Source organism: Muscardinus avellanarius (assembly GCF_963383645.1).
Source record: "Muscardinus avellanarius genome assembly, chromosome: 9".
NCBI classification, from domain to species: domain Eukaryota; kingdom Metazoa; phylum Chordata; class Mammalia; order Rodentia; family Gliridae; genus Muscardinus; species Muscardinus avellanarius.
In genome coordinates, this window is record NC_137795.1 from 100558652 (window position 1) to 100847009 (window position 288358).

General features: G+C 41.0%; 9 protein-coding genes across 9 annotated transcripts in view; 6 read left to right on the plus strand and 3 right to left on the minus strand.

Moving 5' to 3' along the window:
• Positions 1 to 32910: 32910 nt before the first annotated feature.
• On the plus strand, positions 32911 to 100164 carry AGK (acylglycerol kinase; the record flags this gene model as incomplete). Its single annotated transcript, XM_080702023.1, has 13 exons — positions 32911 to 33011; positions 52696 to 52735; positions 55761 to 55840; positions 60568 to 60643; positions 65609 to 65701; positions 68472 to 68504; positions 69810 to 69904; positions 73944 to 74013; positions 82727 to 82806; positions 85690 to 85747; positions 90165 to 90312; positions 90721 to 90818; positions 100090 to 100164. The coding sequence occupies 13 exons, from the start codon at positions 32911 to 32913 to the stop codon at positions 100162 to 100164; spliced, it is 1047 nt and encodes a 348-aa protein (XP_080558149.1).
• Positions 100165 to 111998: 11834 nt separating this feature from the next.
• Positions 111999 to 152583, minus strand: DENND11 (DENN domain containing 11; the record flags this gene model as incomplete). Its single annotated transcript, XM_080701656.1, has 9 exons — positions 111999 to 112194; positions 113686 to 113754; positions 114708 to 114858; positions 114964 to 115095; positions 116841 to 116979; positions 123973 to 124126; positions 133042 to 133200; positions 134848 to 134947; positions 152316 to 152583. The coding sequence occupies 9 exons, from the start codon at positions 152581 to 152583 to the stop codon at positions 111999 to 112001; spliced, it is 1368 nt and encodes a 455-aa protein (XP_080557782.1).
• Positions 152584 to 162573: 9990 nt separating this feature from the next.
• Positions 162574 to 186478, plus strand: WEE2 (WEE2 oocyte meiosis inhibiting kinase; the record flags this gene model as incomplete). Its single annotated transcript, XM_080701247.1, has 12 exons — positions 162574 to 162915; positions 163767 to 163916; positions 167886 to 168079; positions 169273 to 169324; positions 172733 to 172905; positions 174372 to 174493; positions 177710 to 177856; positions 178363 to 178470; positions 178613 to 178698; positions 179761 to 179931; positions 181500 to 181642; positions 186316 to 186478. 12 exons carry the CDS (start codon positions 162574 to 162576, stop codon positions 186476 to 186478), a joined length of 1851 nt encoding a protein of 616 aa, XP_080557373.1.
• A 4632-nt stretch (positions 186479 to 191110) lies between these two features.
• SSBP1 (single stranded DNA binding protein 1) lies at positions 191111 to 201799 on the plus strand (the record flags this gene model as incomplete). The annotated part of the gene is made up of 6 exons (XM_080700840.1): positions 191111 to 191420; positions 193414 to 193474; positions 195282 to 195422; positions 195818 to 195905; positions 197635 to 197723; positions 201756 to 201799. Exons 1-6 carry the CDS (start codon positions 191397 to 191399, stop codon positions 201797 to 201799), a joined length of 447 nt encoding a protein of 148 aa, XP_080556966.1. The 5' UTR covers positions 191111 to 191396.
• Positions 201800 to 209006: 7207 nt separating this feature from the next.
• TAS2R3 (taste 2 receptor member 3) lies at positions 209007 to 209957 on the plus strand (the record flags this gene model as incomplete). Its single annotated transcript, XM_080701248.1, has 1 exon — positions 209007 to 209957. One exon carries the CDS (start codon positions 209007 to 209009, stop codon positions 209955 to 209957), a length of 951 nt encoding a protein of 316 aa, XP_080557374.1.
• A 4092-nt stretch (positions 209958 to 214049) lies between these two features.
• On the plus strand, positions 214050 to 215000 carry TAS2R4 (taste 2 receptor member 4; the record flags this gene model as incomplete). Its single annotated transcript, XM_080701249.1, has 1 exon — positions 214050 to 215000. One exon carries the CDS (start codon positions 214050 to 214052, stop codon positions 214998 to 215000), a length of 951 nt encoding a protein of 316 aa, XP_080557375.1.
• A 28746-nt stretch (positions 215001 to 243746) lies between these two features.
• PRSS37 (serine protease 37) lies at positions 243747 to 267179 on the minus strand (the record flags this gene model as incomplete). Its single annotated transcript, XM_080701250.1, has 5 exons — positions 243747 to 243893; positions 244474 to 244610; positions 245709 to 245962; positions 247352 to 247493; positions 267134 to 267179. 5 exons carry the CDS (start codon positions 267177 to 267179, stop codon positions 243747 to 243749), a joined length of 726 nt encoding a protein of 241 aa, XP_080557376.1.
• Positions 267180 to 275058: 7879 nt separating this feature from the next.
• Positions 275059 to 276003, plus strand: OR9A4 (olfactory receptor family 9 subfamily A member 4; the record flags this gene model as incomplete). Its single annotated transcript, XM_080701355.1, has 1 exon — positions 275059 to 276003. The coding sequence occupies one exon, from the start codon at positions 275059 to 275061 to the stop codon at positions 276001 to 276003; it is 945 nt and encodes a 314-aa protein (XP_080557481.1).
• Positions 276004 to 284339: 8336 nt separating this feature from the next.
• The window catches only part of CLEC5A (C-type lectin domain containing 5A), a gene marked incomplete at both ends in the record, with an annotated part of 6726 nt that continues 2707 nt past the window's right edge, over positions 284340 to 288358 (minus strand). Inside the window, 3 exons of the mRNA XM_080701252.1 lie at positions 284340 to 284454; positions 285822 to 285928; positions 287990 to 288126. Of these exons, the coding sequence (XP_080557378.1) occupies positions 284340 to 284454; positions 285822 to 285928; positions 287990 to 288126 (359 nt within the window). The remainder of the gene's footprint in view (positions 284455 to 285821; positions 285929 to 287989; positions 288127 to 288358) is intronic.

The window sequence follows — 288358 nt, forward strand, 5'->3', positions numbered from 1 at the left end:
CAGCTATGAACATAGATACACATGCATTAGTTTGGTAGTTTGCTTTCCATTCTTTTGTGTAGATACCCAGAAGTGGTATTGCTGGATTATATGGTAAATTCATTCTCATTCTCCTAAGAATCTTCAATACAGTTTTCCAAAGTGGTTTCATTTATTTGCAGTGCCACCGACAATGTTTTAGAGTTCCCACTTCTCCACATCCTCGCCAGCATTTGTTGTTGTTTTGTGTTTTGAAAGATTTCCATTCTAGTTGTAGTTTGGTGAAATCTCTGGGTAGAAATCAGAGAAATTTGCATCTCTGATTACTAATGATGTTGAGCATTTTTTCATGCATTTATTGGCCATTTTAATTTCTTCTTTCATAAAGTGTCTATTTAGTTTACTTGCCCATTAGGTTATTTGTTTCTTAGTGCTGAGTTTCTTGAGTTCTCTGTATAGTCTAGATATTAGCCCTCTATTGAAGGAGTAGGTGACAAAAATCTCCTATTAAGTTGACTCTCAGTTGAGGTTCTTGATAGTTTCTTTTGCTGTACAGAAGCTCTTCAGTTTAATACAATCCCATGTATTGATCTGCCTTTTAGTTTGTTGTGCCTTTGGGGTCTTGTTGAGAAAGTTTTACCTGTGCGTATGTGTTGCAGTGTTGAACCTATGCCCTCTTCAAGGAGCCTCAAAGTATCTGGTATGATTTCTAAGTCCTTGATCCATCTTGAATTGACTCTTGTGCAAGGTGAGAAAGTGGGGCTTATTTTCATTTTTCTGCATCTAGTCAACCAGTTTTGCCAACACCATTTGTTGAAGAGGCTATCATTTTTCCAGTTTTTTTTAACCCCTTCATCAAAAATCACTTGGCTGTAAGTGTGCGGATTTGTTTCTGAGTCTTCTATTCTGCTCCATTGGTCTATGTATCTGTTTTTGTGCCAGTACCATGTTGTCTTTATTATTATGGCTTTGTAGTATAAAGTTAGGTATTGTGATTCCTCCTGTATGGTTTTTGTTGCTGAGAACTACTTTGCCTATTCTGGTTTTTTGTTGTTCCAAATGAATTTAAGGACTAAGTTTTCTATGTATGTGAGGAATGACCTTAGTAATTTAATGTGTATTGTCTTGAATCTGTAGATCACTTTGGGAGGTATGGCCATTGTGATGATATTTAATTCTGCCTATCGATGAACATGAAAGATCTTTCCATCTTCTAAGGTTTTCTTTGATTTCTTTTCTCAGTGTTTTATAATTTTCTTTATAGAGGTATTTTACCTTCTTGGTTAGGTTTATTCTTAAGTTATTTTTTTGTGGGATATCATGACAGGAAGTGTTTTCTGGATTTCTTTCTCCGTGGATTTACTGTTGGTATACAGAAAAGCTTCCAATTTTTTAAGATTGATTTTGTATCCAGACACTTTGATGAATTTGTTGTTCAGTACTATAAGCCTTTGGTTGAGTTTGTTTGAACTACTAAGTATAGTATCATGTCATCTACAAATAGTGAAAACCTGAGTTCTTCTTTACCAATTAGTACTTCTTTGATTTCCTTTTCTTGTCTTATTGCTCTGGCTAGAGTCTCAAGTACTATATTGAAGAGAAGTGGTGATAATGGACATCCTTATCTTGTTGCTGTTTTTAGGAGGAATTCTCACAGGTTTTCCCCATTTGATATGATGTTGGCTGTGGGCCTATTGCAGATTGCCTTTATGATGTATGTTCCTTCTATTCCAATTCTCTGCAGTGCTTTTAGCATAAATGGATGCTGGATTTTGTCAAATGCTTTTTCAGCATTTATTAAAATGATCATGTGATTTTTGTCTTTGGTTCTGTTTATGTGATGAATTACATGGATTGATTTTCATATGTTGAACCAGCCTGGCATCCCTGGGATGAACCCTACTTGTTCATGGTGTATGATTTTCTTGATGTGGTTTTGAATGTGTGTTGCTAATATTTTGTTTAGTAGTTTTGCATCCAAGTTCATCAAAAATATAAACCTGTAGTTATCCTTCCTTATGCTGTCTTTATTTGGTTTGGGTATTAATGTGATGTTGGTTTCATAAAATGTATTTGAGAGAGTTCCATTTCTATTTCATGAAGTAGATTGAGGTGTATTGGGATTAGCTCTTCTATAAAGGTTTTATAAGATTCACTTGGGAAACCATCTGGTCTTGGGTTTTTCTTTGATGGTAGACTCTTTATTGCTCTTTCAATCTCTTTGATTGCTATTTGTTGGTTTAAATTTTCTATATCTTCTTGACTCAGTTTAGAAAGGTTGTATTTATCTGGAAAGTTGTCAATTTCTTCCAGATTTCCATTTTGTTGGAGTATAGTTTTTCAAAGTAGTTTCTGATAATTGTCTATATTTCTACACAGTTGGTGATAATATCCCCTTTTTCATCCCTTATCTTTGTAAATTGGCTTGATTCTCTTTTTTTGGTTAAGTGTTGGCTAGTAGTTTATCTATCTTGTTAATTTTTTTGAGAAATCAGCTTTTGGTTTTGTTGATTTTCCGTACTTTTTTATTCACTACTTCATTTATTTTTACTCTAATTTTAGTAATTTTTTGCCTTCTACTGGCTTTGGGGTTAAACTGTTCCTGTTTTTCAAGGGCTTTGAGGTGTGTCATTAGGTTATTTATTTGAAGATTTTCTGTTTTTCTTTTGTGAGCAGTCAGTGCTATAAATTTTCCTCTTAATACTGCCTTCAAAGTGTCTCAGAGGTTTTGATATGTTGTATCTCTATTTTTGTTTCCAGAAATTTCTTAATTTTCACCCTTTACTTCTTATATGACCCATCCTTCACTCAGCAGTGTGGTGTTCAGTCTCCAATGTTTATGTGGTTTCTCTGGGTCTTTTTATAGTTGATTTCTAGTTTCATTTCATTATGGTCTGAAAAGACACAGGGAAGTATGCCCATTTTTTAAATTTTCTAGCACTCACTTGTGGCCCAGGATGTGATGTATTTTGGAGAAGGTTCTGTGAGCAGCTGAGAAAATGTGAACTCTACTGTATTTGGGTAGAATATTCTATATGAGTCTAATAGGTCCATTTTGTTGATGGTGTTCTTTAGGTCTGAGGCATCTTTACTGACCTTTTGTCTAGAAGATTAGTCTGTATAAAAGGGTGTTGAAGTCTCCCAGTATTATTGTATTGGGACTTATGTGTGACTTCATGCTACAAAGAGCTTGTTTTATGAAAGTAGCTGCACCTATGTTTGGGGCATTAATGTTGACTATTGTTATTTATGTTATTTCTTCTAGCTGGATTATTCCTTTTTCAAGTAAAAATTGACCTGCTTTGTCTCTTCTAATAAGCTTGGGCATGAAGTCTATCTTGTCTGATATCATAGTTGCTACTCCTGCTTGTCTTCAAGTTCTTTTGGTATGGATTACCTTGCTCCAGCCCTTTACCTTTAGTTTGTGACTATTTTTACTTGCAAGGTGTGTTTCTTGCAGGCAGCAGATAGATGGCTTCTGGTATTTAATCCATTTTACCATCTTATGTCTTCTTCTTCTTCTTCTTCTTCTTCTTCTTCTTCTTCTTCTTCTTCTTCTTCTTCTTCTTTTGGTGGTACTGGGGTTCCTGGAAGCCCTTCTACCTCCGGGCCACACTCCCAGACCAATTTTTACATTTTTATTTGGAAACAGGGTCTCCTAAGCCAGCATGTGTGGCTGGCTTCGAACCTGCGCAATCCTCCTGCCTCCGCCTCCCAAGCACGGGGATTACAAGCGTGTACCACTGCGCCCAGCTGCATCTTATGTCTTTTTATTGGAGAATTGAGGCCATTTATGTTCAGTGTGATTATTGCAAGATGGATTTTAATTCCTAACATATTGAAATTTAACTTTTTTGAGGTAGTATTTGTTCTTCTTTGCTTAATTGTTTGCTGGGTAGAAATTTTTGTTTCTCTGGTTCTGGCATGCATTACTTATTTATTCTTTGTAGTTAATCTCTTTGAGTATTTTCTTTAGTGCTGGTTTGAAAAACAAATATTCCTCCAGCTTCTGATTGTTGTGGGAGATTTTTATTTCCCCATCTAATTTGAGAGATAGTTTTGTTGGGTAGGAAATTTTTGGCTATAAGCTGTTTTCTTTCAGTTTGGAATATGCGACTCCAGGTGCTTCTGCTTTTCATATCTTGGTTTTCAGAAGTCTGAAGTGATTATAATTGGTTTGCCTCTTAATGTCACTTGGTCTTCTGTAGCCTTTATGATACTCTCCTTGGCTTTTACATTTGCCAGTCATGTGGCCAATCTGATCTTGTCTAAAGAGTGTTCTATAAGCTTCCTATATCTATGTATTGACTTCTTGTTCTATGTTTGGAAAACTTTCTGATATTGCTTCTTTGAAAAGATTGTTGATCCCTTTGTTTTCACCTTCTATTCCCTCTTCTATGCCAATTATTCTTAATTTAGCTCTTTAAAAATGGGCCAATATTTCTTCAATGTCCAATTCATGCTGTCAAATTGTTTTTTCTAAGTTATGTACTATGTGTTTGTATTTGGAGTGATCATTTTCTAGGAGTGAGATTCTATTCTCCATGTGGTCTAATTGGTTGTTTATAGTTTGAATTGATGCCTTTACCTCAATGATTGCATCGTTTATTTCTTTCAGACCCTATAAATTCTTTTCAGAAGTTCTGTATTATTTCTACAGTTACATTTCTGATTTGACCTTCTGGAGATCTCTGCAATTCTGTGTTGTCAGGTTCTGATATTGTGGTGTTGTAGGAGCTCATTGCTTCCTTGTTATTTCTCTTTTTCATGATTTCAGAAGTTTGTATCTGTTTCTCTTGATAGATTTCTCTCAGTCTCTAGGTGCCAGCTAGTATATCCAAGGGCAAGTTGTGTTGTATTCAACAGTGGAGGTTGAGTGAGGAGGGAAGTTAGGTTGTAAACTCAGGAATAGGGTAAAGCCACAGGTAGGACCAAATAGAATGAGAGTATGAGTTTTTTGAGGTAGTATATAATAGAGAGCAGAGACAGTGAATATTTAGTAGTATTCTAGTAACTGATGTAGAGTTTTTAGTATAGTGGTATAAAGTGGATTTAATACAAGACAAGAATGAGAAAAGAAGGGAGAAAAAAGAATAAAAAAAGAAAAGGGATGGAGAGAAGAGAGTAGGTATGTACAAGGGAAGAAGTTTGGGAAAGGAGTTTTGGATAGAGCAATCAAACAAGCATATACAACACAAACAAACAAAACAAAAACAAAATATTGCAACCCTACAAATATATGAATATTCAGCAGTCTGGGCCTGTGCAGATACCAAGTGTCACCTGCTGCAAACCTGGTTCTCTGAGTCTTTCTCAGTTTATGCAAATGATCAGTATCAATAGGGCTGGATATGGTGTTAAGCATAGATAGCCCTCTGTGCTTTCCACAAATGTGTAGTTTCAGTCTCTCCCTGCCTCCATAGGTGGAGGATGCCTTTGAGACCAAACTCAATCTAAGAGTCTCTTTTCTGTAAAGCTAGTTATGGATTGGTCTAACTTCTCCCTGTTCACCACAATTGGGTGGTCTGTGGTGATTCAGGAGCTCCTACTTGTTGGATCTAGTATTAAACATAGTACTCCCCACACACTTTCTACTGATGCAGAGCCTGAGTCTGTCTGAGCCTCTGCTATGTCCAACAGCAGACTCCAACCCCACCTTCGCTGGGTTGAACTGCAGTCTCAGACCCAGAGAGTTTATCAGGGCTGTGTGAGTCCCTGAGGATGTGGTGCTGGGTGTCCTTCCAGGGAGATGGTGCCTTCACTTACAGTGTTGTTGAGCACCAGTCTGGATCTCTGGAGAGTGTGATGAATTTGGCCACCACCGCTTCAAGTTGTAGCCAGTGTTTGAGCAGGGGGAATGGATGGTTTACAATTCTGATGATCTTCAGCCACTTACTTTAGGTCCTTGGTTGTTTTCCTGTTTGTCTCTGGAGTTGTGGGGGCATTGAGCAAGATGGCGTTGCTATGACACCTGCAGCCACGAGGTGGGTGGACCTCTTCTCTGCTCTCAGATCAATCTTCTAGCCTTTTCCTGTTGCCTTTGTTCCTTTTAAAGTTGTGGTGTCTTCTGGCTTTTGTAAAACACTGTTTTTAAGCCAATGGAGATCAGGTGTCAGCAGGACTGGGATGTGCTGCTTCCTTGGGTCACCATCTTTCCGCAACTCTCCAATTTTTTTTTTTTTTTTTTTTTTTTTGGTGGTACTGGGGATTGAACCCATGGGCATTCTATCTCTGAATTATACCCCTAGCCCTATTTTTTTATTCTTTATTTTGAAACAGGGTCTCACTAAGTTGCAGAGGGCCTCACTAAGTAGATAAGGATGGCTGTGAACCTGTGATCCTGCTGTCTCAGCCTCCCAAGAACTGGGATTACAAAGTGTGCGCCTTCACACTCAACTTCTAAATATCTTTTTGATGAAAATATGCATGCATTTCTGTTGGTTACTGTGGTAGGCAGAATAGTAGTCCCTCAAAGAACATGTGGATATGTTAAATTTCATGGCAAAGGGGAATTAAATTAGCAGAAGAAAGCAAATCTATTAATTGACTTCAGAACAGAAGAAGTATCCTGAATAATCACAATGGGCCTAGTGGAAGAGGGGACAGAAGAGGAAGTCGGATGTAATATGGAAGCTCATTTCCCTTGATGGTCTTGGGACTGTCAGCCAAGGACTACGGGCAGGTTAGAGTAAAAGAGATGGTCAAGGAAATGGATTCTTGACCAATTTGAATAATCTAGGACCCTATGACTTATGACTGGCCTCTGTATTGGGTGCAATATTTTAGGATTGAGCCCTTAACCTGTGGGGTCTGCAGGGTATATGTTAAACCCAGGCAGACAGGGCAGAATTTCTGGGTATGAAACCTCCACATATTTGGTGTCAGTAGAGAGGGGAAAACAGTATTTTTTTTTTTGGTACTATGTTCTTTGTTTTTGCTGTTGTGGTAAAGAGGAATAGAATTTAGAATATAGCTCTCCCATTAACTATTCATAAAACCATTCTGCATTCTCAAGTCACAAAATTAGGTTTTTCTTTAATATTGTATGAGGTTTTTTCCCCCTTTCTTTTTTCTTCTTTAAAATGGTATAGCAAACAGATGCAGATTCTTGCCTGGATATCTTGCTCAGTATGGCTATTTTAGTGGGCTTATCACATACACACATGCACATGCATGCATGCATGCACACACACACTTATATACTCATGCACATACAGAGTTACAAACATGTATAGAACAGTGGAAAGAAATGTGAAACAACCATTAGAGGCCCTCGGAAATATTTTTAAAACAATAGTCATAAACACCAACAGACCATTAGGACGTTATTTATAGATTAATAATCTCTGCATGAGACTATTTCATTCAGAGGCTCTGTGATGAGTGTATTAGAGCTGGCTTGGGTATTGAATGCTGAGATTGAAATATGATTTTCTTCAGCTGATATAACTTCTAAAATAAATCATTCTTACAGTAGGTGACTCATACCATCCATTCCAGCACACTCTGCTACGTGTCCGGAGATTTTTTTTTATTTAATTTAAGCATTTTCATTATTGCGGACTTTTATTGTGCACTGTTCGGTTCTGAGTCTTGGGCAATTGTTATAATAAGGTTACTAGTCAGAGGCTGCAGAGAAAGAACAGCAATTCAATAATTAAAAGGCAACCAAGAATGCAATCTGTCGAGCGGCAAACAAAATCAGACCTGAAAGTGCATGAAGATGGGCCGAAAGCCAAAGCTAGTAATGTGAAATATGGTCATCTCTAGTGGTGAGCCAGTCTGCATCGGGCTCCTATGACATGGGGGTGGGGTGGAGGGAGAATCAGACCAGCTGCACAGGCTAGGCCGCCTTGATTTACACCTCCCCCCGTCCCTAGATAGCTCCTCCCCAAATTCTCTTTTGAATGTCTTCAGTGTTTTATTAGATCGGGTCCTAGTCCTTCCTCTTCCTGTCTGTTCCCTCCCCTTCGACTACCATTCCCACCCTCTATGTGTATTCCCCTGCTCAGAAAAAGCAAGTTTTCTGAGGGCAAGGACCTAGTCATTTTCTTCTCTGTCTTTTCTTTCCCTTCCCTCTCTCCTTCCGTTTTGACTTTTCTTTTCTCACTTTTCATTTCTTTTTTCTTTCTGTACTGGGGATTGAACCCCAGGGCATTCTACCTCAGGATGTTCCAGCTACATCCTGGCCCTATTTTTTATTTTTATTTATTTACTTATTTTTGCAGTACTGGGGATCAAATCAGGGGCATTTTACCTCTGAGCTACACCCTCGGCCCTATTTTTTATTCTTTATTTTGAAACAGGGTCTCACTAAGTTATGGAGGGCCTCACTAAGTAGCTGAGGCTGTCTGTGAACTGTGATCCTCCTGTCTCAGCAAGTACTGGAATTACAAGTGTGTGCCACCAGTTCAACTTAATTTTTTATTATTTATTTACTTTTTTTGTGGTACTGGGTATGAAACCCAGGGGCTTTCTACCTCTGGGTTATACTCCCAGAACTATGTTTATATTTTATTAGAAACAGGGTCTCACTAAGTTGCTGAGAGCCTCACTAAGTAGCTGAGGCTGGCTTTGTTTTTTGTTTTGGGTTTTTTTTTTTTTTTTTCTGGTGGTACTGGGGTTCCTGGAAGCCCTTCTACCTCCGGGCTACACTCCCAGACCTATTTTTACATTTTTTAAAATTTGGAAACAGGGTCTCCTAAGCCAGCGCGCACGGCTGGCTTCAAACCTGCGTGATCCTCCTGTCTCTGCCTCCCAAACGCAGGGATTACAAGCGTGTGCCACCACATCTGGTTTAAATTTTTTTTCTTTTAAATTTTTTTATTGGTGCAGTATATTCATACAACATATTGGGGTAAAACTGGCTTAATTTTTTATTTTGAAGTAGGGTTTCACTAAGTTGCTAAGGGCCTCACTAAGTTGCTGAGGCTGGCCTTGAACCTGCAATCGTTCTGTCTCAGCCTCCTAAGTACTGAGATGACAGGTATGCCCTGCCATACCCAGGCACATATCATTCCGAAGAGCTTTGGGAATTGCCTGTTTGTCTCTCTTCATCACCCTAGGTTAAGCCTCAGTTCCTCACACCACTTCCGTGGACTTTGAGTCCTTCCATATCCACGCACAGGTCACCCCCTTCTCCTGCCACCCACTGAACAATGTCTCCACAGCAGCCAGAGTGGTCTTGTTGTCACACAAACCCGCTGATGTCATTCCTGAGCTTAGAGTCCTTCTCATCAGTGCCCACTCCCCAGTGCAGCCTGCAGGCCTGGGCTGGCCTGACTCAGGCCTCCCCCACTAACTTCTGCAGGAATCGTTCTCCTTGCTCTCACAGCTCTACCGTTCAGATCCAGGAGCATGTCATGTGCCTTTCTGCCTCTGGACCTTCGCATACACTGTCCCTCTGAAAAGGAAAGGCTTCCTACCTAATCCTGCCTCTCCTACCTGGCTGTTGAATACCAATCTTGCAGGTCTCCATCTAAGCACTGCTTCCTCAGACCTTTCCTCCAGCAAACCCAGGTTGATGGAATTATTTCTCCTCAGAGGATGCTTGATATATTCTTCTCGGAATTTGTACAATTGTGAGATTTTAATTGCATGGCCTATTTTTTGACTTTTTAAAAATACTTCTAAGCCGGGCGTGGTGGCGCGCGCTTGTAATCCCCGCGCTTGGGAGGCGGAGACAGGAGGATCGCGCAGGTTCGAAGCCAGCCGCGCTGGCGTAAGAGACCCTGTTTCAAAAATATACCTCTGGGAGTGTAGCCCGGAGGTAGAAGGGCTTCCAGGAACCCAGTACCATCACCAAAAAAAAAAAAAACTTCTATATTCCCAATACCAAATACATGCAGACAAAACAGGCAGAGTTCCTGTCTCCAAAGAGTTTATAGTTTAGGCAGGAAAGGAGGGTGGGTGGAACTGATAATAATCAAGACATGAATATATGAGTATGCAGTCGTGCATTGTAGAAAGTGCTCTCAGGAAAGAACAGTGTGCTGTGAGAAAAGCACAGGAGCCCCTGCTATGGATGAGGGACTGAGGGGCCCCTCTGAGCCGGTGAGCTGTAGTGAGACATGGAAGGGGCCGCCCACAGAAATGCCTTCATGCATGCTGTTCCTTTGCCTGTGGGTGCAAACCAGGTACAAAAGAGTTTGGCATGTGTGGCATGGATGGAAGGAGCCAGGAGGCTTGGAGTGCAGTAGGCGAGGAGGATGGTAAGTTAAGGTACAGACAGAGAGAAAACGGGGGCGATGGTGCAGTGTGCCACCATGCTGAGCATTTCAGAGACTATTCTAAGAAGAACTTTGGGAAAAAATTGTATACATATATATATATATATATATCATATATATACACACACACATATACACACATGTATATAAATATACATGTGTGTATATGTATATATAATTTGTATATATGTATATAAATATACATATGGTCTGAATATATATAAATTTTAAAAATATGTAATCATATATATATATATATATATATAGTGTGTGTGTGTGTGTGTGTGTGTGTGTGTGTGTGTGTGTTACTGGGAATTGAACCCAGGGACATTCTATCCCAGAGCTACACCCCTCGCCTGATTTTATCTTTATTATTTTGAAACAGGGCCTTGCTAAGTTGCTGGGGCTGGTCTCAAACCAGCGATCCTCCTGCCTCAACCTCTCAAGTACTGAGATTACGGGAGTGCAGCACCATGCCCAACTGAGTTTTAAGATTATAAACAGAATTTCTGGGCTACGAGTGCTGTCCTGTGGAGGATGGACTAGGCAAAGGCAAAGGTGAGAGCAGAGATCACAATGGGGTATCTCCAGCGAATTCCAGGAGAGTCACAATGGCTTGGGTAAGCATGGTGGTCACCAAAATAGGAGAGAAGCTGGCTCGGGAGAAAAGTACAGAGTTTAGTTTTGCACAGGCGGGTCTGAGATGTTTGTGAGTGTGTGGAATAGTGGAGTAGTGAACTGCACAGGCTGGGAGTGAGGTGAGCGTAAGGCGCAGCCAGAGCGGCTCTCTGACCTCTGACCTCGGGGTTAACTTACAAAGCCAGCAGGGAAGGCCAGGACAGGACACGGGGCGATCATCCTGGAAAGGCCCTCGCAGCTCCGCGCCTGAGTCTTCAGAAGCATCAACACCTCGAGTTCTTTCTTCTCCTCACTGCCCTCCTCCCTGACACAGCAGCTTCTCCAGATTAAAGGAAGCCAAAGTCTGATTTGTAAAAATGGAAATATGAAAAAGTAAGGTTTCTTTTCTTTGATAAGTGTGTACGTTATAGGGTGGTCATCTCTGCTGGAAATTGTTACAGGGCAGTGATCTTTTCCTCGATTCTTGCTTTTTCTGAGAGAAAGACTTCAAGTGGAAAGCACAAACGGTGGGGTGGGAGGTAAGAGGCTTATAGCTGGGCTACGAGTGGGGTGGGAGGTAAGAGGAGATGGAGACTTAAAGAGAAGGCCATGATAAAGGGGTCGTGTTCCAGTGACAGGGTCAGATTATGGTTCTGAGAACGGGTCTGGAAAGGGCCACTTCCCACAATGGAAACCAGCATAGGCCAAGGGGTATGTTCCCGAGAGAGGGCCTAGCATGGACTGCTTCCTGGAGTGGGATGAGTAGTGAGCTTCATTCAGTCTGGAACATTCCCATTGGTGCCTAATGAAACCCCAGCAGGCGGGTCATGCAGTGACTTTAGCTCCTGACATCCCTGCGGTTCTCCAACCACGGTTCCTAACTGTGGCTTTGCTGGGAGTCCCCTATTCCCTGTCATGGGGCCTCTTTAACCTTCCCTCAGGTCAGTCCCAATCTTGCCCTGACCTGCTCATTTCTCTCAGGCTACCTGACAGGTAGAGTCAAATCACCCTTCATCTAACACCGCCTTTACTACATAAACTTGGGATGCATAGCAAACAGCAGGACATTTAAATCATGGGAAGGGAGCCGCTGGCACAGGCCGAGCGCAGCCACATGACAGCTGAGCTCATTTCCCAGGGTCGCCCTGACAGAGGGCCAGAACTGTGTGGCCTAAAACAACAGCCACGCCTTCTTTCACAGTTCTGGAGGCTGAACATCAGAAATCAGGATGTCAACAGAACTGGGCTCCCTCTGAGACCTATAGCAGAGAATCTTCCTTTGTCTCTTCTAGCTCCTGGCATTTGCTGGTGATCCTTGGCATTCCTGGCTTGTAGAGGCATCGCTCCAATCTCTGCCTCTCCCCTCACAAGTCTGTCTTTGTGTGCTCTCGTGTCTGTTTCTGTCTCTTCTTATAAGGACATCAGTTGTCTGGGATAAGGGCACACCCTATCCCATATAACCTCATCTTACTTAGTTACATCTGCAAAGATGCTATTTCTTTCTTCTTTAAAATAAATTTATTGGTGCATTGTAGTTATACATCTTAATGAAGTGCAAGCTGGTAGAGGCACACATGCACACATCACTCATTTAGTCCTTATTTCTAAGCAGCTCAGATTCTGAGATACTAGGCTTTAGGACACAGCTCTGCCCATAACAAGGGCCTGGGGCAAGCTCTGAGGAATAGCAGTAATTAAGAGATTGGGTGGGTCAGGTGGGCTAGATAGACAGGGTGAAAAATTAGTAGCTCAAAGCTGTCTCTTCCATACAGTGTGTGCTCTCAATGACCGTGTCTACATGATAGCAGGGATGGCCTCTCTCCTGTTCACCACCCATCCCCAACAACAGCGGGTAACAAATGCGGGGCTGTTGCCTTGACTATTAACTTCTTAAACCACAATCTCCCTTTCTTATAGAAAAAGTTCAACTTTCTTGAAGACACTTGACCAATCATTTCTTTACTTTCGTGTTAGCGTTCTGTGACTGGAAACCAAAGGAGGAGAGATTTCTTCTTGCTCCTGGTTTTCAGTCCATAGTTGGTTGGCACCATTGCTGTGGGCATGTGGTGAAGTAGATATCTTGGTGAGAAGCATGTGGTGGAGTAAAGCTGTTGACCTCATGAAGGCCAGGAAGCTGAGACAGAGAGAGAAAGGGGCCAGGGATTAAATAAACCTTGTAAGAGAGCACCCTCAAGTGACCTACCTTCTCTACTAGGCCCACCTTTTTTTTTTTTTTTTGGTGGTGGTACTGGGGTTCCTGGAAGCCCTTCTACCTCCGGGCTACACTCCCAGACCTATTTTATACTTTTTTATTTTTGGAAACAGGGTCTCTTAAACCAGCATGGCTGGCTTCGAACCTGTGCCATCATCCTGTCTCTGGCTCCCAAGCACAGGGATTACAAGTGTGCGCCACCAGGCCCAGCATAAGCCCACCTTTTAATGTCTCCACAATTTTTCAATAACGCCACCAGCTGGAGGCCAAACTTTCAACACGTAGGGAGACGTCCCGGATTCATACTACATCAGCTTTCCAAGTTGGCCCTTCCCTTTGTGATTAGCATGTGTTTTCTTGGGTTTCATTCCCATTGCTGAGGTTAGATAGTACTTAGTGCAGTAGAGGTGGTCACCATGTGAGAATCAAAAGTGGACCATCTCTTGGCTCCCCTGCCCCTTGGTCTGCTTGTTTGCCCCCACAGACTTGTGCATGGGCGTCCTTCACCTACGTCAAAAGTTCTTTCCAAATCATACCCTTCCAAGCCAGGCGTGGTGGCGCACGCCTGTAATCCCCGCGCTTGGGAGGCTGAGACAGGAGGATCACACAGGTTTGAAGCCAGCCTCAGCTACTTAGTGAGGCTCTCAGCAACTTAGTGAGACCCTGTTTCCTAATAAAATATAAAAAACAAACAAAAAACCAAACAAATCATACCCTTCCAGATTTTATTTCTTAGCAAAATAGCTCTGAATTGCTCCACAACCTCAGGGTATGGAAATGGTCACATCTGTTGCTTTTCTACTCAATTGTGCAAGTGTCCAAAGGACTCTTGAGGGAAAGCGGGTGTCTTAGAAAGTCTCACTCCCTCTCCAGCCTCGCCAAGGAATTCTGGAGGTGTATGCTTCTCAAGAGGAGTCAATATGATGTCCATATCCAAAAGGAGAGAATCAGGTTCTCATGAGTCTTCTGATGCCATTGATCCTCATCCCTGTAAGGTGTCGCTGTCAAAGGCTCATTCTGTGCAGGTGGATGGCAGATGCTGATTTTCTTTGGAATGATGCTTTCTAGAAGTGCTGATTCCATCACAAACCACTTAGCTTCCATTCTTTTTTATACTTTTCTTGGTATATTATAGTCTCACATCCTAACGTAGTTCATAGAGTGGCATGCATGCACACAGCACTCCATCCCACTCGTTAAGGACAACAATGCCATATCCTCAGGGCTAAGTTCTATAAAAGTGCCCCCAGCCTCTTCCAGCCCCCTCTCTGCTTTCATTCTTGCCCAGATGGATTTTCCTACAAGAGGAGAAGCAGCAAAAATTCCAAGAGACACTAAAGGAAAGTATTAGTGGTAGAGTTGAAAGAAAATAGATGCTATTTGGTATATTAAATCCTTGCATTAAATCATCTCAGCCTTAGTGTGAAGTCTTGAGTGTAATTTATGATGTTTATTTATTTATTTATTTATTTATATTTTATTTTTGCAGATCGAGGGATGGAACCCAGGGGCATTCAACCTCCAAGCTACACCCCCTGCCCTATTTTTTATTCTTTATTTTGAAACAAGGTCTCAGTGAGTTGCAGAGGGCCTCACTAAGTAGCTGAGGCTGTCCCCAAACTGCGATCCTCTGGTCTTAGACTCCCGAATGCTGGGATTACAAGGTGTGCCACCACGCCCAGCATTTATGATGTTTAGATGTAGAGGTAAGAGCTCTGGACCTTGATCTAAAAAGACCAGACCTGGGTGCAAGTCCTTGCCCTGCTGTTAACTAGCTATGTGACCTTGAGAAGTCACTTGATTTCTTTGATCTCAAGAAGCAAATCTGGACAGTTAGCACAACACCTTTTCTTTTTATCTCAGCAAACAAATCTGTGCTCTTGGGACAACACCAGTTCTTTTCATCTTATGATGCTCTTGTGAGAATCGAATAGGATAATTAGAAAACTGTAAAGTGCCATGTAAATGTGAGGTCTTTCCCAACAGCCTTCTCTGGAAATTAATAGATTTTTCTTTTTAGTAGTTGTATGTTTACAGAAAAAGTGGGCGGGTGGTACCACTACACTTCCCAGTGTTCCCTACTATTAACTTCAGTGCTGTAAATGGTGAGCCAATATTGATGCATTTTTACTAAAGTCCATAGTTTAGGGTTCATTCTATGTGTTTTATATCCCATGGGTTTGGACAAATATATGACATGTATCTAATCGTTCCACTGTCCTAGAAATCCTGTGTGTAATTTACCTCTTCTCTCTCCTGAGCCCCAGGCAACCACTGACCTCTTTACTATCTCCATATGATTTCCTTGTCCAGGATGTCATATAGTTGAAAACATAAACAGGCAGCATTTTCAGATTGGCTTCCTTCACAGAGCAATATGCTTTTAAGCTTCCTTCGTGGCTCTTCATTAATAGCTTGGTAGCTCACTTCTTTTTGTTGCTGAATAATATTCCAATCTGTAGATGTATTCCCAAGAGACAGTTTGCTTGGGGCAAAAAGACAAAAGACTACATAACCTTGGAGTCAAATTAAAATAAATACCCAGAGCTACATTGAAAAGGGGAAAAGACAAAAGGACACTTTGGTGTGGAGGATAGAGCAGAGAAGCTACAGGCCTTTGTACAGTTGGCTTGTGTTGGTAGAGGGATGGACTATGGGCTAGCTTTTAATACAAGAACCATGATATCTCCCTTCTGCTCCCTCCATGAAGCACAGCACAGCTGCCAGCAGTCTGGTCCCCTCAGTATAGGGACTGAGCAGTCTCTCTAATCTATGGTACCTGGGTTTGCTACTGATGACAAGTAGCAAAAAAAAAAAAAAAAAAAAAAAAGCTAAGGTTTTCAAACCATACCATTCCTAGCTGTATGCTTGATACATAATTGCATGCAATAGATACAAGAATGAATGACAAGAAACACAGGATCGGCCTCCAGGTTTGAGACTAAAAGAAGGAGAGAGAAGGAGGCAGAAAGACTGGTTTAGTAGTGGTCATGCCTTGGAGATGAGAGAAGGCCTTGGAGGTACTGTTGCCAAGCCCTAGGCCCCTTTTACAAACTGCTGAGCACCGCAGAGGAACTGTTTGCATCCGACTCAAGCCCAGAAATCCCCAAGATCCCTGACATTAAAAGAAATAGCAGCCTAGTGCTGGTCAATGGATCAACCCAAAGGAAAATACACTTGTGCAGGTAATCCCTAATTCAACCTCCAGAGCTGGATCTTCAGCGCCACCTAGTGGTGCGCCCCGCGCCCCTCAGACCCGCTGCACTACAAAAGCGGCCGACTAGGATTCCAATGTCCTGGTTTAAATTTGCAAGGATTAAAGCTTTCCTCTTAAGGTCCAAGATAAGAGACTATGTGTTAACAACGAACAAATTGAGAGCTCTAGGATTAATGTCAGAGAACTTTAAGTCACAGAACTTAATCTCAGCAATTACACATACAATTAGTAGCAGGATTTTGTGTTTGTGCAAATTGTTTTGTTAACTTTGGACAGTGAGAAACCATGGGCCACGAATCCAAGATCAAAAGTTAAAGCCATGTAAAGGAAACGAAGAACTGAGAATCAAAAATGAGAATCTCATGCAGTTTGGGTCTCCATTAAATGCCCAGGGTCAAATGGCCAATAAATGTGGCAAGAACCCCAACTGGGCGGAGTGTTCTTTGACTCTGCTGCTTCAAAGTGCCCCTTACTTTTGACATTTGCTTTGCTTTGCTACAATTGCACTGATAGCCTCCAGTCAGCCTCTTCCTATTCTATGCTCACAAATCATCCTCTCAGAGGCTCAGGCCACTCCGTCTCATGCAGGAACTAGAATTCCCTAGAACATCCATAATTGAAATGGGACTTATTGTATTTGCTATATAAACATTAAATACCATATATGATGCTAACTCATATACCCTTTGCTATAAACTTTTAGGTCACTGTATATTTTAATCTTATAATTAATTATTATATTAAAGTGTGATTTACGATGGGTTATTTTTAGAGTATTAGGGATCAAGCCTAGGGGCATTATACCTCTGAGCTGCAATCTCAGCCCTTTTCATTTTGCTGCTTTGAAATAGGGTCTTGCTAAGTTGCTGAAGCTGGTCTTGAACTGGTGACCCTCTTGTCTCAGCCTCCCAAGTACCAGTATTAGAGGCGCATGCCATCATGCCCAGACACAATGGATTTTTCAAATCGGCATTTTCTTTTATGAATGGATGGTTTGAAAATAAAAGAAGAACTTATATTTTTTGGGTACCAGATACTGACCAGGTGATTTTAAGTTTACTAATTCATCCAATCATCATGACTAACCCAGGTAGATAAACTTAGAACATTGTATTTAGATTGATGAAGAAAGAGAGGCTTGGGGATTTTAAATAACCACCCCCAGTGACATCAACTGAAGCGCTGAAAATTAAACCTGGGTTTTCTATCTTGAAGTCTAGTATCACTTTTACCATACTACTTCAATCCAGAAGTCAGCTTTTATTCCCAAGTTAAATACTGTGTATATACTGTACACACTATACTACATCCTTTGAAAATCCATTATGTTTGTTTGTATATTGAAGTTCTAATATAAAAAAGGCACATGTTTAGCCTAGTGGTTACAACTTCATGGAATTCTTGTTATTGGTGGTGGTGGTGGTAGTGTGTGTGTGTGTGTGTGTGTGTGTGTGTGTGTGTGTGTGTGTTAGCTTTCTTCTAAAATATTGCTGTATAAAATACATCATGAGGAGTCTGGCCTCTAAGATAATACCCTGGAGCATCTCATTGTTGAGATCTGGACTAGAGAAATGATTATAAACTGGACAAATGTCCAATCCTCCAAAATAGTTCTTGAGTATTTTTGTCAAAACCAGATCAGAGCATACTTTTTTGTGTGTGTGTATGATACTGGGGATGGAACCCTTCTACCTCTGGGCTACACTCCCAGATCTATTTTTTTATATTTTATGTGGAAACAGGGTCTCTTAAGCCAGAGATGCTGGCTTCGAACAGCCAGCAGAGATGCGCGATCCTCCTGTCTCTGCCTCCCAAGTGCAGGGATTACAAGCATGCGCCACCACGCCTGGCCATAATTTTATTTTATTTATTTATTTATTTATTTTGGTGGTACTGGGGTTCCTGGAAGCCCTTCTACCTCCAGTATACACTCCCACGGGCTACACTCCCAGACCTATTTTTTAACATTTTTATGTGGAAACAGAGTCTCTTAAGCCAGCGAGGCTGGCTCCAAACCAGCGCGATCCTCCTGTCTCCGCCTCCCAAGCGCGGGGATTATAAGCGTGCGCCACCACGCCCGGCGTTATTTTATTTTTTAAAGTAGGGATTGAACCCAGGGGCATTCTACCCTTGAGCTACTCCCCCAGCTCTCTTTTTTTTTATTCTTTATTTTAAAATAGGATCTCACTAAGTTGCTGAGGGCATCACTAAGTTGCTAAGGCTGGCTACAAATCTTCAGTACTCCTGTCTCAGCCTCCCAAGTCCTGGTATTACAAGTACTGGTATTACAAGCATGTACCACCATGGCTTGGCTATAATTTTATTTTTGAAATACTTGTTTGCACTTGGGCGTGGTGACAGACACTTTTAATCTCTACTAGGGAGGCTGAGGCAGGAGGATCACATGTTCGAGACCAGCCTCAACAACTTAGTGAAGCTCTCAGCAACTTAGTGAGACCTTATTTGAAAATAAAAATAATAAAATAGGGCTGGGGTATCACTCAGAGGTATAATAGCCCTCGGTTCAATCTCAGGTGCCACAAAACAAACAAACTTGTTTGTGATCTTCCTTGTTCAAGAAAGAACTAGCGTAGGAGAGCAAGATTTGGGTAGTATGATTGTCATCAGGGCTTTTAGCAACACCACCATTTCCTATCAGCGGAGTCCTCTCTCCTCCTCTCTCCCCTTCTTGTACTTCTCCTCACTCTTAGAGCCCATCTTTACCTGCCCATCCCACTGTTCCTGGGTTTCAGAATTACCTCTCATACCAATTCTGATTTTGTCAGTTTAATGTTAGAAGAAAGCAGTGTGCTCGAGCGATTATCCATTACATTATTATTCCTCTGTGCTTCAGAAGTATTTGTCATCAGAATAATGAAGCCTCTAACTGGAAAACTTCAAACAGCTTCCGGGAAGTTTCATGAAAAAAGAATCTAACGTTATGTGACTGTTTAACCCCAAACTTGTCCTTTGCATTTTCCTCTGTCATCCAGCCTCTGTCGGTGGACTCAGTGTTCCCCATACACTATGCTGTGTTCAGGATATGGTTTCAGCGGGTCCTGGAAAGATTCTTGCACTGGAAGCTTGATCTCCCACTGTGGTGGTGTTAAGGTGGTAGAACCTTTAAGAGGCGGGGCTTAGCTCAAGCTAATGAGGTCATGGGGCTCCACCCTCATGATGGATGAATGTTGTCTTGGAGGAGTGGGGCCAGGTCCCAGAGGAGTGGATTAGTTATGACAACAGTTATTACAAAAGACTGGTCTGGCCCCTCCCTGCTTTCTTGCTTCCTTCTTCCTACTACTGGCCCTTCTGCATGCAGCCATTTCCTTCTACTCTTCTGCCATGTTGTGACTCTGCTAGGAGGCCCCTCACCAGATGCTAGTGCATGCTGTTCGGCTTTTCGAGCCACCATATCATGAGCTGAATAAACCCCTTCTCTCCACCATAATCATGAGCCGAATAAACCCGTTCTCTTTATTAAGAGCCCAGCCTCATGGATTTTTAAATAGCAACACAAAATGGACTACAACACTGGGACTTGCATCCCAGTCCTTACTCTAGGATTGGAGGCACAGACAGAGGCAGAAAAAAGTGCAACCACCGTTTGTGATAAAAACTAGGAAATAGAGGAACTTACTGAGCACGATGCCGAGCATCTAAAAAGTGTATAGTTAGGGTTGCTCTAAAGGGTGGAATTCTGAGTGCTTTTCTTCTTAGATTAAGAAGTAGACAATATTCACTACTACCAATTCTATTTACTATTACCCTGGCAACACAAGGACATAAAACCAGATAAATGTATTCAAATTAGGAAGCAAGAAGTAAAACTCCCTTTGTTTACAGATGACATTATTATATACATAGAAAATCCCTAAAACTAAACTAATAGTTGAGTTTAGTAAGATCGCAGGATCCAAAGTGAGTATAAATACCGTATTTCTGTGTTCTTTAGAACAAACAGTTGGGACTGAAATTTAAATACCATTTCTAATAGTTTTAAAACATGAAAAACATAAGAATATATTTAACAAATATGGTATAAGACCTGTACACTTAAACATTGATGAGAGAAATTAAATAACACCTAAATAAGTAGAGATAAATTCCATGTTCATGGATTAGAAGCTATTATGAACAGATTGTTTCCTTAAAATGGTCTATAGATTCAACATGGTTAGGATCAAAGTCACATATGTTTGTTTCTGTAGAAATTGAAAAGCTGATTCTAAACTTTATGTAGATATTAAAAGAACCTAAAATAATCAAAATATTTTTTAAAACAGATTTGACAACTTATATTACCTAGTTTTAAGACTTACTAAAAAACCTATTGATCAAGATAGCATAGTTTTGGTTTAAGGGTAGATACATAGACCAATGGAACAAAATAAAGGTTCCAAAAAAGATACACACACACATATTTATATATTCATATATCATATATATGAATCAATTATTTTTCAAGGTAAGTCAGTGGGAGAAAGAATGGTATTATTTTGCCAAATAATGCTAGAATAGCTGAGTAGTCATATGGAAAAAATAAACCTTAACCCTTGCCTCACACCATTTATAAAAAGTAACTTGAAATAGATCATAGACCTAAAAATAAATAAAATTATAAAAATTTTAACAGTAAACATAGAGAAAATCAATCCTAATTATTCTTAAACAGTCAGCATAAAAATGATAAAAACAAATCACTAATCTGTACTTCACTAAAATTGAAAGTTGAACATGACATACATTAACAAGCATATCAAAGTCAATTGCTTAGCCAAACATGAAAAGAGGGAGGGGGAGGGACTATGGGGTGGGAATTGAGTAAGGGCTAATTGGGTGATGTGTGCCCAATGTATGCCTCCACCATCTTGTACCCTATTAAGATGTATGACTACAATGCACCAATTTAAAAAATTTAAAGGCACTTTTTTATAAAAAAAAAAGAAAAGGTAAAGCACAGAGAAAAATATTTAAAAATATCTAAAATTGTATCTAAGCTATGTAAAGAGCTCTTAAATTTGATAAGAAGATATTTTTATAAAATGGCCAAAATATTTAAAGAGATGCTTCATCAAAGAGAATAGATCATAGCCAATTAGATAAATTAGGATGTCTTCAGTTTAAAAATTGGCATAGAGTTGATAAAGACGTGGAGCCACTGGAATTTTTATACACAGTTTGTAGAAATATAAAATGTTAGGATCAACTTGGAAAATAGAGTGGCAGTGTCTTAAAAAGTAAAATATATACTTACTATACAACTTCCAAAAAATTTACCTCAAAGAAATGAAAGCACAAACATATATCCACATGAAGACTTGTAAACAAATGTTGGATGCACCTTTATTCATAACAGAAAAATATGAAACAATTACTCATCAACAAGTGAATTGATGAGAAAATTAAAGTAAATCTATACAAGGATAGACTAACCATCGTTTACAGGGACAAAGGAGGGAAGTATACATCATGGACGAATCTTTGAAACACTGTGTTAAGAGAAAGAAGCCAGGAACAAAAGGCCACATAGCATAAAATTCCATTTATATGAAACTCTACAAGAGACAAGTTTAATATGCAGTGACAGAAAGTAGTAATTGCCTAGTGGTGGGGTGAATTGGGGGGGACCTGAGGGTCAGCTGGGAGGGGCAAGAAAACACTTTGGTGATGATGGAAATGTTCTGTATCTTCATTGTGTTTGTTATAAGCAAGCACACATCCATCAAAAGTCATCAATTTATGCACTTAGATATTAATAAGATCTATTGTAAAAATTGTAGTGAGGAGCCAGGCATGGTGGCACACACTTGTAACCTCGGTATTTGGGAGACTGAGACAGGAGGATCACAGGTTCACAGCCAGCTCTCAGCAGAATCCAGGTACTATCATATCATTTTCCTAAAGTGATTTGATCCTTAGATTAGTTACATAAGTTCGTGAAATTTTAAAAATAGACATAAATATAAAAAGCAAGTTGGAAGAATATAATAAAAATACAAGAGACACTAGTAAATATCTTATGACTGAGGAAATAAAGGGCTTCCTCTATGGCCTGGTGTATTGGGACATCTGTCTCTTTCCTCAGAGTCCTTTTGCATTTACTTCTGCCAGACATCCAAAGTATTATCATCTCAGAAATGACAACAATTTCTATATTAATTTTCTCTATTTTGAGATTTTTCTATTGAGACAGTATATATTTAAATCATAGAAACCCTCTGAGGCACAGGGTTAGATGTTTTGTCAGGGGAGGAGTTTTTTTGCACCCTAACTGGGCAGGGATGCACAACTTCCTCGTTGTCTTCCTATGTTGATGGGTGGTATCCCCCAGTGAGAGTTTTTGCTTCCAACTATGGAAGATTGAGTCCTCATCTCTTATGTGTCTTTGGGTGATGAGCCCAAAGGCCTAGATTGTTAGAAGTCCGGGATGGCGCCTCAGCTCTTGGCCCAAGCAGGGGCCTCATCCCTGGCACCATCACTTACATACTCCATGCTAGCTAGGGATTAGCTCCTGGCCTATTAGTTTCCAGCCCTACTGGATTTACATTTCTTTTTGGCCAGCTTAGTTATGTACTTTGAATGACCTTGTTATATTTTACTCAGAATTTCCAGGCATTAGAGCACAAAGACTTTTCAAGTCTATTCTACCATTCCAGAACCAAATTCCAAATGCTGCATAGAATTATGGTAAATTCCTATTGCTCTCTAGCGCCCTCTACCTAAAAAGCAAATGGTAGTTAAATAAAAAGATGTTTATTTTATTGCATGAAAATCTATTAGAGTGACTCTACAGAATTAGTATTTTGATTGGAATCTCAATTTGCCTAAAAAGACAAAATTAAAGCCAACACATTTTAAGTTCATTACAGGTAGAATTTTCCCATTCTTTTAGGATTCTTAGAAATTGGGTTCCTCTTGGAGATTGGGTTTTGTAAAATAATATTGGAGACTTGGTTTGAGGTGGTCAACTTGGGCCCTGCCTTTGTTCCTTCTCAGTCTCATATTGAAGAGGCAGCTGGGAAGTGCCAGCCAGGGTCCAGCTGGAGACAGGAGGAGGAGGTGGCACAGCATGACAAAGAGACACATCGAGGAAATGTGTGATAAGTCACATGCAGGAGAAAGCAGGGCCCAGATAGATCATGGGTGACAATGGGCTCAGCAGAGGGTTGTTTTAAAATCCCATGCGATAATGTGAAAAGTATTCTCTCTACTAGGAAGCCATTGGTTTCTTGAAAGGCCTCATTTACATGTTTCCAATCTGGTGGTAGCAGATTCAGTGGATATTAAAGGTCATAATAAGGAAAGGATTTAAAACATAAATACCACAGGAACACCATTTCATATTTTTTCTTAGGGGAACCAAGTAGTCTAAAGAAGTATCTGTGTGCATAAAGTGAGTAAATATGCCAAAATGAATGTTAAAAGAATTTGCACATTTTTCCATGATAGAAACACTGAGTTGGGGGAGTGTCTGTTCCCAGGGCAGATTTCATCTGAGATGCTACATGGAAGGCCATTCATGGCGATAGGCGTACTCTATTATTTTTTTAATGAAATTTTGACTATTTTACTGATAACGAATGCATAGAAAAATGAACAAAGCATGCCCCAAGGATCAAGGGAATGAGTGAAGAATAATTTCAGGAGCAATGAAAGATTAAGCACACCACTGGTGTCAACTAGCTTTTTTTCCCCCTGCCATTGATTTTCACCTCTTTTACCCTTAAAACGTCAACATTATCATTTTAAAAACACTGTCTTCACTGTGTCTCCTCCCACTGATAGCCTGTGGCATGCAAACCGTCAAGGTCCATGGCTCCAAAAAACATAAGCCCTGACTTTTACCTAAACAATCAGGGAATTTTGTTATTTCATATAATAGGGTAGACAGAGTTAGGGCAGCTCTGAACACAGAACAACTGCTTGTCTCTATGATGTCATCAAGGACCCTTGCTCTTTCCCTCTCTTCCCTCCGTCACCCTCTATGAGATGTTTATACCTAGAACGGTTCCTTTCGTGTGCCAACAATGACGGCAGCAGTTTCAGGCTTTATGTAGGCATATATGACTCGATTTAGGGCAAAAAATGGGACCATCTAATTTGATTGAGATATAACCTGTTTGCCATACATTTCTCCCAGTTAAAACTTATGATTCACTGGTTTTAGTATATTCACAGTTGTTCAACCATCATCGCAAACAATATTTTTATCATTCCTCAAAGAAATCCCATCCCCATTAGTAGTTATTTCCCATTTCTCCTCAACCCCCTCCCAATCCCAGTCCTACATAATATCTAATCTACTCCCCATTTTTATGCATTTGCCAATTCTGAATGCTTTGTATAAGTGAAGTTATAAAATATGTAGCTTTTTGTAACTGGCTTATTTCCGCTAGCATGAGGTCTTCAAGGCTGATTACCATTTCTTTCTTGAATCCCCCTTTTGAGAATGGAATCTTTTGTAGAGATCTCTCATCAGACTTTCACTTAAGACTCTTTATACCAAATGAGCTTCTTGCTCAATTCCTAACCTAATTGCTGATGATGAAAGAGAAATTACTCTGATTGCCATAAATGACAATAGACCAGTGAGGATGGGGTTATCTCGTTTCCTGTAACAGAGTCACAGGTACGTGGGGGCTGGGAAGGTAAGGCCTGAATGCCTGGACAAAAATTGGTTCCTTTTAGTTAGGAAGATACAGAAAATAGATGTTGGAAAATTAAGTAAAATAGACACTACACTGACAGTACAACAGGCAGTTACAAGTGGAGCTAAGGATGAACAGTAGAAGAGGCTGCGCTCTCCTTTGATTTTCTGACATTTTTGCTTTGCACCTTAACCTTCAGACTCTATGGCATCAGCCACTGCAAATCCCACCTCTGCAATGGAGTCTAGCACCAGGTTCACCTAAGCCGACCAGCTGCAGTAGCTTCAGGGAAATAGCAAAGGCAGGAAGAAGTAACTAAGAGTGAGAGACACACAGTACTTGGTAGGCCGTCTCTGCTGATCTAGCTTTATGTAGTTGATGAAGGCAATGGGGAGAGGGGTTGCATGTAAGGTGTGTGTGTGTGTGTGTGTGTGTATGTGTGTGTGTGTGTGTTAATGTTGATTATTTAAATTCATTAACGGGAAGAATCTGAAATGTGGGGTCACCTTAAATCTCGATTCTTTCTCCTGTGGTTCAGTCTGCGATCTGGTAAGGCCTTTAGGCTTTAGTGTTGCATCATAACTTGGCAGAACGGTGAGTAAGAGAAGGAAAATCAGGCTGAACGCATCCTCTACATTAGGAGCCATGATGATGGCATTAATCCATCGGAGCGGGCAGAGTTCTCATGACCCAGTCATCTTCTAAAGGTTTCTGCTCTTACCACTGTTAAAATGGCTGTGAAAGCCAGGCATGGTGGCACATGCTAGCATTCCCAGTACTTGGAAGGCTGAAAGGAAGGATCACAGGTTCGCAGTCAGCCTCAGCTACTTAGTGAGGCCCTCTGCAACTTAGCCCTGTTTCAAAATAAAGAATAAAAACTAGGGCTTGGGGTGTCGCTTTTGGTAAAAGCTGCCAACCTCCCCGCCAAGTTTAACCCCCGTGACACACACACACACACACACATACACACACACAATGATAGTAAACTTCAACATGAGTTTTGGAGTGGGCATTCAAACCCTAGCAGATGGACAGCTCAGGAATGGAGACACTACACGTCTGTATTTGGGATAAGTGCAGGACTGCAGAGGTGGCCCTACACAAACAAAATGAAAGACATAACTAATTTAATTTTAATACGAATTCCCTGAGAGTACTGAAATACCAAAATTTCATATGCTGGATTCTCCAGAATGCACATTCTAAGACAGTGTGTACTGATTTTCTATGGCTGCTATAACAGATCACCACATACCTAGGATTTTTAAATGATAATTTTTTTTCTTACAGTTTTGGGAATCAAAGGTCTAAAATGGGTTTTTAGGCTTGTGTTCCTTCTAGTTCTAGGTGAGAATCGCAGACAAACTTATAAGCATTGGAACATTCCACGTTATCAAATTTATGCTCACATGTGATGCAGATGTTGTAGGAATAATAGATTGTAATCTTTAGAGTCCTAAAACCACAAATTATTAGTGTTTCCTATTCAAATATAATCCAAAACAAAATAAAATCAGCTCTAAAACAACAAAAAGTGTGTATCTATTTATCTATTTATATATCGATTTAAAGCTTCTTTCAATATTTTTCCAATTGGAAAGTTCATTAAAGCTGACCTTTTCAAGTTTTTTTTTTTTTTTCCAAACAATCTTTTTGGTTTTGTTTTGTTTTTCTGGAGCCCTAAAACTAAAGTTTCACCTGCCCATTGGACCACCTGGCATCAAGTCCTGGGATTTTCTTGCATGCAGGTAAGTAATTCAACAAACTCATTTCTAAACAAAAACATTTCAGAGAGTTGGAAGAGTTGAAAATAACTGTCTCCCATTATTGCAATAGCACACCATTTTAGAGCTAGCAGAGACTTTTAAAAACCACCTTCTCTGTTCCCTTTTACGTGGAGACTCAATAGGGAGCTCTAGAAAGTCCCCACTATTATGTAGTATGGATTAGGGAGGAACAGAGCTGAAGGCTGCCTTACTGTAGTGGATGGGATGTTCTCATTTTCTTTAAAGCATTCATCTGGGGACATGGTGGTGGCTGTGGCCTGCCTTGCCCGGGCCGCCCCTTTCTCTCCAGCGGGCTCTGCCTCCCCACACCTGCCTCTAGCCCGCAGGTTGCCTGGGCGTCCAGCCTTGGCGCTGGCCGGCCTCGCTGCCCCTGGGCCTGGCCTGCTCCCTGCCCTCGGGTCTCAGGCCAATCGCCCCTTCCTCGGGAGGCCTCTTTGGAAGGCCTAGTTTAACACAGTTCTCCTGCACCCTGCCCCCTTTAGTCCCCCAGAACCACCCCATTCATTTCGCTAATTGATTTCCTACTTAGTTCCAGGTTCCTAAGACAGCGCGTGCCTGGGTTGGGATGGAGGAAAGGCCCTAGGAACGACCGCACGGGAGGAAGCGCGAGCAGGAAGGCGGCCCGGCGGCGCCCGGCCGCGGCGGAACCCGAGGGCGGCGGCCGCGGTTTCCCTTCAGGAGCGGGGGAGTCTTGAGCGCGCGCACAGGAAAGGCCGGGCGGCGCGGGCCGGCGGCGGTGAGTGCGGCGCGGGCGCGGGGCGCGGGGTGCCGAGCGGGCCCGGCTGCGGCCCGGATGCCGGGGTGTAGGCGGAGCTGCGGCCCGGGCCGGGCGGCGGGGAGGCGGCTGCGGCGTCCGCGGCGCGGCGGCGGGCTCGGGCGGCGGCGCGCGGAGGGCGGGAGGCCGGCAGGCCGGCGCGGTGCGCGCATCCGAGCCCGCGGCGGGGGTCGGGGTCCCGCGTTCGAGTCCTAGAGCCGTCCCGAGCCGGCGGAGCCTCGCTCACTTCTCCTCCGAGGCCTCGGCGGACTGCTTTGCAAACGGGGCCCTGGGCCCCAGGATTCCTGATGGGGCATTGCTTCATTCATACTGGGCGCCTTGCTGGGTTCTGGTGCTGCGGATGGAGAAATCCCGTCTCAGGGTGTCCTGAGAAAACCCTCATGCCCACTCTGCAGGGTAGATTGCAGTTAGGATTGGGGAGTTTAGGGTGAAAAAAGCCTGCTCTTAAGACAAAGTATGTTAATTTGAAATAGGTAATTTAGACTTACTGAGATTAGGGTATGAGAGAATCTTGGTATTTGCAGGAGAGCTTAATTGTTTCGTGATGACAACTTAAATACTGGAAAATGAACAAATTACATTCACAGCTCTATCACTTGTGAGCCTCACAGCTGAATGACGTAACCAAAGAAGATAGTGTAGCCTCACTTTACTGGTAAAGAAATAGAGGCAGAAGGTCAATGACTTGCCCAGACGCTCACCACCAGTAAGTGATAAAGCCAGGCTTAGAATCTGGTCCAGACCCACGGACCAGCCCTCTTTTCACACTCTGCTGCGTGTGTATCTTCACATTATTTTTATAATCCACGAATCGGTCATTTGTGACAGAAGGGGATAGCTTTTAAACAGACATCAACTCATAGATTGTTTCTTAACTTATTGAAATTCTTTTCACTCTATTCTCCCCTTGAATGGTTTTACCTGCACTCAAACTTGACCTCCACACCCATAAGCCCTAAATCTGTGTCTTCTGCCCAATTTCCTTTCCCTTCAAACTGCTAAGTCCAGACCTTTATAGGATATTTCCACTTGACTGCGCCACAGACATATCAATCTCAATATCTCCTACACTACATATGGCCTTTCTCCACAAATCTACAATACGAATCTAATGGATTGAAATTCTCCAACCAGTTGCCCAAGCACAAAACTGGCTTGGTTCCTCCTCTCTCACCTCCTGCAATCAATTGATCACCAAGTGTTGCCACTTTCTATTTTCTAAAGGCCTCTGAGTCCATTCTCTCACTATTTCTTGTTCCGTTAAGTGCCTGGAGAGTATGGCAATAACTTTCTAATGGCTCTTTAGCTTTAATTTCAGCTTGTCACAGTCTACTTTCTGCTAAAAAGTAATCTTCCCACAGTTCAAATATGATCATATCACTCACCTGCTTAAATCCTATAAAACTTTTTTCATTGTCTTCAGCATAATATACTTAATATTGTCCTTAGTGGGTTCAAGGTCTTCTCTAACCTTTTCCACACCCTCCACCTCCAATCCTTTATCTGTTTCTCAGAGTCTGGCATGGAGCTGACTTCCATTACAGTTATGGGAGTACTTGCTCAAAATGAAGATGACAGCTCAATTCCAGAACAAATGAGGCTTTGGGAAGGAAGGCTGAGCCTAAGAATCAGCATTTGTAACAAGCTCTGTGTATTTTAACACATTAGTGCATCTATGCTAAGGGTTGAGAACCTCATTCTGTACACACTCTCCTCCATACTTACCCTGCTCTTTATTTATACTAGACTATTGATGGGGTTTAGGACATGCTGCCCCCAAAATGGTACCTTGACACTGGAAGAAACAGCAGAAGCAGGGAGGCCACTCTCTGATGTCTTGTTCTTCTTCCCTGAAGCAGATCATAAATGAGTTTTATGATCTTTCTACAAATAAGATTTTCATGCTAGAGGTATCCATCCCAAACATAGAGGAAAGAACTACTCCAAAGACACAGAAGAATCAGAACAAACAAGCTTTGCTAAATTCTATTATTGCCATTAAAGTATATACCTTTTGTCAAATTATACTTCTGAACAGTTTTCCACTTTTCATCAAGCTTTGCATAAAAATATACAGATTTCTCTGTTTAGATCTTCATTTCTGAGGGCTTCTGTGTCATGTAAAACTTACATTAAATAAACCTGTATGCTTTGCTCTTTTTTTTTCTCTTTTGTAGGGTCTCATCCATGAACCTAACTATGAGTGATAAGACATTTCTTCTCCCCTACACTATCTGCCTGTGTTTCTCCGAATGTAACTTGGTGTCTCTTCACCTTTGCATAGCATCTTAAATCGGGCTGCTATAATGAGAATACCACAGACTGGAGTGACTTAAAGAATGGAAATATATGGAAGCTGAAAGTCCACAGCTAAGATGGCAGCGTGGTTGGGTGGTTGAAACCACCCCTCTTCCTAGTTGCAGATGGCTTGCAGAGAGAGAGAGAGATGGAGGGAGAGACAGACACCACCTCTCAGGTGTCTCTTCTTACATTCACTAATCACATTCATACATAGGGTCACTACCCTCATGACCCAGTTGACTCCCAAAGGCCCTGTGTTCTAATTCCTGGGGGATTAGATTTCAACCTCTGTCTTTTCAAGGGACAGAAATATTCAGATCACTTCACATATATGGCTCCTCTTTGGTGATTTCTCTCCATTCTTCAAGACTTTCCTGACCCTGCATGCCCCTCACACCCAGACCATGTTAAGTCTATTCTTGTGAATGGCATGGAGCCTGTGCTTAAGTTCCACCATATTGCAGCCTGAACTGTGTTGTAATTAATTGTGAGTGTAATAGTTGCTAGCACTTTTGAATGGGGCTTATTCTTCTCTTCCCTAGCTCCTCCCACAAGCCTAGCGTCTAGTTGTTTACTAAAGGCCTTTTGAATGAAGGAGTGGTACAGGGCTAGATGGAGGAGTACAACAATTAGGGGGCTCTGCAGACCCTCTCTGTCTCTGGATAATATGCAAGATTTGTGGGAAAGTGGGCTTCATTTCTGCATGCAGTAAGTATGTTTCTTTCCATGAGAGGAATTCTATCCAGTGGTGGATAAAGAGTAATAAAAGAACTAGACTCTTCAGTGGAAGCAGCTTTTTTTCCTGGTCTACCTAACTCATACATAATCACAACTTTTTTTTGGTTTAAAACCTTATCTGCTTACAAAATGATTTATATTCATTTTAGAAAACTTAACATATACATTGCAGCTTTAAAAATAAGTTACCATCCAACAACTTAAAGTACTCTAAATTTTTGCCGGGCGTGGTGGCGCATGCTTGTAATCTTCGCGCTTGGGAGGCTGAGACAGGAGGATCGCACAAGTTCGAAGCCAGCCTCAGCTACTTAGGCTTTCAGCAACTTAGTGAGACCCTGTTTCCAAATAAAATATAAAAAAAAGGTCTGGGAGTATAGCCTTGAGGTAGAAAGCCTCTGGGTTCCACCCCTAGTACCACCAAAAAAAAAAAAAAAAGTACTCTAAATTTTTGTTTTTGTTTATTTGTATTGGTATTTTTATTTATATTCAAACTTGTACATAATTGGGATAATGACAATTATGTATGACTTTTCCATCCTGCTAATTTTAACATATTTTGAGTTTTTCGGCATCTGTAAAAATTGTCAGATTGGGCGTGATGGCGCACACTTGTAAGCCCAGTACTTTGGAGGCTGAGACAGGAGGATCGCAGGTTCAGGGCCAGCCTCAGCCACTTATTAGGCCTTCCATAACTTAGTAAGAGCCTATTTAAAAATAAAAGAATAAAATAGGGCTGGGGGTTTAGCTCAGAGGTAGAATGTCCCTGGATTCCATCCCCAGTATCCCTCTCCAATCCCAATATAAAAAGCTTAATTGCTACATGACTTATTTATTTATTTATTGTGGTACTGAAAATGGAACCCAGGGACATTCTATCTCTGAGCTACAGCCCCAGCCCTATTTTTTATTCTTTATTTTTAAACAGGGTCTCACTGATTTGCAAAGGACCTCATTAAGTAGTAGCTGAGGCTGTCTGTGAATCACGATCCTTGTCTCAGCCTCCCAGATGCTGGGATTACAAGCATGTGCTGCCATGCCTGGCTTGACTTATTTATTTAATATTTTTCTTAAATACTTATTGTGTGCCAGATCTTATTTGAGGTTTTAAGGATCTATCAATAGCCAGAACAAAAAGTCTTTATTCTCATGGAGTTTATTTTCCAATAGGATAAACTAATGAACAAGTTAGCAAATAAATATGTGTCATCAAATGTTAAGTGCCGTGGAGAAAACAAATAGAATGACGATATATTTTGTCACTTTGTATTTTAGTAAAGTTGTACTAATTTACTTTCCTTACAGATGTCTATAAGGTGTCTACCTCACTGTATTTTGTCTTGGTGAATATAATTTTAAAAACGTGTTAACTGTAGGGTGAATAACAGTAGTTCTTTATGATTTGTCTTTGATTACTCAGGAAGTCGAGCATTTGTATACAGCCATGTGCATTTTTGCTCCACTGAGCTTTCTGTGCATGTTCTCTGCTTGTTTCCTATTAAGGGCCTGGTGTTTCCTTCTGTTTTGACTAGGCCCTTTCTGAGTTGAGTCTCTTAGATCTAATGGATAGGCATATGCTTTTTTAATTTTTTATTTTTTATTGGTGGTACTGGGATTCCTGGAAACCCTTCTACCTCCGGTCTACACTCCCAGACACCTATTTTTTATATTTTTATTTGGAAACAGGGTCTCTTAAGCCAGCGCGGCTGGCTTTGAACCTGTGCAATCCTCCTGTCTCCGCCTCCAAAGCACGGGGATTACAAGCGTGTGCCACCATGCCCGGCTTTAGGCATATGCTTTTAAGCGGTAATACAATGAGACAGTTAAGAAGACAGAAAAATGAGCCAGGTGTGGTGGCACACGCTTGTAATCCCAGCATTTGGGAGGCAGAGACAGGAGGATCGCGGCTCATGGACAGCCTCAGCTACTTAGTGAGGCCTTTTGCAACTCCGTGAGACCCTGTTTCAAAATAAAGAATAAAAAATAGGGCTGGGGCTGTAGCTTGGAGGTTGAATGCCCCTGGGTTCCATCTACAGTACCGCAAAAAATATATATTAAAGAAAAAGAGAAAAATGAGAGGAAGCCTGGAAATCTGTTTTTTTTTTTTTTAATTTCTTTGCCACCGGCTTCCCCTTATACAATGAGAATAAAGGAATCAGAGAAGAAGTGTAGTCCAGGTGGAAAGAAGTGAAGGAAGGAGAAGAGGCAGGTGGTGAGAAGATGACAGTGATGAGGCCAGATGGGGAAAGTTGAGAAGACTGGAATGGAAGTGGTGAGGAGGACTGCGCACAGGAAGGAAAAGAGGAGAGGGCGAGGGAAGACGAGCAATGGCATGCTGCCTGAGTGCCTGCCGTAATTATATTTTCTTTTCTTTCTTCCTCTGCTAACCTAGAAAATCTCTAGGAGAAGATGACCGTGTTCTTTAAAACACTTCGAAATCATTGGAAGAAAACTACAGCTGGACTGTGCCTGCTGACGTGGGGAGGCCACTGGCTCTATGGAAAACACTGGTAAATATCAACGGGCCCACCCACCTGCTCTCCCAAGCCTCAGACCAGCCCAAGAGGGCCTGAGGCTGAAATGTTGCTCAGCAATTCTTGTCTCTATAAAACATGGCGATATTAAAAAAGAAAAAAGCCAAACAACTTCTTCAAATCAAAAAGCAAAGATGAAAGCTTCTTATCGTAACCAGTTGTATGTAATTGAAACTCTGTGGGGCTATTAGCACGTGTGCTTTCATGAGTATAGATTATCCTCATGAGATGGAGAGGAAGTTATTTTTATTCATTTTGTTTCTGGTTGAAGAAATTGGAGCCAATCCTGGAGAGAGTGAATTCCTCTCCCAAATTTGTAGTAGACAGGAACTGGAGCTCATGTACCTCTTGGGACTTTATTCCTTCCGTTTCTAGTGGGGTCTCTTGATCTGTCATCACTCCAGTTCTGGACACTTACTGACGCTGCCACTATCATCCCTTGGGACTGTCTTCATCCAATCCATTAGCATGGGTCAATTAAATGAGACAAAGACTTTTCAGCTCTTGTTTGAATAAGAAATTCAGTACCGTCTTGGATTTTGTTAGCCTTTAGGTATGGAGGGAGAAGGAAGTACCAGAGCTCCTCTTCTGGTTTAATATAGTAATATAATTTAAATAAATGGGGACATTTAAGTATAAAAGTCATAAAAACTGTTAAGACAGCCAATAAATTGCAGTCTTTTGGGGACCGAGTGTGATATCTAAAGTATGTAGCAACCCTGAAATCCCAGTGTCTTAAATAACTGCTGTGTTAAACAGAAAACGGAATGGCTATGCTTTGCTTTGCAAGTCTCCACAGTGCAAAGATTCATACTGTTATTTTTTTCTGAACATTCTGAATTTACCACTATAAGAAATAACTTTATGATGCAGCATGGTATCTGCTTTTTTTTGCAGCTGTGTAAGTGGGAACATACGTCCGTTTTCTAAGTATTCTCAAGGCTAAACACTAGAATTGCATTAGCTGGCATCTAAAGAAAAGAGCAGACCTAAGAAGCTTACCATTTATAATATTAGAAAAGGTAAGGGCAGCATAGATATTTAAACAAATAGAACATAAGGCATGTGATATTTGGCTTCTCCTTCCTTTTCTAAGTACCCGAGGGTCCTTAAGGAGAGGCTCCTGCCTCCTTTGCAGGAGCCCAGCACTAGGACAGGTTCAGCTTGATCAGGGACCTTCCCACACCATGGGGGCTATGCTGCTTCCATGAGTACATGAAGATTTGGGAGCTATGTCGCTTCTCCAGGACCTTCCCACACCCTGGGGACTATGCTGCTTCCACGAGTACATGAAGATTTGGGAGCTATGTCGCTTGTTCAGGCTGCCTTCAGAGGTACTAGAATAATTTCTTGCCCTTGTAGTCTTGAGACTTCAAAGAAGTTCCATTAGATCCTAGCATCAACACAGGCCTCATTCTAAATTGGTTCTGCAACACCGTGAAGTCCAAATATGGTAGGAATCTGGAGGCTCAGTTTGCTCCATTGTAGCCCTTGACATTCGAGGTTACCACCCCAAATGCAAACTCCATTGTCCTCATGCTTTTCTTTTTCTCAAACTTTGCTTCTACCTGCTTTGGTACTATTTAGCTCCTTTTATTTTTAAATTGTTGTGAAAAAATACATAACATAAAATTTACCACTGGTCAGTAGCTTTAAGTACATTCACGTTGCTGTGCAGCAGATCTCTAGAATTTTTTTCTTTTGCAAAACCAATGCTTTGTACACATTGAATGACAACTCTCCATTTCACGCTCCCCTGGCTCCTGGCAACCACCATTCTGCCGTGTGTTTATATGAGTTTGATTACTTTAGATCTCTTGTGTACAAGTAGTCACAGAGTATTTGGGTTTTGTCTGTGACTGGCCTTTTTCACTTAGCAAGATGCCTTTATGGTTCATTCATGTTATGTGTGGCAGGATTTCCTTATTTTTTGAAGCTGGAATAAGATTCCACTGTATGTGTGTACCATATTTTCTTTATCCATGCATCTGTCAGTGGACAGCTGGTCTCTTGGCTATTGTGAATCATGTTGCAATGAAAATGGGTGCACAGAGAGCTCTTTGAGACCCTGCTTTCAGTTCTTGTAGATACATACCCAGAAGTGGGTACAAGAACTACAAGTGGTAGTTCTATTTTTAGTTTTTTTTTTGGGAACCTTCATATTGTGTGCCATGGTAGCTGCATTTATTGAGAATCCCACTAGGTGAAAAAGGGTTCTAATTTCTCCCTATATCACTAACGTGTGTGTTTTTTTAAATTTTTTATGTGTGGTATTGGGATTGAACCTAGGCTCATTTGTTTTTATTTGTAATGGAGGAGCATTCCCAGAATTCTGCCCTCAGCCCTCTTCTCACATCATGTCCTCTTTCTGCAGGAACTCATCCACTCATACTCTCTTTGGTTACTAACTCTAAATAGCTGCATCCTGGATTTTTGTCTCCATAAAGATCTCTTCTGAGCCCCAGACCTGAACATACATTCAACTGCTTTCTTGTCGACTTGGGTGTTCCACAGGTGGCTCAACTTCAACAGACTGGAAATAAAATGAAAAGCTTCCCTTCTTTTTCTTTTCAGTAATTCCCTTTTTTTTCTTCCCTTCTGTTTCTTTTCAGTAATCGGTACCACTAGCCTTCCATCTAATTTTCCAAATTAGGAGTTTGAACATCATCCCCTATTCCTCTGTTCTCATTCCCCACATTCACTTTATACATTTGAAGTGGTTTCACATCTGCAAAGTCTCTTAATGTTTTCACCTTCTTTCATCTCTCCTCAGGTCAGCCACACTCCCATCCTTTGCCTGCATCCCCAATACCTCCTGTTTACCGTGTACCTACTCTTGCCTGCCTCTGATCTATCAATACCATTGCCAGCGTTCTTTTACAAGTGCAGATTGCTGTTGCATTTAGAATCAAGTCCAGAACTCGGTGCCAACTGTCCGTGGCCTCATCTGCATACTTCTCTGAGCCTCCTACACTTTAGCGTATGAAACTCGCAGGTCTTCCACAGTGACCATTCTTTCTGGTTCAGGGTTCCTTAGAGGACCTTTGCACACGTCATTCCCTCCTGGAACACTCACTCCTTCCTCAGCAATTGTCATTTCTCCTGGTCTCCAATGTTATTTCCTCAAGGAAGTCTTCCTGCCCTCTGCAGTTGGGTTAGGCAGCTCCCCATGTTTTCCCCCTGGTGCTATGAACTCCTATCTAACACTCATTGCTTTTGAGATGTTTTCTGCTGTTTTTTCTCTTGTATTATGAGACTCTAAAGACAGGGTCCCTGTGTGTCTTGCTCAGCATTGCCCCAAAGGTGTAGCCCATAGATGGTACTTCCCACGCGTGTTATTTATAAGAGCAAGCACACAGAGAATGAAGGGACGAGGATGCAAAAGTGTCAACCTATTGACTGGCTGCCTTTTTTTTTTTTTTTTTTTTTTTTTGATGGTGGTGCTAGGGATTGAACCCAGAGGCAGTCTACCTCTGAGCTACACTCCGAGCCCTATTTTATTTTTTATTTGGAAATAGAAACTCACTTGCTGAGACTGGCTTTGAACCTGTGATCTTCCTTCTCAGACTACCAGGTACTGAGCTTATAGACATGTACCATTGTGCCTGGCTTAGATTGGCCACTTCTGAAGTCACAAACCCAGGCTGCTGAATCCTCCTAAAGGAAATAATGGACTAAATCTGTAGTCGGGTTACTCTTTCAAAGTCCACAAAATTTCTTTTGAAATATTTATGAATCTTCTGTTTCCTAATCTACCTTTTCCATACTCATTTTTAGACATCCATAACTCCCACTTCAAAGAGAAAATGAAAACCCCAGGGCATTTTTGCCCCAGCATGCACGTTTATGTCCTTCCTTTCCATCTCAGTGGATGAAGCTGCCCTCTTGCCGATGCCCAGCCCCTCCGCCTCTCACCTGCACCCCCTGCCCTCACCTCTCATCTGCGCCCCCTGCCCTCTCAGCGGCTGTCACTGCTTCCACTGTCTCCTGAGTGTCAGACTTTCTGCACCTTTCTCCCCTGACAGACTCCTTCCTGGCCTAAACATGTCTTCATTCCACTCTGTATTCTCATTCATTTACCATCCTATTCTCTCTCCTTCCCCTTATGCCATTTTTAACATGCACCTCACACGTGCAGTCTCAACTTTCATTTTAGAATAAGCTTTGTAACGTTTACTTTATAGTCTATCATTTGATCGAACTTCCTCTTGACACCAATGGCCTCCTAGTTGATAATTAAATGGGTACATATCAATCTGCATTTGCCACATTTGATTTTCTTCAGCCAGATCCTTTTTAGTTATGTTTTGGGTGTCTTCTTTTTCTGCTTGTTCCTTAAGTGCTGGTGCCCTGCATTTTCCATTCTCATTCCATGCCTCCTAGGTGACCACAATCACATGTTGTTTTCAGGTATGATTTGGGCCATCATGCTTTTTTAGCCCAGATCTTGCTTCTCTGGACAATCTGTATAAATGCAGTGGTGGGGGGGTGGGTTAGCAGGTTTAGGGAAAATTGAGTATTTTAATCTGTCCGTTTTTATTGCGGCCCTTTATATTTACCTTTTGACATCTGATATTTAGTTGTAAGCTTTATTCCATTGTCAATATACCTATAAATTTTCTTCTCAATTGGGAATTCTTCCCTCTTCTTTTTTCTCCCTTTTCCCAAGTTGCAAAGAAAAAACATCTATGCTTTCCCCCCCATGCATAATTTCCCCACAGCAGGTTGCAGTAGTTGACAGGAGCAGCAGGGACTGCTCTCAGCTCTGTAAGAGCGATTGAAGAGGAGGAAATGGCCTTGTTTGCTCAAAGTAAAGAGAATTTAAGTACTGCTCATTCCTCTTCAGCTGCTCTTACGGAGCTCTGCGTTCCCGGGGGAAGATTATGTTCCAGGTTGCTCAGTTCATCATGTCAGCAGTTTACCTGCGATAGTCTCTTACTCATTTCTGGTCCTTTTAGTAGCAAAGAATTTCTAATAAAAAGTAGCAGAAGGAAGGCAGGAGAAAGTAGAAAGAAGACTTGCTTCTGGAGTAGGGCAGAAGTGGCATATCCCAGCAGTGTGGCCCTGTGTTCTCCAAGCCTTTGATTTCTCATCTGTAGAATGGGGATGATGACAGTATCGCACTGGGTCATTAGAGGATTACATGGCGTAACTGTAAAGCTCTTGGCTTAGAGTCTGCTAGATATAGAAGTTGGATAAGTGTAAGTGTGAGAAAATTTGATAAAACAAAATTTCAGTACTTTGGGAATTAAAGTGCTGCTGGTGACTGGGAACTGAGTCACATGAGGTACAACCAATAGGGCAGGAAGACCAGGACCTGCCAAATGGTCTAAGGAGATCTGAGTCTTTAGTCCTTTAATTTTACCTTCCTTCCATGTGTAACAAGACCAGCTTGGGAAAATCTAATGGTAAAATTGATACAAATAACCACAGAAGAGGCTGGGCAGAAGCAGGTACACCAAGAAGCCATGTCGGAACCCTTATCTGTATGACTTGAGCTCAGATAGTTCTGTCTTCCTTGTGAACCTTGTCCTTACTTATCTTGGCGGTGGGCTCGTCACATAGTTTTGTGGTGAGACTTGGCGCCCCTTCCCAACCAAACCCCTTGGCTTCGCAGTTAGCAGCTTCTCCTCCTGCTCAGCTCTGGCGTCCAGTTCTCTGCTTATTCCTTTGACTCTCTGCTTTGAGCACCAATTCTGCCAACCACCTTGGCTTGTGACTCCTTCCTATTTATTTTGATGGTGCCTCTAGCCTCTCACGTTAGCCAGAATTCCTGGTCTGTCCTCCTGTAGGTTTTTACAGCTTGCAAACACCATACATTCCTTTACGTAAAGCTTGCAAAGCAAATGTAGCCATAGGCCTGAGCCCCTGTGTTGGTATGTTTTTAATTGTAGAGTCTCTTTTTCTTCTCCGAACATAGAAACATGAATCATGATTATTGTACATTGGCTTTTCTAAGCCTTGGTAGGACTACCTTTCAAGTTCTATAGTATAAAACAATTTCTTAGACGAGGTAAAAAGAAAATGGTCATGAGTTTGCCAAAGGGTTCTGTTCGGTGTCATTCAGTTTAATTGAGAATTTAGTAAAGATAATGATAATAATAGGCAGCAACCAGTGGCTGCCATGTGCCAAGTTGGATTCTAAGCACTTGGCATTTATTAACTCATTTTATCTTTCTAATAACTCTGCGAGATGGTTACTAATCTCATACTAAGCATGAGATTAATAGGTGTATGTGAGGAAGAAAGAGGAACAGCCAAATTAAGTAATTTGCCCAAGGTCACACAATTGTCAGCCACGACTCAAAACCAGGTAGTTTTGATCCTTATGTCTCAAAATGACTCAAAGTGACCACTGTGTTTTAGGTGCCATGAGAGTTAGGAGGATGGTAATCTGCGGTTGCCGGATGCCATAAGGTCCACATGGCGTGAGACGTATCTGTGCTTCAGTCTGGGACTCAGAGGCAGGGTATGGTTTTGAGTCTTGCCTTCACTCTCTGGACATGTGCCTCTGGGCAAGTTACTTAAGCTCACTGAACATCACTTTTGTTCACCTGTATAATGTGTCAGAACATTATCGTGACACTTAGATAATCACAGGTCCTGGCACAGATTGAAAATAGAAGCTATTTTTAAGATGGATGCCTAAGGCACTGTTTGCAACATCCTTTCTGAGGGATATAAAGAAAGTGTTAGGATGGCTAAGGATAAAAGGCTTAATATTTTAAAAATTATGATGGAAAATTTAAAAACAAAACCTAGAGAGAACAATATGATGAGTCCCTAGGTAACATCATCCAGCTAAAACAAATATCAACATTTCACTTGTTAAATAATTCTGTAAAAGGCTATTGATTTGGACCTGGCACTGGGCACAACAGACAAACCAATAGAGTTTAATCACAGTAGCCAGGCTTTGGTTGATTGGTCCTGAAGCCATTTAACTAAGTTGTAAGCAATCAACTAAGTGGTAACCAATTAAGGTTTTTTCTGTGCCTCACTTGTTTCTTAAATGCTCTCTGATCACCGTGTTGGTTGAAATTCTCAGAACTTTCTCTGGTTCTGGGAGCTACATGATTCATACATCTCTTGTGTATTGCTTTGCTCAGATAAACTGTACTAGAATTAATTTTTCAAAGAAGTTTTTCTTTTAACACACAAATCTTATTTCATCTAGGACTTATAGGTACTGGAGTATTTTAAAGTAAAATCCACATATTGTATCTTTTGTTTTTTTGCAGTACTGGGGATGGAGCCCAGAGGCATTCTACCTCCAAAGTAAATCCCCAGTCCTGTTTTATTCTTTATTTTGAAACAGGGTCTCACTAAGTTGCAGAAAGCCTCACAAGTTGCTGAGGCTGGCTGTGAACCTGTGATTTTTCTGCTCAGCCTCCCAAGTACTGGGATTACAAGCATGCACCACCATGCCTGGTTTATCATTTTAACCATAAACACTGTAATACTTTTTCTCCAGTAAGTAAGGACTTAAAAAAAATCACAGTGCCAGCTGGGCGTGGTCGCACACGCTTGTAATCCCCACGCTTGGGAGGCTGAAACAGGAGGATCGTGCAGGTTTGAAGCCAGCCTCAGCTGGCTTAAGAGACCCTGTTTCCAAATAAAATATAAAATAGGTCTGGGAGTGTAGCCCGGAGGTAGAAGGCCCCTGGGTTCCATCCCCAGTACCACACACATACACACACACACACACACACAAAAAAAAAAAAAAAAAAAAAAAAAATCACAGTGCCTTATCATGAACCTAACAACATTAAAATACTTTTGTCAGTAGTCTGTTTTTCCTATTGTTTGTTGTACAGTGAATTTTGTTTAAATCAGTATCAAAACAGTTTCAGGCTTTGCATTTAGTGCTTACCTTTGAATTCTCTTAAACTCTATGTGTGTTAGAAACCAGGTCTAGCCGGGTGTGGTGGCGCACGCTTGTAATCCCCACGCTTGGGAGGCTGAGACAGGGGGATCGCACAGGCTCGAAGCCAGCCTCAGCTACTTAGTGAGGCTCTCAGCAACTTAGTGAGACCCCATTTCCAAATTAAATATAAAAAATAGGTCTGGTAGTATAGCCCGGAGGTAGAAAGCCTCTGGGTTCCACCCCCAGTACCACAAAACAAACAAACAAACAAACAAACAAACAAACAAACCAGGTCTGCAATTTTTCATCCTCTACATTTGGTAGATCGCTCTGTATAGTGTTCATTGCCATGCTAGAGGCATATTCTGGAGCCTGAGGCAACGCACACATGCGCGTGTGTGCGCACACACAGAATGAATGATACTTATCCTGAACTGAAAATTGTGACATTGTACATCACAATCTTTTCACATTCCCTTTTATTTTGTGACAAACTGTATTACAATATCGATCTCCATTACTTTGGTGTTTGGCACATCCTGAATCTTCTCATACTGAGACTGAGGTCTCACTTGCCACCTTCTGGCCCCAGCCTTGGGTTCCTCTGTTCATCTAGCCTTCTTGTGTCCTGTCAGCTGGGGATTCCTTCCAGATTCAAGAGCTTTGCTACTGTCAGTGCAGCTGGGGTTCCACAGCATCAGCACCTGCTGCATGAGAATCTGCATTATAACCAGGCCTGCATGTAACTACAGTCTGAGAAGCTCTTATTGGGAGGCATAATTAGATTCTGGTGTGATTTATTTGGCATGAGTGCCCCTCAGGCATTTGGTGGGTTTCTTAAGCTATCACTTCAGGAGGTACACAGTGTGTGGTGTCCTGCTGCTGGTGATATCAAGATTAATCAATGGATTCAGATGTGATCAGCCCATTCATCCATGAGGAATTAGGAAGGGTCACTTCTGAGAGTTGGCTGGAGCAGAATGGGCTATAGAGCCTGACTGTGTGGATTTGAATCTCCGCTTTATACCTTCCAGGGATGAAGCCCTGGGTAAATCATTAGCCTCCCTGTGCTTTGACTCGGCATTTTCTGTCAGACTGGAGATGGCTGTAGTACCCACCTCTTTGGGTTGTTATGCAGATTTATTTTTTAGAACTGTGGTTGGCACAAAGAATGCTCTAAGATATAGCACTTGTATTCTTATTATTTTGGGTTTTCCATCCGCATCAGGGAAAACATCATAGCAAAGGTATCATTTGAGTAGGTTCTTGCATACCGAGTGGCACAATGTTCAGGTTGGATTAATTACTCAAGCATATGCAGAAAATGGAAATTCACAATATATGGAATTTGACCTGATTGTAGAGATCTATGTTTTCAGTAGGATGAGTGAAAGCCAAGAGGTAGAAGGCTTTAAATACAGGAAGTCTATAGTATTAGGAAACTGAAAATTTTAAGAGGAGGAGAATGTTATAAACAAAGTGGCATTCAAGAAGTTTAATCCAGCACTCCTGTGCAGGCACATTTGAGGGAGAAATGTCCGGAGGCTGAGAGGGCGTGTCCATAGTATTCAAAGGCAATAAGGGCCTGCGCCAGAGTGGTGGCTTTGGGAATGGAAAAATAAACGGGTGGAGATTGTGGTAGTGTGGATAGTATGTGAGCACGGCTGTTGAAGGTAGGTGGGCATCTGTCTGATTTGGGTTTTGCTGCGTATTAGCTATGGCTTTGTCAAGTTACTTCACCAACTTTAGCTCTGAGCCTCAGGTCCTTTTTGGCCTAATGGGAATAATTATATCTGCTTTGCAGGGTGTGAATGAGGGGATGTGTGTTAAGTGCTTGGTACTGTGCCTGGCTTATAAATTGGCCCTTGGTGTAGTTCAGTAGCAGAATGCTTGCCTAACATGACTTAGTTCAATCCCCAGCAAAGAAAAAAACAGCTATCCTTTATCATTGCTAGGAGTTTGACTGTTTTGATGAAGGAGAGAGGAGAAGAACATGGGAAAAAAATTTTTTTTTTTGGCTTTAAGACTAGGATAATTGGTGATATACAGAAAGAGGAAAGTCACCAGGGAGAACCAGTTTGAGGAGGAGTTATTCTGTTTTGTTTTAGATATACTGAGTTTGAGACCCTGACAAGATATCCAGGGGGAATGTGCCTGATGCTGGGTGTAAATTATGCATGAGCCACACTTGACTAGACTCATTTTTCTTTTGGTGCAGATTATGGTTTCGGGGATGTCTTGTGCTTTGTTTTTCAGTATCTCTGGCGTTTCTGACCAGGCAAATGTTTTACCAGGACATTGTTTGGCTTGGCCCCTGACTGCGGCCAGGGGTCTGGGCCTGTCCGCCTCAGTGACAGCTGATGGCAGGAGGCCCATTCCCTCTTGTGGCTTTTACTCATTTTAGATTTTGTTGAAATTTTGAAAAAGCTATTTGTTTTGCTTTTTAGTCATTTCAGAGTTATTTTTTCTCTGTGCACAGGCTGATGCTGAAATTGGGGTATTAATGGTGCTATTTAAAGAAGCTCATTTATGGGCAATTAAGTAATATGCCTGTCAGCCCAGATTCGATAGGGAATAAAGGAACTTTTTAAAGTATGATGAAGTTTAATTATATTCTCTTTCCTTTCAATGCCATTGTTGGGTTATTTGGATATAAAAGCCAGATTTATTCTTTTTAAAAATCTGTTATTTATCTTTCTCCTATATGTGTACTGGGAGGGTGCTGAGATAGAAAGGCAGAGGTATATTTAAGTTACATTTTATTGATTTCACACAAGTTTGGGGAATTTTTATATCAGTGGTTTTAGCTGTTTTAGGCACTGGAGAGAATAATCGTAGCTGATGCTAAAACTAGCCTCTTTCGGTAGCACCAACATCTCAGATAGTTCATGTTATAGAACAACGGTATCCACTAACTTTGGTGTTTACAGGTCAGAAGCTGTCAGGATATATCATGAATCATGGAGCCCAAAGTGAATACTCTTTCACTCAGGGTATTTGTTGAGAACTTGTTAGGCTGGAGGGAGATAGGAAAACACTCTCTCATCTTTTGCTTTCTTGAATAGCTTCATAATCTTCATAATGTTTCCTTGAATAGATTTATGCTTTTTGTCTTCTTTTATTTCTATGTAAATAGACTCAAGTACCTATTATATAACTGAGACTCGATAATCATTTGCATATAATGGTATATGCAAATGTATAATAGCCAATGAACTGGAAGAACTAGTATTTCGGTTGCATAGTGAAGTTAATGTTACACGGCATATGGAAGAAAAGTATCTGGCTCGGAATGTTTAAATTGCACTGTTGGTGAAAATGAATGGATAGAATAAAAGAGAAAACAGGAAAAGTGAATGAGCCATGAAGGAACGTTAGCAGAGTGCTCATGAGAACTAAGTAGGAGTAGAAATCACTGAAAAAATGGCTGGTGTGGCAGCTCGAAGGAGGATGCCCTTTTAGCACAGCCAAACCCTCCCCTGATGGTGACACAGTCCAGACCTCAGTCTAAACTCAACTGCTCGTCAGACAGAACTCTTTTCTAGAGTCTACAACTTGTACTCCTGTGAATATGAGGACAGTGGGTAGGAAGAGAAGTTGATATTTTGTGGGAAGCTAAGGCTAGCCTAAGAAAATAAAGGTAAAATAATTCCATGTACTAAGAGGAGAAAATGAGTTTGGGAGGCAAAGGCTTCTTCCACCTCCATTGCTCATGGTCAACAGGACTAAACTGCAGAACCATCTCTCTGGCTTATGAGAAGTTCTACAGAGCAGGCCAAGATGACTGGATGGGTTAGGTGAGAGGAGCCCTCTGAGGATGATGCCATCTTTCATTAAGTAATTTCCTGTCCTCAATTGGAGGGGGAACAAATCGTTTGGAGAAAGCCTGGGAAATTAGAAAGTGCTTGAAGTATTCACAAGTAATAGCTTGTTCCACATAAGTATAGACCACAGTGGCTGGGATCTGATAATAAGAGTGGAAAAAGGTGGTTTTATGTTCTCTTATTTCAGAGTGAAAAAGAATAGACAGCAAACCAGAGTTTCACTGGCCTTTAGATGTTGTGATAGCTGAGGCCTTCCCATCAAGGGGAGAGGTCCAGTCTTTATCTAATAAATGTTTCTGAATTAATTGATAGGGTTAGATTTAGTTGGCCTTTTTCCTAAGTCTACTTGGCAGGAAAAAAGTATAACTCTGTAGTAATGAAGCATAAATGAAGCAACTGTCAGTGTGGCATCTGCCTATGCATATGATGAAATAGTGCACAGTCTCCTGCACTTTTGTCACTGGGGATGCCTGTAGAGGACAGAAAACAAGCAGAGTGCTGAGGGAAACAAGGCCAGGTTGAGAGTCAGGATAACTTAAGTTCTAGTGCTAAGCCTTCTAGTATCTTCTAGGAAAGCCTGAAATTTTCTGTAAATATTGAGGAATGAGGAATCCATGTTTAACAGTAGGAAAAATTCCCATGTCTGGGGTGAACCACAAATCTTAAGTATTAAATGGGGTTAAAACATATTTTGACCAAGACTTGCTGGGAGGATTGACTCTGCCGGGGCATGGGAAAGCGAATTCCATGTGTGTCGGTTCACCGTTCCCTGGTATAACTGTTTTATTAATTTCAATGCTAACTATGAACTTGACTTCCTTCTTTCCTAAGTGCCGCCTTCTTCTGTCCTTCATCTCACCCTTCTGTTAACAAATACATGCTTGGAAAATGCTCTTGTCTTGCTGTATGTTATTATTATTAAAAATGTTGCCCCTTGCATAGTTAAGTCCCTACCTAAAGAAATCCTTCAGAGGCACCATTTGACCTCAGAGTTCCTGAACCCAAGTGTGGATGAGTCTAGAAGGCAGCACCATACCCTTGCTTGTTACATTTGATGGTAGAATTTGTTTTTTTGTTTGCTAAGCTTTTCACTACCAGCCACATGAATGATGGATTTTAATGCCAGCCATCACCTGTATAGCTCCTTATTTTCTCTTTTTTGCACTCCAAAGGGGCATTGAAATGAAGATACCTCTTAATATATCTTTATCAATAGAATTTCTGATCCTTTATGCTTTCATGAATTCAGGGGAACTTTTTTATGGTCTTGTACATGGGAAAGTTAAGAAGACATAAATTTCTTTGGCAGCAGGTAGCCTATTATAGGGAGGCCCTGAAAATAAGAAGAGATAAAATTCTTTGGGTAAATGGAAAGACTAGGGCAGACTGCCCTGAAATTCTTTTAAAAAATAATTAACACTTTCATTATTCCCTTGATATTCTAACCTATCACACTGACTATTTTCTCCTATGGAAATGGATATTCTTTAGGACGGAAAGGTCAAGTGCTATCTCTTGACAGATTGATTTCCTCCTGCCGGGTCAAATGTTTTTCTTGGGGGCAGGGACGGTCACTGTTTTCCTGGGCATAGAAGGTGTTTTCCTTACTGCAGCAGTCACTACCTGTTTGGGTGGGGAGTCGGGGGAAGGAGGGAGGGGTTGCGATGGACATGGAGTGTGCAAAAGCTCTTCCCCTCTGCACTCACCTAAGATTGTTTTCCACTTTCTTCCATTTCTACTCCATCCTGGCTGCTCCTTGAAAAACCAGTGGGCACAGCCACAGGCAATGTGATGATTAATTATTTTAGGAAGCTTAGACAAGTTAAAGTGGCCATTATAAACATCTACACTTGAAATTTATTTTTTGTAAAGCAAAAACTATCTGCACCCAGGGAGAAGCTGATGGTAGGAATTGGTGTGCACTTTGCCTCTAGACTATGGTAGGAAATATCCTTTTTGGGAAATAGGATGGATCAATGTGATTTTCCTCTCCATGTAAAGTTGCTATTGAAATAACAACTTATCTTATTTTTCAGTCCTAAGGTAATAAATAAAACATTTATGGCTTGGAATAAATTGAGAGCACCCCATTACCTGTAGTTGCAGGCATGTTCATATTCTTTTAGAACCTTAGGCAGTGACATCAGCAGACTTCTTTCATTTTCTAATCCAGAGGCTTCTAATTTCTTTCTGTCAAAGAACTGGCATTTCAGTACTGAGCAGATCTTTAGGGACCCTTTTTGATATGACTACATTTTGTAGTGCCTCTTGTAAATTATGTTTAACTTCAGTTCCCAGGAGGCAGCTTGGTGTGTGAGAAGAGCAAGGGCTTAGAATTTACAGTTACTGTTTTTGTTTCGTAGCAGGGTCATTGGTTCACATCCATATTCTTGACCCATTAGCGATCTGGAGTTTTCTGATGACTAGATGCAGAGTTCATAAGCCACTGGAACAGTTCTTGTGCTTCCTAGAGTACCAAAAGGAACTTCCTACTTAGCCTTTGCCTAATACCACACAGATGAGGATTCAGCCCTCCTCACAGCAGGACATGCGTGGAGAGTGCATCCATTACCAGGGCTCTTTTTTTTTTCTTTCCCTTTTATATTGGGATGTCAGTTAAGGAGCCAATAAATCTCTACCCCTGGGAAACTAGCCTAGTACCTCCTCAGTGTAATTCCCTCAAGGGTTTGCCACCTGGCATTTCATTAGGTAAAGAATGCTATTTTTTCACAGGCCCATGAACTGAACCTAAGAGACCTCAGGAAGAGGGGGAATGCATCCAGGTGTGACAGGTGAAGCGGGATGGTCCATCCTGGGCCTGGTATCCGAGCCACAGGGGCTTCTAAAGGTTCCCTCCAAGGCCTCTTTCTCACCAGAAACTCCAGCAAAACATTGTTGTCATATGCATACATGTGCCCCGAGATCTTGATCTGATATGGTTTCCATGACAGTTTTGGGTTTTCATCCACTTCCTTTTGCCCTTCAGTGGGATCCACAGTCCACCTGACCTGTTAGTTCAACAATGCCAGACACTCCAACAAAGAATAACCTTCAGTTTTTCTTCCAGGACAAAGTAGGCCTGTCTGAGTGCAGTGAGTCAATCTTTCCTGTTCAAACATTTGCCACTTACTTATTAACAAGTATTTATTGAGTACCAACTATAAGAGCCTGTGTGGTGGGCTGTGGAAGAGAAAATGGTAAATTATCCATGACTTTAAGTTTATAATCCAGAAAGGAAGACAGCAGTTTTGTGTGTAGTGAGGTAATGATCATATTGAATTTGGCCTTTTCCGTCTTTTTAAAGGGAGGAACAAAATGATCAAATCACTGGAGATGTAAAGTCTATGGTGTCTTTTAGGTTTGGCATGGCACGCATATTGTCAGTAGTAGAAGCAAAATGAAGGGAGTTATGGGAGATAAAGAAAATTTCTATTTCTGGTTTTATTATTTTAATATTAAATATTATTTAAATGTAATAAATTTTATTATCTGATTTTTGTCTTTGACTTTCAATGAAATACAGTGTCAATCTGAGATTCCACCGAGGTTTATTTGAGAGTCTTTTGGTATTCTCTGTCAACTATCTCAGTGATAAGGGCAGCTCTTCTCACTCTCAGCCCTTCTGTTACCATTGACTTGACTGCTCCTTGGCACTCGAGGCCTGTATCTCCCATGGTCCCCTAGACACCCCCCTTAGCCTTTCGCCACTATCTCAAGTGGACAAAGCCAGCACTAAACTCAGTCTTCTTCCCTTCTACACCTGTAGCTCTTCATTCCTCCTGAGTGTCTCTGCTTGCTACAGATTGCCCCAGGCCGAGTGTGGACACCATCCCCGACTCCTCCTTTTCCTTTAATTCCCACAGCACCATATCCAGCCCACCCTGAATATCTGCTCAGCCTGCCCTCTTCCTTCAGTCCTCGCTACACTCCTAGTCATCATCACTGACCTGTGTTATTGAGGGAGCCTCTCTGGTCTCCCTGGATTAAGTCTTACATCTGACCAGTGCTGTCTTCATGCTCCAACCAGAATCCCTCTAAAAGGTCAATCTCATCACATCAGTCCTCTTATCAAAACCCTTTGATTCACCGGGTAATCCCTGCGCTTGGGAGGCTGAGACAGGAGGATCGCGCAGGTTCAAAGCCAGTTGCGCTGGCTTGGGAAACCCTGTTTCCAAATAAAAATATAAAATAGGTCTGGGAGTGTAGCCCGGAGGTAAAAGGGCTTCCAGGAACCCCAGTACAACCAAAACAAAACAAAACAACAACCAAAAAAAACTTTGATTCTCCATCTGGCCCTTAGGATAAACTTCATCTTCCTTAAATAGCTTAAAAGCTTTAAAACTGTTTTAAAAGTTCACCTTGGTGAACTGAGCTTTACTTGACTCTCAGACTTTCTTTTCTGCTTCTTCTTCTTCCATGGTCTCCTGCCTCCACCTGTCCCAAACTACCTCCACTTCCCTGGGCATGTTCTGGTACTTATAGCTTCTTTCTTTCTTTCTTTCTTTCTTTCTTTCTTTCTTTCTTTCTTTCTTTCTTTCTTTCTTCGTTCTTATGTTCTTTCATTCTCTCATTCTCTCATTCTCTTTTGTTCTCTCTTTCGTTCTGTCTATCTATCTATCTATCTATCTATCTTTCTATCATCTAATCTATTATGGTACTGGAAATTGAAGCTAGAGATGTTCCACCTCTGAGCTAGATCCCAGCCCTATTTTATTTTGAATGAGTTTTGCTCCTGAGGTTTCACTAAGTTGCCTCAAATCTGCCATCTTCCTGTCTCAGCCTCCCAAGTACTGGGATCCTAAGCATGCACTGCCATGCCCAGTCAGTTGCAGGTTTTAATATGATTCTATTTCCTGTTTCTGCCTAGCTACTTTTTACTTCACCTTTAGATCTCATCGCCATAGTCACTATATTCTAAGCTTTCTTTAACTCCCTCAAAAGGAGTTTAGGTGCCCTCTTAGGTGTCCCTCTTTTGTAGCACATAAAAGTCGAATTGAACTGTTTCCTCCTTTCCAAACTGTAAACTTTGTGAGGACAGGGAATGTTGGACTTGTTCAACAGCATATCCCAGACTCCTATCTGAGCATCCTATTTGCCAATACTATATTTTGTACTATGTGGACCATATTTATCAAGAGCTATTCTTTGTCACCTGTTCTTCACCTTCTTCAGGGCAGAACCAACTTCTTTTGATTGCACTGTACCCCGCACTCTGTGTTAAGGGACATTGTCTCACCAGATACTTTTTTTTTTTTTTTTTGGGTGGTACTGGGCTTCCTGGAAACCCTTCTACCTTCGGGCTACACTCCCAGACCTATTTTTCTCCTTTTTTTATTTGGAAACAGGGTCTCTTAAGCCAGCGCGGTTGGCTTCAAACCTGCATGATCCTCCTGTCTCCGCCTCCCCAAGCACAGGGATTACAAGCATGCGCCACCACGCCCAGCCTCACCAGATACTTTTCAGGAGCTGTATGAGACCTGAACTTTTTATAAACATATGAGTGTAAACTTTAAAGTTATATTAGCTTAGACTAGGGAGCATGTAATTGAGTGTGGTATAAAATCTACATCCACAAGAGTATTTGCCTATTCAGTACTGTCTGCAGTGAAGAAGAAAAAGCTGTAAAGCATTGGTTCAGATTCAGGTTAGTCCTAATTCTGGCTCTACTGCTTAGTCACACTGTTTGAGCAGTTGCTTTCCTTTTTAGCCTCAGCTTTCTTATCTGCAAAATGAAAATACTCTATCTTACATGTAATTCCAGCCTTGGTTAAAGTTGTAACAAAGATTAAATATTTGTGAAAACAATTGCCATAGTATTTGGCACATGGTAGTTGCCTTATGCATTTGAGTTATTTTCCATTCCAAAAGTCCATGGTAGAGAAAGCACCTGGAAGGAAGGAGGGAAATGCACATTGATGGAGAGATAGCTTAGCAACTTTTACAGAAGCTTGGAGGGCCTGTACAGAAGGATCTATAGGATGAATTCACAAGATAAGAGATTGGCTGCTCAGGAAATTGACTTATTGGAAAAAAACATTAAAAGCAAGTAGTTGGGGAGTGCAGGCATGTGCAGCAGGATTTCATATTCCCAGGATCATGTGGAAGCCAAATGGGGGTTAGCACAGACCAGGGGCGATCTCTTCAGCATGCCTAGGCTACTGTGAGGAGCCTGGTATTACTTTGTAATCCAGAGGTTGCCTTGGGTTCAGTATTTTAACTCTTCATTGTATATAGAGTCCTAAATGTGAAGCATCAAGTAAACTATAAAGGATTACAAACATGTTAGTTATTTTTAAATATTCTACTAATTTGTACCCTGAATTGCATCTTATACTATATCTCTATGCATATATGCACATGTAATATATGCACATGTATGTGTGTGTGTGTGTGTGTGTGTGTGTATGCGCACACACAAAATTTCTAGTGTTGAAATGATTCACTGAGAGCATTTGATGAGGAAGGATGTAGGCAAGAAAGCACAGTGTGTGAGTAGTCTTGAGTCTTGGGTGTGTGAGGGGAGCAGGGGACATAGCCCTCCTGTTCTCTGGGCAGTTGTGGCACAGAGTCATACAAACAGGTGAGGCCTGGACCTGGGCCTGGCTACCTGGGCCAGCTGTAGGCCATACTTCACAAGGGATTGGTCTCCCTCAGGCAACATGGGCTTTTGAGGTCATAGTGCCATTATAATATTAATGGAATGTTGTACTTTGGTTTCATATTGAGACCATCGATACTTCCCTTCAAATACTCTTGGCTCTTTGAAACTGAAGTCAACAAGCAGCATTCGACTATAACCAGGCCAAAAAGTCACAGGTTGTTTATTTTAATTTCTTGCCCTTCAACCTAAATATTAAAATCAGATTTGAAATTACTCTGAAAATGCAAGATTCAAAGTCTTCAATGTTATAAAACAGAGTCTACAAGGAGAATATAGGTAAAATAACTCTCTTTTGCTTTTAACTGCTACAGATTCGTTATTGGTAACCTTTTCTTGGTGTTAGTTTTCGTCACTTTCTCAATCAGGTTGAGTTTATTATCTTAGCAGTGCCAGCAATGTGAACACGTGAAGACTCAGACATGGAGAAGATGCTGGGGCTCTGTGGGCTAGCAGAACCATTCAAAGAGCTCTATGACACATTTCAGAGAACTTTATGTTAAATAGATGGTCATATTCTGACAAAATGCTTTCATTTTGGAAGCCAAAATTTTACCTCTTATCAAAATTTCTCCTTTAAATATATTTCTGACTGGTGAACTGAGTAATTTCCACTAGAAAAGAAAAAGTCAGGATATCTATATTAGTTTTTTATTTTTGCCTAATTAATTACTATCGACTTAGTTGTTTAATGCATGCAAATTTATCATTTTATTTTTTGTGGATTAGAAGTCCAACATGGGTCTTATGAAATCAAAATGTCAGCAAGGACAGCTCTCCTCCTGGAAACTCTGGGGGAGAATCTCTTTCCAGCTTCTAAGAGCTGCCACATTCCTGGGTTCATAGCCTTCTTCCTTCATTGAAACCAGCAATTGAGGGTCCTTGCAGAGTCACATGTGGACCACAGCTGGGAAAGCTGTTCTGCATTAAGGACTCTTGTGGAGAGACTGGGCCCATCCAGATAATCCAGGATAACGTCCCTATCTCTAAGCCCTAAATTTAATCACATCTGTAAAATCCCATTTGCCATGTAAAATAACATCCTCAAGTTCTAGGGATTAGGATGTGGACATTTGGAGGTTACAGGGCATTATTTTCCTTATCACAATATGGAAATACTTAATACATTTTCATTCAGAGATGTATTTTTAAAATTTGCCCTTGATTTGTTTTTAGGTCTTTAAGAGATTTTCATCTGGCTATATTTAGGGAAAAGGTACCCATATTTAAAAATAAACCCCACAAATTTTGTGTGGGTCTTAATTTTCTATGAAAATGCATACTAATATTAGTTCTCTTTTGTTTTGATAGTGATAACCTGCTAAGAAGAGCAGCCTGTCAAGAAGCTCAGGTAACTTGGTTTTCTTGTGATAAAGTTAAAACCCACCTTATCTCCAAAGTGCAGGAAGCCCACGCTGCTCCAGAGATGTGCGTGGGGTCTTGCATCAGTGCAGTCTGGCTATTCCTCCCCACCCCCACCATCAGGATAAAATGAGGCTGAGTGCCAACTCTGAGTAGAACTGGAGGAAGTTAAACCATCTGGTGAGGAGCAGCTTTAACGCCCACCCCTTTAGACTTGTTTACTTCTGGAACACTCCCAAAAACATGACTGGCTGAAGCTCGGGAATTTGCTCATGTCTGCGATTGTCCTTAGAGATCTGGCTAAACTCTGATCATCCCTGATCCAAATAAACCCAAGGCTGTCAGTTCAGAGCAGGTGTTACCTCTGAAAGCTAATCTTAAAATTGTTGATTCATACTTTGAAAACCCATCTCTTTAGCACAACTGATTCATGCCATGTGCACTCTTATCCCAATTCCATGAGACTTTATGTAAACATTCAATATATCTGTCTGTGGTAATTATAGTTGAATTATAACTTCTTTTAAACTTACGGCACATTGTGCCCCCATCCCCCATTTGTGCATAACACCTGGCGTATGAATTTTTGTAACTCGTGTACCTTTCATTATATGTTCTTTAAGCTCATGATGTCAGAAATACCAAAAAAAAAACCATGAAAGTAAAAAATGGCGAAGGGATGAGGCATTAGTGGGTGGCAAGCCTCATGTTTATTTCTTAAGTGTTTTAATTGATGACAGTAACAAACAAACACAATAGATACTACTAATAAATTCTCTTTTCAGTGATATCTAATTGTTCTAAATCTTTATTTTAAAGATTTAAAAATTATTTTTTGCTCAACTGTACTATATTATGGCTCCAAATTGTTTTAGAAACCAATTCAAGTAAACTTTAAGAATTAAAAAAAAAATTTTTTTTGGTACTGGGGGTTGAACCCAGGGGCAGTCTACATTCTACCTCCATACTATATACCCCAAGCCCTACTTTTTATTTTTTATTTTTGAAACAGATTCTCAGTAAGTTACAGAGGGCCTCACTAAGTAGCTGAGGCTGGCTGTGAACCTGCAATTCTCCTGTCTTAGCTCCCAAGTACTAGGATTACAAGCGTGCAACACTATACCTGCTAAAATATTTCTAATTGACACATATTTTTACATATTACATATTTATAGGACAGAATATGATACTTTGGTACATGTATATAACATATAACGATTAAATTAATTAGCAAATAAACTCTAATAGTAAAGTCAAGATGATTTCTGTTCCAAACATCCTCCCTTACTTATTTGAGTTAAATGTCTCCACCTCCAACCTGAATTCATCTCCTCTCACGTTTTCAGGGATTTCTTTCCCCTCATGCATTGGCCTCTTCCTACCATTGTAATTCTCTACTTCCCTAGCTCATGTTTAGCTCTTTCAACATGACAGAAGGAAGCATATTCATCTTTATAGTCATCTCTAGTTATTTTTACTATGTTTTTTATAGTATAAATTAAAAAAAATCTCATGTAAACTCAGTGTGGCTTCACATAAACCCCTAGTACACTGTGAACCTGGTACATGAGTTCCAAGTAGGCAGGAGTTCTAGAGGCGAAGAAACCAGGACAAGGAGGAATAGTCTAGTCCTATAGCTCTGAAATCTGATAGGCAGAGAGCTGGATTAACTAAATGATTTTGATCACGTTTCAGAATAATATGGGCTGAAGCCGGGCGTGGTGGTGCACGCTTGTAATCCCAGCATTTGGGAGCCTGAGACAGGAGGATCGCGGTTCGTGGCCAGCCTCAGCTACTTAGTGAGGCCCTCTGCAACTTAGTGAGACCCTGTTTCAAAATAAAGAATAAAAAATAGGGCAGCGGATGTGGCTTGGAGGTCAAATGCCCCTGGGTTCCATCCCTAGATCCGCCCCCCCCCCAAAAAAAAAATAATATGGGCTGAAAAAGAACAAATTACAGTATTTGGAAATTTGACAGCAAAATGCTAAGACCCAAAAAGAGGGAAAATAGAACAGAAATGAAATTATACCGGAAAATTTTTAGATAGAAAGTGTGCTTCTCCAAAGTATTCAGAAAAAGCAGCTTTATTTTAAAGCAAGAAATAATGTTGAGAAAGGATACCTAATGGATTGTTAGGGAGGTGGTAGATTTAGAATAAGTTATTTAATAAGATATATTTGTATACCTTTCTTTTTTCTGATCTTTACTTTCTACTTCTGTAGTAGGAGTCTGCTGCCTTGGCCCAGACCTACCTGCTCCCCACATCAAGACCTGGGTTCTTGCGGTGCTTCCCAGTTGTCATTCTTGTTTTCTCTGGTTCAGATGTCAGCAGTCGCGCCCATTCATATCCCATTTAAAATCCTCACATCTAGTCCTCTGCCTCTTAATCCTGTCTCCCCCTCAGAGCTGAGAGACTAAAAGTTTGGGTTTTAGAGCTAGATAAATATGAATTCTAGGCTTGTAATTGATTAACTCTGTGACTTTAAGTAAATTAATGTTTTGAAATCTTGATTTTCTGTGTTAAATGAGATTAATATCTCCTTGGTTTCTAAGAACTAAGAATAATGTGTGTAAGAGTGGCAAACACTAGGTGCTCAGTAAGTACTAGTCTTGATTTCTCGTCCTGCTGTAGTTGCTCTTATGTAGTTATACAGGGTGCAAAGAGAGGAGGCAAGTGGAGTACCGTGCTTATTTCATATATATGTGTATGGATGAAGATGAACTGATAACGTTAAGATACCTCATGAACACATTTTCCTAATAAGCTAGAAGACAAGATTATAATCTGGAAACGAAAGACACATAGATTAAGCTTCCCTCTAGACAGTAATAACCATACTGGTTATTAATAAACTTAGCCATATGGCATATGAGATCATGAATGAACATTTGTATTTTCTCCAGAGCAGAAAACTTATCTGCTGGAAGTATATTCTTTTGGAATGAAGGAATATATGTGATCACTAGCTGAAAATAAAAGGACATTTACTGAAACTTTTTTTCCCCCTTTTTAGGTGTTTGGCAATCAACTAATTCCTCCCAATGCACAAGTGAAGAAGGCAACTGTTTTTCTCAATCCTGCAGCTTGCAAAGGGTAGTTCAGTTTTTTATTTATTATAAATTTGTTATTTTCTAAGGAAGGAAAATTCACAGAATATCAGGCAGCTAGTTAAATGGTGCTGAAATAGAGAAGTAGGTTCAGTACTCTTATAGCAATAAGATACATTTGTAATGTAGAAATAACAGTTAATGTGAAATAACTATAAAGTTAATTGATGCTTAGCAGATTTGTCTAATTGAAGTTTAGTAATCATTCCAGAATTAGCACACACAAAGAAGTCTTATCTGCTTGAAGGTGGTCCTCCTGGGAACCACTGCTCTGACTGACGGCTTAAATCAGAGATGTTCAAGATGGCTAGGAGCACCAAGGGATTGGGAGCACAGGGTGCTCTTTTCCAAAGGAGTGAAACTTGAGCTAAATCTTGGAGAAGACTCGGTATTTCCAACTGTGGAAATGGCCCATGGAGCAGGGACTTAGAGAAGGGAGTGACCTGCTGTGTGCTTGTGATGTGGCAGGGTGGTCTGCAACTGTAAGTGAGGGCACTGAAGAATTAAGGTGGGAAGAAGATTGGGACTTTGGTGGCTGAGGATATGTGCCTGTTGGCCCTTGGGTTGTACCACACAAACAGGCTTTGGGGGAGTGAGAGTCTGTTAATGAAAAAAAAAATTAAAATAGATTAAAAAAAGTTCGCCATGGTAGATGATGCGCTCGTTTGTTGGAAATATGAATAGATCTTGGTGGTTTTAGAAGAAATAATTTAAAATTTATTTTAAAAAATTGAATTAAGGAGTTGAGAGGGGGGAAAGCGATACGTTTTATTATTGCTAAAATCCAGAACAATTCTTTATGTCTTTTCTAAGGATTGGGTAATTGATAAATACTTATTAAATTGTATCCTATAAGATCTAAGCCAAATGACCTTAGATAGGAACAACAACCAAAAGAATAGTAGGGCCAGGCTGTCGTGGTGGGATTACCACTGCCTGGAGGGGCCCTGGTGAGATTACCACTGCCTGGAGGGGCCCTGTGCGGGGCCCGCGGGCAGTTCTTTAGGCATTGCTCTGGAGCGGTGAGTGTGACTTCACAGGTAAGAGGGGAAACTATGCCTCATTTCCTTTTTAATTTAGCAGTTTAAGATTTTTGCTTATACTTTATCTAAATGGGCTTATTATCCTGCCTAGTTGGTCTCATCTGTCAGGCTTTGTTGGAGCCCTCTGTCTGCCCCCAATCGGCTCTTGTTTAATACCAGTACTAAACAATACCAACAAACAATACTAACAACACAGCCAGAAGAACTCGCCGTGGGTTGCAGAGTTCCAGGCACCTGTTCTGTGTACCATTTTGCTGTTCACTGCTTTAGGGTACTGCAGGTTTTACTTAATTTCTTAAGTCCTCAGTTTACTCATCTATAAAACCAAAAAAGCAATGGCATATAGGTTAAACATGACCACATGGAATAGGTGCTGTCATTTTTAAATGAGATAAAGCCTGTGAAGTATAAATAATTATTTCTGTTTCATAGTAAGCTCTCAGTAGAATAGAAGCTTCTGTTACTGTTATTTTGACTCCAGCTAGGTGTAGAACATTCTTCCTCTGCTATTCTATTCTTCCCAAGAGTTCCTGCACTTCTCTTTCTCCCTTCTTTAGTATAACTATTCTTCATTCTAGTCCTTTAGAGACCTAGTAAATTAATAACCCACCTATATCTATCTGTCTGTCTGTCTGTCTGTCTGTCTATCATCTTTCAGTACTAGGGGTTGAACCCAGGGGATTCTACCTCTGAGCTACATATTCAGCCCTATTATTTATTCTTTATTTTGAAACAGGGTCTCACTAAGTAGTTGAGGCTGGCTGTGAGCCTGCAATTCTCTTCTCCTGTCTCAGCCTTCCAAGTACTGGGGATTACAAGTGTGTGACACCATGCTCAGCTATAACTTGCCAAGTTCTGATGAAGAAAGTTCACTTAAGTTATATTCAGTTATTTTGAGTTCATACTTCTAAAAGCTTCTCCCTTCCCTCTTTTCCTCGTCCCCTTTCCTTCTCTCCTTTTTTCTTTCTTTTCTTGGGGCATCAAACCATGGCCTTGAGCACGTTAAGCAAGCATTACATTTTTTAAAACTTACATTTTTTAAAAGTGAATAAACTTTAATTTTACAGAGCAGTTTTAGGTTCTTATTACATTTTGACATATAAATGTATTTTCATCTTTAAAGGTGGGTTCTTGTCTGGAAGTGTAATACCTTTATCTTAAAGGCAGAGTATGGTACTGCCTCTGAAGTGAAGTCTATTTCGGGAAGGATTTCTCTCCTTTAACAGGGTGACTCCCTGCATGTTTCTAGGAGGCAGCCATTCTGAAACTCTCCAGCATCTTTTTTTTTTTTAATGCTTTCACTATTTAATTGCACCTATTTTGTCATCATGGCTCTGTCCTGACACACAATTTATAATTTATTGTGTAGCTATTTCATTATGTAGTACTGGTTTAAAGCTTCTGAAGAGCTTTAAGAAATAAGATAACTGCGTGTTTAGCATTAATAAATAATACATTAAAAAGTAATTATGTTTTGTGTGTGTGTGAGCCTGGAAATTGCTATAAGTACTTAAAGTTTTTATTTATCCCTAGTGCTCTCTTGCTTTGAATTATATAATAAGTAATGTTTCTTACTGATAACACTTGTTTTTTAATCTTTTATGTAGAACGTTAGAAGGAAGTGTCTTCACCTTTATTTTAGAGATTTTCTGAACCCGTAGTGTCATGTAAAGTAGATGAATAAACATCAAATATTCAGGGTTGTTTTTTCTTAAACTAAGAGGAGGATAGAGATTAGTTTTATCTATCTATCTATCTATCTATCTATCTATCTATCTATTTTTGGTGGTACTGGGGTTCCTGGAAACCCTTCTACCTCTGGGCCACACTCCCAGACCTATTTATATGTGTGTGTGTGTGTGTGTGTGTGTGTGTGTGTGTGTGTGTGTATTTTAAACATTTATTTATTTATTTTTTTTGTGGTACTGGGGTTGGAAACTCTTCTATCTCTGGGCTATACTCCCAGACCTATTTTATATTTTTATTTGGAAACAGGGTCTCTTAAGCTAGCGCGGGTGGCTTCGAACCTGCGCGATCCTCCTGTCTCCGCCTCCCAAGCGCAGGGGTTACAAGCGTCCGCCACCACGCCCGGCAGTAGGGTATATTTAATTTGCTTATTACACGCAGGCCCTTGAGGGTTCATGTGAAAATTTATCCAAGCTTCTAAACTTCTATTTTATAGAAGACATAGAAATAATTTGTGTTCTTTGTGCTATTTGGTGCCCTCCCCACACACACACATTTAGATTAAAGGACATGGAATTTGGTCTGTAAATAGCTATACATGCTCTTCATTTCTACATTTGTAACTCTCTTATAACTATCCTTAAGAAAATCAAAGTATGCATCACTGGAAAAATTAATCTTTTTTAGAAAGAATAAACAAGTATGGGTATAAAAGTTATATTTGACATTGATTATTTGCAAGTATTTGTTAATTTTTTATGTGACAGTTGAAAGCATATGGGTGAAAGGTCAGCTATTGGTATAATTTAATATTTGTCTTTGAGACTATGCCATTGTTGGGGAGGGACTTTTTGTAATTTCTGCATCCCTTTGGTTTAGGACTGAATCTTGACCTGAATTAAACAATAGTTCACTATCATAACAATGTGCATGGTACTTTTGAAATACACAAATGCTGCTAACATGCTCTTATCATGAGACATCACAATCATGCCATGTTGTCCTTTTCTTCAGAATTTACATGCCTACATTTGTAGGCAGATTTATTCATTCATTTGTACATTAATTCATCAGATACTTAGTAAGTGCCTTCGAAGTATGCCATACATGATCCTAGAATGTAGGTGATTCAAGGATTTATCAGGGTTGGTATCTGTTTTTGCAATGCTTCTAACCTAGTCTTGAGGACTGTCTTGGAAGTTTCTCTTGCTAACAGAGGGATGTATAAAATGTTAGGGAACATAGAGCAGGGTGTGACTCTGCCTGGGAATTTTGGGCCAGCCTCTGACTAATTATCTCATAGTTAAATTAATTTTAAATATTTCTTTTTCTTAGAAGAAAAAATGGAAAAAATTTAATCTATCTTTAGAGATTTCACCACAGGTTTAAAACAATATGTGGAGATATTTCTAGTATTTGGAGTTGTTACAAATGATATATCTCTTTCTAGAAGGTATTCACTGAGTTAAAATTAAGTAGCATTCTGTTTGTTGAGTCTGATCTCTTGGGCCACATGAGTAACATTATAGTAAGTACCCTCTCCTCCTTTCACTAGATATAAGGATAACCACAAGGTCATAAACTAGGCCCACAAGGACTAGAGGTCTTTGTCTACTCCATCATGCTGTGTCCCTAGTGCCTCTGTGTCTGTCACCCTGTAGGCATCCCATAAATGCATGCAGAGAGAGAATCAAGCATTGTTGTTCTGAGTAGCGCCATATCTACTGTCCATTCTTCCTGTAGAGGAACATAGGTATGAGCTATAAACATCCAAAATGGAGAAAAGTGGATTGTATTAGACAAGGGGCAAACTATTCCATCTGTGGCAATTCATTACTCATTGTTAAACTTCCTGTACTTGAGCAAATAAAGGAAACCTGTGTTCTGTATTCTTTCACATTATACCCTAGAGAAGATGGCTAAGTGTTTTATTTTTCTAGAGAACTTGTGTTAAAATATTTGTTTTTTTCCTTTTTGTCTACAGCAAAGCTAGGACTCTATTTGAAAAAAATGCTGCCCCAATTTTACATTTATCTGGCATGGACGTGACGGTTGTTAAGGTGAGAATGGCTCTGGACTATTTATTGTACCCAAGCTACCACCCCTTCTAACGCATCCTCTGCTCGTGGCTTCTTAGCAGAAATTGCTTGTCACTTAAGAACAAATAAATATGGTATCTTGTTCCATTAATTAATAAATACAATTTTGTTTTTTCATATTGTGAGCTTTTATCTTTCACAGTAGGATTAAATGGAGGCCCAGAGACCTTCTCTTGGAGTTTGAAAGTTGTTATTACTGTCAGAGTTCCTCCCTGGCATTTCTATACCAGATCTCTTTTGCTACGTGGCACCTTGGCTCCACCACTACTTTTCTAATTATCATCTCATTGGTGAGCAGCCTATGTTCAAACATGCTCTTGTGTGGTCTCGTCTGGCATCCTCAGCCGCATGGCTGGGAAAGTGTGCTCTCAGGTGGTCTCTCTTATGTCTAGGTGATGCTGCGTAGTGAATGTCCATGTGCTCTCACCAGGCATCTTCACTGGATAGTCTGAAATAAATAGCAGATATCATCTCATTTTTACCCCAAGATACCTCGACATGTATGTTTTAACAAATAAATATACTCTTCTATGTAGCTACAGTGACATTTTTATGCCCATGAACATGGGATGTAGCCCATGTTCAAACATCCTATGGCCTATCCATGTATTTTAATTTCTTCTAATTTTAGATGCTTATCAAGTACTACTATATTATGTGCATTACATACTCATAAAATAGAAACTTAAAATGGTGAGATTTAAAAATTAATATATTTCTATGTATAATATACTCAAATATATATTAGTCATATTACATATAATATGTATCTATATTTCTATATAATATATATTTCTATTATATCTCAATAGAAACTGCTGTTCTTTGCAGGGTTTATTTCTTGTCTTTTTTATTAACTTTTTGTGTGGGTGTGTGGTACTAGGGATAGAACCCAGGGGCATCATACCTCTGAGCTACACCCATAGCCCTATTTTATTCTTTTATTTGGAAACAGAGTCTCACTAAGTTGCAGAGGGCCTCATTAAGTAGCCGAGGCTGGCTGCAAACCTACGATCCTCTGTCTCAGCCTCCCAAGTATTGGGATGACAAATGTATGCCACCATGTCTGGCTTTAACTTTCATTTTGAAATAATATCAAACTTTCAAGAAAGTTCTAATAATAATATGTATTCCCATAAGTACTTCACCCAAATTTCCCAAATATTATTTTACTCTTTGTACACCCTCTCTTTTTACATATATATGTATGTGTATATAAAGTGGTTTTGAATCACTTAAAAGAGTAAGTTGCTGGTTGTCTAATAGAAAAATCTCCCTTTTATCTCTAAGTGTCTATATTCCTTAAAAAGTACTTTAATAAGGGTAGAACAGTTACCAAAATCATGAAATTAACATTGATACAATACTATTATCAGATTTGTAGAATTTATTTGAATTGAGTCCATTATTCCACTATTGTTGTTGATAATGAAAGGAAATTCTTACTCTTTATCCAGTCCAGGTTCACAAATTGCCTCTAGGCAATTTTATTTACTTTTATTGCCTTTGTGTGCATGTGGTACTGGGGATGGAACCCAGGGACTTGCACATGTGAGGCAAGTGCTCTCTCCCACTGTACGATGTCCCCAGCCCCTTTAGTGACCTTTACCCAGAAAAGAAAGGCCCTTAGTCTTTTTCTTTCATGGCCTGCTCTTTCTTTTCTTTTTTCTTCCTTCCTTCCTTTCTTTCTTTCTTTCTTTCTTTCTTTCTTTCTTTCTTTCTTTCTTTCCCTCTCTCTCTTTTTCTTTTCTGTATTGGGGATGGAACTCAGGGGCATTCTACCTCCAAGATATACCCCAGCCTTATTTTTTATTTATTTTGAAACAGGATTTCACTGAGTTGCAAAGGACCTCACTAAGTAGCTGAGGCTGGCAGTGAATCTAGATCTTCCTGTCTCAGCCTCCGGAATGCTGGGATTACAAAAAATAAATAAAAATAAATAAAAGCTGGGTGTGGTGGTGCACACTTGTAATCCCAGCAGTTGGGAGGCTGAGACAGGAGGATCACAGGTTCAAGGACAGCCTCAGCTACTTGGTGAGACTCTGCAACTCAGTGAGACCCTGTTTCAAAATATATAATTAAAAAAAAATAGGACTGGGGGTGTAGCTCAGATTTAGAATGCCCTTGGGTTCCATCCTCAGTACTGCAAAAAAAAAAAAAAAAAAAAAAAAAGCTTCCTTTCAAGGTTTGAAAGGAAGAAACCTAGATACGAACAAATATGCAAATATACACATGCCTCCTCAGATGATGCTAGGTGCTGAGAAGAAAGATAAGCAGGGTAAGGAGACTAAAAGTAAGTAATGGGGGAGGTCATTTCACTTCAGATGGTCAAGGAAGACTGGTCTCATGACCTCTAGTGAGTCATACAAGTGTTCGAGGAAAGAGAATCCAGGCCAGGGATACTGCATATGTAAAAGCCCTGAGGCTTGAGTTTGCCTGTTGTGCCTGAGGAATAGTAAGGAAGCCAGTAGGTGGAGTGGAATGAAAAGGGAGAGATTGTGAGATGCTGAGATTGGAGAGTGAGGGGCAAGATGGTCAACTTTTTTTCATTTAAATGTTCTACCAGTCAGCCCCATTGTTGGTAAAGTGAATAGAAAAATGCTGGAGGGAGACCCCTGATGAAATATCCCTGGCAGTCTTCCAACATCTCACTTTGGCTGTAGACAGTCAATTGATTGCTTACCCACCTAATTGTATATTCTGGCGTATATTCTTGTATTTCTTCACCTTGTTCACAGGAACACATCAGATAACTTGTCAGGGGACTTGCTGAAGAAAAGATAAAGTTTGTCAGTTTTCCAAATTTATTGATGTAGTAATTTATCAAAGAAGGAAATGAAGGTCTTAGCAACCCCATGCTAATTGTTAATAGTTACCTATTTCTGGGTGTTCATAAGCCATCTTCCTGATTATGATTAACTGACACATATTTTTTAAACAATCAAATGTTTGTAAATATGTAACTATAAAGTTATCTTTTTTTGTGGTACTGAGGATTGCATCCAGTGGCATTCTACCTCTGAGCTATACCCTCATTCTTATTTTTTATTCTTTATTTTTAAAAAGGTTCTCACTAAGTAGGCTGTGATCCTTTCTCAGCCTCACCAAGTACTGGGATTACAAGTGTGTGCCACCACGCCCTCTGGTTATCTCCTTTTTAAAAATACAAATAGAACTATTTATCATAAAACTAAATAGTGGTGTTTCAGGGACCTCCTTTTTCCTCTGAGTTAACTTATTTAATGCCATATCAGGACTTAGGGACTCATTGCTAGATGTTTTCTCATACCAACAGGGTATCCAGCAGTTCAGTTCAATTCTGACCCTAGCTCGTGGAGTGAGTGCAGGCTCTGCAGGTCTCAGTCTTACAGACTGACTGTGCTCAGGTGTCAAAAGCTTCAGAAGGAGGCAAGTCACATGTGCTTCACCAACCAGCTCTAAATGGAGGGTTCAGCAACCCTCCTCGGGCTTGGTAATTTGCTAGAATGACTCTTACTCTGGAAAACACTTTGCTTGTGTTTGCTGGTTTATTATAAAGGATACAACTCAGGAACATCCAAATGGAAAGAAGCATATGGCAAGAAAAGGCATCTGGAGTGTGCACGAGGCTTCGTGTCCTCTCCAGCCGTTCCACCCTCGTAGCACCCGGATGTGTTCACGAACCTGGAAGCCCCGCTCTGTTGTGTAGAGGTTTTGTGGCGGTCTTATGCAGGCATGATTAAATCATCAGCCATTGGTTAATGAGCTCAGTCGGAAGCCCCTCTCGCTTCCCAGAAGGTCGGGGTATGGGGCTCAAAGATCCCACCTTCTAATCACTTTGTTGACCTTTCTGGTGGCCAGCCCCCATCTTGAAGCTGTTCAGCCACACACACGAGTGCCTTCTGTAGCACACACTCAGGTATGGTTGAAAGGAGCTTACCTGAATAACAAGAGACACCCACAGCCAGAAAACTCCAGGGCTTTTAGGAGCTCTGTGCCAGACGGGCAGAGACCAGTTGGTTTATTATTATATCACAGGTGCATCAGCTCATCTGAAATCTACATGTAATCTAACATTTGCCTGTTAGGCTATCTAGTGTCAGTTGGAGGAAGAGTTAGCAGTGGTAGATCTTTTAAAATTTAGCATTTGGCTTTAGAGGTGTATATATAGTTAGTGGCTTAGGTGGTTCATTTAAGCCTGTGTGTGTGTGTGTGTGTGTGTGTGTGTGTGTGTGTGTGTCTGAGACAAAATGTTCTCAATAAATGGTAAGGTTTAAGTACTTTTTTGTGATTGCTTTGAAATATACCTGCATTTCTTTATGCATAATATACCAAAACAATTGTAACCTTGTATTGTTTAGTACAATAGCAATTATGAACATGTACCTCTCTGGTTGCTTACATTCTGGTTTATAACAGCATAAGGAAGCTATTATTACCCCTCCTCAACACACATAATTTCATTGATGAGGAAATTAAGACCCAAATAGTTTAAGGCCACAAGCTGAAAAGTAGGAGAGTTGGGATTTAATTTAGTCTCCTGGGCTCTAAAATCTGTGCTGTTTTTATTACATCTGCTACTCCCTATTTGCATATACACTTGACTTCTGTCTTCAGATGCAAGGCAATGGGTATAATGGGCTCTGGGCTGGAAATGAGTCCTTTGACTAGCTAGCTGTATAACTGAAGTGGATTACTGAGTTTAAATTTTACTTTTGAAATAAGGAGTTGACAAGATAGTTCCTGAACTCCTTTCTTGTTCTAAAAGTATACGAACACAAAATACTGTGTAATTGCTTGGATAGCTGGCTTTTTAATATCTATGTCAATTATGTAAAACTTAAAAGAGTCCATGTAGATTTTTAAAGAAACTATTGTACATTTTTAAGCCTTTGACCTTGTCGCTCTAGGATGATAACTTTATCAAGGACTTCCTTTATATTTCAGACAGATTATGAGGGACAAGCCAAGAAACTCCTGGAACTGATGGAAGGCACAGATGTGATCATTGTTGCTGGAGGAGATGGGACTCTGCAGGAGGTATGGCTTTTTCTCTTTGAGGTCATTTGAAGGTGAGAAAAATGGAAATTAGGCTTGAGAACGATGGTGTAAAGTAGTTGTAATTTAAGAAAATTCTTTCTCTGTAATTTATTATTTATTATTTATTTATTTTTGATGGTACTAGGGGTGAAACCCAGGGGCTTTCTACCTCCCGGCTATACTCCCAGACCTATTTTATATTTTATTTGGAAACAGGGTCTCACAAAGTTGCTGAGAGCCTCACTAAGGAGCTGAGGCTGGCTTCAAACCTGTGCGATCCTCCTGTCTCAGCCTCCCCAGTGCTAGGATTACAAGTGTGTGCCACCACGCCCAGCTGTAATTTATTTTTAAGATTGTTTTAAGTTAGTATAACTCTAAATTTTCTCACATGCTGCTATTTTGGTTTTGGTTTTTTTTTGGTAAACTTTCTGAGCAGCAAGTATAAGTGTTTATATATTGTAAAATGTAAGTTTGAGAAATTAATGAAACATGAGGCAAAATGGGTTGTAAGATAAACTTGTTATATTTGAAGATTCTTATGAAGGAGCCCTGATTTTAATGGAATCATAACTTCAATTAGAAGTATTTCTTATAAAATAAATAGACATTCCTTTTAAGAAAGTGCACCTACCCGTTCTCACTTCATTTCTGTCATGTATAATGCCATTTCCTAGTGCGGTGTTGATAGGAAGAGGGCCGTCCAGATGTGTGTGTCTGCCTTTGTTTTTTGTTTGTTGTAGTGCTGGGGATCAAACCCGTGCCTTGCAATGCTCTACCACTTAGCCACTCCCCCAGCCCTGCCTTTTTTACCATTGCATATCCTCAGTGAGATAGTGCCACACACCTATTAGGATGGTCAATATCCAGCACACTGATAACAGGAACTCTCATTCATGACTGGTGAGAGAGCAGAATTATGTGGCCACTTTATACCTATCTGAATGACAAAATTTCAGGATGAGTAAAATGCAAAATGGCACAGCCACTTTGGAACAGTTGGATGGATTCTTAGAAAATTTGACGTACTCTTACCATATGATCCAGCAGTTATGTTCCTCAGTATTTTTCTAAAGGAACTGAAAATTCATGTCCACACAAAAACCTGCATATGGGTGTTTATAGCAGCTTATTCATCGTGCCCAAAATATGGAAACAACAAAGATGTCCTTTAGTTGGGGAACTGATAGAGTGTTTTTTTCAGACAATAAACTACTATTCATCTCTAAGAAAAATGAGCTATTAAGCCATGAAAAGACACAACAAACTTAAGTGCTTATTACTGAGTAAAGAAGCCAATATGAAAAGGCTACGCACTGTATGATTACAACTACTTGACCTCTGGAAAAGAAAAACTATGGAGATCAGTGGTTGCCAGAGGCTGGGGAAGAGAGAGGAGTAGGCCGAGCACAGGCGACACCTCCGTCCACTGCAGTGGGGGTGCGTGTCTTTGCATCTGTCAAAACCTATGGAAGGTACGACACAGAGTGGATCCTAATGTGAACAGTGGCGTTTAGGTGATACAGACTTTTTGATGTGGGGTATGTTGATAACGGAGAGGGGTAGAGCATGGGGTATATGAGAAATCAATGTATCTTCCTCTCAGTTTTAATGTGAACCTAAAATGACTTTACAGAATAAAGCTTATTAATTTTAAAAAAGTGACATATCCTTAATGCTTGCTTTGGTCCAGTAAGGGTGGCAAGTATGCTGTCCTGCAAGTGCTCTTCTTTCCACACAGCTGACCAGTGTGTCCTTACTCGCTGGAGACCCTTAAAGAGCTCCTGTGGGGGCTGTGGCCAGAGCTCCAGCACTCCGTCCTGGACACTCCTCCACACCCAGGCCTCATTTCTGATTGCCTTTCATCTGTCTGGTAGTATCATCAGGGTGCAGAGATCAGAAGCCAATAGTAGAGAAGGTTTTGTCCTATGTCTGACTTGGCACTTATGTAAACCTTAGCACGTGTCTTTGAAAAAGACTGTGCTAATGATCTTGTAATTGTTTTTATGGCTTTTTAATGAAGTGTGAAGAATACTGATAGCATGCCTACAAAGAATGAAGTAGACCTCTTGACAGCCCCATTTAATTCTGAAATCCAGTGAGGTAGGAGATCAAGGGAGGAGATTTGTGTCAACCTTTACTTTACATATGTTTTTAAGGAAACACAACAAATTGTGTATTTGGTATAATCAGTCATATTAATGTAGGCATTGATTACAAAAAGGATTCATGAGAAGTATTCCAAAATTTAAACAAGTGATTAATATTGGTTATCCAGCATGTTCAAAATATAAGTTATTTTTTCTTATATTTTTCATAGTTTTACATGAATATAATCACCCTTATTTTTATATTCCTCAATATGAAACATTTTCTAGGGACAAGTTTCTTTGAAGGTACCAAAGTATTTTTTCCTGTATGTGTAGTAAATAAGGCTCTTTTGTATAATTGATGCATATATTACATTTATGTAAAATTTAAAACATATAAGCATTAGTAAAGTTATATTCTATAGAACTTAAACAATTTTTACTAATATAATGTTAAGTTTTATAATTATCTTTGTTATTTTGACCCTAGGTCAAGAAGAAACTCTAATTTAGCTTTTGTCATATTTTTAAGTACTGTATGTTTTAAGATCCTATACATCATTTAACATCGTTTTCAGGAATAAAACCAGGAATAAGTACGTGGTCCTTGAAAACAGAATCCAATTATTTTATGATAAAGAAAATGCATGCTATGATAATTTTTATTTTTTTAATATTTTTAGGTTGTTACTGGACTTCTTCGAAGAACAGATGAGGTGAGCTTTTAAGAAAGAGTCATTGTATTTTAGCTTTTACTTTACTGTTCTTTTTTCTTTTACTTTTCTCTACATGATATATTTTAAAGCGGCCATAAGTTGTGATTGGGTTTTAGAAAAATAGAACTGCTGGTTCTATTACGGGACATGTTCATAATCCATGGTGGACATTTCTGCATTGATAATCCAGGGTGTCCGATAGGTTTTGCAAATAGTTTGTTTAAAATATAAAAATTTTCTATGGAACATTTTCTTCAAAGAATTCCTTCATAAATTATGATATGTTCATTTAGTGGGAGCCAGATAGCAATTAAATCAATGAATTAGACCTATAGATATCTACATGTCTACATGTTTAAGTCTCAAAAATATTGTATAAAAAGGTTGCCAAAGTATGTTATGCATTTCTACAAAGTTTTTAAGTTCAGAAAACAATTCTATATATTGTTAATAGGTCTAAATATGTAGAAAGAGAATAATAATGTGACTGGAAAGCAATCACACCAAACTTAGAATAATGGTTCCTCCAGGAAGAGGGAGACAAAAATAGCTTTTGTATCTCTTCAATTGTATCTCTACCATCTTATTTACCAACACATCTGAACCAAAACAGAAAATGTTAGCATTTGTTAAATCTGGGTCATAGGCTCATGGGTGCTTCTAATATAAATGTACTTTTCTATAATAGTTTAAAATATTTCACAACTGAAATAAAAAAAGATCTCTTTCAGCCTCTTTGATAATAGTTGTTTATGTTCAAAATAATCTTCAGGAACCTCATAGTGTGTATTGTATTTGTGTGGCATTTAATTAAATCCCACTACACTGTTGCCTGCCGCTACTGGAACTTAATCTTTTTGCCTCATTTGTACTTGAGATAATTTGTAAAGCACTTTCACCTAGCATTGGTCACTGTACAAATGGTAGACATTTATACTTAAATTTCATCTGCAATGTTTTCATATAGTATGATAACATAATATAGCTGCTGGCACATTGTGTGTTGATTCTGTACCTACACCACCCTCATTATCTTAACCTACTTTCAAACAGTTGTTGTTATTGAGTACTCAGATATTTCTTTCAAATTCTAAATTGTTCTCCTTTTCATGCTTGCTTTGTTTTAGCAACTGCTCACTTAGTAATATTTCATTACTGGTCCATAGATATGGGAATGGTGATGGGGAGGCAGAGATAGGCCAGTTGCTTTGTCATAGCGGACAGACATATCTGTGTCTCCAGTTAAGACCCATCTTCTAACCATAACAATACAACTTTTTTCTTTCTTTTTTTTTTTTCCTCCAGGCTACCTTCAGTAAGATTCCCATTGGATTTATCCCACTGGGACAGACCAGTAGTTTGAGTCCTACCCTCTTTGCCGAAAGTGGAAACAAAGTCCAGTAGGTTGTCAATGTGGAATATTAGCAGTTGTGGGTGAGCGAGCCTGGGAATGAAAAAAAACACATATATGATATAACTTTTTTTTAAGTTTTGATAGCCTGAAACTTCAAATAATTGAGAGAAGACCTAGATCAAGGTTCAACCTTTCAGTTTATTGGGAAATTTCCCAGTGGGGCTGTGGGACTCTGCTAGGTCAGGTATGGAAAGGAATATTTTAATGCCCTGTCGGTTATGAAGATGGCATCACTGATTCAAATGGTGTTGTGCTTCTATACTGTAAGACCCTCTCAGTAAGGCATATTGCACTGATCATTTGTTTGTCATGTACAGTATGACAAACATCAGGTTCCTTGTGAAGACTCAACTGGTAGCTGTGGTTTCATTATCTTGTTGATGTAAATAGCAAAACAACCATGTACAGCCACATCCTTTTGGGACTGCCTGCAATGGAGGCAGTATGGATAAAGCAGAGGGGGAAGCAGGACCGCCCTGGAATATAAATTAAATTTCTGTGAGTCTGTGAGTGTCTTCAGGAGTCAAATTATCATTGTTGCACCCTTTTTCCATGAAAGTATCATGTGAACAAAAAACCCCTAGTCTTTTGAGAAGATAGGGACCTTGAATTCGAGGCCTGGCTTTCACAGTGATTAATAATATAATATTTAGCAAAATGATTGGCAGGAAGACCTAAGAGTTACAGAATCTTTAATGTAAACTTTATGACACTTTGGGAGGAAATCAGTAAGTAAATATTTGTTGAATGAGGTAAAATTTTCTTGTGACTTTTATATTTACAACCTAAAATGAGTAATAATACTCAGGTGATTTTCAGTTTTGGCTAAGGTTTTTTTTCTGCTTTGGGATTCTTTTATAAAGTTAGTTTTATAGGTTTTATTTTTGCTGTTGTAATGTTAGGAGTCACCTGTTATAAATTTTAATAATTCTATATATTTTAAAAGCCTTGGTCCTATATGAAGCAGAAGGTGTGCACATAGATGTATATCAGATCCTCATTTGAACTTTAATTATCATGGGGTCGTTCAGCTATTCACCAGCCATCCTGAGGCCTAGCAAACAATAGCCCATTTCAACTGGCCATGTATTGTGTTTTCCCAGCTTAGAACTTTTGAGGGGCAGTAGATGAGGACAGATGCTTTACTCAAGCATTGTCACCTGTCTGAGGTAAATCCTCTCTGGCTCTGGTCTTGGCTATATTAGAGCACTTGTCCTCCTCTTTTGCCAGCTGTGCTTATGTGGATGCTCTAGCACACATCTGCAAAGGCACGTGTGAGCGACCAGAGGCAGGTCACTTTCCTTGGAGACCCCTCACCCATCCCAAAGCCAACTTCCTGAAGTATGGCAACTCTTCATCCCATCCTGGGGGAACTGATTTCCCCCTACTGTTAAACTACTGCTATTGCTGCTTCTATTTATAATTTAAGGATTTAGAAAACTTAATTTATAAGCATGCCCCAGGGCTCTTAAGTAATCAAATAACTCTGCCTTGGGTTTAGAATTTTGTAGACCTCTTTACCTGGCAGTTGCCTAAGGCTATTTAAAAAGAACATAGTTTTGCATTTTGCCCTGCTGTCAACATATTTTTGTACCATAATTACTAGAAGGAAAAAAAACAAAAAACCCTTTTTCTCAGAATTTGGAATGTTTCAGGTAAATAATCCTAAAAATGTTGTTCTTTGCTACAGTGCTGCTTTAATTAGAACTTTCAGTTATTGCTGGAGAGTGAGATATTTTATCTATGTATCTCTCTCTATATATGTATTTTTGTGTGTGTGTGTTTGTGTGATGATACTGGGGATTGAACCCCAGGGCATTCTACCTCCAAGATACACCCCTAGCCCTTTTTATGTTTGGAAGCAGGGTCTCAATGAATTACTCAGAATCTCACTAAGTTGCTGATGTTGACTTCAAACCTTCAATTCTCCTGTCTCAGCCTCCAAGTAATAGGATTATAGGTGTGTGCCACCATGCCTGGAGAGAATGATAAATTTGAGGTTGCATTTTACTTGTTTTTTACCAAACAATTTGGGGAAAAAAATGAAAAGAATTTTGAGTTGCAATCATTAAAATTTTGTTTGATAAGACAGAGTACATGTTTATTAGTTTATGTTGAGAATGTAATTGACAATTAGACTTAAATACTTGTACCAATCCTGTAACATATACTCGTTCTAATTGTAAATATCTTCTTTGAACATTACAGTAAAAATTTTTCTTAGAAAATAAAACTGGAATATATTTAGTTTTTAAAAAATATTAACCTCTCATACCATCACCACCACCACCACAAAAAGAGAGACAACCAGATATTTTTTACCTCCTGGTGGAAATACATATCACAGCATAAGGAGCATTTTTGCCCAAAACTCAACTACTGAGTCTGATACATATTTTTTTATTTAAGATACAGATTTTCAGAAAATACGAGCAGTAAAGATGTATGTTAATACCAATCCCTTAGGAACTCAGTAAGACAAACAGCCCATATCTTTAAGACGTAGGAAAATGAAAAGGAGAAAAGAGACTTGAAACATACAAGACAATTGCAATTTATACATCTCATTTGGATCATGATTTGAACAAAAACATATGGATATGTTATGTTAATAGAGGAAATTTTAATATATATTGGCTAAATACAAGTTAAGGGAATTTCAAAATATTTTCGGGATGATATTTTCATGTTTTTAAAAATATCTTTGCCTTTTGGATATTTGTAATGAACTGTTTATGGATGAAGTATTAAGATCTCTAATATTTGCTTTAAGTGATAGCGGTAGGGATGGGTAGGGGACAGTAAGGAAATAAGATTGGTCATGACTTGATAATTATCTAGGTGGGATGAGGAATGTACAAGAGTTCACGGTACTATTCTCTGTACTTTTTTTATACGCTTAAAGTTCTACAGAGTAAGCTAATTCATCCAGAGAATATGGAGAGCCTGTTACGTGGCATGTGCTTTGCTAGCTGTAGGTTTTACATTGGTAAATAAATGGATGTAAATTATTACTAACCCTGTGGAACTTTCAGTCTCAAGGTGAAGGCAGATGGAAAAGAAATACACAATATATTATAAATTGTGATCTATGAAGGGACATCAACAGTCAGTGATAGAATTATGGAGAAGAACCTACCTCCAGGCTAGCTGAGGTGGCTCTCTAAGACAGTGATATTTCAGCCAATTCCAAAGGGTAAGAATACTCACTGTGCAGAGAAACTGCAGATAGATTACAGAAGGGGCCTACTGGCAGAGTAAGGGACAACTTGGTGTGGGTCTACTTTTTCTCTCCACTTGGAGAGCAAATACGTTATTGTTTAGACACTGTAAGTGTCTAACTTTGGATCTAGTTCAAGTACAAACTAGAAGTGATCTAAGCCTGGCGCAGTTTCACATGCTCTAAATGGATGTCAGGAGTACATACCTTCTGATGAGTACATTTTTACCTATGGACTTTTCAAAAGACTGTCAGAATATAGATAAGAATAGCTAATGTGTCTTTGAACAAAAGAGTCAGCAATTAAAATGAAGTGTATCCTAGAAAATAGGGAAAAATATATCTTGGGTCCTTGGTTATATTTTGCTAAGATAACTAGCAAATCTAGTCCTTGGTTACCCTTCTGGCTATGAGAGGAAGAGAAACAGTGTTTTTTTGATATGCCTAAATTTCTTAGAACGAATAAAAGATGTTATGTTATTATTTATTTAGGCAACATATTTTCCTAAGATACATATAAGGCTAAATGGAGAGACTCAATAAATGTTGCATAAGTGATAGATGGCTTGTATAAACTTACCAAAGCTTTCTGTTGAGTATGTATTGGACCCTTCTGCCATATTTAAATCAGTTACAACATGGAAATATAAATACATGAGTTATTTTTTATGCTTTTTTATTTTGCTTTCGTGGACTGTTCTAGAGGCTGTTCTCGGACCTACCTACTAGTGCTCTGGGCAGGAGTGTCTGTCAGGGCAGGTGTTGCTTGTTTGTCACAGCATGATTTCCTTTTCGTTCCCTTTAGACATATTACAGATGCCACCCTGGCCATTGTAAAAGGAGAGACAGTTCCACTTGATGTCTTGCAAATCAAGGTAAAATCTTTCCTGTAGGTTTTGAAAATTTATCAAAGCACTAGATGTATCCATGTTAAAGAAAATGTAGTGGTTCAACTGAGGTTATAATGTATACAATTGTTCCTCTTTCCTCCCAAGTATTAATCTTCAGAGAAAACTTTTGTATGCTAATTCTATTCTTTCTCACCAATTAACAGACATAGGATCCTACTTTTTAAAGAAATTGCAGCAGGTGCTGAGGGTGCAGTTCAGTGGTAAGAGTGTTTGCTTAACACACAGGAGTTCCTGGGTTCGATCTCCAGCACTGTGCATGAAAAAAAGTAATAAATTTTACTATCTCACCCATTTTTAAGTGGTTAATTCAGAGATATTAGGTGTAGGAGGCTGCTTTTTGATGTATCATTTTTAGACCTTATCTTGGACCTCTTCCTAATATATCTATTTTTAGTTCCTCTACTATTTACCTTTAGGCCACAAGTAATTCATCTGCATCATATGGTTGTTTTGAGGATTAAAAGAGCTCATAATACATGGGCCAGCAACTGATTTCAGCTTCCTTTGTCAGTGGTCACCCCTTTCCCACATGCTTTGGAACATGGGAAACCTTTCTCATGTCTGACTCTCCTTTGGAGCAGCTTCTTTTTCTTTGGAGTTCAGGTTATTTAGTTGTCTTGCAATCTCAGCTCTTAGACTAGCTTAAGAAAAGCTGAAATTTTATAGATTATCTCTGTCATTTTCAGAGTGTGAATGATGTTTTCTTGTAGCTTCCTACACTTAAAGTGGGAACAAAACTTCCCATTTTTTATTGAGTTGTCTAATGTTTTCTTACTGCTTTGTAGAAGAAGTCATGAGTTGTTTTAGAAATACATTTTCTATCTGTGCCCACTCTAAGGGCTTAGTAGCAATGACACCCCATGGCAAAGAGCATACCTGGCATCCAGATTTGGGTTTCCAAATACAGTTTCCTAATAAAAACAATGAGGACTCTATCATGGGATGATTTTTAAAACAAGGCAAGGGAAATACTAAAACAAACAAAAATACCTGCTAGAGACATCACAGAAAGACATAAGAACCAACCTAATGGTGTCTGACTCAGTGATGTGGGGAAAGTTTGATTATCAAAAAATAATAATGCCGACGGATTAGAATACCTTAAATAAAAATGAATCCCTGAGTCTCCAGGGATATTACAGAAGAATCACCATCTTGTAGAAGGAATGTTAGAATAAGAACATTACTATTTCTGTCACCATTTGGATAACCTATTTCAGGTTGAGATCACGAATCAATACTGAAACTATTGAATAAATTTTGTTGGGAAACAAATGGACCTTCTTTACTTAACTATTAAAAAAAAAATACTTTTAGAGTGGGGAAACCTAGCATATGGTACTTTATCCAAGCAGTCAAACTTAGTATCACCAATAATGAAGCAGACTCACGTATCTGCCTCATAATGGGATATATTGAAAAGAATACAACATCACCTATGTAGTTTCCTGCCCCAAATGATAGCTAATCTGAATCTAATCTGAGAAAACAATCAGACAAATCCAAATTGTAAGATATTCTAAGGAATATTTGGACTGACCTTTTTTTTTTTTAATTTGGAAATAGGGTCTCATTAAGTTGCTGAGAGACTCACTAAGTAGCCGAGGCTGGTTTCGAACCTGTGCAATCTTCCTGTCTCAGCCTCCCAAGCATGGGGATTATAAGCATGTGCCACCATGCCCAGCCATACTGGCCTTTTCAAAAAATGAGTTATAAAATCCATTCAAGATTAAGGGAAACTGAAAAAATCCTGCACATGATCTTGGATTAGGAAAATGAAAACCAATTGCAATCATGATGGTTGCCTATTTACTGTTGTTTCGATTATTGGGACAATTAGAGATATTTAACATCAACTATATGCTTGATACTAATTGTCATTGGAGACTTGAGAGTAATTTTAGTGTTTTGCCTATGCATATTCTTGTACTTAGGAAATGCTTGCTGAAATATTTGGTGAAGACTGCAACATACTTACAAATTTAACTACACTACAGAACACTGTAAACACAGAGATAAGGGTAGGAGAGATACAGGCAGTGGTGGATTTAAGTGAAATATTAATGGTGTTCATTTTACTATTTAACTTTTTTTATTGGTGCATTGTAGTCATACATCTTAATAGGGCACAAGATGGTAGAGACATACATACACACGTCACTCATTTGTCTCTTCCCCATTTCCCACCCCATTCCCTCCCCCTTCTTCTTTCTCATGTTTGGCTTAGTGATTGACTTTGATATGTTTGTTAATATATGTCATGAACATTAGGGGATATTTGGTTGACGTTTTCCAAAATAAAAATTGGGAGGATGGGGTTCAGTAGCCATTTCTAAGAGTGGTCAGGATTCCCTCTTTAAGAATAATTTAATTCCTAAGAAACTGATATCACTTGGATAATAGTTATGTAACTACTTCCTCTAAATACTTTTTTCTTTTCTTGGCAAAATGGGCAAATTCCCAAGAAGACAGATCTCTGAAGAAAAATTATCCTAAAAATAGTGAGCTTGTGTACTCTTTACTCAGATTTGGCCTTAATATGCACCAGCTGCATTCAGGGTAGATATTTTATATTTGTTTCTTCATATGTTTTTTAATTTTTTATTGGTGCATTGTAGTCATACATCTTAATGGCATACTGTGTCATGATGTCAAACTTCAAACCCCAAGGCACTATTATTGAACTTCCAACTGTATATTGATATTGACTGTATCCGTGTCTGGATGCCCCTTGCTATACTTTGAGCTCCTTAGCCCCTGGCAGAAGGCTTGACTCAAAGTGAGTGGTTCAATAAATATGAGGTGAATAAATGAAAATATACCTCTTTTCAGGATACTTGAGAGGTGACTGTTGTAGAATTAGAGTAAGAAAAGAGATGTTTTGATTCATGGATATGCTTTATAGGTTATTTTATCCCTTATTTTTATGATTAGCAATAGTAATTTTTACTGACTTGTTATGTAAATTTTACTTAGAAATTAATTTTATTTATTGGCTTCTGCAACTTAGTGTGCTAGGAGGTGAGGACACAGTTGGTGATAAACCTTTTCCATTCATAGGAGATCATGTGGAGAAGTTTGAGTGTCAAGCAAAAGACACCCTAATTTTCCTGGGTCAAAACCAGGGTTTAGGAGTTAAGTGGCTTGCCTCATATCATTAGGTATTGTGAGGATTCTCACTTCAAAACAATTGTTCTGAGTTACTTTTACTTGATAAATCTTTAGTTATCAGCATGTAATATTCCTAAGAAATAATGTAGAATTCCAGTGGTTGCTTATGCTGTGACAAAACCATCATTAGTATATCCAAAAATGTCCAGAGGCAGCTATGCAGGCCAGAAATCTTGCTGGCTCCATCTCCAATGCGTACCCAGAATCCAGCGTTTCTTCCTGCTGCGTTTATTGCCCCCCTGACCCTGGCATCTTCATCTTTTTTCTGCATTATTGCAGATACCTCTGGCCACTGTCTTTCCTTCTGTCCTTGCTTCCCCTATTCTATTTTCAGTAGCCAGAACGCAGTCACAAGTCAGGACACAGTATTTCACTGCTCAAAGCCCCTCAGCAGCTTCCCACCTGTGAAAGAAAGCCAAAGCCCAAATGTGGTCTGGTTCCTGTCACCTCTGGCCTTGTCTGGACTGCTCTTGTACTTCAGGTCTCTGTTCAAAGGTCATGAATCCATGGGATCTTCTCACCTCCTCACATGAATCGGCAATCATCCCCCCAATGTCTTTCTGTATGTCCATTCTATTCTTCCCCCTTTCTAATGTTTCTAGTTCCTCTACTATTGATATGTAGAAGGATTAGAGGCAAATCATTTTACTTAACAGGTAGGATTATAGGTCTCTCTTGGTTGCTGATACCCCAGTCCTAGCTCTCTTGAGGGTGGACGTGTGAATTCGGGGGGATGCACCCATGACATCATTTTCTGATGTTGGAGATCTGTTCCAGTTCTATCTCTTTCATCTCCCTCAGTTCCCAGGCTTGTTACCTCCGAATCTTTCACTGTTGGGGTGCTGTGGCCCTTGAGCCAGCCGCTTAGATGAAGTACTGTCTAGATGACTCAGCCCTGCCGTCTTTCACAGTATCCACTTAGCACCTTGGACACGAGCATGTCCTGGCTGTGCCAGTCAGTGAGAGGCCTGAGCATCACCACTGTGGTGTGCCACCTTTCCCTCTCCTTCCTTTTCTCTTTGGGTTAGTTGGTACAGAGAACAGAAAAGCTGGTCTGCCTACCACCTCAGCGGACACACCACAAAGGGTTACAATGCCAGGGTCTCTCTTTCAGGCTCTTTTGCTTCTGTGTGATTCTCTGAGGAATCCCGTGCTAGGTTTTGGTGGAGTGATAGTGGAGTGAAGTGGGGGAGCCCTCTCCCCTGAGGAGAAGATGCAGTGTGCTTTCTCCGGGCCAGAACTTGAGCTGCTGAGGATTCCTCCCCTATGTTATAATCTGTTTCTGGTGGTCATGGTGGGATGGTGGCTCCCAGTAAACTGAGCTAGTTCTGCTGCCTTTCAGCAACTCTAGAGCTATGTCCAGCATTTGGTGGCCTTCCTTAGAATATCTAAATGTGGGATATCTCTTAGTTTTAAGCTCTTAGGGATTAGCTGTAATTCTCAGCTATAGAAAAAGAAATCTGATCTTCCAGGAAGATGGCAACTGAGAAAAGCAGCATTTACGAGTCCTGCTAACAGTTGATCTCTATTGCCACAAAATCAGTGCTTTTCATAGTCAGAAAACACCATCAGCAGAGAAATAAAAACTGTAAATACAAGGGACAGAGAAAAAGAAGGCTAGAAGAACAACCAGAGACCAGAAAAGAAACCAGCCCTCATTGTGGTGGCGGAGCCACACCAGCGCCATCTTGCCTTGCAGCACCAGGCTCCAGAGAAGAAAGGGACTTATAACAGAGGTCAAAACCAGAAAAGAAATATGCCACCCTTATAGCCAAGGGTGCGGCAGCAGCGCCATATCGTCAGCAGTGGCAGCGAGTTCACTACGCCCGCAACAGCTCCAGATCAGCGCACTCAAAAACCCACTAGGCTCCAGAGAAGAAAGGTAAACAAGGAGCTTAAGTGAGCAGCTGTGGATCATTCGGGTGTAATTCAGCAGTTTTTTCAGCAACATGCATTCAAAACCACATAAAGAAAATCATATACCATGACCAGATAGGGTTCATCCAGGGATGCAAGGCTGGTTCAACATACAAAAATCAATCCATGTAATTCATCATATAATCAGAATCAAAGACAAAAATCACATGATCATTTTAATAGATGCTGAAAAAGCATTTGATGAAATCCAACATCCATTTATGATAAAAAACACTGCAGAGAATTGGAATAGAAGGAACATATCTCAACATGATAAATGCAATCTACAATAAGCCCACCGCCAACATTATATTAAATGGGGAAAAACTTCAAGAATTCCCCCAAAAAACAGGAATGAGACAGGGATGTCCATTATCACCATTTCTCAATATAGTACTAGAGACTCTAGCCAGAGCAATAAGGCAAGAAAAGGAAATCAAAGGAGTACAAATAGGAAAAGAAGAACTCAAACTTTCACTATTTGCAGATGACATGATACTATATTTAGAAAACCCAACTAGCCGGGCGTGGTGGCGCACGCTTGTAATCCCCGCGCTTGGGAGGCGGAGACAGGAGGATCGTGCAGGTTCGAAGCCAGCCGCGCGCGCTGGCTTAGGAGACCCTGTTTCTAAATAAAAATATAAAAATAGGTCTGGGAGTGTAGCCCAGAGGTAGAAGGGCTTCCAGGAACCCCAGTACCACCAAAAAAAAAAAAAAAAAAAAAAAGAAAACCCAACAAACTCAACCAAAAGACTTATAGAACTGATCAACAAATTCAGCAAAGTATCTGGATACAAAATCAATCTTAAAAAATTAGAAGCTTTCCTGTACACCAACCATAAATCCACTGAAAAAGAAATTCAGAAAACACTTTCACTCAGGATCTCCCACAAAAAAATAAAATACTTAGGAATAAACTTAACCAAGGAGGTAAAAGATCTCTACAAAGAAAATTATAAAACATTGAAAAAATAAAGAAGATCTTAGAAGATGGAAAGATCTTCCATGTTCATGTATTGCCAGAATAAATATTAAAATAGCCATCCTCCCAAAAGTGATCTACGAATTCAATGCAATACCCATTAAACTACCAAGATCATTCCTCACAGACATAGAAAAATCAGTCCTTAAATTTATTTGGAATAACCAAAAGCCCAGAATAGCCAAAGTAGTTCTCAGCAACAAAAACCATGCAGGAGGAATTACAATACCTGACTTTATACTACAAAGCCATTGTAATAAAAACAGCATGGTACTGGCACAAAAACAGATACGTAGACCAATGGAGCAGAATAGAAGACCCAGAAACAAGTCCACACACTTTCAGCCAATTGATGTTTGACAAAGGGGCCAAAAACATACACTGGAAAAAAGATAGCCTCTTCAACAAATGGTGTTGGCAAAACTGGTTAACCATATATAGAAAATTGGAAATTAATCCCACTTTCTCACCCTGCACAAGAGAAAATTCAAGATGGATCAAAGACTTTGAAATTCGACCAGAGAGCTGGAAGCTCCTTGAAGAGGGCATAGGTCTAACACTGCAACACATAGGCACAGATAAACACTTTATCAACAAGACCTAAAAGGCACAACAAATTAAAAGGCGAGTCAATACATGGGATTGCATGAAACTGAAGAGCTTCTGTTCAGCAAAGGAAACTGTCAAGAACCTCAACCGAGAGTCAACAGAATGGGAGAAGATTTTTCTACCTACCCCTCCGATAGAGGACTAATATCTAGAATATAAAGAGAACTCAAACTCAACACTAAAAAAAACCAAATCATCCAATCAAAAAATGGGCAAGGGAGCCAATAGACACTTCACGAAAGAAGAAATTTAGATGGACAATAAATGCATGAAGAAATGCTCAACATATTTGGCAGTCAGAGAGATGCAAATCAAAACTACCCTGAGATTTCACCTAACTCCAACTAGAATGGCAATCATTCAAAACACAAACAACTACAAATGCTGGCGAGAATGTGGAGAAGTGGGAACTCTAAATCATTGTTGGTGGGATTGCAAATTGGTGCAACCACTTTGGAAAACAGTATGGAGAATCCTCAGAAGAATGGGAACAAATCTACCATTTGATCCAGCAATACCACTTCTGGATATCTACCTAAAAGAAAGGAAACCAAACTACCAAACTAATGCATGTGTATCTATGTTCATACCTACACAATTCACCATAGCCAAACTATGGAACCAGCCAAGATGTCCATCAACAGATGAATGAATTACAAAACTGTGGGATATGTACACAGTGGAATTTTACTCAGCCATTTAAAAGAACTAAATTACATCATTTTCAGGGAAATGGATGGAACTGGAGGACATTATGCTAAGTGAGATTAGTCAGTCACAAAATATAAATCAGATGCTTTCCTTAATATGTGAAAGCTAAGGAGAAATGGGTCATAGGAGGAACTCTATATGAAAAAGGAAATCCTATAGAGGAGCAAACAAGACAACCTAAGTGAGGGGATGCAAGGGGGGAAGAAGGAAATTCTCTAAATCACGCAATGTACTTAAACATATTGAAGTCAACCACTAAGCCAAGCAAGGGAAGGAGGAATGGGGTGGGAATTGAGTAGGGGTTAAATAGGTGATGTGTACATGTATGTACACACAAGTTTTTTACCCCAATAGGATGTATGAATATAATGCACCAATAAAAATTTAAAAAAAAATCTTATTCAGAAACTTGATATGAGTGTTTGTTTAACTTAAATACTTTAAGGAAGGTTCATTATGGAGTATTAAGCTCTTAGGGATATTGACTCTGATGTGTAATCTTTTCTGTGTATTGCTTAACACACTGGCTTATTAAGAACTTGCACAATACAGTATTTGGCCATAAAACATTGGGCTAAATCTGAATCACTTTTTTGAGGTACCGGGGATTGAACCCAGGGGCATTCTACTTCCAAGCTACATCCCATCTCCATTTTTTATTCTTTATTTTGAAACAGAGTCTCACTAAGTTGTGGAGGGCCTCACTAAGTAGCTGATGCTTACTGTGAACCTGTGATCCTCCTATCTCAGCCTTCTAAATACTGGGATTACAAGCGTGTGCCACCATGCCCAGCTTCTGAATCACGTTCTATTTGACTTATAACAGATATTCTATTTTGACTTATAACAGATATTTTACATGTTTAGATGACAGTCTAGAGTACCGAGATTCTGATCTTACTTAAGAGCTCTTTGCCCTCTAAAGGGAAGAAAAGTTTAAATTGTCTTTGCCTGAGATGAGTATATAAGAAGAAGAAATTCTCACGGTCCTGACTAGTGATCAGTCCAAGAACCAGTGTAGTTTTTAAATTTTCAGTCTGCAGTATGATATATGTTTCCTTGCCAGAAGAGTCCTGAGACCTAATATATAAAAATTTCAACTTTACAGGATAGATTGTTCGAGTATTCTTACCCTATGCTCATAGAGTTAATTTCTTTAATGTTTGAAAATAATTTTTAGAATTTTGTTTTGATCAAAGTAGACCATAAAATTTGCTAGGCACTTATATGTAGAGAGTTGAGATTTATTATATTCACAAATCTAAATCAAATGTATTTACATTCCAGGGTGAAAAGGAACAACCTGTGTTTGCAATGACTGGCCTTCGATGGGGATCCTTCCGAGATGCTGGCGTCAAAGTTAGCAAGTAAAGGATTATTATATATGTGTGATGATTTTTTTAAAATTTGTATTCTGTTCCTGCCTTTGAGGTTTAAATATACTATGGCCTGCGTATAAATCCGGTGGGCTTGGAGGTTGAACTGGGTATGAATGATGAGGAGGAACAATCAGGCGGAAGGTTTGGGGATTGTTCCAGTTTCCTTCACTGTAACTTGTTGGCAGCTAAGAGAAGGGTGCATCTCTAATTTTAGATATACTGTGTGTAGTATAGGCCCAAACTAGAATTAAAGGAAAATTGGATTGCCTGTCACCCAACAGCACGTGTAGCTGGATACCAAGCAGAAGGCACTGGAGCCTCATGGAGCTCTTTTTTTTTTTTTTTTTTTAATTTCAGTACTGGGGATTGAAACCAGAGGCAGTCTACTTCTGTGCTATACCCCCAGCCCTATTTTATTTTTTATTTGGAAACAGAGTATTGCTATGTTGCTGAGGGTCCCATTGAGTTTGGTGAGGCTGACTTGAGCCTGTGATCCTCCTGTTTCAGCCTCCCAAGTGCTGGGATTATAAGCGTGGGCCACCATGCCTGGCTCTCGTGGAGTTCTTACAGTCCAGGCTGGCAGACTTTCCTGAGAGGTGTTTTTGTGAAGTCCTTGCAGATTGAGAGACCACAGGCTTCCCCTCATAGAGAAGGAACGTGGGAACCTGGCTATGTTGTGAGATGATATAGAGGGGCCCATTAGAGGCCAGTGACAGCTGTCATAGGAATAGACTTATTTTTGGAGAATCCATTGTATGAAATGAAACGCTTGGCTTGGAAGAGGGTGTGTCGCAAGGTAGTGGTGGCAAGGGCTTCCTGAGGTAGCCCTCAAGAGGACTCTGAGGTTCCTTCCTTCCTGGTGGGTCATGATGTTTTCCTTTCCTTTTCCTAGAAGCCAGCACTTACAGTTTTAGCATCGTTTAACTGGATTGTGATTGATCTCACACAGCTCTCACATTGAGAAGCCCTTCTTGCACTTCATAGGCCAGCCTGCCACACTTTTTCAGAGCTTTCTCATTTCATGTTGTTATTCCTGCTAATGAAATTCTAGACAGTGGGATGTCAAAAGAGACATATCACTGCATTATATTACACACTGTAGTCTTAAATCTTTCACATCTTTTTCTTTGCAAGTACGCCATGATTATGTTGATTTCACAAATCACCTTAAGTTTGATCTGTAATCTCATATTCCCATAGCTCACCAAGAGGAAGTGCTTAGCCTTCCCTCACACAGTCTGGTGGGAACAAATTGCTTTCCAAAATACGCTGGTTGACAATTAGGCAGAAACACAGATCAGCCCACTTAGGAATATCTCACATACTTGTACCATATTTTGATTGGTCTCTGAACAGTGAATTTTGAAATTTAGTTGTTATATAATACCTTGGCCAGGACTGGCCACTGAATTGCTTTCTGTGTGAAAGAAGAAACAAGGAATGCAAGAAACCATTCCCTAGCTGGCCATAGGAAGACTACAACACAGTATTAAATTTTCCTATTGGTAGGGATTGAGGGAACTGCTTACAATTTAGAAATAAAATGCCTGACTCAGGATATTTTTCTACTTGGCTAACTAGGGAAAGAAAAAACCTAAACAGCAAGCTGGGGGAAAGGACACATGTAAAGAATGAGGTGACCAAGGCCCTCATTAGTGGCATCGCAGTATTAACTCCGATAATAACTTAGATTAGAATGGTTCTGCATTGCCCATTGGGGTATAGCTATCCTCCTTATTCTGGCATTCCAGGCCAACTTACTGTGTCACCACCCATAATTATCTAATTATACATCTTCGTTTATAAGCTTCTCCCTCTTCCTCTGGCTGTCATTCTGTTTTCCTTATCTTTTTTCTTGTCTAGAATGATTTTTTTTTCTCTTTCATATAACTAATTCCAAATCATGCATGGCTACTTTCTAATCTCCATACACTTATTTGTACTATTTATTTTACAAATATGGCTCCTTCAGTGATTTTAGGCCCTTAATGATGTTTTGTTCCTTCTTAACTCCCCATATATTGTACTATTATATATATGTTTATGTGTGTATATATATGTATATATACTCATTTATTATTATTTTTCATTATTTTGGGGAGGGCCTTGTTTTCTCTAATTGTAAGTTCCTCAAAGTAGGAATTTTGTAATCTAAATTTCTTCTGTTCATTTCCTACTCTATATTTCTTCTTCTAAGTACACAGTAGGAGCACTAAGTGAATGCATACTGATCTCAATCAACAGGGAGCCATTGAGATGAGGTGGTTGGTTATAGAGAAGTTCCAAGTGAGGGGTCCACTTTTTGCCACTTTCTAATTTCAACTAGGCATCTTCCTCTCTTAAGTTTTACATATCTAGTGATATCCAGTAGGTCCTCTTCACTCTAATTTAACATTTGCCATTTTAAAGCTGCATAACATGAGTAATGTGAAATTGTGTTAGTTTCCAAGTTTTAATTGTGTGTGCAATTAAAACACACAAGATCAAGTCCTATATTGTAACACATCGGATCACTCAGCATCTGTATCATCTCATCGTGGCTCTTTTGACTGTTCACGCAGCTGTATTCTATGCTTGAAAGTCCATGTTCTAATGATCCTGTGAATTTAGGGACTCATAACTCTGGTTGTACAACTCCTGCCAATTGCAAGAATCTTTCTACTGCCTAATTACATACTATTGAACATGGCATTGAAATGAAAATTAACAATGTAGTATAATATACTTTTTGTTAAGCCATAATCCCCAAGGCTTTAGAGCAGCCAATCACAATAGAGGTGTAATTCTAATGTATTGTCTGTCATGAATGGCATCTGTAACATTGGTAGCTCTTTAATAGTCTCATCATATTTTTCTCTTGGTCTTTTTCAGGTACTGGTATCTTGGGCCTCTAAAAAACAAAGCAGCCCACTTTTTCAGCACTCTTCAGGTAAATGCAATTTATGATGTAGAACCTGCACTATGGTATTTTGTTGTTTCTCTGTGATGTGTGTATTTGAGGGCTTTTTTAATTCTTTATTTTGAAACAGGGTCTCACTAAGTTGCAAAGGGCCTCACTATAAATAGCTGTGGCTGTCCACGAACCATGATCCTCTGGTCTTGGCCTCCTGAATGCTGGGATTACAAGCATGCACCACCACACTTGGCTAGCATATGCATTTTGATAAGCAGCCACTGATCATGTGTCCTCATTCCCCCTGTGACAAACCCATTCTATTAATTCACTCTCCTTTGCTATTCACTCACTCTTGCTAGACAAGCCTTGAACAGAATGACGTTTATCTTGATTATTTGTATACATGTCTATATTAAAACCTGGCAATGAATTGAAGATTTCTGTTAGGATATGTTGTTCAGGCTTGTGTATAATATCCATAGATTTCAGACTACTAACCAAAAATGGGAAGTGGTTACTTTATTGGACTGTACAGCTATACATCAGAAAGTTCTGCTTTATACTATACATTTAAGAATGTTGAGGGCTGGGAGTGTGGCTCTGCAGTAGAGCACTGAGGCTAGATCTCCAGCACCATAAACCAAAACCAAACAGTAAAAATCTTGGCACAGAGAAAAGTTGAACAATTTATATTAATGATTATTGTAATATAAAAGTTATTCTTAACTGTGGACTACATACTAAGGTCAGCTTTTATTCAAATCAAAGTCGTATAGTCAGAATTTGGCTGGCTAATCTGAAATTGGTAGTGAAAAACTTGGTTCTGATGTTAATATTCAGATTTATCAAGTGTTCTTCTAATTATAAAAGTAATATTATGTCCATTGCAAAACATTTGGAAAACATAGCTCCCTTAATCTTGAAAGAACTCCAGTTGGATTAAAAAATTAAATGTAAAAAACTAAAATTGCTAACATACTATAAATACATTTACATGATTTTAAAAATAAATGTAGCTGGGAGTGGTGGTGCATGCTTGTAATCCCAGTACTTGGGAGGCAGACAGGAGGATCACAGGTTTGTGACCAGCCTCAGCTACTTAGTGAGGCTCCCTGCAACTTAGTGAGACCTTGTTTCAAAATAAAGAATAAAAACTAGGGCTGGGGGGTATAGCTCAGAGATAGAATACCCCTGGTTCAATCCCCAGTACCACAGACACACTTAAAAAAAAAAAAAAAAAAAAAAAAAGAATGTGGGAAGGCAAGGCTTTTCTATACCTAAGGGAAACTGGACTAATAAAATGTTGTTACTCAAGGGAATAATTTTATTTGTACAGAGTGAGTGCATACATTTAGGAAAAAGGAGAGGTGATATATTTAAATGGTGAAGTACTAGAGACTAAGCTGTTTCCCCAATTTATTCCACTGGCAATTATTGATATATGCCGGGGATATGAAGCCAAACAAGCCCCGTTTTCTGGCCTCAGTATTCATGTATGGAGAGAAGTGAAAGTAAATCAGCAGTTTGTCCTGTGCCAGGAGAGAGAGAGATGAAAAGATGAGACTGGCGCAGAGAGGAGCGCCACCTAAATCTGTCTGAGGTCAGAGTCTGCAGCATTCCCAGCGAAGGTGACACACTAAATTTGGAAATAGAAACAGAACTAGAAAAAGGTGTTTCCAGTGAAAGGAAGGCCACGTAATGCCACAGCGTGGGCCATGGCTGTTCATTACAGTGGAAACGGAACCATCAGGAAAGGGGGTGCGGGACAGGTGTGGGCTGGATGTGCCGTCTGACCTTTAACTTCAGGCATTGGGGAGTTTTTGAGTCTTAAGCAGAGGCTTGGGCATGAGCAGACTGCATTTTGGGAAATGTATTTGATAGTAGTATGGACAGGAGATTGAAACTGGAGAGCTAGAGGCAAGGACAACAGAAGACTGAATGGTGAGGTTGAGACTGAGGTGATAATGGTGAATCCTGACAGTGGAGGATGGATCAGAAGCCATGGGGGTTCAAACCCCCAAAGTTGGAAGAATACTAGAGTAACAGATATCTGGTTTAAGGGACTAGAATTTGGTTATTTAGTTTTCCATTAATGTTCATAATATTAGAGTAAGATCAAGTTTGGTATGTGGTGACTTAAACATACCTGTGGAACAGACAGGTGGAGATATACTTGTGACGTAGGTCTGGAGTTTAGCAGAGTCTGGGATGAAGAAATATCTAGATGTCCTAGTACGTGAGGGTATTGAAACTAGGGATTTGGGAAGTTACTGTTGAGGATGGATAACAGGAGTATCTTTGAGGAATGTGTACATTCAGAAAGCCAGAAAGAAGACTGAGAAATGCTAGAAGAAAATCTAGGAGTGTGAACCAATATAGACGCCTAGAGAAGAGGAATTTAAAGAAAAAGGTGTGGATTTCACGAAGCAACCACAGAGTGTAAATGATGATAGGAAAGTGTCCACTGAATTTGGCAGCTGCCAGAGGTTTGACCTCCATGGAGGGGAGCTGACACTGATTGAGGAAAGTTAAGGAATAACTGGGAGGTAAAGAAGTGGATCCAGCAGCAAGGGTAGGCTACTTCTTCAAGAAACTTGGCTCCGAAGAGGAGTTAGAAAAGGCAAAAGCTGGAGAGAAATAGAGGCCAATGGAATATTGTTTTTCTAGTTGGAGAAATATCCTGAAGCAAAAGAAAAGAACAGGAAGAGATGAAGAGAAAGGATACAGAAAGCATGACTGAGCTGGCAAAAATCTGAACAAGAAGAAGGGTATGGGTACAGAATACTGAATTATCCTGACAGGGAAGGGACGATGCCTGTTTCACTGAGACAGGAGCAGAAGTCAAGGAGAGGTCTGATGAAAACAGGATAATAGAGTGAAGGACATTTTCACTGATGTACCTGGTATTCCCACTGAAGCAAGCAGGCTGTTGAAAGTGAGGTGATGGTGGTGGAAGACTGAAGATGAAGGAAGGCAGCGTAGGATGACCGGTGGCACTGAGGACCTGAGCCAGAGAGTCCGTAGCGACACTACTGTGCCCCTTCGCGCACATGCTTATCTCAGGAGTATGTTTTCCCCCTTTAAAAATGCTGAGCTCTGATGTATGATACAGAAACCTAGAGACAAGATTGACCCAGAATTACGGCTCCTTAAGGCTCATGTTATGGAATAAAGACACAGAAGGGCCAAAAGTAATAAAAAGTGTGATTAAAAGTACTCAAATATTAATGTGATTTAAAGTAATCAACTATTAATTTGGTACTGAGGGAAGATGGAAGAATCAGGAACAGGAATTCTCAATGACACTGAAAACTTGGATGGCTAGGATCATCAGGGGCCAAAATATAACACCTCTCTTTCTCTCCTGAATTTCACCCAATTTATGGAAACATGCAAGAAGTAGGCAGATGGCGATGAACGCATCAGCTCTCTAAATGCCGCCAGGAATGAGGGACACAGCCAAGAAATGTGGGCACAGTCTGATTCCCTAATACTCTAGGCTGAATTTATTCACCTAAAACAGCCCCTTCTGGGCAGAGACCACCACAGTAAGCTTGCTGAGTGAAGACGAGGCAAACGCACCACCAGCAGCACAGCCCTGGCCAGGGAGGGCAGGCTAGGGCTGCGCTCGCTCACACGTCAGGCCTGCACTGGGAAGGAGCGAGGGAGCCGCGGAGCACAGAAGAGCTTTTTACTTCACCCCAGGGAAACCTGAGAACAGGGGAGCAGTTCACTCTGATAGGCATACTGGCACAAAAGAATCAAGTGGGAGACTGTGGGATGTGAGTAGAGTCTGCATCTCGGGTTTTAATGTCCAGGATGGAATGGCTCTGGGTAGCGTAAAAGCCGGGATGTAGCAAGGATTTAGTGGCTGTGGGGAAGAAGAGGGCGGGGTGTTCCCGGGGTGTGGGAAGTAGGTGCCCAGACACAGCAGAGAACGGAGGGCTCTGAAGCGGCAGGGAGCAGCCGTGGGCTGGATTTGGATTGGGAGGCAGCCAGGCCATTGTGGCTTCTGCGGGGCAGGTTCCAGAAGTGAAGTAGGTACTGGATGCAGCTGGATTTAATCAGTCTCGTTTTTGTGTCACCATCTGTATACTAAAGATAAGTTTATTATGAGGTGACTTCTTGCTCATTTGCATTGTTTATTTTGTTTTGTTTTGGACAATCACAAACAGTGGTGGTTAGTCCACATTGGTCTCCTCTCTGCTACATGTTGAGGAAAACAATGGAGGCAGAAGTCACTGAGTTCCAGATTTTTAAGAGAGCTTTAAGAGAAAGAGGAAAATCAAGTTTGAGGATTCCACCGTGCAAATTAGAGAGAATTTCTTCCAGTGAAAGATTATTAGCTCTCTAGCTGGACTAGGTAAAACGCTAACCTCTGCATAGAGAAGCTCCCAGAGTTAGGCTTTGGCTGTGCATGACAGAAGAGTTTTTCTATTCATCTTAACAGGAGTGGCCTCAGACTCATCAAGCCTCCATTTCCTACTTGGGACCCACAGAGAGACCTCCCAGTGAACTAGAAGAGACCCCTCCCCGGCCTTCTCTGTACAGGAGAATATTACGCAGACTTGCCTCATTCTGGGCACAACCTCAGGATGGTGAGCAGCATGGTGCCTCAGATTGGCCATCCCTGCTCAGCTTAGGAGTGACCTGACGATGTCCCCCACAATCGCCAGAGCAGGAGAAGCCTTTCTGGGACCTCAGCCTTCTGGGCGCCACCAGAACAGGCACCGAACACTGTCCTCTGAATGGGCTCCGCAAGCTCTGTGCCTCTCTTCCTGTCACTGACTTTTATGTTACAGTGGCTGCTCTGGTTAGAGGTGTTTGGGGCATAGAGTACACATTTGAGCCTGGCTCTAACCCTCTGTATAAGGCTGAAATAAATCAAGCTCAGGTGAGCTGGCAGAAGGGCTTGGGAAGCTGAGTTGAGCCACTGGCAGCTAGCTGGTGGGTGGAGAGGGTGATGTCAGTGAAAGAAGCTGACTGTGTCTGATGGATTCTCACAGGCCTCTCCCAAGAGGTGAGCCCCGGGGCCTGGAAGGACGTCCAGCTGTCCACCATTGAGCTCTCCATCACAACCCGGAACGACCAGCTTGACCCGACGGTAAGTGTTTGTTAGAAAAGCATTGGGTATCCGGGAAAAGTGACACAGACACAAGATTTTTTCACACTATTTGGTCTTCTTGTTTTTACTCTGGGCATAGAGAGGAATGGATCGGGGAAAAGAGGATGTGGTGCCTTTAGGAGGAATGGCACTGAGAGGCAGCAGCTGAGTACGCCGCTCAGGGGCTCTTAGCAAGTACTCTGCGCATGGCATGCTCAGGCTCCAGAGGGCTGGGGCAGAACCTGTAGGAGTGAAAGCCAGCCACTCATTTGCCCCGGATTAAGAATTGTGAGACTTGCTGGGTGTGGTGGCACACCCTTGTAATCCCCGTGCTTGGGAGGCGGAGACAGGAGGATCGCACAGGTTCGAATCCAGCTGTGCTGGCTTAAGAGACCCTGTTTCCAAATTTAAAAAAATATAAAATAGGTCTGGGAGTGTAGCCTGGAGGTAGAAGGGCTTCCAGGAACCCCAGTACTACCAAAAAATAAAAAATAAAAAAAAATTTGTGGGACTTGAGCAATAACCATTATTTTTGTAACTACATATTAAATATGTAGATTCAGATTTCCAAATATCCATTCATGATTGTGAACGCACACACACACACACTTTATATCTATAAGATTTTCATTGGATTCAGCCTATAGATATATATTATCTAATGTAGTCATTAGCCTCATGTGGCTATTTAAATTTAGTAGAATTAAAATTAAAAATTCAATTTCTCAGTCATAGTACCCACACATTTCAGATGTTTCAAAGCCATATGTGTCTAGTAGCTATCATATTGGAGAGGACAAATATAAAACATTTCCATCAGTTCAGAAAATTCTATGGACAGTGCTTCCATAGACAATATATATATATATATATATATATATATATATATATCACACACATATATATAAAACGGAGGTTGACAAACTGGTTTTCTCGCTGTTTTCAAATAGTCCATAAGCAAAGAATCCATTTTCTAGTTTATAATGGTGAAAGTCAGCCTGGCGTGGTGGTGCACACTTGTAATCCTAGTATTTTGGAGGCTGAGACAGGAGGATCCAGGTTCACAGACAGCCTCAGCAACTTAGGCCTTTGGCAACTAAGTGAGACCCTGTTTCAAAATAAAGAATAAAAATTAGGGCTGGCAGTGTAGCTTGAGGTAGAATGCCCCTGGGTTCCATCTCCCGGACTGCAAAGAAAAAAAAAATGAAAGTAAAGAGAAGGATATTTTGTGGCACATGAAAAGTATATGAAATTCAGATTTTAATGTCCATGAATACAATTTATTGGAAGATAAAAAGTCATGTCACTCATATACACATCATCTTTGGCTACCCACATGACACAGTACAGGGCTGAATAATTGTGATGAATATTGTGTGACCCAAAAGCCTAAAAAATTTACCAAGGGCTCATTTTCAGAAAAATTTACTGATCCTAGAATAGAGAAAACGTTGGAAATTTATATTAATGAGGATGCCAATGAGAAAGTTATTCTTTACTGTGGATAAATTACCATATTCAGCTGTTCTGAAAATCAAAGTAATCTGTCCAGTGTTATCCTGGACAATCAGAAAATTGGCACAATGAATTGTCATGACAAATCAGATTCCAATATAAAAATTCAAAGTATTATTTTCTGATTATATATGTAGTACATGTTCATTGCAAAACTTTTGGCAAGCATAGTTCCCTTTACCTTATAACTCCAGTTGAATTAAAGAACTAAATCTAAAATAATAAAGTTACTGAATGAGTGTAATCTAAGTGATTATTAACATAAACTTGGGGAGGACAAGGTCTTTCCAGACATGATCCCTAAGACAACATTTATACATCTGTTCACTTATTTATAAAGATACCATAAACAAATGTGTAGTGGCAAATTGGAGGAAAATTAGGTTGTGTTGACCAGGAATGAATAGTTTTTTTTTTTTTTTGCTTTTGTTTTTGTTTTTTGGTGGTACTAGGGGTGGAACCCAGAGGCTTTCTACCTCCAGGCTATACTCCCAGACCTATTTTATATTTTATTTGGAAACAGGGTCTCACTAAGTTGCTGAGAGCCTCACTCAGTAGCTGAGGCTGGCTTCGAACCTGTGTGATCTTCCTGTCTCAGCCTCCCAAGTGCGGGGATTACAAGCGTGCGCCACCATGCCCGGCTGAATGAATAGTTTTTAAAACTCACTCACAAACTCCTAGAATAAATCAATACAAAATGATCTAAGGCATAATATTAAAAAATGGACTATGTGCAGTGGGACATGCCTGTAAGCCTAGTGGCCCAGAGGGCTGAGGCAGGAGGATCCTAAGTTCACATACAGCCTGGGCAACCTAATGAAAGCTGTCTCAAAAAATACCAAAGGGCTGGGGGGTGTAGCTCAGTGGTAGAATGCCCCTGGATTCAGTCCCCATTACTGCAAAAGCAAACACAAAAAGAAAAGAATAAAAATAGAAAATTCACAAAAGAAATGAACATTTAAAAAAGAGCATATATTATTATATTGTGAATATTTACTACATGTTAGCACTGTCTTAAGGATTTGACATATACTAACTTATGTAATCCCTATAACTATACTATCAAAACTTTTATCTGCATTTTATGGATAAAGGAACAGAAAAAGTACTTGCTATCAAAGAAATACAGATTAAAATAGGAACTATTGAATTATCATAGACTAAAAAATATGGTAGTGCTCATTGTTGGTGTGGGTGGGAAAATGAGCAGTCTCATAAATTCTTCATGGGAATACAAATTGTAACACCCTTTCTCATTGGCAACTCGGTGGTATGTAGGAAGCATCTTGAAATATATGCATACCCCTTGCTCTATTCAGTGTAAGAATTTATCTTACAGAAATGATCACATACATATATAATAGAGTGAGGCCTTGCTTCCTATATAATGAAATTCTAGAAACATTAGGGAGTGTATGAAGGTTAAAAAAATAGATTATGTTCCAGAGGAATTTAAAAAAGAAAGATAAAATTTCTATTACACATTTCCTTTATACTCAGTCCTTGGCAATATGTATTTCCAGTATTTTGTTCTTGTTCATTTACCATTGTTCTTTTCTCTAGTGACTGAATACCGATGGATTGGTAATTGGTTGGTTCAGTGAGCTTGTGATTGCAGCTCAAGATTAGCCACATGCAAAAAGCTGAGTGGTTTTTTTTTTTTAATCTTTGTGCCAATTATACAAGTATATGATACGACGCTTATCACTAGTAGCACCACATTCGTTTTTTCTTTTTCTTCACACCTCTTGTAAAAAAAAAAAAAAGCCAATGCAATGAAATGATCAAAGACAATGTAGCTGCCATGAAATAGCTCAAAATGGTTATCATTAAAAATAGCATATTCAAGCCGGGTATGGTGGTGCACACTTGTAACCCCAGTACTTGGAAGGCTAACACAGGAGGATCGCGGTTCGCGGACAGCCTCAGCTACTTAGTGAAACCCTCTGCAACTTAGTGAGACCCTGTTTCAAAATAAAGAATAAAAATAGGGCTGGGTGTAGCTCAGAGGTAGAATGCCCCTGGGTTTCATCCCCAGTACAAAAATGTGTGTGTGTGTGTGTGTGTGTGTGTGTGTGTGTGTGTGTGTGTACTATATATGTATGTGTGTATATTATACATACATATATATTCAGAATGTGAAAGAAGTTTTAGGAGTGTGGAATATGTGAAAGTTAGGATCTTTTACACAAATGTTTACTATATTTATAGTAGAAAAATGTATGAAACAAACTAATCAGACTGAATTTTGATACTTATTTAAAATTATATGTGTATAAATAAATATGCTCATATATGCACATATATGTGCTCATCATACATTGTTAAAACAAAAACTAGGTTAAAGTGATTTGCATCAGATGGGCGTGGTGGCACACGCTTGTAATCCCAGCATTTGGGAGGCTGAGACAGGAGGACTGTGGTTCGCAGCCAGCCTCAGCTACTTGGTAAGACCCTCTGCTACCTAGTGAGGCCCTGTTTCAAAATAAAGAATAAAGGCTGGGTGTGCTGGCGCATGCTTGTAATCCCAGTGTTTGGGAGGCTGAGACAGGAGGATCATGGTTCGAGGACAGCCTCAGCTACTTAGGCCCTTTGCAACTCAGTGAGACCTGTTTCAAAATAAAGAATAAAAAATAGGGCTGGGGGTGTAGCTCAGAGGTAGAATGCCCCTGGGTTCCATCCCTAGTACAACAACAAAAAAGTGATTTGCATGAAGCAGTTTTACTCTCCTCTAAAATTGAGTTTTGTCAATGATGGAGGTAAGGCTCTAATTGTATGTTCTTCCAAATAGCCAGTTGTCCAAGCATCATTTTTAAAATGTCAATTTTTCCCCATTGATCTTCACTAAACCACTGTCATACATCGAGTGTCTATATACATATAAATGTTTCTAACTTGTCTATTCTAGTTCTCTGTTTTTCTCTCCTTGTACTTTTTCTCTTAATTATTATTGTTTTATAATAACATTCTGTTTTTCTTCATTTTAAAGAGTCTCTTGGCTATTCTTGGCTCTTTTGACTTCTATAAATATTTTAGAGTATTTATTTCATTAAATTCCTCATAAAATTTTTATAACATTGTTCTGGGGTTCATTGCACCCAAGATCAATTAAAGGAGAAATGACATTTCTTTTATTATTGACTCTTTCTGCATATGAATGTGGTATATCCCTTCATTTGTTTAGGTCTTTACTATCTCTGAATGAAATTTTATAGTTTTCTCTATAACATTTGGTCTTTAGCTAGATCTATTCCTGGTTATCTTAGTTTTTTGATGCGGTTGTAAATAGTATCTCTTAAAATTTCATTTTCTATCAGACTAAATAGATGGATGTATCATTGATTTTTTTAGTACTGATGGTGAGTCAGTAACCTAATTAAATTCTTAGTAATTATATTGTTTGTCTATGGATTCTTTTAGAAGTCCTATGGAGTCTATTATGTCAATTGCAAATGGTACAAGTTTTGTTTTCTCCTCTCAAACTCTTACCCTTGCATTCTTGTCTTACTTTCCAAACTGATTAGGACACAGTAGTGTTAAACAGAAGTAGTGATAAAAGGATCATTGTTTTTGTCCTGATTTAGAGAGAAAGGTTTCATTGCTTCATTCTTGAATATGATGTTTTAAAGATACCCATTATCGCCGGGCGTGGTGGCGCACGCTTGTCATCCCCGCTCTTGGGAGGCAGAGACAGGAGGATCGCGCAGGTTCGAAGCCAGCCGCGCGCGCTGGCTTAGGAGACCCTGTTTCCAAATAAAAAAAAATGTAAAAATAGGTCTGGGAGTGTAGCCCGGAGGTAGAAGGGCTTCCAGGAACCCCAGTACCACCAAAATAGATAAATAAAGATACCCATTATCATATCCTAAATATGTCATTTAATTTTATCAAGTATCTTCTAGCATCTATTGAAGTGATAAATTCTTCTTGTTTACTCTGCCAATATAATAAACTAAATTTATGTATTTATTCACTTGTTTATTTTGTGGTAATAGGGATTGAACCCAGGGGTATCCTAAACTCTGAGCTATACGCCCAGACTTTTTTATTTTTGGTTTGGAAACAGGGTCTTCTTAGGTTGCCGAGGATCTCTCTGTGTTGCTGAGCCTGGCCTCAAACCTGCGCTCTTCCTATCTCAGCTTCCCATGTATTGGGATTACAGACTTGCACCACCATGCCCAGCTAAATAAGTTGACTTTTAAATGTCAATATGAGGCTTCTGGCCAAGATAAAGTAACAACCAGTAGCTTTACTTCTGCATCTTAAACACTGGACAAAGTTTATGAAATAGCTGTTGACAGAAACTGGTATGAAACAGCTGCATAGAACAGTGATTCCAGGGAGAAGGGCACTGCATGGGGTGAGGCCTCTACTTGCCCAGCTTCTTGCTGGAGAGAGGCCACGGCATGGAGACAGGGCACAGGGAGCCCAGTGGTCTCCTCAGTGGGGATCTTTGAAGACCTGGAGAGATGGGGCAGCTAGAGTTGCAGAGTACAAGAGATCTGCAGATTCCCCTGGAGTCTTGGACTGCGTCTTGTGCGAGAAGCCACCCATGGTGGGGAAAGAGCAACCGAGGAGAGACGGGCTCAGTCCCAGCAGATTCAGCCATACTGCTGGATCAGGAATAGTGTTCCCACCAGGCACAGCTGCAAATCATTGTCAGACCTGGATTGCTGAGTAGCATCCTCCGAACAGAAATGGGGCAAAATTAGTCCTAGGCTAAAGGCCGCCCTGTTCCCTTCTAGTATAGAGCCACAGTTTCCAAGCAACTTAGTTGTACCTCCAAAAGAAAGTTCAAGGGGGGTCAGGAAAGGATAGCCCACAGGCCCAGCTGTCCTGCTACCTGTATTTATATGGTCTCAGCTAAGAATGCTTTTTACATTTTTAAATAGTTGAAAGAAAATGCAAGAGTATTTTTCTGCATGTAAAAATAACACAAGATTCAATGTCAGTGTCTGTGAGTAAAGCTTGATTGGAGCACAGGCACCCGAATCCAGGTGTCTGGCCGCTCACACGTCATGGCAAAGCTGTGTCGCCGTTACAGAGGCCTCATGGCCGGCAAGCCTGAAATTATTATTCTCTGGCCCTTTACAGGAAGCATTTGCAGACACCTGTGTACCTGGACAGGCTCTGCTTTTCCCATGGCACGTTTAAATGGCGGCTCTTTTCCCTCCCTTTGCACGGGGGCCTGGTGGCAGGTAGCTGGCCTCCTGCCTCCTTGTCAGTCCACCTCCCCTCCCTCTTGACGCCCTCCCCCAGGCTCGCAGGCTCCTCAGGTGGCATCGCTGCTGCTACACCCACCAACCCTGGGCCATCCTGCTCACTTTCCGCTGATGTTATTTCCTCTCCAGTATGATCCACTTGGTGCTCAACACAGCTGGCAGAGTGATGGTATTAAAGCGAAGCCGGAGCATTTGCCTCCTCAGAACCCTCCAGTGGCTCCTCACTCCCCTCAGCCTGAAAGCCGTGCCTGATGGCACTCTGCCAGGCTCTGCTGACCAGCGCCTCTCCCCCTGCGTCCTTTTCACCTTCCGCCGTCCTCTCCTCTCCGCTGCAGCTTCCTTGGGTTGCTACATGCCAGCCCTCTCCCTCCTAAAGGCCTCTCCCAGGCCCCTCCCCTGTGTGGATGCTCTCAGAGCAGCGCTTCTCGAGGCGTGGTCCTTCAACCAGCACCATCACGTCACCTGGGACTTGTTTGAAATGAAAATCCTTGGGTTCCACCTTCAGTCTACTGAACTAGAAACTGAGGAGAGGGCCATCTTGAGATTTTTAAAAATTTTTAATGGACAAAACCCAGAATCTGAGTGTTCCCCGCCCTCGAGTGGTACTTGCTGGTGTTTGAGAAGTTCTGCTCTGCTCGGACACATTGCTGCTCTCTCCCTCCTGCAGCTTCCTGCTCAGAGGTTACCATCTCGCCTGGACCCTCTTTACAATGTGGTCCTGAGCCAGCAACTTAACAAGGCTCTCAGCAACTTAGAGCCTGTTTCTAAATAAAAAAAATAGAGTAGAGCTGCGGGTGTAGCTCAGACGTAGAATGCCCCAGGGTTCAATCCCCAGTACCCCCAAATGTGATCACCGCCATCAAAGCGACCTCCTGCACCTTGCTCTGACATTTCCTTTTTTTGGTATTGGAGATTGAACCCAGGAGCATTCTACCTCCAAGCCACCCCCTGCCCACTTTTTATTTTGAAACAAGTCCAAGTTGCTGAGGCTGGCTCAGAGCCAGTGAGTCTCCTGTCTCAGCCCCCTTCCCTCCCAAGTACTGGGATTCAGCCCGATGCCCAGCTGACCTTATTTTCTAATATTCTCTGGTGTATTTCTGGTATATTTATAATATTCTTCTTCTATGGATTATATATCCCCTTCTATTAGAATGTAAGTTTTTTGTAGACAAAAAGTCGTTATTATTTTGTTTGCTGATGTAACTCAAACATACTGAAGGGTTTATGGTGCATGGCTGGCATTCAATAAGAAATTTAATGAAAGGTGAACTCTAAGCAGAGTCCTCACACTTTCTGTCGAGATACTTTGTCATTCCTTGTTGAGATACAGTTGTGCTTCCATGACACCCTTAAACTCAGGCAAAGGCTTAGGCCCTCAGAGCCCCCTGTCATTCTGGACCGGCAGGTTTTGAACCTATCCATGAAGGAGCCAATAGACGTGTTGGGATTGATTGACGAGGTTAGGTTTGTACTGCTGGCTTCTGACTAGGACCAAATTGTTCAGAGCAGGGCAGGAACCAACACCGTCTTCAGAGCCTCGTTCTTGTAGTTCAAACCTTCCAGAGCTAGTTTTCTATGGTTGGAAACAGAAGGTTTTATTAATTTTTTATTTATTTTGTGGTGTTGAGGGTAGAACCCAGGGGCTTTTCTACCTCCGGACTATACTCCCAGACCTATTTTATACTATATTTGGAAACAGGGTCTCACTAACTTGCCGAGAGCCTCACTAAGTAGCTGAGGCTGGCTTTGAACCTGTTCAATCCTCCTGTCTCAGCCTCCCAAGGACTGGGATTACAAGTGTGTACCACCACACCCGGCTTTGGAAGGTTTTTAAAACATTATCAGGGAATAAGTGGACTGCCATTAACTCTGATTGCATACCAAATATGCACATACAGTACTTGGGGCCTTCCATACCCAGTTGCTGTATTGTGGTCTGGTGGGGTGCTGATACATGGTGAGGACTGGGAATGGCTGGGATGGAGGGGTAGAGAGCCTGCGGGGGAGGGAAGGAATCCTAGAGGCCTTTAATGCTTTTGATTGTTAAGTAACAGAATTCCAAAAGCCTCCTATGCTCCTCCTCCTAAGCTTTTATTTTGCTTATGTAGTTAGTAAATGTCAAAAAAAGCAAATAAACAAAAAAGAAATGGGAATAAATTTTAATTATCTCAATTTTTTTTTTTTTTGTAATACCAGGGATGGAACCCAGGGGCATTCTACTTCTGTGCTACACCCCCAGCCCTATTTTTTATTCTTTACTTAGGGCCTCACTGAGGAGCTGAGGCTGGCCCTCAAACCTTGATCCTCCTGTCTCAGCCTCCCAAATGCTGGGATTACAAGCATGCACCACCACGCTTGGCCTCAACAAAACTCTTAAAAGACAGAAAATGTGTTCAAGATTAAATCTTTAGAAGTAAAAATCCTCTAATATAATGCACAGTTTCAGAATATGAATCTTCAAGGCTGATGCTGATGACAACAGGCTGCATTGCCCAAAATTTTGAGAGTATTAACATTAGTCTTCTAAACTTTTTTAGAGCAAAGAAGATTTTATGAACATCTGCATTGAACCTGATACCGTCAGCAAAGGAGACTTCATAATTATAGGGTAAGTGGACTGGGGTGTGTAGGAAATGAGGCTTCATTAGTTTGTATTCTCAGACCTTACTATCCAGAGCACCGTGTGTGTGTGTGTGTGTGTGTGTGTGTGTGTGTGTGTGCAAGATCAGAATGTAAGAATAGTCTTTGCCTTTCAACTGAAATGAAAGCATTCAGTGTCACATGGCATAGGGCCTTGAACTCTTGTTGTACAGTCAAAGAACTAAATCCTGATTGCGTTGCACACTGGCCTTGTGACTAAGGTCATTTAACTTTTCCAAATCCTCTTCCCCACCTTTAAAATGGAATAATATAATCATCTCATCTCAAGACTTTCTCAGTTTCAAATAAGAGTTTTTTAAATTTCTGGATGCACTGTGAATATTTACAATAGTGGGATTCGTGGTGACATGTCTGTACCTGCACATCGCAGTTTTGTCACTTTCATCCCCGCATCTCCCTTTCCCTGCCCTGTCTCCTCCTCCTCCTCTACTGGTCTCCTTTCTATTTTCAGGAAGTCTTCTCCTCCCGCCCTTTTTCTTTATTATTCTCTAGCTTGCACATGTAAGAAAAAATGTACAAACTGATGAGAAGGTCTTTTTAAATCTCACAGTACTTCACAGGATCCCTTACTGTTCATGTTAATTCACCTTGCCTCCTATTCCCAGGGCATTAATGAAACACTTGAACACACATTGAGTACCTTGGACATTTCCCAGGCTTTCTCCCCCCTTCCAAGAGTGACCCCTTCCAAGTCCTGCCTGATTTGTCAAGTCCTACCTCTGCCAGGATTTTATTGGCTGAGGATACTATAAACCCTCCAGCAGCCTTCAAAGCAGCCGCGAGCTGGCTTGTTCCCATGCCAACTGTAATCTGCTGCCTCTGTCTCTGTGCTTTGTCTCAGAGCTCCCTCTCGTGCCCACTTAGGGACTGGAGATTTCTGCTGCAGCAGCCGAATCTCCATGGCTGCGTCATTATCCGCACCAGCGCTTGCAGCAGAGCAGCTTTCAGCAGTTTGTGTTGTTCTTGCCTTTGGTACAAGTTCTTCACATACTGAACTGCTCCTTCTGCAGCCTTTGATTTACTTGCTGTCTGGAGTAAAGGGAAGAAAGGAAAAGCCTGACCCTCCTCCTACAGTGAAGAAACCACATACCACCTTCACTCACTGAGTCTGGCCAGTGGGACCAGCTATATTCAAGTCCCTTTGTGATACTAGCATCCAAAATCAGAAGAGAAGCCCATTATGTTGCTTCAGCTGGGCAAAGTCATTACGTCCTGCATTCTTCAGCAGCAGCAATAGCAAGTTCCCTTTGGGTCCTTATAAGAAGTGAAATCAAGGGACATACATGTCCTGTGGATGTGTGAATAGAACATGCTGAGCTGCTTTAGGAGCTCGGATTAGTTTTCTTTAAGAATTACTATTTCCAAGCAATGGTAAATAATGGCCTCGTTCACTTGGGTGATATTGTCTTCTTTTTCTTAATGATGACTAGGCATAATGGGTACATATGCATGAGTTGTGTGTGTGTGGTGTCTGGTAGTTTTACTCCAAGGCCATTTAGTAAAGATATGTGCTAAGTAGACTGTTAATATAATCATTAGTGAATATCTAAGACTATTTCATATATAGAAAGGCATATCTACTGTAGAGTAAAATTATTTTCTTCAAGTAATAGAAAAATCACAAGGACTAAATAATAGAAGTTTAGTATCTTCCCAAATAATTTAATTTTATTCTAATTTTTAAATTTGAGATTAAGATGTTAATAATTAGATACATATGGAAAGATTTTAAAATAATGATTCGGAGAGAGACAGTATAATTTCCTGCAGTTCTCCAGCGAGTTGGCCTTCTCAACCTGGACTATATCACAGTGCTGAGCAAGAATCATCGTGAGAAAATTTATTTCCAGAACCCCATGTGGTTGTAGAGTCAGCAGGTTATTCACCCTTGTAAGAGGGAGGGGCTTGCTGTGTATCTGCAGTGTAATGCAGTTGCCGCCAGTGGTTCCCACGCTTGCTTTCCCTCTTCCAACAGAAGTAGAAAGGTGCGAAACCCCCAGCTGCGCGCCGAGGGCACCGAGTGTCTCCAGGCCAGCAGGTGCACTCTGCTGCTCCCGGAGGTGAGGAGCGCGGGCCTGGGCGCCACGGCTCTGGGCTTTTTGCCGTCTTCCTCTCTGCTTTTCCCCTTTGTCCTCCATATTAACTGAGCAAGCTTTAGGTACCTGCTGTGTGCCAAGCACTTCCAGGTCCGGTCACATTAGAAAAGACCTACGAACGAGGCCGAATCCCACTTGGGTCATGGGCTTAGAGTCGGCTTCCTGAAGGCTTTTGGTGTGCAAGCCAAGGTTCTTCCACAAGCTGCTCTTTAGTTCTCCTGAGCATTTCCCCCCATGTGTCAATAATGCAAAAAGTTACTATAATAATACAAAATGAAGAATTCTCTAGCTGGGAAATAGGGGACTTCACTTTATAAGAGCCCGGAAGCAGTTTTCAGTCCAGCACTAGAATTTCCTGTATGGTGAAATGCCATGCTCAGAATAACCTATGTTAAGTGGAAAAGAATCTGAAGCTAGCTGAATTATCAGGTTAGTTATTTGGGACTACCCCAAGAAAGAGAGACCACATACAGATTGCCTCTGAAGACTGGCTACGATGCAGCTACATTAAACAGGACTATATGTGTTTAAACAGGAGGTGTCTTCATGTGACGGGCACCAGTTTCAACATAGCAAACGCTGAGTTAAATGCATGCGTTACGAAGGGCTTCCTAGACTCTCACACTTAAACTTAGGTTTAAAGCTCACCTAGTCTTAGAGAAAAGCAGTGTTGATCCCGTGGACACATGGCTTTAAGGGGAAACACTGCTTAAACTAGCAAGTTGTGAGACTCAGCTATCTTTCTGTTTTCATTCAAGAAAGATAATGGCTGAGAAGGATTACATATTATGTTTATGAATTCCTTAAAGAAGCGGCAGGACCCCTGCCTTTTAACAAACATCTGAAAGTTTTAGCTTTGTTGTTCAGGTCTGAAAATGTTCTGGAAGGGAGGAGAGAGACAAAGCCTTTCTGACACGTTGAAATGGGGCGTGTCCAGCACTGCATGGCATGGTAGCACTGAAGTATCAGACGGGACCTGAGGCTGGGGAGGGCTTCACTGCAGAGCCTCTGGGCCTGGGCCTGGGGTGGCCGCTCTCAATGCCTCTTCTCCACAGGGAACTGGGGGCTCCTTCAGCATCGACAGTGAGGAGTACGAGGCGATGCCTGTGGAGGTGAAACTGCTTCCCAGGAAGCTGCGCTTCTTCTGTGATCCCAGGAAGAGAGAGCAGACAGCGCCAGACACGGCCCAGTGAGCGGACAGGCGAGGGTGGCGAGGCCGGCGCAGCTCAGGCCACCAGTGGGACCAAAAGGGAGCACGTGCCTCCGCTGCCCCCAGAATCGTCAGAGGACCCCGAGGGCATTTTCACAGCAAGTACCCCTGCCCCACTGTGCGTCGGCATTCCCGCTTCCATTCGAGCTTAGCGCATGCTCTCATCGTGGTGTGGCAGATCTCTCCTAGGTAGTAACTTCCTTCAGGCTGGTTCAAGGACATTCTCACACGCTATGGGTAGAAAAGGGCTGGAACTTTGGGCCCCCAGTGAGTGCAGTGCAGTCGGCCTGCAAGAGTCCTCCACTCGGGACTCAGGGAAGCGCGCCCCCGGTGCCTTCACCTGCACTGGCTGCGCAGCTGCTGCTTTGTGGCTCCAGTTCTTGTTTGTTCTGCCCTCAACCCAAAGCAAGTGTAAGGTGGTTTCCTTCTTCAGCCATGGCTAAAATGTTGTAAAATGCTTTTTTTTTTCTTCATTAAATTAGTGCTTCTTCAGTGTTGGTTTGCATGAGAACTATCTGGGGTGCACAGTGAACACTGACTCGGGGCCTACCTGAAACCCAACAACTCAACCTGGGGCCGGGGCCTGGGGATCTGAAAGTGTTCCATCAACTGTAGAGAAACTGTCTGAAAGCAGTGCCCACAAACTGTTCTACTCAATTTTTCCCCAAAAGTATTTTGAAAAATCATGTATCCCCTCATATCAATGGTGACCTCTAACATTTTTCATGGGAAGTTAAATAGTTGCCAAAGTATGTACTTTCCAGTGTCATGTAAATATTGGTGTTTTAAAATAAAAACTGTTACATCATTCTTTAAAACATATTCAGTGTAATTTAAATGCCGTAGCAATCTGACATCCCTCAAAATAAATGAACTAATTCCATAGAGGTGAAAATTTTAAATTATTTTTTCTCCCTGTTGGTATACTTCCATACCACTTTCAGCAAAAGGATCTTATCTATTTTTATGCTTGAGTTTTACCACTTCCTTCTCATCAACAAAAAATAAAAATAAGTTCATGTAGTTCTTAAGTGTTAAGCTAGTACAGAATAATTTTTGATAAATAATGTTATTGGAATGTTCTTTGCCCTAATTAGTTCATTTCCCCAATACATACATATTATTTACAACTGATATGGTGGCGTTTCAACATCAATTACATTCCTTGTTTTTTTAATAGCTGTGAGCTTGTAAATAAATAGGTGGGAACAGAAACAATTTTAAGTGCTTTGAATTTCTGTGGCATTACATGGCAAAAAGTACAAAATTTAACAATGATCCCTCAACTATAGCAACTTGAATGTATTGAAAGCAGAGAACCAAAACTCACCTGATTTGCTAAGGATCTGTTAACCAGTCATTAGTATCATTTCCCGTTAATATCACCATGGCCATTTCCATTTGTTCTGTGCCCCAGAAGTTCATACTTCGGGGGCCTTGCTCTCAGTAAGAGGGATGAGATGCGTGCCTTCCTCAGAATAAAGAGGGAAAGCTGGGAAGGGGCGTGAGCAAAACGAGCTGGCCAACCTGCGCAGGCGCCTTCCCAGAAAGATAAGTTTTAAAAGCAAAACAGGCACCCCACGTGACCCTCAGAGCCAAGACCAGTGCTTCAGTGGATTATCAGCGGTGCAGAAAGCTGAATGAAGAACAGAAAAGCAAGGCTTACCTTTTAGCACTGCATTCTTCAAGGTGGTGGGGGAAGCTCTGCTTTAGTAAAACAAATTAAAAAATAGATGGTCCAAGCATCAGCAGAAGGATCACCCAACCTACACTACCCACAGAGCGAGGAGGGGATGGTGTGGTGTAAGAAAATAAAATGGACATATTGTGCCTACAGGGCCAGTACCAAATCTGGCTTATTCTTCCTTGAAGCACTGCGTGTGTTGTGTGTCATGGGGTGGGGAAGGATATTTAATCCATATTAAGAATTTTATTCCCTTTGAAATGTAAATGTCTTGTGTTTTCCTGACTCAGACTACTTCCTATGGGGTGGGGACTTGGTTTCCTTCTTGCCTGTGACTTTGTTCTTTGCATTATCCTTCCATATAACACTCACATAAAAAGATGTTTAACAGTACAGCTTCGTGAGAGCCGCCCTTGTGAGCCAAAGCGGGATGCCAAGTCGTGCAACGGGGAACCCGGGTCTCTTGTTTAGCACAAGCTTTTGGCAGATTCACTTCACTCAAAAGCTCAGATTACTCCTATTCAAAACCCAGTCGATGCTTTCTGTGTAATGTTTGACATAAAGCTTTATCGAGTGCTTCCCATGTGCAGCTGATGCGTCTGTTCTCACGACCTCCTCAGGATGGAGGAAACAGATAGACATCGAGCTCAGGAAGTAGGAGCCTGGCTCTGAACAGGGGCGCTTTGATTCTACCCACCAACCAGCAGTTTCCTCTGTGCTGGTTTAAAATAAGTAACTCTCCCAAAGGTTAAAATGGAATAAAAGTTTAGAACACTTTTTAGCATGTTTTAAACTAAACTTGGATAAGGAATTTTGTGAAATAAAAGGGCTTCTGGCTGGGTGTGATGGTGCACACTTGTAATCCCAGTACTTGGGAGGCTGAGACAGGAGGGTCATAAGTTCTCGGCCATCCTCAACTACTTGGTGGGGCCCTCTGCAACTTAGTGAGACCCTGTTTCAAAATGAGGAATAAAAAATAGGGTTGAAGGTATAGCTTGGAGGCAGAATGCTCCTGGCTTCAATCCTCAATACTGTAAAACAAACAAAAAACACACAGCGTTTTCTCCAAAGTTCCCCCACGTGGTTGAGGATGTACAGCCCTGGCTCTTTGGATGGCGTTTTATTCTCAACTTGGGTTTCTGTTACCTGGACGGAGGGGCGTGCAGCAGCTCCGAGTCTCCTCGTCTGCACTGTAAGTGAAGGCAGCGATCGGCCCCACAAGCTCTGCTCCGGGCTGGGCCATCATTCGCTCCTACCATAGACCACGTCCTTAGAGTAGGTGAAGGACTGAAGCACACGTGCTCATGTTAAAACGTGAACTTTAATTGTAAAAATTGTTTTCTGTAAATATAGTATCAACCTCTCTGCGCACAACTTGGGTCAGATATGTACAGATATGATATATACAGATGTTATTTGTACCACAGAACAAAATCAAGAAACATTTGCTCTTAGCCTCGAGATTAACCCCAGTGTTCTTCAGGCCCTTCCGTTACTACCATTGAGGATAGAGAGGACCACACAGCTGTCTGCAGTAGTCTCCAGGGCAAAACTTATGAACTGTCCTTCCAGATGTCATCATGTGAGGTAAAGACTTGAAATAAAAATAGATTCAGCTTTTTAAAAATTATTATTGCTATAATTCTTAGACTGGGGGTATGATTCAAAATAGGGTGTTTACATTTAAGGCGACAGGGAAGTTAGGCTGAACCTAACTTGGAAAAAATAGGAAAACAGATATTCCAAGACTGCAACTATTTCTTTTTCAGGAAAGGCTTAAATCCCAGACTTATAAAGAAGCTTAGTCAACAAGCTTTGGGTAAATAAAGTTCATTTTGTTTGCCTGTATTCTCCACCCCTAAAGTGACCTGTCCAGGCTCTTTAGAAGTACAGAATTCCCCACCCACCCCATTCCCGACTAGTGGCCATGTGGGCATCCTAGACCAAATTCGGTTTTCCTCATGCCACCTTGAAATCTTGTACATACCACACCTTTGCTTAATTTATCCAAAGGAAGTTTTCACTCTAAAGTAAAATATATTTGCTACTAGCTAACTCAATTAGCTTCGTGTATTTTTCATTTTGTGGATCATCTCTGGCCAGTTAATAATACCCTACCTTACCTTACCCTACATTCCCCAACTGTCCTTAGAAAGCAAAATAAATTCATCCTCAGTCTAAATAGCATTCTACAGCAAACATAAGTAATCTACACTTGTCCTACAATGGTACTAAGTAAACTTTGAGTTTAGGTGGTACTAGCCTGTGCTATGCCGAATTCTAGAATAAATTCTAAAAAGATGAACGCAGGGCTTTATTTCGCCATCATCATTTCTTGATATAGCACTAGAAAATCCTCATACCTTCCTAAATGTGCAGTTTCACTTAATTCTAGCCCCCAACTTGGAGTAAAGTGCCAGTTGTAAGACCATCTCCCATTACCACCTCTCTCCAGTTGACGGAGAGGCCTCAGGCCAGAATGATCACATTCACCCTCTCCCGTCCTCAGGCTTTACCAAAGGTGCTAGCCTTTGCATAAGTGTGTCATTCTTCCTGGAACTGCCACGTTTGCCTCAGGTCACACAGCAAGATGTCCTTATTCACTCCAAGACGTTTACCTAGGAAAGCGTCTCAAGGTCTCGGATTACAAAACTGCCCAGGTGTTCTGGGATCATAGTTTTGAAATGTCCTTCCATTTCAACATCTTCATACTCAGTTCATCACACAGTAATAACATCAATATAAAAATAAACTTCCATCTCTTATAAGAAAAACATTAAACTTAATTCACAGTTGGCCTTTTCCCACAATAATTGGTGCTCCAACAGCTCTTGGGAACAGAGGTATATTAGTAATAGAAATGGAATATTAAAACCCCATAACTTGGGAGTAAAAGAAGCTGTCAACTCTTCCCTTCCCCCTCCCTGAATCAGAAAAGGGCTTTCCTGGAAATGAGATGGGACTAGGCCAGCGGAGTTAAGCCTGTGGGTCTGCAGGATTCTCAGGGATACACAAGCTGTAATTGCAAAAGAAGAGAGAGCTGGACACCTCAGATTCCAAGCCCACTAGCCTGGAACCTAACAGGAGATGGAAGGGCACGTTGGCCTCCACATTAGTTCTCTTGCCCATTTTAGAACTGCCTTCACACTCAGGCATATTAAGCCAGGCATATTCTTAGAGTTGTAGTTATCACACCCTCCGTCACCACCTCTACCTCTCCAGGAAAGGCCCACTCCAGGCCCGCTGAAAACCTTCCATCCTCCTAGCTACCAGAATGAAAACGATGGCTTAGCTGTGAATCATCTATATCTTTAAGCTAAAGTCACACAGGTAGGTAGGTACACGATAGAGTTTTCACGTGTGCATGTGCACTGTGTGCTTTTTGGCCCTCCCGTCTTGGCTTTCCCTTGATTTCTAACAGGGTAAGTTAAAGATGTAAGTTCCTGTGCTAAATCACTTCTACTTACACGCTAATGACTTGACCTCCCTCCTCTAGCTAGATGAAAGATGAGATACTAGGATGGATGGGGGGTGAGAGGCAGGTGCCTTACCACTCAACTGTCCGCCTAACTCACAGGACTGTCCAGGACCTAGGTGGGACGCTGATGCCGAAACAGATCCAAGCCCGGCATACGGAAGATGCTGATGCTGAGCAATGATTTGGCCCATACTTTTTAGTTTGCTAGGAGATAAGCCCTCCTATTTTTGACTCCTTTTGGAGAAAGTGGCCCAAGCCAGGTGACAACTAGACATTGTCCCAAAGGCTGAGCATTACCATCTGCTGAGCCTGCAAAATTGAAAACAACCACTTTCAAACAGTCTCAGTCAGCCGGGCGTGTTGGCGCACACTTGTAATCCTTGCGCTTGGAAAGCGGAGACAGGAGGATCGCGTAGGTTCGAAGCCAGCTGCGCTGGGTTAAGAGACCCTGTTTCCAAAAATAAAAAAAAGTATAGAATAGGTCTGGGAGTGTAGCCCAGAGGTAGAAGGGCTTCCAGGAACCCCAATACCACCAAAAAAAAAAAGTTTCAGTCATATCTGACAAGGCATTCAACAAATTCAAAGCCTGGATTCCAGTTCCCCCAAGGATTCTTGCCACCCAGGATTTCTTCTAACTTAAGAATGCGTGGGCAGTCCCAGTGTCGCGGGTCAGCAGGTAGTCCCAGGTTAGCATGTGGTTCAAGTGTGGCACAGGGTCAGGCTCAAAGGACGAAGCCATCTTAGGCAGGGGCAGGTGAGGACCTCCAGCAGAGGGCAGAAAATATTTAGAGTGACAGAAAAGCAGGTCCATGAGGCTCCTAGCTTCTGCTATTGCTGTAGGATTCCTGCCTAGCATTTCTCAAACGAATCCCCTTTATGGGAAGTGGCAGCAGATAGCACGGGGGTGTGTCTGCTGACTTCCCGTGCAGGGAGTGGCAGCTCACGGAGCTAAGCAAGGGGCTTAGTGACCTCAGAAGCAAGGGCTTCACTTTTTAACCCAACAACAAAAGAGCTAGTGTGTGTGCTGTCCAGTCAAGGCTCTGTGCCAGGTTCCTAGCCCCGAGAGGACACTGCAAGGTAGGAAAAGACTGAAGGCCAGGACCAGCTGAGCCCAGGCCCTGACAACCTAAGATGGCACTGCCTCATAGGTGTGCCCCCTCCCGGGCCACCCACCCACACACAGCCCTGACTCGCCACGCAAAGGAAAACACAGAAGCCTCTTTCCCAGCAAGGCTCTCTCCACACCAGCACTTCTGAGCTTGGAATTAAAACAGCGCAGGAAAGAAAGACATTTACAAACAGACGGCTCAAGAGCAGGAGTGCTTAAAAATAAGGTCCTTCCAGCAAACGCCCAGCTCCAGAGAAGCAGGGTCTGACTGTGTTCCCCAGGAGAATCAGCTCCTTTCTTTTACCCCCATTACCTGACTGTAGCCACCCACCCCCAGCTTAGGAAACCTCTTGGACACTGCTACAAGGAACTTACTTAATCCAAGTGGGAAAATGCCCCCTCAGCTCTGCCAGGAGAGAGGGCTGCTTATAAAGGGGAAGCAGGTGCAGCCCCGCCTCTCAACACAGCTGTATTTTATTTCGTAAACACATATGTTACTGGAATGATAACTAAACCCACACTGCAGAAGAGGCAATGCATTAGTTGTAGTTTACATTTTAATGCCCAAACTTATTTATTTATATATTTACATAAAAGATGCTACCTTGATTAATCAGTGCTTATTTGCAGTTCCACACAAGTGAATTAAAATCACTCCTGAATTCTTTAGTAAGGAGCTACCATAAAAATACTTGAATTAAGCAATAAGCCCTAAGAACCTAGAATTGAGATAAGACATGTGATCCATCTACTTGAAGGTTCTTTTTCTCTGCTACGTACATCAGCCTGGCTGCACCTTTGCCACAGGCAGATATATTGATGGCTATTCCAATAACAGGGCCAGGCAGGAAGTGTGAAGGAGAAGAAATTATTTGTTACCAACAACCCAGTATCCTAGGTCAAAATCCTTAACTATGGCCACCAAAGACCTACACACTACTCACAGGAACTGGCGTCGTTCTGACTACGGTTAACAGTATCCTATTATGCTGACAGTCATCAGGAACGACCTCGGACCATCAAGAAAGCAAATAAGATCATGAATGACACTCGGGTCCTGGACACTCTCCCAGGGAAGGCACGGTCAGATTCTCTCTAACACATCTCTTAGGTCTCTGGTTCCCATCACTTAGCTTAGGGAATTTTACTTCTGTTACAGAGAAGTCTGTTAGGGCTCCAAACGGAAAAAGAGCCTTGGTTAACATCATGTTCCAACCTCTGAGTCTACCAGCTTAGATCCTGGCTAGATTTCAGAATTCAATGAATGTGTTGCATCCAGAGGGGCTGCTGGGAATGCCTCCCGAGAACTCCCAACAGATGAAGAAACTTACAGCTTCTTTTCTACCTGCTTGGGCATCTACCACTTTAACCCCTTGAAAACACCCATGTTACTCCAAGATGATGTTTAGCCCTTGTACAAGAGATGAAATTGTGAAATGAATTTCTTTGCAAGCTCCAGGGCTAACACTGGCCCTTAGGAATTTGCCAACCCATCCCAAAAGAAGTAGATTCAGAGAAAGAAAACACTGAGTGGCCTCCGTTAACTTACTGTGGGAAGGATTTCAAGGCTTCAGTCTATAATTTTAGTGTTCAGCTAACCAACGAGCAACCTTTCCTTACCATTCTATCCTCAGAGAAGCGCATATCTGGTACCAAAAACATCCTTCTCTGCGGTCCCTACTAAAGTGAACAGAGAAGACAGACTTGTCCTACTGGACAGGAAAAGGTGTTTGATCCCAAGATCACTTACTCCAAGAACTTGATGACCTTGAAAGGTCATCTGGTTAGTTTCTGCCCTGAGGCAGATGAACAGCTAAGGCCACATTGGACAGGTGGTTATCCTATTCTTGAATACTTCAAGGGACAAAGGCATACAGACTTTCTGAAAAGTCCTCCTTCATCTTTCCAGAGCTTGGCCACTCCTACTGACAGAACTCCTAGGTCCAACCCCAAAGCAGCAGCAGCAGCAGCAGCTCTGGGAGATGATGGTAGATTCCAGTGTCCTACCAAAGCAGGACGCAAACCAAGGCAGCCTCACATTACCCAGGGGAAAGGGAAGAAAGGAAATTGCAAAAATTACATCTTCTGCAAAGTATATAAACAGTCTTCCTTTGTATCAACTTAATAAAAAATGGAACTGCTGGGCTTGAGGTGCACACCAGGGTGCTTTCACCCCACGTGAGCGGCTCACCAGTCCCAGTCACCCTTCCTATGGACAGCAGGGGTTGTCAATGACCAGCATGACATCGATGCCGTAGGCCTCCAGCAGGTCCATAAGAAAGCTGCGGTCTCCTTGAGGGTCCAGGCCCATGCCCCGGGCATGTTCTGCTGTCAAGGTTTTGTCCTGACTGGCAGACACCTCCAACAAAGTCTGAAATATCCGGTTGTTTTGCTCCAGGAAAAACCTGCGTTTCCAAGACAGGAAAGAGAGCGAATAAACGACAAGAGCTCAGCAGAGTCCACACGTGGGAACATACACCGCACTGTTTTCTTTAAATGTGTACATACATTTCTCATATGCTTTTATGTTTAATATACGTTTGGAGGGCTTCAAAAACAAGTCACAATACCTTTCAAAAGGAGAAAATGGGGTAAAGGTTAAACAGTTACTAAAGTGCTAAATCTCTGAGTGGTCTCCGGCCTGGCTGCCAGCACTATTTTCCCATGGAGAGGGAAGTTACTAGTGGTTTAGACCACTTGTGGAGCGGTCCCATACTCTGCTTCCCTTTCCTTCTGCTTCATCGTAAGGGAAAGTTGAAAACGAAGTCTGATAATGTAGTTCCGAGGTCAAGACTTAGAACGAGAAGCTGAAGTTCACCTTTCCAAAGCCCGGAGCCATCACTAGAAGCGAAGCTTCCCTACAGAACAGAGGGGCTCTGCGTTGCTGCGGACAGCCCATGGCCGACGCTGCTCTTGGTGCTCGAGAGGGGCTGGGCCGTGCGGGGCTATTCTGAAGCCAGCAGCAGGAGAAAGGGAAAGTGAGCCACGGCCACTGAGACTGGCACAGCCCACAGTGTTCCTAAGTCTGTTTTCCTGATTTCTCTTTGGCAGGAGAGGGATTATGCATGGAGCAATAAGTAAAAGTTGCAGCTTGTCTGTACTGCATAAATGAGCCTCGTTCAGAAAAGGCACTGTCTGTCTGTCTCTAGGCTGTGCTGCTCGGGCCTCCCAGGGTCAGCAGAAGTGTCTAAAGCAGCTGTGGGAGCCCAGGGTTTCAGACACCACGGCCTGTACCAGAACTTGACAAGAACATGGCTCAGTTGGATTCCTGGGCACTGTGTGCATGCGTCAGAACGCACACTGTGAGGACAGGAGCGAGAGGCACCTCTGTGGAATGGCCACCGTTCCTTTCAAAGTGCATGGTTCCCTGCCCCCACAGCACAGGCCGGCAGGAAGACCACACAGGACACTGGGGGACACTTTCAGTTACGATCCTGCTCCTATAAACAGGATTTCTCAAGGCTGTTTATGAATGAAATCAGTGCTGGGGTGGGGTGGGGGTGAAGGCTGAGGCTCCTGGCCCCATCTGCAACAGATCTGGGGAAAAAGATCCATTCCTTCAAGTGTTCAAATTTCAGATTATCCCATAATACTTAGCACAAAGAGCTGTTCTACTCAGAAGCAACAGATGAGAAGCCCCTGAGCTCAGAGGAACAGATGGAGGTTCTATGTGGTAGACATCCTGGATGTGAATGCCCGAGAGAAAAACCTGCTCGGCCTCTTTCCCTAACTCCTCTGAGTTCCCCCTAATAACCTTTCAGGCTCTGGCAAGGACCCCAGCTCTAAAAGCCCTTGGCACCAATAAAGGACATCCCTTGACCACAGTGGGTGACGTGAGAGGGATCCAGCTCAGCCGAGGCGGTCAGTGCTGCAGGGATGCTGGGAAGCTGACTCACAGCACAAAGAGGTCCTCTTCACAAGGGTTGTAGTCGCCCTCCACTTCCTGGGAGTACAGCAGCATCTGCCTGTAGGGAGGAGATCACCATCAGCCTGCCGGGGCCAGAGGACCCCAGCCACAGGCAGGAGACCACAGCTCCCAGGAAGCAGCACTGGCCCCGCCCGGCCCTGCAGGGGGCAGGGAGGGGAGGGACAGAAGGAAACCCCAGGGTCTGCAGGGTTCACTTCTGCCCCGAGTGACCTTAGGCAGGTGGTGACCTTTCCCAATTGCCTGTTCATCCATCCAACTGTGATGATGATGAAAACATTTCTCTCAGGATAACCAAAATCCTGAGAATTCCATGATGCATAAGCAAGTCTCTAACACAGTGATCCACGCAATACAGATGCCCTTACACACACACACACACACACACACACACACACACACACACCCCTAAACAAAGAAATTTGTAGAGTTTCTATAAGCTAGAGTAATTGCCCATTTCCTGAGCTTCGCAGATTCTGGAGCCTGCAAGAAAGAAATCATCTGCGTGCATCTGCTACTGTCCTAGGAGGACAACATGGAGTGCAAACATGGAGGAACCAGGCCGCTGCCGCCACCACCACCACCGCCGCCGCCTCCTCCTCCTACTCTTCTTCGTTTTTATTCTGTGGTACTGGGGACTAAACCAGGACCATTCTACTGCCAAGCGATATCCCCAGTCCTATGTTGCTGTTTTGTTTTGAAACAGGGTCTCACTAGCTTGCTGACAGTCTCACTACGCTGCTGAGGCTGTCCTCAAGCCTGTGATCCAAGAAGATTCCAGGCTTGGGATCCCGAGTTTTGGGATTACAGGATGCTCCCTGACACCCGGAGGCTCTTCAAGAGCAGCAATCCCTTAGTTTCTATAACATGCTCAGTGGCAGGAAAGCAGCAGGAGGTGGGGGCCGCAGATCCCTGGGTGCTCCTGAAAGGGCAAAGTGTGGCCACTGCCCTCCTCCCCTGCACGGTGCCCGCGGGCCCAGCGCATCCACCCACCTCTGCTCATTGAGCCGCCGGTACTTCTCCCTGTCGGCGCTGTTGATCTTCAGCAGGGGCTGCAGGTGGTCGTGGTGTGTCTTCACGTTCTGGTTGTCCACGTAGACGTCATACAGCTCCCGCTTCTCCTCGAATATCTTCTCCGTGGTGCCTGAGGAGCCCGAGGTCAAGGAGGCGGGAGCCCCAAAGCGTCACAGCGGGAACCAGCCCGACCCCACCAGGGAAGCCTGAGGGAGGGCCCCGTACTCGTACTCACAGGCCACGTAGGAGACCTCTACCTCCAGGCTCTCGATGTCAGCCACGTTCACATAGAAGAATGGCTTGGACTCGGGGATGGTGCCCCCCAGGCTGGGCAGCGAGACGTTGGCCAGGCAGCAGCAGCAGTACACTGCGGGACAGAGGAGAGGGGAGAGTCATCTGCCCCGCCATGTCCTTCAGCCTCTAACTGTCAGCCTACAAGGAAGCTGCAGTTTCTTGGCCCCCACCATCCTGGTACTGAGAGACAGTAGGGCCTCTAAGAGAAAAGAAGGTCATGCGGGTTCCACCCCAGGAAGAGATCCATGCAGATCCCAGGGCGGCGGGCCACTTATCTCCAGAGGAGGCTGATAGAAACCAGAGCTGGAACCTTCTCCCTCACATGCTTCTCTTCCACGCACACCCACTCCCACCCCTTGTACTACCAGGACCTCGCCAGAAGCTGAGCAGATGCCAGCACCAGGCTCTCGGACTCCCAGAACCAGAGCCCAAATAAAACATGTTTTTAATGAATTACTCAGCTCCGGGCATTCTGCTGTAGCAACAGGAAATGGCTTAATACGGAAGCTGCGGAGGACTGTGCTTTGACCTACCCTGGTATGCCAGCAGCCTAAAGCTTATGGCGTTCGGTGGGAGGGCGGCCTCCCACAGCACCACCAGACTGCCTCCGCGCCACGCCAGCGACGTGCTTACCAAATCCAACAGACAGTTCTCAGCCTGTCTCTCTTGATCTTACCTAGAATATGACCTCACATTGAATCTTCCCCTTCCCGACTCTGGCTTTCTGTAACCCTGACATCCTCTGGGTATTGTTCTTCTTTCTTCTTCTTCTTTTTTTTTTTTTTTTTTTAGGTAGAGGCTGAACTCAAAGACACTCTACCTCTGAGTTACACTCCCCTCCCTTTTTTAAATTTTAAAACAGGATCTTGAGCCAGGCGTGGTGACGCACGCTTGTAATCCTAGCATTCGGAAGGCTTAAACTGGAGGATCATGGACAGAGTGAGGCCCTCTGCAACTTAGTGAGACCCTGTTTCAAAAAAAAATAGGGCAAGGGGTGTAGTTCAGAGGTTGAATGCCCCTGGGTTCCATCCCCAGACCACAATAAGTAAGTAAGTAAATAAATAAATAAATAGTAAAACAGAATCTCGCTAAGTTGCTAAGGCCGGCCTCGAACCCGTGATCCTCTGGTCTCAGCTTTCCAAGTTCTAGGTTTACAGGCACATGCTGCCAGACCTGGCCCACGTCGCTCCCTCCCTCCCTCCCTCCTGATAGTTCAACCCAAGTCTTCCACCACCATTCCTGCTCCTCACTCACTGTCCCCAAGTGATGTCATCCATCCCACGGACATCCCATCAGGAAAGCCCTTATGCTATTCTCAGATCGTCACCTCTAGCCCTACCCCACCCCCAGGCCCTGACCCAACTATCCATGCACCTGGCTTCCCAGGAAAGTCCCCAGGCAGAGGGCACTCCTCATGTCCCATGCTAACCTCAACAAGCCCACTTCCCACCGCTCATCCTCAGTCCCCCATTTTGGACGTCCCACTACCCTCCTCAGCCTAGGCTTTTCCGACATTACACCTTCCCACACGCCAGAACCTTTACAACCCAGCCAGACACTAAGTTGTATCCAGTTATCTCTAAAATGCCTCTAGAATCCAACTTTTGCGCTTTAACCCAGACGGTACCTCTCAGTAGGCTACTAAGACATCACTCAAGGCCTGTTCTTCAGGCCTCCAGGCTCTATATTCTGAAATACGGATCTAATCTGGTTACTCCAAGGCTTAAAACCCCCGATAGGCCCAAACCCTTCCAAACTCGGTCAACAAGGGAAAAATCGTAAACTCAGGAAGAGCCCCCGATTCTGGCTTCTGGTTACCTCTATAGCACACGACGCCCACAGGGGGTGGAGAAAATATCAGAATGCGCTTTCGAAGTAAGGCAAACTTCCAGAGGATGAGGATTTGCTCCCCAAAGAACTTAATAAACTGGGACATGCAGCCAGCAGGGTGTGTGATCTATGAAAATAAAAAGGGGTGGGGGAGAAAGAGCTTGTTAGAAATACCGTAATGAAAAACACCCCATGCTGAACTGCCCCTCCCACCAAAAGCTCAGAGTTCAACCAGATTTATTAAGGGAAGCTTACTTCCACACAAATGATAATGTCACCTTCAAAGTTGTATCTTTTTTTTTTTTCCCCAGGACTGGGGATGGAACCCAGGGGCATTCTGCTTCGGAACTACACCCTCAGCCCTATTTTTTTGTCTTTTATTTTTGAAACAAGGTCGCACAAAGGACCTCACTAAGTAGCTGAGGCCGTCTTTGAACCATGATCCGAACTCAGCCTCCTGAATGCGGGATTACAAGCAAGCGCCACCATGCCCGGCTTCAAGCCCTATCTTTAAACTGGCCTTCTATAATACGACAGCTCCCCTGATACACTGAAGTTTGAGTTGAAGGATCATTAGGTACTTAGGAGAAAAAGGCGCCAAGGAAACATAGCTCAATTTAACTTCCGAGCAGTCAGACATAAAAGGAGCTCTGAAGAGTGAGTGTGCCTCCATGAGGAAATCCAACTGGAAAATGTTATTAACAAGTCGAAGTGATAAGGTGATAAGCAAAACGTCCCAGATTAGATTCCCAAGGAGATGGGAACCTGGCATGTGCAAAGCAAAGTGTCTTCAGGGATCACAGGCTGGGTAGACTCTTAGGGCCTAATGGTCTAACTCCTGTGCCCTTCAACTCCAAGGGCCCTTCCTTCTCAGGCTAACTGCCGGGAGTGCAGCAGCCACAACATCCTAGGGGTTTAGAACATAAACTATGACACCAGGGAAAGCAGAATCCCAATCCCAGCTCCACCATTTGCAAACAGGGAAGGTTGGGAAAAATTGTGTTCCTAGTTCACTTTCCTCATCTATAAAATGGGCAAAATATTGCCTACCTTATATGGTTATAAGTACCACTCGAGACAAAACCTGAGCTACTTAGCAGCTAGGAGCATCCATATGCAGCAACGACTAGTGTCTCTGCCAACACAGGAGCTTCCAGTCAAGTGCCTGGTAAGCATTTCAGACCACTGCCACACTTACCTGTCAGAAGTAAGAGTCTTTATCTCCCATGAGGAATATAGTTCTGAAGAGAGGCAGCCGCACTAAGGCTGCAGGCTGGGGTTTAATGACTGAGAGTCCTAGGGCAGGGGTGGACCCAACACCAGAACCTTGAGCATCCTGCTGTCAGCCCTGGGAAGTTGCGCCTGGATCAAGGTGAGGATTTCCCTTCCCAAGGCACGGCCCTGCACCAAGGCTACCTTAGCTTGCCCCTGCTGGGAGGAAGGCCACCATGCACTGAGCACGCCCTGCTGCGACCCTTTGCTCCTCTGCCACCACCAAATCTCAAGTCACCAGGAGATGCACTAAGTAACCAGGTCGGATCAGATCCTTCCAACCACCATCTTTGGCTAAGTAAATAGCAACTAGATAGAACAGGAGCCAAGCACTCGCCCCTACACACACACACACACATGCACGCATGCATGCACACATGTGCTATCTTCAAGTCATCCACATCTGTTTCCACTGCACAAAAGCCTTGTGGAGAATGTACCAGTGTGTTCTGAGCCTTTGAGTCCTACAATAAACCACTGATCCTTCATCAGTTCTGACACCATTTGTTTGATCTTTTGTGGATGCCTGTATGCATTTTAAAAGAACTATCTCTTAAGCGTTAATGTTGTGCCAAAGCACTAGGTATTCCAGTTCTGATAATGAACAAAAATACCCATCCCCCGCCCTGCCCTCATGTGGTCTACAGGCTGGAGGGAGAAGCTAGTAACAAACAGTAAAAACAAACATCCTAATGAGAGTGTAATACAGGTGAACAAGGGCCCTGGGGACACACGGGAGGGAGCTGGTCCCACCCCAGATGGAAAGACTTCCTGCAGGAAGTGATGTCCACACTTCCACATAAAGGATAAAGAGCAACCAGTCTATGAGAAGACTGGGAGGAAAGAAAATGTGCCACTTCCTGGAAACTGCCTGCAGTTGAGGCCCCAGCCTGTCCCAAGAAGTGCTGGGAGGGCCCCTGGATCTACCTCCCGGCTTCTGAGCCAGCCGCTGAGACGTCATGGCCCTCTTCATTCACCCTTCATTTCTCATGCTCAATTTAAATGCTTCCCTTTATTCAGCCTCATCCCTCGGTGGCTCTTCCAGAGAATTCTTTCTTCTTGACACCTGCAGTTCAAACTTTGATGTTTTCCATTTCTGTTTTTCAAGCCAGTTCTCCATTCTCTTTTTACTCTCTTTCCACTGTTGGCATCCCCCTAGGGGGGTTTCAGTCTCCATGGTTCTCTCATTGCTTGGGATTCACCTGCTCCAGGGCGGCACCCCCCACCAACCCTCACCACCATCTGCCCTACTGGTAAATTTACCAGTTCCTTTCTTGTTCTTATTTTTATTTTCTTCTGCAAGTCTTAGCTCTAACTCCTACTTTTAACACTTATTTAAAATTTTTCTTTATATATACTTTTTTATATATACGTACACTTGGTAAAAACTCATTGAACTATATATATGTGTATGACTTTTAATTTGTACTCATGAATGTTATATTTCAGTAAAAAGCTTACATACAAATTTCTTAGTGTATACATACACATATTTTTTCCATAAGTGACAAGAAGAATCCTACCATATACAGAATCCCTCTATTTCTAAAGAGGATTGGTTCCAAGACCCCTCGCAGATACCAAAATCTATACATACTCAACCCTTTATATAAAATGACAACGTCTTTGCAGAAAGCCTATGTATATCCTCCTGTATACTTTTTTTTTTTTTTTTTTTTTGGTGGTACTGGGGTTCCTGGAGGCCCTTCTACCTCCGGGCTACACTCCCAGACCTATTTTTACATTTTATTTGGAAACAGGGTCTCCTAAGCCAGTGTGCGCGGCTGGCTTCGAACCTGCGTAATCCTCCTGTCTCCGCCTCCCAAGCGCAGGGATGACAAGCGTGCGCCACCACGCCCGGCTCTCCTGTATACTTTAAATTCCCTGCATTGCCTATAAACCTAAGACAATGTAAATGCTGTGTAAATAGTTATACTGCTTTCTTTACAGAATACTGACAAAAGTTGGTGCATCTTTAATAAACATGTAATTTTTTAGAAAATATTTTTGACCTGCAGTTGCTCACATCTGGGGATTCAAAAGCCAAGGAGTCAAAGGGCTGACCGTCCAACAATTTTTCTTCTTCTTGTTGATTTTTAACTGCTGTCATTTGCCCCTGGCCACTCTCTTAGGATTCTCTACATATAAACGTGGCCCTCTCTGCTCCCCATACTCCATCTCACCCCCAGCCCATAGACAGCAGCCATCCCTGTTTTTCCATGTTCACATATGTATGACATATGTATGCATGTGTATCTACATCTATACCTGAGACCCCTGTTATTTAACAAAACTATGATTAGATTGTCTATAGTTCTGTGCTTTGCTCTTCTCAGCGGAGACGTAGCTGACTGTGTCATCTTGGGCTCTAATTCATCATGCATAATAGCTGTTTACCACATGGGCATTCTAGTTTTTGACCATTCTGAACAATGTTGAATTAAACATTGTCACACATACATTAGTCTGGTGGGTTTATATCTATAGGGCAGATCTCAAAAAGTGGGACTGCCAAAAAGAAAAGGTTCATCATAAATATGTGAATATATATAATATGAACAATATGTGTGAGTATATAATATATAACATGAACAATATATATGAATATATAATATATAATATGAATAATATGTATGGATAATATATATTCACTTTTAATATGTTGACATTGCTTTTTTTTAAAGAAAACATCTATAGCTTATGATTTTGCATCTCCTCGGTCCAACAGGGACATTACTGAGCTGCTCTCAATAGGACTAAAGCATATGGCAGTTTCCCTTTTTCTTCCTTTATCCTTCCATCTTGGCCTCTTGGGGAGAGGAATACAGGGATAATCATGTCAGGGGTGAGCCACTACCCTGAGGGTTTTCAGCTAACCCAGCAGCAATTTCCCTCAGACCATTCTGACTCTCAGCCCATGACATAGGGTTGAAAAATCTGCAAAGGTTTGCAAGAAATGCAAACTACATTTCTTGGACTCCATGCCAGTTGGCTTCCTACTAGATTCTTTCAGTGGGAGGTGAAGACGGGATGCCGGAAGGCAAGAAGAAGGAAGGAATTCTCTTCCTTTTCGGCTCCTATGAGTATGTATATCTTTGGCAGCAGGAGACACCTATGACTCCAGCCTCCATCTTTTCTCAGCACTCTCAGCACAGCTGAGAGGCCCCTCCTGTGAGCTGCCATCATTTGGTAATGACACCTCTCTCCCTCAGTGGCCCTAGTCCCCAATGATCTGCCCTCTTGGCATTTACAGCCTTACGCAATCCTCTTTTCTGATTGAGTAACTTGCTTCTAACCGGCTGCACTGCAGGGCTATCACTTCCGTGGTTAGTTTACAAAGGGTTCTCACTGCCTTCTTGCTAACTGACCTTCCCTTGTTGGCTCTGATGAAGGAAGTGGCCACATTGGAGAGACCTATGTTGCTAATAAGTGAAGGCAGCCTCCAATAGCCTGCAAAGTACTGAGGACTTCAGTTCAACAGCCCTTAGGAAAGCTAATCCTGCCAACACTCGCATGAGCTTAGAAAGGGATACTTCCCCTGCTGAGCCTTCTGATGAGACCCCAACCCTGGCTGTCACTGTGAGTGCAAAATGAGAGACCACGGAGGCAAAACCCAGCTAAGCCATGCCTGGGCACCTGACTCATGGAAACTATGGGATAATATGTACGGTTTAAAGCTTTCACTCTTGGGGTAATTTGTTATACAGCAGTAGATGACTAATACAGGGATGATAGCTGCTCTCTGTAATTGCTAACATGATATCTGTAATTACAAATGATATTATATAATCTGCAATTACTAAAATATATATAAGGGAATTGCATTCAACAATGTCTAGGGTCCTTCTTGGATCTATATTTCATGACTCTGGTTATAGTGACGACTTACAGCATAAGGAAGATGCTGTTTCTCATGGACCACAGTCAGCTGCTGAGAAATGCTGAAAAAACAGGCTTTTCCTAAACATCACAAAGCACAATCGGTGCTGTAGGAGGTTGCTGCTCAACACCAGCCTGGCTTTGCCTGTCACACCGGAGGCCCGGATGGGAAAGCCAGGCTCCTCCTCCGTGGTGTGAGCTCCGGCTCCAGCCCCATTTGCTGCTTCAGGGTTCCGACTGCTATACGACTCATCCCCGTATTGAATTAACCTAACATGGTCTCTGTTTTCCTGATAAGACTGTTGCTTGCTAGAGATCAAATTCCACTGTCTAGTGTTTAAGGTTTTCTACCATCTATCTGAATCCAACCTATTTTCCTGTTCTTTTCTCGAATGAGCAGGTGACAATAAAAATTCAACCCCAGACAAGCAAGTTTGCTCATACTCATGAACTTGGCCTGTGCTTTCCCAGGCCCACACCTCTGCAAAAGCAGTGAAGTCAGACAGAGAGGGACAATTGGCTTTGGCACAAGCCCTATGTAAACATAAGTCCTGGCTCTGCCTCCTGCTGCCTGTAAGGCCTGAAACAAGTCATGGAAACTTTAGAAGTTTCAAATGCTTTAGCTGGAAAACAGGGATTAAAAAATAAATAAATAAAGAGAGCTGCAACAGGTACAGACAGCTAGCTAGCATAAAGCTTAACTCACAGAAGGTGACGAGGAAGTGGTAGACCAAAGTGGCTCGCTATTGCTGGTGCCTCCCTCAGTCTGGAATTAGCATCCCTCCTGCTCCACTTAGCCAAATGCTGCAGGGCCAAATCCTCTTCCAAAATGCATAATTTCCCTACCAGGGGAGCTCTAGGTTTCCACTGAAATATCTTGTGACAAGACACAAGGGAGTGAGACGGCAGAGAAGGAGCAAAGTCATGCTCTGAGGCCTCTCTGTATCCTTCCAACACCCGATGCTTGGCCAGGTATTTTGTTATCTAGAAACAAACATATTCTGGCTGGGCCTAGTGGCACACCCCCATAATCCCAGTACTCGGGAGGCTGAGACAAGAGGATCATAGGTTCAAAGCCAGCCTCAGCAACTTAGCAAGACCCTATTTTTTTTCCCAAAAAATTTACATTATAGTCATACATCTTATTGGCGTACAAGATGTTGGAGACATACATGCACACATCACCCAATTAGCCCTTACCCAATTCCCACCTCATTCGTCTTTTGCATGTTTGGCTTAGTGATTGACTTTGATATGTTTGTTAATGTACATCCTATACATTAAAGAATTTCCCTCTTCCCCCTCCCATCCCCTCAGTCAGGTTGCCTTCTCTGCTCATTTATAGTATCTCCTTCTTCATCTAGAGTTTTCCTCTGACCCATTTTTCTCCCTAGCTTCCACATATTAGGGAGAGCATCTGATTTCTTATTTTTTGTGACCAACTAATCTCACTTAGCATAACGTTCTCCAGATCTATGTCCTTGTAAATGACATAATTGTGGTTTTCTTTATGGCTGAGTAAAATTCCCTATTTCCAAATAAAAAAGAAAATAGGGCCGGGGGTATAGCTCAGAGGTAGAATGCCCCTGGGTTCAATTGCCAGCACTACAAGAAAATTAAAAATAAATATATTCTAGCACCCAAAACAAGGTGCCACAGAAAAAATACAAAATAAAGTAATATAAAAATGTTTTAACTAAAAAATATTATATCTGCTCATCAAGCTTTTGTCACATGTTTGGCTTCATAATATACAATGCAACCAATAGAATCAAACTCATCTTTTGATTGAATCAAAATAATATATGTTGCAACCAACTGAATTACCCATCATGCCCAGCTAGTTGCCTTAAGTTTTAAGTAAACCCAAATGCTTATTTTATAAACCAATCCCATCAAGAGCAGACATTCTGCATGAGCCCAAGACATAAACTCCTGACATAAACGGTGAGAGTGCGGCCGGCCTCACCTTCATCTCGGGGTACATGTAGCGATGGATGGAAGGCAGCCAGTACACGGGGGGCAGGCTGCCGCCTCTGCCAGGACCAGCATGGAGCACCCCTTTCTTGTCCTCGTAGAATGCAGCCAGATGAGAGTAATGTCCCGGCGTCTCCAGCTGGTGTCTGCACAATACACACAGGTGCACGGTGAGAACAGCTTCACGCTGGTGTGCAGCGCGCTCCCACGCCCCAGGGCTCCAGGCCTGGAGACACTCGAAGAGCTGCACTTCGGTGGCACCTCAAAGCCTCCCTTGCTGGTATAGGAGATCCACAAGCAAAGCTCAAACGTGGGGCCCGAAACTCCCTGGCAGCTCTACGCAATTTTCTCTGTCTTGTGGGGAAACAGACGAAACCAACAGGCTATGACTAATGTCTATTGTTCTTGAGCAAAGGATGCTAAAGATTGCGTGCTGCCTTCCAGAGAATGGCTGTTGGCCGTGAGAAAGGATAACCCGGAAGACTACACTCTCCCTGCTCAAAACGGATCTTGGTTTGAATTTGCATGTGTTTACTCTCTCCTTTTGTTCTAAAAGAGGTGGGAGAAGCTACCCCCTCGATGCCCCCCAATAAGGGAAAACAGTTATTACTAGACATCGCTGAGGGCTTCTAATTTCACATCAAGTAAAAAAGAAAATGCATCCAAATCTCTTCTTTTCCCCTCTGGCCCCAGCCTCTGCTCAGCTCAGCTTTATTGATTGACCCTCAAACCAAGAAAGTGGCAATAAGGCCCTGGACCACTTGGAATGCAGAATCCTGCCTCCAAATGTTTAATGGGGAGGTCAGAGGTTGGGTTCTGTACCCTCAAAAAGAGATGCGCTGGGATCCTCATCCCTAGGACTTCAGAATGTGGCCTTTTGGAGACAGGGTCTTAACAGAGGTAATCAAGTTAAGGGGAGGCCAGTCGAGTGAGCTCTGGTTGTGACTTATTAAAAGAGGAGCCTGGGAAACACACAGGCAGACATGCACATGTGCGCAAACACAGAACACCACAGGAGGATGAAGGTGGAGATGGGGGTGACGCATCTACAGGACACCAAAGACTGCATCAGGCAGCAGAAGCTAAGGGAGAGGTGTGGAAGGGGACCAGCCCTGCAGACACCTGGAATTCTGGGCTTTAGAACTGTGAGACATTACATTTCTGCTGTACTAGCTACTCAGATCCTGGAACTTTCTTATGCAGTCCCAGCAAAGTAAGTCAGGGAGAGATATGCAGGGAGGCCCCCAGCTCACTTATATCCTATTTTTATTTTCTCAGAGTCTTACCATTTCCATTTAATGATAAAGAAAGAAGCAAAATATAGTTTTACTGAGCAAGAGATGTATCCCTGATTAGGCTGGCCTTGAGACAAGAGTGATTAAAAACAGGCAATACCAACCTCCTACACCCCCATGCCACCCACGTGGCTTACTCCAAAGTGTAACATGCACTGCTCAGGGTCAAGATTCCAGTGGCCCACCCGCAGCTAGCTGTTCTCCAACCACTTCAACTCAGAGCGATGGCAAGAGACTTTTCAGCTAATCTGGTTTTTTTTTTTTTTTTTTTTGTGGGTCTGGGGATGGAACCCAGGGTCATTCGACCTCTGAGCTACACCACCTGCCCTATTTTTTATTCTTTATTTTGAAACCAGGTCTCATTGAGTTGCAGAGGGCCTCACTAAGTAGCTGAGGCTGTCTGCGAACCCTGATCCTCCGGTCTCAGCCTCCCGAATTCTGGGATGACAAGTGTGCGCCACCACCCCTGGCTCCTATTTTGTATTTTAAAAAGGGAAAAGAAAAAGAAGAAGAAAAAGAAAAAGCCAGGTGTGGTGGCACACCCTGTAATCCCAGGACTTGGGAGGCTGAGACAAGAGGACTACAGGCTTGAGGACAGCCTCACCAACTCAGAGAGACTCAATAACTTAGATCCTGTTTCAAAACAAAAAATAAAAATTAGGGCTGGGGGTGTGCACCACCACATCCAGTTTACCGTTTTTTTCTTGCAATGTCTCAAAGGAAATTCCACATCATAACATTTTATCCATAAATGCTTTGATATATATCACTAATAAAGTCTACTTAAAAACTACACAACACATAACTACCATGTCACTACCTCACCTAACAAAGTTAATAATGTCTTATTACAAAATAATACCCAATTCATATTCAATTTACATCAAGTGTCAAAATGTTACTTTATAGTTGGTTTGTTTGAATCAAGATCTAAGTAAGATCCCAAAATGTGCTTATATGTCTTAGGTAACTTTTATTCTTATAATAGTCCTCATCCCTTTTCTTTTCTTTTCTTTTCTTTTTTTTTTTTTTTGTGGTACTGGGGTTCCTGGAAGCCCTTCTACCTCCGGGCTACACTCCCAGACCTATTTTTACATTTTTATTTGGAAACAGGGTCTCCTAAGCCAGCGCGCGCGGCTGGCTTCGAACCTGCGCGATCCTCCTGTCTCTGCCTCCCAAGCGCGGGGATTACAAGCGTGTGCCACCACGCCCGGCTTCCCTTTTCTAATTTATTTTTTTTAAGCAAAATTAGCCAGTCTCAGAAAGCGAATAGTTGCATATTTTCTTTTACATGTGGAACTAGATAAAAATTGAGAAAAAAAGGCGACCTCAGAGAGGGGAGCAGAGACTCCAATGGGATGATGGACAGGGTTTAGGGAGGAAGGAGAAGACAGCGACCTCTGGAAGGTAACAGATGAAATAATGCTACGTTTGCATATGAAATTACCAATGCCAACCTCAGTGATGTGTACGGGAAAGGGGAGGGAGGAGAGAAGACTTGAAGGAGACACTTTAAGAGTTGTATGCATGTACATTCCTGTCACTCTGTGCCTCGGTATCATGTATAAGTACAATGCCCACTTCAGCAATACAAATATGTAAAAACCATAAAAAATCACGAATATAACGCCGGGCGTGGTGGCGCACGCTTGCAATCCCCGCGCTTGGGAGGCGGAGACAGGAGGATTGCGCAGGTTCGAAGCCAGCCGTGCTGGCGTAAGAGACCCTGTTTCAAAAATATAAAATAGGTCTGGGAGTGTAGCCCGGAGGAAGAAGGGCTTCCAGGAACCCCAGTACCACCAAAAAAAAAAAAAATCACGAATATATTTTGATAAGAAATAACCATAGAAAGGACTCCAATTAGAGAGATATAAAAGGCAAGAACTGTAGATGAAATACTAGTAAATAAGTGTGGGACATTGGAAGTCAGAACTTATAGACAACTCTGATCAAGTGTTGCAGAAACTGAACCCAGTTAGTTTATATAGAAGTCAGTGCTGCAGCGCGGTTCACCTCTGCCTGGACCTGATCTTTGGATTCCCTCATGCTCTGTCATACAAGTGTCTTATCTCATGTTACCTCTAGTCCTCTTTAATCACCAAACCGGAAAACCTTTCTAGCTATGACTCCAAACCCATAAGATTAAAGAACCCAAAGGAGAAAAATATCTACACACACAAAAGTATTAAAAGACAAATGACAAAGTAGAAAACATTCACAATTTATATCACAGTGAACAAAGTTTCTTATCATACAGCAAACTGCTAAAAATTAATAAAGCCAAGGAGAACACCAAAATGTAGCAAAGGCTAGAAACAACTGACAGAAAATACACGAGTCAAGCCATACTTATAAGAAAAATACAAATTAAAACTATAGTGATGCCATGCATGGTTGCACATGCCTGTAATCTCATTACCTGGGAGGTTCAGACAGGAGGATCAACAGGTTCGAGGCCAGCCTCAGCAACTTAGTGACGCTCTCAGCAACTCAGTGAGACCCTGTTTCAAAACAAAATAATAGCTGGGCGTGGTGGCGCAAGCTTGTAATCCCAGTGCTTGGGAGGCTGAGACAGGAGGATCGCGCAGGTTCAAAGCCAACCTCAGCTGGTTTAAGAGACCCTGTTTCCAAACAAAATATAAAAATAGGTCTGAGAGTGTAGCCCGGAGGTAGAAGGCCCCTGGGTTCCGTTCCCAGTACCACTAATAATAATAATAATAATAATAATAATAATAATAATAATAATAATAAAAATAAAATAATAATAATAATAATAATAATAATAATAATAATAATAGGGCTGGAGGTGTAGCTCAGAGGCAGAATGCCCCTGGGTTCAATTCCCAGTACCACAAAAAGGAAATTAAAAAGAGAGAAAAAAGAAAATGTATAAAACATCTTGTGCCCATTATCCCTTGCTGCTCTCAGTGAGATACAAGAGTAAGATGAGAATAGGTAAGAACTGATCAGATTGTGAGCAGAAACAGAATACAGAAAGACATAGAAAGAAATACAAATAGCAGGAAAATAGGTAAAAACTGACCAGTGTGTAAGCAGAAATAAAAGGAACTACCAATAGAAGGAAATATCATCACTAAGGGCATGTTCTAAATTTTATAATATAAATCAGCAGAAGCTTCAATAATTTGGAACCCCATGGGGCTGCCTCTAGACCCAGAAAAGCAAAAGACAGGTGAACCTCTCGATGCTTTAATAGAGTATCCAGTTAAGTATTCTTGGGCAGGAGTGGGAGTCAGCCTATTTGTAAGGATCAAATTTAGGACATACCTTCCACATAGCTGACAAAATGAGGGGGAGGGGGAGGAGCCAAAACAGTGATCAGTAACTAATCTAGAGCCCATGACTTGAAAGCCATAGCCCCAAAGAGAGCTTTAGTGATGGAGACTTAGCCAAAAGCGAGTCAGAACCTACTTAGCATGTGTCTCGCCACATGCCTGCCATGTAAAAGCCCATGGCAGCTTCCCTGGATTTTATTTACTTTTATCTTTTTTATTTTATTAGTACACTATAGTCATACATACTAATGGGGTACAAGATGGTGGAGGGAGAGGCATTTACCTGCATCAAAATCATAAAGCCCTGGGGTGGGGGAGTGGCCTCCTCAAGGGAAGAGAGCATACACAGATACCTGGGCGGCCAGAGAAGCACACTGAAGCAGAGGCTGCTATTTCTCAAAAGCTATTCTTTCCTTCTTCCTGCTTATAATGGAAGCCCTGGAATTTTAGGTGGTCGCAGTCACCTGACTAGAGGTGACATTTCCCAATCTATTTTTGGCTGGTAGGTGTGTCTCTGATTGAGAACCTGACAGCACAATGTGACAAGTGATATATAAACTCCCGTTCTGTCTCTCTTCCCCATGGGCTGAGATGCAGACCTAGGAGAGGTGAGCAGCTTTTAAAGCTTGGACAAGAACATCTTAGAATAAAATAAAATAAAATAAATCACTCTCATAATATGGTGGAATAAGAGAAGTGAAGTGAGTCCCTGGACAATCCTATGTACAGTAGGCTACCAACCTTGACCACCTGCCTATCTCTAAACCATTAAGTGAGAATTTTAGTTGAGCCACTGTATCTTTGGGTCTCAGTTCCTGCCATTCAGGCAGGACCCTAACTAACATAATTCCTCCTTATAATTTTAGGCTATTGAACTATGAGAATGTATTGCCTATTTAGAATATTAATTTTTAAATTTTTAATTTTTTGTGGTACTGGGAATTGAACCCAGAGGCATTCTACCTCTGAGCTACACCCCCAGCCCCATGTTTTTATTCTTTATTTTGAAATGGGGCCTAAGTTGTGGAGGGCCTCACTAAGTAGCTGAGGCTGGCTCCAAACCTGTGATCCTCGTGTCTCAGCCTCTCAAGTACTGGGGTGATAAGCATGCACCAGCACATCTGGCTAGAATTATTAATTTTTTCAAAGAGTAATTTTTTTAAAGTGTCAGAATCCCAATAAAAATGTTTCTTTTTTGTGTGAAACTTTTATTTTCCCAAATTTTAGTTATTTGCAATACATATATACCCATCTCCTAGAGTCCTACTTTCTATCTTTCCGCTCTATTTAGTCCATGTGCATCTCTTTTGTTGTTAAGCCATTTGAGAGTTCTAAGTGATGCTTCACCCCGATGTATGGCAACACAGAGTACTCACTCTTCACGAACACAATTGTAGCACTCAGGAAATTTAACACAAAACTACCGCCTGTGTTTATTATAATTTTCCAGATGTCCTAATAATGTTCTTAGCGTTTTTTTCTTTTAATTTTTCAAGGATGACTCATTGCTTTAAATACTAAGTTCTCTTTCCTCTTGATCAAGGACATTTCCTGTCCTTGCCTTTGTTTTATTCTTCCTTTTTTAATGTGTGCTTTTATTAGTGCAATTCAGATAAATGAGAAGAGAGACCTGGAGAATCGTGAAAGGGGCTTGGGGGAGGGAAGGGCAAATGGAGGACTGAGGAAGAAAACAGTCCACATAATGCTATGGCCATATATACACAAGGTATCGCTACCAATCTAACACATATGGGAGGAAGGAGGGAGAGTGGATGGGACGTGGAGGAGATACTCCAAGAGCTGTATGCATGTATGTGGATATCATTTTGAGCTTCACTATGATTTTTATTTTATATATATATATATATATATATATATATATATATATATATATATTTATTTATTTATTTTTTTTTTTGGTGGTGGTACTGGGGTTCCTGGAAGCCCTTCTACTTCCAGGCAACACTCCCAGACCTATTTTTACATTTTTATTTGGAAACAGGGTCTCCTGAGCCAGCGCGCGCGGCTGGCTTCGAACCTGCGCGATCCTCCTGTCTCTGCCTCCCAAGCGCGGGGATTACAAACGTGTGCCACCATGCCCGGCTATTTTTATAAAACAAAAATGTTCCCTTTTGAGCCAGGCGTGATGGCGCACCCTTGTAATCCCAGCACTTAGGAGTCTGAGACAGGAGGATCAGGCAGGTTCAAAGCCAGCCTCAGCTACTTAGTGAGGCTCTCAGCAGTGTAGTGAGACCCTGTTTCCAAATAAAATATAAATATAGGTCTGAAAGTATAGCTCAGAGGTAGAAAGACCATGGGTTCCATCCTCCACCCAAAATAAAGTTTCTTTTTTAAAAACTTCACAATACTGCTCCTAGGACACAGAACCAAGGTAATATTTCAAGTACAGAAACTATATGTGTATGAAGGTGTAACCAAGCTTCAAAGTACACAAAACAGCTACAAAGCTAAATGCTCAGCCATCGGGAATAAACACATAAACATCCCACCCTGAGATAGCACTCGCTTTTCTTTGAACCTATACCAGCAAAACTATTTTTAACATATTTCATTAAAATAGCTTATTCAAGCTGGGTGTGGTGGCAAATGCTTGTAATCCCAGCACTTGGGAGGCTGAGACAGGAGGATCCGGGTTCTCAGCCACCCACAGCTATATTCTGAGGCCCTTTGCAATGCAGTGAGATCCCGTTTCAAAATAAGGAATAAAAATGGGGCTGGGGTGTAGCTCAGAGGTACTATGCATCTGGGTTCAATCCCCAGTATCACAAAAAATAGCTTATTTAGGAAAGTGAATCTTCATAAATTATTAATCCTATTTTAGTAAAGTTATTTCTATTCTAGAATGACACTCACTAATATTGACAATGGATCTGAAGTGTTAATATTTGGGAGGATTTTTAAAAAATTATTTTGTTATCTTATATGAATTTAAAATGATAAACATATTTTTCCACAACAATAAAGTTCATTTTCTTTCAAATATGAAGAATAAGATATGATTGCTTCGTAAGAATTTTAACAATGATAAACTTTAAAAGTATAGGCTAAACCATATCCATGCCAATAAATGATTGTGTGTGTGTGTGTGTGTGTGTGTGTGTGTGTGTGTCTGAGTGAGAGAGAGAAAGACACACACACACACACACACACACAAACACACACACACACACTGGAAATTAAACTCAGGGGCATTCTACCTCCGATCTACACTTCTAACCCTACTTTACCTTTACTTTGAAACAGGGTCTCCCTAGGTCGATGACTGTCTCACACTGGCTGAGTTTGTCCTGGAGCCTGAGATCCTCCTGTCTCAGCCTCCAGGTACTGGGGTTACAGGCATGTGCCACCATGCTCGGCAATAAAGGATTATTTTAACAACAACAAAAAAGTAAGTTTATGCACATCTCTCGTACATTCGCTTTTTAATTAAATATTTCATTTTCTTGAGTATGTTTCAGTACAAGTGATGCAGTTTTATTTTTCCCAATGCCTGGCAATAATTCTTTCATATTTTCCTTAAAGACCTGATATGGCACCTTTACCACACTCTAAGGCCCCATGGGACTCCTCCTCCTTCCTTTTCATTTGCTATTTATTTGTTAAAGAAGCCGGGCTTTAAGGTTTCCCCAAATTGAATTTGCACTCCTGACGTGTCCCTCCACAGTCTCTTCCCTGAGAACCGCGGTTGGATCCTGAAGGTTTGCTGGGCTCACCCTCTGATGCTGGGGGCAAGGTGGCTTTGAACGGTACACTCTGCCATGGAGGGCAGGGTCATCAGCGCACCTCTCTCTTCTGCGATGGCAGCAGCCGCTCCCATCACTGGCTTGATTTCATAAGTCATTAAAAGTGACAAGGTGAGAAAAAAAAATAAGACAGGCTGCAAAAGCTCATACCATAGTATGATGCCCAGTAAAAACATGCACATGTATCAGAAAAGAGGCAAATGTGCTAAAATTTTAATGGTGCTTCTAGGAGTAGAGATAGATTTCCCCTCATAATCTGAAATGTGATCAGTTTCCTTGCCTAATGAGGAAAAAATAAAGTAACTAATAGTCTGGCTGCTTCTGTTTAAAGATTCTCTTCCTATGACTTCTAACAGTAAACCATTATATCTAAGATTAGATCTAAGACAAGTTTAGTGTCCATCTGCCTACCTGAGGCCAACAGGTGATTATTGTGTCTTAGGGGAAAACAGGACACATCAAATGATTATTTAATTAAACCAAAGTGAAGAGGGCATTGATGGAAACTGAAAGCAAAATCTCCCCCAGCTTCTATTACAGGACGAAGAGCTACTTCCCAGGACAGTGCCTGAAGGAAAGGACCGCTGGCTGAGGTTGAAGCATCACCACCGATGCTCTGGAAAAGCCACCCATGGTTCTGGCCTCAGTCTTTATCTCCAGGGCCTGCTGGCGGGTCCCACCCTGCCCGTGGACGGAAGCCACGTACCGAACCTGGTTCTCCAAGAAGTGCATGTACCGGTAGAGCAGGGTGTAGGAAGGAGAGAGGATGCCCACGGACTTCATTCGTGCACCACGCTCCAGCTCGCTCTCCACCGGCATGTTGGCGAAGCAGGCCAGGCCGAAGAAGGGCCCCTTCCGAAAATAGCTACAATAGAGCCAATGAACAGTGAGGCTGGAAATCAGGAAGGGAAGTTTCTCTCTCTCTCCTCTTCTCTTCTCTCTCTCTCTCTCTCCCTCTCCCTCTCCCTCTCCCTCTCTCTTTGGTACTAGGGATGGAACTCAGGGGCATCCTACCTCCGAGCTACACTTTCAGCCCAATATTTATTTATTTATTTAGAAGATTTAAAGAAGTTTATTAGAAAGATAGAAATACAGAAAATAGAAAAAAAGCCCCATACCCAAGTGGCATGGAGGGGTGACTCGAATGAATACACTCTTTAATTATTTATTTTTGAAACAGTGCTTCACTAAGTTGCAGAGGGCCTGAGTAAGTAGCTAAGGCTGGCCATGAACTGTGATCCTCCTGTCTCAGCCTCCCAAGCACTGGGATTACATGTGTGAACTACCATGCCTGGCTTGTTTTGTTCTCTTTAAGATGTAACTGCAAACAAAACAAATTCACTGTGTCCAGAGCTTAAAAAAAAAAAAAAAAAGTTCAGCATTATGATAAGTAACTCAGCTCATACACAAGCCAGCCCAGATTGGCAGGGCCTAGAGAAGTCCCAGCTGAGGGCCATTGGGCTGGGGCCAGGTCAGGACCGCACAGGACCATGGACACAGCTCTTCTCACCTGACAGCAACCGATGATTCAGACCAGAGAACCAAAGCTGAGATTTATCTCTAGGTCCCTCTTGAATTAGTATTCTGTCCTCTTAGCATAAATCACAATAACTCTCAACTCGCTTCCTGACCTGCTGATATTTACAACGTCGCTGCCACTCGAGGTCCTCCCCCATGCTCACACTTGTCTCGGCCACGGCTTCAGCCCAATGAGAGGATGAAAGCTCTGTGGTCCTCCACTCCTTCCTCCTCACAAAACACGCAAAGCACCAGTTACACGACTAAAAACTGGCCGTACTTAGAGCTGGAATTTCAAGTTTTAGCACAAAGATTTCTTAACCCACACTGAGCTGAAACTCCACTCTTCCATTAATCTTTGAAAAAAAAATAAAACAGGACTTTGCAAATGGTCTGAATTATGCTACGTGCGTGTGCAAATATTTAACAATGAATTCCACTAGTGTGCATAATTATAATGCATTGATAAAAAAAAAAAGGAAATAAATAAGTAAAATGGAACTTGGCAACCAAGGAAAACAAAAAACCTCAAATCTCAAGACGAGACCAGAGAATTGCTCAGTGAGTAAGAGAACTTCCATGCTAAAAGTTCCTAGCTTTTTGGGGTAGTGAAACCCACTAAGAATTGGGTGAAGCCGGGCCTGGTGGCACAGGCTTGTAATCACAGGTTTGTGGCCAGCCTCAGTTAGTTAGGCTCTCAGCAACTTAGTGAGACCCTTTTTCAAAATAAAAAGGGGGTTAGCTTGAAGGTAGAATGTCCCTGGGTTCCATCCCATTATGCAAAAATAAATAAATAAATAAATAAATAAGGATTTGATGAAAGCTAGAGACCTTGCTGAAAACTGAAAAGTACTACACCATACATATATTTTCAGAGTACTGGCACACCCTGCCAGGAGACCCCTGCTAAAGACTCTTAAAAGGTCTGGAGTAAGTAAGTCAGAGGCAGGTGGAAGGAAATGGTACAAGAAGTCTTGGGTTCAGCAGTACGTACATGAAGTCAGACTGAATTTTATGGGACCCACTGGCCATCGACTTGAATTCAACTCCTTCGAGGTCAATATCTTGAGGTAAGCACCATTCTACCATGTTTCCTGTGGGGAAAGGAGACATTCAAGTTAAAAGAAAGAAAATCATTCGAAGAAAAGGACTGAGTGAGAACTTTGTGCACAAAACTTCACAAAGGTGTTCAGAGAACTTGGCCTGGTACGGAGCCACCAAGATGCTCGGGGACTCACCTCAGGCACTGCCCACTGAGTTACATACGCCAGGGCACCGGACGGCCAGCAGAGAAGGAACCTGACCCACACTCTGAAAGAACAGTCTCCTTTGCTGAACGCCTTGGATTCTGCCATCTGCTCAGCCACTCCCAAATCTTCCTCTCAGGCTCACTTCCTTAAATGTGCATTTTTTAACCTCCTACCATTTCCTCTTTTACCATTTCCTCATCTTATACTCTCCTCCGAATCCCTTGGGATCTTGTTTCTAAGTCCCCTTTCTTCAGCCACTAATAACTTTGACAAATCCCAAAACTCTATTTTTCTCATTCTTATTGACGTCTTCGAGGTTTTTGTTAATTCCTCAAAAGTTCTCGGTTTCCTTGATTTTTTTCCCCAGAATACTGTTCGGGGTCTTTTCCAGCTTCTCAAATCCACATGGCTCTGCTTCCCTCTTTTTCTTCTCCTCTCCCCCCAAACGTCCCTTCTTAGGGGTTGACTACCAGCTTTTTACTCCCAATATCTGGGGACTCTGTCACTCATCATTAATTACTGAGTATCTATTGGACCAGATGTTGGAGATACAAAGTAGAATAAGACCTAGTCTCTGAAAGAGTCCAGAGAGAAACAAGGAGATAGGGACTAGCAGGTGCATTCTAGGTGGGGGGATGCTGTGGCAGGGATATGTGAAAGTTCAGAATCCTACATTGACAAGCATCTGCCAGATGGACGGCAACCACACAATTAGCAGTGTAACCTAGAGGTGAGAGAGAATGGCATAGAATCGTCCCTGTTGCTTCTTCCCATTCAGAATTTCCCCATATAAGGCTGGGTGTGGTAGTGCACCCCTGTAATCCCAGCAATCCGGAAGCAGAGACCAGAGGATCGTGGTTCGTGGACAGCCTCAGCTACTTAGCGAGGCCCTTCACAACTCAAAGAGACCCTGTTTCAACAAAATAAAAAGACAGCCAAGCATGGTGGCATGTGGTTGTAATCCCCGTGCTTGGGAGGTGAAGACAGGAGGATCGCACAGGTTCAAAGCCAGCCTCGCTGGCTTAAGAAACCTTGTTTCCAAATAAAAATATAAAATAGGTCTGGGAGTATAGCCCAGAGGTAGAAGGGTTTCCAGGAACTCCCAGTACCACCACCATAAATAAATAAATAAATAAATAAACAAACAAACAAACAAACAGACTAAAAATAGGACTGGGGTATAGCTCGGAGATACAATCCATTTCCCTGGGTTCCATCTCCAGTACCTCAAAAAAAAAAAAAAGTCTCCAAATAAAATGTGAAGCTGCCTGTGAGATTTCACTTTTGAACAAACTTCCTACTAACACTCCAAATACTATTTTCTAGGCAGTAAAGACCCTATCCTGAATTTCAGCCAATGGTGCATCCAGCTCCATGACACAGCAGCCGTCACAGGATCACCCAGTGCCACAGTCCACAGCCCAAGACCTTTTCTGTTTGTTTTCAAAACAAGAATCATGATCCCATCCAACTAATGAATTCAGTAAAACAAAAAGCAAGGAAAAGGGAATTAAAATTTCATAAAGCAGAAAATCTGGACCAACGCCTTATGGACAAAAGTGCTCCAAAAGAGAGTTGAGCTTGGGAATAAAAAGGTAAGCTTTGCCAGGTGTGGTGGCGCACGCTTGTAATCCCCGTGCTTGGGAGGCGGAGACACGGAGGATTGCGCTGGTTCGAAGCCAGCTTCGCTGGCTTAAGGGACCCTGTTTCCAAATAAAAAATATAAAATAGGTCTGGGAGTACAGCCTGGAGGTAGAAGGGTTTCCAGTACCACCTCCAAAAAAAAAAATAAGGGAAGCTTTTGGGGGGGGGGGGAGGTACCGGGAATGGAACCCAGGGGTATTCTCGTTCTATCTCCAAGCTATACCTCCAGCCCTATTTTTTATTCTTTATTCTGAAACAGGGTCTCACTGAGTTGCATAGGGCATAAGTAGCTAAGGCTGTCTCTGTGAACCGCGATCCTCCTGTCTCAGCCTCCCAAGTACTGAGACAGGTGTGTGCCACCACACCTGGCTTACAGGTAAGCTTTGTGAGCACTGATTTCCTCCACTTTCCTGTATTTCTCCCCTCCCATTCATGTCCACTACCTCCATCATCCAGTGGGCTTTTTGCTGGGGCTTGCACCAGGACAGCTGGGAAACTTACAGAGGTGCTTGGGACCTGCCTCAGGTCTAGAGTCAGTCTCCCCTAACCATGCCACACAGGTGATTCTGTAGATGTGTGCTGAGTGCAGAGTCAGCCATTTTGAGTCACCTTGGTCCGGCTGGGGAGGAGCACAAACTGCCCGCCCAAGTGGGAACTGTTTGCATGAAGAGAAGTTTCCAGTTCCCAAGGACCAAACGGGACTGATAACCAGGGACCCTGACAGATGAGCACAGATGCTGACATTTTCCTTGTTTACCCTTTCCGTCCCTGATTCATCTGACACTACCTTGGTGTTATTCCCTGACTCATCCCATAATTGCTTTTCTATTTCCTGTGGTTAATAATTTCTTATAATGTTTTCATTATGTCCTTCAATAAAAGCAAGATGCTGGTAGAAGGATGGTTGGAATGGAGACATCCCTCTCCTCCTCGGCAGCCTCAGCTGCCATGTTGACTTCGAGTCATTCACATGAGACTACGTCTCATCCATCAATCAACATCAACACCATCTACTCCAGATATGTACCAGGGGCCCCTGCCTGGGCCTCTGTGTACACAGCCCTCGCCTGTAATAAGGGTCACAGGTAACTGGCATGGAGAAGGGACACCTAGGACAGGCCATCATGGCCCTTAGCAGGTTCTGCCCTCTCTCACTCAACCAATGTGTGTTTCTCAGAGTCTTCCCTGCCCCATCCCTCATGGGGTGCAGCTAACTCTAACCTTGTTTCCTTTGCTCTAGCCTGTCCATGACACCCAACAGTTTGTGAAAACTTGAATTTACTTCAACTTTGTACTGAAATATAACAAGAGCACAGATTACAATTACACACTGATTTCCCTAAAGGTTAACATATCTGTGTCAGCAGCACCCAGATCAGAAAGCAGAAAGGACACCATTTGCACATCAAAAGCTCCCTCGCAAGCCTCCCTCAGTAACCACCACCCTGACTTCCAGCACCAATTTGTTCATCTCTTCTATTAGATGCATGCTGCAGTTTATTTACCTGCCAAACTGTAGATGCCTGCTTAGGTAATTTCCAATGTAGGCTACTGCAACAAGCGTTGCTGTGAGCAATTCTGCACACGTACATGTCATGGGGACACACATGCATTAGAGCTTCGCGATCTGTTGACCTGGCCATGTGGAGCTGTACCTCTCAGGATCCCCTTCCTGTGTGTTTCCAGTTGCAATCTGGTAGGCGGAAGTGAAGCAGCAGCCATGCAAGAGCCACACCTGGAACGCACCTGGGAGCATCAGGCAGCTCGCCTGTCGCTGCTCAACACAGGCTCATCAAGAGGAGAGGAGCAGCCAAGCCCCCTTCCCCTGGATCCTCCTCCGGCTTCTCTGACTCCTAAGCTAGGTGCAGTCCTCCATAATGAAGGAGTTGAGTGTCAGCTTCTCCAATGGGACACCCACATCACACAAACTGGAGGCAGTGACAGACGGATCTAGGTTCCCCTCCATCCTCACCGATTCCAGCCCTTCTCCTCCTTCCTACATTACCCTCTTCCTTCATAGCTGTCTGCCACGTAGACTCCAAGCTCCATCTCAGCCTTCACAGACTGTCTAACCAGCTCCCACGATTATGCAAGAACAAGTCCCTGCAACAAATCCTTTTGTTTTCCCTGGTTATTTGGTTGCTCTGTCACAATATGCCTGCATTTCTGCTGACTGCATCCCTAGGAGCACATCTGCCTTAAAAATGTTTGCATCAGTGCAAACTAAAAAACCTTCAGTAATCCTGAAGCTTTGTTAATAGGGCTTCTGGGGGGAAAAAAGAAAAAGAAAGAAAAAAAGGAGGAGGGGGAGGAGGAGGGAAGAAAAGACAAGAAAAGAAATTTTAAATGCTATGGAAAAGGTTTGGGGGCCAAATTATCTTAGGTTAAACAAAGATGAATGCATTCCTTTACTCAGAGCCTTTGATAAGCCACTCTGTGTTATGATAAGAAATCAACATATTTCTTAATGTTTCTCAAAAGTATCTGGCCAGTATACCCATTTTTATGGAGCATCTGAAGGAACTAAATTTATAAAAGGCATTTTAATTTTTTTTTAGAATTGATGGTATATCAAGGTTGCCCCACCATATCTTCTCTTCCTTTCCCATATGAAATAGAACTCACTATTTTTAGTTTGGTACATGGCTTCCCAAACGAAGCCTGTGTTTCTCAGTACCTTCCCACGTGCAGGTCTAGCTATGTAAATAAATTCTGGCCAGTGGAATGTAAATAGAAGTGAAGTGTGTTGTTTCTAAATGTGCCTGAAAGTAAAGGAGCACAATGCCTGTTTCTCCATCCTGCTACCTAGAATTTGGGTGTGGTATCCTATCTGGGAGGGGATGACATAATCATACATCAACATGAGCCCAGGTCCTTGGATCTGAGCCAGTATTCCAACCCTTGGCCAACAATCTCCTGTCACATGACAGAGAAAGAGGCATCTATCTTGAATAAGCCACAGTTCATTTAGATCACTGGGCTGTGTGGCTGGAGCCCCCTTCCTTGGGCTTCTGTGCCTGGCCAGTCCTTGCTGCACAAAAAGAGAAAGAACTAGAGAGAGAAAATGACATCCTGTCTGTTCCTTCACTTCTAGATGGATGCAAGGCCCTTGGGTTGGGAGGAAGGTCCCCCAAGTCCAGGGTGACTAATCATGGATTGAGGCCCAGGCTCCAGAGAGCCACTCTCAGAAGTTGCCTTTACCCCATGGAAACACATTTCTGCTGACACACTCCTTGACTGGAAGGGAAACAGATACAGCTACTAAGGCCCTTACCCCAGCCTATTACAATGTCTTAAATGTCTGTCTCCCCAGGGATGAGTGAACTGCTAAAAGGAGAACCTTTACCTGCTTGTCTTTACATCCCAACATAGCACAGAGCCTAGAACAGGACAGGAAGGGCATTGTGTGTGTGTGTGTGTGTGTGTGTGTGTGTGTGGTACTGGGGGTGGAACCCAGAGGCTTTCTACCTCCGGGCTATACTCCCAGACCTATTTTATATTTTATTTGGAAACAGGGTCTCACTAAGTTTCTGAGAGCCTCACTAAGTAGCTGAGGCTGGCTTCAAACCTGTGCGATCCTCCTGTCTCAGCCTCCCAAGCACAGGGATTACAAGCGTAAGCTACCACGCCTGGCTAGGAAGGGCATTTTAAAGAAAAGTTTTATTAAGGACAAGCATGTCTTTTAAAAAGCTAATTAACAAATCAATGTTAATTAACTGAGGAGTGATAGATACTGTGATTATGTAGGAAAATGGCATTTTGTGTGTGTGTGTGTGTGTGTGTGTGTGTGTGTGTGTATGGTACTGGGGTTCCTGGAAGCCCTTCTACCTCTGGGTTACACTCCCAGACCTATTTTATATTTTTTTTAAATTTGGAAACAGGGTCTCTTAAGCCAGTGAGGCTGGCTCCGAACCAGCGTGATCCTCCTGTCTCTGCCTCCCAAGCACGGGGATTACAAGCGTGCGCCACCACGCCTGGATAAATGGCCCTATTTTGAGGGAGTTTATTCTCAAGTATTTAGGAGACAGGTCTTATATTTGCAAATTATTTTCAAATGGTTCAGGGAAAAGAAGTATATTTATACTGTATATAATCAGTTTTACTTAGAATGCTTGCTGAATTTGAGTTCATGCAATTGATATATTCGAGAACAATTTCAACACGGAGACTTATACATTTGCTTATGCTATAGATTTAACGCAATTACAATCAAAATACTTCAGAGTTATTTAGTGGATATTGACAAACTAATTCTAAGGCTTATATGGAAAGGCAAAAGGCCCAGAATAGCCAACACAAATTTGAAGAATGAAGTTAGAAGATAACCAGTTTTCAAAACTTACAACAAAACTACAGTAATCAAGTAAATATGGTATTGAAGAAATATTAGACAAATAAAATCAACAGGGGAGAAGCAAGAACCCAGAAACAGGCTTACAGAAATAGTCAACTGATCTTTGTCAAACAAGCAAAGACAACAGAGAAGTCAGTCTTTCCAACAATGCTGAAACAATTGGATATTTGCATGCCAAAGAAAAAGAACCTAGACACAGACCTTACATCTATTACATATTTGTTCAATATGGATAGTAGACTCAACTATAAAATGTAAAATTATAAAACTTCTAGAAGATAACAGGATGAAATCTAGGTGACCTTGGGCTTAGCAATGGGCTTTTTTTTTTTTTAATATATACAACACCAAAAGTAAAATCCATGAAAAAGAAATTGGTTAAGTTGGCCTTTATTAAAATTAAAAACTACATCTGGTAAGTGACTATTTTCCAAATATAGAAAGGACTCTTAAAACAACAGTTAGAAAGTAAAGAATATAGCCGGGCGTGGTGGCGCACGCTTGTAATCCCCGCGCTTGGGAGGCAGAGACAGGAGGATCGCGCAGGTTCGAAGCCAGCCGCGCGCGCTGGCTTAGGAGACCCTGTTTCCAAATAAAAATGTAAAAATAGGTCTGGGATGTGTAGCCCGGAGGTAGAAGGGCTTCCAGGAACCCCAGTACCACCAAAAAAAAAAAAAAGAAAGTAAAGAATACAATTTTGAATATAGGCAAAATATCTAAATAGGAATTTCATCAAAGAAGATAAAGCAACAGCAAAGCATACGAAAAGATGTTCACCATCACATCTAATTAGGAAATTACAAGCTAAAACCACTACACACCTGTTAGATTGGCTAAAATCCAAGAGCAAAACACCCAGTGCTAATGAGGATGCGGAACAGGAACTTGTCTATTCACTGCTGACTCGAGTGCAAAAATAGTCCGGCCACTCTGAAAGATTGTTTAGCATCTTCTTACAAAACAAAACATACTTCTGTCATATGATCCGGCAACCATGTTTTTTTGTTTTATCCACACGAGTTGAAAACTCAAGTCCACACAAAGAAATGCACATGGACATTTACAGCATTGGTGTTCATAATTACCTAAAAAAACTGGAAGCAGCCGGGCGCGGTTGCGCATGTTTGTAATCCCCGCGCTTGGGAGGCGAGACAGGAGGATCATGCTGGCTTAAGAGAACCCTGTTTCCAAATAAAAAAGTTAAAAAATAGGTCTGGGAGTGTATCCCAGAGGTAAGGAGGGCTTCCAGGAACCCCAATACCACCAAAAAAAAAAAAAAAAAAAAAAACCTGGAAGCAACCAAGCTGTCCCTCCAAAAGTGGACAGATAAATAAACTGCAGGAGGTCCATAAAATGAAATACTTCTTAGCAATAAAGAGAAATGAGCCATCGAGTCACAGAAAGACATGGAAGAACCCTAATGATACTGCTATATAAAAGCCAGCCTAAAACGACTGCGTATTTTATGAGATTCTGAATATGTGATCTTCTGGGGGAAAAGCAAAATAATAGCTTCATAAAACGATCAGTGGGAAGGCAGAGATGAATCAGTGGCGTACGGGGCATTTTTCCTGCAGTGACACTGTTATGTGTGTTAGTGCTAATGGCAGATACACAGCGTTTGTGCATTTTTCAAAATCTATAAAACTGTACAGCAAAGCAAACCCTAAAGTTAACTACAGGCTTCACCTTAAAAATTAAATCCAGCCAGGCGTGGTGGCACATGCTTGTAATCCCTGCGCTTGGGAGGCCGAGACAGGAGAATCGCGCTGGTTCGGAGCCAGCCTCGCTGGCTTAAGAGACCCTGTTTCCAAATAAAAAAATATAAAATAGGTCTGGGAGTGTAGCCCGGAGGCAGAAGGGCTTCCAGGAACCCCAGTACCACCAAAAAAATATGAATAAATAAATAAATTAATTAAAAATAAATAAATCCATACAATAATATATTAATATTAGCTCATCAAGTATAACATATATACCACATGAATGAAAGATGTCAATAATAGAGAAGACTGCCTGAGATCGGGGAGAGGTGGTATGTGGAAACCCTCAGTACTTTTTGCTTAATTTTTCTTTAAACCTCAAATGCTCTAAAAAGTCAGTCCTTCTGATGCATGCCTGCAATGTAAGCTACTCAGGAGGATGAGACAGGAAGACTGAAAATTCAAAGCCCAGGCAACTTAGCGAGACCCTGTCTCAAAAAATATTTATTTTTTATTTTTTATTTTTTGGTACAACACTGGGGATTGAGCCCAGGGGTGTTCTACCTCTGAGCAAGAACCCCAGCCCTAATTTATTTATTTTTAATTTTTTTTTTTGAGGTACTGGGTATGGAGCCCAAAGGCATTCTACCTACAAGCTACCCCCCCAGCCCTATTTTTCTTTTTTCTTCCTTCCTTCCTTTCTTTTTTCTTTTCTTTTGGCGGTACTGGGGGTGGAACCCAGATGCATTCTACCTCTGAGATATACTCCCAGACCTATTTTATGTTTTATTTGGAAACAGGGTCTCACTAAGTTGCTGAGAGCCTCACTAATTAGCTGAGGCTGGCTTTGAACTTGTGCAATCCTCCTGTCTCATCCTCCCAAGCACAGGGATTACAAGCGTGCGCCACCACGCCTGGCTTATTCTTCACTTTGAAACAGGATCTCACTGAGTTTCAAAGGGCCTCACTAAGTAGCTGAGACTGTCTGAGAACTGTGATCCTCTTGCCTCAGCCTCCCAAATGCTGGGATTACAGTAAGTGTGCGCCACCACGCCCGGCTTTTCATTTTTAATTTTTAAACAGTTTCTCACTAAGTTGCTGAGAGTCTTGTTACATTGCTGAGGCTGGTCTCAAACCTGCGATCCTACTGTCTCTGCCGCCTCATAAGTATGGGGATTACAGGAATGCACCACCACACCCAGCATAGGGAACAATTTAATTGTAGGGAATGTCCCATCTGCTTAGACATGGGGTTGCAATGAGAAACCTAGGTGAATGCAGAAAAGGAAACCAGCTGCTTTAAGCCATGAAGCGAAATACATCCACCTTACACCTCCACCCGCTGCCTCAGGTCCCTGTGTGTGTCCTGAGCAGTTCCCATCCACCTCTGGGGCTACAGCTTCCTAATCTCAGGTAGGCCTTCTTCCACTGTTTCATTAGCACTTTCAAACTCAACCCTATTGACACCTCCCTAGGTAAACTGTGCGTCTTCCTAAAGAGAGGTTCCATCTTTATTTAGTACTTATGTATTCTTAACCATTTAATGTATGCCCACTGTCATTTTATTTTTATTAGGTTCTCATCTTTTATATTTTACTGTCATTGAGAGGTTTTGATGGTTTGTCCATCGCTCCATTTTTCTCACGAGCCCTGTGATTTTTTTTTTTTTTCAGTACTAGGGTTGGAACCCAGGGGCATGCTACCTCTGAGCTACACCCCCAGCCCAATTTTTTATTCTTTATTTTGAAACAGGGTCTCACTGAGTTGGAAAGGGCCTCACTAAATAGCCGAGGCTGGTCATGAACTGCAATCCTCTTGTCTCAGCCTCCCAAATGCTGGAATACAAACGTGCACCATCACAGCCAGCTAGCCCTGTGATTTTTTACTACGTGATTTCTCACAGCAGAAATTTTTGGAACATGTATTTAATTTTACAGGAGAACGGATCGTGCAAAGACCAAGCCAATATGATGAAATGTCAACAGACGGGATTGTACGTGAAGGTACAGGTTCTTGCTGTACTATTCTTTCAACTTTTCTGAGGTTTAATGAACTGCAGCAGATAAATTAGGAGAAACAACTAAAAAAGTAGAGATGTGAAAAAAATATTTAAAAAGCATAAAGGAGCCGGGCATGGTGGTGCACGCTTGTAATCCCCGCGCTTGGGAGGCGGAGACAGGAGGATCGCACAGGTTCGAAGCCAGCCGCGCTGGCGTAAGAGACCCTGTTTCAAAAATATAAAATAGGTCTGGGAGGGTAGCCCGGAGGTAGAAGGGCTTCCAGGAACCCCAGTACCACTAAAAAAAAAAAAAAAAAGCATAAAGGACTTTGCAAAATCAAGAGAAAAGAGAATTGCCATAGCTAATAGGTAAAAAAAAAAAACCTATCATGATAGGAGGTCATCTTTCCACAGGAATATTAAAAATAGGAAACCACTGTATACATGGGACTTGTAGAGATTTAAAGGGAAGTGAATTTACAGAAACAGTGGTCCTTACGGGAGGCTATTTAATGCCAGAAACATCTTACACTGAATGCCACCTGTCCCAGGCTCAGTATTCACACTGTAAGCCTATAGGTTTTCCATATATCCTCACCATATTAATAACTTAGAATAATAACTTAGCCAGGGAGCTGGATCCCGGAAGGATTCAGTAGGAGAGTCAACAAGAAGAGGAGCGTCCAGAACAAATGCCTCCCCCACCTGTTCTCCTTCCAGCTCTGGCCTTCCTTCTTCTTGGGCCACACCTTGGTCCTCGTAGGAATACCTGCAGGCCTTGCCTGGCCTCTCCCACAATGACAGCTCATGAGGAGGTCGTGTGACCACGGGAGGAACACATAGCCATCTGCTTTGTGTACATTCAGGCCACCGTTCAATAAATATTGGTGGAGCATAACCTGGTGGTGCCATGCCAGGTGCTGAGCTCAGGCAAAGGTAAACATGCCCTGGCTTAAAGGAGCCTGGGCTGGGCTAGCAGCTCAGTTACCAGAGGAAGTCAGAAGGGCTGCAGACATGCAGACATGGACATACAGGCATTCTGAACTCTAAACCCCGACTGCTCCAGAGGTCAGCATGGTAGCTCTGAGTGTGAAGGGCCTGTGTTCTAATCTCCTAGGCTGCAGGAGATACAGACAGACTGTCCCATGTACTCACATACAAGGTTGCCTTTGCTTTCAACTATTCTGCCTAAGTGTGAAATGATCGACCCCCAGGACTCAAGTTCATCCACCACCGTTCACTAGGCGATCAGACCTTGACTGCTGCTACTGCTGCCTGACAGAATGTCCATCTCAAATACTTAGAGAAAGCAATGAGCCTGAACCAAAACTCCGTTAATGGGAAATACGTGACTTTTCTTCCTCCTCCTTCTCCTCCTTCCGCCCGGTGCTCTGGTCACTTGAGGTCTTTGTGTCCTGAGCAGTGGCTGCCCAGCTTGACACCCTCTTACAGCTCCTGGCCCATGAGTGGTGGAGGCTTTGTATCGTTTACCCCCACCCTGGCATGTGCCTTGATTTCTACTTTCCCCCAGCCTCCTCCCACCAGCACAGACATATATGCCCTAAATCCAGCCAGGAAGGAAAGGGAAATCTCAGGAATAAAAGCAAGAACCCAGGAGAATTCTTGGTCCCAACAACACATTTCCTTTACATAGTCACCTCTTTAGGAGCCACCAAATAGAGAGAGAAGAAACTTGAAAAGACCAAATGCTCTTTTGACCTGCCCATATCAGGTAAAAAAAAAAAAAAAAAAAAAAAAAAAGACCTGTTCATATCAATTGAGTTTGGTCTGACCTGATTTTTAAAAAAAAAAAAAAATGGTGCATTGGAGTCATACATCTTTTTTCTTTTTTCTTTTCTTTCTTTCTTTTTCTTTTTTTGGTGGTACTGGGGTTCCTGGAAGCCCTTCTACCTTAGGGCTACACTCCCAGACCTATTTTATATTTTTATTTGGAAACAGGGTCTCTTAAGCCAGCACGGCTGGCTTCGAACCTACATTATGCTCCTGTCTCTGCCTCCCAAGCGCAGGATTACAAGAGTGTGCCACCAAGCCCAGCAAGGAGTCATACATCTTAACGGGGTACAAGATGGTAGAGGCATACATACATGCACACAGCATTCAATCTGCCCTTCCCCAACTCCCTCCTTCTCCCTCCTCTTCACGTTTGGCTTAGTGATTGACTTTGATATGCTGTGAATGTCCATCATGTACATTAGAGAATTTCCACGCTGTTAAAACCTAGGACAAGAGCACAACCAAAGCGAAGGGAAAAGGAGTCTATCTATAAAGAAGAGAGCCCTGAGTCAGGCAGAAATTAAACTTGGCAATTTCAAGTAGCCATATGTCAATCCATGGCTAAATTCCAACGCATTAATTTTACATTTAAAAAAAAAAAAAAGCCTTCCAGTTCACGGATCTCTTGAGATTTCCCACGGGCAGTGGTGTGGGGAGGTGCGGGGAAGGAGCACAGGCCCTGGAGGTGGGTGAGCCCAGGCTCTGGCCCCCCAGCTGTGACTTTGGTGCCCTGCACTGCTCTGTGCATGTTTTTCTCAGCATCACAATGAGGAGTGTCAGGAGGACTGCAGGCAAGACCCCAGAGTACCACACCCACCTACCAGGTGGTACGCAGCAGACACTATGATGACCACCCCTACTTCTCTTCCCGTAGATTCCAAGGGAGGAAACTGAATTCATAGCAGATGGCCATCAACTAATGTGGCTCCAAAAACTACAAACAGGTGACTCTCCAACAGCCCAGAAGAGATTCTGCCGGCGTGGAATTAATCAAATCAACCACAACTGCGCTGGAACCAACCACAATTGTATCCCGCTGACATATGACAGAGAGGCGGAGAGGCGCGCAGCCACAGTTAATCCTTCTATGAGATTTCCTTGTTGGGTATCAGAACTGGCCCTCCTTTTGCCTCCCTGTGAGCTGACCATTCTCTGGATGGAGGGCTCTTTTCATTTCTAAAATTTCTATTCACACTCAGTCCTCTTTGTCGCTCCCCCCACCCCCACTGCTGGGGGCATTTATTATCTAATGGGAGTCAGCTGACCCGGGCAGGCTCCCAGCTATGCCTCAGCACCAGACCTAGCCCTAATCTCACTGTGGCTTCCCATCGGCTCTGTTGTTAAAAGAAATGCCCATGTGTCCATGCAGGGAATCTATGGAGATGAAAATCAGTATGTGTGAGTGATTTTTAAATTTGCCATAAGCATCATGCCTTTAGATGAACTATGATGCAGGTGTTTACGTGTAATTTGGGCACTTGGGAGAGGCTGAGGGAGAAATGGTAATTAATTCCTAATCTGGAAGAATAAAAAAAATCTTGAAAACCTCACCAGGTGATAGGACCTGCAACCTTCTCTCCTCTTCCAAGACACCCCAATACAAACACACACAACACAGGCATTTCCCCCAGATACCCACAAAACAGCTCCGGGTGAAACCTGACAGTGTAACCTCTTCCTAAAATAATCTGATGGGTGCATTGTAATTATACAATATAGTGAGATTTAAAGTGTTAGGATCATACATGCACACATCACACACGGTGCTTCCTTCTGGGCCCGGCCTGCTCCCCCTTCCTCCCTACACACATTAGCGAGATTGCTGGTAATACATTCATCGATGAAGACAAACATTACTTGAACTGTCTGCTCTTCTGATTCTCCCTTTCTCCTCTCCTACCTCTCCCACTATTCTACTGGTCTGTCTGTCTCGGTCTCTCTCTTATCTGAAGTCCCGTTAGTTTCCTATTGAAACACATGATACCCGACTTTCTGAGACTGGATGACCTAAGATGAATCTGTTATAGAAAAACAGACTTAAGAGGCAGACTCAGATGACCAGGCACCGAAGGCCTGAAGCTGCAGCATCCTCAGACCCACACACAGTCCCATTAAACCAGGGCAACAGTGAATGCCCCTACCTTGCGGGGTCCAAGTGTGACAATACCTTTTCCCTTAAGCAGAGAAGGGGACATTTTACTAGAAACCTAAAGAACAAAATTAAAATCTTGCCCTAACTGATGGGGCTGCACACAATGCAAAAGGAATACACTGGCTGCCAACCTCTCCCATCCGGCACGCAGAGTTAGCATCTGGGCCTCGTTTCAATAGCAGCTTTGTAGCCCAGATGGCCAGCACCACCATCCTATAGCTCCCCGCTCCAGACAGAGATGCGTGTGCATGCACGTGCCTCCGCTTGAGCCCGAAGCCCCTAGTCTTCATGCCATCCGCAGTCCCGATAGCCATCAATTCCAAGCCATGAGTCCAATGAAAATAATCTTTTATGTCTGTACCTTCTTTGGTTTTTCCCACAGATGCCCAATCCAGCTTTCCAAGACTTGTATCTGAAAGTGTAAAAGAATTATTCTGAGCCAGTGTGGTGGCACCTGCTTGTAATCCCAGTATTTGGGAGGCTGGACAGGAGGATGGCAGGTTTGCAGCCAACCTCAGCTACTTAGTGAAGCCTTTAGCAACTTAATTGAGACCCTGTTTCAAAATAAAGAATAAAAAAAAAAATAGGGCTGGAAGGGTATGGCTTGGAGGTAGAATGCTCCCAGGTTCAATTCCCAGTTCGGCAAAAGAAAAAAAAAAAAAAAAAGAATATTCTTTCCCTATTCAGCTGGAGATCACTGAGCATATTCTTGCCCCCCCCAGGAATCCCCTCCTGCCTCACATTCCCTCTTATACCTGCTTCCTTACAGATGAACCACAGCTCTGATTCTCTCCTCCCTCGTTCATTCTGTCTCCCTTTCTCCCAGGCACCTACACCTGATGTGGACACACACCAATAGTAGTCCACACTGGAGGAAAAGTTGCACAAAATGATGGGGACCTGGGTAAAAGATGAGGGCAGGAGGGCTCGTATGAATGGAAACCCGGGCGCAGGCCTCCCCTCCAGGAGAGCACAGGGGAGAAGCTCGGCGGGCAGACACTGCAGACAAATCCCTCGGCCCTGGTAACTCCTGTGATACGCTCAGATTGTGATAAAGAGGCAGTTTCCGCTTTACTACTTCTGATAACCCAGCTAAGGGGGCAAAAGTCTGGGTGCACTAATATCCAAAAGGAACATTTAGCAGATCTGCCTCTGCACAGTAGAGAAGACTCTGGGCTAAAGTCGGGAGACATAATTCACATCTCCTGAACTTGACTTCCTCAACCAGCACAGAAGGTTCTCTGAGGGCCCTGTCCTGCGAGGCGCGCCTTCGAGGTCCAGGAACCGCAGAGGCGTTCACTTCCTTGTCTTTTACATCAAGAGACCTGTCATAGATTTTTATTTTACAGAAGGACTATCAGAATATTTTTACAGAATGAAACATGCCATGAGGATTGGGACGGATGACAAATGAGAGACAAGTTTATGGACAGAAAGCCAATGCTTTACCTAAAAAAAAAAAACAAAGAGAGTTAACAGTGCTTAGACACATTCATTCATTCTTTCATTCATTCATTTTCGTCCATTTCTCTCTCTGTCTCTCCCTCTCTTTCATTCCCATTCATTCTCTCTTTATTTCAGATCCCTGAGTGAGTAGTGGTGAGATGTTTGGAGCAGAGTTTCAAGCAGAGTAGTGACTAGAAAGACAACTAGACTTAGAGTCATCTATTTATTGGCTAGTTAATATTTCTAAAATACTTAACCATTTTTGCTGTGTTTTCTTCATGTATAAATTGGGTACAATCACCAAGTTAGAGTGATCAGAATTAAAACAGGATTATAGTAAAATGCCTACACAAAGCATCACAATATTAGTTATAAGCCCTTCTTTCCACATAAGCCTTAGTCCGCAGACCATTACACACACACACACACAGATGTGCACACATCTGTGTGTATATTTACACACATGCCATATACACACAAACCCACAAAACCATGTTCTCTACCTGTGCCTAAGGCCTGGGAGAGGATCCCAGGTCCTGGATGCTTTTATTAACTGATCAATATCAATTATCAACTGATCGACATAAATAATTGATCAATACCAATAACAGATCAATTACCAATTTTATCAGGTCTATTTGTGATTAGTCTAAGACTTGCTTTCCCCCTCCCTCTCCCTAGAGTTACCACCGAAGGCTTCCTCTAGTGACCCAGGCCCCATTACTATTAATGTTCCCTTTGCATTTCCTTAATACTTCCCCCCCTGACTCTTACTATCACTTCTAGTTACCCACAGGTGATGGAGTAGGGTATAAGGAATATAATTACAAAGTATCTCTCTGCCTAGAATTATGGATTACTTTAGCCAATAAAAACAATATTTTTCAAACTGTTGGCATCTCTGGGTCCCAATCACACGGGAGTCAACCAGCATGAAAAGCATTAAAGAGAGAGCCAGGATACTAATACGCACTGTATATGGTCAGCACTATTTCATAGAATTTGGTTTCAGTCACATATGTAGGTATGTACAACGTGACTACTGATTGTGATTAAAAGGAGAAGCCTCAGAGTGCAGGCTCTCCTTCTGGGATGTCTGGGACAGGGTGAGTCTGACTCAAACAAAATTGAAAGCCTTAAATGGGGCAACGGAGCTGACAAGATAAGGAACCCCCAAGTCCACCTCTCCACAAAGTTTGTCCCCAGAAAAAGGAGTCTGCCTGAGTCCCATATCCTGCCTGTGCCTCACTCAGAATCCTTGGCCAGAGTTAAGTCACCCTGCCTGGAAACCTCTTCTTCCAACCTATCTGAATCCCCTTTCCAAACCTGACTCTTTTTCCTCTCCTCTCATCCTACCCGACGACCTAGCCTGGTGCCTGGAGGACCAGGAGGGAACTCCCAGAAAGAAGCAAGAACCTGCCCTCACAGAGAGGCACTGCAGCGTCTCACCCGGGGAGGGCGGGGGGCACACCTGGGTGCTCCTGGCCCATCTGGGACGCATATCCACACTTTCACTTTTCATCTCCCAAAGAATCTCTCGCCATTACCGTGCACACGTCCCAGACATCCCAGAAGGAGAGCCTGCACGCCGAGGCGTCTCCTTTAATCACGCTTGGCGTGGGGCCCCTCGGCCCCATCCTTGAACGCGCGGGGCATTAATTCCTCAAAATAACGCCATCAGAGAAAGTGAACTTGGCCGCTGGGAAAGTTCGGGCGGTGGGAGCGGCGGGGAGCGAGGGCGGGCGCTCGGGACCGGGAAGCTCGGGGCAATCTGTTTTCGGAGGCGTCACCCGAGGGGCTCCCCTCCCCTCCCCTCCGCTGGAAAAACCTTCTTGCCGCGCCAGAAAAGAAAGAAAACAAAAGCCAATGTGCAGGGGCCCCGGGAAGCCGGATCATCCACCCCGGGGCGAGGCAGGCGGGGCGGTGGGGACCAGGCGCGGACGGGGCTGCGATCTGCGGGGCCGGGACCCAGCCGGGGTGCCGGCGGGGGCGCGCAGCTTGGGGCGTGCGACCCCCACCCCGCCCGCGCCCGGGACCCGCGGCTGCAGCGCGCGGCGGGAGGGTGCAGGTGTGCGGGGCGCCCGCCCCCTCCCCGGCCCTCGGCCCGCCGCGCCCCTCACCCGAGCGCGGATCGAAGGTGACCACGAACACGGCCACCACCTGGTCCTCCTCCACGTCGCGCAGCTCCAGGCGCCCCGGCTGCAGCAGCACCTCGGGGGGCGCGGGCCCCGGGGGCTCCCTCCTCCGGGGCGGCTCCGCGGCCGGCCGCGCGCCCCCGCCCGCGCCCCGGGCCCGGCCCCCCGCCTGCAGCTCCGGGGCCTGCGGCGGGGAGACGGCGGGGCCCTCGGCCCAGCGCAGCAGCGGCGCCGCGTCGCCCTGCTCCACCATGGCGAGGCGAGGAGGAGCCGCGGGCCGGGGGCGGGGCGGGCTCGGGCACTCCCCGCGCCCCCCGCGCCGCCGCCCGCAGCCCGGCCCCGTCAGGCCCGCAGCCCCCGGCCCGGGCGCCGGCCCCCCGCGGCGCGATGCGGGGCGCGCATCCTGGCGGTCCACCTGCGCGGGGCCCGCGGCGCCTCCCCGCCGGGATGCCGTGGTGTGTGACTGTACCACGGCGGATTCCTATACGTCACCGTGTTTTTAAAGCCCCGTGGTCATCAGGACCGGGCCACATGTGTTATATAACCCTGAAGGGGCCAAAAGCTGCTTCCAAGCCTGGAAGTGAAGCCCAGGAGGCCTGGCCACACAGGTGTTTTCGAACATAAATATGGATGAAGATTGAAAAGGGCTGGGGTTTGGAAACACTTGTCTTCTGTTTACATAGCAACCTGATGAGGATGGAGATTGCAAGTTTATTTTTTCCTGGTGTATTTACCTCTCGAGGGCATTGAACTGGGCGCTGGTGGGGTGCTTGTGGAGCATTTCTACAAGAGATCCAGTAGGAAAACCCCGAAGCGTCTGGCTTTGGGGATTGATTAATGATTTAAGAGGAGCCACCTTTATATATTTAAGGATAAAAATGTGTCTCAAATGTCAATGCTGTGGCTAAATGACTCCTTCAGAGGAGGTATGAATAAGAAATAGAAATAGCCATGAAGATGATGAGGAAGGAGGAGGTGGCTAGAGAGAAGGGGTAGGTCCACAACTCATCCGGGATCAGGAAAGCCCCCTCGGCCTGGCACCTGTCCAGAGGACCCGGTGGATTTATGTGTTAGGTGTTAACTCCAGAACGTTTATGAAGATGCATGTCCTGCATGCCAGACATGCAATGATAACATGATTTAACCTCATTCCCAAGGAGATAATCAATGACCGCCCACGCCTGCTGCTTCCAGTCCAAAATCTATGATATAACAATAAAGAATTTCACCCTAAAAGATAGAAATTGCTTTCATCGTTTATATAGTTAGTCCAATCTGACTCCCACCCCCTAAGGCAAGTAAGTGACCATCTATCACTCTCTTGGGGAACATAATAGTCAATGAAATGGAGGGAGAGACCAGGCACTCTCAGCTTATTCAAGAGGCTTATGCCCAAATTCTCCTGCCCAGACACCAAATTCTACTCCTTTAGAAGACCAGGCCATGACTAAAGCTACTGAGCTTAGGCATTCAAATTTTATTTTTATGTATAAAAAGAGGGTTTTATATAAAATCCTTAGCCAATTTCCAAAGCCATCTGTTTTAGGATTATACACTTTATCCCTTGCAAGACTTCCTTTCTTGATCTTTTGTGGGAACATCTCCCCTCGAAATGCCCTAGAACCTTCTAATTCAATATCCTCAGGCTGTATTTAAACCAGGAAAATGAATTCATAGTCTCCGCCCCAGTCTGCTATATAACAAGAGCAAAATTTTTCAAACCCCACCCTGCAGCCCTTTTAAGTCTTTTTATGTATACAGTATGTTCTAACTCACCAACCACTAAGTCTGTCTTTATATTCCTAGTGCCTTGCATAATAGCTCTTCAAAGAATATTTGTCAGGTATGTAAATGAAGGAAAGCAGAAACATACCTCTGTGCAGCAGACCCTTGCCAGGCTTTATCTAGGATCCTGCCAGTAGTAAGTGCTCAAAAATGCTCATGATTATAGTGATAACCCATCTCAGCACGCACGTTCACAACACGGAAGAGGCATTATACCTGACCGTCAGATGCGTCTTCTCAGTGTCTACTGAACTGCACAAGATGATAGAAGGGAACTAATTGTATTTAGCTATTAGAATAGTTCTGCTGGGGAACAAGGAGGGAGGGAGGACAAGAAAGAGGAAGGGCAAACATACTCAGGGGTGGTAAGTTGATGGAATATTTCAAAACGAGTTCCCCTAAAATACTGCATGTCTAAATTATAAAAGAAATCTGTTTCACTTTCCCAAAGACTAAATATATCGACATTATGTAAAATATAGAGCAGAAAAGTAGTTTGGGTCTATATTCTTATCACTGAGATGGCCACTGTTAAGACTTGGCTTTGCATCAGTTTCAGGATGCAAAAATCTTCCCATTTTGAACACTGCTGAGGTCACTTACAATTGAGATGGGCCCCGCCAAGGTCATCCTCTGCTACAGTAGACATTTTGAGTTGCTTTTGTGGGCTACCGGGAAGAGTCCAGAACCCAAGATTACTTTGAGTTCACTCTGCTGGAAGTACTTTGCACGATGCGGGTAGAATGAATTCAAATGCAAACTAGTTGTAAAGTTGAGGGGAGCAAGTTCCCTTCTCCCTCTGCATGGGAGGTTTGTTAGCCACGGTTTTATTTGAGCAATCCTATCAGACTCCCCATCCTGGGCGTTTTCTTATTCTTATTGGCATACAAATAAAATGGCATATCTTAGGATAGGTGACAGATTAGATGTGTTTCTTTTCTATGTTTACATGTTGAGATTATGCTCTCTATATGGTTTGCCTTCTCTTTTTCTTTCTTTCTTTTTTTTACAGTACTGGGGATGAAACCTAGGGGGCATTCTACCTCCAAGCTACCCCCCCCCCCCAGGAGCTGTGGAGAAGACAGAGACAGTCTTTCTCACCAGGAAGGCAGCCATCGAGCAAGAAATTAAATCTGGACTGAGGGGAGCCAGGCACGGCAAGTGTGACCAGACGTTCAGGCTGCGGACATGGTCATTGTCAGAGGTGGCAGGACCAGGTTAAAGTGCATCCACATTTTTGAGGCCCCTGGTCATTTTATATTTATGTTTTGTGATTGACTCTATGTTTCAGAATATATGCTTGGCAGTTTGTGATTTCTTTTCAGTGTACTATTTAATTTCTTATCCTACTCAATGTTTATATTGTTTTATATAACAAAGTAAAATTAAACATTTTTATTGACTTGTTAATCAATAATCACTAAACCACTTAGGGAATTGTTTTTTCAATTCCTATGACTTGTAATTCTCCTTTAATATACAATATTAAATTACTCTATTTGCCAATCTGTGTATCTTTAGTCATTGCCCTGTCTTACCATACTAATTTAATTATTAAACATATGTTTAATTTTTTATTTCTAGGAGAGGTAGTCTTCCCTCCTTATTCTTGGGATTTTTTTGGGGGGGTGCTAGGGATTGAACTCAGGGGCATTCTGCTTTTGGGCTACACTCCTGGGCCTTTTTTTTTTTGTTTTGAAATAGGTTTCACTAGGCTGCTCAGAGTTTCACTAAGTTGCTGAGGCTGGTCTGGAATCTGTGATCCTCTTGTCTTGGCTTCCCAAACACTGGAATTACAGGTGTGTGCCACCACGCCCAGCAAGAGAACTTCCCTGCTTATCCACAGATTTCCAGCAGGATGGATGAATGGTCTTTCAAGGAACTGAGTGTACACAAGGAAGAGTTTTGGGGACGGAACTCAAGAGCCTCCAGAATTTAAAGGTCTAAAAAATGATGAGAGAGCAAAGCGATTGGAATCAAGCACTTTGTGGACTCGTTTGAAATATATATTTCAATCTTCATTTACTTGATTGCGTTTTCAACATTATTTTTAAAATTTTAATAAGCAGATATTCGTGTAAAAGGATTAACTAGTCAAACCGCACACAAGACGTGATGAGCAGAGACTACTTATTGCACTCTCTTTACAGGCAACCAGTTTTAACTGTTTCTATGTTTTCTGACTTTCCGGTGGTTACTTCCAATGGAAAATCCTTAATTCTTCATTATCTCAATTTTTGAAACAACTCATAAAATTTTTTCCTTTAGTAAAAGTCAAATTTCATCATAGGGCCCTCTCAACTGAATCAAAGTCTGAAGTGCCTGGGAATGTTTGACCAAGTTACTAGTGACTTCCATTGCCCACCCCTTGGAGTATAGAAGAGATATTCAGTCAAGACAGAAGCACAGGGATTCGGCTCTGAGAAGGGGTCTTGTCCATACTTATTCGCTGTTCCCCAGTAAAATTGTGTGTGTGTGTGTGTGTGTGTGTGTGTGTGTGTGTGTGTGTGAGAGAGAGAGAGAGAGAGAGAGAGAGAGAGAGAGAGAGAATGCATGTGTGCCTCTGTAAGAGAGAGAGAGTCAGTGTCCTGATTAGATATGCAATGCTCCCTGAAGGACTCATGTTTTAATGCCTGGGGTTGAGATGGTTAAGTCTTGAGGGTTGAAATCTCATCAGTAGATAAATCCATTGTGGGTTTATCTGGTGGTAACCTGCCCGGGTGGGTGGGTGTGCTGGAGAAGGTGTGTCCCTGGGGCTGTGACCTAGGGACTCTGCTTGTGTCTTTGAATCCCCTTCCTTGATGCTCCCTTGCTTCCCTGACGAGGAGCAGAGCCTGTGCTCTTCCTCTTCCTGCTTCTGGCGGCCATGCCTGAGATCCACAGGCCCCAGCCTCACGTGGACTGAACCCGGATCTCCAAGAAACTGTGAGCAAATGAGTCTTCCTTCCTGTAGGTTCTGTGGTCAGGTCTACTGGAGTCTAGCAGTGAAAACTGTGAACGAGACAGGCAGAGAAACAGGCACACACACAGAAGTGAGCAGGACTTGAACAAAACTGAGATGTGTACATTTATCCTCCCAGTATAGTCACACACGCGGGGGAGGGGAGAGATCTCATCTTTGTGGCTTCAGGGTTGGCATTGGTACAGATCACAGAGTCAACTCATTATCTACTCTAATTTTAGGGAATCTGGAAATGACCACAGCCCAGCCACGGTTAACAGGAAAGAGGTCAGGCTGCTGAGTCCCTACCGTAGCTTTAAAATATCTATTCCCTACAGTATGGGCTTGATCTTCAGGAATCTCTATGTTACTGGTTGTCAGGTCAGATATCTATTCCTCTAAGAAGAATACTATATCTGTGGGTTGACAAGTCGCATGTCTCTATAATAAACATTTTAATGAAACCCTCTAGTTTATCAAGGGTTAACTTTAGGGGTGAGAGAAGCAATTCATTTCAATCTGTTTGACTTTTTTTTCACCATGTAGATTTATAGGTTTAAAATGAATGGAACAACCTAGAGATTTTTTACTAATGACATAAAAATATGGGCATAATTACATGTTTTCACTGGTTTGCTTTAAAATACTCCAGTACCCACCCCCCAAAAAGTTGCAGATATAAATAAAACACACTTGTAAAACTGCCCATAATATTTGAAGCTGGGTTATAGAATATTGCAAGATATTATACTGTTTCCATATTTGGGGTATGTTTAAACATTTTCATTAAAAAAGTTAAACAAGAAGAAGATTAATGGAAACCTAGTAGTCCCAGTGGGGCTGTCCCATCAACTATGGGTATCCTCCAACCCAATTTTTTCAAGATAACTCATTCTTAATTCAGTCTTAAATAATGTGATAGAGGTTCACCTCAGCCTATTCAAGTATTTTTATTTCTTACAAATCTTTCTTCTGACTGAAGTAACAATTGGGCTAGTATGTCCTTCTTTGGAGTAACAGATTCTCAAACAAGTATCTTATTTTCTGTGGTCTTAGTTTATACTTGTGCAAAGGAGCAGTCTATGCCAAAGGTGAATACAAGTTTCCAAATACTACAAAATCAATTTCAACAAATAGATCTTCCTGCTTTTGTTCTTCCCATCAGTGTTTCCAAGGCCTCAGAACCACAGTTGGACAGAGGGGAGTCTGAGCTCTTCTTGTCACTCTTTGATGTGTCTGCAAGAGGCCAACTTCCCTGGCACATGGTTTAGGGACTTAGATGTGACCTGAGGTATAAGGTTAGCTTCCTTCTTATACATCTCGCTTTGGGGATCTTTGCTTTTGCACAGTTCAGCAACTCCTGTTGCAGTAAAGAAAACATTATATATATATATATATATATATATATATATATATATATATATATATATATCCAGGTGCAGTGGTGCACGCTTGCAATCCCAGTACTTGGGAGGCTGAGACAAGAAAATCAGTTTCAAAGCCAGCCTTGGCAACTTCTAGAGGCTCTCAGCAACTTAATGATATCCTGTTTCCAAATAAAAAATAAAAAATCGGGCTGAAGGTGTAGCTTGGAGGTAGAATGCCTCTGGGTTCAATCCCCATTACCTAAAAGGAAAAAGAAAGAGTAATCCAGGCATGGTGGCATACACCTGTAATACCAGTATGTAGGAGGCAGAGACAGGAGGATCATAGGTTGGCAGGCAGCCTCAGAAACTTAGTGAGGCCCTTTGAAATTTAGTGAGAGCCTGTTTCAAAATGAAAAATAAAATAAGGCCAGGAGTGTAGCTCAGAGGTAGAATGCCCCTGGGTTCAATCCCCAGTACCACACACACACACACACGCCAAACACTGAGTATAATCATTCCAAAAATGATTTATTGTACATTTACTATACATAAGGTATTTAAGAGTAAAACACTTCCCCTTTTGCTCCTGTTGCCAGGGGTGGCATGGGTGGACACATCATGTCCGCTGTGATGGAAACCTTAGGCTGGCATGTCTGGGATGTGTGCTGAAGGTGTCCACATGCAGCAAAGCACAGGTAGAATTGTCTATAATGCAAAGTGCCCAAGAATAAAGAAAAGAGTAAAGCATGACGACAAAAGTGAGGAAGGCATAGGCCAGAGGCAAGATGTGCCTCTCTGGGGAACCCCTTGGTCACTGACACCAGCAGTAGCCAGTTCTCATAACTGCATTTCCCAAACCCAGAATGTCTTTCCCGTGCTTGTTATGTTGCCTGTCTTAAGCCACAATCCTCATCTTCTTAGTGACCACACATGGAAAAGTGGATGGTGTATATTTCTAATAGAATTACAGCTGTTAAGATGTATGGGTCTAACCCATAGCAGTGCACAGTTGCCTCCCTAGGCAAACAAAGTAGTCATAGATAAGGTAGTTGAAAATGGTAGCGGGGAAGAGAAGAAAGGCAGGGGGTTGATAGTGCAAAAACAACCTGGTCTATCTCGGTAACACCGATCAGCCAGCCCCTGCACCCTGCCTCCAGGTCTGTGGTCTACAGTGTTTGGGGCAGGCCCTGCTCTGTTGGAAGCCAGCGAGCTCCCAGCTGGCCTGGAGAGGCAGGCATGACAAGCTCTGAGAACACGAGGGGGAAACTGACCAACCCCCAGACCGTATGAAGGGACCGTATCACCTGGCCAACTGAGCTATACAGAAGAAACTTATTCCTGGACCCAGAGCTGCATTTGATAGGAATTTCTTCATCAGTAATTTGCGAGTCTTCTTTTCCCTTAGAGGCTTGCTTTTATTGGCCCCACGTGATGCTGAACCTCTGACAAAGCTGCGCGGTGAGTAACTGCATCCTACGAGCAGCATGATAATTCAACTGTTGAATTATCCGGCATTTTGTGCGGGTGGGAGGGGGTAGAGAAAAGCCAAGAAGGATGGTGGGGTGTGCCCACCTACAGAGCGCTGGAGCATGGGAGGGCTTTTAGCTGGAAAATGCTTCTTCATTTCTCCAGCTAAGTTTTTATCTGGGATGGTCTCTTTAAGATCCAGTTGGAAATGGGGAAGGAGTGGGAGAAGAGAACGTGGTACAGCAGTCAGTGTGGAGAGAGAGAGAGAGAGAGAGAGAGAGAGAGAGAGAGAGAGAGAGAGAGAGAGAGAGAGAGAGAGAGAGAGAAAGAAAATATGGAAGGGGGACACCAAGCAATGGGTAGACTATCAACAGAAAGAAAATTGCTCCAACCTCATCAGACTCCTCAGTCTGTCTGTCTGTCTGTCTGTCTGTCTGTCTCTCTCTCTCTCTCTCTAATAAACCCTTGTGCCAGGTCCTTCCCCAGCCTCCTTAAGGGTACTGTGCCATTTTCTCTTTTGATGGATTGCTGTTCACATAGATTTTTTTCCCTGTAAAGTGATATGAGTGAGTTTTCTTTCTTTTTATTTTAGACACACTCACACGTTGCATAATGATTATCACAGTCGAAGTAATGAACACAACCAACACTACCCATACTGTACAGTGGCTCCCAAAGAATTAACTCATCTTACAGCTGAAGATTTGTATCTTTTGAGCAACTTCTCCCCAGCCCCTGGCAACCACCATTCTATTCTCTGCCTCTGTGAGTTCAACCTCTCATTATATCGCACATCACTGAGATCATACGACATTTGTCTTTCTGTGTCTACATTACCTCTCTCAGGACAACGTCCTCCAGGTTCCTTCAGATTGTCACACATTTCAGGACTCCTCTTTTTGCAGCTGAGTATTATTCCATTGCATCCATACCACCTCTTAAAAATTCCATCCCTCCATCGATGGGCACTGAGTTAGTTGTTCTCTGTCCTGGCTGTTGTTACGAGTGGTATAGTAGCCGGGCGTGGTGGTGCACGTTTGTAATCCCAGCATTCAGAAGGCTGAGGCAGGAGGATTGCAGTTTGCAGACAACCTCAGCTACTTAGTAAGGCTCTCCACAACTTAGTGAGACCCTGTTTCAAAATAAAGAATAAAAAATAGGGCAGGGGGTGTGGCTCGGAGGTAGAATGCCCTGGTTTTTCACCCTCATACCCCCCCCACACACACACACAAAGAGTGGTGTAGTGAACATGGGCACAGGCCTCTCCCAGAGACTGGCTTCTTCTCCTTTGGATATACACCCAAAAGAAAAAATATTGAGTCGTTTGGTAATTTAATTTTTTTCCCTTCAAAGAGGGTGTTTTTATTTTGGGGGGTTTTGTTTTGGTTTCTTTACTCTGCCTGTGAGAGCCTCTGAGAAAAAAACTTAATAATGAGCCAGGTGTGATGCCACATGCCTATAACCTCAGTGCCCAGGAGGCTGAGATGGGAAGTTTGCAGGTTCAAGGACAGCCTCAGCAAGTATGTAGTGAGACTCTCAGCAATCTCTCAAGACCCTGTTCCAAAATAAAACTAAAAAAGTGTGAGTGTACAGCTCAATGATAGAATGCACCTGGGCTCAATCCCTAGTACCCCCCCCACACACACACACTTAAAGAAATTTAATAAAATATATTAAAGAGCCCTAATCTGAGCTAGGCGCAGTGATGCCCCTGTAATGCCAGTACTTGGGAGGCTGAGACAGGAGGATCTCAGGTTCAAGACCAACCTCAGCAACCTCGTGAGGACCTCCACAATCTAGTGAGAACGTGTCTCAAAAATAAAAAGTAAAATAGGGGTAGAAGTGTAGCTCAGAGGTAGAATGCCTCTGAGTTCAAACCCCAGTACTACATACACATGCACACACAAAATATACCTAAACTGTAAGAAAGAAACATTTTACAAAATAAGAAATTTGGGACAAAAGCAATTGCCATTTTACAGTGGTCAGCATCTGCTTCTATGTGTTGCTGGTCTTTCTAGCCTTTCTTCTGTCAGTTGCAAATTGTGTTCAATCCTCTCAAAGCTTTGACTGCTAGTACTGGGGAAGGAAGAACACATGGACCAGAGCAGGTGTGTTTGGCAGGGCTCCCGGGTGTGTCTCCATCAGGGCTCTGGACTCCAGCCAAGACATGTTATATCCAGGTGACACCACAGGCTAATGACCTGCTGTTAGCCATTGGGTGATTGGGGAGTAGATAGGAGGTGAGGTGATATTTATACATGGCAGGTGAAAATAAAGTCTTTGGGTAATGGGCTTGTTCCCAAATGGACTGAAATGGGTATTTTTAAAGCCACGCTAAGTTAAAGAAACCCAACTCTCTCACCAGTATTTTGCAGCGCACTGATGTAGAGAGACTGCAGGGTAGCCAGAAAAACTCTGCACATGAATCAGATTTAATTGCTCAGAGACTTACTGGCGTTTTCTTTAATCAGAATAGAAATTAGGATAAGCTGAGGCCTTACTGATCTGTGGTACTTAAGGGAGAAAATTAAGTGTGTCTCACAGATGTTAGCTAGTAGAGGGGAGGGCTGGCTAAAGTTGTAGAACTCGCTGGTCTCAATTACTTCCTCCTCCTTTGGCTGTAGATTCAGTGTCTCCTCTGAAACACCACCTTGCCTGTGCTATAAGCTCTTTCACTGAGATGGATGAAGGAGGTGCTAAGAAAGAGCCAAGCCAGATATTAAACCTTTCCTTCAGTGAAGAAGAGACTGACGATGAAGGCCAGAAGACAGCACAGGAGAGTGTGGAGGCCCAGCGCCGAAGCCCTGAGTGGAGAGAGGAGGGCGAGGCTCAAGATTTGGAGGCTCCCCGGACTCCCGAGGGTCAAGTATGGGAACCCACCACCTCTCAGGAGAAAGAGAAGAAAAGTCCAGATCCAGCTCTGCGGATTCCAATGTTGGACACTCCCAAATGTCCCCCGACGCCAATGCCCCCCGGAAAAAGGAGCAGGTTGTCCTACGGTGGCAGCCTCTCCACCCCCAAGGTCAGTGAACTGGGGCAGGGGGCCTGGGCCACTCAGATAGGTTTCCCTTCAGTGCAGCTGGGTATGAGAGACTTGCTTCGTAGCCCTGTGTAACCCAGCTACATACTTATTGGTGGAAATGAAGGAGAATCTAAAGCTACCAGGAAACAGAATTGAATGTCTGGCTGCTTATCTTTTCAAAACCATTGGTGTATCCAGGTGGTGGTGGTACACACCTGTAATCCCAGTACTTGGGAGACTGAGACAGGAGGATCGCAGGTTTGAGAACAGCCTCAGCAACTTGGCGAGGCTCAGCAACCTAGCGAGACCCTGTTTCAAAACAAAACAAATAAAAATAAATACATAAATAAAAAAAGACTGTGCTCAAAGGTAGAAAGCTCCTGGGCTCAATCTGCGATACTAAAAAAGAAAAACAAAACAAAACTTTGGTTCCAATAACTGTTTGGTATTGACTGCATATAAGTGAGGTTGTGGGGTGGTGGTAAGCTGTCTTATACCTCAGTCAACAGCAGAGGCAGGACTAGACACTTGATCTTTCTTTGCTGGTAAGGGGGCTTAGTCTATTCTTCCCCTTATACAACCCCACTGTATATTTGGGAGGTAAAGACTTACTAATGTTTGCTAATACAAGAACGTTCGCATTCAGTGTTTGAACATATTTATATCTTTGTTGCTGTTCTTCCCAACAGAAACTCCTTTCCCATCTTTGGCCTAAGAAGTACAGGCTTCTCTAGTATGAGCAAAGAGATAACCGAGGATGGCAAATAAGCAATGCTTGCTAACAGCCCATATAGTCCTCTGTTTCTGCTGGGGTTCGTCTCCTACTGTATCACTCACCTTATTTCAGCCAGGTTGAAGCAGGGCTGTCTCTGATGGACTCTGGTGCCACAGAGTGCGATCGTGAGGACGGTTATTACCTCGGATTCCTGCTGGCTCAGCTTGAAGTGCTTAAGATCATTATAACAACATCTGTGATCCTGCTTGCAGGACAGTCGCTGTCAGTGGGTCTCCTTAGTGCCTGCTCAGCACGCCTGCCATGTCTAACAGGAAACACTAAGCTCCGTGTTAGAACTGCAGACAATTATGTTCAGGTGTCTGTCAGCAGCAGATTTTTTCCCATGGTCCAGATACCACACAATTGAATATTCATTTTTTTGAAAATTCACTGTAAGTTGCATTAAAATATAGTTTCTGCCCTCAAAGAGCTTACAGTGTAGGAAAGAACAAGATGGAGAGATGAGGGAGGGAGGAGAGACAGCAGGAATGAGGGAGAGAGAAGCTGTGCCAATAGACACTGTGTTAAGAGTGGTCCGAGTTCTCTGGGCAGACTGGTTCTCAGGGGGTGATGGGGAAAGAAGGAAAGGTGACGGTTGGTACAATTCTGCCCCGTGGTGGAGAGGCACTGAGCATGTCGCCTGAGGAAGAGCTCACAGCAAGACAACACGACGTGGCATGTATGTCGCGCCCATTTGATCACTGAAGCTTAGCCGAACCTCTCGACCTGTTAGCAGATCTTCTTCCATTTGTTGACTTTAAAAAGTGCCCCAAAGTGAGCACAGGTAAACAAATAACTGAAACAAAATTTAAAGCTCTGGTCAGGGGTGTCAGAGGAATGGTAGACCGCCATGGAGAGGAGTGAGGCTTAAGCTTCGAATATCAGTGGAGACTTTTCAAAGGAAGTAATGTTTAAGGGAAGTCTTGAAGGACCATTTGGAGTTATTCAGGCAAAGAAAAATGAGAATCCCAGGCAAAGAAAAACGCACCCACCAAGTTAAGTGGCTGGGGAGGAGAGAGCATGCTACACTTGGAATACTGTATGTGATTTAAGTGTGAGAGGTCTGTGTGTGAGAGGCGGGAACCAAGGTGAGTAGGTGGGCAAGAGCATGACCAAGAGTTCATCCTAAAAGTGTTGAGAGAGCCCTAAATGGTTTTGAGAAGGAGCAGTTATTTTATTTATCATATTGTTACTATTATTACTATTGTTGTTATTATTATCATCATCATTGTTATTATTTTGCGCTGAGGATTGAACTCAAAGGCATTCTACCTCTAAGCTACACCCCAGCCCCTTGAAACAGGCATGTACGCGCACACCTGGTATAACAGGAGCATTTAAAAACACATGGCGGCCTTTATGTGTCAGACGGAATGGCATAGGAGAGGGTGTGGAGGCAGGGCAGGATTTTCAAATAGTTCTGAGTACAGAGACAGGCTTGAACTAGACAGGAGCGGAAGTTGAGAGATGTCAGGAATTAGTAATTAACATGATGGAAGGGAAAGGATGCATCTAAGATGACTGTGGGGGTTTTTGCTTGATTAATTGAATAGACTGTATCTTGAATCAAGAGCGAAGTTACTATATAGGTACAGATTTGGATAAAAAGTAGACATGTGGTTAAGTAGTTGGATAAATGAGTCTGGAGCATAGAAGAATGATGGAAGTCTGGGATCCATCTTCAGATATCTATGGCCTTGAGGAAACTGCAAAAACCATGGGTTGGGATAAGGGCACATAGCTTGAGTGCCAAAGTAAGAAGAGAATTCTTCCAAGTTAGGAATCTTGGATAGCGCCAAGATGTGAAGGATAAGCAGAAAATAGAGGGAAACTGGGATTGCAACTGGGAAAGTACATGCTTTATGAAAATGTGGTTGGGATCAGGGCCGGAGAAGAGGATGCAGAGATGGCAATTGGTAATGTTCTGCTGACTACTTAGGCTGCACAGGAAAGAAGGATTGGCTTCCTTCAGCTCTGCCTGAGGGATAGAAGCAGAAATCACTTGAAATTGACTTTAGTTCTCCATAAAGAATTCCTAGCAGAATTATCTAGGTAGTAAGGTCCCTCTGGCTAAATATATTGAACACTAGCTGGTGCTGATGATTGCTCAGTTAGAATCTGACAGTAGAAGAGACTGGAGCATCCGAGGAATAACTGTAAAAACTGGCTCCATAGTTTACTAGGCCTGAAATGCTTGTTTATGGGAAACTAACTGCCTTCTCTGCTCACCAGCCTCAGAAGTCAAGGAGCCGTTGCCCCAATTTCCCTTATCACCCTTAATCATCTGCACGGAACTGTGACGTGGGGATTTATCCACACTCTTGGGAGCACATTTTTATTCTCAACCCAGCTCATCTTTCAGAAAAATTTCAGTCTGCTTTTCCTCCAGGCAGAACTTCCTTTCATAGAGGATGTCACTAATGTCCTTCCCCATATCACAAGGGGAACAGACACATTCTATTAGCATTCATGTTTCCATACTAGAAATTCTGATGTTGTCTGCCCCCATGAGAATAATTCTTCTTCTCCCCTCCCCCTCCTCCTTCTTTCTTTTTGTGGAATTGGGGTTGGAACCCAGAGGCTTCCTACCTCCTGGCTATACTCCCAGACCTATTTTATATTTTATTTGGAAACAGGGTCTCACTAAGTTGCTGAGAGCCTCACTAAGTAGCTGAGCCTGGCTTCGAACCTGTGCGATCCTCCTGTCTCAGCCTCCCAAGCGTGGGGATTTCTTCTTCTTATCTGAAAGTTTCCTAAGCTCTTTTTTATGTTCCTTGAAGTGTGGTAACAGAACTATGCGCAGCTGTCCAGGTGTGTCCACTGGACTATGAAACCCCACTGTTTCATAGGTCATAGACGCATTTTTGCTTTCCATATGATAATATACATTACAACAAAATGATTTCCAGGAGAATGATTTGCAACAATTCTGTTCATTTCTCAAAACATATTGAAAATTGAGAAGTGTTGCTATTTAGTTTTGCTTACTTTGAACCAGTAGTCCGTCTTCATGATAAATTCACTGGAAAATCTTGATTTTTGTCAGTGAGGGCTTTGACAGTGGCCCTCTGTGAACTCTAAGATGGATGCAAGACCCCTGTGAGAATCTTTGATTCTAACAATGACACTAAAATATATTCCTTTTCTTCACTAAAATATATTCCTTTCTTGTAGACACCCTTTTCAAAGAGACATATTTCTGGTTCTATACTAAAAAATTGTGGGAGGAGACAATAAAAAAAAGTAGAACATCTTGGTAAAGAGCCACACAGTGCAGTGATTGTATCGTGCGGTTCCATTATGACCCTGTGTATTCTACTGTGTACCTGCAGATCTACAGCTCTGGTGTTTCTCTGGCCTTGGCTCCTGGGTCCAAAGGAATCCTTCTTAGAATTCCTTATCTTTGGCCTTTCCCCTTGCCCTTTGGTTTAGTTCTGGTTAGGTTTAGGCCCATGTCCTCTTACTGCACCACACTTGGAGTGGCAAGTCTTGTATGCTCTACTTATTGGCAGCTGGTTGTAGCCACTGCAAACCCCTGAAATTTTAAATTTAAATTTATTCTAGAGCACTATTTTTCAATCCCACCTCATGGAGCTCTTCTCATTTAATCTGTGTTTTAAGTTCTCACGTTTAGATAGTCTATGAAATTCTTCCCTCACAAAGTGATTATGAGACACTGATGAGCTGCTGATTAATGGACACTGTATTCCTTAATACCTAGAATTCACTTCTTTACCACTCAGTATTTAGCTGATTGTCTACTGTTTATTAGACACCAAACAGATATTTGGATGAAAAACTGAATGTTAAACTATAAACTGAGAATGTAAGGATCAGGCTTTCTATAAAATCAGTTTTTGTTTACCTAAACTTAAGTGCCTTCGTTTTCAAAATTAAAGGTAGGATTGAAATCGGTGGGTTTCATAAATAGCTGGCAGAATGGTCCAGGGCAAAAGTGTGGAGCTTAATAAAAGTACAGACTCCTATGTTGACCTCATGAATTGAAATATTTAGAAACAGAGACCAGGATTGTGTATTTTTTTTAAATAGAAGTACTGTAAGTTCTGAACCAGAGAATCCTTAAGGTCCCTTCTAGCAATAACATTCTTTTGTTTAAATACTAATTAGTTGCTAACATGGAACTTTTCTTCCCCTTTGACACTATTTTGACTTGGCTTTGGTCATCCTTATTCAGATCCTGCTGAGCCAGCCAGGAACTTCAACAGGGAAGCCCTCTTCCCAAAGTGCTGAGCACTTGAGACTCACGCCTGTTTCTCTCATGGATGAAGCCACCTCACGCTCTCTGATCAATATTAATCCATTCACCCCAGAGTCTTATAGAAAATTATTTCTTCAATCAAAGGGAAAGAGGAAAACCAGGGGAGACCTGTAAGTGCATGGTTGCCTCTAACTTTTGAAAACCTCTGCAGTCAAGGGGTACAAAGAAAGAGTTCAAATAAGATTAGGAACAAGAGCTCTATTTGAATGAAATTTAAATAATGTTTACACATGTCTCCCCTCCCAAAGTGTTTTCACAGAATTGCTAGCATCTTCCCATTGTGATGTGTACTATAACACATGGCTTCTATGTAAAAGGGCAGAATGTAGAGCTCCGACTTCAATTAGAAAGTTGAATGGACTAAGAGGTACATTCAAGGGATGTGGTTTGGTAAATATGGGGCCAGCAGCTGGGGAAGGTGCAGCTCACACTTCAAATAGCATATTGCTTTGTGTCACTGGTGATAAACACAACAGAGGAAGGATTTGAACTTCTCTGCAGGCAATGGGAGACTGACTAAACAGAAAAAGATAGTGTTGCTTTCCAAGGTGGAAAAAAAAAAAAAAAAGCCAAACTGCCCTGTTCCACAAAGGCAACAGAATGGTCAAAATAGTCCAAATAAGAACTATGTTTATCAGAGACATTACCATATTTCTTCAGTGCTCTTTTTAAAAATAGAATAGAAGCACCTCTAATTAGGGCAGTAATTTTTTCATAAGCACTCAGCAAAATAAAGTATCATGTCTGGTTTTTTTGGGGGGGGGGATCAATGGCTATGTATTATTGAGCCTGTGGCAGAATAGATTTTCTCAATACTGTGGTGAAGAACAAATGCTTTGGGCTTGGCTTGGGCTCAGATCCCAGATGCCACGTACTAATTGTCTAGGCTAGAGTTATTAACTCTCTCTGCCTCAGTTGGCTCCTTTGGGGATAACAATGTCCGCTCACAGTTTCACCCTTGCTTCCGATTCTTAGCACATGGTGGTGTACTTGCCTAAAACACCCATGTTTTTCCTAAGGCAGGTCCCACTCATTCTTACAGATCACCTTTTCTGGAAAAGCTCTTTAACATCCGAAATATACAACTGGATGCTGCCCATGGTGTCCCTCAATGCTTTGCTTTTATCCTGTTCTAAGTTCTCTATTGAAATTTCCTAGTTATGTTCACCCCCAAAAAGAATTTAAAGAGGGAAAAGAAATTGTCTTATTTATCCTCAGAGCCCCAGAAACTAGCACAGGACCAAGTCCAATAAGTGCTGCAATGATCATAAATAATCATACCTTGATTCTTATTTATTTCTAGTGAGGAAGCTGGCACAGAGGAAGGACCATTAGAACAAGGGCAGCCTGCCAAGGTGAGCATACCTTTTTGGCCCAGCTGTGACAACACAGGCATTTCTTTCTATACTCTCTGCATCTCTGCCTCTCTCCCACTGTCTTTTCCCCTCTCTTTTCCTCTATTCTCTTCACCGATTCTCCCTCCCTCCTCCTTCAATAGTTCAAAGAAAACAGATGTTCTCTCTCTCCCCATTTCTGGTCCTCTTCTACCTCATTAACTCATTACCCCACCCCTACTTTTTATTTTATTTTTTGTGGTACTTGGAGTTGAACCCAGAGGCATTCTAACTCCAAGCTATACCCTCAGTTCTATTTTATTATTTCAAAACAAGCTTTCACTAAGTTGCGGAGGGCCTAAGTTGCTGAGGCTAGCTGCAAACCTGTGATCCTCCTGTCTCGGCCTGCAAAGTACTGGGATTACAAGTATGCACCACCATGCCCAGCTACACACACACACACACACACACACACACACACACACACACACACACACTATAGCTTCATTAATGTGCATTGCAAATTTATCTAGACTCTAATCAGGGTTTATATGCTTGGGCAGTTGTTACTTTTCCTGGAAGTATCTACATATTACAGAATTATTGCCTTAGAGTACTTTTTAATGAAAGGTTTCTGTTTTTATCTTTGATCTGGGAAAACTTTTATAACCATGGAGTAGAAGAATGATGAGAAAAATGTCAAGATATTTTTGGTCCCTAAATTGAAAAACAGAATGGAGAAAATGGTATAGGTCTAGAGATTTTTGTGTACATTATAGCATTTATTTATTTATTTATCTATCTATCTATTCATTCATTTAATGGTGCTGGGAATTAAACCCAGGGACTCATGCATATTAAGTAAGTGCTCTACCACTGAGCTACAACCAGCCCAAATTTCAGCTCTTACGGGTGTTCCTGTTTATTGGTTTTTCTGATATTTGCTTTCTTTGATCTAGTATCCCTCAACTGACAATTTAACCTAAGAAAATGATAATATAAATATTATCCCTAGAAAGGTTTATTACATTTTAATTATAGTAGCAAAAAATATGGGAGTGTTAGGTGCTAAATATCCAATACTAGAATGACTAATTTAAGAGCCAGGCGTGGTGGCTCACACTTGTAATCTCAGTTCTTAGGATGAGACAGGAGTATTGCAGGTTTGCAGCCAGCCTCAGCTACTTAGTGAGACCGTTTCAAAATAAAAATAAAGAATAGGGCTGGGGGTGTAGCTTGAAGGTAGAATGCCCTTGGGTTCAATCCCCAGTACTGCAAAAATAAAGTCTAATTATAAGTCAGTAGAATATTAATTGCCTATAATATGTTTAAGTGTGAAGACATACCTCTACTCAATGATCAGTGTATAAAATGCTCATTATTTTCTATGCTGAATGATCCCAATTATGTATTACATATTAATCATGAAGAAAATGAGATGGCCCAATAACTGCTGCTATCTTTGCATAGTAGAAACTTAATACTTTTCCTCCTGATTTCTAAAGTTTTCTGAAGCAGGTTTTATCTTTCTTGCATAAAGGAGTTGGTATTTCTAAATGCCAGCACATGGTTATTATAACTGTCATAGAGAAGACATGGGCAATGGCTTTCCTTTCACATGTAAATGTATCTGACTCATGCCTTCACTACTTTACCCTTGGAACCTCATTCCTAACTTAGAAGTTGTTTCCCAGCTTTGGCTAGAAATGTCGCTGTGTGTGGTGGTGCACGTTTGTAATCCCAGTACTTGGGAGACTGAGAGAGGAGGATCCCAGGTTCAAAGCCAGCCTCAGCAACTTAGCAAGGCTATCAGCAACCTATGGAGACCCTGTTTTCAAATAAGAAATAAAAAAATTGGGCTGGGGTGTAACTTGGAGGTAGAATGGCTCTAGGTTCAATGCCCAGTACACCCCCCCCTCCCCATTACACACAGTCAAAAATATCCATCAAAGATTTAAAGAATGCAAAGCATTGTATTTAAATCCCATAAGAAAAAAAAATCTATATGAAAGTCATTGCTAAAGGGTAACTAAAACCTTTGAAATTTCAAAACAATCCATACATAAATTTGAATCTCCAAGATGTGTCTGTGCAAATGTGTGCTGGGTATATACATATACATGTGTATATTTAAAACCTATATGGAGGATTAGTAAAACGACATCCTGTAGGAAGATGGTAGAAGATAATGTATAAAGATAGTTCTAGGCCAAGGAAATAATTAGCTTGTAATGCTCTGGTGGCAGGCAAGCAGGTTGCATGTGTGAGAGAGAAGGACGGTGGGGCGTGGTGGGGAGGGACGCGGCTGCTGAGCTGGCTTATTCATCACCTGAGACGATGGGCATGCAATTGGTAGAAGGCCTTCAGGCCTCTTTACCGGAGTTTAAATTTCTTACAGGAAACAGGTGCCTGATTCTATGGTATCATTTTGCAAAAAGTCTTACTATGAAAGAAATTGGAAACAAGACTCATGGGGAGGAGACGACTTGAGAGTGGCTAAGGGAAATGGAAATTATACATTTTGCTGGTGATGACTGATTGAAATTGGATGTTAAAAACTAGCTAGCAAGATTTCTTTAAACTGCTGAAGTTAGAAAGTAAAAATTCTTGCTAATTGGGACATTGGGAAAAGATGAGTTTGGAAGATAAATCATCTTGGATTTAGATTCATGTAAATTTATGAAAATTTTGACCATAATAGTTTGCTGAAATTTTCTTATGTGCTGGGCATTATGCTAAGTTATATCTTATGTTACATAAAATATCTGTAATACTTTATATTCTGATATAATACTTAAAAGTACCTTGAGAAGTTGCTATGACCCTATCTTACATATGAGAAAAATGATAAAGGAATTGGATGATTTGTCTGAGTCTATTTCCTACCTGGGAGATGAATGATATTGCTGGTTGGCCAGTAGGGGAGAATTTGCTACACCTGAGCACGTCTTCTAAACTAATCGATTTGACAGTTTCATTGTCTAGACTAAGATTTTTGGGAAAAACACGCTGAAACAAAGTTTATTCAATTTGAGAAGAAAATATTAGCATCCAGATTTTGAAAAAGGTAGAGAGTCAAAGGAAAATTTTGTTTCTGTTATTCCTTTAGCGGAGAACAGCAGCTTAGGGTATGAGAAGACATGTTCCTGTAGGAATATATATAGAAAAGAATACTATAATCGGGTAGAAAAAAGAATATTAAAAGTAAATAATGCACATCAGTATAGAATTGTATGGAAGGTTACGTAGAATGTAGAAAAGGTATGGGGTGATTTCTCGCTACTGTGAATATTTACACGAAGAGAATGTGTGGCATTTGCCTCAAAAGTCTTTTAAAATTTTAGAGAAATTTAGGAATGTACTAGGGCTTTGTTTTGCATACTATGTTAGCAAAATTTATTCTAATTTTCTTTTATTAAAATATTTTAGAAAAGTGTTCTACGAGAAACTAACATGGCTTCCCGCTATGAAATGGAATTCTTGGAGATAGAAAAAATTGGGGTTGGGGCATTTGGTACAGTCTACAAGTGCATTAAGAGGCTGGACGGGTGTGTTTACGCAGTAAAGCGCTCTACGAAACCTTTCACAGGACTGTCAAGCGAGTGAGTACTTTAAAATGCACTAGAAGTTCAAATGTGGATTTGCAGAGTTGTTTCTTGTCAAAATACTTTAAATAACAGCACTGGTATCATTCAAAAGATAACATTTGCTTTGGTTTGTTTTCCCTTAAACTTCCCTCCCCTATTACATATTCTCTCCATTTATAAACTTTCTGAGTTTTCCAGACCAGTTTTTTTCAGAGATAAATTATTTCTTTAAATATATCACAATAATTTTGAAAGTTTGGGGTTTTTTAGATCTCATTGTTTTTACTTTCTGCTATTTGTCTTACTGATTTTAATGAATGGAATGATTTCTGAATGATGTTAATAATGAATAAATTTAATGAATGCTCTTCTGGTTTTGTTTAGTTCATCAGAAATACTGTCAGTTCGGAAGTTATTGTTAACTCACTGGCTTATCTCTACTTTGTGTTAATGGTGACTTCAAGAGCCAACTTCTAGAGACTATATGCAAGGAAAAATTAACAAAAATTATATTTAATTTCCAGAGCTAATTTTTCAAAGTCCTTTCTTGGTTGCAAGGCAAACAAATATTTTCACATTCAGTCAATACCTTTTATGAACTCTGAGGATATAATACTCACCTTGCTGAATCTGAAATTATAGGCTTTGGATTCTTTATTTTTATATTGGAATTCATCAAGTATGATATTTTGCTTTTCTTATGTTGGGAATTCCTATTTCATAAATGGCTATCTCTTCCAAAGTCTGTCCCTGGAACTATATCATATTGGCTGAGTATAATATTAACTCTAATGACTTCATAGAGAGGGTAGAGGCCCATCACAGTATCTAAAGTCAAGTGTAGCCGGGCGTGTTGGCGCACGCTTGTCATCCCCGCACTTGGGAGGCAGAGACAGGAGGATCGCGCAGGTTGGAAGCCAGCCGCGCGCGCTGGCTTAGGAGACCCTGTTTCCAAATAAAAATGTAAAAATAGGTCTGGGAGTGTAGCCCAGAGGTAGAAGGGCTTCCAGGAACCCCAGTACCACCAATAAATAAATAAATAAATAAATAAATAAATAAATAAATAAATAAATAAGTCAAGTGTACAGTGGCCTTCTTCTTAAGCCCATTAAAGCATTTATATTGTATTCAGTGAAATTAAGACCTGAAGCAAGTCTGCTATTGAAACAGCAAACACCTAAGACTTGTCTTTGCATGTGCCATATTTAATCAGAAGACTACTGTCTTTGGTCATGGGCTGGCCAAGGTTCTGCTCTGGGGTCTCCTACTTCAAGTTTAACTTTGGACCAGTCGCTAACCATCTTTTCTCTGTATCTACTGTATCTTCCCATGTAGCTATGAAGATTGAGTGAGATAAGACAGCGCAGTAAGCAATTGATACACGTTCTGCCATTGCTAAGGCCTCATGTCTTGTTTTCTGAAAACTTTTTAATGTGCACACTATCTTGATTAATTTTTCTCAGTGCTTAACTGTCTCTTAGGAGTTCACATCTGCATGAAGTTTATGCTCATGCAGTGCTTGGGCATCACCCACAAGTGGTGCGTTACTATTCTTCATGGGCAGAAGATGACCATGTGATCATTCAGAATGAGTACTGCAATGGTAAGCACAAGACCAGTATTTACAGAGAGGGAGATGGGCTTTATATGTGTTTTGGAAAGTAAAATCTGTAGTTGGAAATGGGATCAGCAATGTAAAGGGTGGGAGGCTAGAGAAGACCTTGATGAGGTATGTTATGGGACTATGTTGTCTCTTTATCATGGAGGTCCACTAACTTCACCAAGTACTTGACATTCAAAATATAACTTTGGTTTTGCAAAGTATAATACATATATGTTTAGCCTTTTCAATGCCGCATTCCTTTTTCTCCTTTTCTTCCAACCCCTACCTCTCCCTCCTTTTCACTTCTTTCCCATGCTCTGCTTCCCCAGTGCCCATCCTTCTCCCCAGCCAATTACAATAGTTAGGCTGGAACATGCACACTTATGATTTAATTCAGGTTATAAATCAGATATTTAGACAACTTAGATTAGAAAAGTAGTCATCTAATTGAGCCCTACACCAATCAAATTTTCTTTCTCCCCATCTTTGTCAAGCCCCCCTTGGGAACTGAAAGCGTCTCCAGTAATAAATAGGTTGATTCTGCATCCCAGGGATTCTGACTCAGGATTATACTCTTTTTTTTTGTGTGGTACTGGGGTTCCTGGAAACCCTTCTATCTCTGGGATACACTCCCAGACACCTATTTTTTATATTTTTATTTGGAAACAGGGTCTCTTAAGCTAGCAAGGCTGGCTTCGAACCTGCATGATCCGCCTGTCTCCACCTCAGGGATTACAAGGGTGTGCCACCACGCCCGGCAGGACTATACTATTAATAATCTCTACCTACAGGTAGTATTTTCATGTGACATCTTCTGCCACGGAAGTTTCACAAAGCTTGCTCTCCTAGAATTATGGTGTTTACACTTGCTTGGATGGTGTAACATCCACTGACTGTCATGAATATTGGTTCTGTTTTTCCATTAAGAAGACAAGGAACAACTTTACCACCAGAAAAATATGTTTGTGTTATAGATAGCAATGTAAAATTAAGAATGTCAGAATATAAATGTATGAACTAATATTCTGGCTAATCGTTGATCTGCTTTTTACATTTCATCATTAGAAGTTACTTGCTCTTTGTTTTGCTAACCATTAGGTCTCCTCAGCAGAGAGGAAAACATCAATATCATCTTACAATTTTTCTTTCTTTCTTCCAAGAGGGCAAAGTATCTTGATTTTTATCTTTTTATCTTTTTTTTTTTTTTTGGTGGTACTGGGGTTCCTGGAAGCCCTCCTTCCTCCGGGCTACACTCCCAGACCTATTTTATATTTTTGAAACAGGGTCCCTTACGCCAGCACGGCTGGCTTCGAACCTGCGCGATCCTCCTGTCTCCGCCTCCCAAGCGCGGGGATGACAAGCGTGCGCCACTACGCCCGGCTATCTTTTTATCTTAAGGGAGAAACTCAGCAGCCCATGTCACGAGGTGGTCTTAGAAGTGCCCGGATCTTGTTGTCTCCTAGGGTGCACAATACTTACAATTACAGAAGCTGATACCTTGGGTTATGGAGTTAAGGCTCCTGTGACTGGATGAGACGAGTGGGGATGAAGCTCACATGCTGTCACATCTATAGATGCTTGCTTCCTTGATATTATTTAGCAAAGAACAATTATCTGTAGCAAAACAAGGATATTCTATTGAATAGGAAGAGTACTTTTAAGCAACATCTACTGTTAACTGTTACAGAACTTCAAGGCATTTAAAGGCAATGCTAGCACTGTCTTGTTGCCCTTACTAAATACCTGTAGCTCTTCAGAACTCAGAAATATCTCTGCTTATAGTCTACTAGAGCACAATAAAGGATTCTTGAATACTCTAGGAGTATTCTTTTCTTCCATACTTTTAAGTATTCGAGTTATTATTCCTTTTCTCTATGTTGTCAGGATAAATATTCATTTCAGAAAATATTTATTATATGCCAGGTCTTGGTAAACAACATATGAATTAAAAGTGGTCTTTGCCCTTTAGGAACATCCAGGCTAGTAGGAAACAGGAGTAGTACTGAATGCAGCCTCCTTCCTCTTTGTCCACAGCACCTTATAACACCACCTACAAACTTAGAGTGCCTTCATTTTTTTTTTTTTTTTGGCGGTACTGGGGATGGAACCCAGGGGCATTCTACCTCTGAGTCTTATTTTTTATTTTGAAACAGGGTCTCACTGAGTTGCAAAAAGCCTCACTGAGTAGCTGAGGCTGTCCGTGAACCGGGCTCCTCCTGTCTCAGCCTCCCGAATGCTGGGATTACAAGTGAGCATCACGCCTGGCAGAGTGCCTTCATTTTTAACAGGATCTGAAGCACTCACTTTCCTTTTTCTTTCTCATTAATAAGTAATCTTTAGTACTTAAATTATTTTTAATAAAACCCCTGGGGAAATAAAAATATTTACTGTAGTCCTGCGTTTTTTTAAAGGTGCTGAATTCTTCCTTCTGAACTTATGGCTTGACAGATCAATATTTAAATTTAATTTTACACAGTATACTTTAGGTTTTCACAAAAGTTTTCTTACCCTCTGATTCTACTGTTTTGATCCATAAGTGATTGGTAGAACTATAGGCTTTATAACTGCCCTGGCAGCTGGGACTCTGAATGCTAATTAATGAAATAAAGTGCACAGAAACCATCCAACTCAGGATGGGTGTCCAAGATCAGGTAGTCATATGAACCAAAGCCTTAGTTTTGATAATGATAAATCAAGATAATAGTATATAGATGATCTACAAATACAGGGGCTCAAATAGGACCCAGTTTTTAAGTTTTTCTTTCGATTGCCAACCATTAAATGTTTCTATTTTATGATATAGCTTTAGTAGACTTAGAATTGATTATGTGAAAATTATTAATGCTCTACATTTTAGCCTGAAACAGACACAAAATCAATCATCTATGCAAATAGAAGCTATAATGACTAGGTTTGATTGGCCTTGTGATAAAAAATAGATAAAACCTTTTAAAATTAGCACATGCTTGAGGCAGTAGAGCTACTTATTGGGTACCTGAGACATGGGAATTTTCTTCTTTTTAAAAGCCCTGTAATTCTTTCCAGTATGTCTCTGTAGACCTGGGGCAGATAGGAATATATAAGCTTTACACTGACACTGAAATAATCTAGACTTGTTGGACTGAAGTCAGACATGAGTAATGTATTGAATATTTACTATGCTTTTACTGATAAGACTCATACCTATTTTCTCATATTTTGGTTTTTTTTCTGCAGGTGGAAACTTGCAGACTGCTATATCTGAAAATGCTAAGTCTGGGAATCATTTCCAAGAGCCCAAACTCAAAGATATTCTTCTACAGGTTTCCTTGGGGCTTAAGTACATCCACAGCTCTGGCATGGCACATCTGGACATCAAACCTAGTCAGTATGGTTCCTTCTATTATTTCTGCTATAGATAGTCATTTTTATATCATTATCAAAAATCCATGCCTGTGTGTATATTGAGTGTCAAGGAGTATTATCTGGAAGAATCCCTTTCTTCCATTTTTTTTCCTATAGAAAAAGTTCAGTTAAATAGCTTTAGCAATTTACCACTTGAGCCCAGGAGACAGAAAAGGAAAAGACCCTTTTCCATATTGTGGGAAAATATAAAAATATTTAATTTTCTACCTAGATAAGTAAGAATATGTTGGCTACATTCAGCTCATGTTTATAACTAGTGTGATCCTTTTTCTAATTCAGCACTGATCAAAATGAGAAGAAATGGATGACTTGATCACTCATCAATGTGAAATTTAAGGACAAATTGTGACTATTTTATATGTTTATTTTGAGACAATGGAGGGAAGCTGAAATATCAAATATAGAAAAAAGATCTTTGGGGAAAGCTCAGGAATCCTTACTTATATCTATTCTGTATTTTTCAGGTAACATCTTCATTTGCCATAAGGTGCAAAGTGATTCTCCTGGAGTCCCAGAAGAGGTTGAAAATGAAGCTGATTGGTTTCTCTCTGCCAGCGTGATGTATAAAATTGGTGAGTCTGCCTTATACCCCTACCAGTATACTATTGTCCTATAAAACTTATACCTATAACTCCATATATTCCAATTCTAAGAAAGGTATACTTTTAAAGAGCTCTGGTTTTTTTGTTTTGTTTTGTTTTGTTTTGTTTTTAGGTGACCTGGGTCATGTGACATCAATAAGCAAACCCAAAGTAGAAGAGGGAGATATTCGCTTCCTGGCCAATGAGATTTTGCAAGAGGTATAGATTAGTAAAATGGAGCGTATTTTATTGTTTTTTATATTTTTAATTTTTGACCCCAAGGTCTTGCTATGTTGTCTACGCTGACCTCAAACTCGATTCTTCTGCTTCAGCTTCCTTAATAGCTGGGACTGTAGGCATGAAAGGGATTTTATAATCCAAACTTTTGAAATGAAGGCTCACAATGAAAAAAGTGGGATGTATGTTTATAATTTAAACATATCATATGTATCTTCTCATTCAGAATGGAAATCAAATACAGAAGAAAACCTCTCCCCAAAAACTTGGGGAGCTGGGTGTGGTGGTGCACGCTTGAAATCTCAGCATTTGGGAGGCTAACGGGAGGATCTGGGTTTGCCGACAGCCTCAGCTACTCATTGAGGCCCTTTGAAACTCAGTGAGACCCTGTTTCAAAATAAGGGATAAAAATAGGGCTTGGGGTATAGCTCAGAGATAGAATGCCCCTGGGTTCCATCCTCAGTAACTCCCCCACACAAAGCATGGGGAAAGCTGTCTCAATTAAGGATAATTTATACTGTTCTTTCTAGAGGTCCTTCACTGTTCCTATTTATTAGATTCCTAACCTCAGGGATTGACTATTAGGAAGAAAGCCACCTTCTCAAGGTCATATAGGACCAATGTGTTCTTTGTCATTCTATTAACCTTCTGATAACATCACCAGTTCTGGCCACTAAAATGACCTTTAGTCATTATCCATCTTCTAGGATTTCTGTCCAATTTGACCTAGGAAGGATATAAGGAGAAAAGTCAGTCTTTCTTTTCTGTGATCATCTAAGTTATACACCAAGTCTCTGTGAGCCTGACAGAGCAAATTGGCACTAAGACTCTGCCTTGGACTCTTCAGGGTATCGCAGTGTTCACAAGGTATATTTGTATTCTCTCTGTCTTCTTAGAAATAAGCTACTAACTATAGTAAATGTAGCTTTGTCCAGAGTGTTTAGTGTTTTTATGTACTCAAATGAACCTCTAAAACAGTTGTGTTGCAGTCTGGACTCACTCCCCTTGGCCAACTACCTGGCCTTCCTGTCTTCTGTTTTTTAGAATTATCAACACCTTCCCAAAGCTGACATATTTGCCTTAGGGTTGACGATTGTAGTGGCTGCAGGCGCCAAGGCATTGCCCACCAATGGTGACGCATGGCATCATATCCGCAAGGGGAACCTCCCGCACGTTCCTCAGGAGCTCTCTGAAGACTTCTACAACTTGCTCAAGGTGACAGCTCTCATGAAGTGAAGACAAATGCTATTTTTTTAATGTGATGGCAAGTGAAGGGATAAAGGAAAATAGAAATGTTGGTCATGCCATTAATAGAAGGAAAAAGGAACTGTGACTGGGAAATCAGAAAATACATAGGACATATTGAGTGTCACAAGGAAACTTTGAGGCTATCATAAAACCACTCATGGTATAATTTAAAGATCCTCTTATGAACCTTTTTCATTTGCTCATAGAACATCCCTATACAAGGAGCAGGCAGTCTGTCATTGTCTGTCATTTTGCACTGGAGGAAAACCAGGGCCCACAGTATATTTGAATCTTGTATTCAAAGTTAATAAGTGGTTAACTCTAAAATCTAACCTAGTGTTTTCCCTCCCACTTCATGGTTTTCACAACTGTCAAGAATAACAGTGATGGTATCACTGAAAGAATGAGTTTCAAGTGTCTATCAAAAGTATGAGATACTTTGTGGATAACTGACGGTGTCACCAATTATTTGAGTTTTTAGAAAAGGGCATAATGTCAATTTTAAAAAGTCTATGTTAATTGTACTTAATATTGGAGTATATGTAGGAACATCAAAAGGAGGATATACTGAAATAAAGAGAAATACAAAGGGATTCTGCCAAGAAACTTAGAATCATACCAATAACACAAAATGTGTATATGACTTACTTCATGGCTCAAGAGATAGATTTGAGTGTCACAGTTTACACGCAACCTTCAAATGGGTTATAAGCCTGTACTTCTTCCTAACTTTTTGCTTCCCCCAAAGAAGGTACACTCTTCCTCATAGTGGAGTTTGTTTGTAGTCTGTTACTATTTGTAAATTGCTCTTAGATTTAGTTGATTCTGCATACCTAATGCTGGACCTGTGCTAGGCAATACTGCACATGGATGTTAATTCAGTTAATTCTTATAGCAGTCCCAGCAGTGGGATATTGTCATACCAAAATCAGGTAAGGGAGGCTGAGCTTCAGTAAAGTTTACAAAGCAAATGGTGTATTTGGCTCTAAATTTGGCCCTCAAATGGAAGGTTCAGTGTTTTCTTCATTATATGGTACTCTTGATTTACTTATATACATGTAAGTTATGTATTTCTACTAGATTCAAATAATCTTGGGTTACAGAATCTTCTCTCTTGAGAAATACTTTAGGAACACTGTCACAGTGGGTCATTATTAAATGGTAATGGAGTATAATGGAGTATAAAGTAAGTTGAAGTGAAGATTGGGTAAATAGGTTTTGGTCTTGGCTCTTCTGAGTGACTTAGACAAGTCACATACACCCTAAGTTTTTTCATGTTACAATTGAGGCATTGTATTAATCATTAAGCCATGAGACAGATCAGCAGTATAGACAATTGATGCTACCAGACATGGATGCTCTTGCCATCCAAGGCGGGGCTAAGCTTTCATTTATTCCTCCTTCCCTCAGCACAAAGTGCAAGCAGGGTTTCCCAAAACCCACCAGCAGAAACTTGGTCAGAGTTGGTTTGAGTGGCAGGATTTTTCCCAGTAGTGACACTTCTTTTTTCCTTCATTTTGTCCCTGAATCATCAGAACATGATCCACCCTGATCCAAGAGAGAGACCTTCAGCAGCAGTTCTGATCAGAAGTCGAGTTCTTTTGCCTTCACTGTGGAAAGAAGAGGAGCTCCGGCAGCAGCTGAGCCTAGAGAAGTCCAAGATAGCCACACTGGAAAGGTAGATTTTTGGATGTTGAAGTCAAGAATCCAATGCACACTATTTACAGCGGTATGACCAGTCTGATGTGCCTCTGTGGATTCAAGTTTGTATTTATTTTACATTATAATACATAGCTCTGTCTACAAGGAGCCAGGTAGCACATGGCTCATTGTAGCATGGGAAGCTGAGACTAGGTGGCTTGAGAGAAAATTCCAGGGAATGCAAAAGAAGCAAGAGGGGAGAAAAAAAGGAAATTCTACTGGTAAAGAAAACTTGGGATTCTGATGGTCATCCCTAATGTAAAATAACCTTAGGTAAGGTGGATAGGATAATTTTAGAAACCTGGTTTCAGGGACAGGCAGGCAAACATACTGTCTGGATACATATTTAGATGAAGAGACTCTTCTGAACTAAGAAACCAATCTTTTATTGATGTGGTCCTATATTTATTAATCCATCCTTTAATTAAACAAATGGGGATTAATTATATAAAGGTGAGGTCGAGGAAGAGGTCAGGCAGTGATATTTGAGCAATATTCTAAAGGAACTTTAAGTGATTATAATATATACCATTGAAAATACAGAAGGAAATGAAAAAATGGTCCTTGCCTGAAATATTAGGAGTTCAACTTCTCTTGAATACAAAACGTATCCTTGAGAGATTATCTTGAAATCTCAAAGTCTCCAATCTGATTTCTTCAGTGACAAGTTGCAAAGACTCAGTCTTTAGTTAGAATCATTCCCAATTATCTACTCAATGGTTTTTGCTCTTGTTTTGAGTTGCATTGTCCCAGATAATAAAAAGTACAAAGTTGTCCATCTGTGTTGTACACAAGAATCTAAGTGTCTCTTAAGGTGTGATACATGTGTTCTGTGAAGCCAGTTCTGGTGGTACCAGTGACGTGACTGTCACTAGCCAGTACCAGTGATGGATACCCATCACAGAGACAGGGCAGATGGCATCTTGAATGTCTGTAGACCAGAGGTTGGCAAATTTGCTTTGTAAAGCAGGATAGTTAGTAAATATGTTATGCTTTGTGAGCCCTATGATATCTTCTATAATGATTAACTCTGCTGCTGTACTGTAAAAATAGCCATTGATAATGATTAAATGTGTGTGTAATATAAAATATAATACAGCCATTCTGTGTTTTCATATATAACATACATGTATATGTAAACACAATTAAGTGTTTATATATTGTGTTTTATCTATGTACATATAAAACCCAAATGAATGACTGTATTCTAATACGTCTTTATTCTGTGTTCTAATGTCTTCCCCATAAGAACTCATTCATTATAACGAAGACAAGTTACAGGCCAGATTTCACTCAGGGTCTGTGTTTTATTGACTCCTGTAGCACACACACACACACACACACACACACACACACACACACACACATCCTGATGTGTTGCTCAGTTGACTTTTTATTTTTTTTTTATTTTTTATTTTTTAGAATTTTTTTTAATAGGTGCACTCTATTCATACATCATAGTGGGATACATACTTTTGTAGACATACATGCACACATTGCCCAGTCAGCCCCCACCCGATCCCCACCCCATTCTCTCCCTATCCCCCCCTCCCATGCTTGGCTTAGTGGTTGACATCTAGTATTATAGCAATTTATCCAAAATTAAAAATGATAATCTCACATAACAGTTTCATTTGTCTGAAACCAAGCTTTTGATGACTTAAAGATAACATTTCAATATTTCTTTTTGCTTTCTTTCTTACCAGAGAATCTATTTTTTTCTATTTTTTAGGTGAAACTATCATATATTTATATATTTATTTTTCAGAAAAAAAAATCTATCCTAATATGGAATATGGACTCTAGGTACCCACAACGATCTTGAAAAAGAACAAAGCTAGAAGATATATATTTTCTGATTTCAAACCATATAAAGCTACAATAATTGAAACAGTGTAGTACTATTCTAAAGGCAGATATATAAACCATTGGAGTTAAATAAAAGCCTAGACCTAAATTCTTCCCTATATTGTCAAGTTATTTTTGACAAGGTTTCCATGAACATTTGGTGGTAGAAATAATAATCTTTTAACTAAATATTGTTGAAAAATAATAATTACATGGAAAAGAATAAAATTGGACCCTTACCTAATCCCATATACAAATATTAACTCAAAATAGATAAAAGACCTAAATATAAATCTTAAGACTATAAACTTTTAGGAGAAAATCTGGGTCATAAAACCTCACAACATTGAAATTGGCAGTGATTTCTTGGTTATGATTTCAATGACATAGGCAACAGAAGAGTATACAAACTCCCTAAAAAATAAAAAACATATTGTATATCCAAAGACAATGTAAACAGAGTTAACAGTTACTAATAGAATGGGATAAAATATTTCCAAATGCTATATCTGAAGGTATATTAATATTCCAACTAGAAATCCTAAAAATTAACAATAATAAAGGCAAACAATACCCTTTAGAGATAGGTAACAGACTAACATAAATAATGAATCTCCACAGATAACCAATCTTAGTTGTCTGTTGGATGGAAAATCTTGTTTCTCTGGTTCTGATGTGTGTTACCTATTTCTTCTTTGTAGTTAATCTCTTTGAGTATTTTCTCTAGTGCTGGTTTTGAAGACATAAATTCCTTCAGTTTCTGTTTGTCATGGAAGCTTCTTATTTCTCCATCTAATTTGATAGAAAGTTTTGCTGGGTAGGAAATTTTTGGCTGGAAGTTGTTTTCTTTCAAAATTGGGAATATGTTACTCCAAGCCCTTCTGGCTCTCATAACTTGGTTTGGGAAGTCTGGAGTGATTCTAATTGGTTTGCCTCTGAATGTCACTTGGCCCTTTGCTTTTGTTGCCTTTAAGATTCTCTGCTTGGCTTCCACATTGGTCATTTTGACAATTATGTGGCATGGGGATCCTCTTCTCCGATCCTGTCTAAAGGGAGTTCTATAAGTTTCCTGGACCTGCGTATCGACCTCTTGCTCTATGTCTGGAAAATTTTCTGCTATTATTTCCTTGAAGAGATTGTTGATCCCTTTGGTTTCACTTTCTTTTCCCTCCTCTATTCCAATTATTCTTAGGTTAGCTCTCTTAAAATGGGCCCATATTTCTTCAATATCAGATTCCTGCTGTCGGATATTTTTTCCTAGATTAGAAACTATGCGTTCATTTTTGGAATGATCATTTTCTAAGAGCGAGATTCTGTTCTCCATGTGTTCTAATCGGTTGTTTGTGCTTTGAATTGAGGCCTTTACTTCATTAATTGCATCCTTTATCTCTTTTTGGCTCTCTCTGAGTTCTTTTCGAAGCACCTCTATTATTTCTACAGTTATTTTCCTGATTTGATCTTCTAGAAATCTCTGATTTTCTGTTTTATCGGGTTCTGATGTTGTGGGGTTGTGAGCATTCATTGCTCCAGTATTATTCCTCTTTCCCATGATTTCTGAAGTTTGTGCCTTCTCTGGGTTCTTCCCTTGGGTCACTATGACTTCACTTAAGGTGCTCTGGATCTCGAGTCAGTAGTATCTCAGACCCCACTACTCCTTTACTGGGTTGTATCACACAGTCTCCGACCCAGAGAGTCGATAGAGGCTGCTTTAGACTGTGGGGGGTGCCAGGTTGCACGTTCTCCTATGGTGTGATATCACTGCCACCGCCCCTCTCCCACTGGGTCAAGTCCCAGTAAGTACAGTACTGGGATTTCTCTGCTGTGGCCCGAAATTTGACTCACTGTTCTTGAGTACGCAGATGTAGCTGTAGTGAATTCGGTGCTGCTGCCGCCGGTGGAAATATGGCGCCGCTGCTATGCCCTCGGCTGTTGGGCTGGCGTTTTTTTTTTTTTTTTTCTTAGTTTTGATTTCCACTCTGAATCCCTGCAGCGTGTGCTGAGCTCAGACACTGGGAGCTTTAGATGTCCTCTGCGCCGAGAAATCCCGCCTGGCTGTTCCGCAGTGGCTCCCCTCGGCTTGCTGTGGCCGTCCCGTGAATTCGCCGGTGCCTCCAGCAGTATGGCACTGCTGCCGCGTCTGCCGCGTTCTCGGGCGTGAGGATCTCCTCTGTGGCTCTGTTCTCAGTCCGCTTTCTCTCTGGAGCCTGGTGATTTTTTTTGTTTCTCTGGTGATGTTGTTTTCTGGCTTTGAAAGGCGCTGATTTTGTGGTAGTGGATATTTGTTGTTAGCTGGGCTCTTAAGCCCCGCTTTTCTCGGTCGCCATCTTCCCGGAAGTCTCGACTTTTTAATTTTAAAGACCTTTTATGCCCCAATTAGCAGGATCTGGAAAATTGAATCTAGCATATTTCATGATATGTGTGTTTTAACCTTTTTATGACAATAATAAGAACTGGATTTTTTTTTTTATGGTACTGGGAATAGAACCCAGGGGCATTCTACTCTGAGTGTACAACCCAAGCCCTATTTTTTTAATTCTTTATTTAAAACAGGGTCTCACTGAGTTGCAAAGGGCCTCACTAAGTAACAGGCTCTCTGCGAACCGTGATCCTCTCGTCTCAGCCTCCCAAATGTTGGGAGTAGAAGTGTGTACCACCATGCCCAGCTAAGAATTGAACTTTTTGTTCTGCATATAGTTTAGACTTATTTCCGTAAAACTAAAATAAAAAGAAATCTGTATATTAGTCATAATCATAAATATTATCAAGGAACAACTAACCTATGTTTTCCCCCTTCCATTTCAGGGAACTTCGAGAGATCCAGCAATCCCAGTCACCCCAGGGAGGCAGCCAACAAGGTGACCCTGAGATCTCAGGTGCCCACTCAGGATCAAGCAGCACAAAACGCCTGGTTGGAAAAAAGAGTGCAAAGTCATTAAGCTTTACTTGTGGGGAATCTTCCCCATAAAAACTTATTCGTGCCGGCCAATCTTCTACCCACAACCCCCCAAAACAGATATGGACTCACTTTCTTGTTACAAAATGGAAGAATTACCTGAGTGGCCAAAGATTTTGAAAGCCACTCTAATTTAGCATTTACAGCCAAGATCATAAAGCGACTAAGCCCTCTTATCAGCAATGGTCCTAGGTACAATAATTAGATGCCCTTTATCCTATTATTGTATTTCTAATGAAAAACTTATTTAATTCTGACATCTTCTGCTGAAAATTGAGAACATATGGGCCTCTGAATTGAAAGAAGAACAGAGAACAGGCTTTGGCTTGGTCTGTAGACTAAGGAGTTCCTGTTGCCAATTCCTACCCAAGAGTCCCTGGGTCTCTGCTTGTACATAAACAAGAATAAAATTTGGCTTTGAGTTGAAGTAATAGCTTACAAGAAAATATGTTCGAATTTCTACAGTGCTACCCAAGTTATATGATGCTATTCCTAAAAGAAAATTCCCAACCCCTTTGAGCAAGTTGTTTTAATATACATTCTGAATGGAGGCGATCTTTCCCTGACCTGCATTTATTAAATACGTGATCCACTTTGTGTGAGGCGGGTAGAAATTAAGACTATATATAAGGTGGATATTTTTGAGCTGATTAACATTCAAGGAAAATACAACATGGATGATCTTATTTATTTGTATTTACAATTTTGTGGCTATTTGGATTGGTTTTGATTCCCTGGATATCTCTGTTTCCTCTTTTTTTTTTTAAACAACTTGACTTGTTTCCTGTGATTTTAACATATTTTATCCAAATCCTTTCATCTATGTACATTTTCATTGGAACAGAATATTTGTAAATAAAGGTTTTTATATTATCCAAAGTCAGATGTGGATAAAGCATTCTTTGTAAATGTAATAGAGACTGAGTAAAGTATGTTAGAAAATGTTTTATGAGTGAGTAGGTAATGAAACCCAGTTGAGTCTCAGTAAGGTCCAGCTTCAGAGGTCCAAAAGCTAGTAATGGTTAGACTCAGCTATGAAATACTGTTGCCATAAGGTATTTGATAACTTCTATTTGTGTCATCCTAATGAAGGTAACCTGTTAATGACTAATGGCTTTTAGATTGCCATCTTTCTCCTCCTCCTCCTCCTCCTCCTCCTCCTCCTCCTCCTCCTCCTCCTCCTCCTCCTCCTCCTCCTTCTTCTTCTGGTAGTACTGGGGTTCCTGGAAACCCTTCTACCTCTGGGCCACACTCCCAGACCTTTTTTATTTGGAAACAGGGTCTCTTAAGCCAGCGAGGCTGGCTTCGAACCTGTGCGATCCTCCTGTCTCTGCCTCCCAAGCATGGGGATTACAAGCGTGTGTCACCATGCCTGGTCTTTACGTTCATTTTTGCAAGCTAAAATTTTAAATTAAGCCCTCATACTGTTCTTTGTTCTGTCTTAGAATTAGCCATTGCTTTCATGCAATTAAGTGTGGTATTGTGCTGGTATTAAAAAATTGCTTTGGTATTAATTTCCAAAATGTAAAAAGTAGTCAGGGCCTGGGTGCTGCGCAGGTGCCCAGGCAGGGAGGGGCACAGCTGTTACAATGCAGAGTTCTCCTCTCTCTTTGCCCTGTGATCTAATGATTATCCTATAGTAAAAGTTTTAGAGTCACAGGGCGTGGTGGTGCACACTTGTAATCCCCGGGCTTGGGAGGTGGAAACAGGAGGATGGCTCAGGAACGAAGCCAGCCTTGCTGGCTTAAGAGACCCTGTTTCCAAATAAAAATATAAAATAGGTCTGGGAGTGTAGCCAGGAGGTTGAAGCATTCCATCCTCAGTACCATAAACTAAACAAAACAAAACAAACTTAGAGTCAAATGAAGCCTTTAGCCCTAAAACTACATAAAGGCAATCGGTGCCTCTGTTTACCTCTCCTCTGTGACCTGGCCTGGGTATAGGAAAGGTAAACTTCATGTGCTGCTTTGAAGAACCCATAGTTGATGAACAACCAACACTGCCCAATACAAAAGGGGCAAAAGCAGGTAGATTATTGACCCCTGCACTTAGTAAGTGCACTGTCCGGAGACAAAGAGGCACCACCTGCCTAAGAAATAAGTTACTAGCCCATTGCCTTGGTAACGCTGATAAGATACCAATACAAAATCTACTTAATCTACTTAAAGGTTGGGGTCCTAAAACGGGTCAGAACTCTATTTTTGGGCTCTCCAGCATGTGTGCCAGCATGCTACTTTTTTCTACTTTTCTTATTTCCTACTGATTTTGTAATAAAGATTTATTAAAGCTGCATAGAGCTGCCTATTAGTTTTAACTTTTCTAATCAACAAACTTTAGTTGAATAACAACAACAACAACAACAAAAAAGAGCCCGCACACCATTTAAACTATAACAGAAAGGTTTCTAGACTTTTTCATTAATGTTAAAACTGGAGATTCTTTTTTTCTTTGGAGGTACTGGGATCGAACCCAGGGTCATTCTACCTTCAAGCTACATACCCATATGCCCTTAGCCCTAATTTTCGTTTTTTATTTGGAAACAGGGTCTCACTGAATTGCAAAGAGCCTCACTAAGTAGCTGAGGCTGTCAGTGAACTGAGATTCTCCTATCTCAGCTCCCAAATGCTGGGATTGCATGCCTGCACCACCCGGCTAAATTGTAGATTCTTGAAGGAGTTTCTCTAATATAAAATAAATTTGAGCCACAGTTCCTGTGTGTGTGTGTGTGTGTGTGTGTGTGTGGTGTGTGAGACTAGGGATTGAACCTGTGGCATTAGTGAGCTGCATTAAAATTATTTGAAGATTGTCCTTGGTCAAGAAAAGTCATCTGAAATAACAAGTCTCTCAATTGAAACAAGATAATAAAGTAGATTTTGAAAAAAATGCCAGGCATAGTGGCGCATGTCTGTAATCCCAGTACTTGGGAGGCTGAAACAGGATTGCAGGTTCCCATGGGGCCAGCCACAGCAACCTTATGAGTCCCTTTGCAACTTAGAAATTGTTTCAAAATAAAAATAAAATGGGTTTAGGGGTGTAGCTCAGGAGTAGAATGCCTCTGTGCTCATTCCCCAGCACTCCTTACCCCACACAAATATTGATCAGTTTACTTCTATTAAAGCCAGAAAATTATAATTCCATTTTTGGCTTAAGTAAAATAAAGTTAAAGCAATATTGTTTTAGAACATCTAGTTTAAAAGTTTTTAATATTTCTGCAACTACTTTAATGATTTGATACATGAAATCAAGTATACAAGTGTTTGGTTTTGGTACCCAGTATAGCTCGGGTCCCGTATTTATTTAATTAAACATTTAACATTCTGTTCCTCACGGATTTATTGCATTAATTTTCACTTTTAAAAATACATTAAGATGGCCGGTCGTGACGGCGCAAGCTTGTAATCCTAGTACTTGGGAATCTGAGACAGGAGGATCGCAGGTTAGCGGTCAGCCTCAGCTATTTAGGCTTCTGCAAAGTAGTGAGACACTGTTTCAAAATAAATAAAAAATAGGACTAGGGTGTAGCTTGGAGGTAGGATGCCTTTGGGCTCAATCCCCGGTACCGCAAAAAAAAAAAAAAAAAAAAAAAAAAAAGTTATCTTGGTTGCCAATTTTTTGGGTGCCCCCCTTACATTTTGCCGCGTCAGCACTTCCTCTACTCTTTGTTGTTTGTCTTAGGATGCCTAGGCAGAATTTTCGTTTCCCCATGGATCCAGTTATTTTTAATTTCGTCTTAATTTTTCACTCTCAGGGAAAACTAGAGCCCTCATCAAATAATACATTTCGTTGGCAACTTGAAATTTGCCAAAATCACCACGTGGTGGCGCTGATCTACCGCCTCGGGGGAAGAAGCGCCCGGAACTCCCAAGCGAAGGGAGCTTGTTTCTTGCAGTGCCGGCCGGCAGCATTTCTACGACGCACGCCATCGACTTCCTGTTTTTTTTTTCTTTTATCGCGAGTCTTGTGTTCTCGGTGCACCGGAAGTGATCCCTTGGCTGGAAGTTGAACGGCTTGGTGCGTCAGGCGAGAGAAGGAAGAAGGAAGGGCACGCGTCCTGGGCTGGCTGTGCGTGCGGGTCTGCGTGGGCCGGGAGGTGCTTCGGTCTCGGTGTCTGGCCTTTCTCACTTGTGCGGTTTTCAGCCCGCACCCCGAAGTTGTCGGGCGGGAACGTCCCTTTTGGAAAAGCGCGCTCGTCCACCCGGCACCAGCCTGGGGCGCCTGGAGGTCTCCAGTGAACCCTGTTCTTTACCAACTGGGTGGGAAGCAGTAGTTTTTGCAGCAGCGGGTTTCAAATTAAAGTCTGTTAAAGACACTGTTTATCGGGCCTTTACTGGGTGTTAGGAATCGTGTTAAGGGTCTAGAATATAGCAGTGACTAACACAAAAATCTATCCCCGAAGAGTGCCGCATTTCAATAAAATTTAAGAAGACAGCCTGGCGTGGTGGCGCACGCTTGCAGTCCCAGCATTTGGGAGGCTGAGACTGGAGGATCGCGGTCCGCAGACAGCTTCAGCTACTTAGGCCCTTTGCAACTCAGTGAGACCCTGTTTTCCAAATAAAAAATGGGGCTGGGGTGTAGCTCGGACCCCAGTACCGCAAAAAGAAAGGAAAAAAAAAAAAATGAGAAGACAGTGTGCTGAAAGTGAGAATAACTCAGATTTTTTTTTTTTTTTTTAAACATGTATTGGAGGACGAGGAAGTTCAGTGGGATCAGAAAGACATACAGATGTGAGGTTTTGGGAACGGGGAGGGAATCCCGGTCAAATGTGTTGATGTATTGTGGGCTTAAGTTGGAAATGCATAAAAATCATGAATGCCCTTAGCAGTTTAGGAGTAGTGAACATGTGATCTGGATATAAGATATAGTATTTAATTTTTCTTTTTGTTTTTCTTTAGGAAAAGACTAAAGATTAGGTTGTAAGAAAATAGAAGCCATGTTTCGAAGACCTGTAATACAGGTAGTCTTTTTTTTTTTATATTAGTGCTGACCTGTATTATCTTCATCCCCAGTGATCAGATTACTTTAGGTTTTTGACTGAAGGGGCAAAAACCCTTCAAACATCCTCATCAGCTTATGTGTATTCATTTGAAAGGGAGGGCTGGAGATGAATTTTGCCATGTAGATAATGTTTGATTGAAAATTTATAAGTTTATTGATGTATGTAATAGGGCTCATTAATTTTTAAGACTTGAGTGTTAACTTGCATTTTAGATCAGTTAGAGAGCATTTAAAGTATTTAGTGATCAAACACTGTTAGAATCACTGTCCCAAAATTTTTGTATAAGACATGTGGTTCTTTTTGTGACCGTCTACTTCCTCCTATCTCCCTATACTGAGGCGAGCAGGTCAGAGTTAAACATGACCACATTTGGATACCAAGTTTTGTAGATTCACCTCTCTCTGACTTTCCTCCTGTTAAGACTGATGAAGAATTAGTTTCTATGATAGCTATTGTTAACTCCACCTCACTGTCAGCGTGACTGTATTCTTAGAGCCCCGCTTTAACCTGCAGGTACTTTTAAAATTATGTGTTGAAATGTGAAACATGAAAAAGTTACTATTTCCTGGGGACAGAGGCAAATGCCTGTAATCCCAGCTGCTTGGGAGGCTGAGGCAAGAGTAACTCAAGTTCAAGGCTAGCCTTAGCAATTTAGCTAGACCCTGCCTCAAAAAATTAAAAGGAGCCAGGTGTAGTGGCGTACACCACTACACCTGGTACTTAGGAGGCTGAGACAGAAGGATCTCAGGTTTGCAGCCAGCCTCAACAACTTAGGTCCTCTGTAAGTTAGTGAGACCCTGTTTCAAAATAAAGAATCAAAAATAAGGCTGGGGGTATAGTTCAGATGTAGGATTCCTTTGGGTTCAATCCCCAGTAACTCCCCCCAAATTAAAAAAAAAATGAATTAAAGGGCTGGATGTCTAGCTTAGTGATAAAATGCCACCGGGTTTAATCCCAGTACAAAAAATAATATTTTCATAATTCTGAATATTACAGTGTTAAGCCAGCTTTAAAAATCAATATAAAAAGTTAAAATCTAAAAGTTTATGCAAGTTGATGATCTTTTTTTTCTATTTCTGCTTTTTAGTAGGTCTTGGCTTTTAACCTAAAATGAGGTATATTGTTATTTCTTTAAGACTTAGGAGTTCTGGCTCATCTGATCACTGAAATCAGTATATTGCTGTGATCATGTTGTAACAGCATATTTATTTTCTTCATTTTCTTATTTGTTGTCGAAACATTTAGTAATAAATTATATAGCTAGTAGCCCTCCAGGGTAGGTAATCATTTGATTGGTGGGCTTCTCCTTTTTATATTAACAACACATTGTCACTTGAGAACGGTTTCCAGATAGACTCCTCTCTGAACACTGAATCCAGCGATGTGTATTCCTTCCTTTGTAGTCACCCTTGAACACTGTCTTGAGGCAGCAGTGGGAAAGGTAGCAGCCTTGGTATTAGCACCAGCTTCTAGTCAGTTTACTACAAGACCTTGGGCAAGTTACTCTCTGATCTTCTGTTTCTTTGGCTGTAAAGTGGGGTAATTTTTTTGGTTTTAGGATTAACTGATGGTAGGTAATGCGTTCAGCTGGTGTTGAGTAATGATGGCTGTGATTAAAATTAAATGCTGCTATTGTGTGGAATTGGCCATTCTTTAACTTGGACAGCATATGTTTATCCTTGTATATCTTTATCCTTAACCAAATTTGTTTATGTTACACCATTTTTCTTTGGTCTACTGAAAGCATGAAGTTTCCGATCAGAAATATAGAATTTTACTCCAGGATAAGATCACTAAGGGCCTTGCGAAGTAGATGCTATTATAATCATTTTTCTTCCACAACTCAAAGGAACTACTGATTAAATGGTGAACAAATTAAATGGTGGGTCTTCTATTTGCATTTGTCTTTTCTAAAAAATTTAAACCATGTTTCTCATTTGTTCCTCTGTAGGTATTTCATAAGTTTGTAAGACATGAATCTGAAGTAGCCAGCAGTTTGGTTCTTGAAAGATGTAAGTAGCTAGTTTCTAAGTCTGCAGTATTGTTTATGGTACTGGGCTGGTACTCTCAGAATGCTGTAGAAGAGCTGTGCTGTTTAACCTTGCTAACCATTGCAGCTGGGCTCATGTTGGCTCCTCAGATCTTGGCCTTCCCCACTGAGCTCCAGGATCTGGTATGAACTGGGCCTTTCTTGTCCTTAGCAGCAGATGGCGATCTGAGCCTTCCAAGGTTATATTAGGTTGTGAAATAGTCCTTTTTTTTTTTTTTTTTTTTGGTGGTCCTGGGGTTCCTGGAATCCCTTCTACCTCCGGGCTACACTCCCAGACTTATTTTATATTTTTGAAACAGGGTCTCTTAAGCCAGCATGGCTGGCTTCGAACCTGCGCGATCCTCCTGTCTCCGCCTCCCAAGCGCGGGGATTACAAGCGTGCGCCACCACGTCCGGCCGAAATAGTCCTTTTTAATAGAGGTTTGTCATAAAGTTTCATGGAAATAATTACTTTTAATGAGGTTTTTTTTTTGTGTGTGTGTGGTACTGGGGATAGAACCCAGGGGCATTCTACCTCTAAGCGACACCCCCAGCCTTGTTTTTTATTCTTTATTTTGAACAGGGTCTCACTGAGTTGCAAAAGGCCTCACTTAGTAACTGAGGCTGGCTTTGAACCTGTACAGCCCTCCTGTCTCAGCCTCCCAAATACTGGGATTACAAATGTGCGGCACCATGTCCGGCTTTTTCATAAAGATTTTTAAATCTTAGATTTATTAGTTTAGTTTCACAGATAGTTCTAAGAAAAGGTTCCATAAATAGAAATTTAAGATAAAATGAGGACTTAAAGTTTGTTTTATGGGTCTGTTTTCTTGCTAACTTTTTCCTTTTTTCAACCTTCCTTTATTTGCCTCTAACTTATTTGCTGATTGTCTAGAACTTGTGTTTTATTTAATGCAGAGATTGAAGTTGTATTATTTGTAACTATTCATTTTCCTGATATTTCTGCTGATCTCAAGTGTATGGATAATATCTTTTTGGGGGGATGGGGATTGACTACTGGAGGCTGAACCCAAAGGTATTCTACCACTGAGCTATACTGCTAACCTTTTTAAAATTTTTTTAAAAAATTTGGAACAGCCAGGCATGGTGGCACATGCTTGTAATCCCTGCGCTTGGGAGGCAGAGACAGGAGGATCACGCAAGTGCGAAGCTAGCCATGCTGGCTTAAGAGACCCTGTTTCCAAATAAAAACAATATAAAATAGGTCTGGGAGTATAGCCCTAAGGTAAAAGGGCTTCCGGGAACCTCAGTACCACCAAAAAAAAAAAAAAAATTGGAACAGGATTTCAAAGTTGCTAAATTCTAATTTGCAAAATTCTAAGTTGCTGTGGCTGGCCTTGAACTTGTGATTCTCCTATCTCAGCCTCTCAGTTTTCTTTAATAGTCAATTATATTTGTTATCACAAATTATTATAGACTGGGTAAACAATAGACATTCATTTCACCCAGTGCTGGAGAGATCAGGGTGCCAGCATGTTGGACCTTGGTGAGGGCCTGGCTATGACCTGCTGGGACTGCCTTCTCTGTGTTTTTACTTGGCAGAGACAGAAAGCTCTGGTCTTTCTCTGATAAGGACACTGATCCCATCATGGAGGCCTTCCCTCATGACCGTATCTAAACCAAATTGCCTACCCAAGACCCACCTTTGAGTAATATTACCATGGGAGTTAGGGCTTCAAGATAGGAATTTTGAGAAGGACACTAGCATTCAGTTCATAACAGGTTCTCAATCTCATTTTCTGTCCACATTATGTTTCATTGTGTTTCAGCTCTGAATCGTGTACAGTTACTTGGGCGAGTGGGTCAGGACCCTGTCATGAGACAGGCGGAAGGAAAAAATCCAGTCACAATATTTTCCCTAGCGACAAATGAGATGTGGCGATCAGGGGACAATGAAGTATATCAAATGGGTGAGTATAAAGGAGTGGGGGTAGCCAGGCATTTGGGAGGCTGGGCAAGAGGATGATGGTTCGTGGACAGCCTCAGCTACTTAGTGAGGCCCTCCATAACTTAGACCCTGTTTCAAAATAAAGAATAAAAAATAGGACAGGGGGTGTAGCTTGGAGGTCGAATACCCCTGGGTTCCATCTCCAGACCCGTAAAAAAAAAAGACTGGGGGTTTAATTTTATTAGCAGTGAATATTGCCAGTTATCGAAGTAGAGATAAGCTATTTTTAGACAGAGTCTGTCTTCTCCAATTCTTCTCTTTTAGAAATTGTGGGTTTGGTTTTGCTGGGCATGATGTCCATGGGCGTTTGTTTTGTCTGCTTGCATTATAACCATGTGTCTTTTTCTTGTGATTTAGGTGATGTTAGTCAAAAGACAACATGGCACAGGATATCAGTGTTCCGGCCAGGCCTTAGAGATGTGGCATATCAGTATGTGAAAAAGGGGTGAGTTAAGGAAGGAAGTGAGCTGGGTGTAGTGGCACATGCCTGGAATACCAGTACTTGGGGGCCGAGACATGAGGATCGCAGGTTCAAAGACAGCTTTAGCAAGTAGTGAGACTCTCATTAGTCTAGCAAGACCCTGTTTCTAAATAAAAATAAAGTAGGGCTGGGGGGTGTGGCTCAGAAAGCCCCAGGGTTCCGCTGGGCGTGGTGGCGCACGCTTGGGAGGCTGAGACTGGAGGAACGCATGGTTTCGAAGCCAGCCTCAGCTACTTAGTGAGGCTCTTGGCAACTTAGTGAGACCCTGTTTCCAAATAAAATATGACATAGGTCTGGGAGTATAGCTCGTAGGTAGAATGCCTCTGGCTTCCACCCCCAGTATCACTAAACAAAAAAAAAAAGAAAGAAAGAAAGAAAGAAAGCAAGCAAGCCCCAGGGTTCAATTTCCAGTATAACATGCACGCGCGTGCGCGCGCGCGCGCGCGCACACACACACACACACACACACACAGCAAAGATCTTTTGGATTGAATGTTTCAAAGGGACATATAACTTCTTCTTTATCTCTGAGTACTTATATTAAGAGGTACTTATTAATTCTTTAATACCTTATTCATGGAAATGTCCCTGTGTGGCTATGTATCTAATTCAAAGGTATACAAAGCTTTCACCTTTCAAGAATTTAGAATTTAGGGCATTTAAGGTATGTACACAAAAGGAAGTAGATAGGCAGGAGATAAGGCAGGGAATCGCATGTCACTGCGGCACGTGCGTTTTGAGCAACTGCACCACGTGCTTTTAGTGGGTTCTGTGCTTCTGTGACCCGGGATCTTGGAGGTGGCATCTTGCCTCTTGGGACCCACATGGAGTTCTTAGCAGAGGATGCGGAATGTCTGAAGCCTGACACCCTGAGTTATTACTCTCGGTAGTTATTTTATATTTGGTAATCTTCTGTACATGCTTATTCCTTTCGAAATGCTTGGGCAGTTATGTAAAAAAGTCTTTTTCCAACTCTCAGAAGGAAAAAAGGGTGTGTTTAACAGCAGTTTTAGAAATGTATCTGTTCTGCTGGGCGTGGTGGCGCACTTGTAATCCCAGCATTTGGGAGGCTGAGACCGGAGGATCATGGTTCATTGACAGCCTCAGCTACTTAGTGAGGCTCTTTGCAATTCAGTGAGACCCTGTTTCACAATAAAGAATAAAAAATAGGGCAGGGGTGTAGCTCAGAAGTCGAATGCCCCTGGGTTCCATCCCCGGACCCGCAAAAAAAAAAAAAAGAAATGTACCTGTTCTGTAGAAATAAAACATTTCACAAAAAGTAATCTCAGCAATAATTAAAATTTATTTTCATTAATGCATATCTTTTCATGTGTATCTTCATTGCCCTTTATGTGTTCATGAACAAATACGTACATATATGTACACTTAAAACACATTGAGGATATTTCAATAATGAGAAATGTTAACATGGTTTCATGTACTGATTGATGAGTTTGTGTGTTCTTTGGCACCTGATTATTTCACTAGTTTTGTCTTTATAGTTTACTCTTCTAGTGTTGGTGAACTCTGAAAACTGGTGTCATTGTGATCATTTTCTACCCTTTAAAATCGGATTATCTAGTTCAGCCTTCTAGATAGTGTAGAAATAGAGTAATTCATTCTAAGCTATTAGAATTCTCAAATTCTCAAAAAAAAAATCTTCAGACTAAAAGCTAAATTTTATTTATATCAGGTCTCGGATTTATGTGGAAGGGAAAGTCGACTATGGTGAATACATGGATAAAAACAACGTGAGGCGACAGGCGACAACCATAATTGCTGGTGAGGCCATGATGACAGCTGTGCTTTCTATTCTTTAACGCTTGGCTCCACTTTAAGTAACCTTTAACTAGGGCTGTGAGTACTGATGCTTTTGAGATTTTAGGCAACTCTCCAGAAGTTTGTTTGTTTGGTGTTGGGATTGAACCCAGGGGCATTTCTGCTTCTGAGCTACACCCCTAGCCCTGTTTTTTTTTTTTTTGTTGTTGTTGTTGTTGTTGATTGTTTTTTGAAACAGGGTCTCACTAAATTGGTAAGGATCTTGTCAAATTGATCAGGCTAGCTTTGAACAAACTCTGACCTTCCAGTTTGAGCCTCTTAAGTACTGAGATTATAGGCATGCATTACCATGTCTAGCTAATTTGATAAGAATTTTGAAAATGTAACTCTTTGGGGCATCTTTAAATTGACTAGTGTGTTTTTTCCAATACAAAATGATTACATTTAATGTATGGAATGTAAATACCATAGCATTTTGATATCTACCAGATATTAAAAAAGACATAAATAAGCTATTCAGCATTTTAATTTTTTTTCTTTTATCTTTTTGGTGGTACTGGGGTTCCTGGAAGCCCTTCTACCTCTGGGCTACACTCCCAGACCTATTTTTACTTTTTTTTTTTTTTATTTGGAAACAGGGTCTCCTAAGCCAGTGCGTGCGGCTGGCTTCAAACCTGCGCGATCCTCCTGTCTCTGCCTCCCAAGAGCGGGGATTACAAGCGTGCACCACCACGCCCGGCCAGCATTTTAATTTTTACATTATTTTTCTTTGAACTTTTTTTTTAACCATTTCCATTTCTTCCTCAAGTGTGTATCTTAATAAAGTGCATTATAAACTGGGCATGGTGAAGCATGTCTGTAATACCAGTACTTGGGAGGCTGACATGGGAGGATCCCATATTTAGGGCCTTAGCAACTTTGTGAGGCCCTCTGGAACCTAGTGAGACTTTGTTTCAAAATAAAAAATAAAATAGGGCTGTGGGAGTGTAGCTCAGAGATAGAATGCCTCTGAATTTAATCTCCAGTGCCAAACATACAACATGTATTATGTCATTAGAAATCTTTCTTTTCCTACTATACTTGTCTGTAATAAAATATACATACAGTTACTCATTTGTAGGGAATTGGTTCTCAGATTCCCCACAGATACCAAAATTTGTGAATACTTAAGTCCCTCACATAAAATGTGTAGTATTTTCATGTAACCTTTACATATCCTCCCATCTACTTTAAATTACCTCTAGGTTACATACAATGTAAGTGATATGTAAATAGTTGTGCTGTCTTGCTTAGGGAATAACTGCAAGAAAAACACATGTTTAGTAAACATGCAGTTGTTTGCTTTTGAATATTTTTGATCCATGGTTGGTTGAATTTGTGGATATGGATCCCATGAACATAGGGGACTTGACCATATATGAGAGAAATTTTAAAACATTTTTTAAAAGTGGGAAGAAAGGCTTGATGAAGGAAACAGTTTAAATAATGCTGTGTCCATGTCTGCAGGTATTACTACCATTCTCGTGTGTGTGTGTGTGTGTGTGTGTGTGTGTGTGTGTGTGTGTGGTGGGATCCTGAGGGAACAACACCAAGTGCAATGTGCATGTATGTTCGTATCACATTGAACCTCATTGTGATATATAACTGCAGTGCACCAGTAAAAGTATGTTAAAAATAAATAATGGATTGGCAGAAAAGAAATTCTGTGCCAGTAAGGTTCTAAGTGATGTGCTTCTTTTTGTTGCGTTATTACAATTACTTTTAGTCTAATTGACCAAGTAGTTTTCAGGATTTTAAATATAAAACCACAGTGTTATTGGAAATATGTTTTCTTTTTTTTTTTTTTTGGAGGTGCTAGGGCCTAACATGCTAAACAGGTACTTCATCACTGAGCTGTACATCCTCAGCCCTTTTTAACATTTTATTTTATTTTTGAGATAGAGTCTCACTAGGTTCCAGGCTGGCCTCAAATTTGTGATTTTTCCTCAATCAGCCTCTTGAATAGCTGGGATTACAGGTGCTCTACCATGCCTGGCTCTGGAAATCAGTCTTGGGGTATGTGTGTGTGTGTGTGTGTGTGTGTGTGTGTGTGTGTGTGTAATGAACCCGGGGCATTCTACTTCTTAGCTACACCCCCAGCCCTCCTATTTTATTTTATTTTACCTTTTTATAATGTGCTTTTATATCGGTGCATTATAATCTCTTATTTTGAAGCAGGGTCTCACTAAGTAGCTGAGGCTGGCCACAAACCTGTGATCCTTCTGTCTCAGCCTCCCAATTACTGGGATCACAAGTGCATACCACCATGCCCAGCAAAATCAATCTTTTAATGATTGAGATGGAGTTTTTCACTTTTTGGATAAATTGCTAAAATTTGGCATTGTTAAGTCTCAATTCTTTTGTTTTTATTGATAGAGACACCAAGAAACCTAGTTTTTATAAATGATGCCTCATTGTTTATAAACTACTGAGGTATGCCAAAATTAGGTAATATTAAAAATTGATTTATTATGGAAAATATCAAACACACATAAAAGTGGAGAGAATAGTAAAATGACCCCCATCATTTAGCTTCGACAGGCTTAGCTGACGGCTACTATTACTTCTCCTATGCCCTCAGCCACTTTCCCTCCACCTGATGATTTTGAAGTGAATCCTGCATATTCTATCATTTCATTCAAAAATTTCAGTGGGTATCTCAGAAAGATATGGTGTTTTATTAAGGTATTACTGTTAACATTTTTTTATAAACTGTCACTGTATTCAAATTTTCTTGATTTACAAATAAATAATCATGTATTACATTATGTGGATTTTATATATCTTAAGTCTCTTTAGATGATTTTCCTTTTGTCTTCTTCTTCCCCTTTGTTCCAGAGTTGATATCTTAACTGAATATGTCAGTAACTTATAGTTTGTTGTAATAATTATGTATTTTCTTACTAGTAAATTTCTTAAAAAGTATATTGACTTTGAAAACTATCATAGAAATGTTCATACCCTCATTTGTGTTCCACTGTAAACCAAGTTTGTGGGCTGACTGGATTGTTTTAATTCTTGGGTTATTATGAAGCAAGCCAAAGACGCTTTTCAGTCTGCCCTTACCCTTACAGTTTTTTCTTGTCATTGGTTTTCACTACCATGGTCAGTTAACTGTATGTTTATGACTGATAGTAAAGGTTGGTGTTTTAGAAGCCATATTCCCCCCCATACACACACATCATACTTGAGCTTCAAATAGCCACCTGTGGATGGCACTCTTGGCTTTTTACACGACAACACTTGTTTTATTAATCTCTTTTAATGTATTCTTTATCAAAGTATTCAAATTTTGGAAGACTATAGTCATGAAGTCATGAACAGCTATTTGGTTATGTAATAACTACTTTGTGGGTCATTTTGTAGTTATACAAATCAAAAGTTTATATAAGGAAAACTATTTGCCTGTTCATCTAATTCCTTCTGGAATAGCATTTGCAGAGCAGTGTCTAATGTTGTGGGATAAAAATGCTTACTCTAATACTTATTCATAAAACTTAACCCATAAGTGAGTATATTAAAGTCACTCTGTCTTAAAATTTAAAAACAAAGTTGCTTCTGCAAGATTTGAAGGGTACTTACCAACACAATTCGCACTTGCTAACAAGCTCTGTGTGGACCTGTTCTTTGCCCCGCGCCTGCAGCTTGAGGGATAATGGCGGTGCTTCTTTTCTCTGTGAGGGTGTGCTGTTTGGTTTCATGGTATCTGTTGAGCATTGCAAGCATCCACTTTTATAGGAAGTTATTTCTGGGAATATTTTAACTATCTTTAGGAAAGAAAAATATCTCACTTTTTCTAATAAGGTCTGAATTATTGGACAGAAAGCCAAAGCCCAAATCTTAGCTCTGTTTATGCCTATTGTATGTGACTTTCACAAACATAGCAAAAGTTACTTAACATTTTGAAAACAAAGGATGTAAGTATTAGAGGGGAATTATTAAATGAAATGGAAAAAGAATTCTGAAAATAATATATAAACTTTGTCTTTTTTACAGATAACATTATATTTCTGAGTGACCAGCCAAAAGAAAAGGCATAGAATGGACAGTTCTTTGGCCGTTGTTTGGTATAGTCTCAATTTCAAATCATGTATAGTCTTTATAGTTTCTAAGAACAAGAATTAAAATGCTCTTTTCTATAGAACGAGTGATAACATTTTTCCTGAGTGTCACTCCCTCTGCTTTTTATGTGGTACAAACGTCAACAACTCTTGTCACTTATGGTATTTATTACTATTTTATTCTTTTAGGAGTAGCCTCTGGGTTCATGTATACAAATTGTGAACTTTTAGGCTTATCCAGCTGTGTTATGCCAAAGGGATGAATGTGTTCTGAAAGGACCCCTGATTTGGGACTCACTCTTTATTTGTTTATTTATTTATTTATTTTTTTATAGTATTTGGGATTGAATCCAGGGGCATTCTACCTCCAAGCTGTACCCCCAGTCCTAAGTTTTATTCTTTATTTTGAAATGGTCTCTCTCACTAAATAGGTGAGGTTGGCTGAGAACCTGCGATCCTCCTGTCTCGGGAGCCCACTTCTATTATGATATTTATTTAGCTACAGTCTATTGAAGATCACTACGTTAGGCATTTATCATGTAGTTATGAATATTGTTTTCTTGTTTTTGCTAGAAACATAAAGGCAAGAGCTGAATCTTCTTTGTGTAGCTGCCTTTTTACCAGTGCTTGGCATGGAAGAGCTGTTTAATAGATGTTGACAGATGAATGATCCCAATGGGATATAGAGCTTTAGTCCAGATTGAAGGGGTTTGCTGAGCAGTGGTTAGTATCTAGCCTAAACTGCTTCATGAGTAACCTACCTTCCTCACATCTTTGGTTTTTGAACAGTGTCACTGTAGCATTTATAAGCCAAAGACCTGAAATATATCTGTAAGTGAAATACTTAATCTCTAGGTACTCTGGTTCCATTGTTCTCTATGTTTTCACTCCCCTCTTTGCTGTCCTTACCAAAGCCTCTTCCAGAACTCTCTCAGGGTGGAGAGTAGTATCCCCTCCTTTTTTAAATGCAGTGTTGGGATCAAACCTAGGGGGTCTTATACCTGCTAGGCAAGCTGTCTACCACTGAGCCCAAGGGTTCTCTTAACACCTTTGACATTTCCTCCCTAGAGAGCCTCAGGTATTAAATTTTTTGTTTATTTTTCTATTTGCTCTCTTGTTGCACATACACATGCAAATATTTATGTACCCCAAATCATTTTTATTGTAAGGGGCAAGAAATTATAGAGTACTGATTATTTGCCAATAAAGAGTACATAAAAGAAACTTATATTTTCAGTGCATCTTTTGCTTTTTAAAGTTTGCATAAGTCCTCCTCACCACCTACAGTTTTCCAGAAGTTGGCTGCTGCGGAGCAGGTTGTTAATTCTACTTCTGCTGCTCTGTCCCTAGCTGGCTTCCAGCCCAGCCTGCATTCCTCCAGCTACACATCTGGTCCCCTTTGCCTGAGAGAGTGGTGTAACTGTGGCTTTGGTCACTTTGGTCTTAACAGGTTCAGAACTCACATTCCGTATTACAGGGCATTGACTTTTTGGTTTTAAGTATTTCCTGTACATTCAAACAGCTCTTTTGTACTTAGAGTGTAGTTTGGTCGAGGAAAGATGGAGGTGCTTAGCTTTATCCTGTTCTTTCTGCAGCTGGGTTCAGTAATCAGTAATTAACTCTATTTTCTAAGTTCACTTGTTGAGTCTATCTGGTGATGTAGTCCTCATTCCTTTGTGCTATATTTCTTAAGGGAAATTGTAAAGTAGATAAAATTTGTCTTTATGTTGCTTTTTATGTCTCCCCTCAGCAAAGCATCTTTTATACTCCTTACATGTTGTGCATGTATTGCAGATTGGCATTCCAATTTAAACAGTGATAAATCTGCTCTCTGGGGAAATCGTGTGAAAACAAAAGAGCTTAGATGCCAAGCCAGAGCAGCCTCAGAGTCTAGAATTCAGGAGCAGATTAGTGTGTCCTGCAGGACCAAGGAGCGCTCATCTCACCTGGCCTTCCTGAGATGGCCTTTTACCTCTGCCCTCTGCAGGCTGTGCGGCTGAGTCAGGGTGAGTGCTCTGCCTGTGTATTGATTTGATAGGCCCAGTGGTCCCAGACTGGCCACACAGGCTGTTTTCCGCACCTAGGCAGCCTCACCTACAGAGGAACTTTATGCTGCTTTCACTGACGGTAGGGATTTTCTAGCTCACATTTTGGGTTCTGCATTCCTCCTTATGATATTGTGATGGTGAAAAGGCACAAACCTACAGAAAACTGCCTTGTGAGTTTTATTTGGGGATTTCAGGTTCAAAAGAAAGATGAGTATGTTGTAGAGGAAAGGAATATAACAGCATGTGTGGTATTATCATTTTTTGAAAAAGAAGTTGTAAGTATAGGAGAAACACTGAAATGTCGCACTATCTCTGGGTGTAGGGTATTATGTGTGGTTTTCCTTATTACTGTGTTTGTATTATATATGTGTGTAAGAAGACATGAGCACATATATAAAAATAGTAATAAAAACTCTTCGGGGAAGACTAGCTTTATCTATTTCCATTCCAGACCTACTTGGCTTACGTGCAGCCAGTGCTACTCAATGTACTGGAAGGGAACAAGAATATCTTCTGTATGTTTTCCCAGGTCATCCTCATTTAACATGTTACGCTTTGCCTGCTTCACTTGCCTTTTAATATGTGCACACCACTCGGGAGGGACTGATCTTAAAGATGAGCCTGTGTGACAGTTACTGTTGACTACCAATACAATTCTCAGTCATCATTCCTCAAAAATCACTGGATGATTAATTCAGAGATATTCAAAAACACTAAACACATTTTTCTGTGGCTGTTTGGGGGAGCAGACATGTTTGTTTTGATGGGATTGTTTGTTGCAAACTGGATTACAGTCTAACCTTTACAGTTTAGGGAAAAGGATTAGAAGTTTCTTTTTGTTTCCCAAAGATCATATAATTCTAACCTTTACAGTTTAGATCATATAGTCTAACCTTTACAATTTAGGAAAAATGATTAGAAGTTTCTTTTTGTCTCCCAAAGATCATATAATTCTTGAAAGCAGCTTGTGCTCTCCTCATAATGCCCTTTACTAGCTCAGCCTACCACAGCCACATAGGGACTTCACAAAGGCTTGTCCTTCAATTGGATTGTGAAAGGCTGGCATGAAAATGAGGGCAGGATCGTTTTTCTCATTTTCTTTGAGGATTTGCATTTCATGCTGTGAAGATTGGTGGGAGTAACAGCAAGAAAATCATAATAGAAAATGAACAGTAATCCCCAAGGTTAATAATTTATAAGGAAATCTCTTGAGGTAACAATAACCATAATAATGGCTGACATTTCTTCTGTCCTTACTGTGCATCAGGCATTAAGCTAAGCACTCTTCATTGTCACATTTAACTATTATCCTATGGAGAAAGTACTTTTATCGTCACTTTATAGGTGAGAGTAAAAAACATAGAGGTTCGGTAACTTGCTGAAACCCTGAAGCATAGAAGATGCACACCTGGAGTCTGAGCTCTGCTGCCTGGTGTTTGCATTTGGCCTTCTGCCTATAGCCTCATTTTGTTTGCTCTTGTATTCCACTGGCCCTACACAGCTGCGTTCTCCTCCTGCTGACCTAAAGAGTGCCCCTCACCGGATGCATTGGAATCACACTAGGCCTGGAGTGAGCACTGGGTTTTGATTGAGAGAATTACGAGTGATGGAGAAATACCTCTACCTCATTTTTTTTTTCAATTCTTAGTCTGATGATCCTACAGGAAAGTAAGATACAGTTAATTACTCTCCCTGGTTATCTTAACATATTCCTCTTGCTTTTCTTCGATGTCTGTACTTCATAGCATATAAAAAATAAAAACCATGACTAATATGCTGCCCCGTGTCTGTTATTTCTGTACTTACTGAGCTAGTGTTTTGCTGGGGTGTCAGTGTGCACAGCTCAGGTACTGCACTCCTGTTCTCGTTTGCAGTTGGGATGTCCAGTGCCTCTATGCAGAAATCATTTCTTCTGTTGGAGATTCATGCTTTGTGTTTCTCCAGTCCTTTATCCCCTGGCCTTTCCCTTTTTTATCTGAAATGTGGACATGATGACCAGATGTGTGGCAGCCATCCTGAATATGAAGCAGTTTTCAGGATGAAGAAGCTGGAAGAAGCTGGAATCTGATGATCTGGAACCTCCAGACCGACCTCACAGTCTGTGTCTAGATTTCTTTGGAAGATGCAAATAAACTTTTACTTGGTTTCACCCATTTATTTGTGTGCAGATAAACCTAGTCCTTGCTAATTTACACATTCTTACCTGTATCTTCATGTGCGCAATCAACTCTTAAGTCTTATTCTTTCTGTTATGTGACCTTCCACTAGAAGTAAAATCTCACAAGTGATCCCACAGTCCTTAGAAAACACAAACCAAAAACTTAAGTGGGATTTCATTTTAAGCTCTCCAGATTGGCAAATAACAACACATTAGATAAGGTGCAAAGGAGGATGTAGGTCAATGGAAACATCCACTAACTTGTAATGTTGAGTTTTACCATAATGGCATTGTTAACTGATAAAAAGTGTAAAGTAGATAAATGAGTGATACTAGACTCAGAGGGTATAATGAATATAGATATTCATTAGACATGTGTGTTTATGGGAGTCATCAGGAGCCAGAGCAGATGAAAGAAACTGACACAAGGGAAAGGCATCTAAGATATTTTCCCCTGATCTAATATTATTGCTTAAGGCCCTTCTGTGTGGAAACATAGATGGAACTGACCTGGAACTAGCTATCCCTCTGCCTCAGCCTCTCAAGAACCTGCAATTACAGGCATGCGACACCAATAACCATATGTGGTGTCTTTAGTGGTCCCAGTACTTGGGAGCCTGAGACGGGGATTACAGGATCAAGACTAGCTATAGTAGTTTAACTGGACTCTCAGCAACCTAGTGGGATCCTGTTTCAAGTAAATAAATAATAAATAAATGAATAGGACTAGGGGTGTAGCTCAGATGTAGAATGCTTCTGGATTAAATATCTAATACCATACAAAATAAGTAAATATTTGAATAATATAAGTGAAAAATAAAACAACGAAGGTCCAGAAATCATCACGTAGCTAGTAAGAGTCAGTGTTGGGATTCTAGCCCAGGCAGTCTGGCTTCAGAATCCTTTTTCTTAACCAACACCTTAAATATCTATCGATGCAGCCTGATTAAGTACAAAGGACTTGGGGCTATCAGTAGTAATGGGGTAGGGTTAGGAGGGAACCATTTCAGGAGATGTTGTGTGCATATATGAATGTATCACTTGGTATCTCACTACGATATTTGTTTTTTTCCCAGTGTTATTTATAGCTTCCTAAAACCTTCAAACTTAAGTGTTTGTTTCTTATGCAGTGTGTGTGTGTGTGTGTGTGTGTGTGTGTGTGTGTGTGTGTGTGTGTGTCTGGGGATTGAACCCAGAGGCATTCTTCTGAGCTATACCCCCAGGCCTATTTTAATCCTTATTTTGGAACAGGGTCAATTGAAGAGGGCCTTACAAGTTGCCAAGGCTGGCTGCAAACCTGCAATCCCCATTTCAGCCTCCCAAGTTACTGGGATTACAAGCATGTCCCAATATGCCTAGCTCCCCCATCCCTTTTTATTTATTTATTTATTTATTTATTTATTTAATTTTATTTATTTATTTGAAACAAGGTCTTACTAAGTTACTGGGAATATTTCGCCTTTCACTATGATATTTGATCAAATTGCACCAATAAAATTCTAAAAAAATATATATTGGCCTAAGAAAGTACAGGGTGATTAGTGGAACCTGTATTTGTGCCTGAGTGCTCTGTGACCATATGATACACAACATAATTCCTAGGTTCCCAAGCTTTAGCTGACTCAGTTGGGAGGTTCCTTTGAATCTCTAAATAAAGACTATAGCTCATTCTTTCAGATTTATTATCTAACACTTGAGTTCCCCTTCATATTTAAAAGTATATCCCTCTGTCATTAGATACTGTTGCTAAATTTTGTTTTGTATCTTGAAGGCATACATTTTCTTCTCCATCCTATAGATAGTATTTTAAAGCAATATTTATCACAACTCATTAGTGGGTTATAAAGTCAATTTCAGGGAATGCAAGCAACATTGAAAGAAATAGACTAGGATAGAAAAGTGTCAGATTACCATTCATGTAGAAAGGGGAAATATGACTGAAACTTTTGTGTTCTCTGTATGCAATTACATTAATATATATTTACATCATTATATATATGCACAAACAATATATACATGGTCATTTATAATACATATACACACCATATACATATATATATACATACATATATATACACATATATATGTATATATATGCATATACATACATATACATACATATACATACATATATACATACATACATACATACATACATATATACATATATATATATCAACCTTTTTTAAGGTACTATTTTAGATGAACAAGCTGCTTTGGTTGATAAATCTGTATGTGACCTTTGCCAGCCTGAGCTTCTGTTGACTTACTAATGCGGGGTTCATATATTTGAAAAATCCATATTTTGAATAGCTTATATGCTATGTCTCATTATTGTTATTGTTGAGATATTCAGGTAGTCAAGGTTCACTAGTAAAGAACATGAAATCCTGTCATGGAAGACAAACACCAAGGTTTAGGTCTTTTAATTCTAATCCAGGACCATTGGCACTGAACTTTATTTTATGCACTTAAACCAGGGTGATAAGTAGTGTTGTACTGTGAATGTCTCTGAGTCCTCCCTTCTGAACAACAAAGACTTCTTACTTTTCTGAGTGATTCTGTGCCTCCTTTTGGTGCAACTCACCTCTCTGTCCTGGGTGGCTCCCAACCCCACTCCCTTTGAAATTGAGTCCAAGCCCTCCATAATCTTTGTGACCCGGATGTCTTCCTTGTCTTTGTGATACTGGACACTACTCTATTTGCATTTTAGCAAAGAGCAGCTGACTTTAGGATCATAGGTGGAATTGACAAACCTTGTCTTCTATGAAGAGGATGAACTTAACCTAAAAGAGCTAGAGAAGATTAATTAGTTAATGAATCTTCACTAGCTGTATGGCAGACTAAATTTGGCACAGACAAGAGACATCAGGTACAGTGAAGCAACAGGCAGAGGGGACAGATTCTTAGAGAAATTTGAACTCAGCAAGGAGATTGCGTACATCGACAGAACAAAGGTCAGGGCTGCCTAGTTGCTGACATGTTGGGACTCACTGAGGCGGTGTTTCTGGTTCTGATTGTCACTCAGTTCATCCTTGGGAATCTGGGGAATGGTTTCATTGTGTTGATCAACGGCAGCAGCTGGCTCAAGAGCAAGAGAATCTCTTTGGCTGACTTCATCATCACTGGCCTGGCTCTCTCCAGGACTCTTCTGCTGTGGATTTTGTTTATTGATGGTGTTTTCTTAGCATTCTCTTTGAAGATCCGTGACTCAGGGAAAGTAATGCAAATTATTGACATTTTCTGGACATTTACAAACCACCTGAGTATCTGGCTTATCACCTGTCTCAGTGTCCTCTACTGCCTGAAAATTGCCAGTTTTTCCCACCCCACATTCCTCTGGCTCAAGTGGAGAGTTTCCAAGGTGGTCATATGGATGCTGTTGGGTGCACTGATCTTATCCTGTGTTACTACCATTTCCCTCATCAATGAATTTAAGATCTATTCTGTCCTCAGTGGAACTGAGAGCACAGGGAATGTGACTGAGCACTTCAGAGAGAAGAGAAGGGAATATGATCTGATCCATGTTCTTGCAGCTCTCTGGAATGCCCCTCCACTAATTGTGTCCCTGGCATCCTACATTCTGCTCATACTCTCTCTGCAAAAGCACAAATGGCGGGTGCGACAAAGTGGTACTATTTCCAGAGATCACAGCATGGAGGCCCACAAGAGAGCCATCAGAATCATCCTCTCCTTCTTCTTTCTCTTCCTACTTTACTTTCTTTTCTTTTTAATTTTGTTATGTAGTCGTTACCTACCCAAACCCAGGATTGTTCAGATGATTGGTGAAGTAATTACAATGCTGTATCCTGTTGGCCATTCATTTGTTCTTATTTTGGGGAACAAAAAGCTGAAGCAGACGCTAAAGATGATGTTCCCTTGTGAGTCTGGTTGTTTGAAGCCTGGATCCAAGGGACACTTTTCCTCATAGAGTAACAGAGGGCACAAGATGGAGCCTTGGAGTTCTTCAGCCCCGTCTCAAGACTACAGGGTTCTTCTTGACCCAGCCATAGCACCAGTTCAGCACCTTCAGTAGGAGAGAAACACTACCTGATTTGCCTCTGGTCCTACCTGGTTCCAAGGTGAAAGCCAGACTTCTCACTATTCTCCATGAGGTTGTTTGGAAAGGTAGAACAGACCTTGGGAAATATCAGTGTGATAAGACCCCTGGCTGTATAGACAGGGAGCTGGATTTTAATACCATCAATTCAACATCAGTCTGAATATTAGTTTCAAGTTAAATTTGATAATGATGTGAATAGAATAGCAGTTTGAGTCTGAATATTAATTTCAAATTAAGTTTGAAAGTGATGTGAATAAATTAGCAGGAAAAAGTGAAGTTTTGTGGTCCTGTAGATGCGGGTTTGAATTCTACCTTCGATTTTCTGAGTTCTGGTCCCTGATGAATTACTGTTACTTGTCTGATTCTTTTTCTCTCATCTTAAAATGTAGACTATAACAACAACTTCACAGGGTATTAGCGAAGGGGCTCACTAAGTAGCAGAGACTGTCTGTGAACCACAATCCCCCGTATCTCCCTCCTGAATGCTGAGATTACAAGCGTGTCCCACCACGCCCTGCTTAGTCATACATCTTAATGGAGTATGAGGCATATATGCACACATCACTCATTTAGCCCTTCCCCACTTTCCACCTTATTTCTTCCCCCCTCTCTCCTCACGTTTGGTTTAGTGATTGACTTTGACATGTTTGTGAGTATATATCATGTTCATTAGGGAATATCTCTCTTTCCCCTCCCATCCCCTTCTGAATGTGCATTTCTAGCACAAATGTGGCTTTCAAGTGTGGAGTGTTTGACTAAAAAAATGGATCTAAGCCAAGTGTGGTGGTGTGCGTTTGTAATCGGAGCATTTGGGATGCTGAGATAGGAGGGTCATGGTTCAAGGACAGCCTCAGCTACTTAGGCCCTTTGCAACTCAGTGAGACTCCTGTTTCAAAATTAAGAAAAAAAATAGGGCTGTGGTGTAGCTTGGCGATAGAGTGACCCCGGGCTCCATCCCCAATGCCACACACACAAAGTGGATCTAAAGCAGGCAGCCTGGGTTCAAATCCTGGCCCTGAGCTGGCTGCAGTGGTGCATGCCTGTAATCACCGTCCTTGGGAGGCTAAAGCAGGGGATCATTAAGCCCTGTGCTTAATGCAAATCAAAGTAAAATAAAATTCTCATCCTGGCCTTTGTAAACTAAATGACCTTGGGGAAGTTTCTTAACATCTATTTCACTTTCCTTATTTGGAAGTGTTTCCTAAAATGGAAATAATAATAATATTTTGGTAGGGTTGTTGGAAGGAATGAACGAGTTAACACATGATTAGTGCTTAGAATCCTATATGGAATAAACATTCAATATATATTGCTGTTGTTGGTGGTAGTCTTGTTTTGTGAAAGGAAGTGTGTTTTGACCTTGCATTAAGGATCATCAAATTACATTTAATAATATGTAATGACAAATTAATTTTAGGATTATCCTGGGATGTGTTATTTAATTTCTAAGATTGTAATAATTAAAATATTTTGGTTTACATATTTAGCTTTTATTTTGTATTTTTAATGAATTAAAACATTTTTTTGCAGTGCAGTGATTGAACCTTGTATATCTGGTCAAGCCCTGTATCACTGAGGTGCATCATCAGCCCTCCACTGTTGTCTTTTAAATCGGTACTTTCCTCCACAGCTGCTAGTAAAATTCCCTGTTCTAACATACCCTAAGTTCCCTTTAGGAAATGTATCTTTTGAAAATTAAAGAATAACTTAAGATTCATTCATGATTCAATAAAATAATTATAAATTAGGTGTTTCTCAGCACCTCATAGTTCTGCAATTAATAAAAATCTGTGCTCATCTTCATCATAGGAGAGTTTCATTGTGGAAATCCAGACCGTCTTTCTTCATCTGCTTTGTCCATTCTATGCTCAGCCTCATCCATTCTTGAACTTATTTCTTGAACTCTGTTGAACTTATTTCTATTTTTATTTTACTTCAACCACTTTTCTGTCTAGCTCTGACCTTTTGGTTCTTCAACTCTTACCTGAACTCCTGATTCTGCCTAATTATGGTTTTATATTAGGATTTCCCAGTTATAATAAAACAAAACAGAGAGAGAGAGAGAGAGAGAGAGAGAGAGAGAGAGAGAGAGAGAGAGAGAAAGAGAAAGAGAAAGAAGAGAAGGGAGAAGATGATGATGATTGGGGATTGGGAATTGAGTCCAGGACACTCTATCACTGAACTGGACTCCTAGGTTTATTTTGTTTTTTATTTTGAGACAGAGTCTAAGTTGTTGATGTTCTCAGTAAGTTGCCCAAGCTAGCTTCAAATTCGTAATCCTCCCACCCAAGGTTTTGGTTTAGCTGTTTTTTAGTTAACTGCTGTTTATTTCATTGGCTCCATGTCTAGTCTCATTTCATCCTCCGCTATTGGAAGATCTGAATCCACACACTCACCTATATAAATAATCTACTGATTAAATCATTAGTGCAAATTATACAGATACTAAAATGAGAGAGAGAGAGAGAGAGAGAGAGAGAGAGAGAGAGAGAGAGTGTGTGTGTGTGTGTGTGTGTGCGTGTTCTATTGTTGTAAGTGCACCAGAACCCTGGGACTTTGGGAGAGCTCAGATTCTCCCCCTACAGCGGCAGTATCCATTTGAAACCAACCACATCCATTTAGTTGTGCTTTAAAAACATTTCTTTCAAATGTCACTGTATTTCCAGTGCTACTCTCTTCACCTATCAGAGTGATTACACAGGATTCTGTCATTCCCTGTTTCTAACTCCATCCCCTTCCAGCAAAGCATTTTCACATTATGTGAGTTTTGTTCTTTATATGGTGCTCCTCTCCTAGAGTCTGCAGTGCCTCTTCATTGCTTTGGGTGATGTCAGATTCTGTGGTTTGCAACATAAAGCCATTCATCATTTGGCCCTATTTTCCTTCTAGCTCCATCTTCACATTCCTCAATTTTCCAAAACAACCTCTAACGGCTTCTGGTTCTCAAATCTGCCATACTCCTCTTGCTGCTACAGTTTTCTGAAAGTTGCTTTCTTTGCCTAGAATTCCCTCGCACTCAGTAATCGTTGCAGTTCCTTTCCTCAGGCTCTTCCTCCTCCAGGAAACTTTCTATGATTCAAAGGTAACATTAAGCACTTACTGTTTCTCCAAGTGTTATACATATTTATGGTCAAATTACTAATTATTCCCCAAGTCTGTACCTCATATGACATAGATACTTGGTGATCTCTCTTTCCAACTTATCTCCCATCATTTCTTTCTCCCTTCCTACCCCTCAAGTCTCCTATTTCCTTGGCCAGTCACACTCTTTGTTGTCTTATGTGGAAAGCAGGTGAGTAGGAGGAAGACATCAGGATTTCTACAACATTCTGTGGTTTCTATCATGAAAAACGGAACTGGATATGGTGATACATACCTATAATCCCAGCACTTGAGAGGCTGAGAGAGGAGGATTTCAGGCTTGAGGCCAGGCTCAGCAACTTAGTGACCTTTAGCAATTTAGTGGTTTTATTTTGAAACACTCAAAAAATAAAATAGAGCTGGAGGTGAAGCTCAGAGGTAGAACACTCCAGGGTTTAATCCCCAGTATTAAAAGAAAAAATGAAAAGAAAAAAACATGACAGGAAATGGTGATAGAATGCGTGCTGGACTAGAGCTCTCTGGCTAGAATCTGAAGTTCTTGAGACCTGTCGCAACTCCTCTCTCCAGGCCTCCTGTTCTTGGAGAAATGGACTCCCAGGTTCACCCAGGCTTGTTTTAATTAGGTATTTCTAGGGAAAAAAGTGTGGGAATGAAGAAATTGTAATGCAGTCCTTGGAAGATTTGCATCTCAGTAAAAGCAGCTGGCTCTAAGACCACAAATGGTTCGTTTGTCCGGCTGGGGAAAAATAAAAAAGGAGACATCCTTCCTGGCTGAATACCGGTGCCTGCTTATACATTTCAGTACTTCTCTCATCTCCACCATCGTCAGCACAACTGCTGAATTATCACCGAGTAGAGATGCTTCTTCAGGTGTTCTATTTATCTCTTATTGTTGTCTCAGTTATTCTTAATTTTGTAGGAATCATTATGAATCTGTTCATTACAGTGGTCACTTACAGGACTTGGGCCAAAAGCCATAGAGTCTCCTCTTCTGACAGGATCCTGCTCAGCTTGGGCATCACCAGATTTCTTATGCTGGGACTGTTTCTACTGAGCAATTTCTACATTTTATCTTCAAATGCTGGAAAATCCCTCCACAGTTCCACACTTTTTGTGTTGTTTTGGAGGTTTTTAGAATCCAACAGTCTCTGGTTTGTGACTTTGCTTAACAGCTTGTACTGCGTGAAGATTACTAACTTCCAATACTCACTGTTTCACCTGCTGAAACGGAATATTTCTTTAAAGGTCACCAAACTGCTGCTGGCCTGTGTGCTGACTTCCACCTTCACCACCCTCCTGTACCTTGTGCTCAGAAAGCTGTCACATCTTCCTGAATTTGTGGCTCGGGGAAATGGTACATTATTTGACCTCAATGAGGGCATCTTGTCTTTGGTCGCTTCTTTGGTCTTGAATTCATTACTCCAGTTTATCATTAATGTGACTTCTGCTTCGTTGTTAATATATTCCTTAAGGAGACACATACAGAAGATGCACAGAAATTCCACTGACTTCTGGAATCCCCAGACTCAAGCTCACTTAGGTGCCATGAAACTGATGATCTGTTTCCTTATCCTCTACATTCCATATTCAACGGCCACGCTGCTGTGTTATCTCCCGTCATCTATAAAATTGGGCTTGGCACTGAGAGCCCTCTGTATCATAATTTCTGCTCTTTACCCTCCGGGACATTCTGCTGTCATCATTCTTACACATCCTAAACTGAGAGCAAAAGCAAAGAAGATTCTTTGTTTCAAAAACAGGGGAATTTCAGCTGGAGTCTCTTGGTTTGAGAGCAAGATTTTCTGTTAGCAGTTTTTCCAGTGGTCTGAAGAATTTATAATTGTGATTGGGAGCAGGATTTTCTGTGTTAGCAGTTTTTTACAGTGGTTTGAGGAATTTATTTTTGTGATTGCTTATCTTATAGGCCTTTGATTATTTCAGTTAATTTCTTCACTTTGTTTTTGGCCAATATTTTAAAATAAGGCACATTTTGTAAGGGACTTGTTTGAGGTATTACTTATCATTGTATTTTTCATGGCTACTGCATTTCTGGATAATGAAAATCACATTGTTCCATAAGCTCCTGATAGTATACAGGGAAGTTCCTCCCACTTAAGGAACACATTCTGGAACATATTATTATTATTATTTTACTATTATTATTAATTATTTAGGAGCTCTGAGTAAGATGTTAGCAACAGATACATGGTCATGGGAGATAGTTGGCTGAATTAAATCATACCAAGGGCATGCAAAAAGAAAAGGGGGAAAAGGTTTCAGAGAAAAGAGGAAGGAAAGAGAGAGGTGAAAGTAAGTCATATCCATTGTTGGACAAGACAGAGAAAGGGTCCTCATACTTGCTCTCCGATAGTAACTGAGCTGTTTCTATCAAGAACCCTAGTACTGAATTTGTAGGCTAGATCTGGAAAGGAAGAAAGGGTTGGAGGTGATAGGTGGAAGGTGGTTATTTCTGAGGTTAGGACAGTAGGATGATGGCTGCAGCTGAACAAGAATCTGAAGAATGAATGTTGACATGTTTTAAAATGGGAATTGAGAATTATTTATATAGTTTTAAAAAGTGAACTCCTTATGTTTTATTTATAAAATGCTTATCTAGTATTTATATAATTCACAATAAATCAGTCTTCAAGTTTTACAAATTGCCTCATCTTTCCTGTTCTGGCCATTAGAATCTTCACTGCAGTATTCAGTAAGCATTGCCCAAATACATATTTTTTAGCATAAAACCTGAAGGTATTATTATTATTATTATTATTATTTTATATAAATTTTGTGGTACTGTGGATGGAACCCAGGGGCATTCTACCTCCGAGCTACATCCCCAGGCCTATTTTTATTCTTTATTTTGAAACAGGGTCTGAGTTGCAAAGGGCTTCATTAAGTAGTTGAGGCTGGCTTAGAACCTGTGCGATCCTGTCTCAGCCTCCCAAATGCTGGGATTACAAGCGTGCACCAACACACCCAGCTTGGTATTTGCCATATTAAAATCTTAACATTAAGGGACAAAAGTATTACTAAGAGTGATTAATGTATACTATGTCAGAAGAACTCTGAGTGGCGGAATCCCCTAATATTTCTCCTTTCTCCTCTTCTCCCTAGCGATCAAATTGTTAGCTGTCCAGAATTTTGACAGCTAATTGTACAGCTTCTTCTTATAGGTAGCTGCTATACTGGTATGTGATCAAGTTCTGACAATAGAGTGTAAGTATGTCCTCCTTCACCCTTTTCTCATTTCTACTTGTTCCCCCTGTGGGCTGACTAGAATCCTGATGGAATGACTGTGCATCTTGGACCATGCAATTGGAATGGCTGCTTGGGGGATAGAATTATTTACCCACCCTAGAACTGGATACATGGCTCCTGGCACAGGCAGAGTTGCCATACCAGATTTGGACTTCTTGTGCCTGAACCCTAGAAATTTTCATGAGAAACAAACATTTACATTTAAGTGTCTGTAACTTTAGTCAAATAACTTATGCTTTGCCGTAAATCTGTACAATAACATGTCTTTAGGATGAACCAGTATGTAATTACTTACCATCATATGTAGCATGATACAATTTTTTATAAAATATATACATATAAAAGTCTAAAAGGAAATATGTAAAAATTCAAGTAGCAATTATTTTTAGGTAGAAAGTTTTGAGTAATAGTTTTCATATTTTCCAAGTTATTATGATGAATATATATTTCTTTTGCAATCAATAAAATCACATACTTTAAAATATGTACATTATGTAGAGTCTACCATCTATCCATCAATCTATCCATCAGTCTGTCTTTCTAGGACAGATGGAGGTTCTGATGTCAATATCCAGTGTATTCTTACTAAGAAAAGTAAGTGGATAGCCTTTTCCCTGGTTTTTTTTTTCTGAATTCTTTTTCTTGTACAGAATTGGCAAGGTTCTGCTAATTAATTTCTTGGTGATCTCACATTGTCTTCATTTTTTCCTCATCTGAGTTGGATGTACTGTTTTTGTTTTAGGACTGTAAATATAGTCCTGAGTATTTGTTTAGGCACTTGCCCAAAGTCCTGTTTTAGCAATGCTGTAAAGGCATGGTGATCATATATATATATATATGTGTGTGTGTGTGTGTGTGTGTGTGTCCTATATCTCCCTCTATTCTCTGTGTATTGCAGGAAAAGGAGGGTATTAAAGCTTTTTAGTAAAAAGAGTCACTTTATATAATGAAGGGTGGCTGCCAGGTCAGTGTCTGAATTATGTTATGAAACATTCACTGTAATTGCTCTGACTCAGGAACATGCAATTGAATTTTTTTTGTGTGTGCGTGGTACTGGGGATGGAACCCAGGGGCATTCTACCTCTGAGCTACATTCTCAACAATATTTATTATTCTTTATTTTGAAACAGGGTCTCACTAAATTGCAGAGAGCCTCACTAAGTAGCTGAGGCTGTCCACGAACCCACGGTCCTCCTGTCTCAGCTTCCCAAGTACTGGGATTTCAAGCATGTTCCACCATGCCTGGCCACAGTGAACTTTTAACCGCTAAGAGCCCAATGTTGTATGAGCTGCATTTTCATATGTTATTTTATTGGCTTATCCTAACCTCTTTGGTAGTGTTTGGTAATGTAGGCATTGCTGTGCTTTATTATGTAGTTGAGAAAATTGAGGCAGAACAAGTAAAATAAATGGTTCATAATAGTAGAACTAGAAAGGGGTTGGTCCAGGGTTCCAGCTAAAGTCTTCTGATTGTAAACTCCATTTTTTTTCTCCCACTATATCACATAGTAGATAGAAAGACATACAGACAGACTGGCCCTGTGCCCAGCTTTATTTTCTAGGACAAGAAAATATTCAAAATGAGGCCTGAAGCAGCATGTATCCACTTAAAGGCCCAGCCAGGGCTGCTGATGTCTACACAAGAGGGGAAGAGGGTATGAAAACCTTATGGGTGCTTAGTGTTCTTATCATGGTGTCAGAGACTCTGGGCTTTTAGGCCCTTAAATTTTTTGTAAATGGAAAAGTAAAAACATTAAAGAAGGCACTATTTTAAAATTTCTTTTGAATGCTGCTGCTTGTAGAAGGAATAAGGTAGTACAAAGATGATGGTAAAGTAGAAATGATTCCTGTGAGAACTAAATGAACACTTTAAAATTTTCAAGAATATTTCAAGGTTTGTTTAATTGTTTCAATTTCTTATTTTTATTTATTTATTTATTTTGGTGGTACTGGGGTTCCTGAAAGCCCTTCTACCTCTGGGCTACACTCCCACGGGATACACTCCCAGACCTATTTTATACTTTTTTATTTGGAAACAAGGTCTCTTAAGCCAGCACATCTGGCTTCAAACCTGCGTGATCCTCCTGTCTCTACCTCCCAAGCACAGGGATTTCAAGCGTCACCACACCTGGCTAATTGTTTAAATTTCAATTCATTATGTGTAGCCTTGGGTTTCCCTCTTAACAAGCCATTTTCAACTGTCTTTTAAAGAAGGAAGGAAAAGAGGGAGAAAGGGAGGGAGGGAGAAAGAAAGGGAAGGCTTACTTGGAAGACATTAGTCTTTTAAAACATGAATTAGAGGTAATTTTTAAGATTGCTTCAAATGCCAGAGTCTTCAGGTGAAATTGAAGCTTACTGAAGGCATTTAAAATAATTAAGTAAGGCTGAGGATGGATCCACTCAGTCCACTCAAGGCTGAGGAGCTGAGAAGTGTGCCAAAGTTTTTGAGATTTTCCCTCCCAGATTTTGTATTCCCTGCCTCCTATTCCTTCTGGGTGTGGGAGTAGAAGTGAGGAGTTAGAGACAGCTAGGCAGTGAGGGACTGAAGACCCTAGGAGACGCAGGGTTAATAAAAACGAGAACAAGGAGATGAAAGTCAGACTGGCCTTGAGTGATATGGATAGTGCTGTCCTCAGACTGCTGTGGGATACAGGTTAGAGTCCTGGTTCCTGAGACCAGCCTTGAACAGTGTGGCTACATGCCACCCCCAAAGCTGACTACAAGCAATGTGCTTACTGTTGTCTGTCCAAACAAACCTATAAATCAGATTAGCAGCTCTACTACAACCTGACTGCTCATGACCAGCAAGAAAGAAAACACACAGGACTAAATACAGGTCAGCAAGAAGGAGAGGGGAGGGGAGGGGACACAGGAGTCACAGAAGAGGGTATCAGCCCCTAGGCCACTCCCTAGCTTTGGCTACTCTCTCCCTCTTCTGTGTGTGTGTGTGTGTGTGGGGGGCTTTTCTCTCTCTTTATTCTCTATTTTTTTTGGCTTTAAAATAAAACTTTTGAAGTCTTAAACTTGTCCTTGTCTGGTGACTTTCATTTTGATTACACTAGACAAGAACCTGGTAAGAAGGGGGAAATGGGGTTTGACAAAACTCCATAGGGATTTGGGTATTATGATCCAAGGAAAGATACCCCACCCTGCAAAAGAACAGCCCATGGCCAGTTTTACCACATGAAGAAAAACATTGTGAAAAGAAACTCCAAGTATGCATGAGAATTTCCCTGACATGAAAATTAGGAGGCCATCAGGGTTAATGGGGGTGAGGAGAGGGGAAGGGAAGGGGCGCCGATGCAGGGAACGGAATGGGCAACAGTCGAAGGAGAGGCGCTATCTTTACACCCTTTTGTTTATACCCTGCCTGTTTGAGAGGGAGGTCTGATGTCAACATCACCTCCCAACTGCTTGATAGTTGGGTGGATTGTAGCTATGTGGGTACCTGGGTCTGGAAAAGGAGGATGACTATAAATATCCCCTGGCTTAACAGGAAGGAGCAAGAAGAGGCCCAGGGCAAATGCGCAGGTGTGTGTACACATTCTCTGCAAATGAGGTGTCTAAACAAAGGTACATATCTGATTGGTTTGGTAGCATTTCTGACCTTTTATTTGTTCGGTACTGGGGATGGAACCCAGGGGCATTCTACCTTCGAGCTATACCCCCAGCCCTATTTTTTATTCTTTATTTTGAAACAGGGTCTCACCAAGTTGCAAAGGGCCTCACTAAGTAGCTAAGGCTGTCTGCAAACCACATTCTTCCAGTCTCAGCCTGCCAAATGCTGGTATTACAAGCATGTATCACCATGCCTGGCTTATTTCTGGCACAGAAAATTGTCTTGATTTAGATGTTTTCATAGTTGGAACAGTGGTATGCCAAGAATTAAACATATTGATATTATACAGAAAGATCTCTTCTAAATCTAGCCTATCCATCTACATCTTTGACCTGTGTGGGGTTTTAAAAGGGCTGAATTACAGTGCCTTTCATCTTTATTCATGCTTTTATAGAGACTCTGGAATTGTGCAGAACTGAAAACCTTTTCTCTAGAAGCAGAAGCCAAGTTCATTGTGAATTTGTAGACTGAATAATGGATTTCAGGTATTCTCTGGCTTTATTGATAGAAGTGGTTATGGAGATAAATTGCCAAGGAAGAAAAGAAAAATAACATCAATTAGATGACAGTATTTGCTACAGAACAGGCTATTTTCTCTTAGCCTCATAGAGTCCTGTGAAGTTGATATTATCATTATAGAGAAGAAATCACAGCTCAGAGAGGCTGACTTGTCTAAGAAGATAGCTACTAACTAGTTGAGTTGGGAGGCAAACCCACATCTGTCTGAATTAAAAACATGTTGCCTTTCTTGGCATGACCACAATTCTCCATATGGAAATTTCTCCTAAAAGAAAGCTAGTCATGAGGTTTGTGGGCCCTGAGGACTAGAGCTAGCATGAACCCATGGGTGCTCTGCTTTGGGTGGACTGACATGCAGAAAGCTTGGGCTGTCATCTGGGTTGTTTCTTAGTTTGATATATTCTCACGTTTATTTTTGTTTTTGTCTGTGCTTTTGGGTTCTTATAAAATTAATTTCTCATAGTGATGTCTTAAAGTATTTCTTCTGTGTTTTTTTTCTAGCACATTCATAGTTTCAGGTCCATGATTTTACTTATGTCTTTGATTCATTTTGAGGGAATTTTTGTATATGGTGTGCATTACAGATCATATTTTATTCTTTTTTTCATTTTTTTCACTTTTTTTTAATTGGTTCACTGTATTCATACATCATAGTGGGATAAAAACTTTTGTAGACATACATGCACACATTGCCCAGTCAGCCCCCACCCGAACCCCACCCCATTCTCTCCCTATCCCTCCCTCCCATGCTTGGCTTAGTGGTTGACATCTAGTATTATAGCAATTTATCCAAAATTAAAAATGATAATCTCACATAACAGTTTCATTTGTCTGATAGCAAGCTTTTGATGACTTAAAGATAACATTTCAATATTTCTTTTTACTTTCTTTCCTACCAGAGAATATTTTTTTCTATTTTTTAGGTGAAAATATCATATATTTATATATTTATTTTTCAGAAAAAAAAATCTATTCTAATATGGAAAATGGACACTCGATACCCAAAACGATCTTGAAAAAGAAAAAAGCTAGAAGATATATATTTTCTGATTTCAAACCATATAAAGCTACAATAATTGAAACAGTGTAGTACTGTTCTAAAGGCAGATATATAAACCACTGGAGTTAAATAAAAGCCTAGATCTAAATTCTTCCCTATATTGTCAAGTTATTTTTGACAAGGTTTCCACGAACATTTGGTGGTGGAAATAATAATCTTTTAACTAAATATTGTTGAAAAATAATAATTACATGGAAAAGAATAAAGTTGGACCCTTACCTAATCCCATATACAAATATTAACTCAAAATAGATAAAGACCTAAATATAAATCTTAAGACTATAAACTTTTAGGAGAAAATCTGGGTCATAAAACCTCACAACATTGAAATTGGCAGTGATTTCTTGGATATGATTTCAATGGCACAGGCAAGAGAAGAGTATACAAACTCCCTAAAAAAAATATTGTATATCCAAAGACAATGTAAACAGAGTTAACAGTTACTAATAGAATGGGATAAAATATTTCCAAATGCTATATCTGAAGGTATATTAATATTCCAACTAGAAATCCTAAAAATTAACAACAATAAAGGCAAACAATATCCTTTAGAGATAGGTAAAAGACTAACATAAATAATGAATCTCCACAGATAACCAGTCTTAGTTGTCTGTTGGATGGAAACTCTTGTTTCTCTGGTTCTGGTGTGTGTTACCTATTTCTTCTTTGTAGTTAATCTCTTTGAGTATTTTCTCTAGTGCTGGTTTTGAAGACATAAATTCCTTCAGTTTCTGTTTGTCATGGAAGCTTCTTATTTCTCCATCTAATTTGATAGAAAGTTTTGCTGGGTAGGAAATTTTTGGCTGGAAGTTGTTTTCTTTCAGAGTTTGGAATATGTTACTCCAAGCCCTTCTGGCTCTCATGACTTGGTTTGGGAAGTCTGGAGTGATTCTAATGGGTTTGCCTCTGAATGTCACTTGGCCCTTTGTTTTTGTTGCCTTTAAGATTCTCTCCTTGGCTTCCACATTGGTCATTTTGACAATTATGTGGCGTGGGGATCCTCTTCTCCGATCCTGTCTAAAGGGAGTTCTATAAGTTTCCTGAATCTGTGTATCGACCTCTTGCTCTATGTCTGGAAAATTTTCTGCTATTACTTCCTTGAAGAGATTGTTGATCCCTTTGGTTTCACTTTCTTTTCCCTCCTGTATTCCAATTATTCTTAGGTTAGCTCTCTTAAAATGGGCCCATATTTCTTCAATATCAGATTCCTGCTGTCGGATATTTTTTCCTAGATTAGAAACTATGCGTTCATTTTTGGAATGATCATCTTCTAAGAGCGAGATTCTGTTTTCCATTTGGTCTAATCGGTTGTTCATGCTTTGAATTGAGGCCTTTACTTCATTAATTGCATCCTTTATCTCTTTTTGGCTCTCTCTGAGTTCTTTTCGAAGCACCTCTATTATTTCTACAGTGATTTTCCTGATTTGATCTTCTAGAAATCTCTGATTTTCAGTTTTATCGGGTTCTGATGTTGTGGGGTTGTGGGCATTCATTGCTCCAGTATTATTCCTCTTTCCCATGATTTCGGAAGTTTGTGCCTTCTCTGGGTTCTTCCCTTGGGTGACTATGACTTCACTTAAGGTGTTCTGGATCTCGAGTCTGTAGTATCTCAGACCCCACTACTCCTTTACTGGGTTTTATCACAGAGTCTCCGACCCAGAGAGTCGATAGAGGCTGCTTTAGACTGTGGGGGGTGCCAGGTTGCACGTTCTCCTATGGTGTGATATCTCTGCCACCGCCCCTCCCCCACTGGGTCAAGTCCCAGGGAGTACAGTACTGGGATTTCTCCTCTGTGGCCCGCAATTTGACTCACTGTTCTTGAGTACGCAGATGTAGCTGTACTGGATTCGGTGAATTCTCTGCTGCTGCCGCCGGTGGCAATATGGCACCGCTGTCACGCCCTCGGCCGTGAGGCTGGCGTATTTCTTCTTGGTTTTGATTTCCACTCTGAATCCCTGCAGCGTGTGCTTAGCTCAGCCACTGGGAGCTTTAGATGCCCTCTGCGGTGAGAAATCCCACCTGGCTGTCCGCAGCGGCTCACCTCGGCTTGCTGTAGCCGTCTGGTGAAGTCGCCGCTGCGCCGGTAGTATGGCGCTGCTGCCACGGTCTTGGGCGTGAGGCCGGTGTATCTCCTCTGTGGCTCTGAGCTCTGTTCTCAGTCCGCTTTCTCTCTGGAGCCAGGTGATTTTTTTGTTTCTCTGGTGATGGTGTTTCAGGAAGATGGCGAACGAGAAAAGTGGGGCTTAAGAGCCCCGCTAACAACTAATCTCCATTACCACAAAATCAGCGCCTTTCATAGCCAGATATTTTATTCTTTTGCATATAGATAACCAGTTTTCCCAGCACCATTTATTGAAGAGGCTGATTTCTACAATGTATATATTTTTTATTCCTTTGTGATGAAATAATTGGCTATGGATATGTGGATTTATTTCTAGAATATTTATTTTATTTTATTGGTTTACATGTAGGTTTTTATGCTAATACTATACTGTTTTGCTTACTAAATCTCTATAGTAGGTTTAAAGATTAGGCACTATGATGTCTTTAGCTTCATTATTTTTGACTATTTGGGGTCTTTTGTGACCACATGAATTTTAAAGATTTTTTTATTTCTGTTAAAAATGTAATTATATACGTGTGTGTGTGTGTGTGTGTGTGTGTGCGTGTATGTATGTATGTGTGTGTGTGTGTGTATAGTGGTGTTTTTTTGTGGTACTGGGGTTCCTGGAAGCCCTTCTATCTCCGGGCTACACTCCCAGACCTATTTTATACTTTTTATTTGGAAATAGGGTCTTTTAAGCCAGCGTGGCTGGCTTTGAACCAGCGTGATCCTCCTGTCTCTGCCTTCCAGGCGTGGGGATTATAAGCGTGCGCCACCACGCCTGGCTATATAGTGTTTTTTTAAAAAGAGATGAGTTTTGCTATATTGCTTAGGATGGCCTGGAACTCCTGGACTGACTCAAGTTATCTTTCTGCTTCAGCCTCTCAAGTAGCTGGAACTATAGGGGCACATCACTTCACTCAACTAACCATTGGTATTTTGTTGGGGTTACACTGAATTTGTAAATCACTTTGGGTAATATAGATATTTAAAATATCCTTTCAATCTATGAACATGGAAGTTTATTCTGTTTGTGTCTTCCATTTATTTTTTCATCAGTGTTTTATAATTTTTGTTGTAGAGATCATTGACTTCCTTGGTTACATATATTCCTAGGTATTTTATTTTTGTAGTTAATGTGAATGGCCTTGCTTTCATTATTTATTTCTCAGCAAGTTTTTTTTATCTGTGTAAAAGTACTACTGATTTTGGTGTGGATTTTATATCTCATGGCTTTACTGAAATGATCAGTTCTTGTAGTCTTTTTAATTTTTAATTTTTTTATTGGTGCATTGTAATCATGCATCTTAAAAGGATAAAAGACTTGGACTTTTTAGTTGTCTCCTATTTAAGATCATAAGGCCTACAAAGAGGGATAATTTGATGTCCCCCTTCCTTATTGTATGTTTCTTATTTTTTTCTCTTGCCTAATGGCCTCTTGGACATATTGTCTTGTTCCAGATTTTAATGGAAACCCTTTTCACTTTCTCCATTCATTATTATCTTAGCTGTGTTCACTACATTTAGCTTTTATTAATTCAAGGTGCATTCCTTCTATAACTAATTCAAGATTTTTATCCTGAAGGTTTTTGACTTTGATGGGACCTAGGGGCATTGTACCTCTGAGTTATACCCCTAGCCTCAATTTTTAGTCCTTTTTTTTGCGGTACTGGGGATGAAACCCAGGGGCATTCTACCTCTGAGATACACCCCTAGCCCTATTTTTATTCTTTATTTTTGAAACAGGGTCTCACTAAGTTGCGGAGGGCCTCACTAAGTAGTTGAGGCTGTCCGTGAACCGGGATCCTCCATTCTCCACTCCTGAATGCTTGGATTACAAGGATGACACTACACCTGGCTGTTGTTGACATTTACTGAGGGCTTTTTCTGTATTGATTGAGATGATCATATATGATTTTATCTTTTTTAAATATGATGTATTGTACATATTTCCCTATTTTGGGCCATTTTTATATCCCTGGGATAAGTCTCACTTGATTATGGTAAATAATTTTTTTGATGTGCTGTTGGATTTGATTTACTAGTATTTTTATTGAGAATTTTTGCATCTATGTTAATCAGGGATATTGGCTTATAGTTTTTTATTTGCTGTGTTCTTGTCTGGTTTTGGTATATGCATAAAGTTGGCCTTATAGAATGAGTTTAAAAAGTTCTCTCCCTTTCGCTTTTGAAACAGCTTGAGAAGAATTGATATTATTTCTTTAAAATTTTTATAGAATTTACCAGTAAAGCCAATTCTGGTTTTACCTTTGTTGGGAAACTTCATTTCTGTTCCAAGTTTATTATTTATTATTTTTCTATTCAGTTAATCTTTGTTTTCATAGTTCAGTTTTGGTAGGTTATATTTGAACAGAAATGTATCTATTTTTCTAGCTTTTCCAATTTTTTCATTTAATTGTATCTCAGGAGTCTTGGAGGCTTCTTTCTTTCTTTCTTTCTTTCTTTCTTTCTTTCTTTCATTCAAAAGACCATTCAAGTTCTCTCTCTCTCTCTCTCTCTCTCTCTCTCTCTCTCTCTTTCTCTCTCTCTCTCTCTCTTTCTTTGTCTCTCTCTTTCTCTTTCTCTGTCTCTCTCTTTGTCTTTGTCTCTCTCTGTCTCTCTTTGTCTCTCTGTCTCTGTCTGTCTATGTCTCTGTCTCTGTCTCTGTCTCTCTCTCTCTCTCTCTCTTTCATCTGATGTAGGGAATTGAACTCAGAGTTTCTACTGTGCTAAACAAGTGCTGTACTACTGAGCCAGACCCCTAGCCCAGACACTATTTTTTTTGCTTAATCTAGTCTATTATTATGAGTGTTTTATTTGGTTCTCTTCATTGTCTCTACCTCAGCTGAATTTATTATTCATATCATAAGCTTATTCACCTGTATTCTCTTATATTTCACTGAATTTCCTTTGAATCATTCTTTTGAATCCTTTTTCAGGCATTTAGTCAAGTATTCTGTTGATGGAGAGTTACTGTGTTCCACTGGAAGTTTCTACCTTGTGTCCCTGCATTGATACTGTCAATGTCGCTTATCAGTTGTCCCTACCAATTTTATAAGATGGCTTTCATAGTAAAATACTTTCTCCTGAAGATGTGTGGATGTGGTAGGTTATGTTGGCGCTGGTTATATTTGGCCTCCTTAGTATGTATTCTCTGTATAGCTTCTTTAGTCATTATTGATGGCTTTTGGTGGTCAGCCATTCATCTAGATTCTCTGGGTGTGTCTTGCTATAGCAGTGGGGGTGGTGATTCTGCTGGGTGGCCACGCCAGTAGGCCCAACCAAATGCAATGCAGTGCACACATGGGGCAGCAGGAGTGTGCCTGTTGGTGTCCACAGGTTGTGCAGGCCCTGGAGCTGCTCCAGCAATCTGTACAGGTGTGGTGCAGTACACCTCAGTATCAGTGGTAGCAGCGTTTCCACAAGCTGCATGGGAGTATCTCACCTGTATGCCTGGATGGGTGAAGTGAAGCTCTGGTGGCAGCAGGGACAGGGCACCTCTCTGTATAGAATGCACCTGTTGGTGCCTGCAGGCTGGGTTGGGTGAAGGCATTTCAGTGGCCTGAGGCCAGCATTGGATCAGAGCAATTGTGTACACTCTCAAATGACTCCTTTCTGAAGTAGAGGCCTAGGAAGGTTGTAAGATTTCTCAGCAGCAAAACCTTCAGGTATCCATGGTTCCAATGCAGGTTGTTGAGGGACCGTTTATCTTTTCCCCACTGGAGGGAGGACTCTCAGGTTCAGACTGGTCTGGACTAGGGCTGTGGGGCAGGTGATGCGAGGTGCTTTGTTCCCCCTTACCTGACCATCCATAGTCTTCATATTCCAATTTCTCCATTTCATCCTCACTGTATTTTGGTGCTCTCCCCAAGTATTCTAGCTGAATTAATGTTGTCCATTATTTGTTTTTGATCCTTCATTGTGTGTGTGCATTTTTGTGTGTGGTGTGTATGTGCCTAGGACCTCTAGTCAACCATCTTCCTAGAACTTCCCTCCAGATTGTCTTTTTGTACAATGTGATAGGAAGATGCAGAAGCACACAGCTGTAGGTGCGGCGCTCCAGCCAGGATCTACTTACTGTGAAGGTGGCCTGGTTGCTTATTTCCTTGCTAGCTACTTTTTTATCATCTCCAAATGCCCTGACCTTGGAGGGTACTAGTGTTTTCATTTCTGCAAAACTCTTAGCTATCAACACATATTTTCATTCTACCCCTATTGTTGTAAGGAGTTAAAATTGTCAGAAAATTCTGTGGAAGATGCTTTGTGCTTGGATTCTAGATGCCATGACATGGGAAAGAGGTATAGTTAAGTCCTAAACTGGGTAGTTGACAACAGTGAAATGGACTCAAGTTCTAAAATTAGTCACATTTTAAATTCTGTATCCTCATTTCTTCTTTGATTTTGAAACAAAATGAGAAGGTAACATGGAAAACAGGATGGAAACTAGAGCTACTGCTCTCTAGGTGATGCAAAGTGTGTTATTTTCATACACTCAAGTCAAAACTGGGTCTTTATATTTTGTATGGAAAGTACCACGTTTTCTAAAAATCTGCAGTTAATCAAGTTTTCTCTGTGAATACATTGACTATATGTCTTTGATGAGAAGTAGAAAATGGTAATTTAAAAACAATGTATTTAAAGAATGAACCAAGCTGGGTGTTGTGGTGCACACTTGTAATTCCAGCACTTGGGAGGCTGAGACAGGAGGACTGCACAGGTTCAAAGCCAGCCTTAGCTACTTATTGAGGCTCTCAGCAACTTAGCGAGACCCTGTTTCCAAATAAAATATAAAATGGTTCTGGGAGTATAGCCTGGAGGTATAAAAGCCCTGGGTTCCACCCCTAGTACCAAACAAACAAACAAACCCTGCACATCGATTGCTGGGTATTTTCTAGGTAAGCATTTTTCCTAATGAAGTTAACTACATGACTACCTTAATTCTCTAAGAGATTTAACCACTCTTAACTCTATTTTTATATTTCTAGGGTTTTCCTCTTTTCCTTCTTCTTTCCCTTTTTTTTTTGTGAGGCTAGACTAAGCCTTCTGGAACCATATCACTTAGCTACCATGATTTGTAGGAAGTTCCACTGCATAGGTAGAAGGGAGTCAGATTGGTAGAGAGAGATATTCATAATTAGAAAATTGCAAATGAACACTGCTTTTAGACAGGTTCAAGCCTCAGGTTTCTGGCAGGAGATCATAGCTTTCTCCTCTTCCTCTCCACAGTCCATGGCCACAGTTTTAGGGTTCTGGGTCCTGGAGTTGCATGGGGATGGTATAGAATGTCCACTCCCAGGAAGCACAGACTAAGTATTGTATTATTCACAGCCATGTCCCTTGCACCCAGCATGCTGGAGCTTTGCACATAATGAGCACCGTAAATTATTTTCATAGGCATGGAAATGTAGTCTGACAGTCCCATTCTGTTGTTAGTAGAGCATTGGAAGACCAGAGAGAGGCAGCTTCCTAGAGAGTTCAAGGTGGTGCAGGGACCAGGCTGCAAGGCTCCTGGCTCCTGGTACAGTACTCTGTCTTCCACACCCAGGCTTCCTTCCCAAGAAACTAGCTCAGTTTTCCTACTTTCTAATCCAACTTCTCTTTTCTATATCCCCTCATAGTCATTTACAGATTGGTTTGAGCACTATATTAGTTCTCTCTTTGCTGTAACTTGGAAGCTTAAGACAATACACATTTATTTTATCTCATCTTTGGGGTTCAGAGTTTGGGCATAGCTTCACTCAACCCTCTTTCAAGGTGTCATGAGCTGCAGTTAGGATCTTGGTTGGGCTCCATTCCTTTTGGGCTTTGGTGCCCTCTTCCAGGTCACAGGATTATTGGCAGAATTCAGTTCCTTGTCCCTGTTTCTTGCCATTGTCAGCTAGTGGCCACTCTGGGCATCTAGAAGCCTCCTGGAGTTTCCTGCCATGACTCTTCTCACAACTCAGCAGCTAGAACCTGCAAGGCCAACAGGAGACTTTATCCTCAGGAAAGGGGACCTTATTTGGTGAAACTCAAATTTAACCCAAAATTGACTTATTTGGAATCTTAGTTATATATGCTAAAACTCTTGACTAATCATAGCCATAGTGACATTCCACTTTATTAACAGAGCTGCCCGTGCCCAGACATTATTAAGGATGTGTATCCTAGTAGGGAGGAATCTTAGGAGCCATCCTAGACTTCAGCTTGCCACAACATATTTGAATTGTATTCCCAAAAAGTCAGAATCTGAAGGACAGTAAATGCAGTACTGTTAGTACATTTCTTGATAACTATGCTAGTCTATTTTTCAGTTCTTTGAGTTCATTTCCTTCCTCTAAGAGATATGTAAGCTAATTCTAAGGATAGTAAGTAGGTATGGATGACTGGCCTTGGGCTTCAAAGCCCATAGTTAGCAACGTGGGCTCCTCTTCTTGACCTATTCTTTTTTTAATTTGTGGTTTGGAGCTTGAAAATGATTTTTCTCTCTGATTGCTCCCTTCCCTCAAATCTCCCCTACTTCTTGCTTTTACAATTGGGTCTGGTTTTAATTTTGAGTCTGTTAGAGTTTGGCTCTGGAATGTCCCTTGCAGGCTCATGTTAAAGGCTAGGTCCCCAGACGGTGGCACAGCTGGGCGGTAGAGGGAACCTGGGCCTAGCTGGAGGAGGTCAGTCCTTAGGGATGTGCCGCTGAGGCTGAATCTTGGCTCCTGCCCCTTCCTCTCGCATGCTCACCCTCTCTTTTTATTTTTGGCTGCCCTGAGGTAAGCACCTTCCCTTTGCCACATTCCCAGCCATCACTCTAGGTTCCCAAGCCAACAGGCCAAGTGGCCACATGGAGGCCTCGGAAACCATGCGCCAAAATAAAGCTTTCCTCCTTTTAAGTTTATCTCAAGGTTTATTTATTTTTTTATTTTTGGAACTAGGGATTGATCCCAGGGGCATTCTACCTCAGAGCTATATCCTAAGTCCTTTTTATTATTATCTTATCACTTGGAAATAGGATCTCACTAAGTTGCTGAAAGCCTTACTAAATGCTGAGGCTGTCCTCAAACCTGTGCTCCTCCTATCTCAGCCTCCCAAGTACTGGGATTACAAGCGTGCACTACCACTCCCAGTTATGCTGATTTTTAAACAGCTGAAATAACAACTCATCTTTAAAATTTGGTATTGGTGTTATACCTGGATGCTAAGGTCCAAAAAAGGAGCAGAGCAAAATTCCTATGATTTATTTTTCTTAGGGACATAAAAATAACCAAGATTTGGAGTCTGCCTATGGAAATGTGACATAAATACACAATGTAATATTATTCTGCTTAAAAAATAGGATACATCATTTAAAAAATAAGGAAAACCTGGAGGATATTAGTCTAAGAAAAATAAGCTAGGTGCAGGAAGAAAAATGCTGCACGATTTCACTGATGGATGGAATTTAAAAAGTCGAATTCAGAGAAGCAGATTGGAATGCTTTTAGGCAGGGAATAGGGAGATGGTTATTAAGGACTGCAAAGTTTAATTGATGCAGGATGAGTCAGTTTTAGAGATCTGCTGTACAGCATATTAGTGACTATGTTAATAATAATGTATTATACTCACTTGAGGTTTGTGAAGAGAATAGATCTTAAATGTTCTCATTAATGTTTCCACCATGAGAGAGAGGGAGGGAGGGAGGGAGGGAGGGAGGGAGGGAGGGAGGGAGAGAGAGAGGGAGAGAGAGAGAGGGAGGGAGGGAGGGAGGGAGGGAGAGAGAGAGAGAGAGAGAGAGAGAGAGAGAGAGAGAGAGAGAGAGAGAGAGAGAAGACACACACACATGTCAGGGCCCCTGGGCATGCTGAGATAGGAAGAGAGTTGCAGTTTTGAGGTCAGCCTCAGCAACTTAGCAAAGCCCTCAGCAAGTTAGTGAAACCGTGTTTGAAAATAAGAAAAAAGAAATACACACAGTGGAGTTCTACTCAGCAATAAAGAACAAAATTATGTCTTTTCAGGGAAATGGATGGACCTGGAAAACATTATGTTAAGTGAGGTTAGCCAATCACAGGGAGTGAAGGGCCATATGTTTTCTTCCATATTTGGAAGCTGGGGAGTAACTGGGGTGTGAGAGGGACTCTAGATAATGGAGAGAAGCTCCAGTGGAGTGAGGCGGCTGGGGGAGGGGTGGGGAGGAGGGAGTCAGTGAAGGCAACCTTCCCACCGATGTTGTGACCAGTGCCAATCCCGGTATTGTGCATGGTGGAGGTGGGAGTGGGGAGGGAGTGGCGGGGCGGGATTCACCGAGGGCTGCGTGCTTGCTTGTCACTACCATTGTGACCTGCCTTATGACGTGAGACTACAATGCACCAATAAAAGTATAAAAATAAATAGGGCTGAGGGTGTAGCTCAGAGGTAGAATTACCCTGGTTTCAATCGGTAGTACCAAAAGACAAAGAATGAGAGAGAGAGAGAGAGAGAGAGAGAGAGAGAGAGAGAAAGAAAATTAAGTGAGATGATGGATATGTTAATTCATTTGACTAGTGATGATTTCACAATGTATACATTTATCAAAATGTTACATTGTATACTGTAAATAAATATAAATCTTATTTGTCAATTATTCCCCAATAAAGCTGGGAAATAGCTTCCATTTTCAGATATCTTTTGGGATTTGATTTCCTTCTACTTCTGTAAACAATTTAGCTCATGACACTGTTTTGTGTTTTAGCCAAGAAAACAAATCTAAACGCAAATCTGTGTTCTTGAATTGCTTCCTATGTAACTAAATCTTTCACAGTTTGCATTCTTGGAGTTGCAGCTGGGTCCCTGTGCATGGGTTTGTGCACGTGGACACTTGTAGGTATTAACAGCCTTGCTTTCAATTATGTGTCATGCTCTGCGATAGTCTAGAGGAGTTTTAGTGTTAAAAACAAACATAAGCATTGCTCAAGATGATTCAGTTACAGAAAGGTAGGAAATGAGCAGCAACGTTTTCCCACTTCACTCTTTATTACTAGCTACACTCATCTTTTGCTGTTATTTTAGCACTTCTGTGGTTATTTTCACAGCTTCTCTTTCTTGGTTAATCAGCTTTGAACAGAAGCTTTGGATTCCAGTCATGAAGGCCTGGGGATTATCTCACTTTCCTTTTCCTAAATTTGGTTAGTTTTATTTCTCATTCTTTCAGTCATTAATTTTATAACTTTAAGTAACATGTTTCCAGCTCTACTTTCTTTGAACTATGACTTGCAACACTATCTACAAAGTCCTAAGGATGCAGAAGGAAGAAACCTGTGCTTCTCTGATTCCAACTTCTGTCACATACTCTGTTCGTCATGAATAATGGAGCATGACTTCATTTGCTTAAAGAGAAAATACATTTATTGAAAGAATATTAACTTTCTCATACAACCAATGGGAAGGCTGGGGGGACTCAAGCACAGAAAGAGAACAAAAAGGGTCCAACAAGTGGGAAGAGAGGGGCCCACCACTCACATTTTGGCTGTCAGCAATACTATTTCTAATATATGCTTGGTGCGACTTAATTCATCTTCAGAATACAGAAATTTCTACAGTCTCAACAGAAATTTATTTCCAAGACTGAAATATTTTCAATTCATAGTATTATCTGTCCATTTTATGTCTTAGAATTACCTCATGCACATACATTTTTATCTAGGAATTCAGCTAGACTGCTCATTAAACCCTGACCTGGATGTTTTTAGTTATTCTAAAAGCTTTTCATTTGAGTAAATAATCATATAAGCTTTAAGATGAGTAACCTAGTATAAATGAAAAGACATTTAAGAAGGAAAAAGTATTATTCTACTTAGAAAACAATCAGTTTCATGCAGCTCTCCACCAGCCCCATATCAATATAAGTATTATCTTTTTGCTTCTTTGATAGTAGAAAATATTCAAGAAACCTAACTACACAAAAAACAACAGAAAAAGCCGGGCATGGTGGCGCATGCTTGTAATTTCAGTATTCGGGAGGCTGAGACCAGAGAATCGTGGATGGCCTCAGCTACTTAGTGAGGCCCTCTGCAACTTAGGGAGCCCCTGTTTCATTATAAAGGATAAAAAATAGGACAGGGGGTGTATGTAGCTCAGAGGTTGAATACCCCTGGGCTCCATCCCCAGATCTGCAAAAAAAAAAAAAAAAAAAAAAAAAAAATCACAAAAGAGAAATCTAGCATCTACTGTTGTTGTTGCTTTGTGCTGGTATTAAAAAAAATTGCTCCAGTATTGATTTCCAATAAAAATGCAAAAGGCGATCAGAGCCTGGATGCTATGCAGGCACTCAGGCAAAGAAAAAAATGCAGCTTTGCCTGTTACACTTCAGAATTTCCCCTCCCTTCTACTTGGCCTTGATCTTAACCCCGTGGTAAAAATGTAGAAAAAAAACTAAAGCCTTTAACCCTAAAATTATGTAGAAGCAATTAAAAGCCCTAAATCACAGTGACTCTGCCTGGCACATCTTAAGGCTATAAAGGTATCAAGAGCCTCATGTTTTCTTAGAGATTACACACAGCTGCACTGGCTGCAATCATTGCCTCCTTTCCCTCCTCTTCTTTGTTGTGAGTTGGTCTTGGTATGTGAAATGCAAATTCCATGTGTTTTTTTTTTTTTTTTTTTTTTGGTGGTACTGTGGATGGAAACTTTCTACCTCTGGGCTACACTCCCAGACCTATTTTATATTTTATTTGGAAACAAGCTTTAAACCCGCACGATCCTCCCATCTCTGCCTCCCAAGCATGGGGATTATAAGCATGTGCCACCACGCCCGGCCATGTGTTATTTCAAAGCACACATAATTTTTTTAGGCAACTAATATGGCACAATACAACAAAGGTAGAAAAGTATAGATTATTAACTCCTGTACTTAGTAAGTACACTATCCAGCGACAAGAAGGCGCTACCTGCCTAAGAAAGTTACTAGCCTGTCATCTTGGTAACACCAATAAGAACATGCCAATAAGAAAAATATATTTCAGGGCCAGGGTTGGAGCAAGGAGGCAGAGTTCCATTTTCAGGCTCTTCAGAGTGTCTTCCAGGCATGCTGCTTTTCTTCTCTTCCCTTTCTATTTCCTACTAACTTTGTAATAAAGATTAGTTTAAGATAATTTCCCGATTCAATGTAACTATTTGAATCAAGAAAAAGAACACACAGTGCCATTACAATGGTAACAGTTTAGTTCTTTGCCTTACATGGGAAACAACATTTACTGTTCAAAATATAATACTGTTGGCTAACCTTCAGGAAAGTCTTTTAATAGAACTTTTTTTAACTAGTTTTTAAAAAAAATTTTTTATTGGTGCATTATATTCATACAACTTATTGGGGTAAAAAACTTGTGTGTACAAACATGTACTCATCGCTGATTTAACCCCTACCCAAATCCCACCCCATTCCCTCCCCGTCCCTCCCTCCCTTGCTTGGCTTAGTGATTGACTTCGATATGTTTAAGTACATTGTGAGCTTTAGAGATTTTCCTCTTCCTCCCTCATTTCTCCTCCTTTAGGTTGTCTTGTTTGCTCCTCTTTTCTCCCTAACTCTCACATATTAGGGAAAGCATCTGATTTCTTATTTTTTTGTGCCTGGCTAATCTCACTTAGCATAATGTCCTCCAGTTCCATCCATTTCCCTGAAAATGATGTAATTGAGTTTTTTTTGATGGCTGAGTAAAATTCCATTGTGTACATATCCCACAGTTTTGTAATCCATTCATCTGTTGATGGACATCTTGGCTGGTTCCATAGTTTGGCTATGGTGAATTGTGCAGCTATGAACATAGATACATATGCATTAGTTTGGTAGTTTGGTTTCTTTTCTTTTGGGTAGATACCCAACAGTGGTATTGCTGGATCAAATGGTAGATTTGTTCCCATTCTTCTGAGGATTCTCCATACTGTTTTCCAAAGTGGTTGCACTAATTTGCAATCCCACCAACAATGTCTTAGAGTTCCCACTTCTCCACGTCCTTGCCAGCATCTGTTGTTGTTTGTGTTTTGAATGATGGCTATTCCAGTTGGAGTTAGGTGAAATCTCAGGGTAGTTTTGATTTGCATCTCTCTGATTGCCAGTGATGTTGAGCATTTTTTCATGCATTTATTGGCCATTTGAATTTCTTCTTTTGTGAAGTGTCTATTTAGTTCATTTGCCCATTTTGTTATTGGATGCTTTGTTTTCTTAGTGTTGAGTTTCTTGAGTTCTCTGTATATTCTAGATATTAGTCCTCTATCAGTGGTGTAGGTGGCAAAAATCTTCTCCCATTCTGTTGGCTCTCGACTGAGATTCTTGATAGTTTCCTTTGCTGAACAGAAGCTCTTCAGTTTCATGCAATCCCATGTATTGATTCTCCTTTTAATTTGTTGTGCCTTTGGGGTCTTGTTGAGGAAATGTTTGTCTGTGCCTATGTGTTGTAGTGTTGGACCTATGCCCTCTTCAAGGAACTTCAAAGTCTCTGGTTTAATTTCCAAGTCTTTGATCCATCGTGAGTTGACTTTTGTACAGGGTGAAAAAGTGGGATTAACATCCAATTTTCTGCATATGGTTAACCAGTTTTGCCAACACCATTTGTTGAAGAGGCTATCTTTTTTCCAGTGTGTTTTTGGCCTCTTTGTCAAAAATCAATTGGCTGAAAGTGTGTGGACTTGTTTCTGGGTCTTCTATTCTGCCCCATTGGTCTATATATCTGTTCTTTTGCCAGTACCATGCTGTTTTTATTACAATGTCTTTGTAGTATAGTTTAAAGTCAGGTATTGTGATTCCTCCTGCGTGGTTTTTGTTGCTGAGGACTACCTTGGCTATTCTGGGCTTTTTGTTATTCCAGATAAATTTAAGGACTGATTTTTCTATGTCTGTGAGGAATGATCTTGGTAGTTTAATGGGCATTGCATTAAATCTGTAGATCACTTTTGGGAGGATGGCCATTTTAATGATATTTATTCTGCCAATCCATGAACATGGAAGTTCTTTCCATCTTCTAAGATCTTCTTCGATTTCTTTTTTCAGTGTTTTATAATTTTCTTTGTAGAGATCTTTTACCTCCTTGGTCAAGTTTATTCCTAGGTATTTTATTTTTTTGTGGGAGATCCTGAGTGGAAGTGTTTTCTGAATTTCTTTTTCAGTGGATTTATGGTTGGTGTACAGGAAAGCTTCTGATTTTTTAAGATTGATTTTGTATCCAGATACCTTGCTGAATTTGTTGATCAGTTGTATAAGCCTTTTGGTTGAGTTTGTTGGGTTTTCTAAATATAGTATCATGTCATCTGCAAATAGTGAAAGCTTAAGTTGTTCTTTTCCTATTTGTACTCCTTTGATTTCCTTTTCTTGCCTTATTGCTCTGGCTAGAGTCTCTAGTACTATATTGAAGAGAAGTGGTGATAGTGGACATCCTTGTCTTGTTCCAGTTTTTAGGGGGAATTCTTGAAGTTTTTCCCCATTTAATATGATGTTGGCAGTGGGCTTATTGTAGATTGCCTTAATAATGTTGAGATATGTTCCTTCTATTCCAATTCTCTGCAGTGTTTTTATCATAAATGGATGTTGAATTTTATCAAATGCTTTTTCAGCATCTATTGAGATGATCATGTGGTTTTTGTCTTTGATTCTGTTTATATGATGAATTACATGGATTGATTTTCGTATATTGAACCAGCCTTGCATCCCTGGGATGAACCCTATCTGGTCATGGTGAATGATTTTCTTGATGTTGTTTTGAATGCGTGTTGCTAGTATTTTGTTTAATAGTTTTGCATCCAAGTTCATCAGAGATATAGGCCTGTAGTTTTCCTTCCTTGAACTGTCTTTATTCGGTTTGGGTATTAGTGTGATGTTGGCTTCATAGAATGTATTTGGGAGAGTCCCGGTTTTTTCTATTTCCTGAAATAGTTTGAGTAGTATTGGGATTAGTTCTCATATAAAGGTTTTATAGAATTCACTTGGGAAACCATCTGGTCCTGGGCTTTTCTTTGATGGTAAGCTCTTTATTGCTATTTCAATCTCTTTGATTGTTATTGGTTGGTTTAAGTGTTCTATATCTTCTTGACTCAGTTTAGGAAGGTTGTATTTATCTAGGAAGTTGTCGATTTCCTCCAGATTTTCCATTTTGTTGGAGTATAGTTTTTCAAAGTAGTTTCTGATAATCCTCTGGATTTCTACGCTGTCAGTAGTAATGTCTCCTTTTTCATCCCTTATCTTCATAATTTGGGTTGATTCTCTCTTTTTTTTAGTTAGGTTGGCTAGTGGTTTATCAATCTTGTTAATTTTTTCAAGAAACCAGCTTTTGGTTTTGTTGATTTTCTGTATTGTTTTTTTATTCTCTATTTCGTTAATTTCTGCTCTAATTTTAATAATTTCCCGTCTTCTGCTGGCTTTGGGGTTCAATTGTTCCTGCTTCAAGGGCTTTGAGGTGTATCATAAGGCTATTTATTTGAAGATTTTCTGTTTTTCTTATGTGAGCACTCAGTGCTATAAATTTTCCTCTTAATACTGCCTTCAAAGTGTCCCAGAGGTTTTGATATGTTGTTTCTTTATTTTCATTTGTTTCTAGAAATTTCTTGATTTCACCTCTTACATCTTCTATGACCCATTCTTCATTCAGAAGTGTGGTATTCAGTCTCCACATGTTTATATTGTTTCTCTGGGTCTTCTTATAGTTGATTTCTAGTTTCATTCCATTATGGTCTGAAATGACACAGGGAAGTATGTAACATTTTTTAAATTTGCTAGTGCTCATTTTGTGTCCCAGGATGTGATCTGTTTTGGAGAAGGTTCCATGAGCAGCTGAGAAAAATGTAAACTCTGCTGTACTTGGGTGAAATATTCTATATGTGTCCAACAGGTCCATTTGGTTAATGGTGTTCTTTAGTTCTGAGACATCTTTACTGACCCTTTGTCTGGAAGATTGGTCTAGTATTGTGAGAGCTGTGTTGAAGTCTCCCAGTATTATTGTGTTGGGATTTATGTGTGACCTCATGTCACAAAGAGTTTGATTTATGAAAGTAGCTGCCCCTATGTTTGGGGCATAGATGTTGATTATTGTTATTTCCTCTTGCTGGACTATTCCTTTTACCAGTAAAATGTGACCTTCTTTGTCTCTTGTAATAAGTTTGGGTTTGAAGTCTAACTTGTCTGATATCATAGTTGCTACTCCTGCTTGTCTTTGAGTACCATTAGCATGGATTACCTTGCTCCAGCCCTTTACCTTGAGTTTGTTCCTATCTTTACTTGTAAGGTGTGTTTCTTGTAAGCAGCAGATGGATAGATTCTGGCTTTTAATCCATTTTGCCACTTTATGTCTTTTTATTGGGGAGTTGAGGCCGTTTACATTCAGTGTGATTATAGAGAGATAATTTTTAATTCCCAACATGTTAAGATCTTATTTCTGTTTGAGATACTGTTTATTCTTCTTTGCTTAGTTGTCTGCTGTATGGGAATTCTTGTTTCTTTGGTTCTGGCGTGTATTACCCATTTCCTCTTTGCAGTTAATCTCCTTGAGTATTTTCTCTAGCTCTGGTTTTGAAGACATAAATTCCTTCAGTTGTTGTTTGTCATGGAAGCTTCTTATTTCCCCATCTAATTTGATGGATAGTTTTCCTGGGTAGGAAATTTTTGGCTGGAAGTTGTTTTCTTTCAGAGTTTGGAATATGTTACTCCAAGCCCTTCTGGCTTTCATAACTTGGTTTGGGAAGTCTGGAGTGATTCTAATTGTTTTGCCTCTGTATTTCACGTGGCCTTTTGTTTTTGTTGCCTTTAAGATTCTCTCCTTGGCTTCCACATTAGTCATTTTGACAATTATGTGGCGTGGGGATCCTCTTCTCTGATCCTGTCTAAAGGGAGTTCTGTAAGTTTCCTGGACCTGTGTATCAACCTCTTGCTCTATGTTTGGAAATTTTTCTGCTATTACTTCCTTGAAGAGATTGTTGATCCCTTTGGTTTCACCTTCTTTTCCCTCCTCTATTCCAATTATTCTTAGGTTAGCTCTCTTGAAATGGGCCCATATTTCTTCAATGTCAGATTCCTGCTGTCGGGTTTTTTTTCCTAAATTAGAAACCATACGTTCCTTTTTAGAATGATCATCTTCAAGAAGCGAGATTCTATTCTCCATGTGGTCTAATCTGTTGTTTATACTTTGAATTGAGGCCTTTACTTCATTAATTGCATCCTTTATCTCTTTTTGACTCTCTCTAAATTCTTTTCGAAAGTCCTCTATTATTTCTAAAGTTATTTTCCTAATTTGATCTTCTAGAGATCTTTGGATTTCTGTGTTATCAGATTCTGATGTTGTGGGGTTGTTGGCATTCACTGCTCCATTGTTATTTCTCTTTCCCATGATTTTGGAAGTTTGTGCCTTCTCTGGGTTCTTCCCTGAGTCACTACGAGTTCACTTAAGATGCTCTGGATCTCGAGACTGTGATATCTCAGTCACCACTACTCCTTTACTGGGTTGTATCACAAAGTCTCAAACCCAGGGAGTCAATCAAGGCTGCTTAGACTGTGGGGGTTGCCAAGTTGGGCGTTCTCCAGCGGGGAGTTATGACTATGGTATGATATCTCTGCCACTGCCACTCCCCCACTGGGCTGCACTGCTAAAATCTCCGACCCAGGGAGACTATCTGCGCAAGTCCCTGGGAGTGCAGTACTGGGATTTCTCCTCTAGAGGCCGCAGTATTACTCATGGTTGTTGAGTGCGCTGATGGAGCTGTAGTGAACTCGGTGGATTTGCTGCTGCCACCACTAGCAATATGGCACCACTGCCACGCCCTCGGCCGTGATGCGGCGTATTTCTTCTCTGGTTTTGAACTCCGCTCTGAGTCCTTGCCAGTTGTGCTGTGCCCGGCCCTTGGGAGCTTTAGATGTTCCCTGCACCAACAAAACTGCTGACTGCCGCCCAGCTGTTCAGCACCTGCTCACCTCGGCTCGCTGTTCACCCCTCCTCTCAGGCGCCTGGTGGCTGGTTAAGTGGGTTGCTCTAGGGCCATCCGGTGAACTCGCCGCTGCCGCCAGCAGTAAGACGCTGCTTCTGCATCCTAGGCTGCGAGGCCAGAGTACCTCCTCTCTGGATTTGAGCTCTGTTTTGAGTCTCCGTCCTCTCTGGAGCCTGGTGCTGCTAGGGGAGATGTAGGCCGCACCGCTCCGGCTGCTCTGCGCTGCGGCTCTGGCTGCTCCGCACCACGGCTCTGGTCGCTCCGGCTGCTCCGGCTGCTCTGAACCGCGGCTCTGGCTGCTCCGGCTGCTCAGGCTGCTCTGCTCCGCGGCTCCCCCCAATCCGCACTGTGGCTCTGGTCACTCCGGCTGCTCTGGCCGCTCTGCTCGGCTGCTCTGGCCGCTTTGCTCAGCTGTTCTGGCTGCTCCGCTCTGGCTGTTCCAGCTGCTCCGCTCCACGGCTCTGGCCACTCCACGCCGCCGCTCCAGCCAATCTGCGCTGCGGCTCTGTCTGCTCCGGCTGTTCTGGCCGCTCCGCTTGGCTGCTCTGGCCGCTCTGCTCGGCTGCTCTGAACCGCGGCTCCGGCTGCTCTGCACTGCGGGTCTGGCCACTCTGGCTGCTCCGGCCGTTCCGCGACGCGGCTCTGGCTGCTCCGGCTGCTCAGGCCGCTCCGCTCCGCGGCTCCCCCCAATTCGCGCTGTGGCTCTGGTCGCTCTGGCTGCTCCGGCCGCTCCGCGCTGTGCGGGCGCGGCACTTCGGGCTGGTTTTTTCCGGTGTCTTGTTTTTCCAGCCCTTTTTCTCTGTCCCTTGTATTTACCATTTTTATTTCTTTGCTGGTGGTGTTTTCTGGCTCTGAAAGGCGCTGGTTTTGTGGTAGTAGAGTTGGATTGTTAGCGGAACTTGTGTCGCTTTCCTCCGTCACCATCTTCCCGGAAGTCCTAATAGAACATTTTCATGTGATTGGTTTCTGGTCAAATATTAGAGTAACAGTTATAGTTGAAAAATTCTTTTTTACTTTTTTTTTTCGGTACTGGGGATAGAACCCAGGGGGCATGCTATTTCTGAGCTACATTTCAAGTCCTATGGTTTTATTCTTTATTTTTTAAACAGAATCTCACTAAATTTTAGAAGGCCTCACTGAGTAGCTGAGGATGTTCATTAACTGTGATCCTCCTGTCTCTTTCTCCCATGTATTGGGGTTACAAGTGTGCACCAACACCCGAGCTCATGTCTTTGATTTCTTATTCAAGAATATTCACCAAAATGTACTAAATTGAAATGATGTTGGTAACCATGAATTGACATCATAATGCAATCAATAATATACTTGCTTTGGGCTTAAGTCCATTACTTTTTGGAATATAAAACAGGAATATTATGGAATAGTTTCCAGGGAAACTGAACTTAAATAGGAATCCCGAAGACTCATATATCAATCTTAAGTAATTTTTCACTAAAAATGCAAAAAGCATTTAAGAAACTATTAAGCCCTTGTATTATATAAATAGGGACTTGGATATAAGAAAGAGTATTCAGGAAACATATGCATGGTTAGAAATGTAATTATGGAAAAATATAAGGAAAATTGTAGCAGATGGTATTGATGGTATTTATGTTGATTGATCAATTAGAAGTCTCTCACATGAATGAAAGTAGAATCATAATGAGTTTTTAGAGAGAATTATTATTAGAGAAATGGCAGTTGAGGGGCTGGGGAGGAGAGAGATATTTCTCCTACATGTCCTTCCACCAGCATCTTGCTTTTATTGAGAGTTTTAACCAACACATCATAAAAATGATTAATCACAGGAAACAGCAAAGTAGTCAATGGATGAGTGAGGGAAAATATCAAGGTAGTCATGGATGAATCAAGAAATGAAAGGGAAAAATTCTGGGAAATAAAGAAGTTGTTAGGGTTTCTGCTTATCATCTAAGTCTCTGCTGGTCAGTCTCATTTGGTCCTTAGATGGGCAGTTTATATCCCTCCCAAGCGGGACTTAGGTGATCTCAAAGCTGATGACTAAGAAGGATCCCAACAGAAAATTGCACAGCTTTGGAGTTAGCCCAAGGTTTATATTCCAGCTCTGACATGTATCAACCATATGACATGAATAAATTACTAAATTTTTTTCAAAAATTTCAAGTCAGTGGGGAATATCACTTCATTTGAAGAACATAACATGTATCAAATTGTCTAATTCAGTTCCTGATATTCCAAAAATAGTTTATCTCTCTTTATTTTCTTTTGTTCTTAAAAATGAACAAGGCTGATTTTGTCATAAATTTTGTTCAAATTTATCATCCTGTGGCTCTAGATAAAGATAAAGATATGGCCTTGAGGTTATCCAAAACAAAATGAGACCTTCTAAGAAGCAAATAGACAAAATGAGAAATCGGAGACCCATTGGGTTCTGTTTCAGTAACATATTATTTTTATTTTATTTCTACCCAATGCAGAATATAATCACTTAATTTTTTGGAGAGATTGGGCTTGAAATCCATAATTAACTCTAGTGAAGCACCTTTCTCCAGTAGTAAGCACGTTGCAACCTGCTGGGTCTAGGGTGGGGGGTCTGAGTGGAGTGGCACCCACAGACAGGCATAGTCTTGATGAGTCAGTCCACAGCCCATGCTGCTGGTCACTCTACCTTGAGAATAGTGCTCAAATGAGGACCAAAGTAGTTATTGGATAATGGTTCCTTTGATTTAGGCAGTCAGGTGAAAAGGAAATACTTTTCAGTATTGAAGCTAGGAGAACAGGATCTTATAACCTGATATTTTGGGGTTCCATTCCAGGCTCTGGTATCTACCTAAGGGTAATGTTTTAGACTCAATAATTCATTTTTAAAGGGGAATAAATGATAACTTCAAAGGCTTGTTTTGAACATTACATAAGTAATATAACCCACTACAGTTCCAGAAATAATTTCTTCATTCATTTTAGGTTGTAGGAAGAGACATGAATAAGAAGACATGTGCTATTGTTGTGTTGCATCCACATGTTTATGTTTGGAGATTTTATTTTGAATGTGGGGAGACCATGGGCTCGTACAGCAAGTGGCAGAAACAGTGGGTTGCAGAGGGAGAACTAAAGCATCAATTCTCCTCATTTTTTCTTGTCCTTAGTGTTTTTCTCAATCCAGGAAATGTATTTGTAAGTATTGGTGTAGATGCCAACATCTCCTCCCATGAATTGTCCAACCTCAATGCCTTGGAGTTTCTCTTTGCAGATGACAGTAGCAACAGCCACCTCCTATTAGAGATGAGGGAGGGAAGGAGAGAGAGAGAGAGAGAATGAATTAGATCCTCTTCTTACAAGAACCTTCCCTAGTTCACAGCTTTGGTGAGCCCTGCTGAAAGGCAGTATGGGGGGCTCATGAAAAGAGCATTAAATTGGCGAGAAGACTGGGTCATTTTTTTCTAGTTTTGCTATAACTAGCCTTGTGTGATCTTGAAAGTCATAAAACAGCCTCCTTAGAAATTACATGTAAAATAAGTAAAACTCCATTTACTTGAACTGATGCAGCTGGTTTCCACTTGTGAATTGATTTTTTTAAATCACTGCTCATTTTCAGTATTTTACTTGTAGATATGAAGATGAACACCTAACAAAGTGTCATTAACTGGAGGCACTACATGTAATACTCTTTAATGAATATTAAATGAATCTTTATCTTTAATGAATATTAAAGAGTATTACATGTAGGAGAGAATACCACTGAACAAACAATGGCTGCTTTGCAGTGGCCTCATAAAAAATTAGAAATTAGAAAATGTTTCATGGTTAGTTAACTAGATACGTAAATATAAGCTGAATACAGAGAAAAGATTACCCCAAAAATTCGGCTGAATACTTTCACAAATTTAATACATAAAGAGTTCCTGTGTTTACTTCCTTGGTCAGTTTTCTTGCATTCCTTATCAGACATCACAGGGGCCTCCAGGTTCTGCCTTAAGTCTGGGTGTCTGCCTAAGGAAAGACAGGGTGAAAAGAAAACAGTCTGTACACAATTGATATTTTGGTCTAACCTCTACCCCCTAATTCAACTGAGGTCCTTCTCTGTATAGAGAAAATAATAATAAAAGGGAAGAATATGATGAAAACATGGCCCTTCACTTTCTGAGATTGGCAGGTCTCCTTTAGCACAATATTCTCTAGTTCCACCCATTTTCCGGCAAATGACATAATTTTGTTCTTTCTGGCTGAATAAAATTTCGAATGTATATACTATGGTTTTGTAATTCACTCTTCTATTGATGAACACCTAGACTGGTTTCATAGTTTGGCTATTGTGAATTGACGTTAGAGAGAAATTGGGAAATATAAGGGACTTCAGGCAAATGAAGGGAAGATACTTGTAGACTAGTGGAAGAGGATTTAGGGAGGTGGAAGGGACAACTTTATGAAAGAAATAATTCAAGCAATGCTATGGTAATATATGAAGTTATCAATGCCAGTTTCACCATTATGTACATGAAAGGGGAAGGAGCAGGATGGGATCTGGAGGGAAACACTAAGTGCTATGTGCATGTATGTTTCTACCATAAAGAACCTTATTATGATGTATAATTACAATGCACTAGTTTAAAAATAAAAATAAACTACGAAAAGGGAAGCATAATTGAGAATGAATCCTGAGGATTTTGAAATAGTCTTTATATATCTTTGAAATGCAGCACTTTCTACTTACTCTGTGTCCAGTCTTGGAGGATTAAGAAGTGACCTGATTCCAGTTCTCAGAATTGTCCTTTACATGTGAAATGAACATGTGTGGGAAGTAGGACCACAGCCCTCCTTAATGAGAATTGTCCCTCGGACAATAAAAAATGATGCCCTCTGTGCAGTCAGGTGTCCTAGCAGCTCCAAGTCCTGAAGAGGGAGCGGGGCACTAGACACCTTAGAGTGCAGGAGTGTTGGACTTCTGAGTGGGTCTCTTTTTGCCAGGTTGCTCTCTTCCTGGGTTTCCACCTATTCTCCTCTCCTCCTCTCTGCTGTACCTCTGAGGACTGGATGTTCCTTTTTTAAGGATAACTGATAACCTTAATTTGTTATAGGAGGTGTACTTACCATTGTTCTCTTGACTCCAGTCCAGACCTGAGAGTGTACAGACAGTGCCTGGCTGGACATTTTTGGTGGCAATGGAAATGGGTTGGACTTTGTGGTTGAGGATGGCAGGTTTAGCCATCTTAATGAGCATGATGTCATCCTGTGGGGAGCTGTCATTTTGGTTCCAGTAGCGGATAATCTGGATGGGGCTAATTGTTTGCTCTGTCCCATCTCTGATTCTACTCTTGAAATTTCCCAGCATCACTTTCAGGTTTCTGGAAGGGAAAGGAATCAGAAATAATCCCTGTTGTCATCATCATCACTAAAATATTCAATGTTAAAATGTGCTAGGCACAGTGACAAGTGCTTTATATAGAGTGTCTCACTTACCTGGCAGGAAGTCTACACAGTGGCCCTATGCACTTTCCCAGTTTACAGAGGAAAGAGTGGAAACATGTAGAAGTAACTTTCACACAGTCAGAGTGACTAGTGGAGCCCTTAACCACTGTGTTTTAATGTAGTAGTGAGGATAATAATACATGCCCAAGAAAATTAGTTTCTATCCTCTCCATTACATGCCTATTCAATTGGCAACTTCCAGTTTGATGGAGATAGGTGAATGGAATGACCTGAATGTTGAATATCTGGAGGGAAAACCGATTGGAAATAATTACAGGATTGGAAATAATAAGAGTTTTCTTCAGTAAACCCAGTAACAGCCCTTTTCTACCTTGCTCTGCACTTTTGGAAAGTGACATGTGGACTGATTCAATGGGCTCTCTTGTTCTGGCATCTGATTGGGGTCAACAGAAAGCACCAGATGGTAACTGGAGGGAGGTGGGTGATGCTGGAGTATTTATCCTCCCAGCTTCCTCCCTACAGTGCTGCTATAGGTTGGCAGAACCCCTTGACAAAAGGACAGCCTCTTCTTACAGGGGTCTCTTTCTGTTAAAGTCACTTTTTCCCCTTGCCTTTTCAGGCATAAGAGTGATCTCTGCATTTTTCTAATACTAACTCTATAGGGGCACAGAACTCTTTGTGATTTCCTGATAATGTCGTCACACTTTGCAATTAGTTCCTTTTTAAAACTCAATTTTCTCAATTTGAGTGCATTATCAAATTACCTGCTGGGCCCTTAATTGATAAAATGCCTCCATATTTCCATTTAAAATATGTGTAAAAGTATGAATGTAGCATAGTTAACCTGGACATTCATTGTTGGGAGGAGAAGGGGATGTGGGAGAGGGAGAGGGCATCAAGCACAGTCTGAATGTATGCCATATTTAATATGATCCACATAAAAATAAAATAAAAAACAAAAAAATGTTGAAAAATTGGATGTAAGACCAACGAGGCATAACATGTAACACAAGGTCTCTCAATAGCAGCACTAGGAACATAGAATCAATATCCTTCCTCTGATCTACCCACTAGATGCCATTAGCACTGTTTCCTATGAACATTTGGGGACTATGCTGTGCGCCATAGAATCATTATCCTTCCTCTGGCCTCTACCCACTAGATGCTATTAGCACTGTTTCTTGATTGTGATAACCAAAAATATCTTAGACATTGCCAAATATAAGTTGGAGGGAAAATTGCCCCGTCACAGATACTAATCACCATAGTACCTGTTTTAGGGGGTGAGGGTGTCTAGTACTTACGGTAAGTAGCAATGAGCTGGGGCTAACACCCAGCTGGGTTTGATGAGAACACCCACACAAGGATTGAAGTGAGACTTGAGGTATACCAAATAGGGAGCGGGGTCTTCTTTCTGCACAGGTAACTGATGAGAAAAAACTGTCCCTGAGAAAATAATTAATATTTCTACTATTAAATGTTGTAATAAGCAAGACAATAAGTTCCCTGTTGAAGAGGAATATGGATGACTTTAAAGAAGTGTCAGTTGGCCAAGAAATGTGAACATATTTGACATTTTTCAAATAAAAATGTAAATTAAAATGACATATCTAATATTTATAATTAGTTTGGTTAATATTGATATTTGAGTATAATGAGAAACTCATTGCTTATAAATTGATTTTACCTTCTTAAAAAGAAATTAGGAATAGGCATAAAGAACTATAAATTGTTCATAACCTGTAACCTTCCAACCCCAAGAATTCATTTAAAAGAAATAATCAGAGCCAGGTGTGGTAGCACATGCTTGTAATATCGGTATGTGGAAGGCTGAGACAGGAGGATCACAGGTTTGAAGACAGCCTTAGCAAGTAGTGAGACTCTCATCAACCTAGTGAGACACTGTTTCAAAATAAAAATTAAAAAATAGGGCTGAGAGGGTAGCTTGGAGGTAGCTCCTGGGCTCAGTATCCAGTATGGCAAAAAAAAAAAAATCAGATATAGTCAAAGATTATGAATAATTGTGTTCTCTTAAACTATAATGGCTGGACATTGGAAATATAAATGTCTCTGATATGGTAATATTAGACATTAAAATAAATAATCATATGAACAAATGAAGCACTATATATATTAAAATTATATTTACAAAAATATCAGACCAAAGAAATAAATATTAATGACATTTAAGTTTATAATAAAAATTATATATATATAATTATATATATATATAATTTGATTGTCTAAAACAGAGAATCAAAAGTAAACCATTTAAGCCGGTCATTGTAGTGCATGCTTGTAATCACAGTGTTTGGGAGGCTGAGACAGGAGGATCTGGGTTTGCGGCCAGCCTCAGCTAGTTAGTAAGGCCTTCCACAACTTAGTGAGACCCTGTTTCAAAATAAGAATAAAAAATATGGCTAGGGGTATAGTTCTAATGTAGAATGCCCCTAGGTTCCATTCCAGTACCACAAAACAAACAAAAAAAGAAAAACTATTTAAGCTGGGTGTGGTGGTGCACCTTTGTAATCCCAGCATTTGGGAGGCTGAGACAGGAGGATCGTGGTTCGTGGCCAGCCTCAGCTACTTAGTGAGGCCCATTGCAACTTAGACTGTGTTTCGAATTAAAGAATAAAAAATAGGGCTGGGGGTATAGCTTGGAGGTAGAATGCCCCTGGGTTCCATCCCCAGTACTTAAAAAAAAACCCACCAAAACAAAAAATAAACGATTTAAATGCAAAATAGTAAGATGTGCATGGTGGCACATCCTTGTAATCCCAGTACTTAAGAGGCTGAGACAGGAGGATTGCAGCTGAGCCAGCCTCAGCTACTTAGTGAAGCCCTCCACAACTTAGTGAGACCCTGTTTCAACAAGAATTTAAAAAAATAGGGCTGGGGTGTAGCTCAGAGGTAGAATGCCCTTGGGTTCAATCCCCATTACTGGAAAAAAAATGTAAAAAAAATGCCTGGGAATGAGTTCAAAGTGCTAGCATGTGCTTGCTCACTGAGAGGTAGGATTATGGATGATGTTTATGTTTTTATACTTTTAAAGTTTCCAATTTTTTTCATGTGAGCATATATCTTTACAAGTAAATTACTTTTTAAAACTGTAGAGAATAAGGGGGGGGTGGAGGCCAATCAGGTATCAAAGATAAAGTGCAGTTCCCGTAGTGGCTACTCTTAGTACTTCTGTGGCTCCTCCCAAGCCTAAGCCTGTGTTCGCCACACCCTGCTTTGTGTGATCAGAATGGAGACTTCAAGAAGAAAAGGTGGCTTAGTGTGGGCAAGAGACACTGAGCGCTAGGCACCAGTCTAGGTGCATTACCTGGATTTATTTTTTCTTCACAACTCTATAATGCAGGAGTAAATATTCCCATTTGACTGAAGAACTCGAAACACAGATAGATTAATTAGCTTGCCCATTCTCACAGAGCTAATATGTATTATCACCTGAGCAGTCAGGAAGTGATGAAATGTATGCTGGATAGCAAATTCTACAGTCAGATCTTCATGAATTATTAGGTCACTTATTCCTACCTTTTCTATACTCAACATCCCCAATTTTTGAACAGAGAGAATATTATCAGAGATAAAAGTCTATTTTCTGTCCTTGTGACTACATAGGGACTTTCCCGAGAGTAATGAAGCTCACATTTTGGGATAACGACGGGGGAGCACTTGCTGTTGTTGATTCTCCAGGGCAAGTTTGTATTATAACCCACCCCATAGCTTAACACTAAAAAGGTGAGCTCAGTCTGTCCCCAGAGCCTTTGAATGGGATCTAAAAGGGGAGACCTTAATTCTGCTTGTGGCAATATTTCTTGACTCTTCTGTACCCTTTCCACATCCTACCTCACCTCATCCTACACTTATCTTAGTCCATGGCTTACAGGATAGAGAAGAAAGTTTTGAATACATACCAGAAAGGAGACTCAAATAGAAAATAAGTTTCATGGTAGACATCTCTTTTCCTGCGAGGTGTAGAAGATCAGCAGAGTACTGAGCCTTCCTCAGCTCAGCTAAGGCCAGTATGGTGGTGCTCAGTGGGACTGGAAGGCAGCTCTGGGCGTACAGAAGCCCCTCTGTGTCAGGGAAGTGGGAGACTCGGCTTCTATTAGGGCTTTTCAGGCAGGGAAGAAGCAGCTTAATTCCTTGGACTCCTGGATCTTGGTCTTTCTACCTGCTGCTCCTCCTACAAGCTCATCTGCTTGAAGGTAGTTCACTTGCCTGTGGAAAGGGGAGCTCTAGGCTCAGGACTTATCTTTCCTACAGAGATTCTGGAGGCCAGGGCTGTGGGGAACTGGATGCTCCTCTTAGCTCAGGGACACAGTTTCTGGTGTCTGCTTTGAGTGACTTAGCCTCTCTGCCCCTCCCATCTTTGTTACACTAGCTTCATCCCTCCCTTTGTTACTATTTCATCACTGCTGCTATCAGTACCAGCTTTGCCCTTGTTGTCCTGAGGAAAGGAGGCATGGGAAGCATGTGTGTGGGAAATGCTGGGGAATGGTGTACATTCTTCATGACATTAGCTCTAAGATCTAATGTAAGCTGGGGACCATTCAGAAGGCAGGGTCTCTTAATGCTTTTTACATAATTAAAAGCTTTCTCAGCTAATGAGAGCCACCCACAGCCATCTTTGCATAATCCTCTAACAAGAGAAAGAGCAGTAATGCTAATAGCTAACATTTATTGAGTACTTATTGAATTCCAGACACTGAGTTAAGTTCTTTATAGACTTGGCAGCAGTGATTTTATTTCAGGTTAGTTAGAGATGTGAAATTAATTACACTTCAGATCACTAAAACCCTTTAACTTTTTGTTTCTTTGGTTTCCCTCTGTACTGGGAATTGAACTCAGGAGCATTCTGCCTCTGAGCTACATTTCCAGCCATTTTTATTTTTTATTAAGTTGCTGAAGATCTCACTAAGTTGCTGAGGCTGGTGTTGAACTGTGGTCGTCCTGGAATTACAGGCATGTGCCACCATACGTGGCTCTTGTAAAGTTTCTTAAACCCATAATCTCACCGTAGTGTCACAACAATCTCAGAAAAAGGAGTTAGTACAAGTATGCTTTTGCTGTCCCCATGATCTATTGAAGATAGAACTGAAACAATTTAAGTGATTATCCCAAAGTCACATATGGCAGAAAAGTGGAAATAGAGCCTTTGTCTTAGTATTAGATATTCATAGATTTTCAGTCATTCTCTAGACTTTAGCCAGTCAGCCAACAAAGGTTTTATAAAGCTGTACAGTGCTTGGCTCCATGGTAACATCTTGCACAGCTATAATATCCAATATCTTCTCATTTGCCTGTCTCCCATATGTAGATGGCCTTTTATATTTTTTTATTCTTTTTCATTTTTCTTTTAATATATATATTCATATATATATATATTTGTACTGGGGATTGAATACCCAGGGACATTCTACTTTTGTGTTATACCCCTAGCCCTATTTTATTTGTATTTTGAAACAGGATCTCACTAGGTTGATGTGAGTCTCACTACTTGCAGAGGCTGTCCTTGAACCTGTGATCCTCTAGCCTCACAAGTACTGGGATTACAAGTGTGCACCGCCACACCCAGTGGCCTTTTTTATTTCTGATGTTAGGAATTTCTGTGTTCTTGGCTAGCCTGGTTAGAGGTTTATAAATTTTATTGATCATTTCAAAGATTTCTCTATATCATTGATTTCCACCAATTTTCTGTTTCAACTGATTTTAGTACTAACTTTTATTATTTCTTTTCTTCTGTTTACTTTGGATTTAATTTGCTCCTCTTTTTTCAAGTTTTCTAAGGTAAAAGCTTAGAATATTGATTTTAGGTTTTCCCCCCTTTCTTTCTAAATTATGCATTCAGTGTTCTAAATTTTCTTCTAAGCTCTGTTTTTGTTGTATCTCACACATGTAGTTTCAGCTAGTTCAAAAGAGTTTTAAAAAATTTCCCAAGACTTCTTCTTTGACCTATGTGCTATTTAGAAATGTGTTGAATAATCTCAAAATATTTTGGAAATTTCTAGCTTTCTTTCCACTTTAATTATGAGTTTAATCCTATTATTAGTTGAAAATATTTGTGTGATTACTCCTTTTACATTTATTCAGATGAATTTTAGGCTCAGGATATGGTCTATTTTGGTGAATGTCCTATGTGAACTTGAAAACAACGTGTTTTCTGCTGATGTTGGTGAAGTAATCTGTAAGTATCGATGAGATTCAGGTGATTGATAGTGCTGTTCATTTTTGCTTTTATTTCTGTTGGATATATCAATCACCAACAGAGGGGTACTGATATATCCTCTTATAGTAGTGGATTGTCTATTTCTTTTCTTTTTGCGGTACTGGGGATGGAACCCAGTGGCATTCTACCTTTGAGAAACACCCTCAGCCCTATATTTTTATTCTTTATTTTGAAAAAGATTCTCACTGAGTTGCAAAGGGCTTCACTAAGTAGTATTTGAGGCTGTCCTTGAACCATGATCCTCCCATCTCAGCTTCCCAAATGCTGGGATTACAAGCATGCACCACCATGCCCAGCTTCTATATCTTTTCTTTTCTTTTCTCCTTTTATTTTTTGTAGCCAAGAGATTTATTGTAGGGGCTAGCATGCAAGGAAGAAACAAAGAAAGAAAGAGAAAGAAAGGAGAGAGAAGCAGAGGGGTAGAGGAGGGGGAGAGAGAGGAAGAAGAACAAAGGAGAGAGAGTACGGGCTGGGTCAAGGTTATAAACCAGCTAGGGTTACATGTTGGGGCTAACAGGCTAGGAGAAATGTCTTTTGAATTAATGGTCCCATGGGAGGGGGTCCTGTGGCCAGGTAAGTGGCCCGGGGTCAGTGGGGAATGGTCCCAAGGGGCACCAGGAAGGGGCAGGTCTCCCAGTTAACTGACCAGGTCCATTTGGAGGGGGATGGTAGCTTATTGTAGTTCTATTACAGTTTTTACCTTGCTGTTTTGATGTTTTATCATTACATATATACATACATATATATACATACATACATACATACATACGTACATACATATTAAGGACTTTTCTGTACTCTGAAAGAATTGACCCCTTAATCACTATGTAATGACCCTCTTTACCCTCAATAATTTTCACTGCTTTGAGGTCTGTTTTGTTTGAATATCTATCATATCTGTGACTTTTCTTTTTATACTTCAGTGTTTATTTTATGACTCTTCTTTTTTGTTTTTTTCTGATTTTGAGCATTTTTAAATTTAATTTTTCTCTTCTCACTTAGTTTTATCATCTGGTGAATTTGTGATTTTAGTTCTAGCAAATATCAGTTCTATAGTTTGCCTTTCTTTTACAAAATTATTTACTTGATAATTCTTTTTATTTAAAAAACCTTTGTTTTAAGAATGTTCGTATTAGTGCAGTGTAATGCATTATATCACACTCATTTTTCCTTTCTGGATGTGTTAAGAGTGGGGTATTGTTCAGGCAAGATTTAAGTCACACCTCAAGGATCTCCTGACTAGTGAAGGTTTTATAGAATTCTCAAAAGGAGTATTGAGTCCGAATCTTGAAGCAGTAGCCCAAAGTGGACTGACCCCATCACTAGGATAAGAAGCAACCTATGCAGCCATTATCACCCACTGAGGAGTAACAGAGGAGATGGCTTAACCCTTCCAGTGACTTCACTAAGGCATCTTCCTACTAGCACCCTAATTTATCTTATTTTATGTTAGTATAGCTATGAGTCATAGTTGCTTCTGTGTAGTGTTATGTCATAATGGGGCAATTGTTTATCCTAAATCGAGTTTCCAAAACTCAGAAGTCAAGAACTTCATCACTGCAGAAAGATAGAGAAAGAAAGAAAAGTTTATGTGCTTGATTTGAGATGAGAACAGGGGTATCATGAAGATTTGGGAGAGGTGCAGGAGAGTATCTCAAGGAAAAGTGGTGTGACTTTTGTGCTTTGACATGTTAGGCAAAGGCTAGTTGAAAGTGTATGCCCTATAATAAAGGGATGCTTGCTCTAATTCCTTACAAAGTTTTTAAAGTGAGGAAATAACTGGTTCCTGTGAGTGAGTTAGTGCAAAGAAATTTCACAGGTGGAGAAAAATGTTTTTCTGATTTAGAGATGCCTGCCATTTTTCTGCAAGTGATAGGATATCTTTCTTTTATGGCTAAATAACATTTCATTTGTACATAGAACACATTTTCATTTTCCATTTCTCTGTCAATGACATCTAGGTTGGTTACAAATCTTAATAATTGTGAATAATGTAGCAACAAAAATGAAAATGCAGGTATCTTTCATATGTTGATTTCATGATCTTTGATATATACTTTAGAGTGGGATAGCTAGATTTATTGATTTTTTTTGAGGAATCTTCATACTTTTCTTTATGTTGTCTATACTAATTTACATTTCTACAGACAGTGTATAAGAGTTCTCTTTCTCTACATTTTTGCCAGAATTTATTATTTTATCCTTTTGATAATAGCCATTCTAGCTTATATATGATAATATCTTACGATTTTGGTTGTCTTGATTTGCATTTCCCTGATGGCTAATGATGTTGAGCACTATTTCTATGTAACTGTTGACCCCCCACCCCCTGCAGTTCTGGTGATTGAACCCTGGAACATTCTACAACTGAGCTACATTCCCAACCATTATAATAATAATAAATAATAATAATAATAATAATAATAATAATAATAAATAGTTTTGCTAAGTTGATGAGGTTGCCTCAAACTTGTAATCTACCTACCTCAGCTTCCCAAGTAGTTGGAATTAAAGGCATGTACAAAAGGTCAGGGGTTCCATGGTACATGCCTGCTTTGGAGAAGACCTGTACCATCCACCCATTGTACTCCTTAGGGAGTTGTTAGCCTTTTGATATATCTGCTGGAAGTTATTTATTATGTTGAAAACTTGTCTTTAAAGTATTGAAGCTTTGGATTATAACTCTTTTGTGTACTTGGTAATTAACATAGGGTTCTTTTAACTGTAATCTAAACTACTGTGAGAATTTAGTGTTTCTTTATTTAAACATTCTGTGTTCAGCTGGGTTAACAGCTAACGTTTTTCTGACCGAAGATAATATTGGCTATAGCTTTTACTTCATTAATTGCATCCTTTATCTCTTTTTGGCTCTCTCTGAGTTCTTTTCGAAGCACCTCTATTATTTCTACAGTTATTTTCCTGATTTGATCTTCTAGAAATCTCTGATTTTCTGTTTTATCAGGTTCTGATGTTGTGGGGTTGTGGGCATTTATTACTCCAGTATTATTCCTCTTTCCCATGATTTCGGATGTTTGTGCCTTCTCTGGGTTCTTCCCTTGGGTCACTATGACTTCACATAAGGTGTTCTGGATCTCGAGTCAGTAGTATCTCAGATCCCACTACTCCTTTACTGGGTTTTATCACAGAGTCTCTGACCCAGAGAGTCGATAGAGGCTGCTTTAGACTGTGGGGGGTGCCAGGTTGCACGTTCTCCTATGGTGTGATATCTCTGCCACCGCCCCTCCCCCACTGGGTCAAGACCCAGGGAGTACAGTACTGGGATTTCTCCTCTGTGGCCCGCAATTTGACTCACTGTTCTTGAGTACGCAGATGTAGCTGTACTGGCCTCGCTGAATTCGGTGCTGCTGCTGCTGGTGGCAATATGGTGCCGCTGCTACGCCCTCGGCTGTGGGGCTGGTGTTTTTCTTCTTGGTTTTGATTTCCACTCTGAATCCCTGCAGCGTGTGCTGAGCTCGGCCACTGGGAGCTTTAGATGCTCTCTGCGCGGAGAAATCCCACCTGGCTGTCCTGCAGTGGCTCACCTCGGCTTGCTGTAGCCCTCCCGTGAATTCACCGGTGCCGCCGGCAGTATGGCGCTGCTGCCGTGTCTGCCGTGTCCTCGGGCGTGAGGCCGGTGTATCTCCTCCGTGGCTCCGTTCTCAGTCCGCTTTCTCTCTGGAGCCTGGTGATTTTTTGTTTCTCTGGTGATGGTGTTTTCTGGCCATGAAAGGCACTGATTTTGTGGTAATGGAGATTTGTTGTTAGCGGGGCTCTTAAGCCCCGCTTTTCTTGGTCGCCATCTTCCCGGAAGGCCTCAATTCAAAGCACAAACAACCGATTAGACCACATGGAGAACAGAATCTCGCTCTTAGAAGATGATCATTCCAAAAATGAACGCATAGTTTCTAATTTAGAAAAAAATATCCGACAGCAGGAATCTGATATTGAAGAAATATGGGCCCATTTTAAGAGAGCTAACCTAAGAATAATTGGAATAGAGGAGGGAAAAGAAAGTGAAACCAAAGGGATCAACAATCTCTTCAAGGAAGTAATAGCAGAAAATTTTCCAGACATAGAGCAAGAGGTCGATACATAGGTCCAGGAAACTTATAGAACTCCCTTTAGACAGGATCGGAGAAGAGGATCCCCATGCCACATAATTGTCAAAATGACCAATGTGGAAGCCAAGGAGAGAATCTTAAAGGCAACAAAAGCAAAGGGCCAAGTGACATTCAGAGGCAAACCAATTAGAATCACTCCAGACTTCCCAAACCAAGTTATGAGAGCCAGAAGGGCTTGGAGTAACATATTCCAAACTCTGAAAGAAAACAACTTCCAGCCAAAAATTTCCTACCCAGCAAAACTTTCTATCAAATTAGATGGAGAAATAAGAAGCTTCCATGACAAACAGAAACTGAAGGAATTTATGTCTTCAAAACCAGCACTAGAGAAAATACTCAAAGAGATTAACTACAAAGAAGAAATAGGTAACACACTTCAGAACTAGAGAAACAAGAGTTTCCATCCAACAGACAACTAAGATTGGTTATCTGTGGAGATTCATTATTTATGTTAGTCTTTTACCTATCTCTAAAGGGTATTGTTTGCCTTTATTGTTGTTAAATTTTAGGATTTCTAGTTGGAATATTAATATACCTTCAGATATAGCAATTGGAAATTTTTTATCCCATTCTATTAGTAACTGTTAACTCTGTTTACATTGTCTTTGGATATACAATATTTTTTTTATTTTTTAGGGAGTTTGTATACTCCTCTGTTGCCTGTGCCATTGAAATCATAACCAAGAAATCACTACCAATTTCAATGTTGTGAGGTTTAATGACCCAGATTTTCTCCTAAAAGTTTATAGTCTTAAGATTTATATTTACGTCTTTTATCTATTTTTAGTTAATATTTGTATATGGGATTAGGTAAGGGTCCAATTTTATTCTTTTCCATGTAATTATTATTTTTAACAATATTTAGTTAAAAGCTTAATATTTCCACCACCAAATGTTCGTGGAAACCTTGTCAAAAATAACTTGACAATATAGGGAAGAATTTAGCTCTAGGCTTTTATTTAACTCCAGTGGTTTATATATCTGCCTTTAGAATAGTACTACACTGTTTCAATTATTGTAGCTTTATATGGTTTGAAATCAGAAAATATATATCTTCTAGCTTTGTTCTTTTTCAAGATCGTTTTGGGTACCTAGAGTCCATATTCCATATTAGGATAGATTTTTTTCTGAAAAATAAATATATAAATATATGATAGTTTCACCTAAAAAATAGAAAAAATAGATTCTCTGGTAAGAAAGAAAGCAAAAAGAAATATTGAAATGTTATCTTTAAGTCATCAAAAGCTTGGTATCAGACAAATGAAACTGTTATGTGAGATTATCGTTTTTAATTTTAGATAAATTGCCATAACACTAGATGTCAACTACTAAGCCAAGCATGGGAGGGAGGGATAGGGAGAGAATGGGGTGGGGATTGGGAGGGGGCTGACTGGGAAAAGTGTGCATGTATGTCTACAAAAGTATGTATCCTACTATGATGTATGAATACAGTGCACCAATAAAAAAAAAAACACAACCAACAATATGGAGGATGTGGAGAAGTTAGAATTCTAATACATTGTTAGTAGGATTGCAAATTAGTGCAACCACTTTGGAAAACAGTATGGAAGATCCTCAGAAGAATAGGAATGAACCTATCATATGATCCAACAATACCACTCCTGAATATCTACCTATAAGAATGGAAACCGAACTACCAGAGTAATGCACGCATATCTATGTTTATAGCTGCATAATTCATAATTGCCAAGCTAGGGAACCAGCTGAGATGTCCTTCAGCAAATGAATGGATTACAAAACTATGGGATATCTACGCAATAAAATTTTGCTCAGCCATAAAGAAAAAAAATTATGTCATTTGCAGGGAAATGGGTGCACTTGGAGAACATAATGCTAAGTAGGATTAGCCAGTCATAGAAAGTGAAAAGTCAGATGTTCTCCCTCATATGTGGAAGCTAGGGAGAAAATGGGACATAGGAGGGACTCCATATAAAGAAATAAAAACCTTAGATGAGTGAAGAAGGTGACATAACTAAAGGGGATGGAAGAGGGAAGAGAGAAGAGGGAAACACCTCAATGGACATGGTATACATACACAAATTTATCAAAGTCAATCACTATGCTGAGCAAAGGAAGGAGGGCAGAAGGAGGGAATAGGGTGAGAATAGGAGAGGCCTCAATTACTGCTTTGGGCATAGATGCCTCTATCACCCTGAATTTCATCAAGTGTGAATACAATGCACCAATAAAAATAAATAATTAAAATAAATAGAGCAATTTATGCCACCAACAATAAAATATAAAGAATATATTTTTCTTTATGTGGTAAACTGACAAAAGGCAAGAAGATGTTGAATAAATTAAAGGTTCTGAACTGAAATATACAGTATAAAATAAAATATTTTATTCAAAAAAAAATATTGGCTATAGCTCTTGGCTTGCAGCTTAGAGGCAGAGAAAAGGATTTTTTTGTTTTTCCTAAGTATGAAAGTTTATTATTATTAGGAATTATTACAGCCCTTATTAACAATCAATACAGGTTCAATCCCCATCACTACTGCACAGTGGGATAGGTATAGTTCATGATAACCTATTTTATATATTATGAATAACTACAAGAGAAAAGCTCAAAGGCCACAAACACAAAGCCATGATAAAAAGAGGAAAATGTTATTACCCTGATTTGATCAATATACATTGTATACATGTATTAAAATATCATGTTGTACTTCATCAACCATTACATGTTAATCACAAATCTAAAAAATTGAAGGAGGACTTCCAGGAATGTAGCGACCAAGGGAAGCAGCACATACCAGTCCTGCTGACGCCTTATCTCCACTGCCTTAAAACCAGCATTCTACAAAAGCAGGAAAATACCATAACTAGAAAAATAATATGATAAGTACAGGTGGCAGGGAAAAAAGTTTAGAAGACCAATCAGAGAGCAGAAAAGAAACCTGCCTGCCTCATGGCTGAAGGTGCCATGGTGGCGCCATCTTGCCTCACTGTACCTAACTCCAGAGATGAACAGGAAAACAACCAAGGACCTGAAGTACGTGGATGTACATCATCAGAACTGTAAGCCATCAGTTCTTCCAGTGCAGACACTGGCTACAATTTGGAGCTCACCACACCCTCCAGAGATGCAGAGTGGCACTCCACACCTTCAGTGAAACTGCTGTCCCCATGGGAGAATGCCCAGCACAGTGACCCAGGGACTCATGCAGCTGCATTAAACTCCCTGAGTCTGAGACTTTGTGGTTCAACCCAGCGAAGGTGGGGGTTGAGTCTGCTATTGGACTTAGCAGAGGCTCAGACAGACACAGGCTCTACATCAGTGGAAAATGTTGGGAGAAACCTACACTTAATACTAGATCCAACTTGTAGAATCTCTGGGATCACCACAGACCACCCAATCGTGGTGAATGGGGAGAAATCAGACCAGCCTAGCCCTAACTGTGGAGAACAGAGACTCTTATATTGAGTTTGGTCTCAGAGGCATCCACCACTTATGGAGGCAGGAAAGACTGAGACTCCACATCTGTTGAAAGTGTGGAGGGTGACCTGTGCTAAACAGTAAATCCAGCCCCATTGATACCGGCCTTCTGCATAGACTGAGAAAGACTCAGAGAACCAGGCTTGCCGTAGGAAAGGCGCCAGTTGCATTCGATGACTGCACAGAAAGATACTGCAGAGGCCCAGTCTGCTGAATATTCATATTTTTGTAGGTTTGCATTAATTTGTTGTTGTTGTTGTTGTTTTGTTTTTTGTTCTTTTGTTCTTTTTTTGTGTGAGTGTGTATGCTTATTTGTTTACTCTCTTTCCAACCCCTCTCCCAAGCTGCTTCCCTTGTACGTACCTACTCTCCTTTCTATCCCTTTTCTTTTTCTTTTTCTCTTCCTTGTTTTACATTAAATCCACTTCATATCACTATACTAAAAACTTGACATTGGTTACTAGAATACTACTATGTATTTGCTATCTCAAATCTCTACTATATACTACCTTACCAAACTCATACTCTCATTCTATTTGATCCTATCTGTGGCTTTACCTTAATCTTGCATTTATGACTTCACTTCCTTCCTCACTCAACCTTCACTGTTGAGTACAATACAGCTTGTCCTTGGATATACCATTTGACACCTAGAGACTGAGAGAAATCTATCAAGAGCAACAGATACAAACTTCTGAATTCAGGGGAAGGAGGAATAACAAGGAAGCAATGAGCTCCCACAACCCCACAATAAACAGAACCTGAAAACACAGAATTGCACAGATCTCCAGAAGGTCTAATCAGGAATGTAGCTGTAGAAATAAAACAGAACTTCTGAAAAATATTTAGAGAATCTGAAAGAACTAAAGGATGCAATCATTGAAGTGAAGGCATCAATTCAAATGATCAACAATTGATTAGACCACATGGAGAATAGAATCTTTCTCCTAAAAGATGATCACTTCAAAAACAAATGCATAGTATATAACTTAGAAAAAAACCAATTAACAGCATGAATTAGACATTGAAGAACTGTGGGCCCATTTTAAAAGAGCTAACCAAAGAATAATTGCCATAGAAGAGGGAATATAAGGTGAAACCAAGGGGATCAACAATCTTTTCAAATAAGTAATTGAAAAAAATATTTGGGGGATAAAAAGTACTATAAATTTACTGTCATTTTTACATAATGCTTGTTTTTGTTTGCTGTAATAGCATTAACACACCTGAAAGTATATATAACTAGAACATTGACTGTGCCTACATGGAGGACTCACCAACACTGTGCATCCCAGAAGTTAGGTACTTCTGCCTATGTGTAGAATATCAATGAAGATACATCTACAGATAGTTTTCTGAGGGAAGACCACACAAAAGGCAGATCTAGTGTGTATGAGCTGTATAAATGCCTTTTTGTGTTGCTTTGGTTACAGCTAAATCCTTTTAATTTGGAAGACAAGGGTTATTCATGGAAAATGGCATAAGCAGTAAGTACTTGAGTGAAAAAGTTGCTTTTTGGGCAGTGCATGTAACTGGGGGATCTGAGGGCTGGATTGACAGAAGCTATCTGCAACATACATAAGGTAATATGGAGAGGTATGCCCAGTATCTAAGGAATATTTCGTTCCAAAATCAGGCAAAGCCTCAGGACAACAAAAGTCCATATTTTTCATCTATTCTCACTTTTTTTCTCTACTCTGTTTTATACTTTATAAAAGTGTCTAAACTCACTAAAGACTATTCTGCCAAGACATCTCCTCTGTTACAATGAGATATTTGCATAAACAAGCAAAAATTCTTTGTTGTGAAGGGTAAGGGGAGTGGAGAAAGGATGGTCGGATTTGATAGGTGCATGCTGTATGGAAGCATCACATTAAACCCAATTAATATGTTAATAAGAAATTAAAAATGAGGTAGAAACTGTTCCATTTAGAGAAAATATTCTCTTCCTGCTCAGAGTATCTATATGATCAGGAAGCAACCGTATTGTCTTACTGTTTGGTGCTATTTTTTAAATGAACACTATAAAAAGAATATTAGCTGGGTGTGGTAGTTTGTGATTCCAGTACTTAGAAGGCAGATACAAGAGGACCATAGCTTTGAAGCCAGACTCAGCAACTTAGGAAGATACTCAGGAAGATACTTACCAAAACCCTGTTTCAAATTAAAAGAACTGGGCAGTAGCTCAGAGATAGAATGCCTCTGGCTTCAGTCCTTAGTACCAAAATAAGAAAATAATACAGAATTGGCCATGAGATGAACCACATCGCCAGTGCCATAGGATACATAACACAGCAGCTGCCCGCCTGCCCAGCATGTACTTCCTGTTTCTCTCCATCAGCAGTTTATATTCAGATCTCTTGGTCTGAACAGCCCCTCTGTCCACCTTTCTGGCCACAGTGGGCTTCTTCACATCACTATCTTACTTCCATCTGGAATGTCCTAACCTGCCCTGTCTGCCACGTATGTTTCTATACTATCAATTTCTGCTCTAGTATCATGTTCTATGGAAAACTTGTCCTGTCTAATCTCACCTAGAGTTGTGTGCTTGGGTACTTTATGTCTTCTGAATACAGGTTCATTTGCACTCTGTATTTAAGCTTTTGCTTTTTCTCATCATTATCGTTGCCGTATGTTGATGAGAATGAGGGTGGTAGCCTGCCTTGAGGGTGAGGGTGAGGGTGGAGTCTCTGTTGGTCAGCCAGTTCTCCTTTTTTCCTCCCTGCTCTTGAGAAGAAAAGCTTCCCTCACTTCCCCTCTTGGTGAATGCATCTTCTTACAGGAGACAGATTAGCCAGCACCTGAGATTCCTCAAGCAGAGCCATCTCTCTCCAAGATTCTGTCACCCAACTGGCAGGAGGATTTAGGAGGATACAGGAGTAACTGCTGTGTTTTCAACCTCTCTGTCCCACACTGATCTTATGTTGGAGTTGGCAGACCAGAGGCTTTAAGTTCAATTTTGATATACTCTGCTTTCAGAGAGTTCAAAGTTCCTGGCCAGCAGGGAGTCAAAGCTACCAAATGAGCCGGGCGTGGTGGCGCACGCTTGTAATCCCCGCGCTTGGGAGGCAGAGACAGGAGGATCGTGCAGGTTCGAAGCCAGCCGCGCACGCTGGCTTAGGAGACCCTGTTTCCATATAAAAATGTAAAAATAGGTCTGGGAGTGTAGCCCGGAGGTAGAAGGGCTTCCAGGAACCCCAGTACCACCAAAAACAAAACAAAACAACGCTACCAAATGGAGAATCTGGTTCCTGCCTAGGCCCTAAATATAGAGGACTGTAGCCTCAGTCTAACAAGAAGTTTGAGAAGTCCCTTCAGGGTCAATGCTCCTCCTACAATCATGTATACCCCCAAAAAAGCCATATGAGGAATTGAAGATTAGGCCATAGTTGACATGCAGTAGACCCAAAGACCCATATCTCTTAGGGTTTCTGGATCCATCTCTCACTTCCTTCAGGTCTTAGCTTAAGTGCCTAAGTTCAGGGAACCTTCCTTCATCATCCTGCCTAAAAGAACACATAATGGCCTATACACTCTCAGATTTGTTTATACTTTTAGCCCTCACCACCTGAAATTAAATGTTTACTCATTGTTTCTTTTCTGTCACTCATTTTACCATGTAATTATGCATTATGAAAGAAAAGAACTTTGTCATTTTGTTCACTTGTGTCTGAAACAGAGTGAGCAGGTTCTTGGTAAATATTTTTTCAGTAGCCGGGCGTGGTGGCACCCGCTTGTAATCCCCACGCTTGGGAGGCTGAGACAGGAGGATCGCGCAGGTTCGAAGCTAGCCTCTGCTGGCTTAAGAGACTCCGTTTCCAAATAAAATATAAAATAGGTCTGGGAGTGTAGCCTGGAGGTAGAAGGCCACTGGGTTCCATCCCCAGTACCACCAAAAAAAAAAAATTTTTTTTTTTCAGTAAATCAGTGAGTTAGCCAATTGAGGAATCAATCTACAAACAAAATTTATCCAGTGCTAGCCAATACTGAAGCAAATTCCTTTCTCACCTTTTTGACTTCACAAGATACCACCCCCTGAATATTCAGTCCTTTCTCTGGAGACCTCTTATGAAATGAGTTGGGAAACAGGGAGATCTCAGTAGTCAGCTTCCTACAATCTCTGTTTAATCAGAATCAGATGAAAAGTTACAAGAGATGAGAGATCTGACAATAGCCAGGAGCTCTGTGTGTCTAGCACTGGGCCGGGCATAGCATTTTCTGCTGTGCAAGAAGAGTTTAGGCTCCCTTAGGCCACTCTTTAGTCTCTGGGAGTCCTGGTTTTTAGAAGTCACCCAGGCTCATAATTGCTATCTTGACCCCTCCTACTCTCTCCTTCTCAGAGGGGAAACCCCTTGAGACATTCACCTTCAGAGAAAGGGACTGACTGAAAAGTTGTATGATTCTTCAGGACTCTGCCAAGACTACTTCCTGCCTTAGTTCTGAGCATGCTCAGTGGTCCAGAGTTAGCTGCTGCTGTCTTCTCTTTCTGTGAAATAGTTAACTGTTTTTATAGTAGCATTTAAGAAAAAGTCAAGAAATCATAGTGCTTCAGGCACTCAACTGTTTTCTTATTTTTCTTCCCTTCTTTCCCTCTGCAATCTGTCCCTTAGGAAAGTTATTCACTGATGAGAATTAGTTTATTGAAACCCTAGGGATATAGTTTAGAAAAATCCAGAGAAACTTTGAGGTCTTCTCTCCTGAGGTTAATCAGTTTTAGAACTCACAAGTTTTGTGTAATGGGTGACCCAGAAAACTCCCTCATCAAGGGTCTCTCAACACCCAGCATGCCTCCCTCACAGGCTTCAAGTCCTGGCAATCTGCCAGCCTTTCAAGCGAGCTCTCTGCTCTCACATGCACATTTGTTGATTCCATTTAGTCTTGCAGAATTAAGCTACCCCAAGGAGAGGACTCCATAGAAGGTTCTAAGATACACATCAAAACCCCAGGGGCCAGGGATAGGCAAGTGATTTGAGAAAACAGTGGACTTAGCAGCTCCAAGCTCATGTTCCTTCCCAGAAGCAAGTGAATGAGTGAAGCTGTCAGAAGCAACCCTCTCAGAACCTGGAAGATATTTAGAGAATATAGCAACCTGGAAAACTCGAGTTCAAGAAAAAGGAAGTTTCAGTTGGGTATGTTGGCATACACATGTAATCCCAGTATCTTGGAGGCCGAGACAGGAGAATCTCAGGTTGAAGGAGAGTTTCAACTTAATGAAATGCATCTCAAGAGGTGGAATCCCTCTGGGTTCTATCCCAAATACCCTTGCCCTTACACATGAGGCAGCTTAAAAAAGTTTAGGAAAGCTTTGTGGTGTTTTTACCTACCCTTGCCTACCTCTCCCCAACCTATCAGCGGTTTTAAAACTGGCAGCTTGTATTCCTAGTGTCAATGCTTCTAAAGGGAGGAGAACAGATCTTATTCAAAAGATTTGGTATATGTCTCAACTAATCTGTCTGGGGTTTTTTGGAAGACCAAAGCCAAATGGCAACACTAAAAAGAAAAAAAAAAAAGAAAACTATAGACCAATATTCCTTACTCTGCCAAAATTCTCAATGAAATACTAGCAAACTGGACCCAGCACCTTATAAAAAGGGAGTACTCTATGACCAAGTGGGACTCATCCCAGGAATTCAAGGGTGGTTAAATATAAGAGAATCAATTGATATAATATGCTGCATTAATAGAATGGAGGAAAACCCCCACATTTATACAAAAATATTGTTTTCTACATAAAATTTTTTATATAAAATCAAGCTCTTGTTCATAGTAAAAATGCTTAGAAAATTAGAAACAGAAAGGAACTTCATCAATATAATAAAATACATACTCAGTAAAACTCTCAGCTAACATCTTACTCAATGGTGAACATTCAAAATTTTCCCATTAATATTAGGAATGAGATGAAGATGAGCACTTTCACCCCCGAGGTATAATTAAAAAATTGTATTAGAAGTTCTAGCCAGAGAATTAGTCAAAAAAGTAAAGAAAAAGTATAAGCAAGGAAAAATAAAGAGGAGGGAGAAAGAAAAAGATGGAAGGAAGGAACTAAAGAAGGAAGAAAAATAAAGCCATCAAAATTGAAAGGTAGAATAAAAATGTACCATTCGCAAAGGACACAACATATAGAAAAATCTCAAAGAATCAAAAGAAAACTACTATGGAGTAATGCATGAATTCTTCATTTTCAGAATACAAAACCAACACATAAAAATCTGTGTTCCTTTATACCAGCAATCAGCAATCTACAAAGGGAATTAAGAACAATTCCAGTTACAGTAACGGTCAAAATAATAAAATACCTGGGAATAAATTTAACCAAGGAGGTGAAAGAATCTATACTGAAACTACAAAAAAAAAAAAAATTCTGGAATGAAATTCAGATTGTATAAATAAACCAGAGTTGGCCTTTGTATATGGCTTCTAGATTTCTTACTTGACTGTAGGCTGAGATTTTTTTAAAACTCAAACACTGCTGGCACCAAATTGATTTATTTTTACACAGTGAATTATTTAAAAAATAGCCTATCCTAGTCCATTCTCTTTTGCTCTCTTCTGAAGAATAGAGGTTGTTTAGCTCATGTTTTTGGAGGCTGGGACACCAACAAGCATGGTGCTTACATCAGTGGGTGCTTTCTTGCTGCATCAGAACCTGCAGAGTGCATCTCGTGGAGAGATGGCACACACTCGCTACTCAAGTCTTTCTTCCTCTTCCATTAAAGCCACCAATGCTGTCTTGTGGGCCCCACGCTCATGACTTATCTAATTTGCATTATCTTCCAAAGGCACTACTTCCAGATACTAATAATATATAAATTCAGGGATGCAGTTTTCAATATATGAAGTTTTGAAGGACACATTCAAACCATATTTTTCTGCCCCAAGTCTCCAAAATTCATGTCATTTTCACTTGAAATACGCATTTCTTTCATCTCAGTAGTCCCCATCTCTTAACTCATTCCAGCACTAACTCAAAAGTCCATAGCCCAGAGTCTCATCTGAATCAGATACAGGTGAGATTCAAGGTATGATTCATCCTGAGATGAGTTCCCTTCAGCTATGAATGTGTGAAATCAAAACAAGTTATTTACATTCAAATTACAATAGTGGAACCAGACATTCCCATTCCAAAAGGGAGTTAAAGGCATGAAAAAATGAGTATCAGGCTCTAGTAATTCAAAACCCAGCAGAGAAAAAACCTGTGCACATTGGCGCTGGGGTTGGGCTCATAAAGATTCAGGCTACCTTGCCCCCAAGGTTTGTCATAGCTCACCGTATACATCGGTGCTCTCTGATGGGAGTCTCGTGACTACCCCCATAGTTCGATTAGGCAATTCTAGTGGCTTCAGGTTCAACCCCACTTTTCTACCCAGCACACCCTAGGTGGGACTCTTGGTGATGCCTTCACCCCTGCAACAAGTCTCTGCCTTCCCCTCTCCCAGCCTTCTACACCTTTGAAATCCAGGTGGAGGGAGCCATGCCACCACAGTTCTTGCATCCTGTAGGCCTGAGAGTTAGGCCTATTCATGTGAAGCCACATGAATACCACTGAGGCTTACAACTTGTTCCCTCTGAAGCAGCAGGTCAAGCTTTGGTGGGGTCTCTTGAGCCAAGAGTAGAGCAGTTGAAGAATGCTGTCACAGAGTGCAGGGAGCAGACTCAAAGTAGTCCTGGGCATCAAACCTTCAGAGTGTGCCTTGTGTTGTTTCCTCAAACCATTCTGCCTTCCTAGAGCTGTGGGCCTGTGGTAGGAAAGGCAGCTTCAAGGATTTCTGAAGTACTTCCAGAGCCTTGCTACCACCATTGTCTTGATGATTTCTTCTAACTATAACAATCTTAGTAAAAAGCCACTGGGTCATATCCTTAGTTTCCTTTCCTGAAAATGCTCCTTCATCCTCTACTACATGGCCAGGCCGAGAATTTTCCAAATCTTTCGGCTCTGTTTCTCGTTTAATTATAAATGCTGTCTTTATGCCATCTCTTTGGCTTTCTCACCTCACTATAAGTGCTTAAAAGCAGCCAGGTAAATGCTTTGCTGCTCAGACATTTCTTTTACCAGATATCTTAGTTTATTGCTTTTAAGTTCTGTATTTCATGAAGTCTCAGTGCATGGACACATGAATTCAAGTTCTCTGCCACTTTATAACTAGTGCGGGTCTTTACTCTCTTTCCAGTGCCTCGTTCCTTAGTTCCATTTGGGACCTTATCAGAAAGGCCTTCAGTGTCCACATTTCTATCAACATTCCAGTTGTAATTCCTTAGATAATATCTGAGAAGTTCTAGATTTTCCCCTTTTTTATTTTTCTGATCCCTTGCCAGGTCACCTGAATTCTCTGTTTAGAGAAATTCATGCTTTTCCCATACACTCAGGGTTGTTATAGCCTACCCAGTTCCAAAGTCACTGCTGAGTTTTCAGGTGGTTGTATAATAACAACTCCACTTCTTGGCACCAATTTTATACCTTAATCCATTCTCTGTTGCTATTACAAAATACCTGAGGCCAGGTGATATAAAAAGAATATAATTTTATTTGGTTAATAGTCCTGGGAAGTTAAGAGCACAGTACTAGCATCTTCTCAGTGTTGGTGAAGGCCTGCTTGCTACATCATCACATATGAAAGGCATCAGATGATGAGACACAGTGAGCATTTTAGCTCAGGGCTTTCTGTTACGGTAGTACTGGCACTGAGGGCATTTTTCCTCAATTCAACTAAAAATTGTTGAATTGGGAAATCAAATTAAGCAGCTTGGTTGCAGCTTCTACAGTTTTTTATTACAAAGTCAATAGGAAATATAAAGAAAAGAGAAGAAAAGCAGAGTGCCTGGCAGATACACTGGGAAGCCTGAAAATGGTACTCTCCCTCTCTTCCTCTACCCCAACCCCTTAAATACAGATTTGGTATGTTCTTATCAGCATTACTAAGACAACAGACTAGTAATTTATTTCTTAGGCAGGTGGTGCCTCTGTGTTCTGGTAGTGCACTTACTAAGTGCAGGAATCAATAATCTACCTTGGTTTTACCTCTGCTGTACTGGGCTGTATTGGTTGCCCATCAACGATGGGGGCTTTGAAGCAGCACATGGAGTTTACCTTTCCAGGTCCCAGAGAATTGGAGCGAAATAGAATCACCAATTATAGTGTAGCTGTGTGTAATCTCTGAGAGCAAGACATAAGGCTTTTGCTGTCTTTATAGCTCTGAAATGCAGTTCTTGCCATTTAATCAAGCAATCATGCTATTTGCTATATAACCAAATGAGTTGTGAATTTATGATCACACAAAAACCTGAATGTGAATATTTACAGCTGCTATATTCACAGTTGCCAAAAATTGGTGGCAACCAATATGTCAGTTATAAGTTGGATTGTGTTCTTCAAAATTCACATATTGAAGACTTAACCCCTAGTAACTAAGAATGTGAACTTATTTGAAAATAGAATTGTCGCAGCTATAATTAGTTAAAATGAGGTCATATGACTGTAGGAAGGTCCCTAATCTTATATGAGGAATGCTTGTGATAGTGTACATTGGAAAATATTCCTCAAGCATGAAATATAAGCTGGATAAGCAATAGGTAAAAATTAGTAAGGCAAACATATCATACACACAATAAAAAAATTCAAAAATTCCAGTCGAGGGTGATGGCACACGCTTGTAATCCCAGCATTTGGGAGGCTGAGACAGGAGGATTACGGTTTGCAGACAGCCTCAGCTACTACTTAGTGAGACCCTCTGTAACTCAGTGAGACCCTGTTTCAAAATAAAGAATAAAAAGTAGGGGCTGAGGATGTAGCTTAGAGGTAGAATGCTCCTGGGTTCCATCTTCAGTACCAAAAAAAAAAAAAAAAACAACCCCCAAAAACAAAAAACAAAAACAACAATAATAACAAAAAACCAACCAGGAATGACCAAGGTAAAAGAAAGCACACATATTACCAATATTAGAAATGGAAACAAACGATATAACTATGGATAAAAAATACTTAAAAGTATAGAAGCAGATATGATGATCAGCTTTATCCAATAAATATTACAATTTAGATGAATTGCATGATTGACTTAAAAACACAATTTATTGAAATGAATGCAAACTGGAGTAGACATTTTCAGTAGTCCTATAGCTCTTTTCATACATTAAAACTAATTTAAAACTTTCTTACAAAGAAAACTTTTGGTCTAGATGTCTTCACTGGTGAATTTTTTCAAACAATTTAGGAGAAATTATTTTGATATAATAATAATAGAGGGCATATTTTTCAATTCATTTTATTATAACTCACACTATTGGAATATCAAAACCTGTCAAAAGGACTTACATAAAAGAAATACTATAGTCTAATATCTCATTAACTTAGGGGGTAAAGTCTTAAATAACAAGTCAGGCAAATAAAATTCAGCAATATTAAAATGAATTATTTCATAATCTTTTCCAATCACTTTTCCATCAGCACTGTTACAATCATGAATATTATATAGAGTTCTTTTGTTACTGGATATATATTTATTGCAAAATTTAGAATATAAAGGTATTATGAACACTGTAATAGAAGTCTCTATGAGGATATATTTTCATTTATTTTAAGCAACTACCTAAAAGTAGAATTTCTGGAATGTAGGGTAGGTATACATCAAGTTCACAACAAACAGACACATTTATTTCCAAAGGGATTTTATTGGTTTACATGCCTTCTCCCTTTTCCACTTTCTACGGATCTAATACATAGTTAATAACACTAGAAGGGTATCTGGAGAAACTGAACCAGGCCATATGGTAGGGAATCTGGCTCTGTAATCAATGTTTTTAGAGAACTTTTCTGTCCTCAGATTTTCTCATTTTCCATCAGCCTTCCTTCACAGTGCTCTGACTCACATCACATGGTGGCCACGCTGCTAGCTGGGCAGCCAACAACACACTTCTGGAATACACACCTCTGGAATGTATATTTAATTCTCAGAATGATTATCAACAACTTACATGTTAGTTTCATTTCTAGGCTCTGCACAGTGCTAATGCTGAAATATTCTTCCTTGAGGCTGAGGGTAGTCACTATATAATATCATTTAAGGAGGTTATAAATTGTTTCAAGTGTTTGGAAGAACTTTTGATAACAACTAAGAGTTTAATATGATGATTTAAAAATTTGTCTATACAAATATAGAGACATGTATGAGAATATTACAGAATCACTTATGGTGTTAAAACTAGAAAAAACAAGCTGGGCGTGGTGGCACATGCTTGTGATCCCAGCACTGGGAGGCTGAGACAGGAGGATCAGGGTTTGAGGACAGCCTCAGCTACTTAGTGAAGTTCTTTGCAACTCAGTGAGATTTTGTTTCAAAATAAAGAATAAAAAATAGGGCTGAGGGTGTAGCTTGGAGGTAGAATGTCCCTGGGTTCCATTTCTAGTACTGCAAAACAGAACAAAACAAAAACTAGAGAAAAAATATACATCAGTAGCATATCATAATATACCAATATTTATTAAATAATAATTTAAAATGTGATTGATATATAATTGGTAATATGAAGGTTTAATACATATACACACATAAATGTTTATATATACAGTTGTCTATTGGTATGCACAGAAGATTGGCCCCCAGAACCCCATGGAAATAAAAATTCTCAGATGCTCAAGTCTCTTATAAAAATATAAGCTCCTGCATTTGCATATAACCTACATATAGCCTTCTATAATTACTAGACAGTAAATACTAGATTACTTATAACACCTAGTGTAATGTAAATTCTATGTAAATAGTTACTATACAGTATTTTTTAAGTAATAATGACAAAGGCTTGTGTATATATTTAGTACAGACCCAAGATTTTTTCAAATATTTTTGATCTGTGGTTTATTGGACCTATAGATATGGAAACCAAGGGTATGGAGGGCCATTTGTGTGTGTGTGTGTGTGTGTGTGTGTGTGTGTGTGTGTGTGGTAGTAGTAGTAGAAGTAGGATATATCTTCACTCAAAAAGGACTAGAGGCCATGTGTGGTGGTGCACACTTATAATTCCTGTACTTGGGAGGTGGAGACAGGAGGATCGCGTAGGTTCAAAGCCAGCCTTGTTGGCTTAAGAGACCCTGTTTCCAAATAAAAATATAAAAAATAGGTGTCTGGGAGTGTAACCCGGAGGTAAAAGGGTTCCCAGGAACCCCAGTACCACCACACACAAAAAAAAACTAGAGATAATCTTGTACATATACAGAATATTTCTGTGTGCATACATTAGAAACAAAATTTAGTTCTAGAAGACAGATCTAGAGGGTCAAGCAGATAGAGGGAAATTTACATTTTGCATTATATCCTCTTTTACAATTTTATCTTTAAAATATGACCTGTGCCAATATTATGGTAATGTTTGTTTCTCACAATATAAAAATGAATATTTTAAATGTAATTTTGCCACTTTACTCAGCATCCCAGGCATCCCCACCTTTCTCTCACTTCTGAATATTGATCCTTCATCTTTCAGCCCTGTATTCAAGCAGCTGGGAGAGGGCTAGCATTTGCAGACTCCCAAGGGCAATGTGTGGTGAGCACTGCCCTTGGAGTGACCACACTGGAGTGAGTGGAATGGCTACAGTGTTAACAGATTGTGAGCTTCAGTGGGGGTAGAGCCTCTGTTTTTCATGTAGAAGTTATATAGCTGTAGGCAGAGAAAGCCTGGTAGAAGATATCCCAGATAGCACCTGGAAGGACAGGCTTTGTAAGTGCTTAGAGAAGCAGAGAAAACTGTTGACAGAAGTTCTTTTGGTGGCCTTTAGGTTGTTGTTATCTGTCTTGAAGTCGCTAGTAGGGTGTCAGCTCAGGATCCTTTAGGAATGGGGGTGCATTTGAATCAGGAGGAGGCACAGAGTGGAGTAAGTGGTTGCCACATCTCAGCATGGTTGTTTGGTGATAAGAGCCTGAAAGAAAAGCCACCCAGGTATTGAGAAGTCCCTGCTGACAAGGGAGATTTCAAGTTTGTGGATTACACAACTTTTCAGAGTTTTAACACTTGATTAGCCCCAGGAGGGAAGGGTGAAAGTTTTGTTCAGCTTTTCTTTGACTGAATCCCTAGTGTGGCTCTGAATTTCTACCAATTGTTCCTCAGTGATAGCTTTATCCTTGGAGACAGATAAAGGGAGGAAGAAAGAAGGATGCAGAGAGAATGAGAGAGGCAGACATCCGGACACCCCTTGGCACCAGCGTTTCTGGACGTCACCCTAAGCTCTGTGTGTGGACAAGTGTTCTTCGCTATGGATGGAGGGATGGCAGCTGCCCCTGTCACCATTCCATAGATCTGTACTAGCTGGGCCACAGGCAGCCTAGGTTGATTCCTAGAGAGTCCTGAAACTTTTCACTTGAGCCCCCTTCTCTGGAGGTGAGTGTCTTCCAGGGGCTACTTTCTGTGAAGCAGAGGGTAAGAAGAGCATCAGCATGGGTGGGGGGTCAGGGCTTGGCTGCCTCCTAGGAGAACCTGCAACCTGGAGTGCACAAAAGCGTTGCATGGAGGCGAGCTCTGCTGCAGTCCTCTCTCCACCACTCTCCACCTAGTGCTGGCACCGCAGTCTGCCTTTGCCATGACCCTACCCTTTCACCTCTGCCTTCCTCCCTGCCACTGTTTGCCCTTTTACAGGGATCCCTGAGAACAGAGACTGAGGTCGACCGGCAGTGCTCCAGAGAGGAGTGAGTGGAAAGAAAGCTGATCAGGCCGGAGAGTCTCAGTTCATTCACTGATTTTTTTCCACTGATCTATTAATTTAGGATATTTATAGAGTACATACTTTGCCAGACTGTTCTGATACTGGTAATATAGGAAGGACAAAGTGCATGGGAAAGAGAAAGTCTTACCTTGGACTCAAATGTGGGGTTTGTACATGATTTGAGGTATTGATGAGATCAGTGGTTGGGAAAGTACAGGTTGGGAGAGTTCAGGTGTGCTGTGTTTTTTAGAGAGGATGAGGAGAAAAGGCCCATAAAAAGAAACATTTGAGCTGTGTGTGGTGGTGCATGCTTGTAATTCCCGTGCTTGGGAGACTGAGACAGGAGGATCGCACAGGTTCAAAGCCAGCCTCACTGGCTTAAGAGACCCTGTTTCCAAATAAAAATATAAGAAAAACGCGTGTCTGGGAGTGTAGCCCAGAGGTAGAAGGGTTTCCAGGAACTTCAGTACCACCAAAAAAAAAAGAAGAAAGGAGAAGAAAGGAGAAGAAGAAGAGGAAGAGGAGGAGGAAGAGGAGGAGGAAGAGGAAGAGGAGGAGGAAGAGGAGGAGGAGGAGGAGGAGGAGGAGAAGGAGGAGAGGAAGAGGAAGAGGAAGAGGAAGAGGAAGAGGAGGAGGAGAAGGAGGAGAAGGAGGAGGAGGAGAGGAAGAGGAAGAGGAAGAGGAAGAAGAAGAAGAAGAAGAAGAAGAAGAAGAAGAAGAAGAAGAAGAAGAAGAAGAAGAAGAAGAAAGAAACATTTGTGCAAAGGATCGGAATGAGGTGAGGTGAGGAAAGGAGCCCAGAAGTGCTAAGGAGTTCAGCGCAACATAGTTCAGTGTCTTCTGACACGTTTCCTTTTTCCCAGGACTCTGGAGAAAGTAATGGTTGCTAAAGGGCTGATGTAGACTTTCCCAAGTGGCTGTCTGGGAAAAACATAACCATGCCTGTACAGGATTGGCCAGGGTTAATTTATTGTAATTATTGAAATGCAGCAAGACTCTGCACAATAGGAACATAATAGGCAGAAAATACAGTTTAGCTCCATTAAAAAAGAAAGGAGTGATGGTATAACCTGCTCATGCAGGTTGTGATCAGGGAAGAAGATAGGATGGACAACAGAGCAGAGTTGGAGGCAGGGTGTCATTTTATTGGGACAAACTCTCATCTTCTTGTACTTACACATTTATCTCCAGATGTTATACATACTTATGCATACACCCATACAGCGGTATAAATATATATGTATATGTATGTATATAAACACATTCCTAATACATATACATATATATGTTTTTCTATATACATATATGGGCACATATGTATATGTGTGTATATAAACATCAACTTTGTATAGAAAATAGTAGAGTCATGTTGTGGTGTTAAAAAAAAAAGTAGGAGAGTATTTCTTCAACCTCAAGATGTCTTTATTCCTTTTGAGATGAGAAGCAATCTCTCCTGTCTCTCTCTTGCTCTCTAGATTATATGTGAAACAAAGCCTCAAACCTAAATGTTTGGGAATTACTCTGGTGCTACTGAATTTTACCTACTTGGCTTCCCTGGTTCTGAAGATCTGCACCATACCCTTTTTGCTATCTTCTGCTTCTTCTACTTGGTGACATTAATGGGAAACACGGTCATCATCATGATTGTCTGTGTTGATAAACGTCTCCAGTCCCCTATGTATTTCTTCCTCGTCCACCTCTCTGTCCTGGAGATTCTGATCACAACCATAATTGTTCCCGTGATGCTTTGGGGACTGTTGATCCCTGGGATGCAGACAGTATCTCTGGCTGGATGTGCTGCCCAGCTCTTCCTGTACCTTGCTCTGGGGACCACGGAGTTTGCTTTGCTTGGAGCAATGGCTGTGGACCGTTATGTGGCCGTCTGCAACCCTCTGAGGTACAACATCATTATGAGCAGCTGCACCTGCAACTCTGTGGTAATTGTGTCATGGGTATTTGGATTCCTCTTTCAAATTTGGCCAGTTTATGCCACATTTCAGCTTACCTACTGCAAATCAAATGTAGTGAACAATTTCTTCTGTGACAGAGGGCAGTTGCTCAAACTGTCGTGCAATAATACTGTTTTTATAGAGTTTATCCTCTTTCTAATGGCTGTTTTTGTTCTTTTTGGCTCTTTGATCCCCACGATCGTCTCCTACACCTACATCATCTCCACCATCCTCAAGATCCCCTCGGCCTCTGGCCAGAGAAAAGCCTTCTCCACCTGTGCCTCCCACTTCACCTGTGTGGTGATTGGCTATGGCAGCTGCTTGTTCCTTTACGTGAAACCCAAGCAGACGCAGGCAGCTGACTACAATAGGGTAGTTTCCCTGATGGTTTCAGTAGTGACTCCTTTTCTGAACCCTTTCATCTTCACCCTCCGCAATGACAAAGTCATAGAGGCTCTTCAGGATGGAGTGAAGCGCTGCTGTCAACTGTTCAGGCACTAGCCCATCCTGAGGCATTTTACACGGCAGAGCTCTTGTTATGGATTCTAGAATTATCCAAGAAGGACTCACTTATGTTTGAACTGCATCATAATCATTGTTTTTTTTTTTCAAATAATCTGTGTTCAACAAGAGTTTTATGTTATGGCAATCGTTTTTTTAACATGGTTAGTTGCCATTTGAAATTCACTTTATTATTATTATATGCTTCACAATAAAGCTTAATTAATTAATTAATTTTTTATGATTCTGAGGATTGAACTTAGGGGTATTCTACCACTGTGCTATGCCCCTAGCTCTATTTTATTTATTTTTTATTTTGAAATAGTGTTTCACTAAGTTTCTGAAGGTTTCACTAAGTTGCTGAGGCTGCCATCCTCCTATCTCAGCCTCCTACGTACTGGGATTATAGGCATCGACCATTGTACTTGGCTTTACAATAAAACTTTAAAAAATTAACTATAAAAATAGTATGTGTGATATTTAGATTTCTAGGAGCGTTAAGAAACGTATTCTCAGATTGCAGAACTAAATGACTAACTGATCCCAAGTTCCTGAATCATCTTTCTGCAACTTATTCTTTGTCTATGTTCATGGACTATGTAAAGCGTCTTGTTTAATCTCTGGCTCAAGTATATTCTTTTGATTTCTACCCTAAAATCCTGTTCGCGTAGTACTGTTCTGTGTATTTTTATTGGCTGGTGGAGTTTAGAGAGTGAAGCCATTCCATCATTTTAGACATGTTTATACCCACAAAGGTTGTTTGTAAATGCTGATATGCCTTGAAGTTTGTGGGCCTTTTGGGGGTATTGGAGGACGGTCTAGATGAGGAAGTATTCCTTTACTTCATGACATCCAGATCATGTGGGGAGGTGGACAATGGAGCTGAGGGGAAGGGAGAGTTGGACATTCTGTGTTCCTGGGCTGAGCCAGGCAGCGCAGGGCAGAGGAAGATGCAGCCTCTGGCCCCTCTCCCTGGTTTCTCAGTCTTGGATTCTTTTGAGGACCATGACACCCCCTTTTCTCCCTTTCTCCTTCATTTGTCCATCCGCTCCTGCTGTTTATGTCATGAATCCTCTTTGGTTCCTCTTTCAGCTCAATTCTTCTTTCAGTTCTTCTTTTAGCTTTAATTCTGCAACATATTCCTAGGTTCCTCTCCTCCCACAAACCCCCAATTTTCCACACTATTGTTCAGTGTCTCACAGGGCTTCTCTTCCCATTATTGCGCTGCCCCACTACCCTTCCTCTATTCGCAATTAATGTTTTCATTTCTTGTGTCATGGGCACAGTTTTATGTAGTATAAAAATTTTGGAACAACCAAATATGGATCCAGAATGAAATGTTAATAGTGACTAGTTAATGTTTTATCCATGTGATAGAATTGTACACAGCTGTAAAGAGAGCGAAATTCTTTCTGCAGTGACTAGAAATGATATTCAAGCTATATTGTTATGTGAGAAAAACAAAGAAACTTTGTGTGTAAGAAAAGGTAGGATTCAGTATATATTTATATTTACTATTTTTTTTTGCTCATAGAAGGAATCATAAAAAAGTAATAACTGAGTCATTCACTGCGCCAAACATGAGAAGGAGGGAGAGGGAGGGAATGAATGGGACAGGAACTGGGTAAGGGCTCATTGGGTGATGTGTGCATGTATGCCGTCACCATCTTGTACCCCATTAAGATGTATGGCTACAATGCATGGATAAAAAATTAAAAAAAGAAAATAATAACTGCCTGTCATGGTACTGTGGCAGTGGGAGTGGTCTTGTAGGGCGAGAGGTAGTAAGACCTTTCACTGTATGCCTTTTAATTATTTTTGCAACCATGTGTATGTTTTTCTTATACAAAAATAAAATAATTACATTTCTCTTCTATTCCTTAAACGATGTATTGGTTCAACCTCTCACCCTTTTTAAAGGATTAGGAAGATCTATTTGATTGCAAACATATATTTCCCCAATTGGGGAAATACTTGGTTAAGTGAAACCTGATGTTAAATCAAAATATTCTTGAGCAGGGCGTGGTGGTGCACACTTGTAATCCCCATGCTTGGGAGGCAGAGACAGGAGGATCGCGCAGGTTTGTAGTCAGCCTTGCTGGCTTAAGAGACCCTGTTTCCAAATTATAAAATAAGTCTGGGAGTGTAGCCCAGAGGTAGAAGGGCTTCCAGGAACCCCAGTACCACCAAAAACAAAAAAAAAGGCTTCTTGAGAAATATTTCCAGAATTTATCATAGAACCTAGGAGCTCAAAATGAATACTGAGAGATGGATGTGTGTGTGTGTGTGTGTGTGTGTGTGTGTGTGTGTGTTTGAGAGAGAGAAAAACAATACACTTTCATTAACATAAGGCCTAGGTTAGAATTTCTGATATGGAGAAAATGTCACTCTCAGCAGAAGAGAAAAGTCTGCCCCTTTCTAAGGAAGTTCTGGCACTCAATACTTACCTTATCTGTGTACTAGGTACTGAGAGTCAGTGAGAACTACGCACCCAGAACTCCATACTCCAAAGTAGTGAACTGCTGTGGCCCCCAAACTGGAGAGGCTCAATGTCTAAACTCTGATTCTCAGCTCTCAGGACAATAGCTTCCTACTATGCTCTGTATTTCACCATATTTACCCAAATTACAGAAATCCTTATATGTATAATACTAAAATTAGAATGACATTAGAAAATAATATTTCATTTTATGCCTGTCAGGAGCACCTCCCACATTTGGGCCTCAGATGTCCTTACTGATTTCGTCAGAGGGACTCACTTGGCATTTAAGCCCAGGCTTGAACAACCCAGAAGGTCTAGGGAGTTCCCACCTATTGACCAATGAAAGTAGAATTCATAGATAATTTTCTCCTCACAGAGTCGAGACATAGTTTATCTGTATTCTAAGGTGAGTAGACCCAAAGATCAAGCAATTCATTGCACTTTGTGACATCAAGCTTTACAATGCAAACTTTTGCTGATTTTAAAGACTCTTCCTGCCTCACATCTTTGTCGCTCATGCCTGTTCTCATGGAACGTATGCCCTAGTGGAGCAATAGCTCATAAGTCCTTGGTCTTCCAGGGAACCCAAGCTAAGAAATAATGCTGAAATATCATACTTCCTTTTATAAGTAAAATAATTTATATAAGCCATACAACATTTACATAGGGCAATTGCTATTACTACCCAAGGAACTGTGATACAGATGGTAAATGACTTGCTCAGGATCACATGCTAGTATTCAGGGGCTCCAGAGTTCATCTCTTAACCACCATCCTAAATAGCCTATATTACCTAATCGTGTTAATTGTGTATCTTAATCTGAATTACTTGTTATTCATTCTCTTGTCAGTTAGGATAGGCTAGGTTATGATACGGTAACAAACAACCTTAACATCTTTGCAGCTCCCAAAACTACATGTTTAATTTCGCTTTCATTATCTGTATACAGTGGGTCAGGTGTCCTTCTGCTTCTTGTTTTCTTCACTATAGGCCAGGGTGGGGGAAGCCTCTACTTGGGAGATGGCTGGTTTCAAGTAGTAGAGAAAAAATGTGATGAATTGTGTTTAGCTTTCACTGGCTGAAGCAATTGATGAGGCCAGATTGGTGGTTGACTCCATAACCTACATATCCACTTCTAACTACTTTAAAGATGGGGCAAAAATGGATACAACATGGGTTTTAATCATGTGTTTAAAAACTCAGTATGCAGGAAAACTGGATATCTATGTGAAAAAGTATGTATTTGGAAGTTTTCTTTCACTGTGAGCAAAAAAGTTCAGAAATGAATTAAAGATTGGATAGAAGAGATAAAGCTGCAATACTTCTAGAAGAAAACAAAGGGGGGAATATTTATGACATTAACTTTGATAATTATTTCATGGATATGACACTGTAACTACTGACAACCAAAAATAGATAAATTGGACTTCATCAAAATTAAAGACATCCCTAAGTTAAGGGCAGTGAGAAGAGTAAAAAGGCAGCCCAACGGATGGGGTCAAATGTCAGAAAACCACATAAGCCTTGTGTCCAGTATATAGAAGGGACACTTGTGATACAATGATGAGAACACATTCATTTAGAAATGTACAAAGTATTATAGAAGAGATATTTCTCCAAGGAAGATGTGCAAATAGTCCATAAGCACATGAAAAATGCTTGGGCACCCTTAATCACCAGGGAAATTCATATCAAAATCATGATGAGATAGCATTTTATACACAGTAGAACAGCCAGAATCCATGTGGTATTGAATGTTTATTTTTATGCATGAGAGTTTTAGCGATTGTAGACTGAGCTTAGCTGGAGGCACTGCTTAGCTCAGGTGGGCTTGTCTAAGGGTTAGACGAAGGTAACTGTTGCCATTCTTGCAGCTGTAATCTAAAAGAGTGACCACATGACTTAGAGGAAATAAGACTTATTTTCTTATGGTTCCGGGCTCAGTTCATGTGAGGCTGGGGACCTCAGATATCAAGGCATGGTGGTGGGGGTAGAGAGAGAGCCCATGGGCTGTGCTTCTCACTTCATGGAGGCCAGAAGCAAAAGAGAGAGCAGGGGGATGAGGAGCCATTTATATAACCTCTAAGGCCACATCCCCAGGGACCACCTCTTCTAGCCACACCCTACTGGCCTACTAGGTACTACCAGGTAGATCCATTACAATGGAATTATCCACTTCTGGGATTACAAACCTCATGACTTAATTACATCAACTTAAAGCATTAATCAGTGAGCTATTTGGGGAACATTTCATATCTGACTATAACAATCGGAGTTGATTGACCTTGGCTGGATCCACATGTGTAAACATGAAAACTACAGCTTTGATCTCCACATGGATTGGCTACAAAACTTTTAAGGCACCCTTCTCAGACTGGGACAGATTTTTATTTCCATATTATAAATAAGTAAGCAAGTTCTGAGAAATTAAGTGACTTGTTTACATTCAACTTCCAGCAAATTGGAAAGCTACTTCTTAAATGACGATCTCAACTTGACGTCCTCCACAAAGTGCTTCTCCTAATGTTTATTGTTATTGAGATTTGTAAGTGGGATCTTATTTAATATATACAAGAATTTTATGAGATAAGTGTCACTGCTCCATTCTACAGATAAGAAAATTAAGACCTAAAAGAGAAAGAGTAAGGCATCTGTATAGATTCACACAGCATATTAGAAGCAAGATCAAAACTCTAATTTATTTAGCCCTTCCCCAATTTCCACCCCATTCCATCCTTTTCATGTTTGACTTACTAATTGACTGTGTGCATGTATGCTTCTATCTTTTACCCCATTAAGATATATGACTATAATGCACCAATAAAAAGTTTAAAAAACTCAAATTCAATTAAAACCCAAATGTCTACTTTAAAACCCCCTTTCTGTCTAATATAAGCCACGTCTTTTTAATCTTCTGAGGGCTGAGCCCTCTCCTCAGTAATGAACTTAAACCAAAGTTCATTCAGCTCCTGCACATTCTTTGCTGCAGCCCATTCGGCTTCTTTCATAACTTGAACAGAAGTACTTTCTCATCTTGGGGGAAATCTGCCTTCAACTAGGGATATAAGTAGATGTCTGAATTTCCTTATCTTAAAAGTCTGTAATCACTCTGTCATAAAATAGGAAGTGTGGTCAGGCGTGGTGGTGCATTCTTGTGCTTGAGAGGCTGAGACAGGAGGATTGTACAGGTTTGAAGCAGCCTCAGTTACTTAGTGAGACCCTGTTTCCAAATAAAGTATAAAATAGGTCTGGGAGTATAGCCTAGAGGTAGGAGAGGTAGGAAGACCCTGGGTTCCACCCTTAGTACAACAACAACAACAACAAAAATAGGAAGTGTGGCAATTATAGTTCTCTTTTCTCAAAACAGAAGGATTATGATTTCCTTTCCATTGTCTGAGTTTTGGGGCTTCTGGTTAGTATTTAGTTAATTTCTTTGTTAACTATAGATTCAACCTCTTCCCACTTTTTAGTCATTGCACTTACTTTTAATCCCAACAGAGGAGAATTTGTATCTCTACAGGGTACTAATATAGTTTTTGTTTCTTTTAACAATTTTTTATTGAACATAAATAGTATACATTTAAACTATATTTGGTGCCCTCTTCCCCCCGCCCCTGTTTTCCCTTCCCCCCTCCCACCAATGGTTGCCCAGGTTAACCATGTCTTATTCATAATTTTACACATGTTCAGATGTAGACCCTCATTATATTTATCCCACTCAAAACATGAATTATTTTTGGTAACCTTCTTCAAGCAAGTTTGGTGCTAATACCTAGCAACAATTTTAAACAACTATGATAATGAATCCAAAATTATAAAATCTAGGAATATAAAAGGTAAACTTCACAACAATTAATTTTGAGTAATGAAATACACAGTCATTATAGTGATATATTGTGAATGCAAATGTTAGGCAGTTTATTTAGATGACTTTGATTTCTATTAGTTTTATATGGTCTTCCCTGTGGTTTAGTTCTTTTTAATCAAAAACAACCAACGCATATCTTTTTTTCATATCTTGAGGTGCATATATGTAATTGATGTCTTCTTGTGAATGCATAAAACAGCCAAGGTACACCAAGACTTTTCTACTTCTTTTTTGCCTTTTTTCTACTATAGGAAAATGAGCTCAATTTACTCTCTTATATTTGTTTCATTTATTTCTATTTGTCCCTGGTTTTCTTTTTTTCTCTTTCTTCTTTGTGTCCATTCCTTGCCTCCACCCAAGTTTTCCTTGTTTGGCCCTCCTCCTTTTCCACTCTTTGGTCAGCTGGACCAGTGGTTGGTCAATTTGATGCCAACTAGCACAAGGCTTCTTTGAGTCAGTAGGCTGTACTTGGTGTTAGGCTCTCTAAATAACCAAATGGAAGAACATGCTGTAATCATGGGCTCCAAAAAGACTATTTCAAATCCTTCCTTCCTTCCTTCCTTCCTTCCTTCCTTCCTTCCTTCCTTCCTTCCTTCCTTCCTTCTGAACTAGGGATGCTAGAATCTAGGGGAATTCTATCACCAAGCTACACGCTCAGACTTATTTTATATTTTATTTCAAAATAGGGTCTCCCCAAGTTGCTGAGAGCCTCACTAAGTTGCCGAGGCTTTTTTGAACCTGTGATCTTCCTGTCTCAGCCACCCAAGTACTGGGATTACAGGTGTGAACCACTGTGACTGGCTCTTCAAATTCTTAAAATTTGCTCAACACAAATAGTCACGTAATCAAAATCTTTACTGCATACCCAAATTTCAGTTGCAAAGGAGTTATATATGCTATAATAGAATTTCATACTACAATAAAACTTTTAGCTTGAATGGCTCTTTAGGGCTTTGCTGAAGAACAGAGATCTGGTTTTCTTACCTCCCTTGACCTAATTTTGTTCAGAGGTATCTCTGAGCAGACTCTCGTCCTGTCCAGACCCCTCTACCCATTTCCATAAGCAATGTTCTCTGGGCTCCAAGTTCAGCTCTAGGGCCTCTCCTCAAGGCCTGGCCTCAGGCTGAGGACAGCTTCTGCTTTCAGGGGAAGCACATGGACAGGGTCTCTTGGGAACAGAGGTGACCTCACAGAGGCTGACTTTATGCATCCTTTGCTCTTTTTGCCCTCTGAATGATGCTCACTCCTGCTCAGTCTACAGTTTCTTCGTGGTAGTCTGGTCATATGCTCTGAGGGTAAACTTTTTCAACAGGCTGAATCCTGTGGATCAGTCAGAAATGCTCAGCTTTATGGGAACATACCTTGTTTTAATAAAACTAGTCCTTTCTCCTGTAAATGGCCAGCATCCAGACCTCCAAAACAGAACACAGAAGTTTATTTTTCCCAAAAGACCAAGGACCTCTACTGGTGAATATATTGATGAAAGAATCATTAACTATGTGTCTTATGAAGTTCCAAAAAAGTGTCACAGGTGGACTCCCATGGGACCTGGGCGTGGTGGTGCATACTTGTAATCTCATTTCTTAAAAGGCTGAGACAAGAGGCTCACAGGCTCACAGTCAGCTTCGATTACTTAGTGAGGCCTTCTGCAACTTAATGCGCTCCTGCTTCAAAATATAGAATAAAAGATAGGGCTGGGAATGTAGATAGTCCCTGGGTTCAATCGCACCCCTAAAAACAAAACAAAACAATAGTTTGGGGAATTGCTGGTTCAGTATGGGGATATTTCTTGGTTGTATATGGAAGTGTATTTATGAAAGGCATGGTTCAGTATCCCTGAGGATTTATCAGGAGGCTCTGCCAGTAACCTGGGGAAGACTGGCACAGTGAGTAGATGTTCTGCATTTCCTGGACCAGTCCTGATTGTAACTATTCTCATGCATTGTGTCTTTGAATATCTTTGTTCTTGTCACAGAGACCTGTGATCATTTAGGATTCTTCTCGCAGATCCAGCGGTACCTGATGTCACATGATGCAGCATCGAATGTCTTTGTCAGGCCTATGGTGACACAGTTGAAGTTCTGATTTTGGTTGGTAACACTAAGTGAGAAAAGGAAGGGTGTTCAAGGCTCATTTTTTTCAGTCCTGGTTTACCCACTTCAGAATGAGAATCTCGTGGGAGCTGTGCATGAAGGGGCAGTAAGCGAACAATGCACACGTGCACGCGCGTGCACACACACACACACACACACACACACACACACACATACACATACCCCTTCTGGACTAGACCTTCCATTCCAACTTGGAACCCCTGTTTTAAACTCAGCTTCCCCAAATCCTGCCCTAAACCTACCCTTCCTTTCAATAGTCCTGTACATGTTCATGGATTCCCAGTGTCTTGGACTAACTCACTTGTGTCTTTGGTCAAAAACATCTTACGTGCTGTCTCTTTGTTATCTTCAGAAATACTGTTTTCATACTATATGTGTGTTTGTGTCAAGAAGACAAAAATAAGGAGAAAAGAGATTTCTTATCCGTTCCTAGAATTCAGCTGGCTTTAGAAAACACTTGGTGGAGATGTCCACTGGCCTTCTCCCACCATTTTTCTATCATTCAGACCTTTCAATCCAACTATACAGAGTCCAGTGTCATGGAAAAGGCGTTGAGGTTTGTGCTCAAGTGAATGTGAGATCAAACTGTGGCTCTACCACTTTATAGCTCTGTTAGGTTCCACACATTTCTAAGCCTTTATTTTTCTCATTTCAGTTATCTATTAAACTAGAAAGTAATAAAAACTTTTTCTATGAAATCATGGTGAATATTGCAGGAAATAATATGTGTAAAGTGCTTAGCACTGTGCCTGACATTTAGTAGACACTGAATGAGTGTCAGTTTTCTCTCCTCTATAGAGAAATCCAGCTGCAGGTTGGAACCCAACTTCCTCCCTATCTGACTCAGCATATGAACACTGGGAATGTTATGTTCTCTTCCAAAGTGCATCTTCATGGAATGATCCATTGTTTCTAGCTCTTGGGAGTTGGAAGTTCATGGCATTGAAGAATATGTAAGTTGTTAATAATAGCCATACTTTAGATGTAGGAGTTACGTTTGGGGAAATTTGTAGGCACTTAGCAAGAAACTAGGACCTGTAGTTCAAAAGACACCTGTGATATACAGAAAAAATTGCTATGTACATGGATCTGTTTAGATCTTCCTTTAAATGAAATAGTTTGTTATATGAATACCTTTTTCTCTTCTCTTCTACTTTTTATTATGGAAGATGTTTGATATTTTTCATACAGAAAGTTTATAGGAAGCATATTTCTGGAAATAGATGAGTTGGAAGAAAGGATAAAAATAGAACAAAGAATCAAAGCTCAGACTTTGGACTGTTCAGGATGAGTCTCAGGTTTGATCTTTTGAGGTAAACCAAGATCCCCAGTAAATGAAGAATATTCACATACTTGCCATTAAACACAGAGTTGTCACTCCAGCGCCACCTTTTCTTTGCAGGCTCATATACTAAGCCGATAAAATATTTTTCAGCACCTGCTATGTCCTGGAGATAATTCTGGAAATTAAAAAAAATAAACAGCTCAACAGTGAGTACTTTATTACTACTTTTTGAGCCAGTAGGCTCATGATTATATCTGATGCCTGGCACAAGGAAAGCTGTATTACTGTCATTTGTCATTAACCCAGGAGAAGTTATTAAGTTTTGAAGGTATCAATATTACCTGGAGGTCTTTCTAAAACTCAGATCACTGGGCTCTGGATCAGAGGATCCAGTGTAGGGAATGATGAATGTATATTGCTAGCAAATGCCCCGATGATACTGATCACACTGAGTGACTGAAGAAGGGGAGCTATACAGTTGAAAACAGGTAATCTCAAATTCATCTTTCTTATTTGGCATGCCTCTGTGTAGGATTATTTTTATTGCCATTAATTTTATTTATTTATTTTTTGTGGTTCTGGGGTTCCTGGAAACCCTCCTACCTCCAGGCTACACTCCCTGTATATGTATATGTATATGTATGTATATATGCATATATATCTATATATACATATATATATGTATATATATATATATATATATATATTTTAAATTTGGAAACAGGGTCTCTTAAACCAGCAAGGCTGGCTTTGAACCTGAGTGATCCTCCTGTTTCCACCTCCCAAGCGCGGGGATCTCAAGCGTGCACTACGCCTGGCTTGCCATTAATTTTATATTCTAAATGAAGTTGAATCAACTGATAACAATGTATTGATTCAAGAGTCATCAGCAAACTGCTGATGTAATGAGGTTTTTCTGAGGTTAGCATGGTGTGTAAGTGGTGGAGAAGGCTGAGGATAGAAGCTGGATGCACCAGAATTTAAGAGGGGAGTAGAGAAAGAGAGCTCATCAGCTTTCTGTCTCAACCCCTCTTGCCTTCCTCTCTCCTTCTTTCTTCTTTTCCTACCTCTGTCTTGCTCCTGGTTTCCTACCTGAAGGCATATTTCTTTCCCACTTGAGTATTTAGCTTTAGACAATACGGCACATTAATCTCTGCCCTCTGTTGGTCCTCTACTGCCAACATTCAGAGATGGTCCTCTTACAAATTCTTCTTAGATAGAGGAGGACTTTATAGAGGGGCAGTGAAGAAATAAAGGTGGAGAATAAGGAATGGTGCACATGGCACAGTGACGAGCACTCAGCAAATGCTTGCACTTGAAGGAGAGGAAACTATACATTAAAATACAGTGTGGCCTCCAGTGATTAAAGTGTGTAATTTGGAGTCAGAGAGATCTGAATTCAGTCCCATTTGGAGTCAGAGAGATCTGAATTCAAAGTCATTTAGGCGATGACTTTGGTCACATTAATTTTCTGGGACCAAATTTTCTCATTTATAAATATGGAAAATAATACACCCTCAGAATTCTTTCTAGGTCAAAGGAGGTTAATACAATGAACTTTTGACATAGTGCTATCTGTTTAGATAATTAGCATGAACATGGACTGTGAATCCTATTATCTGGTTCTTTTTATATAATTAATTTTGTTAATTAACATATTCCTTCTTCAGTGTGTATACTGGGATGATACATTAATATATCTGTGAAGTATTCTGTAATTTTAAAACACTTTTATACACATCAACTCTTCGGTCATTCCCTTGTCCATCTGTCCATCCCCCCCCCCCCACTGCCCCACTTCTGTGCTGGGGATTAAACCCAGAGACATTCTACCTCTGAGTTATGTACCCAGCCCTATTTTATTTTTTATTTGGAAACAATGTCTCAATAAGTTGCTGAGGCAGGCCTTGAGTCTAGGATTCTACTGTCTAAGCCACACCAACCTCATTGCCTGCACTTTAAATGTCTTGGCCCATCCCCTGGATATGGATCTAACCTACTGCTGTGTCTTATAGAGAAGACCACAGGGTATGACTTTCTAGTTCAGATGAATCTAAAGTACATGTCCCACTGCTTCTAAAAAGTTCCCCAACCCTAGGCAAAGAACAGAGAATGAACTTTTCAGCCGGCCACCTCTTCGCCCCCTCCCTCTTCACCTCCTGCCATTGCCCCACCATCTGCCCCCACTGAAGGTGGAAAAAGGCTTGTTTTACTGTACGATTCCAGAAGCTCTCACCAGCTTTTCTGGTGTATTGACAGTCGCCAAAGTAGATTCTCTCCTTACACAATCATCCCTGCTGTTGTTCCAAGTCAATTCAGAGGTGGACAAGAGAAAACATCTTCCTTGAAAAAAATCCCATTCTTGTGGGCAGACTAGAGGGATAGGGAGGGAGGGAGGGGAGCAGGGAGAGAGAGAGAGAGAGAGAGAGAGAGAGAGAGAGAGAGAGAGAGAGAGAGAGAGAGGAGAGAGAGAGAACAAGAGATTAGAGGGTTGCACTGTGAACTTGGAATGCAGTCATAAAATAATGGGACATGGGTTTCTTTACAATAATTATATTAATACAAAATGTTCTCAATCTTGGAAGAAAATTCCACCCAATGTAGT